This window comes from Delphinus delphis, chromosome 8 (assembly GCF_949987515.2).
Source record: "Delphinus delphis chromosome 8, mDelDel1.2, whole genome shotgun sequence".
NCBI lineage: Eukaryota > Metazoa > Chordata > Mammalia > Artiodactyla > Delphinidae > Delphinus > Delphinus delphis.
Window position 1 is genome coordinate 11,349,590 of NC_082690.1, and position 288,358 is coordinate 11,637,947.

The 288,358-nt window shown below is 47.6% G+C and overlaps 2 protein-coding genes, 1 non-coding gene and 1 pseudogene across 3 annotated transcripts; 2 read left to right on the forward strand and 2 right to left on the reverse strand.

Moving 5' to 3' along the window:
• The first annotated feature begins 35,633 nt into the window (after positions 1–35,633).
• SCN3B (sodium voltage-gated channel beta subunit 3) lies at positions 35,634–58,517 on the forward strand. Its single transcript, XM_060017760.1, has 7 exons — positions 35,634–35,831; positions 36,254–36,333; positions 42,832–42,995; positions 45,543–45,768; positions 50,333–50,471; positions 54,137–54,216; positions 54,582–58,517. Exons 2-6 carry the CDS (start codon positions 36,279–36,281, stop codon positions 54,198–54,200), a joined length of 648 nt encoding a protein of 215 aa, XP_059873743.1. The 5' UTR covers positions 35,634–35,831; positions 36,254–36,278; the 3' UTR covers positions 54,201–54,216; positions 54,582–58,517.
• A 1,566-nt stretch (positions 58,518–60,083) lies between these two features.
• Positions 60,084–236,140, reverse strand: GRAMD1B (GRAM domain containing 1B). Its single transcript, XM_060017759.1, has 20 exons — positions 235,171–236,140; positions 194,299–194,364; positions 106,165–106,375; positions 99,256–99,276; positions 88,082–88,166; positions 87,492–87,595; positions 86,661–86,756; positions 85,197–85,277; positions 81,732–81,847; positions 79,763–79,919; positions 78,499–78,688; positions 76,721–76,864; positions 75,623–75,741; positions 75,211–75,353; positions 73,388–73,491; positions 72,573–72,776; positions 71,464–71,554; positions 67,667–67,774; positions 67,231–67,348; positions 60,084–64,704 (listed from the first exon to the last, which is right to left on the reverse strand). Exons 1-20 carry the CDS (start codon positions 235,542–235,544, stop codon positions 64,615–64,617), a joined length of 2,622 nt encoding a protein of 873 aa, XP_059873742.1. The 5' UTR covers positions 235,545–236,140; the 3' UTR covers positions 60,084–64,614.
• A 4,861-nt stretch (positions 236,141–241,001) lies between these two features.
• Positions 241,002–241,074, forward strand: TRNAG-CCC (transfer RNA glycine (anticodon CCC)). The gene has a single exon. It is a non-coding gene; the product is annotated as a tRNA-Gly (tRNA).
• Positions 241,075–260,692: 19,618 nt separating this feature from the next.
• Positions 260,693–261,529, reverse strand: LOC132428928 (cdc42 effector protein 3-like; annotated as a pseudogene).
• Positions 261,530–288,358: the final 26,829 nt, after the last annotated feature.

Genomic DNA, 288,358 nt, shown 5'->3' on the forward strand with positions numbered 1-288,358 from the left:
AACTCAGAGATGATGAGGTCGTGGAGCATTTTGAAAGCTTGCACACTGCTGTGGTGATGTAAACTCAACAAGCACTTGGAGGACTCCTTGGTCTGTCCACTAAACCTAACCTGACAAACACCCTGTGACCTAGCACTTCCACTTCCGGGTATAAACCAACAGAAGTGAGTGCTTACATGCACCGAAGCCTTGCACAGATACGTTCATCACAGATTATTTATGATAGAAAAAACAGAAAGAACTCATACCCATCGATAGTACAAAGTATAAAGTATGGTATATGCACAATATATGCAATAACTGGAATATTACACAGCAATGAAGAACAAAATACTGCTGCTTATAGCAACAAGGATGAATCTCACTAAATACAATGTTGACTGAAAGAAGCCTGACCTCAAAGAGCACATACTATATGATTACATTTTAGGTGAGGCTCAAGAACAGGAAAACTAATCTATGAGGATAAAGGTCAGGATATTTGTTATTTGGAGGAGCAGGGGAAATATTGAGAGGGAGGGGGAAATGAGCCTTCTGTTGTGCTAGAAATATTCTGTGTCTTGATCAAGGGCTGTATGTACTGAATATATACAGATGTAAAATTTTATTGAGCTGTATAAGATTTGTGCACTTCACATATAAGTTATTCCTCAATAGACAAATAAATAAAGAGAAATCAATAGTCAGCATCACCGAATGTTTATTAGGTGCAAGGCATTTTGTCAATACATATATTATCTCAGTCATCACAGTAATTCTCTTTTTCCCAGCCCTATTGAGATATAATTGACATATAACATTCTATAAGGTGTACAAGGTGATGGTTTAATATATGTGTATATTATAAAACGATTACCACAGTAAAGTAGGTAACACACCCATCACCTCACAAACTTACAGTGTGTGTGTGTGTGTGTTGAGAACTTTTAAGATCTACTCTCCTAGCAACTTTTAAGTACACAATACAGAATTGTTAACTATGGTCACCACGCTGTATATTAGACCCCCCTGGAACTTCATCTTGTAATTGGAAGTTTATACCCTTTGATCACCCTCACCAACTCCCCCCATCTCCGCCTCCTCCCTGCCCCTGGCAACTACCAATCTACTCTCTTTTTCTATGAGTTTGGTTTTTTTAGATTCCACATATAAGTAATATCACATGGCATGTATCTTTGTCTGACTTATTTCACTTTGCACAATGTCCTCAAGTTTCATCCGTGTTGTTGCAAAAGGCAGGATTTCCTTCTTTTTATGGCTAACTAGTATTGCATTTGTGTTCCCTTTTCTCCACATCCTTGCCAACACTTGTTATTTCTTGTCTTTTTGATCACAGCCATTCTAACAGGTGTGAGGTGATCTCATTATGGTTTTGATTAGCATTTCCCTGATGATTAGAGTTTCACAGTAATTCTAAGAGGGATGTTCAATTCCTAATCCCAGCTGACAGATCAGGAAACTGATATTTAGAGAGCTCAGTAACCCGCCCAGGTGCATGTGACATGCACATGGCAGAGGAAGAACCCAGGCAGGTCTGGTTGTAAAGTCCAAGCTCTAGTCCACTGTTTAATGGCTTCCCCATTTTACAAGGCCCAGTAAGAGGGATGAATTCTGCCTTAGGGGGAAGTAGATTAGCAAAGACTTCAAACAAGAGGAAGATACATTTTGAAACAAACAAGTGAACCCAAATGTTATCTATCAGTTTCCTCGCTTCCTGCTAGAACTATGGAATCCTGGATTTGGAAGTAGGTGTAGTGATCATCCAGTCTAGTCCAATCCTTTTTTATTTTGTTTTGTTTATTTTTTTACAATCCTTTATTTGTGAAGGAAATAAAGCTCAGGGTGGCAACGACGCTCATTTAATGCTAGCAAAGAACAGAGCTAAGGTCAACTGGAAAATAGCTGACCTCGCCCAGAGAGATTAAGTAACTCCCAATGGCCACCCAGAAGTAAGTGGTGGAGCTGTTATCTGAATTCCCACAGGGTGACTGCAGAACCTGTTCGCTTAACCACTGTGCCAAACGGGCTTCTGACTCCTAGCCCCGCGCTCCATCCACTGCCCCAGCCTGCCTCCCAAAATACACTGAAAAGTCAGCACATTCAGAGAGATTGGAGTGGTCACAATCCACTGGAGGTGGGGAGGCGGACCGGGAGACTGACATGCTTGCCATGTCAAATCAGGTCAGATCCAACTGCAGACAAATTGGGAAGATAATTGGGAATTGCTGATCAAAGTCAATTTTGAGCAGAAAGAAAGCAGCATTGGGAAACCACCTAATTTAAACCAAGGGATGGTTTCAAGAATTGAATTTAGACCCAGAGGAAGAAAAGCTCAGTTTTAGAAAAGTTCAATTAAGGCATTAAAAAATCCAATTTGGATCAAAGTGGTAGGTCTGTCTAAGCACTGGGGTAAGATGCTTATCTGGCTCAGGCGCCACAGTCCGGAGTTCACAGCTTATCCCAGCCTCCCTCTCCTTCTCTCCTCTTTCCATCTGCCCCTTCCTGTTCCCCAACAGAAGTTCTTCCTAGTTTTTCTTGAGACTTTTGCAATCCTTGCCCACTTTTCAATGTTCCATTTCATCGCTGAGTGGTCTAACATATTGATGGTCTTTGTCTTGGTACAACTGGCCTTGTGGAATCTTTCCTTCATTGTATGACTTTGCTATGGCAGCTGTAACCAATTACCACAAACTTGGTAGCTTAAAACAATAGCAATCTATTCTCTCCTCGTTCTGGAGACCATAAATCCAAAACCAGTATCACTGGTTCAAAATCAACCTGTCAGCTTAGCTGCACACCCTCTGGGGGCTCTAGGGGAGCATCTGTGCCTTAGCGCTTCCAGCTTCAGGTGGCTGCCCACATGGCATTCCTGGGCTTGCGGCTGCATCACTGCAATCTCTTCCTCCATCTTCCCAAGGCCTGTGTGTGTCTTCTCCCTTTGGTTCTCTCTTACAAAGACCCACCCAGATCATCCTGATAATCTCCCCATTACAAGATACTTAATTTAGTCACATGTTACCGTATAAAATAGTATTCACCCTTTATCCAAATAAGTCAATACTTTGAAGTTCCAGGGATTAGGAATTGATCTCTTTGGGTGGCCATGATTCAGCCTGCTACTCTTCAAGCCCTAGAACTACAGAAAGATAGATTTAGAAATAAAAAACCCTCTCTAACGACCCACTAAAAATATCACCACCATCAAGGAGAATTCCTCTCTTAAACTCTCTTCAGTCTGGCTTTTCTTCCTCACCATCCTCTGAAAATACCCTTGTTCAGTCTGCCAACTCCAGTGACGATTTTTCGGTTCTTTATGCTACTGTAGCAGCATTTGACACAGTAGAGCACTTCTTCCTGGAAACTATGCTCCTTCATTCCCTCCTACTCTACTGGCTACTTCTTTTCAGTCTTCTCTCCTGGATCATCATCTTCACACAACTTCTGAGCATCAGAGTGCCCATGGCTCAGTCCTTGGACCGCTTTCCATCTTTATCTATTCTTATTCCCTTATTCCCTCAGCTTGAAAGCCTCTGGTACACTGATAATACCCAAACTTAAATCTCCATCCCAGTCTCTCTCCTAAACATCCAGCATTAGTACAGAACAGCTACTTGACGTCTCCATTTGAATGTCTAACAGGGATCTCAATCCTAACATGCCCCAAACTGACCTCTGTATTCTGCTCCCCTCCCCAAGCTGCTCTTTCCCCAGGGTTCCCCATCCCAGTGGAATATATTGCCCAGTCACTCAGTCCAAGAAACGGGAGTCATCCTTGACCTCTCTTTTCTCATATGTCTTACAGCCAGTCTATCAGCAAATGTTACTAGTTCTATCTTTTAAAAAATTCTGACTCCTACTGTATCTGTCCACCTTGACCACAATCACCTAGTCTAAGGCACCATCACTTCTTGCCTGGACTGTTATAATTGGTCTCCTTGCTCCTAACTGGTCTCCCTGCTTTTCCCCAGACCTCTTTCAATCTAAATAACCACGAAGACTATTTCAAACACAAACCTCTTCATGTATTTCCTTCTGTTCCAATGGACTCCCATCATATTTAAAATAAAATCCAAAGTCCTTCCCATGGTCCATGATGCGTCTCCAACTTCATTCCTTAATATTTCTGACCTTGGCTTCCTGCTGTTCTTGGAATTTGCTGTTCTCATCCTGGCCTGCCGGCCGTGCACTTCCTGTTCCCTCTCTTGGACCACTCTTCCGTGGTTGTTTCTCCAACTTGCTCTTTGACTACATCCAAGTCTGTTCAGCTGTCATTTCCTAGGGGAGACCTCTCCTGACACCCTACTTGATAACATTTCTATCACCCTCTTGCCCCATCCCGTAATTTATTTTCTTTAAGATCTAATATTATAATATGTATTTGTCTAATTGATGCGTTTCTATCTCCCTCACTATAATATTGGTTTTCTGAGAGCAGGGAATGTGCCTGTTTTGGTTCATTACCAGATTGCCAGTGCCTAGAACAGTTCCTGATAGAATAGGAACATGTGAGATTCTTTTTTTTTTTTGCCACGCCGGGCAACATGCAGGATTTTAGTTTCCCAACCAGGGATCGAACCCACACCCCCCTGCAGTGGAAGCACAGAGTCTTAACCACTGGACCTCCAGGGAAGATCCCTGTGTGAGACATTTTTAAGTGAATGAATGAGTGAATGATTTAAAGATTTCAGAAGGCAGATGACTGGGATATAAAATGCAAGCTTTTGGAAGGGACCTCCCTCCACTCCCACCAACCACAAACTCTGATGATTGTAGCTGGGCTTCCTCCCAGCTTGAACGTGCCCACCCTCTCTGGCTGAAAGTCAGCTCCACCAAGGCGGCAAGTGCCTCTACCCCCATATCAGCTTTGCAGCCAGCCTCCCAGGGGAAGTGGGCAGGGAGGCCACGAGGTGGAAAATGCCACCTAGGAGAGCAGAGCTAATAATGGACTGTTCTTCTGTTATAGCAACTGCTGTGACGTGCAAATGCTATCTTGTTAAAAATAAATAAATAAATAAGAGTAACTTATTGGGATTCCTTGTAAGTTCTTAGCAGACAAAGCTTCATTTCATGCCCACTCAGGGCAGCAGTTGGGAAAGAGTGCAGCCACAGGGTCAGTGCTGCCCACATTCCTTCCAGGGGCCTCCACGGCTCACAGGCCCAAACACAGTGCCTTCCTTATACTTCAGACACTACTCTACCACCACTATGCCTGCCCCCCGGCCAGGGAAAATCGGTGCTAGCCCAGTGGCCAGGAGAAACCCACAGAAAGTGGAGAAGCAGGATAACATATTAACAAACAACCGAAATTTTAGAGGCAAGCCTCAATTTGAATTCCCAAAGTAGATTGTTAGCTATGTATTCTTGGGAAAGTCACTTATTAAGCCTCAGATGCCTTATCCATAGAACAAAGTAATGTCTGCCTCTCAGGGCTGTTTTGAGGATGGAATGCTCTAGGCCAGCACAGGATCGCAGTGACTGGTAGTCAGCACAATTACCCTTAGTCGGCCTTTACCAAGGCGTAGAGGGTAAGGAGGAAGGCAGTAATGGCTGGGACACCCGACATCCCATGACATGATTGGCATTGGTGTATAACCAGCCTGCTCTGTGGAAGCCACAGAATTCCAGAATGATAGGGTCACAGAAGCCTTCGGAGATGTTAAAACAAACGAACACATAAACAAAAGACCTTGCATTTTACAAAAAAGGAAATGGGCCTAGAAAGATGGACTGATTTGCCCAGAATCGCATAGCTAGTGAATGGCAAAGCCGGAGCTGGAACCCAGATCTCAGAGCTCTGCTCGCACGCTCTTAGAGTGCTTCTTGATGTTGCTCACAGGCTAGGCTGAGTGACTTGTAAGCCCTCCCACCCACACCATGCCCAGGCCTCAAACTGCACAGCAGGCCCAGCTCTTCAGCAGATGAGCTCAGACTCAGTCACAGCCTCGCCAGGCCTTGCAAGGACTCTCTGCACCTCCCGCACCACCCCCGCCCCGTCCCTCATGCCCGTTCTCTAATTTGCCTTCCTCCATCCATTAAGGCCTGTGACAGGCAAGCTCCCAGCTCCCCACTCCCTCCCCAGAGAACATCTCAGCCGGCTAGCCCATAGGCCTGTTGCAGAAAAGAACACTTCCTGGAGGGGATGTCAGGGATTGCAAGGTGGATCTGAGGAGCCCTCCGCTTGCATTTCCTGGAGAAGCCTGTGGGGCCTCTGATTCCTTTTATATCCTCTGAACCCTTAAGTAAGCTTGTTGGTGATGCCATGTAGACAAAGTATCCATAAACTGAAAACAAAGGCAAAACTGCCAGATGGCTTAGGTCAAAGGCCACATGCCTGGAATTGCCTGTCTACTCCTTTCATCTCTTTGCTCCTTCTTCAAATATTTTTGAAATATCATCTCTTCTGCTGAGCCCTTCAAATGGAGGAATCATTCTGAACCAGGATTCAAATCCTTAGTTGCCCCTCACTGGCAGTGTGACCCTTCTGCGCCTCAGTTTTCTCATCTGTAAAATGGGAACAGTCAGATTATCTTTCTCATAGGGTTATTGTGAGATTGTGAATTGATAAACACACAGCACTTATATACATGTCTGAAACAAAGTAAACCCTCAATAAACATTTCCTGTGGTGATAATGATGATGATGAAGATGATGATAGTAAAGATGGACCTCTCTCATTTTAAACAGGAATATACCGTGGGACTCCAACTGCCCTATAATATGTACTTCTCCTTCTTTCTGTCCATACCTAAGTATATTTTAGTGCATTATCTGATATAATCCTCTTCACTGTTGGTTCTCTTGACTAGTGGTCAATGTCTGATTTAGAGAGCAGGTCCCCACTGGGCAGGGACCAGAGCTGGTTAACACTCTGAGCCTTACTCCCCTCCTCTGTTAAATGGATCTAATCCCACATGACTTGCATAAAGGATTAACCAAGTAGCATCATAGATTAAATGGTCAATAATACTGTCACCCTTATTCCTGATTATCTATCTGTGTAACCTGACTAGTATTAGGTTTATTATAAGAAATCTTCCTTTTTATTGATAAAAACAGTCAAATATAGCAAGTTCATGTGGCTCAGTCTTCTAATAGTAACAATAATTGTAATAAAAACAACAATAACATCCAACATTTATTTAATGCTCCTATATGCCACGTACTGCCCTGGCATGACATGTTTCACATGGATTATGTCATTTAATGTCTGTGAGCCTATGAGGTATATGTCATTATCATATGTCATATGATAATGTCAAATAAATAAGCACCTAGAAGTTTAGTAAATGTCCAAAAGTAACACAGATAGTAATAGGACACAAACCTACAGTGTTAAATTCTGCGTTCACATTCCCAACAAATACTCTCTACTGCTTGGTCTTCTGCAACCAGGACTCTACCTTGTTCTTTTCTTTTTTATTGAACTATAGTTGATTTATAGTGTTTCAAGTGTACAGCAAAGTGATTCAGTTATACATATATATATATATATATATATATATATATATATATATGCTTTTTCAGATTCTTTTCCATTGTAGGTTATTACAAGATATTGAATATAGTTCCCTGTGCTACACAGTAGGTCCTTGTTGTTTATTTTATATATAGTAGTATCTGTTAATCCCAAATTCCCAATTTATCCCTCCCCTCCTTCCTTTGTGGTAACCATAAATTTGTTTTCTATGGCTGTGAAGCTATTTCTGTTTTGTAAATAAGTTCATTTGCATCATTTTTTTTTAGATTCCACATGTAAGTGATGTGATATTTGTCTTTGTCTGGCTTACTTCACTTAGTATGATAATCTCTAGGTCCATCCATGTTGCTGCAAATGGCATTATTTCACTCTTTTTTATGGCTGAGTAATATTCCATTGCATATATGTACCACACCTTCTTTATCCATTCATCTGTTGATGGTCATTTAGGTTGCTTCCATGTCTTGGCTATTGTAAATAGTGTTGCTATGAACATTGGGGTGCATGTATCTTTTCCAATTAGAGTTTTCATCTTTTCTGGATATATGCCCAGAAGTGGGATTGCTGGGTCATATGGTAGCTCTATTTTTAGTTTTTTGAGGAACCTCCATACTATTCCCCATAGTGGTTGCACCAATTTACATTCCCACCAACAGTGTGGGAGGGTTCCCTTTTCTCCACACCCTCTCCTTGTTCTTGTAGATCCATCTTTCAATCCTCAAGGACTGGGACCCTGTCCTTGACACCCAGGCAGTGGCTAGGCTCCTGCCACCTGATGAGAAAATGCCCTGCTTCTACCTTTGTCTGCTGAGACCCTGAGTATGGCTTACTCCTAGTTTCTCTATCACTGTGTTCTGTCTGTCCAAGGAACACTCCCTCATTGTTCATGTTGGGCCTGCCTGATGCAAAGTGCTTTACTGAATTGCTCCCCATCGTATGTGTGGTTGCCTTAATCATATGCCACATTCCGCTTACCAGACAGTACTTGCTCCTTCAGCTGTCTCCCCCATTCCTAGGAGGGTGCTAGTGTCAGATCCGTGCTCATCCCCTCTGTCAGTTGTCTTAAGCAGATCACACCTAGCCCTGCTCATGCATATGATGCTAAGGAGAGAACCCTGGAGATGGAGGGAGCATGAGACCTGGTCCCTGCGTGCAAAGGGCTTGTAATCTCATTGGCAGACAGAATATAGAAAAAGAAATGCAAGCTAGCGCATATTGCGCAATGATTGAGTGGTCCGGACATTTATTATGCAGTAAAGACTTAGCATTAGGAACAGAGTGAAGAATGGTGGTCAGGATACAGTCCAAACAGTTCCTCTTTACCATTTGCACCAAGCCCAGTATCCCATTATTAAAGGGAAGGGAGCCCGATAGGGGAACAGCGGGAGCTCACCTAAGAAGTCAGAGTAGCAAAGCAGCTCTGCGGCGTGTCCCCTCACCTCCAGCCTGCTCCACGTAACGGCAGAAGCTGAATCTCATTTCTGTGCCTCACCACACAGGACCCTGAGCCTCTCATTCACAATGAGAAGTCCACCGACCATAATTTAAATTCCCCCCAGTGCCTAGCCTGACTGTGTCAGAGTGAATTGCAGGCTAAAAAGCCACACTGAGTTTTGTTTAGACCCACACACACCATGCATTTTCAGGCGATTTTTTTCAGCCTCCCTTCTGCTAGCTGAACAAGACTCATCTATCTGCAGCCATTAAGTCTATCCACAGGCAGGTATCAGGCATGACCAGGAAATCAATATGAGCCAGTGAGACAAGATATTTCCTCCCTCTTTTGCTCATCTAAATGGGGAAAGCTTCCAGTGGTGCTCAGAGAACAGCTGCTGCCCATCGTCCTTTTCTCTCTCCCTACATGGCAAACACAGAAATTATTTTCTGCCAAGAAAACGGACCAAGGCTAAACTCAAAACTTTGTTTGTATGATGAAGCCAGTCTAAATCTCCTTCACGTCCTAGAAGCTATTATAGAATCTGTTCTGGAAAAGGGAGGGAAGGAGAGGTCAGAGATTAACTGGGTAGAGGTGTATGAAATGTCCAAGCCCTCTATTTCCAGGCAGAACTACATGGGAAGCATCCATTGGTTGGCTCAGATTCTCAGGGACCTTTACTTCCAAACCCCATTCTAAAGACTTGTGTCTGTGAACGTCAGGACTTCTTTCCTGCATCTGGCTTTTATTCGTCTAAGATAATTGATCACTGACGATAGCATATTTTCTGAGCCTCTGGTGTTCAGTAAGGTTTTGGAACTTGGCAGGCTTTGTGACTAGAGAGCAGGCTTCATTCACCATCACTGGTAGAATTGGACACTGGATAGTGTTGAGGTGGAAAGCAAAGGGCAAGACACTGGTCTTAGTGGGCTCGGGCTGCCGTAAAACACCATAGACTGAGCAACTTAAACAAGATGTTTATTTTCTCACAGTTCTAGAGGCTAGAAGTCCAAGATCAAGATGCCAGCATGGCTGGTTTCTAGCGAGAGCTCTCTCCCCAGGTTGCCAATGGCCACCTCCACACTGTGAGCTCACGTGACCCCTCCCCTGTGTGAGAAGAGTTCTGGGGTTTCTTCTTATAAGGACGCTAATCTCATCGTGAGGCCACCACCCTCATCTAAACCTATTACCTCCCATAGACCCCACCTTCAAAACCATCATATTGGGGGTTAGGGCTTCAAGATGTGAATTGGGGGTAAAGGAGGGAAATATAATTCAGTCCAAAGCAGCATTGTACTCTGAATACTCTCTGTTACTACATGAACCATGCTGATCAGGGACAGAAGTGTCCATTAGGTGTAGGACCACATATTTCTGTGATGACTTCTCCTGTGTTTTCTTAGGCAGCTGTGGTTGGTGTGATGTGGTATAGTTTCTGTGTTGTGGTATTATCTGCACTGGATTTGCAGCCAAAAGAAAAGATTTCAATCACCTCACACCCATTAGGATGGCTACTATCAAAAACAGAGAAAATAGGGCTTCCTTGGTGGCGCAGTTGTTGAGAGTCCGCCTGCCGATGCAGGGGACATAGATGGGTTCATGCCCCGGTCCGGGAAGATCCCACATGCCACGGAGTGGCTAGGCCCGTGAGCCATGGCCTCTGAGCCTGCGCGTCCGGAGCCTGTGCTCCGCAACGGGAGAGGCCACAGCAGTGAGAGGTCCGCATACCGCAAAAAAAAAAACAACAGAGAAAATAATAAATGTTGGCAAGGGTGTGGGACAATTGAAACACTCATGCAGTGTTGGTGGGATTGTAAATGGTACAAACACTACAGAAAACAGTGTGGTGGTTCCTCAAAAAATTAAATCTGGAATTACCACGTGATCCAGCAATTCCACTTCAGGGTATACATCCCATGTGCAGCAACAAAGACCCAATGCAGCCAAAAATAAATAAATAAATAAATTAATTAATTTAAAAAAACTAATGTGATAGACTGAGCAGCCAAAGAATGTGAAAATCTTAAAAATTAATCCTATTAAATCAGAATAAATATCATAATTATAATTAACAAATTATTAATTAAATTAATTGTCAGTGAAAATTAATTAAGTTGATGAAAATTAATCATATTATGATTGTGTGCATCCCCTCATCAGGTCTCTGTGTCTAGTTAAATTATGTTTTACTATTTTCTTTCTTAGACTTGATTATAAAGATTTTACCTGACTTGCTGACTTGACTCTTAATTTGTGACCTTGTTATGAGTCCTTGCAAAATTACACACTGTAGATTTTTTAAAAACAGCTCCAAGCACATTACACTTTTCAAAGGATCTTAAATGCATTATCGAATAATAACATCTTTGCCAAGACTGAGGAAGATCAAATTTCCGAAGTCTAGAAAGCCAGAGAGATTGTCCAGTTTAAATTGTTTCTTTCCCTCCACAACGTGCCTTTTTAGCTGCTAACTGTGACTCTCTGAGGTGTCCCTTTAGCACAGACTAAGGTAAAAGGAGGAGGACAGGTGGAATTGAGACTTCTTATCCCACAGAGATCAGGGTTCTGGATACATGTGCCCCCTTGTGTTTGTTAGGTCTGTAGTGGTTCAGAATAGAACAGAAAAGTGAAAATCAGGGTAGGCAGCAACAGTCCCAAATACTTCATCCCCAAAGCTAAGCATGGACAGCCATGCATAGGAAGCCAGTGAGAAAGTGTGTGTGCATGTGAGAGAGAGAGAGAGAGAGAGAGAGAGAGAGAAAGAGAGATGTATTCTGCAAGAGTCATCAGACTGTGGAATCAAACCCTGGTGCTCCAGCACCACCACTCCCCTTCCACCCACCAAGCTGCCACATTACTAATTCTCAGGCATGGCTCTACATCAGAAAAATCTATTATTGACTGTATGTGCCCACACATACAGAGATTCTGATTAATTTGATCGGGGGTAGCGTCTAGGAATCAGCATTTTCCAGAGCTACACAGATGTTTCTTACATACCGCCAGGGTTGAGAACCATTGGGTCATGCGTTCCATCAGCTTAGACGAAGTTAGATAGAATTTACCATTGATGAGGACATTTGATCTTGAACCTAGGAAATTTATAAATATCATCTTCGGAGCTTTAAAGTCTTTGAGTTATATATAGTGAATTAAACATGTGTTCATCTATACTCCCTCCCGGGTTCCCACTAAAATAAGAGTGAATGTTTTAAACCTGTAAGGACATGTAGCACAGAGAAGAGAAACCAACAGACAAGTGCTACCAGCTAAGTTTTGGAAAATGGAATGCAAATGGAGGAATAGAAACTGACTTTGTCAAGCTAGAAAAGCTAAAACCTACGTGTTTGCAGAGGGGAGCGTGGATGAGAGTCAAGATGATTTGTGCTGAAGAATACTTGGGGGCACCAGATACTGAGATAGGAAGAGAGGTGGGACTAAACACGGGAGGATTCAGTTGAACGTCTGTATAATGGGCAGTCTGTTAGGTCCTCTCCCCCAGTAGGAGAAGTCAGGTGACTCCCTCCATCACAGAAGGTCTAGGGTATTCTCTGAGAAAACCACATCAAGAGTCTTCAGGAAGGATACCAGCACAGTGGAAAACAGGGAAGAGGCGCTGTGCTGGAAAGAGGGTGATTCAGTGGAAATCTAGACGATCACCTTTGGCATCCAGCCCTTTCAGTGGCTTGGCTTCAAGAATACTGACTGCCAAACAAATTCTCTCCAAGTGAAAGATTGGACAATCTTTCTCTGGGGAGACTGAAGAGTCTTAAGGAAAAAAAATAACCAAAATTAAATGTATAACATCCACAATAAAACAGCTGGTGCTCTGTCACATCCCCATCGACTGAAGCCAAAGACGTGACACCGATTATTCCCGAGATTCCAACCAGCTTTTCAGAACCTTGCTTGGAAAGCATAGCCAAGGATCTTGAGATGCTTGAAGAAAGCTTCCACCTGACAACAAAATTCCAAAGCAGAAGAAATGGAAGTCAAAGGAACCAGAGACCAAAAAAGGTATTACTTTTATGATTAATATTCTCAGAGAGGAAAGAGAGGTTATTGCATCCATGAAGCAAGAACAGGAGCCTATACAGATAAATCCGCAGAAAACAAGGAAATAAAAATGTGGTAGCTTTGGTAGCTAGTCTCCAAAGACAGACTCAGCGGACCATGCTTCCCAATAACCACACCCTTGCACGGTCCTCTCCCACATGGAGTACCGTGAGGCCCTGTGACCCGCTCTGACTAATAGAATGGGACAGACGTGACGCTGGGCGAGCTTTTGGCCTAAGTCTTCGAGATAGCTGCCAGTTTCTGCTTTTGGAAGCCCTGGGCTGCCATGTAAAAATTCTCGGTACTCTGCTAGGGACACCACATGGATAGGTCATGGACAGAGAGAAAGGTCCTGAGACTACGTGGAGGATGCGAGGCTCAGCCGTCCCCATGTTCTAGCTGAGTCTTCCTGCCACCTGGCCAAGGCAGATGTATGGATGAAACCATGCTTGCTATTCCCGCACCATCTGCTCTCTGGCTGAGAGGGAGACAACATGTGAGGCCCCAAGCGAGACAGATGCATCCCAGTCAATCCATGGAATCGTGAAAAATAAAATGTTTGCTGTTTTAAACCATTAAGTTACAGATGGTGTGTTATGCAGCAAATATAAAATAATTGCCCAAATTAAAAATGAATCTGAATGGCATCACACTTCTTAACAACACCCCTGAAAGCTAAAAAACAGTCGAGCGATAGCTTGAAAAGCCAGGGTGAGGATGGGGGTGCGTTATTTCAATCTACAGTTTTACACTTAGTAAAATTAGCCATCAACCATAAGATTGGATTAAAGAAGATTTCATGCAAGGCCTCAAAAAATTTACATCCTATGCAACCCTTCTCAGGAAGCTATTGTCAGCTGTGAGTCAGTAGCATGGAGTTCTCAACTGCGTACAATTTTGCCCTCCAGGGACATTTAGCAATGTCTGGAGACAATCTGGGTTGTCACAAGTAGAAGGGAACACTGCTACTGGCATCTAGTGGGTAGAGGCCAGGGATGTTGCTAAATATCCTATAATGGCAGGATAGCCTTCTACAACAAAGATTATCTGGCTCAAAATGTCAGTAGTGCAGAGACTGAGAAGTCCTGGATTAAATCAAGAAAGAAGATACTTTATCAGGGAATAAGATTTCCAACACAGTAGATTTGCAAAGGGAAGTCCCAGGTCTGCAGCTGTATTACAGGCTTAGAGGACAGCCAGCCCAAATTGGAAAGGGATCCAGTAGGATTATACCAGGATATAAAAGATTCCAGTAGGAGTATACCAGAAGGAAAAAAAAAGGGGGGGGGGGTGGAACTGGAATATTACCTGATTATTTGACTACATGGAAACAGTATTAGAGGGGAATTGATAGTTCTTTTGAAGAGTGGGAAGATTCAGTGTTGGGTCATAAAAAAGTAAACAAATTCATCATATTCTCTTGACTCAGCAAGAGGGTCTTATATAGTAGTGATAATATAATCATAGAATAATGTTAATAACAAACATGTATATGGATTAGTAGAGCACTGTTCTAAGTGCTTTATCTGTATTTACTCGTTTAACCCTCACAAAAATTTTACAAGGTAGCTACTGTTACTGTCCCCAGCAAAGGCACAGAGAAGTGAAGCAATTTGCCTGAGGTTGCACAGCGACCAGTAGCAGAAGTAGGATTTGAACCCAGGCAGCCTGTGTCCAGAATCTGAGCATTTTTCTACTACCCTAGGCTGCTTCCTAATTTAGACAAACAAACAATGTGATACTCATCTGATATGCACTGGTATAGCCAGGCAGCCAACAATTGTTCTGCAAGTTCTCCAGCAATTACTCAATGTCTGGAATATCATTCCTGGAACTAGAGAGGGAGGACAGAGAAGGGGAAATCAGAGTGTGAATGTGTTAAACCCTTACACTGTAATAGGAAATTTATATATATATATATATATGTCTAAAATTGAGACGTAAAGATATAGCAGTACAACCATATTGTTTTGCTATACAGAGGAAAATATCAGAAGAAACGGCTAAAAGAGATTTACGTGGTCGCCCTGAGGGAATGGAACTTAAGAATGGAGAGGGAAAAAGCAGGGGAGACTCATAAGCCTTGTAGTACTGTTTGGCTTTAAAACCACGTAATATATTTATTATTTTGGTAAAAAAAAATTAATTTAAAAATTTAATAAACTCTCATTGGTTTAGGATGGTAGAGACTTGTCCTGCCTGAAAGCAGAGGCATAATCCAATGACTCTTAAGGTGGCTTTTGGGAATTCCCTGGCGGTCCAGTGGTTAGGACTCTGAGTTTTCACTGCCAAGGACACGAGTTCAATCCCTGGTCGGGGAAATAAGATCCTGCAAGCCAAAGGAAAAAAAAAAAAAAAGAAACAAAAGGTGGCTTCTAGGCTAAGGACCATGGAAATAGGAATATTTTGTCTCTGGGAATGGCCTAAGCTGCCTTTTCATATGTAAGACAGGAATGAAGACATTTGTCTTGAGCCACTTAAGACTCCAGATGATCCATTTGAGTCTGGAAGCATCTCTTCTGCCTTTACGTGTGGCACTTCTGTGACAGAGCCTCTGTGACATCCACAGGAACTCCTTTCTGGAGAGAAACATGGGCCATTCAGGTGGGAAGGAGTTCTTGCTGAGGGAAGAGGAAGATTGATAAACTCCATTGCTGGGTACAAAAGATGAAGGAAAACTGTACCAAAGGGAGGAAGACTGTGCGAGAAAGTCAAGCTTAACTTTGTTTATATTTCAAGTGAAGACCAAGTACAAACCTTAGGAGACGTTTTTTTTTGAGATTTTTTGAAACTTACCCAGTTTGGCTTATTTTTAAACCCTTGGCTCTTGCTTTTCAATGGCCTCAGACACCTCTTCTGTACCATTTCACAGGCTCTCAGCTTCACAGTCTCAGAGGTCTTGGATCACTTATTTTAGGTCCACTCACTGTAACAACCACCTCTACTAAACTGACTAACTTTGTGCAGCACAGTGAGACAGTACTTTGCCTCAGGCCTGAGCTGGTGCCGCTTAGCTCTGGTCCAGGAGATTCGCTGTTGACAGGAGGTGAGAAACCACTGGACCAGTTGCGCACTTACACATGAGCTGCTCGGAGCATGGGGGAAATCAACCGTGTGATAAACTCTGACAAATGGAAGATGGGCTCCAGTGGCTAAATTCTTCTCTCTTCCTCCCCCAGAGAAACTTTCCTGAAAAAGAGTCATGTGTAGCTTGGGAGATCCTGTGAAATCAAGTGTCTTGTCCTGCTCCAGGTCAAGTGGTGATCGACTCAGTAACACGCTCTTGTGTTGCTTCTCCTTCTTCCCCGGACTCTCCTTTCCCTCTCTCCCATCTCCTGGGATTGCATCCTAACCAAGTAATAGCACATAAACTTGTGTCTCCAGTTCTGCTTTCTAGGAAACCCAGATTTCAGCCTTCAAAGTGTTAAAGGTCTCACCTAACATAAAATAGATCATTTGAACAGACCTGTAATTATTAAAGAAATTTAATTCATAATTTGAAAGCTTCCAGAAATGAACCCTTTAGGCCCAGATGTTTTCACTGGAGAATTCTACCAAACATTTGAAAAAGAATTAACATCAATTCTACACAATCTTCTTCAGAAACTAGAAGAGAGGAAAGCACTACCCACCTCATTTTGTGAGGTTAATGTTACTCTAATACCCAAACCAGACAAATACAATTTAAAAAAAAACATAAAACTTCAGGCTTATATTTATCACAACTTAGATGCAAAAATACTTTTTAAAAATGGAAGCATATCAAATGCAGCGATATATAAAAAGAATTATATACCATAACCAGTGGGGTAGGGGCTGGAATAAATCAGCTAGGCTGAACAATATTTGAAAATCAACCAATTAATACAGAAAAGGCATTTGACAAAATTCAAAATCCATTCATGATAAAAGCTCTCAGCAGATTAGGAACAAAGGGAAACTTCCTCAACTTAATAAAGAGCATCTATAAAAGTCAAAAGTTAACATCAGGACTTCCCTAGTGGTCCAGTGGTTAAGACTCCGTGCTTCTACTGCAGGGGGATGCAGGTTTGATCCTGGGTTAGGGAAGTTCTGCATGCCATGTGGTGTGGCCAAAAGAAAAAAAAAAAGTTAACATCATACTTACCAATGAAAGACTGAGCGCTTTCCTCCTAAGATTAGGAACACAGGAAGTGTGTCCACTCTCATTACTCTTATTCAACACAGTAGTGGAGGTCCTAGTCAAAGCAACAAGGCAGGGCTTCCCTGGTGGCGCAGTAGTTGAGAGTCCGCCTGCCGGTGCAGGGTACATGGGTTCGTGCCCCGGTCCGGGAAGATCCTATATGCCGCGGAGCGGCTGGGCCCGTGAGCCATGACCGCTGAGCCTGCGCGTCCGGAGCCTGTGCTCCGCAACGGGAGAGGCCACAGCAGTGAGAGGCCCGCGTACCGCAAAAAAAAAAAAAAAAAAAAGCAACAAGGCAAGAAAAGGAAATAAAATGTATACCAAGTGGAAAGGAAGAAATAAGTTGTCCAAATTTGTTGTCCAAATCATGTCCAGATGACATGATTATCTATGGAGAAAATCCGAAGGAATTAACAAACAAGTTCATATAACTCAATGAGTGAGTTCAGTAAGTTCACAGAATACAAAATCAACCACAAAAATCAACTGTATTCCTATATACTAGCAACAAACATGTGGAAAACAAAAACTAAAAATGCAATACCGTTTACGATTACTCTCAAAAAATGAAAGAGCTAGGTATAAACCTAACAAAACACATACAGATTTGTATGCTGAAAATATAAAATGCTGGTGAAAGAAATCAAAGAAGATCCAAATAGATGGAGAGACATACCATAATTAAAGACTGGAAGACTCAGTATAGCAAAGATGTCAATTGTTTCCCAATTGATCTATAGATTTAAAACAATTCCGGTCAAAATTCAAGCAAGAATTTTTGTAGACATAGACAAACTTATTATAAAATTTGTATGAAAAAGTAAGGGAGTAGAATAGCTGACATAATTTTGAAAAAGAAATAAAGTAGGAGGAATCACTGTGCCTGATAATAGGACTTATTTTCTAGATACAGTAATGAAGATAGTGTGAGATTGGTGGATGAATAATTATATAGATCAATGGAACAGAATAAAGAACCCAGAAACAGACCAACATAAATATGCCAAATTGATTTTTGATAAGATGCAAAAGTAATTCAGTGGAGGAGGGATAGTCTTTTTGACAAATGGTGGTGGAACAATCAGACATACATAGGCAAAAAAAATGAACCTTGACATAAACCTCATATCAAATACAAGAATTAATTTTAAATGTATCACAGATTTAAATGTAATGTGAAACTATAATTCTTTTAGAACATAGGAGATAATCTTTGGGCTAGGTGAAGACTTATATGATACCAAAAGCACAATACATAAAAGGAAAAAAATGATAAATTGGGCCTCATCAGAATTAAAAATTTTGCCCTGTGAAAAATGTTTAAAAGGATGAAAATAAAAGCTACAGACCAGGAGAAAATATTTATAAACCATGTCTCTGACAAAGGCCTTATATCTAGACTGTAGAAGGAACTCTAAAAAAAAAATCAACATTAATTTAAAAAAAGAACAATTATAAAATACACAGAAGTTATGAGCAGATATTTTACCCAAAAACAAGATATAGGTGGCAAATAAGCACATGAAAAGATGTTGAACATCACAGCCATTAACAAATTAAAATCACAACGAGATATCACCACACGTTTTAAAGAACATTTTTAAGAACAGCTAAAATTAAAAAAAAAAAATAGGGCAACATCAAAGCTGGCAAGGATGTAGAGAAATTGGATCACTCATAGATTGCTGGTGGGAGTGGAATTGTGTCAGCCACTCTGGAAAACTGTCCAGCAGTTTCTCATAAAATTAAACATGCAACTACCATATGACCCAGCAATTTCTGGGTTATATGAGACTTGGGTATTTATCCCAGAGAAATAAAAACTTAAGTTCACACAAAAACCTATACACAACTGTTCATAACAGCTTTGTTTATAAGAACAAAATACTGATAACAACTCAAAAGTTTTCTTTAATAAATGATTGAACAAACTCTGATCTATCCATACAATAGAAAAGTACTTATCAATAAAAAGAAATGAACTATTAATACATAAAACAACCTGGACAGAATTCATGGGCATTGTGCTTACTGAAAAAAGTCAATCTCAAAGGTTACATTAATAGAACATTCTAAAAATGACAAAAAAGTAGAGATGGCGAGCAGATGAACAGTTGCTAGGAGACAGGGGTGGGAGTGGAGTGGAGTAGGTGGTGGACATTCATACAAAGATGTATTATGAGGCTGTTCTTTTGTGGCGATAGAACAGTTCTGGATCTTAAAATCTCCACATGGGATGAAATTGCACAGAACTATATATACACAAGCACATAAATGAGTGCAGGTTTAAAAAATGGTCAACAGGGACTTCCCCGGTGGTCCAGTGGTAAAGAATCCGCCTTCCAATGCAGGAGACGTGGGTTCGATCTCTGGTCAGGGAACTAAGATCCCACATGCTGCGGGGCAACTAAGCCCACGTGCCACAACTGCTGAGCTCACACGCCTCAACTAGAGCCCGCGGGCTGCAAACTACAGAGCCCACGCACTCTGGAGCCCATGAGCCACAACTAGAGAGAGAAAACCTGCATGCTGCAACGAAGAGCCCACGCACCACAACGAAAAAGATCCCACATGCCTCAGTGAAGATCCTGCGTGCTGCAGCTAAGACCTGACACAGCCAAAAATATAAAGAAAATTAAAATAATAAAATAAATAAGTATTTTTTAAAAAATGGTCCACAGTGAATAAGCTCTGTAGTCTAGTTAACACTAATGTACCAATGTCAAGTTTCAGATTTTGATATCATACTACTGCTATATAAGATGTCACCATGGGAAGCTGGCTGAAGAGTACACAAGACTATTTTTTTTTTTTTTTTTTTTTTTGCGGTACGCGGGCCTCTCACTGTTGTGGCCTCTCCCGTTGCGGAGCACAGGCTCCGGACGCGCAGGCTCAGCGGTCATGGCTCACGGGCCCAGCCGCTCCACGGCATGTGGGATCTTCCCAGACCGGGGCACGAACCCGTGTCCCCTGCATCGGCAGGCGGACTCCCAACCACTGTGCCACCAGGGAAGCCCTGCACAAGACTATTTATACTATTTTTGCAACTTCCTGTGAGTCTATAATTGCTTCAAAATAAAACTTTTCTTAAAAAATAGGGAATCTAAAAAAATGAAAAATATAATTTTAGAAATGACCTACCTCAAAATTTCAAAGGTCTCTTAGTCTTCTGAAGCAGGCTAAACTGACTTAAGAGATCCTCTTCCTTATGTTGAAGATAGAGGCGGGCATGGAAAGAAAGCCCAAAAGGGAAGCAGCAGCTAAAGAGAATAGAGGTAAGTAGGCCAAATCTCTGGAATTTACAGGAGAAAAATAATGTGCCTTGAGCAGGGATGTGGCTACAGTTTAAGCAGAGGAGGCTGTATGTTCACTGATACCCAAGCGTGGAGAAAATAATAGGGTCAGACAGGTTGGGGCAAATCTGGGTGTGGGGAGTCTGAGTGGGAGGAGAGAACATCTCTGTGAGAGTGGATGGAGAGACAGAAGAAGGAAATCATTTTGAAATGATAATAGAGTCTGCAATTTGGGTGCAGCAGGGATGAGCATTCAGCCTTGTGAGCACTGGTTGTCTGTGGATGATTCATTCCACACCTTGCTGAGGGACTTAATCCCCGCCTGCCCACCACAGCCGGAGCTCTGCCTACTCCCTTGGCTCTCCCCTCCACCTAAGCCCAAGGCATATTAATAACAGTCGCCGTCACAACCTACATTTGCACAGAACCTTTTCATTTTTTCAAAAACGTTTCCCATCTATGACCTCATTTGAGCCTCACTGTTCACTTGTAAGGTTGTCAGGGAAGGTGTTTTTTTAAGGTAAGAGAATTAGGAAATCCAGAGATTTTACTGACTCATGATATACGGTGCTGCATCTCAAGTCTCTGGGCTGTGGCCATCAACTCTGAAATATGAATTGTGGTCACTAGTTTCCTATTAGGCCGTGTCAACTCTCAGTTCACAGACTCCTTTGCAATCTGATGAATAGGGAATAAGCAATTCAGAGAGAAAAGCTACCAACAAAATCCAGCCTCAGAGAAAGAGCTCTGCTTTTCAAAGAGCCATAATGGTAAAGAAAATGCATCAGTTCATCTGTTGGTGGGTTTTTTGTTAAGAAAGGGAAGGAAAGTATGCAAATGTCACTCCGACTGGTTTTATGTTTTCAGGTAATTCCTGAGTCTTAATCATACACGGGTTCTGGATTAATCAGAATTTATTTTTATCTCCTAACCTTCCGGGGGAAGCTTAGAGTGCTGTTCTTTGCCTGCTGGGTGAGGTTGCCATAGAAACTCTTGGAGGGGAAGCAGTGTCTCTCTTATAATATTGTGACTGCAAGCAGGGACTAAAGCGGATCAGCCACTCCCAGACAGGAATAAGAATACTCTGGAACTGGGAAGGTACTCATCTCCTCTACTCCAAGATTTCCTGTGCCCTGAGACGTGAAGTGTTTCCCGATCAGTTCAGCATCTAAGCACACAAAAGGAAGTAGAATTTGCCCTCGGAGCTCACCTTCATTAGCCCCTCACTGGAGGTTGGCTGGAAAGCTCAGATTAGAATTAGGAGCACTGCACATTGGTAACCAAGATAATAGCCTCTCATGGGTCCTGAAGTTCCGCTTCATTAAACCTTGCATTCCAATGAATAATTTTTGTGGTCTATAAATAGATATTGAATATATGAGTCTCATATATTTTGTAAGGTTTAGAAATAATTTGGATGCAAGCGATTTAGTTTAAGAAAAGCGCCACAATCAATATCATTGATGCTGAGAGAAATTTTCTACCAATGACAAGTCACTTAATAATGACCAATTTGAGGGAAGAGTTTGATCCTGTGTCAAATCATGGCCCAGGCAAGGTATCTTTTAGCTTGTGAAATCTACTTTAAATAAAAGATGACATCAAAACAAAATTTTAAAATTAAAAAAAAAAAAGAATTAAGGAGAACTAGAAAAAGCACTGCTATCCTGCTGCTGGCTTGAATTGGTCCATGAGACCGATGCGTGCATTTCTTCCCAATTCCGTACTCAGGGATGTCACATCAGTAGCTTGAAAGTAGTCATGGTAGGAGTATTTACACCACAGAAATGTGTCAATCCTACAGATCAGGGCTTTTTCCTCTTCTACCAGCTCACTACTAAGAACTTTTAGAAGATTTAATATCTAACTCTAGATACTTTGTCTTCCAAATATTCCTGGGTTATAGGTATCTCAGAGTCAAAAGAGATAAAGTAACTCCGTGTAAAAAAAAGCAGGAAAATAAGTTTCTTTAAACCCACTCTACGATATGGCTGTTTTCACCTTGGACATGTTAAGCTACTTTTTTTTTTTTAAATGCCCTTAGAGTCAAATGCTTTTATATTGTATCTGACCCCAGACTCTTAAAATTTGTGTTCCCTTTCTTCCCGCTCTGTTCTATCTGAAAACAAACATTTCTGAGTCACTCTTCTCTGTCTCTGAGCGTAGGTCTACTTTCGAATCTCTGCTTCCTGTTGACAAGAGGAGCAATGACACCACTGCTGGGGGCAGAAAAGAGGATACAAACCCAGAGCTGGGCAAAGACCGAGGGCCAGTAGGTGCCAGTAGGTGCCTGGGTCAGGCGAGGCGTCGCCAGGTCGTCCCCTAAGGAATAGGGGACTCTGGAGGCTCTGGTGCTGTTACAAACACTGCCTGAACAGGCAGGTCCAGTCCAAGCGGAGTGTTCAGCACCAGCCTTGTCTAGTTGGGAACAGACACTCAGCCAAACTGAGAGCAGAGGTGACTTTTGAAGAGAGTCTAAATAAAGCTCCCAAATCGGCAGCTGTTCTGAACACTCATCTTACCTCACTAGGCTGGAATGAATTTTGTGCTGCTGGGACAGAAACTTCTAGGAAAGCCATGGACATGCTGCCCTTCATCCCACTGAGGGCTGTCAAGTCAGCTGAGCCTGGGGGCTGAGGAGTGGAAGGTGGCACTTCTTAATTCCACGTACGATACCATATCAATAGATTACCTCAGCTGGAAAAGAGTTTTAGCTGTGGCCCTGCCTCCTTCCTGCCAGCGAGGAGAAAGAAAAGGGAAGGGAGGGGGAGGGAGGGGAAGGGAGGGGAAGGGGGAGGGAGAGGAGGGGAGGGGAGGGGAGGGGAGAGGAGGGGGAGGGAGAGGAGGGGTGGGGAGAGGAGGGGAGGGGAGAGGAGGGGAGGGGAGAGGAGGGGAGGGGAGGGGAGAGGAGGGGAGGGGAGGGGAGAGGAAGGGAGGGGAGGGAGGGGGAGGGGAGGGGGAGGGGGAGGGGAGGGGAGAGGAAGGGAGGGAGGAAGGAGGGGAAAGGAAGGGAAGGAAAGGAGAGAAGGAAAGAAAGAGAGAAAGAGAGAGAGAGAGGGAGGGAGGGAAAGAACGAGAAAGAAAGAAAAATGAAAAATAAAGACAAAAAAGAAAATGAAAAAGGAAATGAAAAAGTGCTAAAATCCTCTTCTCACCTTTCAATCTGGTCCTGGAGACTAAGACCCAAACAGTAAATGGTTCATGATGAGATTCAAAGAAGTAGTTTCCTTACTACTACTTTCCACTTCAACTACACACAAAAACAGGACCAAGGGTATGTCTCCTCGCTCCCGCATAAAAACAAAAAGCATCTTCTCCTCCCTCTGAAATCTGACTCCTCCCTCAAGGCCTTGAAGGCCCTCAGGGACGGCTGGCAACGCACAGCCGCTTATTTATTTGGGTTGTATTTAGGCACCATAAGTGCCTGTGTGCGCAGAAGGACTATGATGTTATGGGAACTCAGTTTTGTCCTTTTAGGAACAAACTTTCCCCCAATTTTGACTGTTACATCTTTCATTTCAATTAACTGAATCTTTTCTTACTTTCTCCCCCAGGCCTCATAGGACTAAATCTCCTATGGAAGATTAAATCTTCCATAGACTAAAAGACTTCCAAAAGACTAAATCTCCTTGGAATCCTTTGGAAGGAGGCTGTGTGTTCCACTTATTTCTATTCTCCTGGAAGAGAAGCATTTATTATCCCTGTTCCCACCTGCCTTATTCAGACCATAGTTTTATCCACATGACTCAAATCAGCTCTTCCTTTACGGAGTTCATGAAAGTGACTACATCACTATTGCATCGTCTTCAGAGTTCTCGGCTGACTTTCCTATAATTCGTCCATCTTCCTCAGTGACTTCTGCATCTGAGAATGGTTGTTTCTTTTCTTATACCCATCGTTGCCTTTGTGAATGTCAATAATCTATGCTGATAAAGCTTCTCATATTTTGACCTCACACGTTCTTTTCCTTTCTTTTAAATTCCAGAGACCTGCAAACATCCACCGACTTTCAATCCAGTCCAGCTGAACATTAGTGAGTTTAGTAAAGAATTGTTGACTGACCTGGATATGAACTTGAAATCTCTTCCTCTGTTTCATTCTTTCGAATTCCATAACTATTTGTTTTGATTTTATTGCTTGGCAGTAATGTTTACTTGTTGGAAAAATAATTCAAATTTGTACATCAAAAAAATTCCATTATCCTAACCTCCTTAACTGCAATGTCCTCCGTCTACAATGTACCCTGGTCACTTAGTAGGAACCCCACCATACAGACTTGTTTATTCCTCAGTGTGGCTCCACATTGAAGATTCCAACCCTCAAAATATCTTCTCTAGCAACTACCTCCTGCCCTTCCTTCTCTCTCAACAGCTTGCCACCCCTAAAATTCCTTCTTATTCTTATTGTCATCACCAGTCACTCTATGATTCTTTATTTTCCTTTTTTATCCCATTTGTTTGACTTGCATATAATTAAACATTTCACAAACATACTACGACTCCAAGATGCCGCAACACCTGGGACTTCTGTTCTATTGCCACTCCTAGCCTTCAGGAATAGTAGCCAATTGTTGTTGGAGAAAGCCTTAAAGCCACCGGAACTGGATTCGTCACAAATCCATTCTTTGTTAGGTCTACTGATACTCACATCTGCTTTCACTCATCTTTTATTAATTACTCATCCCACTTCCTAGAGACTTCTCAGTATCTCTTTCATTCTCCTCAAGGCCCAAGTTCTATCCAACCTCCCACTCCCAGCAGGTAACTTTACTACCTGTTTCGCTAACATAAAATTTCTCTCATTGGAGCGACTTGAAATTTATTTCTTCCTTTCTCAACATCTCTGTGTTTCCTTCCTCTTTTTCCTCTTCTTCCTCCTCTAAATCTGAGGTTAACCCCTCAGCTAGTGCTCCGCATTCAAGTCTCTCTTTCCTCCTTGGTACCAAGCACCTGCATCAGTTCTTTCACTTCTCCTGCATCTTCAGTCCTTCCCTCTGAGTTGACCTCTAAGCTTTTGCCCATATGACCTTCCTTAAGAAAATCCTTACTTATCCTAACGTTTCCTCTCATCACTTTCCTATCCCTCTTTCATTCCCACTATCAAATATTTCGAAAGGATAGTCAAACCAATCACATCTACTAGTTTTGTACCAACACTTCTTTTTTTAAAATTTATTTATTTATTTTTGGCTGTGTTGGGTCTTTGTTGCTGCACGCCGGCTTTCTCTAGTTGTGGCGAGCAGGGGCTACTCTTCATTGAGGTGCACGGGCTTATTGCGGTGGGTCCTCTTGTTGCAGAGCACGGGCTCTAGGCGTGCAGGCTTCAGTAGTTGCAGCACGCGGGCTCAGTAGTTGTGGCACACGGAATTAGTTGCTCTGCGGCATGTGGGATCTTCCCGGACCAGGGCCCGAGCCCATATCCCCTGCATTGGCAGGCAGATTCCTAAACACTGCGTCACCAGGGAAGTCCCTGTACCAACACTTCTTGCTTTACTTCTTCCATTATGTGTTGCCCCGTCTCTCTCCTCTACTGAAACTCCTCTTAAGGTCATCAGTGATTTCCTAATTACCAAGTCTCCCAGCCAACTCTCCCCCAATTAGCTTGCTGCTGGAGCACGCTTTGGCATGAAACTTTCCCTCTCTTTACTCCCTGACCACAGCACTATTTTGATCTCCTCCTATCACTTTGATCACTCTTTTTCCATCTCTATTCCTGGCTCCACTGCTTCCTCTACCCTCCTAAATTAAGCTATCCTCAGATCTCCTATCTCTTTATAGTCTCTCCTTCAAATATCATCCATTTTTCCATCACTTCAATTATCACTCTATGACAATGACTCTCAAATCGTGATTTCTTCTAAGGACTAAATTTAAATTTCCAGATGACCTATCAGTATCTGAAACATAAAATATACCAAACAAGACCCAAGATCAGCCATTTTCTCCCCTAAATCACTCCTGCTATCTTCTCTATAACTTCTAATGGCATAAAAATTTTCCCCATCAACCCTGACTAGAGTGACTTTTCCTCCCTTTCCCCACATCTGGTCATTTGCCAAATCCAATGTCTTTTTTTTTTTTAAACGTGATTTTATTATTATTTTTTTAAATATTTATTTATTTATTTGGTTGCACCGGGTCTTAGTTGTGGCAGGCGGGATCCTTAGTTGCGGCATGTCAACTCTTAGTTGCGGCATGCAGGTGGGATCTAGTCCCTGACCAGGGATCGAACCCGGGCCCCCTGCATTGGGAACATGGATTCTTATCCACTGTGCTACCAGGGAAGTCCCCAAATCCAATATCGTATACCTTCACATTTTTTTCAAGATCAGACCTCTCCCACTCCCACTCATCAGCCCCTCCTTCCCTCTTACTACATCTACTCCAATCATTTCACCTATTTTTCTCATTCCATGTCTCCTGTTCTGCCAGATTAATTTTCCTAAACTCATATCATATCATCTTACATGCTCTAAAATCTCCAGTGACTCCCAATTACCTATCAAACTAAGTCTAGACTACTTTAATGAGCATTAAAGACTATTAACTTACTTTTCCAGCATTACCCACCATTATTTCTCTAAATGTGTCCCGTGTTCAGATAAACTAAATCGTTCACTTTCCTCATCTCAGGTCTGAAACTTTCCTACCTCTATGCTCATGTTGTTTTCCTGTCAAGAATGTCTTGCTTTTCAATCACTTCCTGTTGAAATCCTATCTTTGCTTTAGGAAGTTTTGTTCCTTTTACCGTTTGAGATGTAAACTACCTTTCATCTAATCCTCTGTATTTTACTCTTACTCTGCCTTGTATCCTAACCACTGGCCGAACGTACCACTATTCTCACCACTCTAGCTTGTGTCTTTAATACTATTTTCCAAGTACTCTGCTAGTTTCTGCAGATTCAAAGATAAGTAAACATTTCCCTAATTTCCCTGGGAAATTCAAAATGCCCTTACCCAAAGGACACTTGTATTTATGCTTCTCATCCCCATCCCCCCATGCAGGTTTCTCACTCACCCAGAAGGCAAGTGAGTTCCTATCGCTACCACTTAAAGGATGGAAAACGGAGAAAGTAGAGCCATCTTTACCACTATGTCAAGGGAGAGTGTTTTCTCATATCCTCGTGTTGGAGTTCGGGATGCCTATCTTCGTGCCAGAGGGGAGGTTGCAGGCTAGTGATGGAGACAGACCCCAAAGAACCAGTTACCAGGTAATTTGACAAAAGCTGTCGTAGGAGTGTGTACTCTGGGAGCTGCGGGAGCCATGTCCAGCAAGGCGTGGGAGCAGGAAAGAACAAATCTGAAGGCTTCATTGAAGGATGAAGGAGGCTGGCAGCTGCTCAGCGCAGTCAGGTTTTCTCAGTGACTCTATCAATCATTCTGAAACACAAAATCCAGCGCTGTGCCTTTCCCAAACGGTAGGCATAGTCACACGTTCCTGCAAGTTCTTGCAGAAATGCAATAACTTTTAGAAGCTACGTTACTGTTTCATATATTCTGGATCTAGAGGCCCATCCCTTTCCTCCTTCAAGTCCTGGAGTTGGTACGTTAGGCTCTACCTGGCCCTACATGGCTGTTGGGGAAATCTGAGTCCAGGGGCGTGCTGAGTGAGGAACATCAAAGAATTGGAAACAAAAAACTGATGGTTCTGCCACATACATGCAAGTTGAATGGCCAAGTCATTTAACTTCTCTTGGATTTAGTTTCCTAAAAAGAAGAAGATAGTAATAGTGTCTAGTCCTTATTTATGATGAAGGGAGAAGAAAATAATATCTATTAAGTTTATGCTAAGAACCAGGTGATTTACATGATAATTCGTTTAATTGCCATAAATAGCTATGGGTAGGTAGCATTATTATTCTCATTTTATGGCTGGAGAAACTAAGACTTGGAGGAATTAAGTAACTTGCCCGAGATTACAGAGGTAACAAGCAAAGTATCCAGGATAAACCTGTCTGATACCAAAGATATCATTCTTTTCCACTACTCCATTTAGCCACAAATCACGACCTTACTTGAAAATGGCAGGGTCATTTGGTGAAAAGTGCCCCACATTAAGAACCAGCAAAGTGCCACCCGCATCTACAAGGTAAGCCTTTCAGAACACCCATCAACTCCCATTCTATCATTCCTTTTCTTTGGGAAGGTCTACTCATCTACTCGAATATTACCGCTTTCAAAACTTTCCCAGCTGTCCCCCTGCTCCACACCTCCAGAGCATAATCTGTGACTCCATCCTCCAGGGCTATGGACATAATAGCCCTCAGCCCACAATTTCACTTACTGTTATAAAGCCAGAGATTAATCCAATACCTGGCATAGAATAAGCACCCAGTAGAAGTTTTCTGGGTGAATGAATGAATGAATGATGTGTAACAGTACACAAATCATTTAATCTCTCTAAATATTAATTTTTGCCATCTCTAAAAGAGATGACTAGTCTCTCATACCTCACAGGTATATCATGGGAATTCAATGAAATATGTTGTGTTCTTAAAAATAAAACTGTTAGATGAGGCCAAGAGGTTATTCCTTTTACAAAAAACAAAAGACAGAAAAACAAAGCAATGGGGAGGTTTTTACTCATGTTGATCTACATGAGCTCTCTAAATGGTGAGTGATTATAAGCTTCCCCCGCCCCCAAAAAAAGAAAGAAAAAAAGAAAGAAAGAACACAAAATATATTGCATTTTCTCATGTTTATTTATTTAGAGTCCATAGTTTTTCTTCATACTAGAAGTTTTGTGAGTAAAGGGATTATACCTACTTTTCTCACATATAAATACACATATCTACACAACACTTATCTAGGAACTTTCCATTGCACGACGAGTCATTACCTTTCTGACTGATTTGCACATAGACATGTCTTTTGATGGTGTCATAGGAAGAAGTTAAGTCCTTAAAGCTTTGGAGACAAAGAGCCTTAGGTCTGAGCCGTAGTTCTGCCATGTACAGTTGAGTGAGCAAGTCAATTCCTCTTGTATTTATTTCCAGAAAAAAGAGAGAGAGAGAGAGAGAAATTATAACAGTATCTACTTCTTAAGATTGTTGTGGGGCTTCCCTGGTGGCGCAGTGGTTGAGAGTCTGCCTGCCGATGCAGGGGACACGGGTTTGTGACCCGGTCCGGGAGGATCCCACATGCTGCGGAGCGGCTGGGCCCGTGAGCCATGGCCGCTGAGCCTGCGCGTCCGGAGCCTGTGCTCCGCAACGGGAGAGGCCACAACAGTGGGAGGCCCACGTACCGTAAAAAAAAAAAAAAAAGAAGAAGATTGTTGTGCAGAGTAAATGAATTAATCCTTATGAAGTACATAGCATGGTTTTGGGCCAAAGCATGCCTTCAAATACCGTGATGATGAGCTAATTATGCTGCTGATGATAATGATAACAGAAGTGATGATAATCATGAAAAGCTGATTATTTCTCATCCTGCTGGAGTTAACAGCTGAGCGCATCTCTGTAAGGATTAAAGAAAGCATCGGAAAGGGAGCCTAACACCTCTTGGTTTTATAGGACTTTACAAAATGCAAAACACATCCACACACACAATTTCATCTGTGTTCCCAGTACTTCTGGGAGGCAGATAATTAGAGAGAATTGGTTCAGAGAGGTGAAGTGAAAATGTCAGTACTATTCAGAGTACAACGAGGCATGGGACACAGGCCTAGGTCACAGACCTGGGCCTCATGTTGTGGTTTCTTTCTCTTCTTTTTCAATAGTGTTTCTGATGAGCATTGAGTCCTGTCCCAAATGTCAGAACAACAGTAGTATTTAGATAAGCAGCAAAGGGAATAATGATATTTATTTCTCCAAAAGACTTTTCCTTTCTACCTACCTGAGAGCTCCAGCCACATGCATGCCAGAAATGCATAAACAATTATGCCAGGCTAACAGCAATAACTGAAAACATATTATAACTTTTCTTCCGAGGTGAAGTACATTATCACCAATTACATTTTCTTTTTCCCCACTCAAATGTTTGGATTATCATACCTACCTATTGGCAGCTTTCCCACTGACGGATAACCATGGGTTTCCTGGAGATTGGCTAAAAGCAGTGTGACACTGGCGTTTCTGTACACAGGGTCTGTTCTGAGTGGTGGGGTTCCTCCTGGGTGTCAGGAAAGTTCTGGCTTCCCTAATCATTCAGATGGGATTCAGTTCTATTCAAAAAACTTGTTTGGCTCCATCTTACCTGCCAGGTTCTCTGCCATGTGCAATTCCAGAAAGAGATTACATAGTCTGGTCACCATGTCACTGTTTCCTGTTCTAATCCCAAACATCCCTTGGCTGGTGACAGTAACCACACAGCCGGCAGACAGGATAAGGGAAAGATCTGGGGGAGCCCAATATCTCTCAGTCCCATATGTGCTCTTTGGCCACAGTTTAAAATAAAGAGGTTTCCTCCCTCTCATCCCATGGGGTGTGCACTATTTTTCAAAATTCACTTACAGTAGCAGAAGCAGGTCATTTATTTGACTTGCCTACACTGGGCTCTGATTTCTGCATCTTGACTCTAAGTTCAGGTATGTGTTGATCTTGAAATGCTCCTCTTGGCATCTATGTGTCAAGAAGGACCCCATGGTGATTCCAGACTGGTTTTCTTGTCCGCAGTTTCCTTGTCCCTACTCTCAGTGGACAATTTTGTGTGTGTGTATATATATATAAAGATCTCATGCTTTATCTTTACTCACAGCGTCACTGCCACTACTGTTACTAATTTTCCCCCCAATAATCTTAGTGAAACGGGTTTCTTTCCTCAGGAAAAACTAACTTCTCCATGCATATCTCAGATGTCATTCTTTTTTTTTTCTGTCAGAGTCATTGCTTCCCTCCACCTCAAAATCTCTGAAAACCTCAGGCCCCATACTCCCCCCTCCTCTTCCCCAATCTCTGAGCACAATTAGCTGAAGTCCCCTCTGAGGAGGAGTGTCCCCAAAGTCTAGATATTTTCTCTTCCCTTCTCCAGTGTGGCACTGCGTCTTTCTGGACCTTCTCCCATTCCTTTGACTATTTTTTTCTGTTGCCTCTACTGATTATGGCCTCAGCTCTTCACTCCTTCTGCACTATCCTCACTCATTCCTCCATCCATTTATTCATTCATTCAGGATTCACAAAGGATGGAATATCTGCCTGGTACCCATCCAGGCATAGGGATACCGCAGCGAAAAGAACAAACAAGGCTGCTTTCACGGAGCTTACACCCTGAGAGGTGGAAACAGAACATAAGTATGTACATAAATTTAAAATAAGATAATTTTGGATAGTGAGAGAAGATGGGAAGAACAAGAAAAAGGGTAATGAGATAGAGAGTAGCTTCAGATGGGGGAAATAGGTAGGAAACCAGTTTAGAGAGTGTGTCCAGGAAGTGCTACTCTAAGAAGTCATTTAAGGCAAGAGTAGAATGATAAGAAACCAGCCATGGGATGAAGAGTGGCCTGGGCAGAGGGGACAGCTCGTGCAAAGGCTCTATTATGGGAAAGAGCTTGTTAAGTTTGAGGCACATATTTAAAAAGTCAAGAGTCACTGGAACACTGTGGACAAGACAGGGAATGGCAGATGTGAGTGTGAAGAGATAGACAGGGCTCAGGGCAGGCCTTGCTAGACCATGGTGAGGAGTCTAGATTTTATTTATTATTTTATTATTCAATGAGATGCTATTGAAGGGCTTCAAACAAGAAAGGTACGTGGTCTCACAGAATACAAAGAGTGCCCTGGCTACTGTTGGTAGACTAGAAACTACAGTTTCATCCTCAACTGTAAGGGGAAGATAATCATCAAATTGGGAAGGGTAGAAAAAGAAGAAGAAACAAACAACAAAATCCCAGCAGAAAAGGATTGAAGCTAAAATGGCAGAAAGGAGGAAGGGATAACTTAATTTAAAGGAGTTAAGAACTCTCAGAACAAGGCCAGAGGTACTTTAGGGAATTTAAGGTACTTGTGAAAGTGACTGAGAGCTACTGCCTAATATCAAAGGAAACGTCAGAGGACTGAAGAGACCAAATGCTCCTGTTTTCAATAGAGGAGAGACAGGGGAGTAAAATCCTCAAAGTGACTATTTAAAATGGGATTGGTGGGGCTTCCGGGGCTTCCCTGGTGGTGCAGTGGTTGAGAGTCCGCCTGCCAATGCAGGGGACACGGGTTCGTGCCCCGCTCCGGGAAGATCCCACATGCCGCAGAGCGGCTGGGCCCGTGAGCCATGGCCGCTGAGCCTGCGCGTCCGGAGCCTGTGCTCCGCAACGGGAGAGGCCACAACAGTGAGAGGCCCATGTGCCGCAAAAAAAATAAATAAATAAAAAATAAAATGGGATTGGTAAATATTTTAAAAAGAACACTGTGATTATTAGGAATCTGCACAAATAGACCTAAGAAAAAATTATGTAAAATTAAGCCAGTTCCTGCTGCCGTAGTGGTGATGGCTGTAGTGTAATGGTTGATGGAATTATCAGACTGAAAATATTTCAGTCACTCTATGTATTTGGGTGAGACTTTCAATAAGATCATAGAATCTCAAAGATGACTGGAACTTTATCAACAATCCGTTCCAAATTTCTAACCTATAGAAGACTTTTTTTTTCTACAACATCCCAGTAATTCTTTGGATAACAGCTGCTTGAACATAACAAAAGGTAATTCATTCCACTTTGGAATGGTTTGAAATGTATTGCTGAAAATCTGTTTCTATGTAAATGTAAATCTCTCTTATCTGGATCATTATAAGTCTAATTCCTCTCACATATACCCTTCGTTTTAAATTTTCAGAATGTGTTATGTTACAAATATGGAAAATAGGGAGATATGTTTGGGTATTTATTTGTGATTGAGCAATAATACCAAAGAAGTCTAATTAGTCAAACTAGAATAAGGTCTCTAAACTCGTGCCAAAGAACTCTTTTTTTTTTCCTATCCATTAAAAAAAAAATCTATATTTGAAAAAAAAATCTGTTTGGATCAAGTGATTATCAAGCCTAAAGATGAAACAAAGCTAAAGAAGAGAGAGGTCGGATGATTAAATCTGGATTCAATACAATTATTAATAGCATGGGATAATTGGTTGAAACTAATACATTTTAAAAAATTAATTAACTTATTTATTTATTTTTGGCTGCGTTGGGTCTTCGTTGCCGTGCACAGGCTTCCTCTAGCTGCGGTGAGCGGGAGTTACTCTTTGTTGCGGTGCGCGGGCTTCTCATTGCGGTGGCTTCTCTTGTTGCGGAGCACGGGCTCTAGGCACTCAGGTTCAGGAGTTGTGGCGCACGGGCTTAGTTGCTCCACAGCATGTGGAATCTTCCTGGACCAGGGCTAGAACCCGTGTCTCCTGCATTGGCAGATGGATTCTTAACCACTGCACCACCTGGGAAGCCCGAAACTAATAAATTTTAACAGCAATAAGCACAGAGGTGTCCCCCCCACACAAGATCCCTCTATAAGTACAAGATAACTCTGCAACAAGTTGAGTGAAAAATACTTAGGGATTTTAACTGACCATAGCTCATTATGAGTGAGATATGGCTGTAAATGTAACTGAACAGACGTACCCTCTGAAGCAACTGTGGCCATAATTCTCCTGGATTTACGCTGGCAGACCCCACAGAAAACATCAGTCCCTCTTCTGGATGTATCATGCCGACAAACTAAAAATCCTCCTGAGACAGTGACCAGCGTAGTTAAGGGTTGGAAACTACCAGAAAATACACTGGAAGAGACTTACGAAGCTTAGCCCCAAACAAAAAATTCTGGGGTGGGATGTGGGGAAGCATAGCTCTCTCTTAAGGAAAACATTTTGCCGACCACTTAATGGAGTTTGGGGAGGAAGGAAGAGTGTACAGAATTCAACTGAATATGAAGAAGAACTTCCTTAAACGTTAGAAGGGACTGACTTTGTGAAGTAGTGAGCTCTCATTCCTGACAAAGGCCAAGCCTGTTCATCAGGAATGTCCTTGGGGGATTCAAGAATTGGAAAGGAAGTTGAATTAAGTCTTTAACTTCTCATCCAGGTCTAACACACTGTGATTCAAGGGCTGGTCTTCAAAGCAACACAGAGTATGGCCTGGTGGCTCCCTGCCCAGGAAGAAGGACATTCTGTTGCTCTGTGATATGTTAGGAGGGAGAATTTCCTGCACATGGTTCACTTACCGTCAGCTGTTACTCTGCCGTTCTGTTTTGGAATATCAGTGTCAAGCTTCCCGTTTTGGAAAGGGAGCAGTAGGGAATGAGAAGGGGGGAGAGGTTCTTGTATTAATCTTTCACTCGGTTCCAGGCATTCCTAATCTATTATGTCAATTTGAGTTTATAACTAAATTTAAACGTTCAGGTTTCCCTTCCAGGGATGGGGAGGGGCAGTGAAACAGCTGCTAGGACTAGGGTGAGGCTAATAGTTGGAAGAAGCTAAACCACAGTCTATCTGCTTTTAAACTTAACAACAACAACAAAAAAGTGAGCAGAGCGAGAGGGAGTTGCTCCACCTCCAACACCACTGTTGCACAGACGTTTGGATCACCTCCTCAGCCAGTGAGGAGGTGAACACGGGAACAGGTGCGCCTCCCTCTTACCCCACTTCTAAGCAGGGATTATTTTGCTGCGTTCAGGGTGCCCGGTACCAATTAATCAAGGCTAGACAAAGGATATACCAGGAGGGGATGGGGTCGGGGGAGAGAAGCCAGGAGCCATGTAGCATGTACATTAAAGATGACATCATTGAAAGAGATTTGGCCCTCCTCTTCCCGGAGCTGGAAGCTCGCATGTCTGTGCAGGAGCCAAAGCGGGGTTGCTTGGGCGGGGGCGTGGGGGCGGTGAATTGGTGAGAGGAGGCGTGCCGGTGCTGGGGAGAGGTGTGGAGATGCGAAAGGCAGACCTGGAGTCAGCCGGCGAGCAGAGAAATCGCGGGGGCTGAGGTCTTTGCGCCGCTCCGAGCTCCGCCCCTGCGCTCGGCAGCCGCGCTCGGCCCTGAGAGGGGCACGCCTGTTTGGGGGTGGGGAGTATTGCACTGGCGCGGGGGGGCGGGGGTAAGTGGTGGTGGTGGCGGTGGAGAGCCGCCTGCGCATGTCAAGGCTGACGGAGCACACACGGTCGGGGCGCCTGGAGAAGGGCGGCTGGTCACGCGCCACGCAGGGTCTGGGCCCCTGCACGATCTGCAGGCGAGCTCGGGGACGGGGCCCACCCACCCCACCTCTCGATCGCAGGCCGCACAGAAGCTTCCGCCTCCTTCCTGGCCCCCCTCCGGACCTCCCCGGGGAGGCTCGGCGGGTGTGGACTGGGCTGAGGTGGAACGAGTTCTGTAGCTCAGACGGCAGCCCCGGTGGTTTCGGGTGTGAGGGCAGGCCCAGCTGGAGAAGGCGATCAGGGCGGACGAAGCCGGCGCTCCCGGGTCTGGGTGGATCCTGGTCGGAGCGTAACTCTCAGTAGGGAGGTGAGAGATGGATCAACAGGGACCCCTCCGGCAGCTCAGCCGCCTAGAGCCTGCCTGCCGCTCACTTCGGAGAAGAGCTTTCCCCGAGGTGCAAACAGGGGAAACAGCTGAGCGACTGGAATTGGAAGTTCCGGGTGGGCGGGGAAGGCTCTGTCCGTGGTGCTGATCCGGATCCCAGCAACGGGCTCCGGGGAGGGCGCGCCACGCTGCCGATCCACTCCCTCGAATTGGGGCAGTCCGCCAGAGTGGCTTGGAGCTGAAACCCCCGCCCGGCTCAAGAAGCCCGCAGAGCCTCCCCAGTAAACGGCACTTGGCCCTTATTTCAGTCAGAAAGTCGCTCCCTTGGAGCAGTTCGTCCCAGAGGGTTTCCTCGAAAGTACTGAGAGGGAGCATTTGTTGACCCAGGGAATCTCTCTGTTTAGCCCCGGAAGCCACCCGCTGAAAAAGATGCCTGGCTTCAACAGATTGTTTCCCCTGGCTTCCCTCCTGCTCATTTTGTGGGGTAAGTACCAGCACCCTGCCATGCGAGATGCAGATGACAGTAATAATGCTAACAGTAATAACACTTATTGATGTCGTTGGTGAAAACGAGGAGCCCTGGCTGACTTCCCCCTGTGCATGTCTGCCAGATACGGGATCCAGAGGGGTTCCATGAGAGCTGGGATTCTGAGATTGGAAAAAGGCCTCCCCACTCCCGTGCTGCTTTATTCCTGAACTTCCCTTGGTGGTTTTTCCACCCTTCCTCCCGTTTCCTGTTAATTTCAAAGTATTTTTTTCCCTTTCCCGTAGCTGAAAGAGCATGCAGTCACATTCATTATTAAAAAATCTCGGTTACCGTTACATTTCATTTCTCAATGAGGTCTTTGAATTAATTTTTATATTTTAAAAAAATCTGGATGCGTGCATTTTGAGAATGAAACTAGTTGTTGATCCATCTGTTTAATTTCAATAAGTAAAACAGGCTTCAGCCATTTGCAGCGATATATTAGATAAATAGGCACCTGGGAATTGCATCTTTCTTCTTTTTCATGAACATGTGGAATTAAGGTGCGTTGGTGTTTGGGGGGCTGAGTTTTTTTGCCTTTAAAGATAAATAGGTTCTTGTTTGTCTGCTGTGAAGGAGTGAGGTGACCTTCTCCCTCCAAATAAGGGAATCCTATACTTGAAACAGTAAGCCTGAGCAGAGTGGTGTTAGAGATGGGCTTGGAGTGGGGTCTGCATGTGTGTAGTGGGAGTTAATGAGTCTACATGATAATGTCTGAATGTGTGATTGAGAGAATGCTTTACTGTGTTGATGTATGCCTCAGGGTCTGAATGTGTATGCTAGTGTATGTCAGAGCATGTTAGCATGGGCATCTGCATGGATTGATGAGGATGTAGTAGGTGGGTGTGTGTGTGTGTGTGTGTGTGTGTGTGTGTGTGGTTGTTGTGTAGTTATGGGCATCTCAGTCTTGGCAACTTAGATCCTCAGGTCAAATATAGGTGCTCTCCAGCTGATAATTGCTTTACATGATCTTAGCTACATTCCTCCATGTTAAAAATCAATAACCAGTATAATTAGATGTGAGCATGCCCACCTGCCTTACTGAAACTGGGTATAGGATTATGCTCTGTGGTTGGCAGGGAACTCATTCTGCTGGTGCAGTGGCAGATATGCTGATGGGAACAGCCTCTTTACCTTAGTATCACTTTATTAAGCCTCCAGGACTAACTCTGGCTGCCAGCATTATCTGGATTTTGCATGTGACCAGAAGCAGAGCCAAGCTTCCTGTTGAACAAAATGCCTGATGAGACAGGCTGGGAAGGACAAAGAGGGAGAGTAATGCCAGTCCCAAGGGCAGACTCACCGCCACCCATCCCCAGTAGGGTCAACCAGACCTGAAGATGAAGCAGACATAATAGGTCGCCAATGATCTCACCTGCCTTGAAGACTTAAGGCTGTGATTTCCTCAGGGGGAGGCTAAGACTAGGGGGCTTAGGAGAGGTTAGTTGGGCTGTATAAGAAAGAGCATGAGTAAAGCAATGAGAGATGAAGTTGTAGAGAAGGTTGGGGAGAGATTCTAAAGAGCCTTTCTTCCCAAACCCTAATTTAAGTTTTAGCATATATGCCTGAATTCTAGTGGAGGGGGAGAGCACTCTATAGGCCAAGGACCTTTTGACTAGGACTTACAAAGCCTGGATTGGAGTCTCAGCTCTGCCACTAGCTTGCTGTGTAATAACCTTAGAGTATTTTGTTCCTCATATACGTATATTTGGAAATACATAAGTTTGGAAATTGGGGCGGGTGATACCTAACGTCCCTTTTAGCTGCACAACTGAATGGTAGGGTAATGTGATGTTTGCATGTAATTCCAGCATTGGAAAGCACTTAACTTTGATGTGTTCACCCTTCCCAATATGAATGGAATTTTTTCCATTCTTTTATTTTCTGCATGAATTGAACAAAATTCCCTTATTTCCTTCAATAAAGTATATAATAATAATAATAATAGAATCTACACTTGCCTTGTGCTTTACAGTTTACAAAGCAATTTTCAATCTATTTCTTCTTTTGGTCCCCATAGCAATCCTATGGTGGTAGTCAGGGAAAGCAGTATTATTTCCAATTTAGAGATGAGAAAATGAGTGCAGTGGAGGGGAAAGGACTTGCTAGAGAACTCTTACCTCTTGATTTCAGTCTTCCAGGGCTTGTTCTAGCTCCTCTTATGGACATGTGTGCTGCTATACAGGATTGCCAGGTTGGCGTCTGTCCTCTCATCCCTCTTTGGAGCCACCCTTCCACTCCTCTCCCATGCCATTGCCTTTCCTAGGGCCTTACTCATTTTTACCTCCTAGTGTCTTCTCTGATTTTCCTCTCCCAGGTGTTGGTTGTGTTGGGGAGTGTTTTCCTCTCTTCCCCCAGTAACCCATTTTACATCCCATTCTTTCAAGGCTCTGCTAAGTGACTGGCTAATCTGATAGACCAAGTCATTTCAGGGTGTTAATATCTACAAATAACAGCATTTATCACCCCCCTTTGGAAAGTATTTACATTCTAATCAAAGCCTTTATTTTCTTAGCATTGCAGAGCAAAGTTAAGAGGAGCAATATAGCAATAACCAAAGAAGAAAAAGATTTGGGGTTATTAGAGGAGTTGGTTACATACACATTACTATCCACCTGATAATAGATTGATGCTATTCCTTAGTTAAATATAATCATAATTAATATTTTCTTCCTTCTCTGGTTTCCTCATTATTACTATAGACATTGAAGAGGAGACCATGGGTCAAATGATTTGGCCAAGATTATTCCAGGAGTTTATTATTCACAGTCAGCAATGTGGGTTGAATGTCGACCATATGTACAATCTTTTCTTGGATATCTAGAGGATTTCTTGGAAAGAGAGGCAATAGTGTACTGGAGACTTACAGGGTGAAGAAATATACTTTACCTTTTGGTGGAAGGAGCAGCGAGTCATATCGCAAAGGAAGGCAAACAAGGATGAGAGGATTCTGTGGCCATTTTGCAATGTTCCTTCCAGGACCTCATGAATTAAATTGACCTCATGAGCTGAGTTCTTTCTTAGGACTTCATACCGGACTTTGGCAAGGAGAAGGCGATCAGTGGGGCTTGCTGTCTGATGATACCTTGGATTACTCAGGGGCAACTCAGAACAAAGAGAGGCTGCTGTGCCCTACTCACCATCCTGACTGCGTGTATTCTGCCTTCCCTCCTTTAACTCTAAATGAACTAACCGTGTTTATACTTAAGACCAACTCATCTACTTGTTCACTAGAGGCTATCACCTCTCACCTATTCAAGGATGTTAGTCCAGCAAACTATACACTTTCAAGCCCCAGCAGCTCTACTGTTCCCTTCATCCAAGCAAAGTCATTGAACCACCTCTCAGTCTGATCACTGTACCAGCCTCTTAACTGTTCTCTTTGCTTCCAGCCTTATCCTTCCTCACCTCTTCAGTTTATTCCCAACATAGCAGTCAGATCAGGTAATTTTGTATAAATCATGTCATTCTTCCACTCAGCAGCCTCCAATGCTCCCATGTCACTCAAAGCAAAAGCCAAAGATCTAACTGTGGGCTGGAAGAGCAGCCGTGATCCGGCTCTGACTTATTTCTCCTGCCTCATCTCCTCCTACTCTCACTTTGTGCCCTGTACTTTATTGTGCTTTTTGCTTTTGCCAACACACTCCCACCCTAGGGCTCTCGAGTTGCTATCTCCTCTGCACACCTTCACACAGATATTCATACAGCTTGCTCCCTCCTTTCTTTCCTTCAACACCTGCTCGACCTCACCTTCTCAGTGAGTCTCTGATGATTCTATGCACACTCTAACTCCTCTATTCTGTTTTATTTTTTTCTTATAATTGCACTTATTGCAGTTTAATGTTGCTTATTTTCTCTCTCCTTCCACTGGAATGTGGGCTCCATGAGAGCAGGGATGGTTTCTGTTTTGTCCCCTGTTGTGTTCTCAGTGCCTAGAGCAGTGCCTGGCGCACAATAAGCACTCGATATATGTTGAAAGAGTGAAGAAATAAATGAAGGAAAATAACATTAACGAATGTACAAAGCACATTCGTAGAAATCATCCCATAGAATTTGCATGACACATCTATTAGATAAATATTATTTTCAGCATTTTGTTGATGCATAGACTGAGTCTCAGAGAGGTTAGACAGTCTACCAAACTGGGAATTCTCTGGCGGTCCAGTAGTTAGGACTCTGTGCTTTCACTGTAGGGACCTGGGTTCTATCTCTGTGTGGGGAACTAAGATCCTGCAAGCTGTGCAGTGTGGCCAAAAAAAGTCTATCAAACCCAAGCCTTCAGCTGCCCAATACCGTCTTTCTTCTGCCTCTATAAGCGTAACTGTACATTCCTTGGTACATTTTCGTATTCTTCTCTGAAGTCATCATCACTGCACTAACTCATCTTTACCACGTCTCATTAAATATGAATGTGCCCCGAGGCTCCCTGCTACATGGGGTTCTCAATGCACACCCTACACCTCCATCCGCTCCCAAACTTTTGCACAGACCATGCTTTATTTTTTTTAAACCAGGTCAATACTCAAGTTTTCAAACTCTTCATATTCTGAAAATGTTTCTGATCAGTTCTCTCTAGATATGGACCCTCCCCCGATTAAAGTGATGACCCATTATGCAGAAGCAGGAGAGCCTCTTGCAGGCTGCCTGATAAAACCACCCCCTGCTTGTTGAGAGTTTAAAGCCAATGAAATTTATTTTACCTTGATATGTTAAATTTTATCATAGTGCCTCTAGTTTTTAAACTCTATGTCTAAAAATTAAATTTGTTGCTTTCTGAGTCAAATATTTCATTTTTTGACTCCTAGTGAGTCGGTCAGTCTCATTTTAAGTTCTAAATAAAGCTTTTCTCTGCTTTTAGAAAGAACTGTCTGCCAGTAGAGGAACAGACTGACCGTTCACTGTGGACTAGTTTTTAAATTACTATGTGTATTATTTCATTTTTTAGGGGTTCTGTTTTTATTGTTAATGAGAAGGTAGCCTCAGAAGGGGTTAGAAGTTCTGATATAAGAATCGTTGGCGATTCATCTCACTTTTGAATCTTCTGTATAACAGGCAAACTCTCTTACCAAAGAGTCTTTCGAATTCGTTAACAGCTCCAGCACCAGAAAAAAAAAATTTTTTTAATTGAGTTAGCTTTACTTTCATGTGACTTTTGCAGTTGGAAAGAATCTATTTTCTCTTCCACAGGCCAACCTTCAAATATTTGAAGACAGGTGCGTCGGTGTTCAAGCTAAGCCCTCCCGGTCCCCGCTTCGTTCTTACCAGACTTTGCCCCCAGACCCTTCTCCATCTTGCTTTCCTCTGTACATGCACTCGTCGAAAACTTCCTTTCGTACGATGTGACACCCTGAATTGATCATAGTGGTCCAGATTTGCTCTGAACCGCACCGGGGAACTGCTCCTCCTTTGTCCTGCCGTGTACATCTGATAACACAGCCCACGTTTGCACTTGCTTTCTTGGCAGCCACGTCCCGCTTTTGATTCATTCTGAATTTTCAGTCTGCTGTACTTACCCTCTTTAATGGGCCATGAGCTTCTAGAGGGCAGGAACTATAAGTCCAGGCCTGCGGGTGGCCTCCAAGGTGCCCCCCCAATCTGACTCCCCCTTTTTTTGTTTTTTACTTTTTTTAATTTTGTTTTTATTTTATTTTACTTTTTTATTTTTTTAATTTTTTTCCCCTTCTTCATTTTTAACTGTGTGTCTCTCTCTCCTCCTTGGGTGAAGCATCATCGCCCCAGCCCCAGGGTCAGCTCACCATTCTCTTCCTTGCTGCTCCGTCCTCCACCATGCACCAGAATCACCTACATTTGCCATAAAACACAGATATGATTACATCTCTCTAAGGCTTTAAAACATGTGACCCCTCCTATTGTGAAGGGCATACAGAGGTCTTCACAACATGGGTCCGATCTACCTTTCTGGCCTTAAGTCTCACCATCGTTCTCTTCCTCTCTTCCCAGCCCAGCCAGGAGTAACTGCCTCTCCTCTAGTATGTCACTCATCATGGTCTGGTTTTATGACAGGAGTATGTGTTCCCTGCTAGACTATAAATGTCTTTAGGGCGTGAAGCGTGTTTTATTCATCTTTGTATCTCAGCGTCAGGCCTGGCATAGAGTAGATTTCTGTGGGTGTTGGTGGAATGAAGGGGTGCATGGGTGGTTGATGGATGGATGCATGGGTGCCCTGTTTCCCACCTTGACTCTAAGTCCTTGAGGGCAGAGCTGAGGTACGAGCTGTACCGCATCCCTGCTGCTTCCGGGGAGGCTTGCAGTCAACGCTGGCTCATCCCTGCCCGTGGTGAGAGGGTGTACCTGGGGAGATACGTACACGTGCATGCTGTTTTCCAGTTTGTCTCATGATTCTGCCTTCTCTGTCTCTCCTCCCTCCCTCCTTGTTCTCCACTGCCTCTCCCCTAACACCTCCTGTCCCTTCCCTGGCGTCCGGGCTCTCCCCAGCTGGCGTCTGCTCCCCTGTGTGTGTGGAAGTACCCTCGGAGACGGAGGCGGTTCAGGGCAATCCCATGAAGCTGCGCTGCATCTCCTGCATGAAGAGGGAGGACGTTGAGGCCACCACGGTGGTGGAATGGTTCTACAGGCCCGAGGGCGGTAAAGATTTCCTTGTATGTCTGACTGCTGACTCTGCCCTTTGTTTCCGCTGGCCTCTGCCATTGTGTGCCTGGCTCCCGACAGCCTGGGGAATGACGATCTGACAAACACTGGCTCTTTCTCTCCAAAGCACTGACAGCTCCTCTGCAGATTACTGACAGCCTTAGTTTAGCCCAGCCTCTGGGAAAGGGAGGGCTCCAGGCCAGCTCTGGGCACTCCCGGTTACAGGCGGGGTAAGGAGGAGAAAGGCATGAATAGTATTTAGAGCCTACTGTGTGCCAGTCACCCCACTAGGCACTGTGCAGGTGTTTTCATCGAATCTCTGCACCATCCTGCTGGATGGATTAAATTCACAGAAACATTGAAATAACTCCAAGGGTCATTAAATGAGATAGCATAGGTTACCTCATTTCAGTCTCACAATCTCAGTGAAACAAGAATGTCAGGCGTGACCAAGACTGATGTGCAACTGGTACACACACATCAGTGGGTAACATATTTAAATAGTCCTATAGTGGTTACTTGTGCCAAATTTCCCAAGTGGCTTCATCACCATCCTTCCCACTAGGAACCTCCAGACCTCCCACGATGTGGGAACTAAGGGATCAGCCATGGCCAATGTCAGTTCTGACTGGTTGGTGCCAGTGCCAAAATGGTTGTTATATACTTTGAACACCAACTTGGGGATGACCATTATTCACATTGTCACTGTCTTTGGAGCCAGGCTGCCTGGGATTGATTCTTTTTTTTTTGCGGTACACGGGCCTCTCCCTGCTGTGGCCTCTCCCGTTGTGGAGCACAGGCTCCGGAAGCGCAGGCCCAGTGGCCATGGCTCACGGGCCCAGCCGCTCCACGGCTTGCGGGATCCTCCCGGACCGCGGCACGAACCCATGTCCCCTGCATCGGCAGGCGGACCCCCAACCACTGCACCACCAGGGAAGCCCACGGGGATTGATTCTTGACTCCACAACTTATTTTAACTCTGTGTCCTTGGACAAACTGCTTAACCTCTCTCTCTGTGCCTCAGTTTCCTCATCTCTAAAATGGGGATATAAGCCATAGCTACCTCACAGAGCTGTTACCAGGACTCACGTGCTATAATTTTTAATGCGTTGAGAATAGTTCTGGAATACAAGAAGTACTGTATAAGTGTTTGATAGAGAATACACACACACACACAAATGGGGCAACTAAGAGTCAAAGAAATTAAGTTAGTGAGACAGCTTAGATTTGAACCAGGTCGTCTGACAGCAGATACAAAGAGCTTATTACTGCACTGCCTCATCTTCCTGGGGGCAAGTTTTTCCCCAGTGTGTCTAATGGAGACACAACATTAGGATGAAATTGAGTTTTGCTTGCCCTTCTGTCTAGCTCTCCTAAAGCTGGACTCATTTCTCACTCTAGGCTGGATGTGCCATTCTGATGTGGCTTTGCTGCACTCAGGTGCCAGGCCTGGGACAGTAGGCTTCCTAGCGCCTGGCTCAGGGCTGACCGCAACCGAGGTTAGTGCGTAGGTTACAGGAGCCTGGACGTCTTGACCAGATGCAGAGGACCCCACGAGCCTCAGGTCTGTTCATATGCCAGCCACCTGCTCTGCTTCCAGGCCTGCCCAAAGTGAGGAGAAGGTGGCTCAGATGGAGGAAAAGAAACTTAAAAAATTGTGCTGGAAATACAGAACAACACTAATAGAAATTTTTGTGACAATGAACATGTTCCATATTCGTGCTGTCCAATTCAGTAGCCACCAGCCACAGGTGGCACTGAACACTTGAACTGTGGCTAGTGCAACTGAGAAACTGAATGTTACATTTTATTTCATTCCTAGTAAGTTAAATTTTAATGTAAGTAGCCACACGTGGCAAGCGGAAACTAGATGGACTGCACAGCTGTAGAAGGAAACAAAAAAAAGGTATGTCAGAAGGTGGAAGTGTTTGAGAAGAGAAATGTAGAGACCACATTTCAGATCTAATTTCGCCCAGAGTGGAAGAGCTGATGTGTACACATTGGCTGGCAGCTCTCTGCTCAAGTGGGCCACTTAAGCAGCCTGGGTCCCCTTCCTGCGGCCTGGCCCCGACTGCTCACATCCCCTCCAAGAGGACCAGCTCCGAGAGACACTTTTGGAGGCCAGAGCTCTCAGACGTCTTCATGACGCATGAAGCTGCCTCTCTGCTTTAGTCTCTCCCCGGCTGCCCCCATGACACACCTTTCTCTCTTGTTCTCTCTGCCTCCTTCCAATCCTTCCTTTCTCTCAATTTCCCTCTCCTGATCTCCTGTACACTTCACTCACCTTCCTCTGTCCTCTTTCTTTCCAGCCCTTTTCCCTGCCCACCTCTTCCTGCCGTGTCCACGTGCCCTGACACCTGGGTGCCTTTGCCCGTCTTTCCCTGTCTTTGCTCTCTTCCCTGCCCTCCTCTGAGACGCCCATCCCACTCCCACATTTGGGAGCTCCTGGTAACACTGTCCCCGTCCCCACGTCCGAGCACCATTCTGGTCCTTTTCTCCGCCCTGTCCCCACCTCTACCCTGTCTTCTCTCCTACACCCTCTGCTTCTCTACCTGCAGATCTATGAGTATCGGAACGGCCACCAGGAGGTGGAGAGCCCCTTCCAGGGACGCCTGCAGTGGAACGGGAGCAAAGACTTGCAGGACGTGTCCATCACTGTGCTCAATGTCACCCTGAACGACTCCGGCCTCTACACCTGCAACGTGTCCCGGGAGTTTGAGTTTGAGGCACATCGCCCCTTCGTGAAGACCACCCGGCTGATCCCCCTCCGTGTCACCGAGGAGGGTAAGGCTAGGGCACAGGTTCCCTTGGGTGCCCTGCTCTCGGGGGAGGGAGGACAGCGGGTTTCCACATAAATGAGCCCCTTGCAGAATGCAAAACCCCATGTATCTGGAGTAGTGATATCTAAAAATGTCACCACTGGCTTGTCCTCCTGGGGCGACCAGCTTTCTGCAAGCCGCCCGAAAGCTTGCCTCTCTGTGTCTTTCCTCAAAGCAGAAAGGCTTGGAGATGATAGTGCAGTAATCTTGACCCGGTCCCTGGACTCTCACCTTTAGAGAAAGAGGACAACCTCCCTGAAGCCTAAAACTGCCAAGACAGTTACACCTACTCTGGCCTGCACTGAATCTCGGACTCAGTGGGCTCAGAGAAATCTCCTGAGGTTCTCTAGAGGTCATCTACCCTCTTGTCTGTGACTCATACAAACCTCTGAACTAGCGGTGCTCAAACTTCAGCCAGCCTCAGATTCCCCTGCAGGACTTTTTTTTTTGCGTTATGCGGGCCTCTCACCATTGTGGACTCTCCCGTTGCGGAGCACAGGCTCCGGACGCGCAGGCTCAGCGGCCATGGCTCATGGGCCCAGCCGCTCCGTGGCATGTGGGATCTTCCCGGACCGGGGCACGAACCCGTGTCCCCTGCATCGGTAGGTGGAATCTCAACCACCGCGCCACCAGGGAAGCCCCCTGCAGGACTTCTTAAACCCAGGCTTTCTGATTCCGTAGATGGAGCATGACAAAAAAAGTTTCCAGGAAGTGCTGTTGCTTTGAGAACAACTGCTACAAACCAAAGTCTGACAGCCTCTGTCTTCTGTCTCCCTCCACAGTAGTCATACAAGAAATCCCCTCCCCATCCGTGGCGTCTCTCCTTATATAACCTCACTTTCAGCTATGAGAAGGGGAAACGCGGTTTGCTCTCCAATCTTTAAATTGTCCCGATTTCCCACAGCTGGTTCCTTGTTAGGCTGGGAAGTTCTTTCATCAACCTAACTCAAAAGTTTCTGTTGCGATCGAATCCAGAATCTTGAGGGTGAACGTAGAACTGGTCTTGTTCTGCTTTCCATGGACTCACTGTTCAGAGCACTGTGGCTTCTCACCCCTTGCAAATGTTCCTTCATGTGGCAGAGGAGCGATATACGCATCTCCCTTTGTGTTTTCTCACCCAGGCTAAATGATGACTCCATTTTACTTAGCCCTTCCTAGACGATCTATTTCCAGCACGTTCTCAGCATTATGGCTGCCCCAAGATGCAGGTCAGTGAACAGGCAAAAGGTGTGGGGGCAGGAAAGAAAGGAGAGGTCAAATTAAAGCCAGGCTCTTCCTAGAAAAGGATGCCAGGATTCCCGACTTTAAGGCCACAGGTGTATTTATTTTTTTATCGTGTTATGGTGATTAAATTCATGAAGCAAACGAGAGTGCACAGCAGAGCGAGTGATGTCATGATTTAGACAAGACTAAAACGGAAGGTAGGTCAATCCAGATGCTGCACAGGGACTCTCAGGCCACTTGGCTCAGACCTGATGAGCCTCTCCCCCTCCTTGAGCCCGTCTCCTCTTGTGTGAATCGAGGGGGTTGGACTGGGAGCTCTCTAAGGTATTTTTTTGTTCAGAAGTTCCATTATCCTCTTCTGTTTACACACCTGTGCCCCCGGGGGAAGGGAGCCTGGCGCCCTCTGCTGTTCACCCTCGGGACTGTCGGCTGGTGACAGCCAGGCCCTAGGAAGTTGCCTCTCTCTCCACCTTGTGCTCTCAAAGGCTTTTGCCTCCAGAGACCTTTGCGCAGCCAGTGGAAAGCATGGCAAAGCGGAGCCAGTCTGCCTGCCTGCCGGGCACCAGAGCCAGACTTGGGTAAGAACAGAGGGAAAACAAGTTTGTCATCAGAGCCACAGAGCCTCTCGGGACGTTAGGGCTGGAAGGAAGCTTGGCTGTCTTTCAGTCCAGGGGTCTGAACAAAGAGCTGGCATCGGAATCACCCAGGGGGCTTTCCTTCAGTGCAGAAGGCCCCATACCACTGCTGCGGTGTGAGTGCAGCAGGTTGGGGTGCGGTCTGGCGAAAGTCAGTTGAAATGACTCCCCAGGTGGTGGGAGGGTGCAGCTCTGACGCCCTCATGTTATGGCTGGGAGACAGAGCTCTGGAAGAGGAGGGCTTGCCCAGACATGAAGCACGTTAGCACCAGAAGCAGGACTGCGGTCCAGATCTTTGCCTCTATTACCTGTGTTTCCACTGCATCTTTTCCCTCCACCACCACCCACTCCCTGCCACTTTTTCTTTTTCTCTCTTCCCCCGACCCCGTGACCCCTTTGGCAGCCCTCTGCATCCCCACCCCCAGATATTCACTGCTCTCATACTGCTGCATGCTCCACCATGACACATTCCCCACGTCTGCTCCATCCCTGTGGTCCCAGAGAATCTCCCTGCTTCTCTTTGCTCAAGCTGGACTGATCCTGGCATAGGCTCTCACCTCCTGGCTCTAAGACAGAAATCTGAGTTCTCTTCACCTAGAGGTAAATAAGGCTACTGAGGACAGCTTCCTGTGGTACTACTTCTGGCTACTGCATTTAAAAAGAGATAGGGGGGCTTCCCTGGTGGCGCAGTGGTTGAGAGTCCGCCTGCCGATGCAGGGGACACGCGTTCGTGCCCCAGTCCAGGAAGATCCCACATGCCGCGGAGCGGCTGGGCCCTTGAGCCATGGCCGCTGAGCCTGCACATCCGGAGCCTGTGCTCCGCAACGGGAGAGGTCACAACAGTGAGAGGCCTGCATACCACAAAAAAAAAAAGAGAAAGAAATAGGGTGCTTGAAGTTGAGCACATCGCAAACCAGACCGTTGTCAGCCCGTGAAAAGACATTTGATGTGTCTGGCATTCTCCTATGCCTCAAGCTGCATCTGTGACCTCCAGCTCCAGTTAGGAAACCTGGGTGATCCTGGAGCCCTTGGACTGCTTCTCTGAGGTGAAGGTCATGGCTGTGCCTATATTGTGCTTTTAATGAGCAAGGCCTTGAGGATGACTTATGCCCTATGAATAACCATGAATCTAATTTGCTGCTGAGAGGTAGCAAAGGGAGTTGTGGCTGCAGCCTTCCTTGCCACTAGGAAGGAATATATGTCGGGACATTTGCCATGTATTATGTTTCAGTTATTTATTTATTTATTTTTGTCTGCACCACACGACTTGTGGGATCTTAGTTCCCCAACCTGGGATTTAACCTGGGCCCCATCTGTGGAAGTGCCGAGTCCTAACCACTGGGCCGCCAGGGGATTCCCTATCATGTTTTATTTGTCATTTTTGTTGGTTAGGAAACAAGGAAGGTCAATATTTATTTATATTCATTCATTCCACAAATACTTATTGAATACTTCAAGTATTCTAGGATTAGGCAACAGGCTGATAATTCAGAAATAAATATGTTCTTAGTAAGCATACAGTCAGTAGAGAAGAGAGATAAATACATCACAGTACAATCTGGGAAGTGTTATAATAGATGGATGGAAAAGTGCCTGGAGAAGAAGGTGAATAATAACTGCACAAGAAGTTGAGGAAGGCTTCACAGAGGAGGTGACTTCAGTGGAGTCTAGAAAAATGGTTGGGAGATTGAAAAGCAGGAGGCGATGTTGGGACAGAGGTAGCACTGGGGTGTGAGATACGATCTAGGAAGAGGGAAGAGAAAGAAGAAACGTCCACAGATTCCAAAAGACCACAGCGTGTGTGAGTAGAGAGGTTTTGCTGGCCAACCGAATGGAAATGAGGTGAGGAAGGCTGCACGGCGAGTGGCCTCCTGTGCCCTGTTAAGAGAGTCAGGTCTCTATGCTGAGGGTGGTGTGGAATACTGGAAGGTTTTCAGTAGGTATATGGCAGGATCAGATCTGTGCTCCGGAAGTAGAACTCTGAGGACAGCCTGGTTCATATGTGGAATTCTCCAACCCTCATTTCTGTTTGGGTTTGGAATGACTTGGAGGGAAGATGAGCTGGGAACGTCCTTGCTTCTCATCCAGACATGCTCAGGTCACTGGGTGGGCTGACGGCACTGTCCACGTGGCCCTGTCCATGTTTTCCGACGCCCTCTTCCCGGGGGTACCACACTCCGCCACCCTAAGCTCAGAGGACAGAGCCGGCTCAACTGAGACATGTGCGTCACACCTGTGCAGACTTTTACATGTCCCAAGGTATCCTTAATACATCAGGTAATGTGTGGTATGAATTATTACCCTCACTTTACAAATTAAGAAGCTGAGTCTCAAATCAGGGAAATGACTGTTCACACACCGGGAAGTAGGAAAACTGAGACCCGGCTGCACGTATCTCAGCTCCAGGATTCCTTCCAGCTCTATAACTTCTTCCTCCATCCATCATTCTCCCTCATGCCTCCCTCCAGAGCATCTGAAGAAAGTCAGTGAGCAAGCGGACAGGCAGGAGAATTAGGGGATGTTAAATCTCATTGGTACCCTCTTGCGTTCCTTTAGACCCAGTGCTTATTTAAGACATACCTAGAAATAGGCCTCGTGTATCTCAGACCTCAGGGACAGCTCTGGGCTTGTGGGACATGCATATTGTGAGCCTCACTCTCCCCCTTGCAGCTGGAGAAGACTTCACCTCTGTGGTCTCAGAAATCATGATGTACATCCTCCTGGTCTTCCTCACTCTGTGGCTGCTCATTGAGATGATATATTGCTACAGGAAGGTCTCAAAGGCCGAAGAGGCAGCCCAAGAAAATGCGTAAGTCCAAAGATGCCAAAATGATGATAGCTCGCCCCTTCCGAGCGCCTGCTCTCATGGGTGAGGTGGTGAGCAATTTACACAGTCCTCCACTTTCCTCACAACAACGTTTGAGGTAGGCAGCACGAATATACCCATTTTACAGATGCGAAAGCTGAGCCTGGGAAAGTTTGCCCAAGACCATTATAAGAGGCAAAGCCAAGTTTGACTTCGTGCCTGCTACCTCGTGCCCTGCACTCTTAACCACTATGTAAAGCCCATCCGCTGCCACCACGATCCCATGACATTAGCATTATTATGACCATTTTATAGATGCTGAAGCAGTTCAAAGAGCTTAAGTGGCTTGCTGGGGCCACACAGATAATGAGAGGAGAGGCTGGGATTTGAACCGAAGCCTGTCTGGTGTCCTTGCTCTTCCCGACACATTCAGCTGTTTGCTGTAAACCACAGAGCTCATCAGGCCACCTGGGCTCTGCCGTCTATTAGCTAAGGAGCTCCAAACATGTTCTTCCCCCTGGAGCTTGGCCGTGATTGAAAACCCAGAGATGGGCTCTTCTGCTCCAACGTCCGGACTGTACCTTGGCCATTTTCACCAAGGCCCTAGTCACTCGAGCACAGGTAACAGATGATGGGGTCTGAGAGTCTAAGGGGCCATGTTGGCTTGTTATTTGGGGAGAGGAAAGATAGAAAATAACCCTCACAGATTTACACAGTGGAGGTGATAAGCTAAAAACCCTAGGCTATTATCACCTAGAAATGCTTGATAAAGTATCATTTTTCATGATATCTATGATCTCAGGAAAGTAAAAAATTATAACTGACCAGATAGAAGGAAAGAAAGGATATGCTGGGGAGGTTGTCATTCCTGGTGACCTGGGTGATCAGATTTCAGTGCTTGAGCATAGGAAGTGCCCACACTTGGACAGGAAGTGCCCACACTTGGACAGGAAGTACCCACACTTGGACAGGAAGTACCCACAGCTGGCCTTGCACAAGAAACAGAGTTGGAACTGAGGTCACCAGCAGAACCAGGATCCTCAGAGGGCTACAGCTCGTGCAAAAGATAGATCAGTAAATAATCATCAGTCCACCAGCCCAGAGAAAAGCCAAGGAAACCTATCTACCTGGCTTGACTCCAAGTAGAAACATAAAAGATTCTTGAGAACCGGTAACCACAAGCCTGCTCTCACAATGTTTGGGATTTAAATTTATGCTACCCACGTGATCCAGGAACCTCTAAGCTGAGAAAGTCAATAAAAAAAAAATTAGTCCCCAGACAGTGATAACCATGTAGACGCAAATGAAAAACTATTTTCTGAAGGGACCCACTTTTAGCTGAGGCTTAACAGTGCTCCCCAGATAAAGCATTGCTGAATCTGATTCCACAGTCTCATCCAAAACTAAAAGACACAGCAGGAAATAATCCAGCATGAGCAAGAGAAGTAACAGATGGCAGGATTAAACCCCGGGAGCTTCAGACACAAGAAGGACCTGGTAGAATATAGAAAAGAAATTTGCTTAAAAGAGTTAAAACAAGAGTAGGAACCAAAACACAAGAATACAATAAGTTATTAAGAAAAAAGAACAGGCAGATTTGAACAGGAGTAAAGAAAAACCTGGAAATGAAAAATACAGTCAATAACATTCAAAACTCAATGGATTGGTTCACCAGAGATTGGATACTGGTGACCAGAAGATAAACATAAGGAAGTTTCACAGAATGAAGCACAGAGATATAAAAAGGTGGAATATCACAAAGAAATAGGAAGACAAAAATTGAGAAGATCGATTAGCATAGAAGAGAGAAAATGGAGGAGAGACAATATTCAGAGATACAGTGGCTAAGGAAAGGTATGACTTCAGATTCAGGTAGCACAATGTGTCCTGAGCAAGATAAATACATATAAGTCTAAACCTAAACACCAACCATCTTTAAACTGATTAATGGCAGCAACTAGTATAACCTACAGCAAATATCTATGTGGCAACTTTAGAAGAACTGCCTATAATATTAGAAATATGTCAAGGATACCTGCTTCTATTCTATACTGGAGATCCTAGGTGGCGCACTAAGTAAATACAAAAAAAAAAGAGTATGAATTGTAAAGAAAGAAACTAAATTATTATTCACAGCCAATACGATTACCTATATAGAAAATCCAAAGGAATCTATAGACAAACTATTAGAACTAGTAAGGTTTCATAAGATTGTTGATACAAATCAAAATATTTATAAATATAAATATAAAAGCATCTATATTCCAGCCACAACAATTTAGAGAAACATCTCAATATTTAAAACATTTTAAAAAATTCAATTACAATAGCAACAAACACTCTCCAGCACCTGGGAATAAATCTGATAAAAACGTGTAAGATATTTAAGGAGAAAATCACAAAATTTTACTGAAAGATTTGAGTTAAATAACTGAAGACTAAAACCTCACTGTTACAAACATAGCGATTCTCTTCCAAATTAATCTGCAAATTCAGTAAAATTCCCATCAAAATACCCAATGGATTGTTCAAGGAACTTGATAAGCGGATCTTAAAAGTCATACAGAAGCCCAGAGGCTAAAACTAGTCTAAGCCAGAGGATGGTCAGATAGTAAATATTTTAGGCTTTTCAGGCTACAGAGGGTCTCTGTCCCCTATTGTTCTTTCGTTTTGTTTGTGTGCAACCCTTTAAACAAGTAACAGCCTTTATTAGCTCATGGGCCATAGTTTGCCTGTTTCAAAGAACAATAAGTTTGGGGGAGGTGGCTGGTAGGAGTTTTCCTGTCAGATATAAAGATTTCTTATACAGCTATTAGAGTAAAGATTTTATGATACTGGACTTCCCTGGTGGTGCAGTGGTTAAGAATCCGCCTGCCAATGCAGGGGACATGGGTTCGAGCCCTGGTCCTGGAAGATCCCACCTGCCGCGGAGCAACTGAGCCCATGTGCCACAACTACTGAGCCTGCGCTCTAGAGCCCACGAACCACAACTACTGAGACCACATGCCGCAACTACTGAAGCCTGTGCACCTAGATCCCATGCTCCACCAACAAGAGAAGCCACCACAATGAGAAGCCCGCGCACTGCAACGAAGAGTAGCCCCCGCTCGCTGCAACTAGAGAAAGCCCACGCGCAGCAACGAAGACCCGACACAGCCAAAAATAAAATAAATAAATTATAAGAGGAAAAAGAAAGATATTTTCAAGACATGGAATCATCAAAGAAAAAGACAAATGTCTCAGAAGGAAAACTGGTAAAGCAAATGAAGTCATATTGCAGAAGTACAAACCCAAATTGCTTATAAACTTATGAAAAGATGCTCAACTTCACCAGTAATCAGGGAAAGGAAAATTAAAAAGATCTATAAAATGTAATTTCCCATCCATCAGTTTGGCTGATTTAATCTAACAGTACTAAGTCCTGAGAACAATGTGGATAAATGAGAAGACTCATACGTTGCTGGTGGAAGGAAAAAACAAAAGTATTTATTATTCTAGTCTGCTGAAAGGGCCATTCTCATTTTCTCTTGGGTAACATGGTGAGAAAGAAGAGCAGAGGTGTTCCAGAGACATCCTTGTTCCTGGGGCCCTTGCTCCTTCCCTTTTCCTGTGTTGGCACCTCTGGGTACAAATGCACTGATTTTCTTCCCCCGTCTCTCCTCCAACAGGTCTGACTACCTGGCGATCCCATCGGAGAACAAAGAGAACTCTGCGGTACCAGTGGAGGAATAGGAGGGGGCAACCGGAGGTGATGTACAGGGAAGGGAGGGGCAGGTAGATAAGGAGGCAGGTTGTACAAGTGACCTTGACACCCACAAACCAAAATGACTTTAGATTTGGTCCCTTAGATTTCTACCCTACCCAGAATCCCCACCCTCAGGGTACTTCTTTAAGTTGATGCCCAAGTAGTCAGAGCTCTGTGCGAGGTTCAAGTCCTTCAGAAGGTGAGTTGCTTTGGCCTGAGTGTTGGGGCAACTTGAACTCCTTACCCACAGTGACAAAAAATAATTCCCCATTCTCCCTCCTATGTAAGGATCGTGGATGAGGTCAGAGAGCCTTTGGCTGGGCTGGACTGGGCTGGCAATTCTCAGTGAGCTGTTTTATCACTGGTAGGTGGCCTGAACACTGAAGCGCTGGCTACCCCATGTTCAGTGATGTCAACAGCGTCAGGAGGGTGCCCCAGGGGCCACATCACTTCCCTTCACATGTCCATCCTTCAGTTCATTCATCATACATCCACTCACCTCTGAACTGTCACCTCTGACTTGCTAACTCCATCAGACCTCCACACACAAGACTTTGCGAGAACCAAGGAGCCAACATTTCTACACGACTCAAACCTCAGCCTGCCCTTGCTGTCAAGCAAGCAGCTCCCATGCCAACTGGACCCCCCCACCCTGTGCTCCACCCGGCTTTGAACACGTGCTGGAGCCGCTGATTCTCCATTGCCGCAAGTGAATGGAGGGCTTAACGGAAGGAAGCTGGAGTGATTAGTCTGGGTTAAAGCAAAAGAGTGTCATGAAGTGGGATTCCTTGAAGTCAGTTTTTCTAAGTTCCTGGTCCACTTGGCTGGAGCATCAGAGCAAAGCATGCGCTTCTAGGCCCTCCAGTGATAGAAAGGTCATTAAGCATGGACTAAAATGTTCTCTGGACTATGGTGCTCCAGGGCTAGATCCCAAGAGGTCTCAAAGGCCTGGGTTAGTGTCAGTACTTCAAGAAGCCGAGAGCAGGGGACTTGGGAAGTCATACAACATGTTCATGATCTTCCTGGGGCAACGTGTGTGCCTTGCCAGGTGAACGCACCGCCGGAGATGGCGGGGTGGCATTGTTTTCCTGTGGGCACTGGGACTGCGATTCCTAAGTTCTTCCTCTCAAAATTTCTGTGGGTCAGTATTATTACTCATACGGGAGGCAACGGAGACTCAAGACAGGACTCCACTGATAAGAGACTTCAAAGGATAAACTGGGGCAGATAGAAGCCTAAGGCGCGGTCCAGTTTACACTTCCCGAGATGGGATAATTTTGTCCTTGAAAAGACTTTGAAATTGAGTTTGGCACAGAACTCGGTGGATTGCCTGGATGAGGTTAGCTCTGATTCAGGCCATTAGAAATTGGCCAAAAAGGCAGAGAGAAGGATGGGAGGTAGATTTGAAGAATTTCTTTAGTGAAAAGGTTTGTGAATCTGAGACGTCTTCCAGAAGGGGAACGCATCCGGAAATGGCATTTAACTAAGACACATGTTTTTAGCCTGAGATAGATGATGGCAAATGAGTGATGTGACAGAGGAGGGACAGGCTAGGTGGCTTCCAAATATTTCACCTGTGAATTCATAATGTCCAAGGTTTTTTTTGTTTTTTGTTTTCCCCTAGATGTTAGGAGAGCAGATGAACACTGGAAACATTTTAGTCGATATCTCATGTTTCACTTTGAGTAACTGGTGTAAGTGCCATGTCCTTCTGCACCTTGTGATGAGAGGGGGAAGGATGCTTGATGGGATGTGAGAAGATGAAAGTGACTGGGATTTGATGAACAAGATGTCCCTCAGATCCAGGGGCATCTACGGGGAAAGATCCCACTCTCTTGGCTTTGGGCCTCACCTGACAAACTCAGTTCATCTCTGCCATCCCTGGGAAAGCACTTGAATTAGTCCTTGTTTACATATTTGAGAGTCTGATCTTATCGAAGAAAATACTTTCAATAAATTCAAGGCCTTTCTCTTTGGTAATTTCCCACACAATCTCTCTGAAATAGGAGACAGAATATAGATTTTCCTTACTTTCCTGTGAGGAAAACGGGCCTGGATTACTGTGAGGTTTTCCCAGTCACATGGATGGCGGATGACAAGCCTGCCACAGAAACTCCTTTCTACCCCTCCACTTCCCTCTTGCGTCAGTAGACCACGCATCTAACTTGTGATCTAGAATGCACGTTTTCTTTTCCTTTTTAAAAGCCCAACTCAGATATCTCCTGGGTGATTTTTAATGAAGCTGAATGGTACCTCTCTTTTATTCTTATCCTTTACAAGTAATCTTCTCTAGTCTTTTCCTCCTCCTAACTTCTCAACTCTTCTCATCTTTAATGCTTTCTTTATTAAGCTATATGATTTACCAAGCATTTTAATTATCTTATTTCTTCTCCACAACTAGCTCTGTGAGGTGGATATTGCTAATATGTTAACAAATGAAGAAACATGCTGTCTGAGGTTAAGAAGCTTTACCAAATCCTAAGTTCATATAGTGGGTAAACAGAGAGCTGGAATTCAGGTCTTCTGAGCCCTCGCCCAGCTCTCTTTCCACTGAGACCATAGCTGCTTCCTTTCCTCTCATTTTTCTTTTTTTTTTTACTTCCATCTAATCTTTGCCTCTCTTGCTTGTCCTGAGATGTTAAACATCTTCGCTCACCCCTAACCCCACTCCACTGCTCCTCTACCACTCTGCTTCTTGGTCCATGCTAAAACTGTGCTTTCAGAGTCTTAATCTCATGTTCGTTTCCCCTTTCTCGTTGGTTTGTACCTCATTATTTCTCCTGAATTGCAATTAAACTCCTTCCTGGGAGACTTGATCATGACTATAAATCCACAAGGTACTGTGATCACCAGCCTACTTCAAATCCTCACTCCCTCCCTGTTCCCCCGCATATTCCTACAAAGGACCCAGATAAACGTGCACTGCTCTGGAAGCTCTATCTGGTATGCTGTTCTATTAAAGGGCTTAGAAACGTTCTCAAGGGCTATCATCACTCTAGGAACCCCACCTGTTGTCTTGGTGCTGGATAATTCCCCCTGACTGATGCTTAATAATACAATTCCCTCAAGGCCAGCTCGGCTGGGTCTGGTTTTCCCTCCCTTGGGCTTAACAGCCATGACCTTCATTGCTCAACTCTGCTGGCCCTGTGAGCACCTCGCCCAACGGACCTTTGCCGTCAGCTCAGCCTTGCATCGCAGCCCCAACTCTCGTGTGGAAATACCTTGACGGTCAGCACCTGTCCCAACACCAGCCTTTATTTTCAGTCCATCTAAAAGCACTGTCCTTTAGAGTCACCACCCCCAAACACCCACACGCCCGGATTTCTGACTCTCTTGAGTTTCTGGTTTCTCCTTAGATGCCAAACTAGAAATGTTAGTAGGAAAGGAATTTTTCAGAGCAGGAATGTGCTGAAAATATGTATAGAGCTATGAATGGTTAAGAGAAGAGACAGTAGCTCCTTTTTTCCCCCCAGAACTACGGGATCAAAAAGGAAAACATACCCATCTCAGAATCTGTGAACCCACCTGACATAAATCAGAGAGAAAAGGCCGTGTTACTGCATCTTGGCAGGAAGCAGCAGCAAGGAGCTAGACCCATTTCAGAATATACCTTGGCTCTCCTTCCCAAGCGGAAATGGAAAACTAAAACAAAAAACACCTTCCTCTCCCATCCCTTTGTACATGAAAAGCCCCCAACCCAGTGAGTCCTCCCAGTCACGGCAAATGTATCTGTGTAGTACTTGGTGTCATTACTCCGATCACCCATTCATTCTGCATTTCGGCACCCTCTCTGCGTCGGGCACCAGTCTAGACCGAGTGTGCCCTGCGCCCTTAGGTTTTAAAAATATCATCATCCAAGCCTTTCCTAGTCTCTAAAACTCTACCATGGCAGATGACCCATGTTTGGCACCCCTCCCCTTACTTGAGGCTGTAGTAGGACCCAGTAGATGCACATTTGAAGCGAGTCTGAGCTGTAGCTCAGACTCAACCCCTATCGTAGGCCAGCGAAGCCTCAAAGCTGGTATTCCTCTTTTTTGGGCAGAGTGACAGGGAGGGAGGCACTGAAGGACGAGCGCTTGTAGGTTTGTGAGGCACCAAACACAATCAGCAAATTCGTACAGCCATGGAACTCGTCACCGTGTTGTCACCTTCGTGTGGCTTTTTCTTGATTTTCCACAGCCAATCTTTTTCTGAACTTTAGAAATGTTGTTCCTGACCACTCAAGCTCTCAACAACCTAATGCCTGTATGTGGTGTTTTTCAGTAAACTCCCTGTTCATGTCAATAAAGTGTCTCTAAACACTGCTTGCTCTGGTTTTGCTCCACGGTGTGTGTCTGCTACACATACTATGGCTTCTACCTGCCTCCCCAGCCCACATCAATTCCTGAACTCACAATCACTGGATATATGCCCAGAGAATGAAAAATACATTTAATAGTCTAGAATGAAACATACTGTCTCCCTTCTTTCCTTCCCTACCCAAATACAAAGGAATCCAAGAGCCAGAGTGTTCTCACCTGAATGACATCAAGCAAGTTGGTGAGGGGCTCCCAGCAAGGAAGACCTAGTGAAGGGAGGGACCCCACTCCCTTACCAGGTTGGCTAACATTAAGGAAATAAAGCAACGCTGTCCCCCAATGTGTGTCTTCCTAGAAGTGCCAAGGCCCCAAAAGGGAAAAGTTACACAAGAAATTGTCACTGGGATTCAGTCTACCATACACTCCTAGAACAACAATACTACTGATTGATAATGATTAATAATGATATAAAATCATTAATAATGATTAATAATGATATAAAATCATTAACAATGATTATAATAATGATATAAAATTATCTTCATATAGTACTAGCCACTATACTAAGAAACACAGACACACACACATATATTTTATGTTATCTCTAAAATAAACTGAGGCTGGCAGTAACGGTCGGGGCCCAAGGACACAGCTGGTAAATAGTGGTGCTGCGATCTGGACTCAGATCTGATTCCCAAACTTCTCATCCGTTCCACTTCATCAGGCTGCCGCCCTCCCCTGGGAAGGAGGTCCTGGATGCCTGGCTGTGCACGTGTGTCTGTGTGTGTGCCTGTGCACACATGCCTTCAGGGCTTGCTGTGATCACACCTGGGAAGACCAAAGACATCTGGGGCCACGAGGACTAACGAATCAAGCAATGGACACACACCGTTTATTACATGTAGTTCAAGACTTTTGCTTTTAATTCATACTGTACTTCCATGGCTCTAGCTACTTTACATGACGATTTGACCGGAAGCCTTGTTGGTCTCTAGGTACTAGCAGTTAAGTGTTTAGACCTTGCGCACAGCGCCAGGCAAAGTACAGTTATAGCTCCAAATACAGATGGCCAGACAACTCAACTGCAATCAACCTGTGTTCTTTCCCATAATGGCCCAGGGCAGGGGTTGGGGATGCTCCCTCTGCCTCACCCCACCCCCACCCCCATGTCAGGATTCTCCAGGGGCCGCAATGGCCTCGGACCCATCCCTCCCCACCTTGGAGTCTAGGTTGAGTCGGGGGGAAAGCACCATGGGTTTGGGAAGATGATCTGGTCCATGCAGAGAGTGGTCTGGCCCTAGAGTGCAGGACAGAGAAATGTGGGGAGCCACACACTGTCGCTGGCAAAAATGCTTGCTTTTACTCTGCCATCTCAGTGCGTGGCACCCAAGCCCAGGGCCAACTCCCCAGACACAGCCAGCTGTCTTGCCTGGTGCAGAGGCCACCATTTTTTGCTTCTGCAGTGTCTCATCGTGTTGAGAGAAGCAAGGAGGGCCAAGGGGCAGAGGTGACAATGTTCTTTAATGCCTTCACATGTCGGGTACATCGTCTGGCATCAACTCCTCTTGGCAGGCAAAGTGCTTCTCGCCAGCAGCCAAGCCTCCAGTCCAGGCTTCCAGGCCTGCTGAGGACCTCAAGTCGCAACAGAAAACGATGGCCCAGACCCCTGAGCTTCCCCCGGAACGCCAAAACAGGGAGCTGGCTGGGTCCATCGCAGCCACGGCTGGAGCAGGAGTGAGGTAACAAGGCGGGCAGAGAGGTGGGGAGGCGGGGGGCAGCTCTCTGCGCCGTGGGCAAGTTCCTGCTGCACGTCAGGCAAGCAGGGCCGCTAAAAGGTGGCCTTCCAGAAAGTGCTCCTCTCGGACCCAAAAATGCATCTTCTGGAAGAAAACCTAGAGGTGGAGGGGAGTGGGGCCAGCCTGCTGGAAGCTGGGGGATGAGGGTCGGGGGTGTTAAGTGGTGGATGGGATGATTGTCCCACAGCCTAGAGACGAAGGACGGAGGAGGAGAGAGTCAGGAAGAGAGGTCCTCAAGCTTCCTACTGGAGTGGGCAGGTGGAGTCAGGGGGTGCCCTACCACCTGGGGGAAGAGAGGAGAGCGCTATTTCTCCTGGGGGCCCCTAGGGAGGAAGGGCTGGCCTTGGCTGCCCTGAAGAGCTAAAGACACAGCATGGTATGGCGCAGAAAGGATACTTCTGAGACCACACAGTCCAGAAAGATTCTCTCCCTAATCCTTCCTCCAAGATTTCACCCTAGACGTGCTGCCTGCAAACGTGTGGACATGGTCAAGCTTGGGTCACAGACAGGGCAATGGAGAGAATCCACTTCTATCAAAGCATTCCTCTTGCGCTTTCTTGGTCCTCCCCCTTCCTTGTAATCCCAAGTTCTCAGTGTCAGCGCTCTAAGGCAACCCAAGGATTTTAGCCAGAGCTTCACACTTAATCCAAACCCCAACAAAGCTGGAGACAAAAGAGAGGTGGTAGAAGCAGGAAGGACTTCTCTCCACCGTTTGCTCTAGCAAGGAGGAGGGAGGATGGACAGACGGATGGAAGGCTTCCCAGCCCAGGGACGGAAGGTGGGCTTAATCCAAGCCAGTGTCCTTGCCACCAGCCTCCTCTTCCCAGCTGAGAGAAAGTCCAAAAGGACGCTTACAAAGTAAGACTAGGCCAACAAAGGAAGAAACACCCTCCTAGGTTAACACCGAGCAATACGGCAAGCTTCATCTTTCTCCCTCTCCCTCCCCCACCCGCCTCTCACTGGACCTCCCTGCCCCTCCTAGCGCGTAAAGAAGATTTAACTACCCTGGATTTCCTGGAACCCAGACCCTGCCCTACGACTCATCTAAACTCCAGGGAGGCTCTAGTCCAGAAGGCTTGTCCTCTCCTGGCAGGGCACCTTCCAAGTTTGAGAAAGCCCAGCCTCGCCAGTCTCTGACCCAGCCTCCAAGATCATGTCAAAGCTAGAATCCACCTTAGGGACAGTCTAGCTCAAGCCCCTCCTGTTACATATGAGGCTCCAGAGGCTCAGAGACCGGGGCTGTGTGTGTGGGGGTGTGTGATCTGCCCAACAGCAGAGCCAGGACTCAGGCCCAGGTCCCCTGAACCCCTCAGCTCGCTGCCCTTTCAGAGAGCTCTAAGTTGCTGACCTTGCTGTCCTGGAATGTTATCCCTTTGTCCCAGGGAGTGGGATGGGGGAAAGGAGAGAGTTACAGACATGACTGGCCTCTCCAACACCAGTCCCATCAATTCCCCCCCAGTCAGCAGGAGTAGAGTGCAGACGCGCTGCTGTTCTCACCTGTCTAGAAACGGCAAAATCTTTGAAACTGAGTGCAAGCTCTCGGATGTCTCACCACATGAGTCCTCGCAGAAAGACTCCTATATGACTGAGTTCTTACGTGAAAAACGCCAAACAACAACAAAGAAAACAAAACAAAAAAATGCCCTGGCTGGAAGAAATAACATAAGACATGGTGGTTTTAATGCTCGCTTACGAGCCAGGGCTGCCAGCCACGAGTCACAATATCATTTACGTGTTTCACTCCCAGACTGAGCTGCCAGGGCAGAGGCCCCTTCTCTTTGACAGGTTCCTGAATAAAGGGGAAAAGCTTTTGTTTGGGAGTGAACACAGCTGTTGGTTTTCTCCTGGTTTGAAAATCAAAAAATTACTAGACTAGAAAGCTCTCACAAACGATCCTTGATCCTTAGAAACGAGGCAGGCCAAGAGATGCTCCCCACGTGCACATACTGTCTCCCGGGTTCAAAACCCCAGAAATCAAGAGGGTTCCTTGGACATCCCTCCCTGTCACCTACTCCTTCCTGAGAGGGGCCCGAGAGGTGAAGCAAAAGCCGGACAATTCCGCGTAGCCAGGCCCACTATACCACCTTACTCCCAGCAAAGAGTCCTTTTGAAGTCATCCCAAAGGTCCCAATATGGTACCTTTAATAATTGAATAATTTAAATAAATAAATATGTATGGAATAAATTAGAGACTTTATCACGTGTCCTTTCCTTTCAAAAGTTTCGGGGAATAATTTTGACTTCTGGTTACTCCAACCAGAAAATTCCTAGCAGCCTGCACTGTTTCTCCTTCTTTGGCTCACAGCCCATGAACCCTGACCCTCACCAGGGTCTCCCATTCGAAGTCCCGGACAGGGACAGGGACAGATATGATCTTGAGCCGCTGGCCCGTGGGCATATGCACACTTCACAAGGATTACATGCAACTCCATTTGCTCATATCTCCTTTTCTAAAGAAGGGATATCAACATTCTAGATGACCATTATGGAATCATCTATCTCATCCTACTCCCCCTGGGGGGGATGGCCTGGGTGTGTCTCTTTCTGTCTTCTCATCCTGCCCTTAGGGCAATAATGAGGCCCTCTTCTCAGACAGACTGAAGAGTCAAAAACTTTCTTTAATCGCTAAAGTGGGATGCTCAGGCCAGTCCAAGAGAATACAACATGCTCTTCTTTTGGGCTAGATCAGTGATCAAATCTACCTTTCTTTCCTCTGCCCCTTCCACCAAGGGGTCCACTAGAACAAGTGATCTGGAAGAGCTCTCCTTGCCAAATTGGTATAATCCTTTCCTGATCAAGAATCTCTACAAGCTCTGCCCGGGGCTGGCAGGATTCCTTGGGTCATCACAGGGAGAGATAGTAGTTAGTGTGTGAGGGATGGTAAGCCTGCCCAGATGGGCCATCAGTTCTGAGCCAGCCCCCAAAAGGCCCTAGATGACCCACTTTCCTAACCCATGGTCTCCTTTCTACCCCTTAGTGGTCTCATACCTCTCTGGGGCCAGAGACTAGAGAAGGCGCTGGTTACTCCCTCTGCCAGAACTTCCACTCCCAACTCTCAGAAACAGGGTTTGGAATGGCCCTCTGTGGGGTAGACTCCATCTGGCTTTTTCCTGCCCAAACCTACGCACCTTTGCCAAATCCATTCCCTCCAAGGCTTAGGTCTTCTTTCATGTGCAAAGTGTCTCAGACGGTTGTCTCCCTTGACTAAGCTGGTTCCTCGCTGAGAGGAAATGAGGCTGGCCGCCAGAGTGCTTGGATATAGGTGCTCGCGACCCATAGTAGTTCTGCGGTTAGACCCTACAATTCTTACACGGCTAGTGCATTCACTCTCTCAAACCCTGGAGGCCCTAGAATACACCCTGATTCATCCTAGAAATCAAATGACAGCTCTAAGGGAAGGGGTTAGAGCCACAGACCTGACTTGCTTACAATCGCTAAAGAGGTTTAACAAGATCAAAAATGCTGCCCCCCTGACGAATAAACAATGTGCTCTTAGGGCACAGAGGAAAAATAGGGCTTTAGGCACTAAAAAGTGACACTTCACCCAGATCCAGCCTGGGAAAAGACCAGAGAGAAGGGGGGGGAGGGGGGGAGTAAGAAATCCCCAGCCCTTATTGGGTCCACACCCCACGCAGGGTAGAGGAAGGTACAGGGGCTGATGGAGGAGAATGCCCTTCAGAACACAGGCCCTCAGGACCTGTGGCTACGAAGCCCAAACCCTCCAGCGCAGCCTCCCCAGCTGTCCCGCCGTCCTCTGCACCTGACTCGCGGTGCACGGCCCACATACAGGGGGCGGCCTCATATGGTAGAGTTTAGCTTGCGCCCTGCTTCTGATGCTTCCTTGTTCCCGAGAGAACACTTGGGGAAGTGTTGGGTGGGGAAGAAAAGATTCTCGTTTATTTTGGAAACAAATCAAAAGGGGATTAGGGAGTGAAGCACCTTAAGCGATGCCCCCTTGAGACTTCTTTTCACGACCCCAGGGTCTTCACAGGCATAACTCTGGCTCCACGTCTCCCTTCTCAGAGCCAAGAATGGCCAGCGAGGGAAAGGGTGGGGACGAGAGGACGGAGAGGAAGAGGCTCAGGGGAGGTGGGTGCTGAGAGGGGGTCCCTGCCCTCCTGGCCCCTCCGCCGGCCAGCACAGGGGGTGGGCCCGCTCCTTCTCCCTGGTACATAGGCATCATCTCTTTTTAAAATCTGTATATAATATATATATTTATATTTTCTCTCTATTTATACATATATATTTATATGGTCTATGTACATGTATTGCACAGGCCTCCTGCAGCTGCCCCCGCTCCTGCCTTGTCAGTGATAGCGGTTCCTCTTCTCTTCACTTTCTGATGTGTAGTCACGGGCCCTGATGCCGTTCTGAAGATTGATGAGGGAGTCCTTCATCTGTAAGACAGGGAAGCCCGCCCCAGCCCGGGTTTGTGCCCTCAGTGGGCTCCTCCATTCAGAGCACCCACCACACCCACGTCTGGCAGGTCCCCCCGCCAGGCCGGGCAGCTAAAGGCAGCAGGCTCCCGAAACGAGGGTCGCTCTCAAGGGACACAGTCTCAGGCTGGAGGGGGACGGCCGATCGAGCCCTGGGAACCCCTGGGGTAAGCGGTGCTGTGTCTCAATGACTTGTGGTCCTTGGTTCACGAAATTAAGAATTCTCTCGAACGTTCCGTTGCCATCAGGACCCGCGTCCGACGCCACTGATCAGTCTACTCACTCGCCTTGGTTTCCCTGTGATCCTGAATACACTGTCCTCCTCTCCTGGTACCTTTGCCACACTGTTCCCCCAGCTCAGACTCCTCTCTTGCCCATTCAACCTCACCCAGCTACTATCAAGGCCCAGAACAACTCCAAACTTTCTCTGGCTCACAGCCATCTCTCTCTCTCCTGGCCTTTCATGGACCCCTCACTAGGGCTCTGCGCTGCAGTCATCTTTAATGGCTTTGTTTCAGCTGTGTTGGGACTGCACTGTCTTATCCTTACCTTGTACACCCCAGGTGCCAAGCAGAAAACCGAGTAGGCTCCTAGCTGTACCCATGTCATTGAATTAACTGAATCTTAACTGAATTTCTTAACCTTCTTTAAGAAATAGATACATCCCACATCACGGGATGAAGTTTACATGGGACAATTCCAGCGGTAGAATCCTACCCTGGTTCTAGGTAAGCTGCCTTGTTAACACAGGACGGTTAACATTTCACAGGTAAACAGTTACGGATTTTGAGAACCTCTGATCTCTCGGCCTAATCTGTCACTTTCGTCTCTTTAGTTCTTCGATATCAGGAGGGATGAAGGGCCCATTAATGTTCTTTTAAAGGGGACAGAACGATGGGAATTCCCTGGCGGTCCAGTGGTTAGGACTACGGCGCTTTCAGTGGCAGGACCTGGGTTCGATCCCTGGTCGGGGAACTAAGATCCCACAAGCCACGCAGCGTGGCACGCCCCCGCACCCCCAACCCCCAAAAAAGGGGGAAAAGAAAAACGAAAAACAAAATCAAGGGAACGGAACGAGACACTGATCTTAATGCTTGTAGAGTGGAGTCTACGAGGCTACAGGTCTGCCTGCCCCAAGCTCCTTCTGAAGGAGACCCACCCTGAATAGAATTCCACAGCTGGAAGGGGACCGGGTCATCCAGTCCAACTACCCCCCGCCTTTAATTCATAAGTCCCTCACCCCACATCATCACATCGCCCTCTGAGCACTTTCAGTCCTTCAAAGCAGCCCGTTCCATTGCTGGACTGCTCTACCCATAAGGAGCGTGCTTTTCGTTGATGACTCAAAAATCCGACTCCCTATAACTTCTGGCCCTAGTTCAGTCCCCTGGAGGTTCACAGCAGCCTAACCCTTCTTCTAGATGCCAGACCCCAACGTCTGAAGACTGGCCTGTGCTGCTCACCCACGCGTCTTCCCTGCTCCTGAGCACATCTTTACTTCTCTCAAGCCTTCCTGATAGGCCAGAGCTTCCAAACTCCTTGCTGTGTTGTCTGCCCTTGTTTGGTTAAAAAAAAAATGCCCTCCTTAAACGTGGCTCCAGTGTTATGCATGACACTCTAAACCCATTAACCTGGATCATGATAGCTGCATCAAAATTCTCTCTCCTTAATTTAGAGCTAAGAAACCAAACCATGAAGGGGAAGTAAAGTTGAATATTAACGAGTGCCTCCCGCGGGCCATCAGACCAAATGCAACAGCAATTTCACGAAGCAATGGTTATAATTCCAATTTTATAAATGAAGGAACCGAAGGTCCCTAATACTAAATCCCTTGCTTGAGGTCACAAAACTAGTCAGTGGCAAGGTTAGGATTCCACCTCAGTCTGATAAAATGAAGCTAACTATTGATTTTGCCCCAGAACGACTTTTTTAAAAAGACGCATCTAGTTTTTCAGAAAGAAAACCGTACCAGGAAGAAGACGTTATGAAAAGGAGACACGGTACCAGCCATCTTCCCAGACTCTCAGCACAGCCCCTGGGGAGGGGCCATGGCCTGGGCGTTGGGTGTCCTGTGCATGTGTTGAGGGCAGGAGGTGGGGGAGGGGAGCACACGTCAAAAGGAGTTGTTAGAAAGACACGCCCTCTGGGAAGAGCAGTCTCTGCGAAAAGGGGGTTATCTCTTTCAAGGCCTGTCAGATTATGGGTTACCAAGAAGAAAAATTAGCTCTCCTTCCATCTAACCTACAGTTTTCCTACTGCAAATCCAGTGTGTTATTTCACTGACATAATTTTGGGGAATACACGGGTGTCTCCCACAGCTCGCTCAGGGGTGGCTTTAAAATTAGAACAATGGATGGCCTGGGGGAAGAACGAATGGGAGGAGGGCATCTGGTGGACGATGATGGAGATGGCGCTCTCCTCAGAGCACAGGGCAGGAGTCCCATCTCCGTGAGACCAGGGCAAGGAGGGACGGAGGGGGCATCTCACCTGGTCAAGAAGCATCACTGAGGATTTGATGATCTCCCTCCATTTTTGGAGCTCGGTATCGTGGTACTTTTGCTGGGACTCTAAGAGCTGGGCCCACTCTGTCTGAGACTGGGGTAACCTGTGGGGTAGAAGAAGGGGTACCCCAGCAGCTGCAGTTATGGCCCGTCGACTGTCCTATGCGCCCAGACCCCTAAAGGACAGAGAGCCACATCAGAGCGCTCTGTCCTTTGCTCAGTGCCCTGGTTCCCCTGTGCCCCAAATCAGAAGCAGACGGAAACTACAGGGACAGTTTTCAGAGCCTGCCTAGGCACTCATCCCAGAGGGTTATCCCCCGGCCAAGGGCAGCGGGGCCGTCCCAAGGAGACTGGGAAGCAGGAGCCGGGACACAGTACTGGCTGGGGTGAAGGTGGGAGCAAGGGGGAGAGGCCAGGATTACCTGTCCTGGAGCCTCAGACCCTGCCAGGCAGTGAGGGTCTGGGTGGTATATTCCAACATCCAGAGTTTGTAGAAGAGCATCATGTTGAGGACGACCAGCAGCACCAGACTAAGAAGACGACAAGGGGGAAAGCGAGAGCCATGAGCCGGCGTCTGGGGGAGCCCCTCCCTCTCAGAGCCGGGCACTCCCCCGCCCAGGGGCCGCTGTCCTTGACCACTGGGTCACCCGACGCATCACAGGGAGTGGTTAAGTGAGCCAGAGGGATGCAGCGGAGGCGGGGGGCGTGGGGGGGGGGAAGAGAGAGAGAGAGAGAAGCAGTGTCATCTGGAGGGGCCAGGAAAGGGCCGTGGAGAGGCGTGTGGGGTGAACGCAACAGAAGGGAGAGACATACAAGTCACCCGGAACCTGGGTGCTGGGGGAAGCGAGGTAAGATGGAGAGGAAAAGAGATGATGGGGTAAAAGAAGCAATCACAGAGTCAGCACCTGAAACAGATCCCAGTGCGAGCAAGGAAGAAAAACAGGGAGGAGGCAGAGGTTAGAAACAGGCTCGTGTGGGGAAGGGGAAGCCCGCTCAACCCGAGGCAGAGAGAAAGTGAGCGTCCAGGACAAGGAAAGGGCAGGAGCAGAGACACAGCAGGATGGGGACATCTAGCAGGAAGGAAGGGGGGCGCGGGGAGCAACTGTACACAGACTCTTAGCACTTCAAGGGTGATCAGTCGAGACAAGGTTCCTCCTACAAACCCAAACCGGGGGAGGAATTCCAGTGGGATTCCCAGCTCTGCCCCGATACGCCTCCCAGATGTTAGCACAACTGCCCGAGAGCTGCCGTCTCCTCCGTGCGCCTGCCACAGCCCTGCACGGGGCACGAGGACCAGTCGAGGCTTCTCAGGGATGGGCTGGAAGTGCTCAGAGTCAGGGAGGTGGCAGGAAAACCAGGGGCCGGGGGACCCAGTGGGGAATGATGAAGAGTCACTGAGGCCTGTGGGAATTCTCTTCTCTTGGCCTCAGTGCCCTAAAGATCATTTTATAACAGAGGTTCGTGGGATGGAGAGATGAAAGCTCTGGGAAAGAGAGGACGCAGACACGCAGAACTGGGCACAAAGCCTGGCTCACTGCTGAAACATCTCAACTTTCAATCAAGTTTCCTAGCTTCACTGAAAGCCAGTTCCTTCAACAGGACAATAATACCTACCCTGCTGAGGTTGTTATGTGCATGGAAGGAATGTACGTGAAGCCCTCCACAAGGAGCAGTTATTTTCATTAAAGGAGGAAGTACAGACACACAGGAAAAAGAATGACAAAAATGGGAAGATAAAACAAATAGATGGAAAGAAGACCAACAAAGAAAGAAAACCTATACTAAGCCTCTGACCTTTCAAAGTGTGTGCTGCATGTGGTGTGTGGTGTGTGTGGTGTGTGTTACTGTGTTTCTCACCTGGGCTTCCAGCACTACGGAAGGCGGCATTCCTTAGAGCAGCAGCTGCAAATTCCTGGGGCTACTCAGCTGTGTTCTCGGGGCTCTCCTGAGTTTTCCACGAGAACTTCTTAATGTTGTACTGAATTTCAATGATACCACCTTCAATTGCATCAGGACGCCTGGACCACCTGAATGCCACTTCCTCAGAGTGTGCTGCACACGATCTTAGTACTTGCGTTTGGGTTTGTGTTTACAGTCCTGTCTGTGCTCAGTGGAGGTCAAGGGACACCCCTGCCTGCTTCCCGAGTGAAGGCTTGGGGGTCGTCTAAACGGAGAAGAGGTGGGAGGCTGGGGTCACCACAGGGCAGGCTTATGGCAGCCGGGGCCTCTAAGACGCAGGGCAACCTGCACTGTACCAGGAGGTTCCACTCACAGGCTGGGAGCAGACCCAATGCCTGGGCCTTCTAGGGTTGAATGACGAGGCCCAATTATCCTAAACTAACAAAGCACCAATGTTTGTTAATATGCTATAAAATTTACTCAGGCCACTGGCCTTCTCTACTAAATAATGACAAAACACAGAGAGAGCTTAAACAGAACTAACCCAAGGTTAGAGTTCTCTGTTGACCAAAATCAACATCAGAGATTTAGTTTTAACAATGGATGAATCACATTAAAACGATGCTGCTAAACATGAATTCTGCTGGCTTTACGGTTGTCCTTGTGTTTAATTGTGTAAAAATAGGTTGGCTTCTTATGCCATAGTCAGAAGACTTTTGCATCTACTTTTATGTTACATATTCAGGTAAGGTTAGCAAAAGAGCCCCCCTCGTGACCCTCAAAGGCCCCTCTCCCTGCGTGGTCCCCAGGTCTGTCCTCAGCCCATTTCCTTCCTCACGCTCCATACTCTCCTCCGATGATCACTCTCATTCCCACCATGGCTCTAACGCTACCGACAATTAAATCTGTAACTGCAGCCTGAACTTCCCTCCTAAGCTCCAGGTCCACATCAAGAAATATCTATCTGTCACATCCGCCTGAACAATCTATGGCAGCTCAGAGACATCGGGAACTGACGGCATCTTCTGTGACAACTTTCCTCTAAGTTCCAGGTTTCTGTCCATGACACAACCATCTACAGGCACGCAGATCAGGAAGGCCTCTTCCTTCGCTACGTAACCAGGTGTAAGGAGCCTTCACCTTCGGGGCCCTCTCAGCCCCAGGAGGCCCTCATCTCAGTGTGACAGCCCCTCCCGCCGAGATCACTGCCGTTTACTCCTGTTGGCCCCCACTGCCTCCAGTCCGTTCTTGTCTAGCCCATGCCCCATACTGCCATCTGAGTGATATATTTTTTTTTTTTTTAAGTGTAAATCCAACCATGTCAGTCCAGGGCTTCCTTCCCAGATTCCTGTGGGCAGAGCTGTGCCCCTGCTTCTGCAATCCTGAACAATACTTTAGTGAAGGCATGAAGGGCTGGGGGTGGGGTGGGAGTCACAGAAGCAGGACAGAGCTACGCACAGTCTAACGCCTGGTGCACACCTGGTAGAGCCAGCGTCTGGGCAGCTCCTGAGCACCCCCCAAGCTATGCCGCCACGTCTCACAGCACAGCCCAGGCAGGAAGGGCTGGGCAGCCAGGCAGTGGGCCCGGCCAAGCGGAGGAGCTGTCTGTACTTAGCTGTCCAAGCTGCTCCTACTCAAGGTTTACCAAAGTCCTGAGCAGGCTCTGGGCTCACACTTCAGAAAGCTGTCTTCCCATCTTACACCCTCATGTTTCTCAACGAACTTGCTCCCTGGCCCAGCATCCTTCTGCGCAAGTTACTGAGCCCACAGCTTTACAGCATTATGGCAGTGATTATATACGGCTTATATTAAAATAAGCATACACTTTTCCTGGACTCTAGTCATCGATTGTGTCCGGCCACCCTGCCAAAGGGTGGGCCCCGTAAGTGCACAGTCCCGACGCCTGGCACAGAGCAGACACCCAGAACGTCTGTCACAAACAAATGAATGGGCTCCTAAAATGCTCTGTGGCATCTCTATGTTAGCATTTATTCAACAGTGTAGCAACTGTGAATCTCCTGTCTGTTTGACCCACTTGAAATTGAGCTCCTGAAGGGCATGGAGGCTGCATGCAGCATTTTCTTCTGAATCCTGAAGGCCTAGCATACAGTAAGTGCTGAGTAAAACAGAGAAAAAGCAGCAAAGAGGCAAGGAAGGACAGATAGAGCAACCGATCTGGAGAGGGACTAGAGGAGAGGGCAAAAACCAGGACAGCAGCGAGGGTGTTCGGATGCCTGAGGAAGACAGACGGGGAGGAGGTGGCAGGTAAGAAAGGAAGGCGGCCGGGGCAGGGCGGGGGAGGAGAGCCGGAGTCCCTTACACACAGCTGATAACCAGCAGTAGCTTGGACACACTCTGCAGGTGGAAACCATTGGGGCTGTCCTCGGGGATGTGCCGTGTCTGCGTGGAACCTGTGGGGAGAAGGAACGAGGTCATCACCACGTGGTCCGCCAGCCCACCAACGACCGATGTGATGCTGGTCACGCACAGAACTGCCCGTGACACTGTCGTGGCAACGATGCGAGATGTGGACCCGGCCCTCAGGGAAGGGAAGCTCCTGGAGGGCAAGGGGGACAGGAAAGTGACCGAACAAATGAGAAAGTCACCTGACCTCTGTAGCTAGGACATGCAGGTGCAAGACAAAGCGACCTGCAGCCATGGAAGGGAAACAGCACTGGGCTGGGACCAGAGACAGCTTTCAGCTCTGGCTTCATCCATAACTGGCCGCGGGACGTTGAGTGAGTCGCGTAATCCACTGAGGGTCAGTTTATTCGAATGCCAAGTTAGCCAGGAGTCCTGTATGTAAAGCTCACGAACAACGTGGGAGCGCCCTGGCTGAAGCCAGGGGAGGGACAAGGAAGGCTGGCGCCCTCCTCCTTCCCCTGCCCTGCCCCACCCAAATCTGATGAACATCCGGGGAAGTGCAGAGCACAGCCTGAAAATCCCTTGCTGCATGTTTCCGCGACCGAGCAGAGACAGGAGGTTGTGAATGGCTGGATGGGACGAGGGAGCCCCACTGCCTGGCAGGGGCCCAAGGAGGGGGCTGCCTCGCACTCCCTGACCTTTGTGTCATGCGGTAACCCTGGGGGCTGAGCTTTGGCTTCTCCCTGGAGCATGTCCCAAGAGCTCGGAAGCTGCAGGCCTGAGCCGAGGCATGCAGGGAGCCGTGGAGCTCAGGGAACATGGAGGCAGAAACCCAAAGGCAACTTCTGTTCAGCAGAGCACACAGGGGGGTTCAGCAAGGGCTGAGGAGCTTAAGGGCAAAGGGAAATGGCAGAGCATCCGGAGCCTCAGATGTAACGAGTCGTGAGCCAATTATACACAGTCCACGCCAGGCTGCAAAATGAGCACGCCTGTGCGCCCGGCGTAGGCACGCAGCTCCCGCCCACAGCCCTGAGCCACGCCTCCCCGGCCCCCACCCGCGCACACCTGCCACGTGCTTGATCCTGTGGCCCACATCTTCATCGGTGGGTGTGGTCACGGGGCTCATCACCTCTTCCAGGTGGGGCACCCGCAGGTGGGCATGGGGACGCTTCCTCCTCCGCACCGACGGGGCCTTACTGGCCTTCTCCTTGGGAGACTGTCTGTGCAGCTCAGCCAGGTAGGTGCTCTCCGTTTTGGTCAGCTCGCTCTCTGTCAGGGTCAAAAGGCCACATCAGAGGACATCCGCCCCTACCTCCAACCCAGCACACTGGCCTCCAAAAGCAGCTGTCTACTCCTAGCCGAACCTTCTCTAAGGGGACCATTTTCCCCTATTGTACTCTGGGATGTTGCCTGGGAGGGCGGGGATCCCTCAGGGATGCCCGTGAGCCCCAGGAAATACCCCTGGGACCCAGCCCAGCCCAAAACCCTCTCTGGGTCGTTCAACAGTGTGTAGAGACAAAGGCTCCCAACGTGCACCCTCACGTATGCAATCTGGGGCACGTCACGTTTCCCAGTGGACGCCTTCTCGGGCTACTTCCTTCTCATAACAGCATCACCACCAGTGAGCCCGGATCTCAGGCTCATTTTGGGGGGGGTGGTCACGGATCCCTTCATGACGACGATCTCATGAAGGTCACAGTCAGAGCCTCTTCAACGTGCATACGTTCACACACGTGCTGAACTTTGCATCCGTTTCTGGGGCAGACTCAGGGACCCCGTGAGGCCCGCTCACTGCCCCCGTCTCTCCCCGTGCCCCGTGACTCTCAGGCCCTGAACGGTGACAGCGGAACGGTTCACCCAGCACCAGGGACGGTGCTCACCCAAGTGGCGGAAGTAGTCCTCCAGCCCACTCCAGAAGTTCTTCTCGATGAACGTTTTCACCAGTCCCCAGGGCTGTTTTCGATAGCGCAGCTCCGTGGAGACCCTGAGAAACAAGCCACAGACTAGATCAGCCGTTTGCTAGGCGGACCTTCCTCTGCTGGGAAAAGGAAACTTCAGGTTTAAGGCCGAAGCAGCTTCACATGGGTGCTGCCCTTTACAAGTTAAAAAAAAGCCCCTTCACATCCACATCACCTGACCTCCCTGGCCACCCCCTGAGGTAGGTGAAGCTAGTGGATTTACCCTCCTTTCATAGAAGAGAAAACTGAGTCTTAGAATTTGTAAGCGGACCAAAGATTAACAAGAAGGGCTCTGACTCCAAGCCCACAGCTCGCTCATGATGCCACTCGGCCTCATCCCAGGAGGGCTCCGGATGGCGGGCAGCCTGCCGGCCCCAGGGCCCTTCTCTCCTTCTCCAGAGACTTTTAGCCCCGGGCAGGCTCTCGGGCTTCGCGGCTTCCACCTCTAAGGGCTTCATCAGCTCCTGGCCTGGCCCCTGCCTCTCCACCCTCCCCGGGACCTCGCCAGCTCCTGCTCTGTCCCCCGCACTCTGTCCCCGTCGTGGGCACCTCCGCTGTCCCGTCCCTGCAGCATCACCTTCTGCTGCTGCACAGTCACGCTGCTCTGCCTCTCCTGAAGGTGCACTTTCATCGGTTACTAGATGCTCCCAGTTTACGCTCCCCACGTTCAAGGCTCCCTGCTCTGTCCTCAGGAGGAAGAAGGGACCTCACCCCCAACCCTGGTCCGACGTGAGTGTGTCCACGGCCACGTCACCCCCACCCAGCAACTCTTCCCTGGATTGAAGGTGGGCACCTCTCTGTAAAGGTCTGTCTGGAGAAAGCTTCGTCCCTTTTCAAGGTGTGGGTACTCAGATCTTCCCGATTCCCCAGAGACCTCTCGCAGCCTTTCACCAAACTCCTATTTTATTTGAACGTGAGTGAATTTCTGCTCCGTATAACCAGAAGAACTGGCTCTAAGGTACAGGTACACGATCGGTTATTTTCAAATGGGTGTGTGTCTTGGCTTTTCAGTCAGACTACAAGCTTCACAGAATGTTAGGGTCTAAATTTCTTCCTTCCTTGAATGCACGTCACAGTGCCCAGGACAGGACTCGACCCACAAACGGCATCTAACTAATCATTCAATCAACCTTTTCTGACTCTGCTGTGTGCAGGCCCCGTGCTGGGTGCTGGGAACACAGTGGTGTGTGGACTGGGACTCCTGCCGGCCAGGATGGCCGGAGCTGCCACCCAGGGAGACACATGTGCAGGAACTCGCAACAAGCCCCGCACCCAGCAGGGTGGGAAGGGCAGAGACTTGTTTTTCTAAGACCTGGATTTCAGCACTTTTGACTCTTGGAAAAGTTACTGAGCTTGTATGATCCTCAGCTTTCTTATCTGAAAAGTGAGGATAAACCCACCTCCTTGGGTTATTCTAAAGAACCAGCTCTTGGAGGTGAAGTACCTACACAGTATCTTATAAACTGCAGACAACCACTAAAAAGCAGTGGTTGTAAAAGTTTTACTAAAGAGACACATAGAGGGGTAAAGGGAACACATGGTGGAGAGAAGCATGAACCGTCAGGATGGGCGGGGGGGGGGGCGGTCTCGGAGGCTCCGGAGAGGAGACAGAATAAAGGCTGAGGCAGCAGCCGGTACACCCAGCCTCCCCCTCGTCCCCAGGAGCACATCCACGCTTTCTGCTGCAAGCTCCCCCAGGTGCACAAGGAACTTGCTCCGCACCCGCTCGGCCGTAGAGACAGCACCTGAGTCGACTCTTGTTCCGGGCCACGCGGGTGAGAGTGTAGCGGTTGATGGTGTAGAAGTAGTCGTGATACGGCACGTCGTGCGTGAGGACCTCGGCGTCGACCACGTAGCACTCGCTCTCCTGGCTCGCCTTGTACATGGTCTGTGGGGAGGAAAGGGTCGTGGGACGAGGCTGACGAGCAGCAAGACGGGAAAAGCTCCTCCTTCCTAACCTCCCCAGCCCACCCCCAACTTCTGAACGGGGACCCAGAACCACGGGAAACGGCAGCATCTAGGCATGTCAAATGCCACCGTTTCAGGGCTAAACAACACCGTCACCCAGACACTCCTTGCTGACGTCTCTCCTGAATCCTCCACGACAGAACAGAGGCTTCTCCAGCCCGCCCTTACTGGCCTCTGCCCGGGGCTCACCTGTGTCTCCCTGACAGTGGCAGTTTTGGGAGCCAGAGGGTTGGTGAGGGTGATGGTGTAAAGAATCACTCGGCTCTGGTTTCCATTGTCTTCCTTCTTCCACGGATGGAAGATGATATCTGAGGGGAGAGAGGAGCCGTGGGATGACGGAGGGAGAGAGGCGTGCCATCCCCACATCTGAACGTCCCCTCCAGTGCCCTCCTCTTGACCGTACTGACTGCCGACTGGCCCCCAAAAGGAAGCCAACGGGAGCCTGAGGGCCGGGGGAGGAGGGTGAGAGGAGGGGGCGTCAAAGCAGAAAGAAGCTCATTGTAGCATGGCCGAAATCCTACACAGGGCTCCACAATGTTGATTGTTCCGGGGCTCGGGCAGGAGGTCCTGGGGCCACCTACGGGGGAGCTGGCAACACTGGAGTTACTGTGATGAGGGCCTGGGATCCTTGGGACCAAGCCCTCTGCTCCGAGGCACGACCTCCCCGTGCCCTCGGCTCTCCCCTCCTCCTGGCAGAGGGCTTCGCCGATGCCCAAGGGCTCTTCCACAGACCCGGACCCCGAGCAGCCCTGCCGGTCCCTGTGGTGCGGCAGGGGCAAGGAGCACACAGGTGCCAAGCATCAACTCTGAGAGCTTGAGGTATGAATCCCAGCTGGGCCCCTTCCTATCAGCTGCATGACCTTGGGCGTCTAATAATGGTCTGAGTTTCAGCGTCCTCACTGGTACCGTGGGGATCACAACCCTGGCACACAGGGCAGGCTGGAGGACTGAACGAGACAGTGTAACGGGCCTGGCGGACAGCAGGTGCCGACAGGACGTGGTGGCTGCTACTCTCTACTAGACGGTGAGCCCTGGCGGATCCTGTTCACCGCCGAGCCTTTGGGGCCCGGCACCAAGGGTCTGGGCACCACGGGCGAGCGTACAGCCGCGGTGGCGCGGGGAGGAGTAGCCCGCAGGGCCCCGAGGAGCTCCGGCACCGCGTGAGGCCACAAAGGAGGCGCCCCGGGCCATCAGGCGGCCTGGAAAAGGAGGGCGCTTGGGAGGAGAGGAAAGGAGAGGGGACAGAGCGGGAAGGGGTGGGAGGCACCAGCCCCAGGAGGGACAGACCTGAGAAGCGTCGCTGTTCCATGAAGTCCCGCTGGAAGGGCGAGTCGGTGAACAGGAGGTCGTACAGCTTGTCCACGCTGAAGTTGAAGACTTCATTCACGTACTGCCGGCCACTCAGGTCCTCGTAGAAGGCCTGGACCTCCCCTGCAGAGAGGATGAGGAGGGAGACAGGGAAGGTGAGGGACACCTCAGGGACACCCCCAGAGCACCCTCTGTGGCTAATGTGGGAACGGCCACCAAGGCTCAAAGGAGGCCGTGGGGTGGGGCAGCGGGGCCCTGGCCTCCGCCGTCCGTGGCTTTGCGTCAGCCGGCCTCCTTCCTCAGCGGGCGTGCACGTTATGGACGCTATAGCTTTACAAAGAGTTTGGGAATGTGCTATTTGCCTTTACACTCTCAAGCCTTCCTAATTAAAGTGATCTTAGACCAAAGTCTAAACAGATGACTACTTCCTGGGCTTGCCGGAACCCAGAGGATCAGTTATCAAGAGTCTGTAAATTAAACCACAATTGACAGCAAATGTCATCGCAACCCATGGCACTGGTGTGTCCAGGGACGCTGATGAATCTGTTTTTACAAAAGCTTCTGAGGCTGGTCTGGTCTGCAGGGCTGTGATCTCTGCACAAGGTCTGCTCTCCTTCCATAAGGCAGCCTATACCCCCTTCAAAAAATTTCTTTTTCTACAGGAGAGAGTTTTTGAGTACAGGTGAGCTGCTCAAACCCCGGCATTCCTCTTGAGCCCTCGGCACCCCACAGGCCCTAATTACTGCCCCTGCAGGGGCTGTTATCTGATCTCAAGAAGAACGCTGCCATTTCTGGCATCCCTGTGACCCTGAGAAGGCCAGAGGGGAATTCACGAGCATCCTGGAGCGTCCATGCGCACGACTGCAGGATCAGGGCTGTGGCGCACAGCTCGGGTGCACTTCGCAGTTTACACGACGGCACCCCGGTTCTTAGGCGGTGCCCACCTGCGCAGTCCTTTGCACCGACCCTGCACCCGAAATGGCAGTGGGCAAGCCCACCACAGGTGAGAAAACCCCTACAGGTGACTCGCAGGAGACCGTCCACAGGTGGGTAAGTGAGCACTGTCTGCACAGCCTTGCAAGTCAGAACCCACCACCAACTCAAAGGAGGTAAGCCATCAACCATACTCCTGAACACTGAGGATCTGGCCTGGAATGTCAGCGGCAGCGAGTTCCCGAGGGAGGGCTAGACGCCAACCCTACGCAGGAGGGAAGTAAGAAGCTACCCACTTAGAAGTATGAGAGAGAAGGGCCGTCTCCTCAGTCTGTCTGACCAGGCAACAGTCTAGGTCCGAAATCCCCATGCTGGAGCCACCGAAGCAAGTGTCTGTTAAAACGTGTTTCCAGGGCCAGCGGACTAGCACTTTGCTTGTGGCGTATACGTGTAAACACTGTGAGGGGCAGAGCTGCAGGGCACGCCGGTGCCAACAGGGGGCACATGGAGTGACGGACTAAATGGCAGACAACCTAAGACAACACCGTAAAGCAATCATACTCCAAGAAAGATGTTTAAAAAAAAAACTGAAAAAAAAAAAAAGACAAAGACAAATATAAAACGACAAGGATACTACGGTGAGGGCCTGAAAAAAGGGATGTTTGCTAATAACCAGTGCACCTTTTTTAAAAGAGCTGTTTTACCCACCCACCCTTCCGCCAGGAACCCAGACTGACTCCAGCCTCCATATGGGAACATCCGTTAAGCCTTCAAAATGTGTGGAGACAGGAAGTGCCATTCTGCCCCCGCTGCCAGACGCCCACCTTCGTCGTGGGTGTCGGAAGAGTCACTGAGCTCGGTGGGGATGTCCTCGTTGTCGTTGAAGTCTAGCGAAGGGGAGTTCACGGGCGCGATGATCTCAATCTTCTCCCCGATGATGCTGTCGATGGCGAGCTCCTTCTCCAGGGACCCGTCGCCCTCCAGCACCTCCTCCTCCAGGGGTAGGCCGTCAAACTGGGGTGGGGACAGAGCGGTCAGCCTGGTCTACTCTCCAAGAGGGAGTCAGAGAGCTGGCCACGGGAGCCCACACGTTCAGAACGCAGCTGCTCGGGGGCTGGGCTGTGGGGGTCAGGGGTCTCCCCAGCTCTGCCGGGGAGGACAGGACACAGCACAGGGCCCTGGCCTTCTCCTGACACCAAGCCCCACGCGTGGGCAGAGGCAGCTCCGTAGTCCAGCTCCTCTCCTGGGGCCAGGCCTCCACCGTCCTGTAACGACGTGGGCCTGCCTCCAACTAGTGCCCTGTTTTCTGAGAGGTTCAAAAGGCTTCCTAAGCAGTTTTTGATTCATTCTCCCATTAGCCCTGGGAGGGAATGGGTACAACCCTTTACATTTTAAAGTCAACCTCTGAGACAGAAAATGGAGATAGGCATCAAATGGATGACGCTTTCATTCTAAGGCCAAGTGGTCTGACCCCTAAGCCACTGGAATACAAGGCTCCCTTTTCTGGGAACCCTTTCTTCTTCCTGCCAGCTCACACCCAGACACTTCCCTCACCAAGCTTCTATCCCCTCTACAACCAAGTCCCAGAGGACAGTCCTTCTTATACATTTCTGTCTCTTCTGCAAAGTCTAGCACAGCAGGAAGATAAACCGGAGTGTCGACGCCAGGAGCTCCGTCACGATTTACGGAATGAATGAACAGAGAGCAGTTCTGCAGTCCTCTCTGCATGTACAGCTTTGACTTTAGATCGAGGCAGTGAAAAAACAAAGACCTGGAATAGTTCTCCACGAGTGGGCTGACCACAGCAGCCCACCAAGAGCAGAGCTCACACAGCGGACTTGAAATGGTTCTCATCTGCTCCGAAGCCAAACAAAACCTGGAACCCGAAGCACCAAGAACCCAGCTCTGGATTCTACACTCATCTGAATGCAGAGAGTCCCTCTGCCCAGGATGCCGCCCTGCGTAAACCGACCACAGTGTAACCAACCTCCCCTCCACCTGCTCCCCAGGTTGGGGTCCCGTGGAGTTAACAAGGCTGGGAAACACCGCCACTGGATTGGGTGGAAGCAAAGGGCTCCCCGCCCGTACCGAGACGGGCGCTTCGCTGCTCCCCGTGGATGTCAGCGTGCTGTTGGTGATGGACTTCTTGGGCAGCTGTGGACTGGCATCCGGCTTGGTCTCTATGCTGCTTTTGGAGGAGCTGTCATTCACTTCATTCTCCTCTACAGGGATCTCCTCACAGTAGCTGAAAAGAGACAGTGTGAACCCACGTTAGCCTCAGTGGCCAAGGCGGCAGACTCACAAGAAACTCACACCCACCGATCCATCCAAAACTATGGGCTTTCCTGCTTCTTTGCTCTGTGCGTGACCTTCCGCAAACCTCTCGCTGCCCCTGAACTGCTCTCCTAAAACCTCCTTCCCACCTGACACCCCCTCCCCATGGTAAAATTCTGTCCCCAAACTCACCTTTTCTAGGCACCCTCCTTAGATTTATCCCCACCTAAATAAGAAAACTGTCTTAAACTTTCTTTTTCCATTGGCTTCCCATCCCACCCCAACCTGACCATGTGAATCAAACATCCGGGCTCCGAGCACACATCTGATTTCCCACAGTGACCAGGACAGGACTCTGGACATGAGTGCCCTTCGAGGGGACCTGCCCAGATTCTGGATCATAACTAGCAAACTTCTCTGCATTGCACACCTGAGGAAAAACCCTCCTTGAGATAAAGGCAGGTGCCCTTCTGCGGACAACTTCAGGGATGCCATAGGAGCCTCCCCCAAGGGAGAAATCGTCATCACCGTCGTCATCGGCATCTAATTTATACTTTACATGTGACCTCATCTGGACGCGTAACAACTCGGAGTAAATCATTCCATGCGTTTCAGAGATTATCAAGTAGATATTCACAGAGGCTAAGTGATAACTACTATTAAGTGTCAGAAGTGGTACCTGAGCCCTGGGCTATGCACCACACGTTTGACGTTCTTTCCTTGCTGTCCATTCCTCTTGCCTCTCACATGACCACCAAGCCTCTACCTTACAACCTCAAGCATACTGTATCACTCTGCAGTCCCATCTGTCTTAGCCTGCCAACAGCACGTGGTGCAGCGACAGCCCCTTCTCCTCACAGCGTCCTTCCCTTGGCCTCCAGGATACGAAAACTCTCCTAGCGTTCCTCCTCCCTCACTGAATGTTCTTTTGTGATTTCTTTTGCTGCCTCTTTCTCTTGTTGAGTGTTCCCAGGCCCAGTCCCTGAGCTTCTTCTCATGTTAATTCAGTCACCTGGTGGTCTCAGCCACTAGTAGGCCCCAAGGTTATGTCCCTAGCCCAGACCTCCCGGTGAACTCCACACTCACACACACAGATGCTTATGTGACCTCTCCACGTGGCTAACAGTCATCTCAAACTCAATTCGCCTAAAACCAAGCTTCTGACCTTCCCCCGCATCTGCTCTGCTTATAGTATTGTCCATCTCAGTTCAGAACAACCCTATCCTTCCTGCTGGTACATCCTTAAAGCCACCTTTGGATCCTTTCTGGGCCATCAGCAAATCCTTCAAAATATGTCTGGTTCTATCTTCCAAATATATTCAGAAACTAACCACTTACTGCTGTTTCTACTGCTACCTTCCTGGTCCAAACCACCATCACCTCTCATCTAAGTGATCTAAATGATTCGGCAGCCTCTTAGCCAGCCTGCCCTGGCTCCCCTTCACTCTATCTTCAACCCAGGAGCCAGAGTGATGTTAAAATGTTATGTCAGATCTCATCAATTATCCATTCAAAGCCTTCCCTGGCTTCTCATCCCCCTCTGAGGAAAAGCCAATCATCACGCTGACCCAGCGGCCCTGAGTCCAGCCCGACCTCCCCGACCTCCCCGCTTCCCACCTGCCCTTTGCTCGCTGGCCCAGCTGCCGCTTCCGCTCCCTCCGCCTGGGAGGGGCCTCCCGGGGCCTCCCTCACTCCGCCAGGGCCTTACTTAGACGCCATTCCCCAGCCGCCCGCACCCCTCTGGAGAGGCTTCCCCGGGCAGCCTGCCCTCTGCCTCGCTCACCCCATCGTGTTGAAGTCGTCGTCGGGGGGCACGTAGTCCTCGTCGTCGCTGGTCAGGCCCAGCTCGTTCCCGTAGCACTGGTGAACGAAGTGCCAGAGCTCCTTGGGGCACAGGGGCTGCAGGGGCGGCAGACGGGCTCTGACCCTCCCTCCTCAGGACCCCACTCTCCACAGAGGCACTGAGCTGAGCTGGACGCCCCCAAGGGTAGGAGAAGCCAAACTCCAGGCAGCGCCTCCACAACAACCCCACCCCCCGCTCTTCTGATCTCAGCAAGACGCCCATCTTCCCCCTAAGAATATGGCTTTTAGTAAAGCCAGGAGCTTCGCCTGTTCCCCCGACTCAGGTCTGCATGGTGGGACCAGCGGGCCCTTGAGGATGGCAACCGCCCGCCTCCCGCTCCTGTGGGTGAGGTCCGGCATTCAGCGGCACAAACCAAAACTCCTCTGGGGCCAAAGTGATCACAGAGCTTCTGACTTGGACTCAGAATGAGCACCAGAGGCCCCTGGGCCAGTCTCGCCCACGCTGCGGAAACCTCCTTATACTAACAGTGGTCACACAGGTCCTCACGGACCTGACCCAAGATGGATCAGGTCCAAGAATGAGGTGTGACCTCAAAGGTGGCCCATTCCACAGTCGGGCAGCTCCTGTGCTTGGAAAGAAGTCTACATTCTCACAGTTTCAGGGCCTCAAAGGTCACTGCATCCAGCCCTCTCTTCACTACTTGAATACTTCCTCCTTTATTCTTAATTACAATCAGTCTGCCTACAGTTCTATGTATTAGTTCCATAAAGAGTTTTTCTCATTTCACTGCGTGTCTACATGTCCTCCTCAAAAGCACTGTCCTAAGAAGAGTTAGCTCTCATTGAGGTTCAGAGTTTCGGAAAAGAGGCAACAGAATGTCAAAGAATGAAGGTCAAAGGTGGAGACCATGGATGAGTCCAAGGTTGGGAGGAGGGAGAGAAGGTGGGAGGGATAAGTATGGGAAAAAGAGAAGCGTTAAGAAAAACAGAAGCAGGGACTTCCCGGTGGTGCGGTGGTGAAGAATCCGCCTGCCAATGCAGGGGACACGGGTTCGAGCCCTGGTCCAGGAAGACCCCACGTGCCGTGGAGCAACTAAGCCCGTGCACCACAACTACCGAGCCTGCGTTCTAGAGCCCGTGAGCCACAACTACTGAGCCTGCATGCCACAACTACTGAAGCCCACCTGCCTAGAGCCTGTGCTCCACAACAAAGAGAAGCCGCCGCAGTGAGAAGCCCTCGCACCGCAACGAAGAGTAGCCCCCCGCTCGCCACAGCTAGAGAAAACCCACGCACAGCAACAAAGACCCAATGCAGCCAAAAATAAATGAATAAATTTATATAAAAAAAGAAAATCAAACTTAAAGAATGTTCCCACCAACGGATTTGATAAGGAGTTTGAGCTTTCTCTGACCCCATCCTTTCGAGGTATGGTTCAAGAAGCACGCAGCTGGCAGGATGCCATGAGCCAGGTCTCCGCGTTCCCGGCTGAGGAGAACTGCCTGGAATGGCCTAGTCGGGGCTCTCCGTGAGCCGGAAGGGTCTGGCGTGGCAGCTCTCTGTGCTGGCCGCACCCCCCACCCCCCGCCCCAGCGCCAGAGGGAGGCACCTGCTTCTGTACCTGGACCTCCTCCCTCCTCCCAGCAGCCTTTACATACACCATCCACCCTGCCCGGGACACATCCGCGTCTCTGCCAATCCACGCCCTCCCCTTCTCCACAATTCACCTGCTCCACGCAGCCTTCCCTGACCAGCCCCACCAGGCTCAGCTTGTCTGACCGCAGCCAGGCCAAACACAAAAAGCAGACCCTGCTCATCAGGCAGAATTCTGACGTGATTTTGTGAGAGTTTTTGCGAACCACATGGATGACCCTCTGTCTTAGTTACAAATGACAGTGGTTGTGAGCTGAAAATTCAGACCTGCCAATGGAGACTCAAACGCATTTCTCAGTTTACCGTTATCCACGGCTAACAAAGGTAGACGATCAACTCAGGATAAGTTACCAGGATTTACACGAAGGCTACAGACTTCCAGGTTAGAAGAAACTCTAAATAACAAATCTATTTAATTTTCTTTAGACAGTAATAAGTTTGGGCTAGAGTCAAGGTGGATACACACATAAATTTAAATACATACAAGTCACATATATAATTGTAATTACAATATTATATAATTATATTACATAATTGTTCCCCCAGGTCTCCTTCCCTGGCTGAGAGGCTGTTTCTCAACACCCCCGGCATCTGCGTGCACAGGCTGCACAGCCACGTCTCCATCTGCATCTCCCACAGTGTCCCCTTCATCCAGGTGATCAACCGGTGGCTGTGTTAACTCTATCTTCCTATTTTCTGCATTTCCTTAAAACTTATTCTATTGAAGTATAGCTGGCTCACAATGTTGTGTTCATTTCTGCTGTACAGCAAAGTGATTCAGGTATACATATACATATGTATATAGATTCAGTTATATACATATATACATACCTATGCTTTCTTTTTCATATTCTTTTCCACATGGTTCATCACAGGATATTGAATATAGTTCCCTATGCTATACAGCAGGACCTTGTTGTTCATCCATTCTGTATACAAGACTTTGCATCTGCTAATCCCAAACTCCCAGTCCTATTTTCCGTATTTTTGATGCTCTAGCATCTGAGGTCTTGCTGACTGGGGAAGGCCTGCCCCTTGCAGGGCTAGCTAATTCCTAGAGATAGAACTCACCCTGCCAGGGAGACTACCTTCCCTATGTAAACCGGCCAAGCCAAAGCCCACACACCGAACCACCTTGTTTTTCTAGCTCTTACATACCAGGCCAATACTCTCTCGCACTAATTACCCCGGGACAGTCTCTCTGGAGACGGTCTCTCTACCCTGAAGCCCAGTGAAACATTCAAACTAGCCAGTCCAGTGAGCGGCTTGGCCAGCTCCCCCCGCCTCACTCATCCTTTCCCATGAAAACCTGCAATGAAGGCTCTTGCCCCGCTTCCCCCTCACTCTCCCTGCCTCCTGTCTGACCTCGAGCTTCCCCGTGTGGCCCTGGCTGGCATGCTGGGGCCTCTGCTTCTAGGGATCTGTGAGTATAAAAACCTCTTCCTTCATGACAGTCATTTCTGTGTCTGGGCGTCTTACCGCGCCTGATTAAAACAAACCCCGGTGCGTTTTAAAACGGCGGGAGTGCACTGCCCTGTCACCAGGGCCTTGCTCCAGGCGGCAGTGAAGCTGTTCACATGAGAGGATGTGCTACTCTCAGCACCTGGGTCACCAGCAGTGGAGGATATGTTACCGCGAGCCTGGAGGACTTCCAGAACCAGGAGAGACATGGGCTTCTTTGGAGCAGGCCAATGTCACAGTAAGAGCAATCACTCCAGTGGACCCCCACCCAAGCGGAAAGAACATTCTAGGTGGGTGTGCATCCTGAGGCTGAAGGAGCTGGGCGGGACTCACCTTTTCCAGGAGAGCATTCTGCCAGAGCCGGAACATCATCATATACGTCCTATCCCGGGCCCCAAATGAAGTGAAAAAGTGCTGGATTGAACGAGAAAATGGCAAGAAGCGTCTGTTAAGACTTACAGTATAGTGAATGGAGACACGGTACTCCTTCCTTTAAGAAAGGCTCCTGAGTCCATCCTCAAATACTGCGGACTCTCAGTCACCCGTGATCACAGCACAGGGGCTCTGTAGTGAACGGGGTCAGCACACCAGGGACCAGGGCCCTGGGACCTCTGAGTCCGCACTGTCTCCATGTCCTTCAATGTCCACCCACACTTTCGTCAGTGGTTCTCTTTCTGGTTTGAAGTTCTCACCTCCATAAAAAACTTCCTGCGCCTACGTACACGGACTGGGCGAGTGGTGAGCTGGGAACCAGCCCAAGGGAAGGAGAAGGCAAACCCACTAACCCACTCACCCTTTGATTCACCAATTCAGCAAATACTTGAATATTAGTGTGTGCACTCTTCTACACGTACACACACTAATACGTGTGCACACACTCTTCTACATGTTTTGGGCACAGTAACAAACAAAACAGAAAGCTCTTATGGAGCTCACACATTCGTGGGGACCTTTTATAATGTGCGGGAAGAAAGCGACAGAGAACCAGATTTTACTGAACACATTCCAGGTGCTTCACAAATGCTCCTTCATTTAAACCACACAGAAGCTTTGGGAAATAAACGTAACTGCTAATCCTTAATAAAGAGAAACCGGCTGGTGAGGTTAGGTGACCTCTGTAATCGCAAAGCTGCTTCGTGCCAGAAACAGAATTCAAAGCAAAGGCTATCGGACCCCTGAGCCTCAGGGTTCTTGCCTCTGAAGCGCCTGAGTTCAAGGGCACTGCAGACCTGCGTTCAGTCCAGCCCCAGCCCCGAAGCTACCAGTCTTCAGGCTCTGGTTAAAGGTCAAAGATCACAGTGTTTCCTCCGCTCTCAATTTTATCTACCACATTTTCCCCATGCTGACGATATGGACAGTCTGTCTCCCATCAGACGCCTCATCCCTCTCGATGAGCTGTCCTGCTATAGGATGATACGGCTGACATTTGTATAGCACTTTGCAATTTAGTGTTTTCAAGTGTGTGAGGCCATTTCAGACTGTTAAACAGGCATTGCCGGCTCCGTTTTACATTTACAAACTGGGGCTCAGAGAGGTTCCGTAATGTACCTACAGCCACGGGACTCTAATTCAGGTGTTCTGGTTCCGAGTCCAATGTTCTGCCCCTCCACCTCGCCCCCTGCTCAGACCCCAAGCACCCTGCCCACCACGGAGGTGGCTCCCGTAATCTGCATCACCTTACCACCTCTCACCCCAATCCTACTGGCCTCCATATTAGTGCAACTGAAGGGCAGAAATCCAGCAGTAGGGGGACTGGGGTTTGGGGGAACAGAAAGTCCAGGATCAGGCTCTACTTACCTTTTCCGAGTCCGTGCAAACTTGGATGGCATTGGGAATGAGGCGGGCTGTTTTTTCTTTAGTCATGGAGCAGATGTCTTTCAAACGAACGGTCAGCTGGCATCCGCACAGAAACAGAGAATGCGTAACAAGCAAGAAGAGGCATATTAATAGAGTCAGGCGAAGAGTGTTCACAGGGCACCAGTTCAGACAGAGGAAATCAGATCACAGGCTGCATACTTCTAAACCCGGAAGGGACCTCCTTAGAGATCACCTGGTTTGGCCCCTTATTTCAGACGCCACACGGCGAGCCTCGCCCAAGGTTCTCTTGATTCTTGGTCCGACGAGCTTTGCTTTCTCATTTCTACACAGCCTGATAAACGTGCAGAGGTCCCATCACGATTTGCCACTTACAGAAACACAGGACACTGGCACTGGATGGGACCTTAGAGTCATCTAGTCTGTCTTTTCTCACTTTATTTTATAAGATTAGGAAACAAGGCAAATAAAGGACTAGCCTAAAGTCACACAGCTACTGGCTGCAGAACCAGAAAGTACAAGCCCGTTCTCTTGAGTCCCAAGGCCAGTGCCCGTTTTACGCTACACTTCTGCCTCCGTGGTGACTCCTGCCAAATATTTACCTGCACTTCCCCCAAATCAAATGCTCACCCGAGGAGGAGGGAGGGGAAGGCATGGTAGAGAGATCCATCCTTCAAGATTCAGGCACGTGCTTTTGTGAATTATGCAAAGGCTTGGGCAGAGTTTGAAATCAACCAAAGGACAAAAGCGAGGGCAGCTTCCGCAGCCACAGCCCAGGGGGACAGCCCCAGGGAGCAAGCCCCAGGTCTTTACCAGAGTTTCCCAGCGGAAGATGTTGCTGTAGAAGCAGATCCAGTTTTCAGAGAGGTAGAGTCGGCCCTGAAGAAGAATGTCTCTTTGGAGTGCACAGGAGTAATCTGTGGTAGAACGGGGGACGGAGCTCAGGGACAGGGAGCGTTCTCGGCAAACCAGTACAATCAGGCAAGCCATCCCCCAACAGCCCCGGGAAGCCCAACTGCCCACCATGGACTAGGTGTGTGAAACACTAGTCTAGCGGCCAAGGGAGTCCCTGGCATCTCCTGATCAGGCAGGAGAAGGATGTGAACTACGTCAGAGGACGAAAAGGCCGATATAATTCAACCAACGCCCCTCCCCCTCCACAACTTCCCAGCCCCTCCTCCGCCGGGCCATCTGCAAGGACAAGAGTGGCAGCGACGCCTCCCAGGCCGGGCTCTCTGGAGGCCATCACGCAAGTGGGGCTCAGCCCTGAGTCCCCACCGCTGGGGCCAGCTCCCTGGACATCCTCGCTCCCTATTCCCAGACAGATGCTCTTACTTGGGGAACCTGTACTCAGAAGCAGCCTGATTGCCTTCCTGCCCCCACACGCAGGTCACCCAGCTCACCAACGATGAGGCGCTCCGTGTCTGGAAGTTGCTTAAAGAGCTTTCTGAAGTCTTCATTTCTCTGCTTGTAAGTGGGGCTTAACACCTGCGTGACAATGGCCAAGGTTAGCAGGATGTTCCCAGGTTCACGGGCTGGGGAGGAAGGTGTGGGAGGAGGACCTGCTTGCATGTTTCAAGGCAAAGCTGAGGCTCTGTTGCGCCAGAGACCCCAGGAGTTAGGCAAAGGGGGCTTGGTATGGAAAAACATGGTGGAGAGAATTTGATGCTGCAGAAGGCTTTATACCCAGTGTCCATCAGTGAGAAAATGTCAAACATACTAAGCAGGGCCCACAGAACATCCCAAGTGGACAAAGGGAGGAGGGACAGCCCTGGCCTATTGCTGTTCTGCCTCTGACAGCAGGAAGCACCACGGTGACACTAAAGCAGGCCCAAGGGGACTAAGGGGACCAAGGGGACCCCCACCCCCACCCCCCGGCAGGACCCAGGATATGACGGTGCCCAGTGTAGCCCTCAGAAGAAGCTGTCATTACGAGTAACACAGTTAGCACTTGGCTGCGTCTGAACTTCATGATTGGAAAACAGAAATCATGAAACATAAGACTAGTACAATGTTACGTCAATTATAGCTCAATAAAACTGGTGGGGGTGGAGCGAGGAATTACACCTTTACAAAGAGTGGACTAAAAAAAAAACCCCATAAAACTAGTACTAGGGCTTCCCTGGTGGCACAGTGGATGAGAGTCTGCCTGCCGATGTAGGGGACACGGGTTTGTGCCCCGGTCCGGGAAGACCCCACATGCCGCGGAGCGGCTGGGCCCGTAAGCCATGGCCGCTGAGCCTGCGCCTCCGGAGCCTGTGCTCTGCAGCGGGAGAGGCCACAGCAGTGAGAGGCCCGCGTACCACAAAACAAACAAACAAACTAGTACTAAAAAAAAAAAGCACACAAGTAGGGAATTTAAAAGCATATCTTGCGGGCTTCCCTGGTGGTACGGTGGTTAAGAATCTGCCTGCCAATGCAGGGGACACGGGTTTGAGCCCTGGTCTGGGAAGATCCCACGTGCCGCGGAGCAACAAAGCCCATGCGCCACAACTACTGAGCCTGCACGCCTAGAGCCCGTGCTCCGCAACAAGAGAAGCCACCACAATGAGAAGCACGCGCACCGCAACCAAGAGTAGCCCCCGCTTGCCGCAACTAGAGAAAGCCCGCGCATATCAAGGAAGACGCAACGTAGCCAAAAATAAATAAATAAATAAATAAAAACATATCTGGCAACTTGAGGTACCCAAACTTCACTCCCTCACCATCCCTTAGAAGACTGTCTAATCCAAACCTTACGTTACCAATGAGGAAACTAAGCCTGGAGAGAAGTCCCTGCCCAAAGTCCTCTGGCTGGTCAGTTAGCAGAAGTCTCGATCCGTGGTTCTGTACTCACCTCCCACCATCACCTGTGCTGCCAGGCACCCCTGAACCCACACCTAGCGTTTCGGTGCCTCAGTGAAAACTCAAACCCATCAACTGCCTTAATGAATCCTTCTTGGAAATTCCATGAACCAGTTGAACAGACAGGAATCCTGCTCTTTCCAAGCTTACAGTCAATCGTGTGCCCGTAAGTGAAAGGCACCCAAGGATGATACACGAAGACAAGCGCACAACCCGGGAAGGGCCAGGCCTCGTGACAGAGACATGTGCACTCCACCCAGGTGACTTGTTGACCTACTTATGCCAGGAACACACGCAGGTAGACAAACCGTCCTGCTGTTGCTGACAGATGGGTCTTGGCCATTTACACTTTCTCACCCACTTCCCCAGGAATCCACTGGCATACAGCTGGAGTTCACAATGGAGTGAACTCTGCACTGTTCGTTTCTTGGCTTTCTGCAAAGCTAACAGCCCATGAGACAGCTGAGGCTGCAGCCTGACCACCCTGGCAGCAGGCACTGACTACCTCAGCTCGGTGACTACCTGTGCCAGAGGAAACAGGAGGATTTCAGGAAGTTGGAGGAGAGAAAACAGCATGACTTCAGTTTGGGGGCGGTTTTCCAGGTAAGAGAGAAAGAAGAGGAGGAGTGCTTTCAACTACTTTGTCCATAGTTAATTTGACATTTAAACTCTTGTTTTGGCTTATTTATTTATAAAATGAGTTTTGTATGTGCAAGTGGACCCTCTGCTACCTTCCCCAAAGCAACAGATATGCTGTAGAATCCCAAACTTCAGAACTCACCGACCATATGTTTGAACCAAGTATCGGGGTCATTGGGAGGGAATGTCTGGAAGCCAGCTCATCCCGTGACTTCTACGGCTAGAAAAGACCTCAGAAGACAACATTCCTCGGACCCATCAAACTGATACTGAGGTATCCAATCTCAGTGGCCCCCTGGCCTCACAGAACAGAGTCCACACACTGAAAACCCTTGCCTGAGCACCTGACTGTCAGGAAGTTCCTAATTATGTCTAACCGACCTTGCAGAGCTAACATGGAGTGAGATATGACCCTGCATCAAACACTATCATAAGCCCTTCACAACATCCTCTCACCTGACCACAGGGTCGTTTTTACGATCCCGTTTTAGACGCGAGGAAGCTGAGGCACAGAGAGGTGAAGCAACTTGCCCAAGGCACGTGGTTACTAAATGCGAGTGTGGAATATGAACCGGGCGAGCAGTGTGGTCCACAGCTCTGGGTCTGAGCCATCACTCTGCACTGCCTCAGGATCCTTGCGCCAAGAAGGAAACAACAGGGATGCCCCAGCTGAGCACACCCTCTTGTGGATGAGGTGTTCACTTACGCGTGGGGCCCCCACTAGCCTTCCATGCCTGCAACTGGGGCTTTTTTGGGGCGGGGGTATAGTTTCAGTTTTGCAAGTTCTGGAAATTGGGTGTACAACAATGCGAACATATTTAACACTACTGAAATATATATTTAGAAATACCTAAGATGGTAAATTTTATGTTATGTGTATTTTACCATACTTCTTTCTTTTTTTTTTTGGCCACGCCATGTGGTTTACGGTATCTTAGTTCCCCGACCAGGGATCAAACCCAGGCCTTGGCAGAGTGAAAGCGCACAGCCCTAACCACTGGACTGCCGGGGAAACCCCACAATTTTTTAAAAAGCTGTATCAGTCAAGTCGGTCTTAAAGTTCCAGTATCAGCCTGAGGACCAGCCTACCAGGTGGCCCCAGACCCCCTTCAGTTGAAAGTGGACATCAGGCATCCAATTGCCTGCAGCCTGGAAGTCCTCCCCTTTCTAAATGTTCCCTCTGTGGTGCTCTGTCACCCCTGCTCCTCTCACATCCAGTGAGGACTCAGACATGGACAGAGATGCAGGCGCAGGGAGTCTGGCCCTCATCTCCAACCCAGAGGCAAACGGAGGGAGCCGCCTCTCCTCCCCTCGGAACAAAGCCGTGGCTATGGGGAGGGGAGGGCCCATCCAGCCCTGACCTCAGAAGTCAGCCAGTTCTGCGAGGGCTGCCTCGGCGGGGTGTAGGAACTCCTTAACCCAGGCCCGCAAGTCACTGCCCTGATTCGAGCAGGCTGCCAGTGTGGAAGGTAGGCAGGCTCGCCTCCTAGAGTCTAAAGTCCAGAGATCTTAGTTGGCCCCGCCACCATCTACCTTCTTGTCCCGGGAGACTGTGACCCTCTCTCCCTGGCGCCCTCGTGCTCTTAAAGCCGTCTCCTCCGAAGGGGAGGCACGGCTCACCTATTTTCATTTTAAATGGCCAAAGACTTCTGGTCCAAGGCTTGTCAAACCCGGGGCCCTCTCAGGGAGCAGGGCCAGGTGGAGAACGACAAGGGCGCAGCAGACCTGTCACACGGCGCAGGGAAGTGAGGATGCGCACTCACGGCTGGGATTTCCTCAGACCCGGGCCGGCAACAGAGTTCCGCGCCGGCAGGTCCATCCGTCAGTTTCTCCAGGCGCCGCTGCAGGGGCTGGCTGTCCTGCTCCAGTAGGAGGCTCCAGAGGACCCCCGATTCCGTGAGAGATTCCATCCCGGTCCTCGAACTCCGACCCCCCCCCACCGTCCCCACAGGATGAACCAGTCAGTCTCGCCGGGGCTGGACGCAGAGAGGTGGCCTCTGGCTCCTCGGCAGCGGGTCTGTGTGACCCTCGCTGGCCCCCCTGGTGCCCCTAGAGCCCGGTTCCCGGCGCAGAGCCTCACGGGTGGGAGGGTGCGGTCAGCAAGGTTCTCAGGCGGGCTGGCCAGAGTCTCCAGGGGCTGGGCTCTGCCTCATCGCACTCAGCTCCCAGCGTGGCAGGTCTCCAGGCTGCGGGGGACCCAGATGGGACGTGAGGGGGCCCCTCCTCCGGGTCAGCGTGGACAGCCGCTCCGAGGGGCCAGCTGCGGCCAGGACGTGGAGGACGGGGCAGGTGCACAGGGCCGCCAGAGTCCCGCCCCACCGTTACTCACACACAGTAAGTACAGTGGCTCACGGCTGGTCTGAAACTCCAGGGAGGACAGACGCCCAACTCCCCAGCTCTGTCTGGCCCGTCCCGTAAGGCAGCCTGTTCAACGTGCAGTCGCTGCTCTGGGCGGGCGCTGGTCGCTGTGACTCACGGTCCTCACCCAGGCAGCGTGGCCACTGCTGGCTGGGGCACCAGGGCCTGCTCCCCCCCACACCCCCTTTCCTCCCAGACGCGCTCCTCTCGGCTGACCAGCAAACAACTTCTTTGTTAGAATCGCCCGTGGCAGGAGGGAGGGGGGGGGAGGCAGGGCGGGTGGGCGGGCAGGGCCGGAGCCCTACACACGCTTCGAGTTACAGGATCTGGGTGATGGTACCGGCCAACGTCCTCCAGTAACCCCCGGCCTAGCCTGGCCTCCCCAGCAGATGTTTCCTGCAATGGAAAGTAGCTGGCCAAGGCTCTGCGTCGGGGAAGGGAGGGGAGGAGGTGCCAGGGGCACTGCTGTTGTGATGAAATCTGAAATGTGAGACCTGAACAGCCAGGGACTTCTTGGAGACACGCTCTCCCCTCACTGGCCCATCCATCCACCAACTCCCCCGTAGCAGCAGCAGCAACAGGAGACTTGGAAGTTTAACTCATCCTGTTTCAGATGTGCCGGTGGGGAGAAGCTGAGGCCAACAGCTCCCAGGTGTGTGGGCGGCATCGCCTTCCTTCCCAGGGACGCCGGGAGGGCACCCACTCAGCCTCTCAGACCTTGAGGGCCAAGGAACCATGCTAAGAGCAGAGAATCTGGGCCAGCTCCAAAGGAGACAGACAGGCTGCAAGGAAGCTGAGCCCTCTGGGGAGGAAAGAGAGCCAGGCCAATGAGGGCAAGAAGGGCTCTAGAAAGAGAAGCTGGGGCAGAGGTCAGACAGCACTGGGGCCGGGAAGATTGGATTCCCAGGAAATGTCAGACTCTGGAGACAAACGGGGCACCTCCCTCGCCCTCCCCAGTTCTGCCCGCCTTGCCAGGAGGGTCTCCAGGCTGCACAAGAGGGAGGACGTTGCCTTTGTCCTAGGAGTCTCAGCTACCGGTATTTGACGCAGTAATGCTCAAACTGTACCGTACTTAAAAATGATCTAACCATCGTATTAAAAGTATAGATTCCTGACTCCCAACACCCAAAATTGTGCTTCAGAGGAACCTGGGGTCTCCCAGTTAAGTCGTGTTGGAGGGAGAGCCTGAGTCCTCCCCAGAACTCCTGTTCGCGTCTCACTGTGCACACCTCGGACGCAGCCACCTCCTCCGCCCATCCATCGCGCAGGGTGATTCCTCTCTCAGACTACCATCTTCTCCAGGAAGAAGCTAACGCCCCCAACTATCTTCTCCAGCACCTGGTATGGTAGGTTTCAAGTCTCCGCTGCTCAGAAACTATTTAGCACATGAATGCATTCCTTCTGCGCCTCTTACACTGTCCCTATGTACACATCCACACACATCCCCGCTCCTCTAGGCACGGGCCCCTCAGCACCCAGTCCCTGCCAACACTCTCCAAGCCATATATCCGAGCTTCTCTCCGTCCTGCATCAGCCCCACCGTCAGGAGTGGGGGAGGAGAAGTCAGCAATTCCGTTTTCCAGGGTGACCGGAATGCTTCTCTCCTGGGCCTCAGCAGACCCCACGATCTAGGCAGTGCCAGGACCCAAGAGGGCTGAATCCTTACAGAAATTCCCTAGAAACACTTGAGTATTGCTGCGGCCAGATAAGGGGATGACTGTTTGGGGTCCGATGCAGTGAGTCAGGGGCAGGACACACTCAGAAAGATAAGCCCTGGAGATGAGTCTCAGTGCTCTCAGCCTTTGTCTCCTACGCCCCTCACTGGGCAGGGCAGCGGGCAACTTCCGGCCTGGGGAGAGGGAACTGGCCCCAGGCTAAACATTAACTCCAAGGCAAACACTGGGAGCTGGGACCAAGTGGTACCCCTCCCTAGATAGAGCAGCGGGAGGGAGAGGGTGGAGGAGTCCAGGAAAAAAACAGATGGATCTTGGTGACACATTGGCCTCACCTAGGAAGAAACCAATGGAGACCCTCAAAGGAGACGCTGGACTTTCAACCAGATCTGGGTAGGGAGGAGCCAGATGTGGGATAAGGGGCAGTGGAGACGGGGGAGGTGACCCAGCAAAGGAAGGAGAGAGGTGAGTGGGAGAGAGCGTACATAACAGAGAAAGGCGGAGCGGAGCGGGACAGGAAGTGGTCTCACCTGGAGACGGGGCCGCTCTGGAGACAGTTAAGATGGGGGCACGGGGGTCCATGGGTAAATAACAGAGGGAAGCTGGACGGAGGCAGAGGAAGCAGAGGCCGTCCCCGAAAACAAACAAACGAACAAAAAAAAACGGGCGGCCAAGCTGTCCTCAGCGATGCCTTTCAGGGCTCTCTCCCACTTTCCTCATTGTCCCCCATCATTTGAATTTCATTCCTACAAAGCTTCGTCCTCTTGTTCAATAGTATGTCTGCCAGCCCTGCCTGGTTATTCCACAGGGCCGGCACCATCCCTCTTCCCCACTGGACGGCCAGCATTCCCAACGGGGACCAGCAGGCCACTTGGGCCCTAAAGTCTCAGGGCAGCCGCCAGCGTCTGGGCTCCCATCCTCTGACCTCAGAAACCTTCCTTTCCCTAGGTTGCCACGGAGATGACTGACCCTCCAGGAAAGAGGTGAGGCAGGTGAGGAAGCACCTTTGTCCACCTGGAGCACCGGGGAAAAGTCTTCTGTGACTTGCCTTCATCCAGGATGCGAGAGCCCGCTGCGTCCAGTGGGGCCATCTTTGGGGGGCAGATTGCAGCCCTCTGGCCCCTAACTCTCCCCTTGGTCCGCTGTTTCTGCTCATCCTTCCACCTGTGTATCCCCCAAGCTGGGGGCCTTGACTAATAAAACTGGGGTAGTCAAAGGGGGGTTCAGGGGCAGTAGATGTGATGATGCCTGGCAGGGACTCAGGCAGATGGCCCGGCCTTCAAACTCCACTCTTGACCTGAATATCCCTGGCTGGAGACCAGAGGCTCTTGCCTCAGTCCTTCCACGTGTCCCTGGGGTCCAGCCACCTCCCTCCGTGGAACCCACGCTTTATAAAGGCCAAGATGGTTTGTCATCATGGTGACAGTTCCTCCCTGGCTAAATAGGTAAAAGTAAAATGCAGAAGAGAGGCAGGTGGAGGGGGAGGCTGGGGAGGGACAGGGCGGGGTTGGGGGGGCTTCCTCTCACATCAGAGCTAGGCCACTCCAGTGGGCCTGAGATGTTCTCGCAACAGTCGGCAAGCACGTGCTGACCCTCCCTGTCCTGAATCCGGCCAGGCATTTCTAACTGTCCCTAGGGCTGGGGAGACAGAGCCTTTGCTTATCGGAAGGATGCCCAGTGCCAGCGATGGAGCCTCAGGCAGCAGCATAGCTGGAGAGCCACCAGCGGATCAGAGAGGGCTGTCGCAGAGCTGAGAAGGAGACACGGGGTAGCCTTCCTGATGGTCAAAGTCCAGGCCCCTAGGCCAACGCAGTGGTGAGGTAGGAGGACCGAGCAGATCGAGGGAAAACAGAGAACCAGGTCACAGCAACAGGGGCAGGGCGAGGGCCTCCTGAGAAACCAGGAATGGACTGGGGGGGGCAGTGCTAGGGAGCGCGGGCGATGAACTGAAGTTTCCTGATGGGGCCTCTGCGCACGAGCGCTGACACACACACACACACACAGCATACCGCAGGAGCGCAGGCCCCCGAGGACGGGGGTACCACACACCCGTGGGCATGGACTCAGGTGGTTCTGAGCTCAGGCAGGGAAACTCCCAGGACCTGGCTTCCCAGTGGAGTCAGGGCATCCAGCCTAGGGCCACAGCCACGCTCAGGCGGCGCCCACGGAGAAGCGCACTGGTACCATCAGAGTGGGCGTCCACGGGGGTGCCACTGTGTGAACACACAGCATCATGCTTCCTCCACAGACACCCGGGGGTGGACCAGCCCAGAGCTGGGGCACCAGCCTCAGGACGAGAGCAGGGTTTTACTTGGAAGAGGGGGGTCCCGGTGCTGCTTGAAGCCGGCCTCTCTAGAGCTCTACCCACTGTGGCAGCTGATGACCCTCCGGACGTGAAAACACGTAAAGAAAAAATGCCGAGATGCACTAGACACAGCCCCTGACATCTGTGGCTCAGGCCGGCTGGAGACCCCTGTGCCTCGCAGCTTCCCTCCCATCTGCTCAGCTTCTGCCGCTGCCTCCCAAGGCCCACCCGCCATTTCTCTCTCCCTCCCCGACGCTGGTCCATTCTGCTCCCTGTTCCGCCCACAAGTCAGGATGTCCACAGTGGAAGTCCAGCAGGACCAGGAAGAAGGCAGCATCCCGGGGCCGGGTGGCAGACACAAGGGGCCACGTGTGCCTGGCAACCCTGAATCGGGGAGCAGGGGAAGCAGGAGGGCAGCAGGAACACACTTGTGGATGGGCCCCATGTCTGGTATGGCTGAGCTCCCAGAAGGAGCCCCAGTGTGAGAGCAGGAGGCCGGGAGGGGATCTCTGAACGCTGCTCAGCAGAGCCCCTTGTGCACTTGGCCTCTGTGAGTTAATGATTTGTGCTGGGTGGAGAGTCAGTGTCTCTGGAATCCATCTGGGGTGAGGGGTGGAGGGTGAAGGGAGACAGCCTAGGATTAATGGAGGGTGAGGGCAGGAAAGGCCTGGGAACCGGGTGGGTTCTGGAGGACGACTGTATAAGGAGATTTACGGAGCGAGTGAGGGCGGGCTGTTCCAGCACGTCTCCGCTGCAGGTGGAATCCACCAGGAAGCAGCGCTCGGCCATGCCGGGCTCCTCTGTCTGTCACTTATCTGCCATCAGAACGCCTGGCCTCTGGCCCCATGTGGCAGCTGGCCTACCACCACCGTCCAGCCAAGCGGCAGCATCTATTTCTAGCCTGTTGCTCTGCTGAGGGCTCAGACGCCAGTTCTCCTCTGTGGGGCTGAGGGAGAAATTAGGAGTGAAAGGAGGGGAAAAGTGGGGTGGGGGCGGGGGGGAGTAAACCTGCTAGAACCAGAGAGGGAGAGAAAGCCAGCCCGGAGAAGGAAAGTTAGAAAGGAGAGCAGCAAACGGAGGTGGAGAAAAGAAAACGGGGGAGTCAGCGAGGAAAGGGTAGGCAAGGATTCAAGGGAAGGAAACATGAGACGGAACAGAAAAGCTTGCTGGAAAGAGAACAGGAGAGAAAGGAGTAGATAAGAGGGAGAGGGTGGAGACGGGCAGCAAGGCTGAGGACCTGCCCGTCCAAATCTGGTCGATTTAATTGTCCCCTGGGTCTGCAGCCACGTGTTCCCTGTTCCCCTTTGAGGCACTGATTTTACAGTACCCCTCGGGAGCGTGGAAGATTTCGTGACGGAAAGGATGCTGGAGGTCCCACCCACTCCCAGGAAAGCATTCTCCATCCCCTCTACGTCCTCCCACACAGGAGCTCCTCTCCCCTCCAGGATGTCAGCTCTAAGCCACGGGGAGGCCACAAGCCCAGGTGAAGACCACTGTGGGTCCGAGGGGGGCTGAGGGGCTGAAGTCCGGCTTCTCCCACCCACAGGCCACCTAAGCCCTCAACTCCCCTCCTGCCAGCACAGCCCACCAACCTCTGCCTTGCCTGTGCTGGGTGAGGCTAAGGCTGGGATCCATCAACCCTACTTCTGCTTGGTCCCCTGAGCAGCAGGAGGTGGGAAGCCACGGGGCTGATGGACATGTGCTTGACTGTGGGGAACCGCTGAGCCCTGTGGGAAAGCACCCTCCACACAGCGATTCCGGCCCAAGTCCCTGCGTTAAACCCAAGCCCCTCCCCCCTCCTCCTGCCGCTCCCCCTCGCCAGAGCGTCCTCAACGCCCGTCTCCCAGGCGCCCGCTCCGGCACCTTCTCCAAGTCCATGCGACCTGCTGCAGCAGGGCCTGGTGTTAGGGGAGCAGGGAGGATGCGTCCACGTGACCATCAGGGTCAAGCACAGGCAACAGCAAGCTCAGGGATGAAAGACAGTGACCTGAGACCGGGCCACGGCTGCCCGCCCATCCACCGTGCAGCCGCAGAGGCCGGCGCACGACCGGGCAGGCCGCTGAGACTTCAGCCAGCTGCTCTTCACGGGAAAAGTTCAAAACCCTGTGGCCCCGGCTCTGTGACCCAGAGGATGTGGCCTCTGCAGGGACCACTTACTCCACGACTGGCTTCCGCGTAGGAGCGCCTGGCTGGACACCGCAGGGACGACCCCAGAGCCGGGGATGTGTTCTGGGAGGAGTGTGCCCGTGGGGCTACTGGGGGGACCCAGGGACAGAAGTCACATTCCGTTACATGAGACACAGCCTCGCTACAAACGGGCAACTTGTCTGACTGCTTTTCCCCCAAAATGTCTCGGTTAAGGGGAGGAAACCTCGGCCCTAAGTTTAGGCCCCAGGACTGTCCCGTCCCAGAGTTCTGTCTGGCCTTGGAATGCCTCCCAGCCCGGTCTCCTCCGTCAGGGCTGGAGGGCCCTTGTCGGGGATTCTAGCGGGGGGGATGAGGCAACCCATCCCTGCTTGGTCTCCGGGAATCGAACCCTCCCTCACCAGCAGTCCTGTCCTGCTACAGAAGAGAATCACGGTGTCTGGTTTTTGAGGGAGGGGGTCTGGTCAGGGGAAAAGCCCACCTTGCTAGGCCCCTAAGTTTGCCCGAGCCCACAGGGAAGCCACGCTGCGCCCCCCATGCCTCCATCCCCCGAGCACGGCCACCCCCCACCCGCCTTGCACGAAGCCAACAAGCAGAGAAAAGGGATACTTACGTTATACCAGCTCTGGCTTTTCTGAAAAAACAAAGTAAGAGAAGCAACGTTAGTCAGCGAGACACGGCGGGAACGGCCAGCGCATTCCTGGCTCCAGAGGGAAGGTTACACAGACAGCAGAGGGCGGGCGGGGAGGAGGAACCCCAAGGCAGCTGAAGGCTCCCCGTGTTGTTGCTCGGGGTGGGGGTCCTCCTTTCTCAAGACAGCTCCCGAAAGGAGGCCCAGGGAGCGGTCCATGCTGGAAGCCCCCGCGGCTGGGATGGCAGGCAGCGCAGCACCAGCTAGAGCTCGGCCGGAAGGGAGCAGGCCCCATCACAAGGTTCTTCTGATGGGGGCGAGGGATGCACTGCAGGCATCCGAGACCCAGTCCCCAATGGGCCCTGATCAGAAGCAAAGTACCCACGGAGACCAACACAGCCGTCCCCCCAAGTCGGCCCCCCTGCAAGGCAGGGTGGGACCCTCTGGTGTCTGGGAGTCAAGGGACTGCCTAGAAACTTCCCTCCAACTCAGTAAATTCCTCCTTCTGCCCAACTGGCTGATCACGTAAGTGACAGTGGCCAAGGAGTGGTTGGGGGCTGTGTGTTGGGGGGAAGGCTGAAGCACATAATTGCTAAAGGTCCTTCCCGACTTCATGGGGTTAAAATTCAATACCAACAAACCCTGGTCCGTCCCGACTCCAGAATTCAGGTGCTCTCCATTCCCAGCCCTGAGCAAAGGTAACAAAGTTTTTTAGGGAAAGAGGAGGGATGGCTAAGAGGAAGGATGGCCTAGTCTATCTCCCATCTCACTGGCCAGGAGTCCTTTATACATACACATCCCACTTGGAAGACAGACAGAAAGACAAGCAGATAGAGACAGACAGACACACACACGCACTCGCACACGCACACGCACACCCCTGCCCCATCCCTTCAGGTTTAGATTGGGTAGACTGGGGCTGGGGTATTTTCAGTTTTAAAATGCTTGCCAAAGGTGTATAATTCAGGAGGAGAATCACTGGGTAGAAGGAAGCTTTGCCTATGGGTCCACACATCTTAACTACAGGCACACCTCGTTTTACTACGCTTCATAGATATTGCATTTTTTACAAACCGAAAGTTTGTGGCAATAGGGTGTCAAGCAAGTCTATTGACACCATTTTCCCAAGAGCGTCCATTATTTTTCACTTAATTTAAAATTGTATTTTTAATGATAATTTAAGTGTATACTGCCTTTTTTAGACATAATGCTATTGTATACTCGACAGACTATAGCACAGTGTGAACATAACCTTCACATGCTCTGGGAAATCAAAATATCCACGTGACTTGCTTTACTGTAACGTCTGCTTCGCTGTGGTGGCCTGGAACCCAACGGCAGGCTCTCCGAGCTACGGCTGCATACGCAGAGGTGTGGATCGTGGGCACCCTTGGCAACCTTTATCCCACCCACCTGGTCTTACAGGGTCCCTACTCCTAAGGGAAGAAGGCAGGCGTGCTCTCAGGAGGTCTGCTGTGCGGTGTCTGGAGAGGGTGAGGGTGACTGCAGTGGCGAAGGCCTGGGCGCGCGAGCGCCCCCCTCGCTGGCTCTCCCATCCGGAAGAACCTTCACTCTGAAGAGGAAGCGTGTCAGCAGACGAAGGACAGGCGTGGGTGGTGCTGCCTCTGAGTGGCTTTGTTGCAACCTCACACCCTATCTCACTGGCCAGGGGGCAGGTGGCAAGGCAGGTGCTCAGTCCTCCTCTGCAAGATGCTCTCCTTGGTCGTTTCCCAACAAAGGCTGTCACCACGGCCCCACCCGGAAGTCACATATTCCCACCACAGCCTCATCTTCTCCTCCAATCCAGAGGGCCTAGCAGGTAAGGGGCCAAATCCAAATATTCAAAGCCAACTATCCCACCACTGAGGGAGAATGGGAATCGTGGACTGAAAGTTAGCCTCTAGTCATTCTGGAGGAGCGTGGATGGGGCAAGGAGGCTGCAGCGGACTCTACCCTGCGCCTCAGAGCATCTTAATTCTTGGGTCCTCATTCTGAGATCACAGGGCACGAGGCTGTACAGGTATCCATGAAAACACCTCTCTCAGTAGTGGAAAAGCACGCTCTAGAAGCTGCCGGCCTCAAGCACCCGCAGTTCGCCTGCGTGTCATCAAACCAAAGCCAGGTCATCAGACACCTGCTTCACGGCTGAGAAGACTCTCTGTACCCGCCCCCAGCTGCTCGCCTCACCGTCCTGGCCTCCACGTGAGACCCTTGGAGGAAAGGGGGCAGCAGGAATTTGATCCTTTACTTAGGCTCCCCTTCCTAACTCGAGTGAATGGAAGAAGGAGAGTTTCGTGCACTGCCGCACAGATGCACGGCCCTTCTGGATCTGTCTGGAAAAAGAGCTTCAGAGTGACAAAGAGCCTGCATCAGGGAACCTGGGCCCACCTCTGACTAGCTGTGTGATACCTTTGTGTGGGTTACTTGCTTGTGTAAATACGTGTTCACAAGCACTGCAATGTCAGACACACAGAGCGAGGACTTCTGTCCCTCAGCCTGAGACTCTGCCCCGATCCAGCGTTCTGTGGGCAGCTTGTTACCCATCACCACTGAGGGTGTCCAGCCCTCCGGCCAAATCCACGGCAGCCCCTGGGAACAGCCATGTGGGTGTGAGTCTCCCTGAACTCAGTTTGATCTCCGTGGCTCCGCTTTCCAGGACTGAGTCCTGGAGGAGCTGCTGGACCGGAAGGGCCCAGCTCACGGGGCAGGGAGGCCAAGGAGCGGTGGCCCCGGAGGGTGAGAGGGGTGTCCAGTGGCACTCGTGAAGTCTCTGTCCTGGTGGGTTCTCGAAAATGTCCTCCTGTGCAGAGAGGGCCAGAGGCAAGGGAAGAACAGAACGAGGGAGTGGGGCGAGGGCTTTCTGACAGGTGATAAGTGGATTTGGGCAAAGCGGGAGGACGGAGTCAGGAAAACCGCCCAAAGGCAGAGCTGCTGGGACAGGGCTGAGCTGAGCAGGTTTCTAAACTCCTCGCCGAGGTCTGAGGAGCAAGCACCTATGGGACTCCAAGGCCCCTGGAAAGAGACAAGTTCCTTACACATCCCCCCAGTGCAAAGGCCCGGGAGTCTGGAAGATGGGATGTGGGCAGAGGAGGGACGGAGGAGCTAGTTAGAGGAGTTGGGGGGAAAGAACAATTTCTTACTTTGATCAGGTTAAGTCTGTCATACTGGAAAGGAAACCACAAAAATTAGGATTGAACAACAGGGAGAGAGTCAAAGGTGAAAAGGCGTGCCAGAGCCACAGAGCCCACGACACCGTACACCCAGCGCGGGGAGGCACAACGCGGGGGCCAAGCAAGGACCTGCCTGGGCTCCCTGGCACCGCAGCGCCCGGTTCCAGAGCTGGCGGAGCAGGAAACGGCTGCGGGCTCCCCCTGGCGGCCATAAGCCAGCACTACAGAGCGGAAGCTAGGCGGTGGCACAAACTAAGGGGTCCTGGAATAGACCTGGGCCTTGACGTCTAGCCCAGGGCTCTCGGCAGGGCTGGCCGGGGTTAGGGCCCGCCTCAGCAGGACAGCTGCAGAGTCACAGGAGCGGGGCCTCACCAGCTACCTCGTCCAACCCCAGTGGACTAACACACGAGGAAATGGGGGCGCAAGAGAAGGGCAGGCAGACACTGTGAGCGAGGCCTGGCTTCAGGGAGAAGTGGCGGCACTCTCCAGCCGGCCTGAAAAATATGAGGTCACCTCCTCTAGCGCACAGGATGCAGGGAGCAAGGTGGCCTGGCTGTGAGAACAGTGGCAGTAGCTCTGGCCACCAGACCCCTCACTGCGGTTGCATTCGGTCAACCTGAGAAAAGGCTCTACCGGGGGGAGGGGTATCCCCACCACAAGACTCCCCTCCCTCTGCTCACCTCACCCCTGCAGCTCTCCCTCGCTCCCTGCTCCGGACCCTGACCGCGCAGAGCCTAATTCCTACACTGGTCCTCGTGTGTCTTCTCTGTCCCGCACGCACACTTCCCAGACCAACCACAGCTGCCACCACATCCGCCTGGGGTGGCAGGCCGCCCTCCCCGCCACAAGTCAGTCCTTGTTAACTGCTGTGCTGTCGGTCGGTGACGATGGTCACGGCTGGGGAGAGGATGGGACCTCAGTCTGTGGCTGATGGGTTCAGGCACCGCCTCACCCAAGCTCTTCGTGGGGAAAGAAAACCTGGACCCCGCCAGTCACCTCCCTCTTCAGCTCCTTAGCAAAGGGGCTGAGGTGCACTCTGGGCTCACGCTCAGCTCTTGGTCTCTTCCTGATGCCTCGTTCTGCCCCTCCACAATCCCACTGGGAGTTCCAGCCTGGTTCCGTGCACCCGCTCCCCACCTCCGACGTGAGCTCTCCCGCCTCCGACTTCATCCGAGCATCCCAACTGCTCATGTGGTTCTGAAGGTCAGGTTAGGTTTGTGGATAATCTGGACACAAATAATCAGGATAATCTGTGTTTCTTATCTCCCTTCCCAGACTAGACGCTGCCTGGGGGTGGGAACCTGGTCTTCATACTCCTTTCTTAAGGAAGACCTACCATTTAGGGTTTTTTAAAAATCCTCACCATTGGCTACTCCCCTCAACCCATCACCTGACCAAAAGAGGCGCTCCGTTAAGTGCTGACTTCCGTGCTGTAGACCATAGATAAGTATTGCTCTGCTCACTGAGGGCCTTGCTAGGCACAGGGGTAAGAGTGTAAGGAAGCGTAGGGCTTGACCTTAGGATGGAAAAGTGCGTAAACACTGTGGGCAGAGGCAGAGACATGGAATAACTGGATGCCCTGTCCCGCCGCATCTGCCCTCTCCCCAGCCAGAGGCATGAGGGGCTCAGGAGGGGCTGACGGAGGTCATCTCCAAACCCCGTCCCCAAAAGGCCTGCACCTGCCGAGCCCCCCGAACCCACAGGGGACTCCTGGGGGCCTCCTCGGGGCAGGCAGAGCTCCTCCTGCCCTGCCCACAGCCAGCAGCTGGTGGTTTAAAATCCTCAGAGCTAAGATGAGTTTTTAGCCTGAAGGTCACAGACTGTAGGATTAGCCCTGTAGCCACTCGCTCATCCCTCAGTAACCAGAACAGCTGTTGAACCCTGCTCCTCCCCAACACCCTTACAGAGGCTTGAGACTATGATTAAGTCACCCCCCAGCTCTCTCTTCTTCAGGCTGTAGCCACCCCCTCCTCCCGTGGGTATCATTTCCTGAGCCCCGCTACTGTTGTAAAACACCTATTATTCACCCTCCATTCCCTCCAAGTTCTCCTCAGGCCGCTGAAATCCTGGGGTCCTGGGCAGACGCTGGCATGGGCTCCCTGACCTGGTTGCATCTGTGCAGGGCCTGAGCAGGGACAGCTCTCAACGTCCACGACCTCCCGGGGCTGATGCCACGCCCTGTGAGAGAAGACTTCTCCTCTGATCACCAGCCAGGAGCCTAAGAACACCACGAGCCCCAGGCTGGATGGCGGGTGGAAGCATTAAGGGGCGCTCAGGCTGAGCAGCTCTCAGCGGGCAAGCGGAGGGAAGGAGCGGGCCAGGGCGAGCTCCTGGGGTCGCTCTACTGCACCAGGGAACTCGTGTAAGGGAATTTGTGACCCTCAATCAGTTCGCCTGGGGAATCAGGAATCGCCCACCAGAGCAGGTACAAGGGGGTATCAGGACCTGCAGCCCCACCAGATCACGGAGGGGGGGGGCGGGGGGGCTCCCTTCCCCAAAGGAATGAGACTAAGCCCTGGCAGGACTCTGCTTCTAGATGGTTCCAGGAAAGTAGGGAACAGACGCCCAGCCGAGGCAGTGTTTGGGGCGCAGGCAGAGACACGGGGGTGGGGGGCGGGTCTGGTCTCCGACTCCGGGTGCAGTGGGAATGGTCCGCTCAGTGACCTCAGCCAGCCTGCCAGGGGCAGTGGGGCCGGCCCTTCTGGGAAAGGGGCCAAGCGAGACGCATGGGCCAAGATGGGCGAGGGAAGAGGGAGGGGTGCGGAGCACTACAGACAGTCCAACACCGGAGGGGAGACCGAAGACAGAGACAAAAGATGGCTTACTTTTGAGAGGCGCTTGTGAGACTAAGACCATGCATGCAAAGAAGGTATTTGGGAGATGGGGGGGGGGGGGAAGAAGAGGAAGAACAAGAAATCAAACGACAAATTCAGGTGGGAAGCCAGCTCCCGAGCCTCCCGGGGTCCCTCCCCTTCCCAGGGCCTGTGAGTCCAGCAGGTAAGAGAAGCTCTTAAAGGAGCATCTAGGCAAAGACATCTCCTGCTTCCCAAAGGACTAAGGGGGTGGGGGAGAAGAAAGTCTCTGGGAACCATAAGTGGCCAGGTACCCAGGGCTTACTTTATGCCCCTCCTTAGGCAAAGGCCCGGGGCTCAGGTGGCAACTCTGACACACTTGGGAGGGATGGAGAGCCCTGTCACCGTCCTCTTGGCCAGTTGAGTACCAAGTAGGTTATTACCAAAGGTCAGGCAGGGTGATGGCCAGGGCGGAGGTTAAAACGGCATTCCGCAACCTTCCCTGAGGACTCCCTTCCTGGCACTACAGTTGTCCCAAATAAAGTTCCCTTCCACCCCAAATTTGGAAAAGGTAGCAGGGCTAAACAGATGACCCCTCCTGACCCCCAGAGCACCTCTCCACCAAGTCTCAAGGCCCGTGAGGCTCCCTAGCCCCTAAAGAGAGATAACGGTCATTGCGGAGTCATTTTTCCAGCTCCCGGGGCGCTCTCGGAGTGCTTAGATGAGACGATACAATTTAACTAGGGTCTCTCTCCCCTGCTGGCCCCGCCTCGCCTCACTGAATCAAGGCTATCTCTGGGACACTAGGGGCCGGTCAATCACGTCAGGTCCCTGGATGACGGGTTCTCTGCTTCACTGTCCCCCCAATGCCAGCTTCCCTGCAGCCAGCCAATGAACAAGGACAGAGTCCCCGGTGGGGTCTGGCTCACCTTGGAGTTCTTGCCACCGCTGCGGCCGGACTGCGAGGGGCAGCTGCGCTGCACGCCCTGCTCCGGCGTGGACGGGGACTTGTCCGAGGAGTGGTCTGAGCCCTTCTCCACCATGCTGTCTCCGTCCGGGTTCTGAGGGGGTGGCGAGCGAGACCGCTTCCGGAGGATGGGGGAGCAGGCCGGCGTGCTGCGGTTGGAGTTACTGGCAGTGCTGCAGGGGCAGACAGAGAGAGGGGGCGGGGTGGAGAGGGAGGGGGAGGAAAGACAAGCAGTCAGTGACTGAAGGCCAAAGACGGGTCCCAACGAGCCAGCTCAGGGAGCCAGGGTTCGGGGCTGGGGAGAAATAGGGAGCAAAGGGCCCAGCTATGGACTTGCTGCACCATAATACTGCTGCTGGCCAGGAGGGGGCGGTGGTGTCCACATGAAATGGAAATAGCAATAGGAAGGGGTAAGAAGGGCAATTAGACATGGAGAGATTCGTTCACCCAGCCATCCATCCGACCATCTGTCTGTCCATCCATCCATCAGATACTGTCAGGACACCCCCGCCCCCCCATTATATGCCAAGAACTGTCTAGGGAACACGGAATTTAAGATCTGAAAGGCTCATCAGAGGTGATATCAGTACTATCAGCTCATTTTATACATGCTGCAAAATCCAGTTTCTGCATTTGGTTTTGGAGATATTTGCCCATAAAAATAACAAAAATAATCCCACTTTCCAAAGCATTCACAACATATTATTTCACTGGGTCCTTAAATCATTCCATCAAGGTAGTAATGACGAGTGCCATAAGACCAGCGTGTGGCAGAGAGAATCAAGCGTCCTCTGATCACAGAGGGCTTGGAATTCACTTGCAAAAGGTACCTCGTACATCCCACCGTACCAAATCCCCTCACGTCAAGGCTTATAAAACTGTGTAAATATTTAGCTTGTGTTCTTAATGGACTAGAGGAGATGAAGAAAGGAAGAGGAGAGGAAAATTAAGTGCAGTTAAGTTCTAACAGGTGTTTGCTTTGCTCTGAGAGAATGGAGGAAGGAAAGAGACGGGGGAAGGAAAGGTTATGGAGGAAAGAGACGGGAAACAGGAAGGAAAGTCCACGTGAGACTGGAAAGCCAAAGCAGCATGCGGGGAGGGGGTGAAAAGCCCAAGGCCTGGCACAGGGCAGTCAGGGCAGGCTTGGGGCTCTGGGCACAGCCGGATGGATGCGAGGCTGTCAGGGCCCCAGGAAGCACCCTGGGAAGCTGCATCCCCACCTTCCCTCAGCGAGTGGAGTGCAGGGCAGGGAACACTACCATTTGCATGAAGATCCAGCTGCAACCTCAGATGTCTCACTGGACCCATCTGCAATGAAAACCACGCCCCTTTCAGCAGAAGCTTCCACCTGGGGATCCTTGGCAGAGAGAAAAGGAAGGAAGCCCAAAGGCCCAAACCAGCAAGTGCGGGAGGAGGGCAGCAGTGGGGCGAGGGCAGGGCTCTGACTTTTGGAAGGAAACGGATGGAGAGAAGAAACAAAAGGAGACCAGAGTAAAGGAAGCCAAATGTGACCAGAGGGCGTATGGGGACACTAAGGCCGAATGTTTTGCTTCATCCCCAAACAGAATTTGAATTTGGAAACTCAGTTATAATACCAACAACAACTGTGATTCAGAAAGCGGCTCTTCAAGTTCTCACCCCACCGCCAACATCCGCATCGTCTCCGACTTCTGAACTCACCTACTACCATCTCCAGCCAAACCCTGGACAAAGGAAACTACGTTCTTCTCCCTCGGTTGGAAGAGCTGGGCCTTCGAAGAGCAGCAAGTGGCTCCTGGGACCCGTCCGGGGGTGGGGGCTGGGGGCCTCGGGATGGGCCGAGGAACAGAATCAGGCGCTCACCTCTCTGGGGGCAGCCCCGCCCCCTCTCTCGGGCCAATCGCAACCCACGGCCAAACACTCCAGGGCTGAAGCCGTCTCCTGGCACTGCCTCACTGGAAGGACAGCCAGGACCTCTGCCCCTCACCTCAACTAGTTTGCTCCGAGAAGCGAGAGCAAGGGTGTGGATGACACCAAGTGCACGCCTGTCTCGGACACGCGAACACACAGCTGGGCTCCTGTCTTTTCCCGAGATAAGGGACATCCTCACACATGGTGATTCCAGACCCAGGAATAGAAAGGAGCTCCCTTTACCCTTCCTCAAACTCTGAATCCCTGAGAAAACTGCCTGTTGAGGAAAGATTCGAGCAAAGGGTAGGCAAAAAATTCCAACCGGGAGGAAACTCACCACAACTATCCAAAACCGCGTGAATCTGGGCGCTCGTGGTCGACGTGGCTAGATGTTCTCCCCGCCTAGTGACCCCACATCAGCTGACCCTCCATGTGCCACCCGACGGGCACCAAAAACTCTGCTTTCAACACTTCAGTCAACAGACAACTTATACTACCACGTGCCATTTTCCTCTCTCTGCTTCTAAGGCTGTAGATTTGTGTTGCTTTTGAAAATCTCTCCCCTTCTCCCTGATGCCGCACACCTCTCTCTTCCATTCCTCTTGCTGTCTCAGCAGCTGGCTCCTCCCTTGTCCCTCCACCTGAAATTTAGTCCTTCCCCAAAGGTGGGCCCTTCACCACCTGAGCCGTTTCCTGTTTCCCATGACTTCAACTATGCCTGGAAGCAGAGGACTCCTCTACCTGCTTCTGGTCCTGTTAGCTTCAGCCCAGCAACCTGTTGCCACCGTGACATTTCCTCCAAACGTGTCTCACGAGCACCTCAGATGCTCCAAACTGAGTTTGCCGTCTTTCCTCCCAAGCCGCCTCCCACTACTGCCCAATCTCCGTGGCATCCTCATTTCCTAGTCTCTCAAGCTGCAAGCCCATCTCTTGCATCTCACCCCACAGAAAGTGAGCCACTGAATCCCATCAATTCCATTTCCCTAAAGCTCCCATAACCCATCCTTCCCTTCCACCCCCAGGGCTCGGGTTCAAGCTCTCAACGCCTCTGGCCTAGACTTTTCTAATAACCTTCTAAGTAGTTTTCTCCTCTCCTTTCCTCTTTCATGCCCATTCACACCTTTGTCCTTGAATCTTTCTAAATAAAAGCCTGATACTATCTTTCTGCCCCCTACTAGCGTTCCTATTAAAGTCCAAAATCCTCAGAATAGAATTCAAAGCTCTCTACTGAAAATAATTTGACACTTCCCTAGATCTCAATACTTTCTCCCTGTACTCGCTCAAAGGGTGCCCATCTTCTCCTCCTACTTATCTTCCCCTGGTTTTCTTAATACACATTCTTCTTCCCCTGTCCCCTCCCTTCCCAACGGCTCACCACTTGTGCGTGAAGCGCCCTCTCCCTTCATATGTACCCAGTGGAGTCCTGTTCATCCTTTAAGACCCATGTCAAACCCCACCTTCTCCAAAAAGCTTCTGTAAACCTCCACCACTGAACTGACCAAAGCATTTAACACTTTGGTGTTTAACACTTCACTGGTGTTAAAGTGAAGACCTTCACGCTCCTGGACGCACACCTCGGAGCCTCCTCCCTGCTCAACGGGACGCTCTGTAAGTAGTATGAGCTCAGCTAACGCCTGAAGCGAGTCTCATTCTAGTGCACACCCACGGCTTTAACAACCCCCAGGATCACGACAGCTCCCAAATCTGCACCTCCAACCTGCTAATATTAATACAAACAGCTAGAAGTTTAGCAGTGCTTATGAATTCCTGGCACAGTGGCAAGCATTTATTAAGGCATTCTCTCATTTAATCTTCCCACCAAACTGTGAAGTATTAATGGATATTACCAGTCCTGTTTTTCAGGTGCTAAATTGAACGACTGACAGACTAAGTAGTTTGCCCAGGGTCACACACATGGGTAAGTGGCTGGAGAGGCCTAATCAAACATAGGCCTATCTGATTATAGAGCTTGTTCCCAGAACCAAGCGCTCAGTAATGTCTGTTTGCTGGGTGACGAGACAGGAGGATAGAGGAACAGGATTGATGGGGAGCTGAACGGATGGAAAGAAAGAAGGAATCAACTTTCGGCCTCTAGCCTTCCATCCATTCTCTATTTCACTGTCAAAATGAACTTTCCACAAAAAGTAAATGGGTCATTTTTGGCCCTCCTCTGCCCCTGGTTAAAGCTCTCTATGCTTTTCTATCTCCCTGGAATAAAATCTGAACTCCAAACTATGATACAGAAGTTCCCCAACTGTCAACTCCAAGCTGCCTTTGAAAGCTCCGGCTTGGCTACTTCTCCCAGGACACACTCGGACTCCGCCACCAATCAAGGCCTATTCACGGACCCCCTGCCACTCTCCATCACTCCTGCACGTTTTATCAGTCTTTCCCACCCAACACTTACACTCAAGACTAAGCCCAAGTATTGCCCTCACGCCCCACCCCATGCTCCACCTCCCCTCTGATCCTTCGCTAAACAAGAAGAAATGTGAGGAGCTACTACAGCCCTAACTCGGCAGAATCACAGCTAGACTCGTTCGAGTCCTAAAACTCTTACTTTTACTAAGCTTTCTTATTTATTATTTTTTCCTTTGGCCACGCTGTGCGGCTTGTGGGATCTTAGTTCCCTGACCAGGGATGGAACCCGGCCCGCGGCAGTAAAAGTGCCAAGTACTAACCACTGGACCGCCAAGGAATTCCCCCTAAAACTCTTTTAAAAGGCACTCCATCATCCTACAGATTCGGACGTCCTGCTGAGCAAATAAAACCAATTCTTATGAATCTCATAACCTGTAACACAGTTTTTTCAACAAACTCTACAATGTGTGCCATTAATCTGATCCCGCCACCCTTATTAACAATAGTATTACATTATATTTCAAAATCCTTGGATTTTAAAGCTAAAAATGACCTTAGGTTTGCTGTAGAAAGAAAGGAAGACACGGATTTTGGAAGGGCTATTGGAGTAAGACCGCCCCCACTTCAGATTTCAGAATTAACATAGCCAACTCTTAACTTCACATATAAGAAACCTGAGAAATAGAGGTTAAAGGTTAAGTGCCTGGCCAAGGGGATAGGACTGCACATCTGGATCTTCTGTTCCACAAACATTTACTGAGCACCTGGCATAATACTAGGCGTTCAAGTTCATACTGATGAGTCAAAAGTATCCTTGTGCTTAGGACATTATCATCTGGAAGAGCTAGACACGTATTCCCCTCATTTTAATATAAGCAACAAGTGGTGTGACAGGAGAGAGGAAAGGAATCTCAGTCAGAGGTCAAGAAAGACTTCCTTGAAGATACGGCCCTTGAGACTTAAGCTGGGTCCTGAAAAATGTGTCAGAGTGAGCCAGGTGAAGGGCGTGGTAGTAGGAGGGAAGAGACAGTTCCTGAAAAAAAAAAAGACAACCCACAAAAACCAAAACAACAGCATGAACAAAGGTATGAAGGCCTAAAACAGCATGGAGTACACAGAGCAGTACAAGGAACTGTGTGTTTTTGAAACATAACATACTTGAGCGAATGTTTAAGAGATTCTTGTCCTCATCAACTCTCCCCAGTAACAGGTCAGCTGAAACACCCCCAACCACCTTCAACCCACTGCAAGGGGCCCAGAGGTCATTCACTAACTTCCCGTCTCTCCTATTTTATTTCATTACTATTATTTTTTTTGATACGGACCTTATTTTTATTTTTTTTATAAATTTGTTTTTGGCTGCGTTGGGTCTTCGTTGCTGCGCACGGGCTTTCTCTAGTTGCGGCGAGCGGGGGCTACTCTTCACTGTGGTGCGCGGGCTTCTCATTGCAGTGGCTTCTCTTGTTGCAGAGCAGGGGCTCGAGGCACGGGCTTCAGTAGTTGTGGCACGCGGGCTCAGTAGTTGTGGCTCACGGGCTCTAGAGCACAGGCTCAGTAGTTGTGGCGCACGGGCTTAGTTGCTCTGCGGCATGTGGGATCTTCCCGGACCAGGGCTGGAACCCGTGTCCCCTGCATCGGCAGGCAGATTCTTAACCACTGCGCCACCGGGGAAGTCCGATACGGACCATTTTTAAAGTCTTTATTGAATTTGTTACAATGTTGCTTCTGTTTTATGTTTTTTGGTTTTTTTGGCCACGAGGCACGTACGATCTTAGCTTCCCGACCAGGGATCAAACCCGCACCCCCTGCAGTGGAATGCGAAGTCTTAACCACTGGACCGCCAGGGAAGTCCTCCATCTCTCCTATTTTAAAACCTCCATTAAAGACTATGTCACTCCTCCCCTGGTTACTTTGCTAACAAACAGTGCTTCCTTAATTCTGGCCACAGTATCTCATGCTACACTTTGATCCTGCTTCCCATAGTTAGGTCTGGCTGAAGTCCCTGAGAAACAGGGGCACATGGAAAGAGGACCAAGGCTCTTGGGCTTTCTGTGGCGACCCTCCTGGCCGCATCTCCCACCCCCACTCGAGACGTGGGAGCCACGGCCCCGGTCTGCTTGGCCTTCTGTTCCCATCCTTCTGCCTGTGTAGTCCTGCAAGCCAGCTCCCTGATCAGCCACCCACACAGTTTCAGACCCCCGAGCAGAGCTGGATAGTCAGCTGGTGTCCCAGTGCTCTTCATTTTTTTTTAAAATAAAATTTATTTATTTATTTATTTTTGGTTCTGTGCCGGGTCTTTGTTGCTGCGTGCAGGCATTCTCTAGTTGTGGCGAGCGGGGGTTACTCTTCGTTGCGGTGCGCGGGCTTCTCATTGCGGTGGCTTCTCTTGCTGTGGAGCACGGGCTCTAGGCGCATGGGCTTCAGTAGTTGTGGCACGTGGGGCTCAGTAGTTGTGGCTTGTGGGCTCTAGGCACGCAGACTCAGTGGCTGTGGCTTGCGGGCTTAGTTGCTCCGTGGCATGTGGGATCTTCCCGGACCGGGGCATGAACCCGTGTCCCCTGCATTGGCAGGCGGATTCTTAACCACTGCGCCACCAGGGAAGCCCTCCAGTGCTCCTCATTTAAGTTAACTTGTTTGCTTGCAGCAAAGTTAACTGTTTCTGCCCCAGGGATTTCAAGATATGTACCTGTCGCTCCACCCCCAGAGGCTCCTTTCTGGCTCTCAGGCCACTGTGGGTTCCGGCCCTGGCTCATTCCCAATCACACCCCCTCCTTCCTACCCCTGGACACTTCATGTTCACTCTATGGTTCGCCCTGAGCCCAGCTCTGCCATGACCTGGATGATCAAACGTACGGCTGTCACAACTTCAGTGCCCCATACTGGTAATTTTTTAAAGACTGCCTAATACATTCCAGTGCACCCCACCCCAATAGAAAGAGCATTTAATTAGAAATGTAGAAAGCCAGTTTCAAATGAAACGTTTGTTTGCTGAAGGCCTGCTTGGGCCCTGCAGGGTCAGGATTAATTGCTAGTGTGCAGTGTAAGCAGGCTCAGCGTTGAGTCCCAGCTTTGCCACTTGCTGTGTGACCCCGACCTCTAAGCCTTATTTTTCTCATCAGACAAATGAGAGATAATAATACCTACCTCAGAGGATTGTTGTGTTAAGTGAAATAACGTAAGTGAAATCTTCAGCGCGGTGCCCGATACATAATGAATGATCAATAACTATTTCTGAGCTGCTCTTATTAAGAAGGTTTTTGTTCCTCTCTGTAAAAAGTGGAATAATTATCCTTGCCCTTCTTCCTCAGACGGTTATATGGACATGCTTTGAATGCTCCCAAACATTACTTCCCATAGGAGGGACCAAATCTACATGGGGTGCTCTCTTGAAGTGCAAAATCCCAGCTCCACCCCCACTCAATAAATGACAATCTCCAGGGGATGGTCTTACGAATCCACATTTTAAACAAGCACCATAGCTCATTCTGATGCACCCCAAAATTTAAGAACCAGTGTTCCCAAGGACTAAACCATATAAGGATCAAGGGATCAGTGACCGTATCTGCCCCAGATGACAGAAACCTGCTTATAACTCTCTTGAGCGCATCAGCTATTCAGTGTCCGCCGGGTGGGTGGACTCGCTGTAACAGAAAGTCAGTTGAGCTTGTCAGAGGAAGCGCCAATGGAAGAGACCCCCGGGCTGCTGGGGAGTGGGCTTGAAGGTGTGGTTCTCAATGTAATACTACGACTCAGCACACCTTCTTTTGGTGCAGGAGCCTAACAATTATCATTAGATCCCACGCCCACAGCCATATTACAAACACCGCTCCCCTCCCTGCCTTTAGTAGCATCTAGTTAAAGCGGATTCCGATATCGAGCGCTTCCTAATTCCTAACAGCTGACTATTCTGTTATCTAGCTATGCCCGCCCCCATCCCCATGCCAATTCTGAAGTTTCATCAGTAATCCTCCTCAGCTCTTTATAATAGCACTGCAAATATCCATGCAAATTAGCCAGCTCCACTTTGAATTTTCCCACAGCACATGTGCCGGTGTCTGAGATAGGATGGCCATAGGTGTATTTGCATAATAGTTGCATGAAATTTACATGCTTCCTGCAAATGCCTCCATTAGATCTGTCCACCTAAACTGGTTCCAAATTCAGAGTTGACGAGGATTCCCTGAAGATGGTTGTTTTTCAATCCCTTTCTGTATTCCTGCTTGTCACTTAGTGTCTCTGTACCCATAAATCCACAGCACGGTAGATGGGAAGGGCAGACCCAACCAGAACTTTGCAGAGGAGGAAAAATAGCCCAGATCACAAATCCCAGCTGGGCCCCAAATTCCCCTTGGGCCAAAATACCAAGTCAATTAGAAAAAAAATTTCCCAGGCCTGCTTCAGTTCTTGTTATGATGTCCCGGAGCTCCAGGTCTTGGCCCCCTTTACCCATGAAAATAAAACAACAGTCTCAGGTCCCCAAGGGATGATTGTTGCAGAGAAAGAGTCAGAGTCCTCTTACTGTTATGGATGGAAGCACAGGCCCAGGGAGGTGATGTGACTGTCCAGCAAGGGGTTAACAGGCAGCTGGACAGAGTGCTCAGCAGTGTAAGTCTCAGTAGCTTTTTCCCCCCATGCTTTTTAGGATACTGGATGGGGTGGGGTTTTGAAAGGATGGAAAAATGTACTATTGTTTCTCCTAAGAGGAGCTCCTGGTGACCATGCATAGAACTCACTCTTTGAGAGCCTATCACTTAGAATCTAAACCTGGCAACCACTCTGCCATTGGGTCCAATTCCTTCTCTCAGGGAGAAAAAGCCAACTGTGCTTTTTCTGTCAAACTGTGATTACCTGGTTGAAGAAAGGGGCCAGACAGCTTCTGAAGAGATGCCTTTTTGTTGTTGCTGGGGTTTTTTGTCGGTTTGTTTATGGCATAGAGGTTCTCTTCCCAACTTATGCTAAAGCAGGTCTCTCCCAGCCTGGTCCCAGCATGCCACACTTTGGCCTGGATGTAGCATCGTGTTGCATTTCAGCAAAGGGCAGGCAAGGAGAGGAATCCTGGGATAATGCCTTTCTTTCCTAACACAGTTCATACAGGGCAACTGCAGAGCCTGACACTGAGCAGGCCTCCCTCCACTGCTGAGAGAGCAAGATTTAGACAGAGATGAACATCTCGCTCCCTCTCTTCTGTTCTAGTAACTTGCTGAAATGCCCCAGCGGCTTTCCAAGTTGGGCCTTTGGGTGAAATACACACAGTGTTCAGGGAGAGGTTCTGTCTGAAATTTGGAGCCAAGAAGGTGGAACTAGACTGTTGCCAGGTCAGACCATGGGCAGAGACACCTTACAAATGGAAGCCTGACAATTCTCCAGACTCACTATCTGGCCACTGGTCATCCAAACATTGGTTCACAGGGTCCACATGGCCCAGGCCCCACCCTCTCTCTGCACTGTGCCCCTCATTGGTCCCCATCTCTGTAGATAATTCAGGGCACTTCTTATGGCCAGTAAGTTCCATGGACCCATTCTTCCTTCCCTATCTTGTTCAAGTACCTATGGAAAGCTAATTTTTTTAAATCTTACAAAGGGAATGAAAGGTGGCAGAGCCCATCCAAAACATCTGCAGCCAGCTTCCAGGTACACCTTCTAGGTACATTCTAGATACATTCTCATTAGGGAGCTACTTAAGCCCGGAAGGAATTACTTGTGGGGAAAGTCTTAGCGGTGACTTCAGTTGTTGATGAACTTATTAACTGAGCAATTCATGAAAGGGCAAGGTACATGGAAAGCGTCTGGCCAAGGAGAAAGGCAGAAGAACATCAGTTACCCTACTCTTGGTGTTCTTGGTCCAGAGAGGTGATAGGTGAAGACAGGGCTGGAGAACGGGCAAAGGTTGTCTGCCTTTCCAACACAAGCCAAGGAGAGATCGCTCATCACAATGGCTGCAGCCTCCATGCACCCTACTCCCCCACTCCCTGGCTTTCCTACAGCTTCTGTTCAGCCCAGAGTTTGGAATTCAATCCAGGAACAGGCATGACAAACACTATTTTTCATTTCCATGGAGACCAGGGCCCGCAATAGAACCAAGACTCCATGCCTGAAATGCCAAAACAGCCTGACCCACTTTTCCTCCTTCCTACAAAAACAAAATAAGTTTGTTTGGGTCCTGCCAGAGCTGAGGGAGAAGCCAGGGCTCCAGTTATCTCTATGGACATTTCGAAGAGGAACAAATGATGATAACCTTTGAAAACTCTGATGACGCTACAGAACCACGGTCAGAAGTCAGAGGCAGACATGAATTGTTCTGCACAAAGGTTCACAGGCCGCACCCTATCCATCCTGTGTCCTTGTCCTAACCTTCTGGAGGGATGGACTTAATGACTAGCAATCCAATTCCTGGGATCCAAACTCAGGGATCTGTTTCCTCAACTTTCTCTTGTACCACTTCCTCCCTCACTCTATTCTGGCCTCCTTGGACCTTTCTGCCCCTCCAACACACCAAGTTCACCCCTGCCACAGAACTCTCACTCTAGAGTTTTGAATTTTGATTCCTTTTCAACTTTTAGATCAAAGTTCAAATGTCACCTCCCCCAAGCAGCCTGTCTCAAAGGGCTACTGCATCTACCGCAGCCTCCCTGTCTCCAGGCCATCACGATCACGTCGTGCCATTTCCCACCTTCACGGCACTTATCCGGAGCTGAAGCAGTCTTATTTTTTGTTGCTGAGTTGCTTACACTAGATTGAACACTCCATGGGGGCCAGGGCCTTGTCTACTGTGTGGTTCCCCAGTGCCTCTAGCTCAATGCCTGGGGATCACAGATATGTACTGCATGAATAAAGGAAGGCACTCATTTTAAAGCCCCTGTTCAGCCACTCTGTTAGATATTGCTTTCTTAAGCCTGCCCCAAGTCTGCCTTCTTATAACAGCCCAATGGTTCTTGTTCTGACTTCTGTATCCATGAAAACTAAAATTTGACATCACTTCCAGACTTTGCTGGCCTGATCACTTTGTCTAGACGTAAGTGTACATATTTGAGTTTAAATACTGAGCTGTTTTGTGCCCTTGAGAAAAGTCACTTTATCCTTCTGTACACCTGTGTTCCTTGCCTACTGGAGGCTCACAACCTAGCTTACTAGGGTGACTGGAAGAAGCTAAAAACAAACAAACAAAAAACCCCAACTAATTAGACAGTGCATCCCCAAAGTAAAGGGCTTCCTATAATCTGCTCATGGTGGGAAAAAGGGGGTTAGAAGTAGGAAGTCAGTTTCCAGCTAAGGAACTGCATCCTGTTTCTAAATTCTGTCCTGTCCACGAGGCAAAGACAAGGGATGAGAATACAAATTGCTGGTATCCACATCTTCAGCTAGTCCCCACTTCCACAGGGCTAGGAGGATACAGACTTAACATGAAGTTGAAGATGCTGAAATTAAACACAGGAACTTACTGGTGGTGTACAACTTCCTTTCTCTGAGTTTGTTCACAGCAGGATAAACACCTAACATTTGGGAAACAGTCCTGCCGGATTCACAGGCAGTGTTGACCGAACTGCTCTCTGACAGTCTGCAGTCTGGAAGGGGACTTAGTGGTCATGTAATCTCACCTCCCACTGGACACAGGAATTTCCTCTTTGAGGCCCTGTCAACAGCCACGTCCCCCCACCCCCACTTCAGGCTTCCTAGGAGAGAGCACCCATTAGGTGGCCGCACATGTGTTGGAACAGCTCCAAAGGGACTTAATTTTAAGCGCCATCGTCCTTACTTCTCCACGATTCTCCGTGCTCATTCTCCATCCAGCTCTCTCTGAGCTACACAGTTAAGCTGACCCTGTGGATTGGATGTCATTAAACAAGCATCTACTGAACACCTAGCATGTGTCTCCTACTGTGTGATACGTATTCATCCTGAGGGCCCCACAGGGCAGCGACTGTGTCGTGGTTCTTTGTAGATACGCAAGGGTTACATCCACAGTACTAAACATGCTGGGCACACAATAGGGTCTTCATGCGTTTACACTTTTACACTACCAATCTCAGTCAAATCTAAGTACAATCTACCCAAAGTATTTCAGAAGCCTCAACACTCAGGAGAACGGGACCTTGTGAACGTGGAAAGGTGCCAAGCTATTCCAGGCAGCCCCTTCCTTGAAGGAGATTTCCAATCCATTGGGGGGCCACAAATCACCAGAACAAGGCAGGGAGGAGTTCAACTGAATAGAACGTCCAGCTGCTTCTAAGTTTGCTCCACAAGGACCCCCTCCCCCATCCCACGCAAGAGAAACGTTGCTACTAGAACTGAAAGGAACTCGTGCAGGATCCATCCGTCCGTCCAACCATCCAACCATCTGACAAACAGCTGAAGAGAACATGCTCCAGATAATGAGGGAAACAGGCTCTACCTCTAAGGAACCCGCCGTCTATGAGAGAGACAGACATGTAATTAACCCTGCGGTTAAGACCTACTTGGATTCAGTCAAACAGTGCCCCTCATCACCTGTCAAGGGAGCTGGGCAGTCCGACTCGGCCCCTTCGCTGTGTATGATCTGGGGGCAAACCCCTCCTCCCTGAGCTTCGGCTTTCGTTATGCAAGAAGAGTGAGTGTGAATATATCTTAAGCCCCCCACAGAGACAGAGACGTGAGAGGGGGTGACAAAGAGCGTATAAAGGACACACCGCGAACTACTGAGAAGAGCGGCTTCTCCGAGACACAGGGACCCAGATCTACATCTGGCAAAGGATCCAGGAACAAGATCCAGGCTGTCTGGGCCCCTGGTTAACTCAGCATCGGCAGCTTTCCCTCTCGTCAGGGCCACGCCATCTCAGGCGCCAGAGCCCGCTGCCGTGCTTTCAGGAGAAAGTTCCCAGCCGGGCGGGCAGGCTAAGGGGTGTGCAGGGTATATACAGGTGGATGGGGCTAAAGAGAAGCACCCTTCCCTCCCGTCTCTCCTCCCCAACCAAGCCGTTTGAGCCAAGGGTATGGCTCATCCCCTCCAGAACCTATGGATTCAAATCCAGTTCTGACTCACTTTCTGCCAGAGATCAAACAGAAACAGGCTGAAGAATAAACATTATGTTAAAATCATAGAAATTTTAGAACAAAGAGGTCTGTAGGAGGGGTCGGCCAATCTGCCCGGTTGCAAGCAGATACCTATGTCACCCAAGAGAGGCTGTATGCTCATTTAAAATATATTCAGAGTACAAAATTCCAGGGCTTCCACCTCTGATCCTTCTGACTGGCTTCTGCTACCATCAGCAAGTTCTTTATGATTAAAAAAGAAAAAAAAAAAACCTGCTAGAATTCCTTTGGGTGGAATGAATCTAATGCCTCCAACCTATTTTTAGAAGCTTAAAATCATTTCTCCTACATCTCCACCTAATCTTTGTTTAGCGTCTACCTCAAGTGACAGAGAGATAATTAAATGATGATGTAACTCACTTCACCTTAGGACAACTCTTCTTATTTTAAGCTCAATCTGTTTCCTGTGGCTTCCCACCAAAGGTCCTATATCTATCCACCCGCTTGGCAGGTGTAGAATAAATCTCACTCCTCTTCCACATGGCGCTTTTGACGTGGCTCTCAGGCTCCCTCAGTCTTTTCTTCTCCAGACTTGCTGGTCCCTCTGGCCATCCCTCACACAGCACGACTATGGACCCCTTGGCCACTGGGTTCGCTCTCCTCTGAACGAATTCCAGTTCATCTCAATCCCCCTTAAACTGTGGAGCCCAGAAATGGCTGTAGGACAGAAAAGAAGTGCTCTGATGACCTCAGAATAGAGCAGAACCATCACTCCGTGTGCTCTGGAAATCAGAGTGCAAACACAGATTTTTGGAGTCATATTCTGAATCAGAGGAATCTGGAATTAGTCACTCTTCTCTTACGAGTCTCTGGCTACAGCCTCCAGGCTAAGGAGAGCGCGTGCCCGTGTAATGTATGTATGCATCCCTACGAGGGACACTCCCCGCCCCCACCATTCCTTCCCCCAACCAGACACACCCACGTTCCAGTGGGATGAAGAAGAACCCACTCAGTCCTCAGCCCAACTCAGGTGATACTACAATTCGGAACGTTTATATGTATATTTCCAGGCCAGATACAAAACCACAGCCCTTAAGAGATTCTGGAGATGTCACGTCCTTAGCAAATGTTTTCCCGTCTTCTAGTCCAAACATTTGCTCCTTGGACCCTTACTGCCTGACTTACAGAGATGAGGTTTCGCCTGACTGGCCGAGAGCAATACTGTGAGGTTCTGTCTGAGGCCATTAGGAAAACTGAATCCAGCCCTGTCTCATCTGTCACCGGAATAGAAGGGTGCGTGTGTGCGAACACGTGCACAGTGAAGGCTGCTCACGCCCTTCACACTTTCCTAAGGAGGTCTCAGGTAATTATCAGGCCGCTCAAATCAGGACTAACTCATGGGTCAGCAAACTACGACCCACAGGCCAAATCCGGCCTACCACCCGTTTTTGTGTGACCCACAAGCTAAAAATGGTTCTTACATTTTTAAACGGTTGGGGGAAAAAAAAAAAAAAGAATGTCTTGTGACATGTGAAAATTATATGAAAGGGAAATTTCAGAGTCCATAAATAAAGTTTAATTGGGAAAACAGCCACGTGCGTTCATCCTTATACGTCTGTGGCTGCTTCCACTGTACAAAGCATTACAAGAGAGATGGCCTGGCCCACAAAGCCCAAAGTATTCACTCTCTGGCCCCTTACAGAAACACCTAGCAAACCCTAGTCCCACAAAATGTGTGACCTTGAAAGGTCTGTTCTGTGAGTCTGCCTCTCCTCCGTCAAGTTGAAGAGGAGGTACCTGTGTCCCACCGACAAGGCACCTGTGCTTGACGACTCCACAGTGGAAGGAAGGGGCTGCAGGCTGCCTGCTGCCTGCAGAAGAAATTTGTAGGGCCAGGAAAGAGAGGAGGGGTTTTTTTCCAGGTAGGGTGACAGAAGCTCCCACTCCTTCAGTCTCTCCCAGTGGGGTACCCAATGGGGTACGACCGTCCATGGCCTTGACACTGACACTCTCCTGCCAACGGCAGCTCCCCAAAACGTCCCTTTCTCTTCCCTTCTTCCAAAGCCAGCTCTTTCCAGCCCATCCCGAACTTCGCTAACCTATGGAGTGCTGTCCAAGGCAAAGGAGGAAAGCATGCCCACCTTAAGGCTGCCGGGAGAGGAGTGGCGGGAAGCAGAGGGGCCAGGCGGTGTCCACAGAAGCGATCTGCTAACAAGTGTCAGAGAAAGTAAAGAGGCAAAGATCCCTTTCCCCAGCCCTGGCTGGGCGCTTGGCTGAGTCCCCAGGGAGACAGAGCTTCAAGTCCTCCCCTACCCTCCACTTACCTAAATTAAGCAAATAACTAACAATACAAGGAGGCGTGGGGGAGTAAGGCCCCCCACCCCACCACTGGGTATCTATTTTCTGAAAACACAGGGCAAATCTCTGAGCCAAATGCTGGCTAAGCCAAAGAATAAACAAATCTCTTTATTCCCCTGAGATGGGAGCTATTGACTTCCCCTCTGGTGCCCCCCTCCTGCTAGCTGGACCCATCCACCCGTCCCAGGGCTCTTCCCTGCAGGAGGAGCCGGATCTGTCTACATCTGAGAGGGCGGCCTGCCTTCTAACCCTCCAGCCCGCCTCTCCTCCCTTGCTAACCACTGCTCTGGACACCTCTCCCCCACCAGAGGCACCCCAGAGCTAAGTCAGTGGGTGGAGAACAGGAGCACATGGCCTGTCCACACCTCCCCCAGAAGCTCCGGCCAGCTCTCCGTGACGCACCGCTAATGCAATCCTCTGCCCTCTTTTCTCCAAGTTCAGGGACCCTGAATAAGTCTTGCTGGCCAAGGGGACCCCACCAGCCTCAACCCAAGCCCTCCCTCCACCAGCCCCAGGCCCACCCCTCAGTGCTCCAAAGCTCAGCTCGGGCAGTGCTACTCTGAGGGCAGGGCTACTATGACGGAGGTGAGGAAGGGGGGGAGAAAAAAGCCAGGGAGGAAAAAGAATGTGGCATCTCTGCAGCATGATGTCACGCTGGCTGCTTTCAGATCCCCCAACACAGAACAGAAGCAAACAACATGGACTCCAGATTTACTGAGCCGGGAAAGGTTTGTGTTCTCAGCAGCTCCAGCCGCCTGCGCCAGCTGGAAAAAGCACACAGCCAGATAAGACAGGTCCCCCACCCGACCCCTGCATAGGCGCCCCTTCCAAAAAAATGCCTGGAGAAAACAAAGATGGACTGACATATACACACACACAAGCGTCAGCACGAGTGAGCACTAACCTGGCAGCCATTGGGAAGGTAGTGGAGAGCAGGGCAGAGCTCATTCATTCATGCACTGGGCAGTGGGGGGAGGGGGCGGGGAGCGGGGGGCCCTGAGGATGCCGGAGGGCACGCACCTCCATGACCATCCCACAGCCCTGTGGCTAACGGCGGGGGCAGGGCTCTCACAAGCTGGGGGAGCTTCCTTTCTCTGCTGTTTCTAAACGCTCTGGAATTGTTACGCGTGACTCCCCTTGAATTTCTTCCCCCCACCTCCTCTGCGGCCGGTGCCTGGTGTGGTCGTGCGGCCACGCCGAGCCCCTCTCTCCCGGCCCTCACTCCCTTTCTCTCTCTCTCTCTCGGACTCCCTCCCAGACAGCTGTCCCCGAGCTCCTGCACGCACGCGCATAGCGCACAGACACACTCAGACACGCACCCCTCTGGCGCGCAGACACACTCGCACACACGCACGCAGACACGCGCACGCACACCCCGCCGCCTGCCGCTTTACATAATGCAACTCTCTGGTGCACAGTCAGCTTGCCAGCTCTCAATTATTCATGCCGTCCTGGAGGACAGGGCCGCTGGGGCAAGAGCGTTATTTCCTCTCCATCCCCGAATCTGACAAAACACAGGATGATGCCCCTGAGAGATTCTGCTCCCTTCGCCGCCACCAGTTATTTCCCAGGTGTTGCCTATTAGGTCAACCTGTATCAAGGAGGTGATACCAAATCAAAACACAAGTGCCTGGCTCAGAATAGAGCCTTGCACCTTTCAAAGGATGACAGCTGCTCTTACTGCCTGAGCCTCAGGAACAGAGGAAAGGAGGAAGGCGGCACCGGAGACCACAGTCTTTAAAAGAAAATGGCAACGGCCTCTTCAGGGCAGCCTCCCCGACTTCCAAGGCAGCAGGCCGTGATACCTGCAGGTCAGACCCTTAACAAGTAAAACACTTACATTCATGACAAAGCACAGTCATCTGAGTTTTCAAACTCTAAGCAGCACCTCCAAAAATTGTTTTTTTTTTTCCTGTCCATTCACTGGAATGTAACACTAGTACTGAAACAGCCCCCAGATGAATGTTCTTTCAGATGAGGCGTATTCTATTCAGCAAGGATATTAATGAATACTTTGAAAGTCATTCGCGGCTTACAAAGCACTTTCACTCACATTAATTCATTTGATTTCCACAACAATCGTATACATAGGCCTTGTGATGACAACTAACATAAGGATGCTGAGCCCTGGAAAGGTGGAGCGTCCCCACAGCTGGGAATCCAGATCACCTGACCTGAAATCCCATGACACCACAAGTATGACTGTGAGAATTTTGAGTACCACTGTCATCTTTTGAGGGGAGGAGCAGAGGAACCCCAAACCTGGGCCCAACACAACAAAAACAATGGTGACGGTTAGCTCAGTGTTTCTCGAATTTTAATCAGTTGAGGGTCTTGTTAAACCACAGCTTCTGATGTAGTATCTGTGGGAGGGATAGAGGGCCCAAGAGGCAGCCTTTCTATCAAACTCCCAGGTGACGTCCATGTTGCCATTCCAAGGACCACACCTTGAGTAGCGAAGTGTTGGTTTACGCATTCTCACTCCTTGGATGTCCCTCAAGGGCAGAGTTTTGTCTGCCTGGCTGCAGCTGCACAGGGTAACGTGCTGAAGGTGGATAATAACTACAATTCATCAGTGCCACCTGTGTCCTGCTCACCAGACTCAGGCTGGGAGTTCATACTTCTTGGGCATCTGTTGGCAAAAAGGCTCACTCTATGATTGCCAAGCCCTACAGGCTCATCAAGAAAGGTCTTTCTAGGATTGTTTCTACCTGCAACCAGTTGAGAGAATAGCAGCTTCATGGTGTTTAGGAAGCACCTAGGTTTGGTAACTGTCCCGCCTCAGTTACATAGAGGAATTTCAGCGCCACAGAAAGGTGTGCTGGCAGTGCCCTGGGATGCAAGCACTGCCCCAGTTCTACCCGCTCCCACTTGTCTGGTCAAGTCCCACCTCTTCTGAAATGATAATCTCGCTGTGGACCACCCACCCACCTCCCCTTCGGTTACTCCAGGGAAAGATCTCGGACTTCGGGGGTCAGATCTGCATTCAAAGCTATGCTTTGCTGCTTTCTGGCTCTGTGGCTCCAAGTTGCCCTGCCACCCCCTTCTCAGATGCAGTTTGTTCATCTGAAAAAGCCGAAAATAGGTATTTCCTCTCTTACAGGGCTGAAAAAAATGGAAGACTAAAATAAAGGTATGAAAAAGCACCCAGGAGAAACTGGCTACATCCTCCACCTCTGAGCTACAGAATTTAGAACTTAATTGTAGATTCTGTTGTTCATTCTGTTGGTTTGATCTCCCTACCTAGGAAGATTGTAGGCAACTTCCTTCATGTCCCTCCAACTCTTAGGAGTACTGGGTACAGCACAGGTATCTGTAAATATCCTTGCACTGACTGTCCCGTCCTCCATTAAGACAGTAAACAAAAGGGTTGGTTGTCTTGCCTTCTCCATTCACTTACTCTGTGACTTTGGACAAATCATACTGACTTTTTGGAGGCTTTGCTTCTTCCGCTATAAAATGCACAGATTTCACCTTTCTTCTGAAACAGCTCTACATAGCCCAATAGTATCAGTGTCTTCATGATTTAGATTGACAGCAATGGGTTAAAAGGGCAGACACAGAGATCAGACAAACCTGACTTCAAAAGCTAGTTCTCTCAATTACACTAAGTCCCCTACACACGAACCTTCAAGTTGTGAACTTTTAAAGGTGCAAAACGTGCCCATGTATGCTAGCTGTTGTACTGTACTATGGTACTTTTCAAGGTACTGTACTGTTAAGATTAAAAATGTTTTCATTGTTGTGTTTGCTTTTTATGTATTATTTGTGTGAAAAGTAGTATAAACATATTACAGTACAGTACTATATAGCCGATTGCATTAGCTGGGTACCTAGGCTAACTTTGTTGGACCTACGAACAAATTGGACTTAGGAACACGCTCTCGGAACAGAACTCGTTTATATGTAGGGGACTTACTGTACTAATTTTGTGACCCTTGAAGTTAGCCTCTGGCTTCAGACTTTAAATTCTTTAAGTAGTCACAAAAATAACAATATTACTGGATTGTGTGAGGATTAAGAGAGGTATATACAAATAACAAGCTTTTCATTGTATCTGACACAGTGTCTACCCAATAAATGAAAATTATTATCAGTACTGATTTAAAAAATAGCTATTTTTTTAAAAACACAACAAAAGATATCTTCTAGTGGTGAGACAGGCATTCAGAAGCCTTCAGTTGAATCTGGATCTAAGAAAGATCTCAGTTCCTAAAGATGCATGTGGTATGTGCATGATATTTCCTCAGTTTCCAAAATGTTCTTTGCCTGCTCCTCCCAAATTGGACCTCATTAAATAATAAGAAAGTTACAGGGGGCTTCCCTGGTGGCGCAGTGGTTAAGAATCCGCCTGCAAAAGCAGGGGACACGGGTTCGAGCCCTGGTCCGGGAAGATCCCACGTGCCTCGGAGCAACTAAGCCCGTGTGCCACAACTACTGAGCCTGCGCTCTAGAGCCCATGAGCCACAACCACTGAAGCCCGCGCGCCTAGAGCCCGTGTTCCGCAACAAGAGAAGCCACCACAATGAGAAGCCCGCGCACCGCAACGAAGAGTAGCCCCCGCTCGCCGCAACTAGAGAAAGCCCGCGCCCGGCAACGAAGGCCCAACGCAGCCAAAAATTAAACACAAAAAGACAAACAAAAAACAGAAATAGAGTACTTTCTACACGCAGTGCAATTCGCTAAGTCTCTGATGTGAATGGTCTCATTTAATTCTACCAGCAACGGTAAGAAACAGGTACTCATCATCCCCGCTTTTCTGATGAACGAAATCCATGAGAAAGAGGGTTTAATAACCTTCCTATAGTATATGGTTAATAAACAGTAGAGCATGTTTCTGAAACCCAGACCCCCTTAGCTGGGTCCTACTCTTAACCATTAATTGTGTATGAAAAGAAGGCTACTGACTCCTCATGAGGAGGGAAGGGGCCTTTTCAAACTCACAGTGTTTATAGATTGCACTGTTCGCCTCATCCTTCCTGAAAGTCACAGCGCAAACTCCGAAGAGGCTGGCTGAGCCTCAGAGCGTTCGTTCGCGGTGGCCAGAACAGAGCTGACCGGGCAGGTGGGACTCCTGGTCCCGGACTCAATCTCCGCGTTCCAGTGGCTGGGCTATCTGTTGCCTAAATCCCCAAGCTGCTTTTCTGTCAATGAATTGAGGAAATTGAGGTCAAAGTAGTTATCTTTTTCTGAATTAAACCTTTGCCGTAGAGATATGGAAAACTGACATCAGTTTCTATTTTTTAAAGGAAAAGAGGTTTCTGAGAGTCTTGTACAGTATCAAAAGCACTTTCCAAAGAGCACCCTGGAGGACTTGGGGAAGAAAAAGAAGTTAATGTATGCCTGCAAATCCAATTGAACCAAGTGGTCCCATTCAACCCAATCCCATTCGATCACAAGCTATAAAAAGAAGGTCGGTGTCTACACAGCATCTGGTTCACCTCAAGTGCTTAACAAGTGTTGTGGACAAGAATGGGAGGTAGGGAGGATAAAAGATAAGGTCTTATCTTTGAATCCTACTCCCATCCCGACAAAAACAAAAGAATTTTTACATAGCGAATACTTCAAAGATTTTAACTACTGAATTTGTTGAATTATGGGGAATGATAAGCAAAAGTGAACCTGACTCTATCACGACCACCATCCAAAGCACAAGTGCTTTTCTGAAGCATAAGCATCCTGAAGATTCCTGAAGTGTGTGGGGTAAGTCAAAGGAACAAAGCTCTAACGCCTACTGAGACTCGACCATGTGCTAGTCACGTAGTTTACTTTATTCTATATTTACTTGTAGAACTTTTATTTAATCAAATAAATGAAGAAACTGAGTAGAGAAGCCTCTCCTTACCCAAGGTCACACTAGTATTTCTAAAATCTGTGTTTGCACCACACCATGCTATTTCCATAAATAAACACCTACTAAGGAAAAAGGCACTTCCCAGGTCACTGGCACTTAATCATAACCAGTTACTATCATAATACCGCATTTAACCTCAACACAACCCTGCAAGGTAAGTTCTATCCTTCCTCTTTACTCAGGCCGGCTATCCATTTATTGCCCCTCAGCTCCAAATCCACCCTTCTTTGCCTCGCCTTGTGATGCTGGAGCTGTGCCCTGTGAGCGGTTCACCAGCCTCCCGGGAGCATCACTGGCGTCCCGTGGGTGGTTTTCGGTTTATGTGCCCCACCCTGCAGCGTCTCAGGAACTTTCTGTGCCATATACTGGGCAACAGCCACTGCCCTCCAGAATGAGCTCTAAGTCTTAGCCCTGTGTAAGGGGCCACCCTTACAAATTTGTTCCTAGACGTAGTGGCTGCTCCCTACCTCTGTTATTCCTGCATTCCTTAGAGTCTGCTGCACTCGTTTATACTTGTTAATGATTCTTCATATTAAACTTTCCCTGTTCAACTTATTGGTGTGGTGTCAATCTCCTGACTGATGCTCCCTGATATATTACTACTCTACAGGGATGAGCAAAAAGCAGCTTAGAGGAGTAATACACCATCCTTGCCCTTGAGTTATTCAGTAAGAAGAAAATGGCTAAAAGCATCTAGAGCACTCTATGAGCCAGACAGATTTTATACATTTAATATGCACTCCCTCATTTAATCCTCACCTCAACCCTCCTTTACAGATGAGGAAACGGAGATATCTCAGAGATTAAATAATTTCCCCAGATCTCACAGTGGACAGAGAAACCAGAGTTTCTGACCCCATAGTCCATTCTCAGCCATGCCATGCTACAACGCTGCCACCACCAGCTGGCTGCAGTCAAAGAGGGAAAGGGGTGCAAGGAGGCAGAAGTGGGACACAGAAACACAACAGTCTTTCACGAAGTTTGGAAGAGCAAAAAGAAGTTAAATTGTTGTCCAGAGAGGTCCACCTGTCTCCGAAGGATTTAAAATATGAGAAGGGACCATTAAAGGTCTTTTAAGTCAGTCTCTTAGTGTAAGAGACTTGGTGTACCCTGGTCATCAGGTACTCGGGAGACCCTATTAAATACCTCTTTCAGAATTAATGCTTGTCCATGTTTTATGAACCATTAATGTAGAAGAACTGATGGTCCACAGATTTCCACTCTGCCATGTCTGAGGTCCCAAACCCAGACTTTAATCCATGGAACCTGGGTCAGGGGTTCCGAATAGGTATATTGATTGCCTCTGACCCAGCTGTAACCCAAGACATCTCATGAATACTGCAACTCTCACATGAGCAGTGATGTCTACATAATTAAAACCTGAAGCAAGAAATGCCTGGAAGGGTGGGGAGAGAGGGGTGAGGATTCAGATAGCTCTAACACCAATCCCACCCTATGGTAAACCAACACTGCCACTAAAACAATGCCCACCCGTTAGGTCAAACTTTAGTAGGATAAAACCTTTCTCTAGAGCCAAATGCAGCCCACTAGGATAAAAAGACCTATCGCCTAGCCCACTGGGAAGAGAATTCGCCGGGGATGGGGATCCTTCTGTATATTAGTCAAAGCCCGCATCACCATGCCTGCCAACACTCTCTACCAATTTTCTTATAACCCCATCCAAATAGAATAACTAACTCCTGAGTATCTCCTTTTTCAAAAATGTTCCTGACCATCAGCCCTAGATTTTCAGCCAGGATCAATTATAAACCCACTGAATGGTCTATGCCAGTGATTGCCAAACTTTACTACACCTAGTAGTTTTTACATATCCCAATGCCGGGTCACACCCTGTACCCGATTAAATCAGAGTGTCTGGCGGGGCGGGGTGTGGGTGTGGGTGAGAGCTAGGCTTTGGTAAATTATTTTTTAAACATTTATTTATTTATTTTTGGTTGTGTTGGGTCTTCGTTGTTGCGTGCGGGCTTTCTCTAGTTGCAGCAAGCGGGGGCTACTCTTTGTCGCGGTGCGCGGGCTTCTCATCGTGGTGGCTTCTCTTTGTTGCAGAGCATGCGCTCGAGGCACACAGGCTTCAGTAGTTGTGGCACGTGGGCTCAGTAGTTGTGGTGCACGGGCTTAGTTGCTCCGCGCCATGTGGGATCTTAGTTTCCCCAACCGGGGATCAAACCCACGCCCCCTGCAGTGGAAGCGCAGAGTCTTAACCACTGAACCGCCAGGGAAGTCCCTCATTTAATCTTATTATTCCAGTTTCACAGAAGAGAAATTAAGTCAAGAGACTATAAGCGCATCTACAAGTTTATTCAGGACACCTGTGAGACTTCAACAACTCTGAAAAGATCAAGTCATCCCATGTTATCTTTTCCCTGATCTTTGGGTTTTAATTTAACCCAATTACCTTTGCTCTATTCTTTTGATTTAGAAAACTGTTCTCTCTACATGAAAAGACAACGTCATGTACGTGTTTGGTGACATTCTGAAACACATGGAAAAACAGAATGAAAATCCCTCCATTTCCTAGATCTTCAGAATGAGAGTGAGTACTCAGTGGCCATGACAAAAATCTACACAAGAAAGCAGGCACTAGAGACTCGTTCAAGATGGCGGAGTAGAAGGACGTGGTCTCACCCCCTCTTGCAAGAACACCAGAATCACAACTAACTGCTGAACAATCATCGACAGGAAGACACTGGAACTCACCAAAAGATACCCCACATCCAAGACAAAGGAGAAGCCACAGTGAGATGGTAGGAGGGGCGCAATCACAATAAAATCAAATCCCATAACTGCTGGGTGGGTGACTCACAAACTGGAGAACACTTATACCACAGAAGTCCACCCACTGGAGTGAAGGTTCTGAGCCCCATGTCAGGCTTCCAAACCTGGGGGTCCGGCAACGGGAGGAGGAATTCCTAGAGAATCAGACTTTGAAGGCTAGCGGGATTTGATTGCAGGACTTCAACAGGACTGGGGGAAACAGAGACTCCACTCTTGGAGGGCACACACAAAGTAGTGTGTGCGTCGGGACCCAGGGGAAGGAACAGTGACCCCATAGGAGACTGAACCAGACCTACCTGCTATGTTGGAGGGTCTCCTGCAGAGGCGGGGGTGGCTGTGTGTCACCGAGAGGACAAGGACACTGGCAGCAGAAGTTCTGGGAAGTACTCCTTGGCGTGAGCCCTCCCAGAGTCTGCCATCAGCCCCACCAAAGAGCCCAGGTAGGCTCCAGTGTTGGGTCGCCTCAGGCCAAACTACCAACAGGGAGGGAACCCAGCGCCACCCATCAGCAGACAAGTGGATTAAAGTTTTACTGAGCTCTGCCCACCAAAGCAACAACAAGCTCTACCCACCACCAGTCCCTCCAATCAGGAAACTTGCACAACAAGCCTCTTAGACAGCCTCATCCACCAGAGGGCAGACAGCAGAAGCAAGAAGAACTACAATCCTGCAGCCTGTGGAACAAAAACCACATTCACAGAAAGAGAGACAAGATGAAAAGGCAGAGGGCTATGTACCAGATGAAGGAACAAGATAAAACCCCAGAAAACAACTAAAGGAAGTGGAGATAGGCAAGCTTCCAGAAAAAGAATTCAGAATAACGATAGTGAAGATGATCCAGGACCTCGGAAAAAGAATGGAGGCAAAGATCAAGAAGACGGAAGAAATGTCTAACAAAGATCCAGAAGAATTAAAGAGCAAACAAACAGAGAAGAACAACACAATAACTGAAATGAAAAATATACCAGAAGGAATCAATAGCGGAATAACTGAGGCAGAAGAAGGGATAAGTGACCTGGAAGACAGAATGGTGGAATTCACTGCTGTGGAACAGAAAAAAAAATGAAAAGAAAATGAAGACAGCCTTAGGGACCTCTGGGACAACATTAAAAACAACAACATTCACATTATAGGGGTCCCAGGAGGAGAAGAGAGACAGAAAGAACCCAAGAAAATATTTGAGAAGATTACAGTTGAGAATTTCCCTAACATGGGAAACAAAATAGCCACCCAAGTCCAGGAAGCGCAGTTTATCCCATACAGGATAAACCCAAGGAGAAACATGCCGAGAAGATTACATAGTAATCAAATTGGCAAAAATTAAAGACAAAGAAAAATTAATGAAAGCAGCAAGGGAAAAACGACAAATAACATACAAAGGAACTCCCATAAGGTTAACAGCTGATTTCTCAGCAGAAATTCTACAAGCCGGAAGGGAGTGGCATGATAAACTTAAAGTGATGAAAGGGAAGAACCTACAACCAAGATTACTCTACCTGGCAAGGATCTCATTCAGATTCGATGGAGAAATCAAAAGCTTTACAGACAAGCAAAAGCTAAGAGAATTCAGCACCACCAAACCAGCTCTACAACAAATGCTAAAGGAACTTCTCTAACTGGGAAACACAAGAGAAGAAAAGGACCTACAAAAACAAACCCAAGGGCTTCCCTGGTGGCACAGTGGTTGAGAGTCTGCCTGCCGATGGCAGGGGACACGGGTTCGTGCCCCAGTCCGGGAAGATCCCACATGCCACGGAGCGGCTGGGCCTGTGAGCCATGGCCGCTGAGCCTGCGCCTCTGGAGCCTGTGCTCTGCAACGGTGAGAGGCCCGTGTACCGCAAAAAAAAAAAAAAAAAAAAAAAAAAAACGAAAAAAACCTCAAGACAATTAAGAAAATGATCATAGGAACATACATATCGATAATTACCTTAAACGTGAATGGATTTAATGCTCCAACCAAAAGACACAGGCTCCCAGAATGGATACAAAAACAAGACCCATATATATGCTGTCTACAAGAGACCCGCTTCAGACCTAGGGACACATACAGACTGAAAGTGAGGGGACGGAAAAAGATATTCCAGCAAGTGGAAATCAAAAGAAAGCTGGAGTAGCAATACTCATATCAGATAAAATAGACTTTAAAACAAAGAATGTTACAAGAGACAAGGAAGGACACTACATAATGATCAAGGGATCAATCCAGGAAGAAGATATAACAATTATAAATATATGCACCCAACATAGGAGCACCTCAATACATAAGGCAACTGCTAACAGCTATAAAATAGGAAATTCACAGTAACGCAATAATAGTGCGGGACCTTAACACCTCACTTACACCAATGGACAGATAACCCAAACAGAAAATTAACAAGGAAACACAAGCTTTAGATGACACAATAGACCAGACAGATTTAATTCATATTTATAGGACATTCCATCCAAAAACAGCAGACTACACTTTCTTCTCAAGTGAGCATGGAACATTCTCCAGGATAGATCACATCTTGTGTCACAAATCAAGCCTCAGTAAATTTAAGAAAATTGAAATCATATCAAGCATCTTTTCTGACCACAATGCTATGAGATTAGAAATCAATTACAGGGGAAAAAATGTAAAAAAACCAAACACATGGAGGCTAAACAACACGTTACTAAATAACCAAGAGATCATTGAAGAAATCAAAGAGGAAATCAAAAAATACCTAGAGACAAATGACAATGAAAACACGATGATCCAAAACCTATGGGATGCAGCAAAAGCAGTTCTAAGAGGGAAGTTTTTAGCTATACAAGCCTACTTCAAGAAACAAGAAACATCTCAAATAAACAATCTAACCTTAACACCTAAAGGAACTAGAGAAAGAAGAACAAACAAAACCCAAAGTTAGCAGAAGGAAACAAATCATACAGATCAGAGCAGAAATAAATGAAATAGAAACAAAGAAAACAGTAACAAAGATCAATAAAACTAAAAGCTGGTTCTTTGAGAAGATAAACAAAACTGATAAACCTTTAGCCAGACTCATCAAGAAAAAGAGGGAGAGAACTCAAATCAATAAAATTAGAAATGAAAAAGGAGAAGTTACAACAGACACCGCAGAAATACAAAGCATCATAAAAGACTACTACAAGCAACTCTATGCCAATAAAATGGACAACCTGGGAGAAGTGGACAAATTCTTAGAAAGGTATAACCTTCTAAGACTGAACCAGGAAGAAATAGAAAATATGAACAGACCAATCACAAGTAATGAAATTGAAACTGTGATTAAAAATCTTCCAACAAACAAAAGTCCAGGACCAGATGGCTTCCCAGGTGAATTCTATCAAACATTTAGAGAAGAGCTAACACCCATCCTTCTCAAACTCTTCCAAAAAACTGCAGAGGAAGGAGCACTCCCAAACTCATTCTATGAGGCCACCATCACACTGATACCAAAACCAGACAAAGATACTACAAAAAAAGAAGATTACAGACCAATATCACTGATGAATGTAGATGCAAAAATCCTCAACAAAATACTAGCAAACATTAAAAGGATCATACACCATGATCAAGTGGGATTTATACGAGGGATGCAAGGATTCTTCAATATACGCAAATCAATCAATGTGATACACCATATTAACAAATTGAAGAGGAAAAACCGTATGATCATCTCAATAGATTGAGAAAAAGCTTTTGACAAAATTCAACATCCATTTACTATAAAAACTCTCCAGAAAGTGGGCATAGAGGGAACTTACCTCAACATAATAAAGGCCATATAGGACAAACCCACAGCAAACATCATTCTTAATGGTGAAAACCTCAAAGCACTTCCTCTAAGATCAGGAACAAGACAAGGATGTCCACTCTCGCCACTATTATTCAACAGAGTTTTGGAAGTCCTAGCCACGGCAATCAGAGAAGAAAAAGAAATAAAAGGAATACAAATTGGAAAAGAAGAAGTAAAACGGTCACTGTTTGCAGATGACATGATACTATACACAGAGAATCCTAAAGATGCCAACAGAAAACTACTAGAGCTAATCAATGAATTTGGTAAAGTTGCAGGATACAAAATTAATGCACAGAAATCTCTTGCATTCCTATACACTAATGATGAAAAAACTGAAAGAGAAATTAAGGAAACACTCCCATTTACCACTGCAACAAAAAGAATAAAATAGCTAGGAATAAACCTACCTAGGGAGACAAAAGACCTGTATGCAGAAAACTATAAGACACTGTTGAAAGAAATTAAAGATGATACCAACGGCTGGAGAGATACACCATGTTCTTGGATTGGAAGAATCAATATTGTGAAAATGACTCTACTACACCAAGCAATCTACAGATTCAGTGCAATCCCTATCAAATTATCAATGGCATTTTTTTTACAGAATTAGAACCAAAAATCTTAAAATTTGTATGGAGACACAAAAGACCCCGAATAGCCAAAGCAGTCTTGAGGGAAAAAAACGGAGCTGGAGGAATCAGACTCCCTGACTTCAGACTATACTACCAAGCTACAGTAATCAAGACAATATAGTAGAATGAAATTAGAACACTCCCTAACACCATACACACACAAAAAAACCCTCAAAATTGATTAGAGACCTAAATGTAAGACCAGACACTATAAAACTCTTAGAGGAAAACACAGGAAGAACACTCTGACAAAACTCACAGCAAGATCTTTTTTGACCCACCTCCTAGAGAAATGGAAATAAAAACAAAAATAAACAAATGGGACCTAATGAAACTTAAAAGCTTTTGAAAAGCAAAGGAAACTACAAACAAGACGAAAAGGCAACCCTCAGAATGGGAGAAAATATTTGCAAACGAATCAACGGACAAAGGATTAATGTCCAAAATATATAAACAGCTCATGCAGCTCAATATTAAAAAAACAAACAACCCAATCAAAAAATGGGCAGAAGACCTAAATAGACATTTCTCCAAAAAGGATGTACAGATGGCCAAGAAGCCCATGAAATGCTGGTCTACATCACTAATTTTAGAGAAATGCAAATCCAAACACAATGAGGTATCACCTCACACCAGTTAGAATGGGCATCATCAGGAAATCTACAAACAACAAATGCTGGAGACGGTGTGGAGAAGAGCGAACCCTCTTGCACTGTTGGTGGGAATGTAAATTGATACAGCCATTGTGGAGAACAGTACGGAGGGTCCTTAAAAAACAAAAAATAGAATTACCATATGACCCAGCAATCCCACTCACTACTGGGCATATACACAGAGAAAACCATAATTCAAAAAAACACACGCACCCCAATGTTCATTGCAGCACTATTTACAATAGCCAGGTCATGGAAGCAACCTAAATGCCCATTGACAGACGAATAGATAAAGAAGATGTGGTACATATATACAGTGGAATATTACTCAGCCATAAAAAGGAACGAAATTGGGTCATATGTAGAGATGTGGATGGATCTAGAGACTGTCATACAGAGTGAAGTTAAGTCAGAAAGAAAAAAACAAATATCGTATATTAATGCATATATGTGGAACCTAGAAAAATGGTACAGATGAACCGGTTTGCAGGGCAGAAATAGAGACACAGATGTAGAGAACAAACGTATGGACACCAGGGGTGGAAAGCGGTGTGTGTGTGTGTGTGTGTGTGTGTGTGTGTGTGTGTGTGTGTGTGTGTGTGTGTGTGTGTGTGTGATGAATTGGGAGATTGGGATTCACATATATACACTGATGTGTATAAAATGGATGACTAATAAGAACCTGCTGTATAAAAAAAGAAAGAAGATAAAATTCAAAAAACAAAAGAAGGCAGGCACTAAAGTGCTCTACCCCAGAGAGAAAGCCCAGACCCCAACATGTTCCAGAACATTACACCTCATATGTGGAGAGGATCGGGGTCAAGGACCTGGAGTTGATGCCTGGGAGGAAAAAATGGGATTGAGGAAAATGAAGATAATCTACGGTCATGATTCCGTGGGGGAAGCAGGTGGTAAGAGGAGTCTGTGTGGAGGCCAGGGAGCACTGAGGAGTTAAAGTAGAAGAAGAAAAAGTGAGGAGGCTGACAAATGGGATACGCAGCGCAAGGGAAGAACTCAGGCTCACTGACAAGGGACCATCGTAAGGCAAGTCTGTCCTCTCTCCAGGCGATCCTAGCTGCCCAAGCAGGAAGGCCCTGAATGGAGAAACTGCCAGCAGGGTAGCTACAAGTGGGGCTGGAGACCTTTAAAACCTGGGCACAGAGCTAAGCGAATGACTTCATCATGCAAATGAAAGTAGTTTAACTTGCCCACAACCCCAGCGTTAACATGGAAGAGGATTACATAATAATACACCTGCTCTATGAGAGGGTGATTGTGAGGAAGAAGAGATGTTAAGGCCAAGTGCAACGTCCTTGACTCTGAGACATGTGCAAGGACATTATAGTGAAGCAGTTACCTCAGTGCGCTGCTCCCTTCCATAGAGAGGCGCTCATCTCCCTGTAGTAAGAGCTGCTGGTGGGTCACACCCTAGCTCCTCTTGGGGCCCTGCCCTTGACCAAAGAGAGCAGCCTCACAGGAGAGTATGCCCCCTCCCTGAGGACAGACCACCCCTAATGGCTAGTCCCTTGGGAATACGAAACTTGCCCCTTTGAGGATAACTTTTTTGGGAACCTTGCCTCAATTTGGGATAACTCTGCAGGGCCATCCAGAACCAGAGCTGTCCATGGGATTGGCCCAAGTGCATCAAAGTTTAACTTCTCCCTCTGCCCAATCCTGATTCCCTCACTCACTTCCAGGCTTGTTCCCAAGAAGTACTTCCCCATAAACCTCCTGCAGGCGAATCCGTGCCCACGTCTTTCCCAGGGTCTCCTTCCAACCTACGACACACACCAATTACCATGAAGGAGTGTGTGAATAGGGGGGTGACAGGACACACTGCTGAAGTGTAAGAAAAACGCCAAATTTCAGCCTCAAGAAATCAGTACCAGCCTGGAATTTCTAAAGAGACACCTGGTCCCCTGGGACAGGTGGATGACCATGCTATGGCTTCTACCTCTGTCCACCTCCGGGTATTAGGGGAGACTAAGCCCCGCTCCGAAGAGGTAACTGACCTCTCCTTAATCCTGGATTAAGGTCTTAGAGAGGGACGGCTGCTTGCTGGTGCCCCAGTTAAGATGCTGACACACTGTATGTACTTAAGGACAGACTTCAAGCCCTTCCGGCCACTGGCCTGAGGCTTGGGCCGCATGACTACCCCCTCCATCTCCCTCTACCCCCTGCCCACTCTTCCTTTAACGGAGAGAGAAGCAGCCAGCTGTGGCAGCTAACAGAGCTCACGTCATGAAAACACTATGGTGAGGCCCCTGCACCGCACTGGAGCTGGTGAGGAAGAGAGGGGATCGTGACGAGTGAGTTAGGAAGGATCCTCGTCACACCAATGACCCTGCCCCAGCTGGGGGTCCCCGGTGTGTTCCGGGGAGGCTGCTGTTGCCTCCTGGCCCCACTGCACACACCCCCGCGTCTCAGGAGTTTAGTTGGTCAGTGAAGCCGGGACACAAAACCCAGGTAGAAAGAAAGCACCAGAGCTCACTGGGCACGCACACCCTGACCCAGCTCTTCTTTAATTCACCCCAGACTCTGTGGAGGACTACTGGGAGTGCTCTCACACGGGCACCGACAGACCTTCCACCATCTATCTCTCTTTCCTTAGGATGGCACAGTGGCCTGGACCCTGTAAGTGCTGCCTCAAGCCTGGCTTCAAGCTTGTGTCCAAGCTGCTCTGTGAGGCTGCCAGACCCTGTTTGGGCTCCCCTACGATGTGAGCTGTTCATTTTACGAACATCTTTTCTCAGTGTCCATCTCTCCATACATGGCCATGGCAGTTAGTCTGCTCAGCCACTCTTCCCAAGGGCAGCACCTGGGCTGCTTTGGCCATTGTCCCCAAGACAGGCCTCCTCCTAGCTGGGGACAGAGTATACACTTGACTCACGATGAGGACGATGCAGGCCGTGGAAGGAGTTACTAACAGGCTCCAGTCCCAAACTCACTATATAAGACAGCGTCCACCTTCATGAGGTACAGGTACCCAGCTGACACTGGTGGTGACCTTGGATGTGTCCCACCTTTTCTCCAGGCCTCAGTTTCCCCCTCTTTTATAAGAAGGGGTTGGTCTAGATGACCCCCATGAAGACCTGTGAGCATTCTTCACCCTCACACATCTCCAAGTGCTAATAATAAGAAAAAAAAAAAAAAAGAGCCCTGTGGCCACAGACTGAGGTAGAACGAAGCAGCAATGCTGACCACAGGCGACGGGGCCAGGGCCCGGCCATGAGGCTGCTCTCCTTACACTTTCTCTCTTCTGAACACATCGTTGCCTTGGACTACCTGCCTCTCCTCTCCCTTCCTCTGTATCTCCTGTCTCTCCAGAGAAGAAGAGCTAAAACGCTGTGGGGGCGGTTGTGCTGGGCATCTGGGAGCCAATGCTCATTAAAGAGTTTGGGCCTGGCCTGACTCTCCATTCCAAACCTGACGGGGGCTGAAAAGGAACAGGTAGGGACAGATGCGACTAAGGAAGTAAGTAGCCCTGTGGCAAGCTGGGGACACCAACTCACCACGTGCGTATGCTGTGACACCCTGGCGGTACCATGCCCTCCAACCAAAATCAAATCTAAGCAAAACCAACTTCCTTTCTTACAGTCCACACGCTGTTAACCATTCAGCCACGCACCCCAGATGCTGGAGGCTCCCCGATGCAGAATAAGCCCCGACTTACGGTAAGGGCCTGTTTTCTACAAAGCCTGAAGGAATATAAAGGTAGAGTGGGCAAAGATCACAACGCTCGGCACGGACCAAAACTACATGTGGCTGTGAGAGTAACGAAAATACACCTGGGGCTCGTCAACAGAAGCAGGTAAAGGGAGGCAATAAACCCCCTGCAAATCATACCTAGGAAGGGCACCACTCTTTACGGGGTCTATTGCTCAGATAAGAGAGACGAGACAGTGTGGGTCTGGACAGCCTGCCCTACGCAAAACTGTAAAGCAACTGGGAATGCTTAGACTAAAGGAGAAGTGCCTTAAAGCAAGCAGGATATCAGGTAATTGAAAAGAGGAAGAGAGAGAGAAAGCCAAAGGAGAGAAGAGTCCTTGTTTTGTTTCTCTAGAGAGAAGTTATCAGATTACATAATCGGGTTTGAAGTAACATGGAATATTCTAAAAGTTTAGGGTGCGCTTCTAGCCAAGAGGCTGGCTTCACATCCCGATCTCCAGGCTGGTCCGGATGATCTTACAAAACCTCCTGACTCTGAGACATCCCCTGTGCTGAGCAGCGCCCAGTCACAGATGACACCCAGTGAGCCTACAGGGTAGGAATGAGCACAGGGCCTTCTGATTTTCGCACTGGAAACCAGTAGGGAATCTCCACCTGCTCCTATTCTATGGATCCTTCTTCTCTAGATTGAGAGGGAAGGGCTTCCCTCCATTGTTAGGGGCCAGAGATACATCCACAGACTCCACGAATCTCCAAAGTGGAAAGGCCTTTTGATCTCACTCAGCCTAATTTTTCACCCAAAGCAGTGCTTTCCTCTGCAGCCTCCCTGGAGGAGAAGGAAAAGAAACCAAAGGACCTCTTCCATTAGCTTCCAAAATAATGAATCAATATTCTTAACTAACGGGGCAGGTTAGCCAAACCCTTCTCCCAAGAGAGGTGGATACATGGCCCTCAATCCACTGAGGTCCTCCTTCTGCCCATCACTGTGGGTCTCAGAACCACCAGAAGTACCAAAATCCGCCCCCCAACCAAGAACAGAAATGCGCCTGTGAAGCTTCCTGGAGATCTTGTGAAATGTGCTCCAGTGGGAGTGAGTGGATGAGGAAAGCTCTGCCCACTGCTGGGTTCCCTGTGTGCTGACATTTGTGATCAAGATGGAAAATATCCACGAGACGTGCCCTGGAGACTGGATTGTATTCTTCTAAATCATCTTGCATTCGATTCACCAAAAACTCTCGTAACGGTATCTATAAAATACCACCGTACGGCATTAGAATGCTCTACTAGGCCAATGGCCTTTTGTCCAGCCTTGATTATTTCCCAGAACACCCTGGGGGGAAGGCAGAAAGGAAGAGCTCAATCCTCCCAGGTTGAGTGTCTCTCTCCCACCCTCCTCCAGCCGCATGCCAGGCCCATAGCAGCCGAATCAATGTGACTCCTGAGTAACGAATGCAAGAAAAATTAGAAGGCACAGGAAGAAAAAGAAGCCTTGAGCTGGATACTAAACATGGAAAATTTTAGTCCAACAGAATCGTTTTCAGAAAAGTAGTGGTTGAGCAAAACCAAAAGCTTATAATAAAACCTTGGATGCGTGCTGAACCGTAGCAGTGCCCACTCTGGCTCAGCGGCACTCCTAAGGGTAGCACCACCCACATACCCCGGGTTACACACACACCCCCCGAGCCCCCATGGATGCTTGTGTGCTTGCGTCCCTTCTCCTTCCCTGAGGTTAGGAAGGCTAGGCAGAGGGCTCAATTTAACTCAGGGGATGGAGCTGGGTGTGGGTAGTAATTAGGATACCTTGTATTTATGTCTAGCTATTTCTGGCCTGCGGCTTGTTTTCTCCTCCTTCAATCCCCTCTGAAGAGGTCAGTCAGCCTTACAGATGTGGATTCTGGCCTTCCTGTGCCAGCGATCCAGTGCTCATCAGCATCACCTCGCCCAGAGGTGGAAATTAGGCCAGGATTTTTGTCCTCACTACTGGCCAAGTGACAGGGAGAGCAGACGTTAGGGACACCTTCTCCGAGCGAGTCACACAGACGTACCTGAGAATTGCTGCTCATTTACTAAAAGCATATAAGGCTTCCCTTCCCAAGGCCAGCTTAGCCAGGGCACACCGCCACTAACAGACTATTCAGATCGTGATCTCCTGGATGAAACCTGGATGACCAGGTTACCAAAAAAAAAAAAAAGGTTTCACAAAAAAGTCTGCAGTACTACTGATGTGTTAGCTCTGTTGTGCTAACTTTATAAATATCAGCTTTCATCCTCATAACCACCCTACACTGTAGGGACTAAATTATCCCTATTTTAAAGGGGGAGACAACTGAGGCACACAGAGGTTGAGAAACTTACCCAAGATCACAGAGATAGTAGCTGGTGGGGCCAGGATTCAAGCCCAGCGGACCAGCCCGGGGTATACGCTCGAAACCACTGAAGAGAAGCCGCCTTGCTTAAATTCGTGGGCCCCGTGCAGTTACTCTGATTCAGCACATGATCCTGAGGACCAACCAGGTTTGCAGATCGCTAATGAAGTCGGTGGCTCTCAAACTACCTACGGTGTGCTTGTGGGTATTCAGATTCCTGGGCCTCAGAAGTTCTAGAATTGGAACCAAGAATCTATAGTTTTAACAGGCGCCTAAGATGAGGCCAGTGCAGGTGGTTCACAGAAGGCCCGTGCAGAGAACTAGTTCCATCACCTAACCCAGCTCACCTGGGACAAGTAAACAGCTCACTGGGGCACCTCAGGGCTGCCTGCGTTGACTGTCCCTTCTTCACTGGAGCAGCCCTGGGGGAAGGGGAGCTGGTGGCCGTGTGAGGGCTGCTCTGTTCTTTGGCCTTGGTGACAGGCTGCGTTCAGACGGTGGAGGAGGGGGAGGGGGGGGATTGAAGGGAGCTCACCGTCCCTCCACCCTCGACAGGCTGCAGCACATCAGAGCGGCACACGCAGTGGGGAACGGGAAAAGGAGAAAAGACTGGGCGGCCTGGGCCCCCATCTCCCGTCACCGGAACAATGGCCTCTTCAAATCCCTGGCATCTGAACTGGCAGTCGGCCACCAGGGAAGAAAAAAGCCTGCTGTCCCTTTAAGGACGCCCTCTCTCCAACAAAGGTCAGAAACGCCAGCTCAGCCTGCCCAGCGGCTGCCATTTTGCCACTTTGGTGCCCTGGGGCCCTGGGCTGTGAGCCCCGTTCCAGCTGGTTCTCCGGGCACCTGCTGTCTTCGGGAGAAGGCACAGCACCTCCGTGACAGCTGCGGCTCCAGGAGAGGTTCAGAGATCAGGCAGGAGGCGCCGGTGCAGAGGAAACCCAAGACCTCATTTGTTTCTCAAACTCATCCTCCTAGGGAGAGTTAGCCCCAAGGAAGTGGGACTTGGCGGGGGGGGGGGGGCAGGTCAAAGATGACCGCGGGGGGGGGGGGCAGGTCAAAGATGACCGCGGGAGGGGTGGGGGTCAAAAAGAAAACGGACCAAGGAATGGGCGCTCCAAGAGAAACATTTCATCCGAGAGAGCAAAGGCTGACATGACAGATCCAGAAATCACAAAGAGAACAGGGCAGGGAGTGGAGGTTGGCAGGAAATACAGGGGAGTGGTCAGGGTTTTCTCCCACAGACTGAGTTCAAATCCTGCCACTTTATGTAATCTGGGGCACCATTCCTAACTTCGCTGAGCCGCAGTTCCTCTGCAATATTGGCATATATTGAGCAGTGAATAAACATTAGAAACTAATACTGTCTATTATTAGAGTACTAGCCGCTCAGTGTGTTCCTCAAGAGGCCTGAATCCCAGAACACACCACTGGTTCCAGTAAGTCATCCTGCAAATATGTGCCGTGAGGAAAGGGGGCGCTCATTTAGGAAACTACACGGTGAGGCAAATCATGATTCTCATGAGAAAACAACTGAAAGTTAGTCACCTATTCATAATATAATGCAAGGGTTGGTGAACTCTTTCTGTAAAGAGCCAGGTAGTAAGACCATACAGTCTGACCATCCTACTGAACTCTGCTGCTGCAGGGTTAAAGCAGCCATAGACAACGTGTGCGTGAAAGAACATGGCTATGTCCCAGTAAAACCTTATTGACAGAACAGGCAGCAGGCTGAAGCTGGCTGACCCCTGAAATAAAGGATGGCATTAATAGAGGACATGCTGAGTCCTTACGGTGGCAGAGGCCCATTTCTTGCTCTTCTCATGGAACTGAGAGTATTTTACCCAATTACTTGACGTCCAGGAAGAGATTTTAGCCAACACCAGCTACCTGCAATGACTCCTGTATGCTGGTCTCCTCAGCATCTATGTCTGCAGTTTGCCCAGTACCTCTCTGCACTTCGCAGCGTTCTTTTCCTTGTTCTTCTGCACTTCCTCTAATGCTTGACATTGGGAGCTCACAGGGCAGGGTCTCCTCCTCCTCCAGCAAGCACGGTGAGAAACTGGCTGAACTGGCCACCCCTCAAGATGTCCTCCTTGAAATCCCTCATTGCAAAAATGCCCGCCCCTCACCCACCTTCCCAGGCCACAGTGGGTTGGATCCTACAAGTCTGTTCTTCATCAGCTTCCTGAACAGCTGCGCATCTCAGGGAACCCAGGCAGATTTTCACTCATTCACTGATTTATTTAAATAGGGGAGTGCCCACTGTGTGCTAGGTAAACCTTAGAAAACACAAATTTCCCCTCCGCTTTGAGTGGAGTTGGAGAGAGGCTGCTATGGCCGGAATCTTCTCAAAAGGCTGCTGTGAAGCCTACTTATTTCCTGCTCCCTGGTGTCTTTCTACCCGAGAGCTCAAACACTTCAAAAACAACCTTCTCAGCAGTACTAACAACTTTTAACATGATGATTTCTAAATGGCACTAAAAGCAGGAAGGGGCTTCCCTGGTGGCGCAGTGGTTAACAATTCGCCTGCCAATGCAGGAGACACGGGTTTGAGCCCTGGTCCGGGAAGATCCCACGTGCCGCGAAGCAACTAAGCCCGAGTGCCACAACTACTGAGCCTGCGCTCTCGAGCCCGCGAGCCACAACTACTGAACCCGCGTGCCACAACTACTGAAGCCCGCACACCTAGAGCCCGTGCTCCACAACAAGAGAAGCCACCACAATGAGAAGCCTGCACACCTCAACAAAAGAGTAGCCCCGCTCGCCGCAACTAGAGAAAGCCCGCGCACAGCAATGAAGACCCAACACAGCCAAAAATAAATAAATAATATAAATAAATAAACAAATAAATAAATAAAAATAAAAGCAGGAAGGATAAGAAAAGCTGAGAATGAGGAAACGGTGAGATTCAAAGCAACGAGGGTAGAAAGGAAGGCAAAAAATAAAAATAAATCATTATTTCAAATTAAAAAAATATATATATTGCTTACTTATATCATTCTCTCTGCATCAAATGACCTCATTCCACAAGTCCAACTTGCATGGTCCCAGCCTTCCTTCAAAGCTCTGCTCCCAATGCATCTTCCCCAGGGAGATTTCCCTGATAAACTCCCCCCAAATCTCAAACTCTCCAGCGTCCCTTGGAATTCTCCAGCACACCTCCCACTTGTTTATGCACCTTAAGTGTGGTGTATGAGAGCCTATGGGCTCTGTCTTAACCCTTGGACTATCACCTTCTCAGAACCCCTATCAGGATTTTTCCTTCTTCCACATTCCCCATGGCACACTGTAATTGGCAAATGCTCTCCCTACACTGTTGCTTGGCCAAGGCCCTGCTTCAACGGAAGAGCTGCTGCTATCTTACAGTATCCTCAGCGACCTGCCATCACTTCTCATACCACCATTTACTCATTCATTCATTCAGCCATTCACTCAACAAAACTGATGCAGACTGTTCGTGTGCCAAGCAGTGTGCTGTAGGTTGTCTTATATCTCATTTGCAAATTGATTTAATCCTCAAACCAGCCTACTTAGATAGATATTATTAATATGTAACTGGCACACAATAACACAGGTGATTTCAGAACGGATGACGGAAAGTGTGGGCAACTGATGGGAAGGGGTAGACTATCATACTCTGGAAAAGAGGTACCCATCTACCTGGGCTGCTGCTCTGATGCTAGGAAAATGAACATGACGTATGATAGTCCCTTCTCGTCCCATGGCTGAAAATGTAGTCACCTGAGTTTTATAAAAGTATCAACTGATACAATTTTATACGAAATGGACCAATGCATTAAATTTAAAAACAAACCACAGAAGAACTCAAAGCTTAAGTGAATATGTATACTGTTAAGGTTGGGAGGAACTTTCTATGACTAATACACAACAGGGGAAGGGAGACTGACCTGATCACATTCAAACAAACAAGCTGAAAATCAGCCTGACATTAAAAGACAAAAAATCCAGGGAAAGTACTTACAACATGTATGACTAAGGGTTACTAGCCTTATTACGTTGAAGAGTTGTAAGCAAGGAGAAAGACAAACACCTCAACGGGAAGGTGGGCAAAGAACAAAAAAGGCAATTCACAGAAGAAATATACATGGGTAATAAGGAAATTAAAAGCATGTAGTCAATGATCAAAGAAATGCAAATTAATGCAACTCTGAGACACCACTTGTGGAGTATCAGATTGGCAAAGACTAAAAAGAATGGTAATGCCAGGCAGGCAAAAGACAAGGGGAACAAACACTCTCATAACTTGGGGGTGGGCGGGTAAACTGGAACAACCTTCAAGGACAACTTGGCACATGTGTTAAAAGCTGTTGACCTAGAAATCTGGCTTCTAAATTTTTATCTGAAGAACGTTAGTATGACATTATTTTTAATCTTGAAGAATTAGAAATAAGCTAAATGTCAAATAAGAGGAGACAGGACAAATACTTGCATATTTGCACTGCTACCCTTAAAAGTAATTAGGTAAGTCAATGTTAGTTGATTACAGAGAGATCAGATATTAAAGCACTTAAGAACAGCATATAGAATGAATGATCAATTTCAGCTATTTCTATCTTCCTATGAAAAAACAGCTCAAAGGATATAAAGTAAAATGTTAATAGTGATTATCTCTGAAGGGTGGTATTATGACTGATTTTTTGAAAAATATTTTCTAATTTTTCTACAACGCCCACAATTTTTGCTGCAAAAAAAAAAAATCAAACAAGTTTAAAGTTCTGATAATTTTTTTCTTGAAAAATGTCTTTAATTTTGATTTTCAAAAGACAAGAAATCTATAAAAGAACTTTGAAAAGCAAAATATAAATATAAGAATACAATCAATTATCCAGCAAATATTTCTTTGAGCACCAACTGTGGGTAAAGCCCTGAAGAAAGTACAATGAGGGGACTTCCCTGGTGGTGCAGTGGTTAAGACTCCATGCTCCCAGTGAAGGGGACCCGGGTTCGGTCCTTGGTCAGGGAACTAGATCCCATATGCATGCCGCAACTAAAGAGCCCACAAGCTGCAACTAAGACCCAGCACAACTAAATAAATAAATATTAAAAATAAATAAAGTCTTAAAAAAAAAACAAAGTACAGTGAGAATCAACAAGGACCTACTGTATAACACAGGGAACTCTACTCAGTATTCTGTAATAACCTATATGGGAAAAGAATCTGAAAAAGAATGGATATGTGTATGTGTATAACTGAATCACTTTGCTGTACACCTGAAACTAATACAACATTGTAAATCAACTATACTCCAATATAAAATAAAAATTAAATTAAGGGACTTCCCTGGTGGTCCACTGGGTAGGACTCCGAGCTCCCAGTGCAGGGGGCCCTGGTTCGATCCCGGGTCAGTAAACTAGATCCCACACATATGGTGCAACTAAGCAGTCCGCATGCCACAACTAAAGATCCCGTGTGCCGCAACTAAGACCTGGTACAGCCTAAATAAATAGTAAATAGTAAAAAAAATTAAATTATAAAAAGAAAGTACAATGAGAAAATAAAACAAAAATTAGAATAAATCTCTACTCTCAGAGAAGGCTTAATGTTATAAAGACAGAATGACACCTAATCCAACACAATGTAATTATGGGAATCCAAGCAAAGTGCTCCTATTTGGGGGATAAGCTAAATCTGGGAAGACTTTTTCAAGGCGGTGACAGTAAAGCTAAATTTTGAAGGATAGATAGGATTTCCATAGGCAGAGAAGAGAGAAGCATGAACAAAAGAGCAGTGTTTAACTCTGACTGTAGTTCTAGGAAAAGGTATGTGAGATGCTCTGCAGAGGATAGGTCTGTTAGGGTGGCGGGGACAGCAGATGGAGTGGATGACGAGGCTGGACAGTCAGGATGGATGGAGCCAGACTGGAGAAGGCCCTGAGTGACACGCCAGGGTGTCAACTGCATTTTCTAGGTGACACGAAGCCAAATTCAGGTTTTGAAGAAGGGCTGGAAATCTGACCTACGTGACAGCTGAATGAAAAATGGACCCAAGAGTTACGGAAGAGATTAGATTATTCAGCCACAAAAAAGAAATGAAGTACTGATACATGCTACAACTTGGATGAACCTTAAAAACATAATACTAAGTGGAAGAAACCAGTCACCAAAGTATATGCATGTGTGTGTGCATATGTATACACACGTATATTTCATAAATGGAAAATATGTATGTATATATGTATATGCATGTGTGTATGTATATATACACATGCATATATTACATGAAGTCCAGATTAGGGCAATCTATAGAGACAGAAAGTAGACTAGTAACTGCCCAGGGTTGGGCTGGGAGGGTTGGAATGTGCCAGCTAAAAGGTATAGGGTCTCTTTTTGAGTGAAGAAAATGTTCTAAAATTGGCTGTCGTGATGATTGTGCATATCTGTGAATATACTAAAAACTGAATGGTACACTTTATTTATTTATTTTTGGCCGCATTGGGTCTTAGTTGCGGCATGTGGGATCTTTCGTTGCAGCGCAGGGGCTCAGTAGTTGCAATGCTCGGGCTTAGTTGCCCCGCGGTATATGGGATCTTAGTTCCCCAACCAGGGATCAAACCCGTGTCCCCTGCACTGGAAGGCAGATTCTCAACCACTGGACCACCAGGGAAGTCCCTGAATGGTACACTTCAAATGAGTTAATTGTATGGTATGCGAATTAGGTCTCAATAAAACTGTTCCAAAAAAAAAAAAAAAAAAAGAAAGAGGGAGGAGATCAGCCAGGTGGCTCTTGCAACAGGCCAAGTAAGACATTCAAAGGTTATGAATTAAATCAGTGGCAGTAGTCATGGGAAAGAGTGGAGGATGATCAGAGACACTGCAACGACGGAAGTAACCATGTGGGGAGTGAGGAAGAACAAGTGAAAAAAAAACAGCTCAGAAGTTTCCAATGTGAATGACTAAGAGAGGATGTGAGGGGAAGGCTGGATGGGAGACTATTATAAATTTGCTTTTTACGTGAAAAAGCAAAAGTGAGTTTGAGCAGCTTAAGACCATTCCCGGAAGTAAGGGAACAGAGAGAGAGGTGCAGAGCTGGAGTCGACAGCCCTTCTCCTGCCAGTGGAGACTAAGAGTCTTTTGTGACTGGTGACGACAATTATTAATTATATTTAGCACTAATGACCAGTTTAAAGTGGTCCTAACTTATGCCTAGAAATATGCTTAGGAGAATTTAGCCAGAGAAAGAAGTTAAGATTGAGGCAAGCAAGGAAAACCAATTCTATAGCTGCACACAATATTCCAAGCATTGAAAAGAGCTGAGTATTTACTGCTCCAAGTAGGGATTTTGGTAAAAAGGAGTATTATCATTGCAGCTATAAATGTAATGGTTTATACAAAGACTGCTCAATAGCTGAATGGCAGTAGTTGCTCCTGTTACTAGAGGGCCTCACAGGAGCACAAATTTTGCTTGTTTATATCAAAGAAGGAAAGAACATGCAGTAGAAACCTCGGTTCATAAAATCAGAGAGTTAAAAAAAAAATCATTTACACCAAAAAGATGACTAAGGAAAATAAGGCGCAATGAGCAAAGCAGATCACCTTCAAAAGCCCAATGGTCACAGTTCCCAGAATTTTTATCCCGAGGCTTGTCGAGTTAAGCCTCCGGGAAAACAAAGGGGTTTTGCATGTCATGTCATAATGCCACCGGATATACACCATGATCATTCATTCAGTCAGGATAAAAAGTTGAGGTCGCTGCAGGGAAGCTATTATGAAACAATGAAGCTCCCAGTCTCAGGAGAAAGGGTCCAAAAAAAGATCTTAACTGAAAGATAAATCTATTTGCACTACAGCAGGAGAGGCATCTGAGTCCCTCTGTGGAATTTTCCTATACTATGCAGCATCGGTGAGACCCTACAGGGAAGAGAGTCCAATTCCGGCTCCCCCTCTACTGAAGCCTCACTCCAGGGCAAGGACCAGTCCTTCTCATCTTTGTGTTCCTACCACCTAGCCCAGTGGGCGCACAAGAAACGTTCATCCACTAAACAGATGAATAAATGAATTAAAGGGAAGATAGGAAGAATCCAGTAGGAACTTGGGAAGAATATTAAAGGGTCTTGTACTCCAGAGATCCCAGCCCGAAGTCCACGGGGATCCAAAAGAGATAAAGTCTGCTGCTCTAATCTCGCCTATCGTCTTAGAGAGGAGCGCACTGGTGCCTTGCCCAAGGTCACACAACCAGTGAGCGGTAGGACAAGTTCTAGCTCCCAGTTAAGTAACCAAGTGACCATATCCATGTGGGACAGGAGACAGGAGAGCTCCAGCAATGAGACTCAAACATATGATATTGGAGGCTGTTAACTTGAAAGGAGGGTGAAACTGACTGATCGTGGCCTAAGTTTACTGTCCCTGGCTATCAGGGAAGAGAAGGATCAGAATTCTCGGTATCCAGCTAGGGCATGAGAAACAATTTTGGATTTTAGGTGTGGAGAGCGAGGACCATGACCATGCTCTCTCTGAATGATGCCAAACATAAAACAATAAAGATTTTAACAGCAGCTTAACATTTTATGAGGTGGTTACAATGTGCCAGGTCTCCTCCTAAACGCATTAACAGGAATGATCTCATTTAATCCTCCCAATCTTTACAACAGCCCTCCAAGGTAGGTGTGATTAGCCCCATTTTATAGATGAGAAAATCAAGGCTTGGGGAGAGTAAGTACCTTGCCTACAGTCATACAACTAGAAAGCAGCAGAACCATCTGCATCCGTCCCCTGGGGTCCACATTTACGGAGCAGCCATTTATGCCAGTGTTAGAACAAAGAGGTACCTGCTGAGAAGCAGAGCCTGCTTCCTCTAGGAAGGCAAGTCCCAAACCCAGATTCAGGAAAGCAGTCAGTGCTCAGCTCCCAAGATTTGCATTTTCTGAGGCTTGACCTCCCAGCCTTTGAATATTTCCATAAATCTTACAAAAGAAACACATAAAAACGGAATGACTTTCAAAGGTTTAGGTAATGTTCTCAGCTTAACTGGATGGTGACAATGTTTAGGTATGCTTCTTTAAGCTGTACAGATACATGATATACTTTCTTTTGCATGCATGATACACTTCATAAATTTAAATAAAATTTTTTTTTAAATAAACCCTGATGCAGCCCTGAAGTGACAGCCACCAGAACATTGATGACTAGGGTCATGGCTCACCATGGTGGGGGTGAGTGCACTGGAAAAACTATTCTACTGCATGATTGAAGGACAAAGGGAGCACCACTGCCCAGAAAGGTCGCCCCACCTCCTCAGCAAACCTCTGCTGAAATGCAAAGTTTAAAGCATTTCTACCAAATAAACACTCTTCACACTGTACGCAAGAACTAGAGTATACAGGTTAAGGGCACAGGGCTAAACATCTTCGGTTTTATCCCAGTTCTGCCACTTACCACACGGTCTCAGGCCTGTTACTTAAACCTCTTTGAGACTCAGTTTCCTTACCTGTAAAATGGGATGAACACCACCTTTCCTGTAGGGTTGTGTGAGGGTTATATGAGATTTTTTTTTTCCCCATGGAAAGCTCAGAGAAGCATTGTTATTATAATTTCTAATGCTATTCTTCACACATGCTTCCAAACTTATTCCAGTTCTCGGCCCCAGATCAGCCTGCCCTCCAAGTTGGGAAATGCATCCCCACGCTCTTCAGTCATCCTGAGCCTGAGGGCTTCTCACGGCTGAGCTGAGCAAGCCCACAGCCTCTGCCTCACTTTGGATGCTGTCGGCAGGTGAGCCCCGACTTGCCTCTGAACTTTCTGCTCTGTTCTGATCTCTGTATCCACCAGGCCCTCATCTGGTTTCTGTGGCTCAGTTCTTGCTTCTTCCCTGCCTGAGAGACCCACTAAATCCTCCTGACACCTCAGTGGCCTCCACCCTTCAAGGATCAGCCCACATCCCACCTCCTCCATTCAGCCCTTCTCCATTGATTTTTGCCCATTACCGCTCTTCCCCTGTCTCTCTTCCCCTGTCACATCATTGGTGCTTATAATCCATATCATTAAACGTCTTCATAAATTACCTTAGCATATTTCTCTAACTTTTCACAGGTATCAGTCTTCTCCCTTTTCATGGGCAAAGACCTGTCTTCCAACTGCTTTGTAACTGTAGTGGTTACGAGCACGGGCTCTGGAGTCAGACTGCCAGTGTGAACAATTCTGGGCTGTGTGATCTCGGGCCAATCACTAAACCTCTCGGTGCCTTAGTTACTAATTTGTAAAACCTACATAATAATGGTACAGAGCCCAAATAACTGCTATGAGTTAATATACAGAAAACATTTACAATATGTCATATAGTCAACTGTTATGAAGTACTAGCTATAATTATTACTATCTTTATCGTCATCACTATTACTATGAAGGTGCCTAGAACAAGACTGCCAGCTAGGAGGTGGCCAGGAAAAGCATATCACTTTGTTGCACCTGAGAGGCATCTCTATGTGCCTAAACTAGGGGGCAGCAAACTTTGTGTAAAGGTCCAGACAACAATTATTTTATCTTTGGGGGCCAAAGCTCTCTGTCACAACTACTCACCTCTGATGCCGTGGCATGAAAGCAGCCACACACAATGCGTAAACAAAACTTTATTCATGGATGCTGAAATCTGAATTTCATACCATTTTTACATGTCATGAAATAGGACTCGATATTTTTTCAACCATTTAAAAATGTAAAGAAAACAACATTCTTAGCTTGCCACCTGTGTAAAAACAGGCGGTAAGCTGAACACAGCCCTCGGCTGAGCGTGCTGACACCTGGACTAAGGTCACACAAGGTCCCCCCTGATATCACAAATTAAGGCCCTTGTTCTCCAGGCGGTAAGAATACATCGTGGGATTTTAAGTAGGGGAGTGCGCCCTCGCCCACACCTCCATAAAAGCAGCTGTGGTGGGCATTACTGGTGCTCAACAATACTTCTCTGCCTGCCATCAGAAGTCTACATCTCCCAGCGTTCTGGCTGTCAGGCAGGGCCACGTGACTAGTCCTGGCCAATGTGCTAAAAGGGCAGTGACAGTGTATTTGCTTCCAAGGAGAAGCATTTAAGAGGCATGCTCTCCTCCCGCTGCAATGATGGTGGAGGAGATGCCAGGAGATTCTACAGCCTGGACCACTGAGCTACCACACGGAGGATGGCATCCCTGTAGAGTTTTCCAGAGTCTCAGAGGGACCTGGAGTGGTCAGAAACTAACTTTCACTGAGTTAAGCTGTTGAGTTTGCGGGCGGGGGTCGTCATCACAGCATAAGCTAGCCTATCCAGTTTAATTCAACATCCTTCTGCAAATTCAAACCAAATAACAGCGCGAAGGATAAGTGAACACAAAAACATCTAGCCAATACCTACGTTATCATACGCTTTCACCGTAACAACTCATTTAGGAGACCAATGCCCAGCCTTCCGGACAATTTAGCAAGAGATCAGAAGCATTCTTCTCTTCCTCAAGTTCTGTCATGAGAAACCCTAAATCATCCCTTCCAGCAGTAAACTGCAATGACAAGAAGTCTCATAATAGCCAAGAAGCAGCGTTTCTAGCCAGCAGCAAAGAACCTGGAGTGCTCATCATCTCATTTGTTTGACAACATCTCTGCCATCCAGAAGCTTACATTTTATTTTGCTCTACGTGGGCCTCTCACTGTTGTGGCCCCTCTCGTTGCGGAGCACAGGCTCCGGATGCACAGGCTCAGCGGCCATGGCTCACGGGCCCAGCCGCTCCGCGGCATGTGGGATCTTCCCAGACCGGGGCACAAACCCGTGTCCCCTGCATCGGCAGGCGGACTCTCAACCACTGCGCCACCAGGGAAGCCCCCAGAAGCTTACATTTTAATAAGAGTAAATCTCTTTCTTCTTAGGTAATAATGATGACAACAACAAGAAAGCAAGGCAAATAATGTTTAGCATTGCTTATTTCAAGCCAGATGCAGTTTCCCAAAGGAGAAAAAAACCTGGGTAAGAGGTAGGAAAGGCCTATCCTTTTAAGAAATCTGCAGAGTCAGAAGATTTGGTCATTGCCCTAAGCTGTCCTGATACTCAAGGGATTTAAATGCTTGGGTGACCAGTACTCAGTGCCCTGGATTTACCAAACCATGGGAAATCGCCAGTTCCCATCCCACCAAGTCATAAAGTAAATCTCACACTGTTAGCAAGAGGTGTGCCTGCTGGGGGATGATGGTAAATGAATATTGACTATTTTCCAATGAAGGTTTATTTTTAGTGTTTCCTGCTGGCTAAAGAAGTGCACCAATGGCCCACATCACAAGGGACCCGCTCTGTCGGGACGGCGGCCTTTGTTTAAACCATTGCTGAAAGGAAAGCCGACAGACCCACTCATCTGCTACCCCACTTTCCAGACGGCTGCCACCCAAGGCAAACGGAAGTTACCTAACACGGCCACACGGCAGGTCAAAAGGCGATGACAAGATTCAGACTCACGAGCTGGCTTTCCAGAATCTCGAGCCTTCACCCTAGCTCACCTTCTGGTAAACGTGTGAAGAGCTAGGAAGCTTGGGGCTAAAGGGGTTGTGCAGAGGCCATGCCCAAGGTTTCCTCCTCCTCCAAAGTAAACCTCACAGAAAGGGCCTCGAAAGATAGATACACGTCCTGAGCTTAATGCTCCAGAAAGTCCAAACTCTTTCCTTATGTCTAGTTTAAATCCTCCCTGCTGCAACCCAACCGTTTCTTCTTTCTTGGGTCTAAACCAGAGCTGAAGAAGGAACAGCGCTCCATTCGTTAACAGATTTAAAGAGAAGAAGTACGCTGGACCAGTGACCTCGTATCAGATAAAATATGGCTGGCCATCAATCTCCATGAAAGATGGAGGTGTGCAAAACGGACTCTTGTCCCAGTTACCCAGTAACAACGTAAGTGACTGGGTTCTCTCGCACGGCGTTCACATTCCTAAAGAAACAGTGTGAAGTTGCACGACTGCTCACTCACCTGCTCCAACACAGAGACAGACTCGAAATTCCTCTCATCTGTGGACCAAGACCTGGCCACAGAAATGCTTCCCCCGCTATGTGTCTTTACTCTGTTTTTTTTTTCACCAAATGAAATTCTTCCAGCATGCTGACTTTCCTGAAGGTCTGTCAGAGCCCCCAACAGACGTGAGGACAGAGAACCGAGACAGATGTCACGACAGGCTGTCAAGTCCTGTGGGGTCAAAACAGTCTGTACAGGGAGCAGCCCCACGGGACTGGAGGCTTCCTAGTGGCTGGGTTTCTGAAGCTCTACGGGAATTAGGGACAGCTTTACATCACACACACATACAAAAAAAAATTAACCATGTAGAAGCTAAGGAGGCCTAGTGAAGTGTCCTTTGAAAAACTTACTTGGCTTCTAAACTACACGCGCCACGCTTCTGCTTGGACACAGTCCTGTCTGCATACGGACCTCCTTCCACGATCTCCTCCCCGCCGCCTTCACCTTGCTCACCAAGTTATCAGGAGATGGAATCACAGAAGCATCTTTTGGGAGAGCCTAAAGCCCCTGATCCAGTGAGGGGGAGGCTGGATTGTGGGGGGAGGATTTCTCGCTCACAATCCAGCCACTTGTCAATCACAGACACGTATCTTGATCAGCTTCATCCAAAAGCATCCCCTGTGGTAACCTTGTAACTCCAAGAGGTGGGGTAATAATGTTGTACACAGTACAGCCTCCACTCACCTAACGCTGTCCAGGCTTCACACCCACCCCTCAAGTGCCAATTACTTCAAGAAGCTTCTCTGCCACCCAAGCGGAAATAAATTCCAACCTCCTCTGGATTTCTAGAGTGCTTGTTGTTCATTGCCCTAGCATTTACTGACTTGTTTTGTGTGTGTGTGTGGGGTGTGTGTGTGTGTGGTCGGGTCTCATTCTGCCCGGGAGGCTTCCAGTCCCTAGAAGTGGGAGGCAATGTCCTTTACATTTTTTCACCCCCCTCAACGCCTAAGCACAGGGCTGTGAAAACAATAATTACTTGGTCAACATTTGTAGTATGAAGGGATGGATGAATAATGAATTTATAGGGCTTCCCTGGTGGCGCAGTGGTTGATAGTCCGCCTGCCAATGCAGGGGACACAGGTTCGTGCCCTGGTCCGGGAAGATCCCACATGCCGCGGAGCGGCTGGGCCCGTGAGCCATGGCCGCTGAGCCTGCGCGTCCGGAGCCTGTGCTCCGCAACGGGAGAAGCCACAACAGTGAGAGGCCCGCGTACCGCAAAAAATAAAAAAAAATAATAATGAATTTATAGACCTTGACTCTGCCCTGCTCTCTGGAGAAGTATAGGTCTAACCTTGTTGTTGCTGTGATAGTTGCGAAACTGAAATAATGGTCAAGTAATAAGAGTGTGCATCCTGGCCTTCCAGTAACTAGTTGCAAGAATTTAGTCAAAACCCTTTATCACTCTGTAGGTCAGTTTCCCTAGCTCTGAAATGGAGACGCCACTTGATGGAATTATAGTGAGGACTGGGATAACACATTTCCATACACTTTTAAAAGCCTAACTGGACTTCCCTGGTGGCACAGTGGTTAAGAATCTGTCAGCCAATGCAGGGACACGGGTTCGAGCCCCGGTCCAGCAAAATCCCACATTGCCATGGAGCAGCTAAGCCTGTGAGCCACAACTACTGAGCCCTCGTGCCACCACTACTGAAGCCCTCGCACCTAGAGCCCGTGCTCCGCAACAAGAGAAGCCACCGCAACGAGAAGCCTGCGCACGGCAACGGAGAGTAGCCCCCGTTCACCGCAACTAGAGAAAGCCTGCGCGCGGCAACGAAGACCCAACGCAGCCAAAGATAAAATATAAATAAATTAATTAATTTAAAAATAAATAAATAAAATAAAAGCCTAATCAACTAACAACAAAAAGAGTAAGGCAAAGAGACAGCAAAAAACAAAACAGCCAATATGTACGAGACGTATATATTCACATGTATATAGATATAATACAGACGAAAGTAAACAAGTGAATCACTGGGGAAAATTCCCTGCAAACCCAAAGCCAGATCCCTATCTGTACACCTTTAAGCAGGTTACTTAACCTCTCTGTCTGTTTCCTCGCTCTGTAAAGTGGGGACCTTAATCATAACACTGTAGGCACTACGTGACTTAATACATGTAAACGGTGCTCGACACATGGTAAGCACTCAAATGTTCGTTGCCATTATTATTATTGTTACTATCATTATTATTGTCAGCATTTTTTATATCACTAACACAGAGGAGGCGTTCTGGAAATGTTTCTAGAAATGATTCAAAGGTTAGAAAGTTAATTCATACCATCCACTTCCATACGCAGACAGTTTTATCCAGAACAAAACAGCCAGTGTATTTGTCACCTTGTTTCTAGCAAGTCTCCCTGTTGGGAGAGTAGAGGGTACCCCGACATGGGATCCCACCAAAGGGAGCCGCATTTCCAGTCCAAACATCCACATCACAACTACAAGGTCTGGCCCCTGGGCCAAAATGGACTGATAAATCTGTACCTAATGACATGGTGAATCACGGGATCTGACAGTACCCAGGCAGACCACATACACAATTTCCCCATCCTGGTAGCATTTTACTTGGCTGAAAAGGACAAGGTTACCCCAATTACAGTTCCCAGCCTAACACTGCTCTCCTGTTGAAATGCATCAAGAGGTGCTCAAGGCAGATTTGTAAAGGTAAACATCTCGGCACATCCCTGAGAGATCAGCCCGGGCTGTGCAGAGAAGCGCTCTGCGTTAAAGTGATGTCTCATCCTGCATGACAGCCAAGCACCCCTCAGCTCCAGCCCGGGTGCGCTGACAGCAGGGGCGCAGAGGAAGGCTGAGTGACTTCTGATGATGAGGCAGTATCCCCACTCTCCCAGCAGCACCTGGGCTCTCCTTGGAGGCCTCATCCAAGTCACAGACCCAGCTCGGCTCTGCTGAGGAATAAAGGGGCAGCTTTGGATGCTGACCGGGCCTGCTAACAGCTTCCAACCCAGAAGGAACAGGAAAGCTGGACCCAAGAAAGCAAGGGCAGGGATGGCACCATAGTACCTCTGCCACCCTTTCTCAAACTCAGAGGGGGCTTCAGCATAAGAGTCGATACAAGAGGCAGTGATACCAAATCCTAAGCAGCAGAAGCTACAGGCTGGGCGGTCACTGACGTGCACCACTGCTGGGGACCTCACAGGTATGAAGAGTTAAGGTTGCAGGAACTAAGCTCCTCCCCTTCCCTTCCACAAAGTATCTTTTCTGAAGCGCCTTTTCACTAAAGGACCCTCTTGCCTAAGGGAGGAGGGCTGGCGTAGACTGATTCTGTCAGGGTTTACCCTGGCGAACCCGGCTTCTGCAAAGCCAGAGGTGGCCGAGAGCCAGGCTAGGACTCCCTGCATTAGAGTGCTCACCCGGACTCTGACAAGCGCCCTCCAATCCGGAAAGGTGACCCAGCTACCACCCCGCCCACGACGGCCGGCGCAGGGAAGGCAGGACGCAGCCCTGCAGGGGGCGCTCTCTCGCTGTTGCCTCCTCCCACCCTCCCCTGCCTTCAAGGAGAGGAAGCTCCATCTCCAGCCCCAGGAGCCTTTCTCCTCCGTGCTGCGCACGCCGCCCTGCAGACAGTGGCAAAGTTTTCCAAGCAAAATCTCCAGTTGCTCAAGCAGATAAAACGCCAATTCACCCACCCATCTGATTCAAAGGAGAAGAGGGAGAATACGGGTTTTACTTCTAAAATGGAAGGTAAAAATGTTCTGACGACTTCTGCGGCTACAATACAGATACCCCACACCCCAAGCAAGAGGAAGAGGGGACTGCAAAGCCCCAAGGCGCGTCCATGTGGTGGGCAGGGGGACGGCCCGCTCTCCTTTCGACACCAGGCATGCTAGAGGTTGGAGCCTGGCCCCCCAGGACTCTCTCCTCACAGAGAAGCCTCTAAGCGGTCAGGGACTGCCCACCGGGGGGAGGGTGCCCAAAGCAGCAGGGTGAGGAGGGCCCCCCTGGATGTCTGTCGGGTCAAGAAAGTTCGCACCGCCAGCTTAATGCGGACATGCAGGACCTTGTGAAAGGTTTCTTTCTTTATCCAGTTCCCTCAGTGTTTGGCACCCCTCAGCCCCCTCAGAGTCGGAGCCTCATTTCAGCTGCAGTTTGATTCTCTCCACCGCGGCCCAACTTCCACAAAACCCCTCCCCCAGGAAGATGCTGGCAGAAAAAATACTGCAGCAGTGCAGAAGCTGGGGGGAGCCAGACAGGGCAACCCAACTTTGTAGAGTGTGTGGACCCCGCCTTAACCCCTCGATACCCAGCTAGGGAGAGGGGCCTATCTGAGGGAGACCTCTCTTGAGGATGCTGAGGTGCTGGGGGGCGCACAGGGGTGAAGAAAGACAGCGGCAGGGGAAGGTGCCTTATCCCTTCTCTACTCACCAGGACAGCTTGAATCCTTTCATTAGTACAGTCACGATAATCCACTGACCGTGTCCTTAGCATCCCGGGCACAGCTCCGGAGGACCCAGGACATATTTGAAAAGATGATGAAGTCCCAAAAGAACAGAATCCCATGTAATGTGACTTGAACCCAGAGAGAGAAAGAAAAAAGAGAGAGAGAGAGAGAGAGAGAGAGAGAGAGAGAGAGACACGGGCAGCCCCAGCCAGAAGAAGTGCTCCGCTGCTTTCCCCCCTTCGCCGTTCCCAGCTGAAAGCTCGGCGAAGAGGCAAAGGACAGCTTCTGCAAACCCAGCCCGGGGCTGGAGCTGCCTGCCTGAGCGGTTGCTGCCACTGCCAGTTTCTGATGAGGATGGGTAACGCTGGCAAGGCTGCAAAACAAGCCCTGGAGTTGCCGTCAACAGGCGGGCTGGCCGGCCACCCTACCCTCACCTCACGCCGGCTCAGCGCAGCCTTGGTAAAGGAACCCAGGGAGAGCCCGGCAGGAGAGCAAAAACCTAGCAGAACCTGCACCTCTCCTCCCCCAGGCGGCAGCTCCCGCAGCTCCATATAACCTCCTAATCAATGCAGTACCCAGGCAAAGCGCTGCCAGCCACTTCCGCCCATTTAAAGACACAGCACATGTTTTGTCCCAGGATGGGACAGAAAGTCGGGGAGAGGGTGGGTGAGCAACGTGGGCGCTGGAGAAGGAAGAGGAGAGGGGCAGAAATATCTGAAGACGAGCACTTCCCTGGGCATCGCCAAAGGGTTAAAAATGCCCCACGCCTAGAGGCGGAGGGGAGCCTTGCCCCCAGGCCCTTTGCCAGCCCCGAATCTGAAGCTGTGCCGACCTGAGAGGCCGGATGCCTAGGTGTCCGGAGGCAGGCGAGCTGCGCGGGACCACCTTAAACGGAGTCCTGGCCCTTTTCTCCAGCGAGGCGGGGCGGGGCGAGCTCGGGGCTGCGGCTGCGAGCTCCCCGGCAGTTCACAGCCCACGGAACACACAGTTCTCCTCCCTGCTGGGGAAGTCGCCTGCCCTGACTTCTGGGGCTCGTGGTGAGGCAGCAGCTTACGGTGGCCCAGCAGTGCCCCCAGTCACCCGGAGCCAGGGAACTCTTAAGCTGGCCACAAAGGCCTGGTGTAGGATTTAAACAACATTTTATCACCAATGCAGGGCGCCGCGAAGATTCAGACCAGGCACAGCACCGAGATTTTCAACATCAGCTCGGAACACGCAGTTCCCAGGAAAAGGGGAAACGGCTCTTCTTACAATCCTCCAAGCTGGGGCCCAGGAGTTCCAGCACCAGCAACTTCCCTGGCTAGGTCATTCCTTTTTGTCCTCCCCTAGATTACTGACTATCTGGGTCAGTAATGCGGATGGGTGAGAATGAACAAAGAGGAGATTAATTATGACATGGCAACCTTCAACTCAACCATAATAAGCCTTTATACCCTGTAACTTGCCCCAAAGCAATCTAGATATTCATTTGTGTTGTATGCACACCATCTACACTTGACCCTCTAAGGCGATGCTCTTAAGAAAAACTGCAGTGCAGATCCCCGTTGGTAGCACTCATTGTACGTGTAATACTTGTTTATTATCTGCCTTCCTCCTTTTACATGGTCAGCTCCATGAAGGCAGGGGCTGTGTAGGGGTTCAGCTCTATCTCCCTGGTGAGTAGGCGGGCTTGCACAGTAGGGGTCCGATGAGCAAGTGTTTAATTGAAGTGACCTCATTCAAACCTAACTGAAACACTGTAGTCTCTCTCTCTAGTGTCCAGATGGTTCTGCAGAAATACTCTTAAACATATCCTTGGGTGATGGAATTTCCCTCCACCCATAGCCCCCATGCCAGACAACAATGAAATGCTTTCAAGACTTCTGAACACATCTGGAATCATGTTTTTACAGCTCCTTGAGCCTGTACCCAGGCCACAGTGTCAGCCTAGGTATTGTAGGGATGGATGCAACAGATTCCAGAAGTGCATAGAGTTCTCCTTTACAACCTAGATAAGTCACCCGAAGGGCTTCCCCAGGACACGTGACCCGGCCCCTAGACTAACGTCACTTAGAGCACTCCAGGTAGATGAGAATATTCTCATTCTGCTCCGTCAACTGCTCTGATCACAAGTGACACATAAAACCTGGACCAAAGCTTTCCAAGTATTACGTTAGAGACAATTATTGTAATGTTAAAATTCTTTAGCTTTTACCATGTATGTATTTTTTTTGTTTAAACTCTCCTTTGCTTCGCAGCTATCAGTATGAATTTATTGAGGGCAAGCAGTATCTCATTTAATCGTCACACACGTAATGAAGCAGTTAACTATCGTTACTTTCCAGGTAACGCAGCAGAAAACTAGAGTGCAGTATCTTGATTTGTCTAATGCCAAACAACAAGCTGCAAGCTTGGGATGTGAATGCAGGCACATCCAACTCCCAAATCCACTCTCAGTCATAATGTATGTTTATTAAAAAAAACTTCACTATCAGACAAGCTGATCGTAAGTGCTAACATGCTCCCAGAACAGAAAGAATCCAAGTAACAGGTAAAAAAAAGGAGACTAAATCAAGGCAGCTTCCTCTTTCTCTTACTGATGAGTTAGCTGGCTTGCGTGTCACTGTACGTCTGTGATGTGAGAAGCGCCCTGAGCCTCCTCATTTAATATATTTTCCTTGTTTTATCTTCTCATAGAGGACAGTCTGTTTTGTATGGTTTGAAAAGTTCCCTGATCAGTAAATTGTCAGCACTGACATAATTCTACATTACTCTGTATATGATCAGGCAGGTGCATTAGGCTCTCCTGCTTCTGCCTGACTCTGCAGTCTGGCTGGCTGCTCCCTGACATCTGTATTTCAGGAAGGGCAATAATTTAAAAAAAAAAACTAAATTCAGAAGACTTCCATTTCTGGCAATATGGCAGACTAGATATCCTGATGGTCCTTCCTGTTAACAACAACTAAAAATGCAACATAAAATAAAATATTAACAAAGGGGGGGGGTAAGATTTTTTTTTTTTTTTTTTTTTTGTGGTACTCGGGCGTCTCACTGTTGTGGCCTCTCCCGTTGCGGAGCACAGGCTCCGGACGCGCAGGCTCAGCGGCCATGGCTCACGGGCCCAGCCGCTCCGCGGCATGTGGGATCTTCCCGGAGCGGGGCACGAACCCATGTCCCCTGCATCAGCAGGCGGACTCTCAACCACTGCGCCACCAGGGAAGCCCAAGAAATTCTTTTAAAAAGCTTGATGAACTATCAAAACAGTATGAAATATTTAGAGGCACAAATGTAGTGAGGGCAGAAACCCAGAAAATCAAGGAACACCTAGAGGATGCATTTTCTAGAAGGCATTTGCAGAAGCTGTGAAATTGGGCTTTGGTTTTTATGGCCTCACAAAGCACAGTGGACAAGAGACGACTTCTCCAAAAGCCCACTAATGTGAAAGGTCTAAGGGGAGATCTGGTAAAGCAGGCCCTGCTGGCCACACCCTCACCCTAAGGGTGAACTTGAAAGACACAGTAGGGTGGAGGATATAAAAGGAAAACTGTCTGTCTTCAACCCTGACAGTGAGTGAATGAAGAAGGAAGGAAAAACCATCTCCCCTGGTAAGTCATGACTACAAACGGATCCTCACACAGATTGTTGTCTGAGGATTTCCTAAGCAATTCACCAAAAACCATGTCCAGAAAGAAGACTGTAACCACAGTAAAATTAAGAACATCTGATCGTCAACATCGGTCACAGAAAAGACAAGATTTTTCTGGGAGAAGATATGTGTGACGTATGTAACTGGAAAAGGAGCTGTTCACAGAGTTTATCTTAAAAATTTTACAAATCAGTAAGAAAAAGTAACACAATTAGAAAAATAGACAAATGATCTGAACAAGCACTTTCAGAAGAGGAAATGATCAATAAATATATGAAAGGTGCTCAACTTCATTAGTACTTAGGAAAATGCAAAATTAAACTTCAGTGAGATCCCATCTCATACCCATCTGATTGGCAAAAATTAAAAAGTCTAACAATATCAAGGTTGGAAGGGAACTAGTGCAGGTGTATATTGGTTTGATTCCCTAAGGAAACTATTTGGTACTACGTAGTCAGGTTGAAGAAATGCATCCCCTCACACCTAACGGTTCTACCCCACTGACTGAAGAAACTCACATTAGAAATTTCACACGGGGGACTTCCCTGGTGGCGCAGTGGTTAAGAATCCGCCTGCCAAGGCAGGGGACACGGGTTCGAGCCCTGGTCCGGGCATGCCATGGAGCAACTGAGCCCATGAGCCACAACTACTGAAGCCCGCGTGCCTAGAGCCCGTGCTCCGCAACAAGAGAAGCCACCGCAATGAGAAGCCCGCGCACTGCAAAGAAAAGTAGCCCCTGCTCGCCGCAACTAGAGAAAGCCCGCACGCAGCAACGAAGACCTAACGCAGCCAAAAATAAAGAAATAAATTTATTAAAAAAGAAACTTCACATGGTACTGGATGTAATAACATGGTTTGCAGAAACCAACCAAAAAACTGGGGGGAAAAAATTTCTATCAGTAACAGAAAGGAAAAATACCTGTTGTATTTTCTTAATGTGGGATGGTATATAACAGGAGCATACAGAAGATGTATAAATTACTGTCACAGGCAACAAGGTGGATGCATCTCAGAAACAATGTTGAACGGAGGAAGCAAATCAATGAAGAATGCCTACAGTATGATTTTATATGTATTTTATGTGTGTATATAGCTAAAGAACACATAAAATAGATGATATTTTATATCCATACAGATACAGAATCTGTACAGATGTTCTGTATCCTTAAAATGAAAAGTCAAGGGAATGACACACTCAGCATTCAGGGAGGTGGTCACGCCTGGAGCGGGGGTAAGACAATGTGGTCAGCAGGACAGGTAAAAGGTACACCTGTGTTCACCTGGCACCAACCTTCTCCTATGGGTTTTTGTGAGCAGACCTGATGGAAGGGCAGGATGGTGGTGAGGGAAGGATTGACAATGACAATGTTTTGTGTCATCTGCATTTTCAAAACTCTAAGTTCAAAACATTGATCTTCCCAGCCCCACAAACATTCACAAGTTGCTTGTGTTTACAAGGTGTGGCTCACAGAAGGCTGGTTTGTAACTCTAAGCTTCTTGCTACAACGGTTCCTTCCAAACGGGTTTGGCATGAAGGTTGGAAAAAGTTCCTTTCTGATTTTAGCTGCTTTGACTGCCTCCTGGCCCCCAGAAGCCTGAAGGTCTCACTCACCCTGGTGCTGTTCCTTTCTTAGTCCAACAAAACCACGACTGGCCTTCCTTGCCTCATCCGTGAGCAGGGGCCAGACGGTGAGAGAGGTCTTTCAGCCAGAGCACGCTGCCGGTGATGTGTCAGCAGACACCCAAGGCCCCCAGCCAGGGGACACCTAGCAGCTGGGAGCCCCCGGGAGGACTCAGCCCCCGTGACTCCCACCTCCCCACCAGCGGCTCTTCCCAGCACCAGACACCAGAAGCGCACGCCTCCTCATGACCTTGGGAAGTCACGGGGAGCGTATCTGGAGCAGAAAATAGATGGACAACGTGGTCCCTGAGGCTCGCCTTCTCTCTGGTTCTCGGGTATGTGCTGCCCTCCCTCTGCCCCTGCTCCTACGGAGAGGAGAGCCGCAGCGCCAGGGCAGAGCCGCATGCCTCTAGGAGCTGGCGAAACTGGGGCAGAGCAGTGCTGCAGTCACACATTGGGGAATCAAAGCTCCAGGCTCAGGCAGGGGAGTCGACAGGCGCCGGGAGTGTTATATTTAAGGAGCGTTTTGGAGGTCAGGAAGCTAGTGAGAGGAGCAGCCTCCTGAACATTTCAACAACAAGCCTCCTCCTCGGGCTCCAGCCAGAATCCTCTTCCACATTCCAACTGCAGCCGATAGAGGCTGTGTGAGGGGACGGCAGATGGCCGGAGCTGCGCCCATCAGGTGCTCCCCACTACTTCCCTGTCCCCTCCTCCTCCCCCCCCACTCTCCTCTCCCCACCCTCGGCCACAATTAGCCACTGGCTCTGGGGTGACGGCGTGGGCCGCAGGCACTGGCCTTGCCTTCTGACCTGTTCACCTGTGCCAGCACCCAGCCCGGAGCCTCCTGCGCCTGCCCCACCCCTCCTGCGGCAGGACCTGCACACACCCCACCCTCCAGCCCCACCGGCTACTGCAGGGAGAGGCAGGGAGGGGCGGCACAGGCCACAGAGCCGCTGGGGTTGAGGGGCTTGTGGGGAAAGGAAGGCAGGCTCTGTTCATTTGAAGAATGCTTCCTTCCGCCTCTGTGACCCCACGGATTTGCTTAGGGTACTGGACAGACTTACCTCCCCCATCCTTCTTTGCCTCTCCTTCACAATCTGCTAATCCAGAAGGTTCCTTTGGGCAACCAACAGGACAGACAAGGTCCAAGTCAAGCTCCGGTAGGCTTCATCCTGCCCCCAGGTGCTTCACCGACAGGGTCGACTGGAGAGGGAGGCAGACAGGATGGAGGCAGCCAGGGCTTCCACCGGGTGTCTGTCTGTTCACGCGCGAGTTTAAGCTGGCCTCCCACACGTCGTGTCTGGGATTCTCACAAAAACCCAGTGAGGTGTTACTAAACCACACTGGACGGAAGAAGAAACTGAGGCCCCGGGAGGCCTAGTACTCAGCCGTGAGATAAGGTGGGAGTTGGTGAAAAGAGCGAGAAAGCTACAAAGCAAAGCCCTATGCCCAGGAACCACAAAGTGCCCGCTGCCTCTAGCCCAGGCACCTCCCCCTCCCAGCCAGGCCAGGAGAACTGCCTCCCCTGCCCACCTGGTACAGATGCCAGCTGAGCTCTCCCTCCCTGCCTGCTGAAGCTCTGCTGGACATCCCTTCTCCACGGAGACCCCCTGGCTTGATGCAAGGAGACAGGAATGTCCCGAGCCCCACTCTCTGCGACAGTGGAAATCCCACAGAGGACCCCCTCTCTCTACCCTACCTTTCCCTTCCCTTCCAAAATCACTGCCCGCTTCCCGAACGCCTCTGCCGGACTCAGGTCTCCTTCATTGGTGTGCCCGGGATCACGACTCCTCCTGCCAAAAGACAGAAGGGCGGCCTCCGGACACGAAGCCCTCCTGTCAGGAAAGACAGCACACCTCGGAAAAACACCCCCCAGGAGAGGGAAATGCCGCCTGGTTTCACTCCTCATTCTAATTACATTCGTAATAGAAGAAAACATGTCTCCTGCCAGATGGAAGAAACAAGGCAGATTTCTAATTATGCCCCCTGCTCCTCCTGGTTTATTCTCTAGAGGAATTCGGGGTGACTGATGGTGTCAGGGACCCCAGAGGGTGTTTATAAATTCAGGTTTTCTCAGGAAGGGAGCACCCATATATCCACAGCCAGCTGCTTCCTGCTCTCCTCCCACCAAATGGAGATCTTTCTTTTCTCAACTAAGCTACATATGAGAATTACCATTAACAGACAGCTGAATCGAGTGTTAACTCATGTTCACAGCGGAAGTCTCCAGACCAAGGACAAGACCAGAATCTGTTGTGGGCAGAGAAGCCGTCTGCCGATAGGACAAGCCTAGGAAAGCCGCATTCTTAACTGACAGGGGCCTGACACCAGTCCCAGAGCTGCACTCTGTGACCTAGCACAAGGATTCTGAAACTAGACTTGAGTTCAAATCCGTACTGAACAAGCTGTGTGACCTTGAGCGACTTGCTTCATTTCTCTACGCCTCAGCTCTAGCTATAAAAAGGTGATGACAACGATCCCTGAAGCTGTTAAGAGTCAATGACACGACACACGACGTAGGATTGAGTAAGGGCTCAACACCTTTTCACCCTTATTATGATTATTCCCAACCAGTGTCCACAGACCACCACTACCCACTGCAAGAACCAGAGGCTCCGTTTCTACGCTTCCTGGTCTACTTTTTCTCCTTTACCTAAACAAAGTTTCTCATTCTTCCTATTTTATTGGGGATATTTTTGTATTTTTGTTTTGTGATACTTCTGTCAGGTCAGTCAGCTATTTATTTATTTATTCAACAATAACTATACTTATCGAGTACCTAATGTGTTCATGACCTAGGCAAACCAAGATGCTATTTCAGTGATCCATCCAATATCGTCCTTGATCTCTAGAAGCTTATAATCTAATAAGGAACACAAGGCATGGGCATTAAGTAGTTATATTAAATAATTCTAACATACAGTTTAAAGCAATAAGTCCCATAAGAGAGACACAACTAATCAGAAGGGCAGAGTACTTCTGTTTTCCAAAATGAAGATGGGTTTGTAATCATTATGCCAGTTTTTCAATCAACTAATGAGTAATGGTGAATGTTGTCAGCTAACCTATATTAAAGCTGTGATCATCATTTCTCGATTAGTATGGTCTTAGAAGAGTTAGCCAGAAAAAGGATCCAATATTTGTCATCATCCTTTAAGGAGACCAGAACTTCCTATTTGCATGACAGGTGTCCAGAAATAGTGCCTTTGGAACATACTGCTACAATCACTGCCAATAAACACAGGTTTGTGTGGATGGAGTAGGCTGTATCTAATGGGGTGGATTTTGAAGTTTCATTTCCTCCATCAGGATATCTTCTCATCAGCACCATAAAGCCGCAAACGAAATGCTCAGAGATGTTTCAGGCCCCCATACCCACGATATTCTCTTAATATCACAACGGACATGAGACTGGCATAATCATGAGTAAATGTAAGAGCCCAGGCTCCAGAGCTACTCAGTAAATGCACCTGTGTCCTTCCATACTCAGCCACTGGCTACCGCTGCTGCTTCAGGGGCACCCAAGTGCTGGCGTTACCATGATGAAGTTTTTACGTGGATCCACAGACAAGTGGGGAAAAATAAGGGCAACGTGGTAAGTTTCTAAAAACTAAAGATACTGAACCTTTAATTTTTGATAATTCATCCTTTTAAATTTTGGGTTTAAATATTCTCTAAATACAGACAATGGTGGTGGTAGTTTTATATTTTAGTTCAGTTTAGTTCTGTTGTTACCCTTTATAGGTGCAATAAATATCTGGCAATTCTGTGTCAGTCCACCAACATTTTTCAATTTCTCTACAAAATCCACAAGTTCAGACTCTCCTATGAAGAAGGCCTTCTCAGTTCCAAGATCTCACATTCTACTATAAGGAGAGCCTCCACCTCTTGACTGCTGTGATGGGAGATCTGAAAAGTTTCTCCTGTCAACTCCCTAGTCCTTGGGTGGCCATCTAGGTCACAGAGGTTCCTAATCTAGTCTTTCTTTTTTTTTTTTTTTACTTGAGATATAGTTGACATATAACATTATAGTAATTTCGGGAGTACAGCATGCTGATTCCATATATGTATATACTGCAAAATGATCACCAAAATAAGTCTAGTTAACATCCATCCCCACATGATTACAATTTGTTTCTTATAATGACCTAATCTAGTCTTGACTGTTTGAACAACGCCTCGGAGATAAGACTGTGCCTCCCCAATGTATATACATATATATATATACAACTCTGACCACTCCCCTGACCTCAGACACAGATTCGCGATTGTTCCTGAACACCTTCACCTCGATGTCTCATGGGCACTTCAGAGCCAGCACGAATAAATGAAACTCCGCACTGTCCCTCTACCTCTCCTTCTGACCCTGACCTCCCGTGCTTATCCCAATAGATAGCACCACCAACTATGAAGCCACCCAGTCAGACAGCTGGAATTCATCCTACATGCTTCCTCTCCCACCTCCCATTTAATTAGGCACAAAGGCATGTCGACTCTAGCTCCCTAATTATGACTAGCGTTTGTCTCCTGCTATCCGTTATTACCTGCCCTTCAATCCTTATCTTTAGGTTTGCAGTTGTACTTACCCTCTCCTACTTGTTTGTTCATTCACCAAATATTTATCGAGCATCTATCATACACCAAGTAATACGCCAGGTGCTAGGGGTTTTGTGGCTTAAAAAGCAAAAATGCACAATCCCTGCCCTTAAAAAGCTTATAGTCTAGTGGGGGGAAGACAAACATGTGAAAAATAAAGTGTCAGAGATGGCGCAAAATGAGGAAAATCTTAACAATCCGTCTACCTTGCAGTCTTGTAGTCAAAAGCAAACCTGAGGATATCTTAAAGTCCTTCAATTGTTCCCAGTATCTACATGGATGAGGCTGTCACAGGGTGTCAACTCCCGCTTCCTTCTCCAGTTTCACCATCTGCCTCCCATCTTCCACATGCGACCTGCGCTCCAATCAGGCCCAAGTCCTTGCAGTGACCTGGGCTTTGCCACATGCGTGCTGTCTCCCTCTCCTGCCTCACTAGTGTCCAGTGAACACCTATGATGTGCAGGTATTTTACCTAAGTTATCTCATTTAACCCTCACAACAATCCTATGGGGTGGATGGTATCACCCTCATTTACAAAGGAAGAAACTGAGACTAGGAAAAGCCAGGATAACTCGCTCAGGTTCACTGAGCCAGAAAGCGGCAGTGCCAGCGTTTGAACCCAGACATGCCCAGCTCCAAATCATAACTAGATCACCTCTCTTGCCTCGTCCACCCGATAAACTCCCACCCATGCTTCAACTCAAATGTCACTTCCTTAGAAAGCCCTTATGCCTGCCCAGGTAACATCAAATAGTTCTTTTGTGCTTCCCTGGTGACTCGAACTTCTATTACAACCCTTATTACCTTTGTGCCACCATAATTTGTTTACTCATCTGTCTTCCCCAAGAACCCATGAGCAGCTAACTGCTCACAGGGATCGTGTGTCATTCATTGAAAACCTCCACACTGAATCTCTGCTGGCATGTAAGCGGCATTTAATAAACATTTGTTGAGTGAATGGATTAATGAGTGCTTACCGACCTCTCTTCTCAAGGCTGAAAAAGAAACTCTCAGGACACAATTTATCATGTACTTATCTTAACACAGTTATGTCAGGACATCAGACGGCCCCAGTCTGAAACTGCAACCTTAAAAAAAAAAAGGAGGAGCTCCACAGCAATGCAATAATCCAGACTCCAGGAGGTGAAGTCACACTTCCAAAAGCCCTCCTCCAGGAACTGAACGCAGTCTACATAGGCAGGGCTGTCATCAAGAGTGGCCACACCTCCAACCGAAACTACTTCATTTGGGGGTAACTGAACCCAATACACTGGGGGCTAAAGGGATCCAGGGAATAGGACCTCAGGTCTTACAGGGGAAAGATAAGGTGAGGGGGGTGCATTTACATGTATTTAGACTTTTAAAAATGATACCCACATCATCTTAAACCAGTTACCAGTGAGTCACAATATGAATTTTTACTCCATGGTTCCTGCTTGTGCACGGCATTCTCCAACGTCACTGTGTCAACCGCAAGGTATAGGTTTTCTTTGTACCTGGGTTGCAAAATGCAAACAGGCTCTTTATGGGAGCATCTTGATCAGTTAAAGAGTCTTAAACTTTTTTGAGTCATAAGCCCTCTGGAGATCTGATGAGAGCCATGGATACTCTTCCCAGAAAAATACAGAGACAGAAAATTCTGCCTACAAGTGGTAGAGGCTCATGGACCCTCTCCTAAAGTCCATCCCAGGACCTTAATGGTTCACGGGCCCAGACTGAAAACACGTGAACTAAACTCCCTCCAAAAGGTTTGGGCTAGAGAAGGTTAAAGAAAACGAATCCCAGTGCCAGTGTTAAACGTCACCTGTTCCTGTGACCCATCAGATTCACTCCTGTGGTCAAGGTCCTGATCGCAAATGCTGGCCTCAGGAATGGTCCAGCTCCAAGGTCTGATTCTTTGCCTGATTAGATAATCTGCAATTTGGGCGAAGGGATGGCAAGAGCCTGAGAAAAATGAAGCTGACTCTGTTTCTACCTCCATGTGCAAATGGAAACATAAACGCGCATCTCCAAACTAACTGCAGAATAACTCCCCGATGCCCCCAAAGCTCACCTTTCCCAGAGCACTCACCACCCCTGGAGGGCCAGCTGCTTGGTCCCAAACCACTTACAACTTTAAGAGCTAGTGGACTAGCAGGTTTGTAAGCCTGGCAAGAGGTGACACTTGACATCACGGAGAGAAGATGCGTTACAGCCAGACAGCAAACTGCTTGGAGCAAACTGTTTTGGATCCAAACACAGCTGCAGATGCCTTGCTCCCGTGGCTGCCACTGCACACAGCCAAGGCGGGTACAGCACCTTGACCAGCCATGCTCAACGTGGCTCCTCAAATGTTTGTGGAAGGAGGTAGAGAGAGAGGAAGGGTGGGGGGACTGAAGAGTGATGTGGTCCAGGAATCCAGGGAGGCCTGTTCTCATTTAGTTTTGCTCTCCCTAGCTCCTTTCTGCAAGGAAAAGGCAGTATTTGACAGACCTAAGCTGGTTAAAACAACATACGCGTGTAATTCTCACCACTATACAGACTAGGCAATGAAAGCCCAGAGAGGTTAAGTAACTTGGATCAGATCACACAGCATGTGGGAGTGGGAGAAAGGGGCTGAGAATCCAGTTCTGCGATTCCCAGAGATGTGTCCTAACCACTTTAACACATTACTGCCCGCAGCACGGTTGCTGCTTGGACCTCCTACCTCATTCTCTCTTTCATACACACATGGGGTACTCAACCTGCTCCAGAAGTCTGAGCCTCGTCCAGTCTTCCATCTTTGAGAGAAAGGAGACCCTGCCATCTGGCCAGAGAGGAAGGCCCCCAAACCCAGCACTGAGATATTGTGGAAGGACCACAGGTCTCTCTCCCTGTACACAGGGGCTGCGGCTTACAAACTCAGCCTGCTTGGCTCCCCCATCCACTCTCAATGGCTCTAGCTCCTTGTTTGGAAGAATGCACAGAAAAACAAATTTCAAATTGCAAGCAGGAGTCAGGAGACATCAGAAACCTATCTCAGGGACGCCCTCTAGCGTGCCTACAGGGTGCGTGCAACACAGCACCCGGGCACCGTTCCCTAGAGGTGCCCAGACCCGCACTTCCATTGGGGCTTCAGATGAGCGGTGGGAGGGGACAGCTGCCGCATCTGCCACTCAGAGCCAAATCCCAAGGCCACCTCACCAATCCCAAGGCCAACATCTGCTGCAGGATGAGAAGCAGTCTCTGCTCTCAAGACTGTCCATCCCACACCGACCCCACCCATTCCTTACACAGCAGGCAGAGGGAAAAGAGAAGCAAACAGAGGGTGAAAGTGTGGAGATGGCACAGATGGGTTAAGAGAGCACTGCAGCGTGGGGAAGAGGCAGAGGAAGAAGACAGAGAGGATAAGGGAGGGGGCGGCTGAAAAGAGACACGGTAAAGATAAAGGAAAACCAAGGCAAGGCTATCGAGAAAGACAGACACACGGTCAGCCCAGACAAAGCTACAGGTCACCGCCCCCGCCTACCAGGCTTCCAGGCACACAGAGGTGAGGAGTGTGCCTAGGAGGGCCCGGCCTTCCTCCCCTCCCCTGAGGTCCTCATTCTCGCACCGTTTCCCTCCACTCTGACACAGCCCCTGGATGCTCCGGACTGGTGGGCTGAGGGAGAGGAGGGGAGAGAAAAGTGAACCAAAGGCAGAACTTGCCAAGCGAAGCCACTTACGCACAGTGAGGCCGGCAGCATTTCCATCCTACCTTTGCTGTCGCCATATCAGCCGGCTCCATGATCTCAGCTTGGCCTAAGGAGCAGCGGTACCATCCGGAGAGAAAAGGCAGAGTCACAAAGGTCCACCCGGAAAGAACCAACCACCCCTCTGGAAGATCGGGGGAAACGAGACCTAGTTCTAAGCTTTGGCCCCGGGACCTCCTCTGCTGGGGGGGAGAGCGAAGGGCCTCGGGGTCCCCAGCAAGTCAGGGGCCTGCTTGTGTTCCCACAGATGCCCACATCAGGCTAAGTCAGGGGGCGTCTCCCCTTGCCTGGTACTTCTTCCCAGGAGGCAAGTGCGGGTCTCGCCAGGGCTCCCCCTGCTGGGGGAGAGCGCACAGAGGTGGAGGCCCTGCCCTCCCATCACCGGGTCAAACTGGTACCCACGGGTCAGAGAGAGGGGAGCTTGTGGGAAGAGGCCGGCTGGCGGGTGCTGAGCAAGTGCTGGGGGGGGGGGGGCGGGAGGGGAGGAGGCTAGGGGTCGGTGCGGAGGCGGGTGTGAGAACCTCAAGAAGAAGGTACAGGCACTCAGATGGAAGCAGAAGGTGCTGTGCAAGGAGGTGCCGGAGCCACAAAGCCAGAGCCCGCCAGGCAAGGCCGAGAACGCAGAGGGAGAGGAATGCGCCCGGTGAAGCCACTCACCTTGCAATAACATTCAGACTGACTGAGGCCTACACAGGAGCCAGAGCGGGCGGTTCACACCCCCCCACTCCACTCCCAGAGACTCACAGCCTCTGTCTAAAGGTACATGAGAGCAGCCGGCAGCCCGGCTGGATCTGCAGAGGCCCCTGGCTCTCTCGGAGCAGCCTGATTGGAGGACCAGGATGACTTCATCCGGCCCCATTCATCACTCTAGGTTTCCTGCCCAGCGGGGACAGGCCGCTCTGCTGCAGTGACTACCGCTTCCTCTGTGGCCCATTTTACTCGGGCGGCCTGGGATAGGCTGTGGCAGTCGGGGGCGGCCAGGGAGAGGGGTCAGAGTATGTCGGGCCCTAGAAGAAGGCGGGAACAGTCTGCTCACATTTCTAGGGAAGTGCAGAACCTCTACTTAAAGCACAGCGCATACATCCATTCCTCCGTGAGTCTGCCGGTGCCGGCCCCGGCAAGAACGCAAAAGAGCCACTCCCCTCCTTGAAACCAGCAAGGAGACCAGGTTGTGTGCTCTCGTGGAGCACCGGTCTTCCCGTCAAAGAGTTCAACCAGACACATTCGAATCTTCAGATATTTCTCCCAGTCACTGAGAACAACCTATGGACAAGCAGGTCGATATCCTCGGGCATCCCTAAGTACCTCCTTCCATCAGTTCTCCCTGTCAGCTCTCCTAACGTGCTGACCTGGGCTTGCTGTTAAGGACATGCATTCCTTCAAGCCCATGATTTCAGATCCACAAAAGTTTGCAGGTGGATGAGACCTTAAAGCTTCGCCTCCTGGAAACCAAGGCCCAGCAAAAAGCAAAAGGGTCAAAGAAAGGTCTCCCAGCACTTGTTCCCCAATTCCACAGAGATTTTTCCCTCAGAGATGGCGAGCTCCTGAGAGAAATGATGCCCTCATTTCCCCCTTACCTTCTGATCCCCACAGCTCCCAGAGCACAGAAAACCCAGCAAAGCAAGGGTTAAAGGGAGAGATTCAAATATAAGGGAATGAAAAAAGACGGCAGTGACCGTGAGGTCTCATCCACTACCACCTGCACTGGCCCTCATTCTTTCTAGTACCTGCTTCTGTTCAAGCCTGACTTCATCACAACGAATCCATGCAGTCAGGTAACCAACACACCAAGGAAAGAGTTTTCCAAAAGAATGACAACATCAACAATTCTACCAGTTTATTTTACCAGCGTCCTAGGGTCTGGCAGGAACAATAATAGTAGCAACTCCCATCGGTACATAATTTACATGTTTTCAAATCCATTACCTCATTTGATACTCACAGGCATCCACTGAGGTAAGTATCGTCTCCCCCATTTCACAGATAATGAAACTGAGATTCAGAGACTTGAAGGGACTTGCCCAAAGGTCACACAGACAGCACAGCAGAGCTGGGACTCAAACCCATGTTCACTGACTCCAAATCCCCTTCAACTAAATGTCATATTATCAAATTTCCCACCCCTCAACCTGCCCCCAACTCCAGCTCCCCATGACTATAGACTAAAAGAACATAAAACCTCAACGAATTTACAATTTCCCTTTGGCACCCCCTTTTTGTGGAAGATGGCAAATTAGAAAATACACTATCAAACACTAGGAAAAAAAAAATCTTAGGCCTGCCTAGAGGTTACTGTATACATTTAGCAAATCTCCCGTGTCTGATGGAAACTGCTTTTAAAAAGAATCACCAAAGATTCATTCATGATCGCTTTATTTAAGCAGGAAAGTGGACCAAGACACCTGACCAAATTGGTCAACCATCAGGATTGAAATTAAGGAGGAAAAAAAGATGTGTATCCTGGTTCCTGGAGGTACAGTATTTTCCAGCCATCATAAATACCGAAGGTATCACTTCTGCCTTCCCTTTCCCGTCTTAACTCTATCTGCCAAGGGCCGCCAAGTTCCATAAACCTAGATGAAAAAGGACGAGGATGAGAGTAACAGGAAATCATTTAGGCCCATGGATTGTTTTTCATTAACTCATTGCCTGGTTTCTATAAGCCCTAAACTGTGGTCACAGATACAGTCGACCCGAAGTGGGTAAGAGGCTTTGCTGGTGCCGCAGCAGCGATATTCCACCATAGGCCCACAACAGTAACGAAGGTGTAGGGCCGTGCCAGACCCACACATGTCAGCTCTGCTCAGAGGCCTGGAATGCGCCTTCTGGCTATCGCTGTGGCCTTCAGTCCTCTCCGCTCCTGGGCTGACAGTCAAGTGTACAAACAGATGGAGAGCAGAAGGCTAGTACCCACGAATGAGGATGTTCTGTTTCATCAGATTCACACAGAAATCAGACCCACGTTAACGGGACTCCACCCAGTCTCCCAAATAACCACACACATTCACCTACTCAGTGCTTAAAGTCATCCAGCTGTCACACAGCCCTGGATGGTGAACGCGGAGGACGGCATGGAGAAGACCTGCTCCGCCAGGAGCATCCACGTCTATTTTACAAAGCAATTCATGTGTCCTGAACGCAAAGCAGCACAGAGAGCACTATTAGCCATAGAACAGACAGCCTAGAAGATGGGGCAGGGTGGGAGGTGGGGGACAGTGCTAGGCTTTAATGGGAAGAAGAGGACTATGTCCCAGAGTCCAAAGACAACTCCAGGAAGAAAGGCGGAAAAGAGAACGACACTGAAGGGAAAAAGGAAAGAAAAGCTAATGCAGGGTATCTAAGTAGCCATCGAATCTGCACCTCTGCTACTTCCCAGCGAGAAACTGATCTAGATGACTCCTCATAGGATCACTCACTCCTCTATTCCATGCATTTGCCTTCTGAACTAGAGACCAGAAGCTTTCTCTTCTACAGCTGCTATAATCTCCTTCCATTTTGCCTAACATTTAGTGAAAAGACAGACAGACAGGCAGGCAGGCAGGCAGAGAAAGGGTGGGGGGGGGAGAGCCCCTTTATAACGTCATCATACCATTTTCTCTCCAGGGCAATTATTCGTACTAATTACTTTACCCTACGTATTACATTCTAACTCCTTAATCACTGTACTTAGGTATCAAGTTAAGAAAGTGGGGGGAAAAAAAATAACCCAGAGGCTTGAAAAGAGGCTAGAGTGGCTATGGGCTGGGGCCACTCAAGCTGTGGTGGGGAGTCCGGGCACCCAGTTCCCGGAGGACAGCTCAGAGGCTGACGCTGCACCTTCAGGAAGCCCTTCCTCTGGCAGCTGTGGGTGGGAAGCGCTGCCAGGAAAGCGGGCAAGGCTGTTTCAAAGCCTGGTGGGATCAGCCTTGCCTGCTGCGCCGTGGCGTGTGCGGCTCTCCGAGTGAGGGGCAGTGGGCTGGCCTCATCGGCACTGCTTATGAAATGTGCAGCCCGATCACTCTGCCCGTCCTGAGACCACAAACACAGATCGGGTGCCTTTTTGCCAGAAAGGTGAAATCCCTTCTCTGACTGATGCCTGTAAACTGAAAAGACAGGGATGAAGCGGGGAGAGTCTCCCAGCACGATAGACCTTGAGAGGTCACTTGATGTCTTCTCTCCCCGAACACAGAAAACGGCAGTTTCTTCTGAGAGAAGAGACAGAAAAAGAAAGAGGGAGGCAGGGTGAAAGTGAACAGGGGCAGAGCGTGTGAGTTCCCACGATCCTGCCGTGTGACTGTGCGAGTCTGAGGGGTTGCAAGGTGCCGTCTCCTCTCTTGTGCTCGTTGGCCGTCAACCCTTAGAGGCAGTTGATCCTGATGGACAGCCTGCCTCTCAAGTCATCCTGCTTAGGTCTGAATTCTGACTCAACGACCCACCGCCTGTGTAACCTTGGCCATGTTACTTGGCCTCTCTGTGCCCCCATTTCCTCATCTGTAAGACAGGGGATGCTATTCCTCAACTCATCGGCGCCTATGAGGATTAAATGTGATAACATACGGAAAGGGCTTAGAATTGTGTCTGGCACACAGTAAATACTACTTAAACATTGAGCTTTTTTTTTTTTTAATTCACTGGTTCACCTCCTGTCTTCTGTCATCCATATGACCTCTCCCCCGCAGAGCATGACATTTTAAGACCCTGTTGATGACGGTAGAGGTAGACTGGACAGAAAACAAACCCACTTGCTTTTTTCAGGTGAATAAAGGCGTTAGAACCAGCGGGGTGAGCGTCATTATAACAAGGAAAAGGCAGAAAAGAAATCAGGGAAAGACCAAGGGGAGACACTTCCAGGTAATGCTGAAGGGTAGTGGACACTGTGGGGGCATGTAGAGGAGTTTTGGGGGGAAAAGCCATCAAAGAACAAGGAAAGAGTCCAAATGAAAATAAGAAGGGAACGAAAGATGCACAAAGAAAATCAGGAAACGGATCGAGTTGGAAGTGGGAGGAGAAAGGAGACCAGGCAACGACAAGCTCAAAGTGGAAATTTCCATGACGGCGTTTGACCGAAGCGTCTGAGAAGAGCTGTGGCTGGAGAGAAACAGCCAGGCACAAGGGAAACTAGGGAGACGGCAGCTAACCCTGCAAGGTTCAAGGCTGACTTGGTCTCACACAGCTGAACTGCTCTCTGGTGATGTCAGGTGTGGGAGGGCTGGGGTGGAGGAGCTTCTGACGAGTCAGGGCAAGGAGAGAAGGAGATTCAGGTTCTAGGAGGAAAGGAAACAGCCAGGGGCCAGTCACCTCTGGGAATGCACCCTCTGCTGGCCGGAAGGGACAGTGTCAGGCCGCCCGCCTCCCCCATTGGCGCCCCTAGGGAAGCCCACAGCTCAGGCCAGACTTGGAGGTCTCTGCTTCGGTTCACACTATAGCTCCTCGGGAAACCCACCTCCCTCAGCCGCTAGCACTTCCTGGGACCTCGCAAGCAACAGGAATATCAGTGATAGCGCATGGACATCATCCTCTAGAACTGGACAGGGCAGTGTTGCCTAGTGCTTAAAACCCAGAGTCAGATGACCTGGGTTCCAATTCCAGCCCATCATTTAGCAGCTGTGCGCTCTCATGCAAGTTACGACACCTCTCTAAGCCTCAGTTTTCTTGTCTATAAAATGGAGGCAATAGTTATACTACTGGATAGGAAAATGGGGAAATTTAAACAAGAGCACAGTGACTGACACATAATAGACACATTCAACAAAGGTTAACTAAAATAATGTCGCCTTTATGATTACTATCTGAAGGGTACTCAGGGGGCTGGGAACAACGGGAACTCTCCGAGCTCCCCCAAACCTCCGAGCCATCTGCACTTGGCGCCAATGCAAAGCTGGCACTGGTCTGGTTACACAACTCCTGCCCTGACCACCCCCCGCCCCAGTCTCACCACCTCCAGCCAGCAGCTGGTCCCTGAACTAGACTTCCACATGACAGATTTGTGTAAGTGCTTCAAAAATGGAAAGGCTCATAAATGCCTCAGGTGGATAATCCTCCCACTCCCTGCCCTGGAGGTTTACTCCTGTGCCTGTACCAATTTTCACAAAAGACCTACAGCCGGGGCGGCAGAGGATGTCAGAGACTTTCGCATCGGGGTCAGGGTGAGAACAGATGAGAAGCCACAGGATTAACTGAGCAGGGGGTCAGCAGGGAGCGGAGCGCGGAGAGAGCCAGTCACGCTGCCTGACCTTTTTACGGTACATGGTAAACGGGAGCCACACACGTTTCCATTGTACAACCAAAGACTCTACTGCAGATGGAGGTGGGCGCTGGTGGAAGAGCCGGTGCGGGACAGGTGGGGGCCGTCTGAATGCCACTGGGACATCACTGGACGCTGGACTCGGGACCCACTAGTGACTACTGTTGAAACTGAGCAAAAAACAAGATAAGGTGACAGACAGAGGTCACAAGACCCCTGGGGCAGTCCAGTGAGCGGCAGCAGCCTTGGGGGGGCGGGGCTGGGAGCTGTAGGGGCGCTGTTGAGGAGTGTTTCACTCCCCCATTGTGCTCTGCAGCTGCCAGGCCAGGTGCGTGGGAGAGGTAAGGGGGAAGCTGAGGGGAAGTCTCCCAGTGTCCGCCTCTGCATCCCAGGTTTCTCCCAGAGGACTGGGAACAACGCTGAAAGATGCGGATACAGATGTGCGCCAATCCCTGGGCCAGGGGCTGGGGAGGAGATGCGAGCCGGCAGCACACGAGGGCAAACGTGGAGGGGAATGCTTCCAGAGCCCACCACCCTCTCCAGACTGTCCTCAGCTTGTCTTCTGAAGGTCACTGGCTCCAATCTATCGTTGGAGCTGCCACTGCAGCGCTTACATCCAGAAAACAAACAGGCCATGAAGCTATGGAAGCTCGTGGGGTGGGAAAGAAAAGAATGACCAAGGAACATCTACTTAAATGTCCAAGGAAGAACTCATGGGTCCCCGAGGAATCTGAGCAGAGGGTCTAAGAAGAACACACAAACCTGTCTGCACAGCAACGCCAACCAGCGATTCTTCCTTTGCACTGGCAGTTCCTTTCCCCCCTCCCCCGTGTCCTCTCTTCCTACGAGGTGGGAGCTGTCCTGCCAGGCAGACACCCCTGCCTTCCACAACTGAAGAAGTGGAGTCCAGGCCGCTCCCTTAGCCTTCTCTGCCTGCTGACTCACAGCCGATCTCATTACTGAGGGATCAGATGACCACTCCCTCCTCTCCTGGCAAAGCCACCACCAGCAGGGGGTGCTGGCGAGCCCAGAGGGAAGATGAGTTTTTGCAGGTCCTGCAGATGCCTACAGGGGCTTCAGCTGGTACCTGCAGAGACGTAAGAGTAACAATGGCTCCGTTCTGCAGTTTAGGCATAACAGTGAAACCGAAAGAAAGTTTCAGAAAGAGATACTGTCAAACAAAGAGATGTACTGGAACTTCTGTACATATAAAATCCTAAGGCACTTCTCAAAATGAACAAGGCATAGGAAACATACTCAAGATTAAGATTAAAAAAGAAAAAACCTATTTGGCCTTCAGGCACATTTAACTGCATCATTCAGAATCACTGGGGTCTATCCTCTCCCTGTTTGTTTCCTGTTCTGTCTGGTTTTGAAGCTTTCCGAGAGATAATCTTCATTAGTAGACTGGCTCATACACCTCCACATCCGGAGCTTCAATTCTAGCAAGCTGGGAAAGGCAGACCCATCAGATATAAGGAAAAGCAGAAGGTCCCGCACTGGATCCCCACATGTATCCTTTCTCAACGGGAAGTCCTAAAGCACTGCAAATAAAAACTCGAGCTCTGGAGTCAAATCTCAGCTCTGCCACGTTACAAGGAAAGGCAATGGACTTTGCCTTATCTAGAAAATGGGTAGAGAAGTAACTTCCCTTCCTGGGTCGCTAATATGATAAAATAAGCACAGCATCGAGCACAGAATAAGCTCTCAAAATAGAAGCTATTCTTAGTAATAACAAATAATACCTCAGAACTGATACTGTGCCCACAAACTAAGTACACAGACATTCTGTGCTGTCTTGCCTTTGCTCCTCTCATTTGTAGATTTGCAGTAGTTTCTTATAATTATAGATTTCTTTACTGAAAAAGACCCCAATTAATTTCCTTAGTCAATTTCCCATTATGGAAGTTATTCATAGAGAGGCAGAAAACCACTTGACATAGAGAGTGAAGAAGAAATTCATCAATTAGGAAGGAGTAGAGAGTGTCTGGCCCCTTAAATTCCTTCTTAAGGGCTCCTTCTGTAGATCTCTGTTCTGTACCCTATTTACAAGGACAACTGATGTCAACTCTCAGCCGGAAGCGAATCCACCCGTTGTTTAAGATGCCAGGAAAAGAAAACATGGATAACAGTTGTTTCACTTCCAGAGGGAAAGGAGGTGAGCCGGTGAAACTGTCCACTTTGTGGAGCCCAAAGCAAGTCTAAGGCATGGAGCCAAACTAATAAACTAAGAGTTTCTAAAGTCCAACCCCAAATTCTACTTACTAACTCACCCACCACGCTCACACAAAGAATGACAAGGGGAACTTCTGTGCTTATGTATGGGCAGGCGGGGTGGTACTCAGAATGCCTCCACTCCCTCAGCCCCTTCCCTGCAGCCGGGAGGAGGAGGGCCGTTCTGAACCAGGGTTGCAATGGGTTTCTCTGCATCTCAATGCAAAAGTTGCCCCTTCGGATTAAGGAGGACTGGCAAAGAGAGGGAGGGAGCCCCAAGCAGTTAACTGCTTGTGGCTCCCCTGCCTGAGGATAAAAAGAAAAGAGGCACTGAGCAACCTGAAAAGTGATGACAGATAAGATGAAATGATTAACTACACAGCCCAACCCACCCACCTTTCTCCTCACTGCACAATGGTGATTCCTGGGCTACGCAGAGGATAAGGGAAAAACAGAAGCCACGCACTGACCCCAGCATCCCAAGCTGGGTAAAAAGGCACCGAGGGTCTGCCAGAGGTTCCCTAAAACTGATGTCACAAGCCAGGACTGGGACAGCTAGGCTCTCCCTGGCCCAGGCCTATTAAATTGGGTGCTTGATACCAGCTAGGTTTCAGGCTACGAAGTGCGTTTCTCAAACACCACCGACATGGAAATCACTTGGGGTATGTGTTATCTGTGCAAATTCCTAGAGGCTCAGAATCAGAGAGGGGGGCCCAGAAATGTGCATGCTGAATGAGTTCTGCAGGTGATTCTGACACCCCCTCAAAGGCTGAGGACCACTGCCTTAGAACCCTGGTCTCCCAAGCTGGAGGCTCATTATCAAGGGGATATGAACACTTCCTCATGCAGTGCAGAAGAAAATATGAGAACTTATATTTATACTTCTTTTTAGCTCATCCTTTAAAAATGTCTACTTAATTATATAATATACAAAATACTTCATACAGCAGTGCACGCATACAACTTACGTAAATACGTTTACACATGACATCGGTGGTACCGCTCAGAAAATGTTTACTGATGGGGATTTGCAACCAAGCTGGAGTATCAACTTCTGGTACAACGACTGCTTCAAAGCAAAGAGTGGCCTCTGTAAATACCTGCTCTGAGCTTACGTTATTCCTCAGTGACCAGTTAAGAAGAGAACCCAGGGTTTTGGGCCTCCGACTGCATCTCAGCCCTCGTGTAAGAGGGAGGAAAGAATGCAGTGCAGAGCAGAGCAAGCCTGCGGGCGGAGTCCGGGCCTGAGCCCCGAGCTGTCACCCACTCACACTCCTTCTTCACCCTGGCTGGTAGGAGGATACTATTTCTCCCAGTAGGAAGTGGAGACGCTGGGGAACGAAATTTACCGTTCATCCTGACAGTTGCCCCAATCTAAATCCCAACTATGGCATCCGCAGAGAGAGAGTGGTTTGCTGAGCTATAATTAATAACCCCGCTTTCTCAGGCAGAAAGGGAGAAATGCTGGAGTAGGAGAAACGCAGAGCAGGTGATAGTTACACCTGCAGACAGTTCTGCTGACAGCAACAGAAGCAGCCGGAGGGAAGCTACAAACTGGGAACTCGGGCGGGAGGGGAAGGCAGAAGCACCCTGCCCCCCAAAGTCAGAGCTTAGCCCAGACCTAAAATAAGTTCTCCTCTACTATCCAAACGCCTATGTGCTGTCTGCCACAAGACAGCACCGTCCTCTAAGCACACGTGTATGTGAATCAGAAAAAGGGGCACACGGATCAAACCATTTCCAGGACCATGAAACTGTCACAACGGTTAACAGATGCATTCATTAGGGCTACAGCGGCCCTCCTTCTGGGCCATAGTCACAGAATCCCATGATCATAGAACATTAGAGCTAGCAAAGCCTTACACACGTATTCACGGAACAGATATTTACTGAGCGCCTACCATGTGTCAGGCTCCGTGCTGAGTGCTGGGTACACACTAGCAAATAAAACAAAGGTGGTCCCTGCTCTCATGGAGATTAGGACGAGCGGGGGAGACAGACAACCACCAAGTCAACAAATACATACAATTATGACACCATTAGTGCTAAGGCGGAAAGGAAGCTGGGGGGGAGTGGGGGCCGGAGTTGATGTGACTGGCTTTCCCGGATGACTGAGGAGTCATCAAACGTCACCTCTCCTGAACTCACTCTAACCAAATCTCCAGCTACGGTTCTCTGAGAACTTACCTTCCACTCACCTCCCAGGCGTGGCCCGAGCCAACAGTTTGCTGACAGTAACTCTAACAGAAGCTACCATTTACTGCGCGTCAGACACAATGCCAAGTGTTTTTCCCCTTTGTTCTCATTTTGATCCCCCCAAGCTCCACAAAGTAGGTACAATTATCTCCATTTTCAAAGAAGGAAGCAGGCTCGGAGAGGATAAAACGTTGTGAAAGCACCACAGCCCACAGCCAGTAAGTGGTAGAGAGAGGATTTAACCTGAGGTCACTCCTTCACCTTCCAAGCAGGGTCCTGAGTCCCACATGACCGCTGCACAGATTCCTGTCCCTGACGCCAGCACCACAGGATCAGAGACTCTCTGGTGCTGCCGTGCCCTGCTGGGGGCCGGCTGCAGGGCCACAGCGCTGGGTCGTCGGGGCCCAAGGAGCCACCTCCTAAGGATGCAGACTGGGTTTCTGTTCCCCACCCTCAGCCTCCGCCTGACAGCACCCTGGGGAGAGAACCCTCGTCAACGACGGCTGCACACCTGTGGGCGTCTGTGCCTGGGCGTGTGTGTGTGTGAGAGAGAACTGTGATCGTCACCAACCACCTTCGAGCCCCTACCTACCTTTGAGATCCACTGAGCCTCTCACTGCCTTTCTTCTTCCTGTCCTCCCCTCACCCCATCTGTCCCATCTGTCCTCTTCCTCGCTGCTGCTTCTCTTCAAAACAAAACTGCCTGTAAGTTTACATGCACCTCTCTCTCCGATGCCTGCCAGCCCCTGAATTTAACTCTGATCCTAGAGGTTGCAACCTCCTTCTCCTCCAGAAAACCTCCTCCCCTCTGCTTGTCACAAAGGCCAAGGCACAGTGTGTCTGGCAAGGAAACACCGCCCCACGATTCTGCCAGGTTCAGGGCCCACATTAGGGAAGAGAGCCCCACACCTGGTTTATGCTCAGATCTCCCTGGCAGCTGCTCAAGCAAAGTCCCAAATGAGTGGATATGAGGTGTGAACACACAAAGGCAACACCCCCAAAGGTCCCTATCCATAGGTCCCTATCACTGGGAGGGAATCAACACCCCCAAAGACATGAGAGAACCCGAAACCAGGCAGAACACACCATTCTCTTCAGCACCTTTCTCTTGGGACCTCCAAGCTCTTTACCAACTGAAGTAATTCACCATCAGAGAGGAAAAGAGTGCCCGCTGGCATGAAGAACCCAGAGAGCCACGGAAGCGCCTTGGAGACGCGGCGAGGCCCAGTCAAGCATGCCGTCCACTGAGGAGCACGCAGCCTCATTCATGCCCCACCCCTTCCCCTTCCCCTTCCGCCTCTGGCAACAGAGCACTCTCCCTCTTGTGGGCCTGTCACTAGCAAGGAACTGCAATATCCCCAAACGTGGGAGACACCCCAAAGCACTCCCACCTCTGTGAACAGCCCCGGGTCATCCCAAACCAGCCAAGGGCCAAGTCCTCGTGCCCTGATCTCCAGGGCCCCCGGCCACCTACTTGGCTCGTAGAAAGGACAGCTTCTTCCTCAGGGAGGAGACATGGTGATGGCAGGCCTGCTTCACAGCTGTGCTGCAAGAGACCGTCGGGGAGCGCAGGTTCTGGACCATGCTGGGCTCACCGGGGGGCCTGCCACATGGCCACAGGGACCTGGGGGGCCGGAGGCTCACTCTGGGGCTGCTGGCCGGGCAGCTCCTTCAGCTGTCGACCTGGCCCCTGCACCTGAGCTCTGCCTGACCTAGTGTTCACACAGAACACAGGCGGGTGGAGGGCCCGGCCTCAGGCTCCGTGTTCCCGGGATGCCCCCTGCCTGCCACCCGGGCTCTGCACAGAGCCCTCCCCCATCCTCTCGCATCTGGCCACGCGCTCTGGGCACTCAGTCTCCTCTCCTCCTTTGTCCTCAGACAGGGAGGATGGAGCTGTACCTGCATGTGATGTCAGCTGCTGGAAGGAGGGGAGGGCCACGGGCACTGCTCCCAGAGGGTTTGCTACTCCTGGCTCCTTCCTCCTGGTGAGGGAGCTGACCCGAGCCATCACCTCTGTGTCCACGGGGCCACAGGGAATTTGGCGGCCAGGCAGGTAGACGGGGCTAGAGTGCCCTGGAAATATGCAACTTGGGGACAATTTCTGGGACAGAATTAAAAACATTTTCCTTCTAGTGGGAAGCTATCTATTCCGGTGGCCAGACCTGAGTTGGAAGGAGTGGGCCTGCTTTCTGGCCTTGCTCCAGCTCCGGGGGTTCAAATTCCATTGCCCTGGTTTCTGTGTTTGTTCATTCATAAATTCCACACATATCTGCTGCTGAGCACTTACTCTGTGCCTGATATAAGAGATACAGTTTCTGTTCTCCAGGGTTTCATGGGCGAGTGGGGAGATGGATAAGTAAACCAAAGAGTGCACAGCATGGGGCAAGTGTCCGGCATACTTAAACACAGCCCGCTACTACACACAGAAAATAGACGTGATGAAACTTAAACTTGCCTTCCCTTCCTTATCTGGGAGAAATGAGGGTGCGTTCCAGTAAGACATGTAAGACTTGAACGTCTTTTGAGCTAGTCAGAGAAGAGGTGATACAAGAAATCCCCAGGGCTTCCCTGGTGGCACAGTGGTTGAGAGTCCGCCTGCCGATGCAGGGGACGCGGGTTCGTGCCCCGGTCCGGGAAGATCCCACATGTCGCGGAGCGGCTGGGCCTGTGAGCCATGGCCGCTGAGCCTGCACGTCCGGAGCCTGTGCTCCGCAACGGGAGAGGCCACGACGGTGAGAGGCCCGCGTACCGCAAAAAAAAAGAAAAAAGAAAAAGAAATCCCCAAATTAATGACACCCCAGCCTCACAGTACTCCCATTCACCTTCCTTGATCTTCCGAGATGATCCTTTTTCCTATCACACAGAGAAAATAGCTATTAACCTCCTCACTGTCCTACCACATCACCTGTGAGCGCACCTGCACTCACATCCACTATTCTCTCCTATTCAAGGCTAATCCATTCACCTGTGATCTAGGTCCAGCTTTTCTCGCTTCCTCCAAACCCGTTTCCTTATCTTTCAGCAGAGGCACTCCCCAGCAGGGCAAGATGGAATCCCAGGATCAACTCTGGAGACCTCCCTTCTCTCTTACACCCTTCGTCCGGTGCATCACCATGTCGTGGGCATTTTATCCCCAACATGTATCTTGAATTCATCTTTTTTTTTTTTTTTTCCACAACCAGCATCCCAAGTCCAAGCTACCAATACTCAGTCCTTTGCCTGGACTATTGTAACAGCCTCCCAACTGCCCCAGCTGATCCTCTGCATCCTTTCTCCGAGCTGCAATCTTTACAGAATGCAAATCTGACCCTGTCAGCTCCCTTCTGAAGACTTCCAATGAAAATTAAAAATTAAAAAAAATAAAGACTTCCAATGACTTCCTAGTGCTCTGAGCATAAAGACTCAAGTCCTTGTTGTGGCCAACCAAGCTCCTCTCATCTTATCTCATCTCATCTGTCTCGTCTCACTGCTTCCCTCCCATCTCAGGCTCATCCTTCTGGCCTTAGATCAACCACCACGCTCTCATACCAACCCCACTTCAGTCCAGGCCCAATTTATTTGATACACTCCCTCGTGGCACCATGTTCCCCTCCTTCAACACACACATCCGAGTTTGTATTTTCTTTGTTATACACTCAGTTATGTTAACACTGTCTCCTCAACAAGACTGGGAACGTGATGAGTAGAACATATAGTACATAACTGGTAAGTGTTCATTGAGTGAATGAATGAATGATGTCCTCTTTAAAATTCTCATCCCTGACCTACCGGTTTCTACTTGAGGTTAAAAATGTGCTGTGTCTCCCTATATTAAAATAAACTTTCTCCCCAAACACCCCTACGTACCATCTGTATTTCTCTTCTTCCCAAGCAAATGTCTAGAATAAATTCCCCACATTCAGACTCTCCTTCCTCCCCTCATATATTCTCTTCTAAAACTGCTCTATGGTTATCAACGACCTCCTAATTACCACGGCAGAAGATGCTTTTTAGTTCTTACCTATCTCTACCCTCTTTGTCTCTTCTTCCTTGCTTCTATGATATTTATGTCCCCTAGTTCTCCTAGCTTCAGTGGGCAATCTTTTGCAAATTCCTCCTTCCCTTATCTTCTGCTTAAACTCTGCTCATTCTAAGACTCTTGGCCTCAACTATATTCTCATTTCCAAAACTAAAGAAGTTTTAGTCCTGTCTCCTGAGCTTCAAACAGGTGTGGCCAACGACATAGTGTATCTCTCCAGCTGCACACTCCATGCTCAAACTCCACACATCTAAATGAAACTCACTACCACCCCTGCTCCTCAAATCTTCCCGCTTTACCCAGTATTTTAGTAACAACAGCATTATTATTAATAACAATAATAGCAAGCACATATGTAATACTAGCCATGCGCCAGGCACCATTCCTGTTCTAATCATCACACATATACACATTCAACATTCTCAACAACCCTATGAGGTAGGACCTATTATTATACCCATCTTATAGATGAGGAGAGTGAGGTACAGAGAAGTCCTCTTTTCTATTCTTCTACCATAATTCAGAAATGTGCCCATCTGGCCTCACCTTAAATGTCACCACAGCAGTAAGCCGTCCCTCCCACCCAACTCACAGTAGTCCCAAAAAGCCTTGGTCCACCACCTCACCTTTCCTCATCTTCTCTACAGCACTTATTACTACTTGACGTTTTCTTGTTTATTATCTATCTTCCCTCACTAGAAAGTAAGCACCGTGAAAGGAGAAACAATATTTATCTCGTTTATAGCTGTAGCCACCAATGCCCAGAAGAGTAGCTAGCGTACAGTATGTGCTCAATAAATCCCTTATTCAGTGAGGGAACGAATGGGTGGACAATTGCCACAGTACCCTTCCTTGTCTATCTGCTTCCAGTGTTTGTTCCTTGAATCCATCTCTCACACTAGGATGAAAAGGATTTTTCGCACAAGAATATCTGGGAGAGACTCGGGTACCCCTTCCTCCAAATCCCTCACTCACTTCCCCCATCTATAAATACGGGTCACTCTATCATGGCAGGATGTGACATGATCAGGCATCTGCTTACCTGTACAAAGATGATTTCCAGCCGCTTGCTAGCTACCCCCACTCCTGGGACATCCTCGGCAGCACTACTGAAGTATTTGCCGTTCCTGAACATGCCTTGCTTTCTCACGCCTCCATGCTTATGTACATCTTGTTCCCTTGCCTGGGAACGCTGTCCATGTGACGGACTCCTACTCACCTTGCAGCTCTCAGCTGACGCACAGCCCTCTCCCCCTCTCCGTGGAGTCTTTCTGGATACCACTGCCCTCTCTCTCCCTCCTCCCCAATCCTCGCCCCAAGCAGAGTACCTGCATTACTTGGGCCAATTTCTTAACTCCACTGAGCCTCAGTTTCCTTAAACTCTAATATGAAGATTATAATAGCATCTATTTGATAGGGCTGTTGAGGGGTTTTATTTAAAAGTATATGCAAGATTCACTGCACAGATTAGGTGCATTAGTCAACAAATTCTTTAGTTCCACTACAAAGAAATTCTATCAGACAAACTTCTATCTGTCAATTATCACACTACGTTAGACTTGCTTACTTACAGGTATGTCTTACCATAAGACAAGAAGGCTCCTGAGGGCAAAGACCATGCCTTACTCTGTTTATCCTCAGAGTCAATATCTGATATTTTGCAGATGATCAATATTCTACACAGTCTTTCTGTCTCTGCTTCTTCAAGGACAGAACACAGATCGGCTAAGAGAGTGAGAGTAAAAACTCACGATAGCCAAAAGCAACCATCAGAGTACCAGCAGCCACCACGCTGAGCACCTGCTAAGTACCAGGCATTCTACACATGTTACCTCATGGACTCTTTACAGGAAAAGGCTTTTGCAAATGAGGAAGCTAAGGTTCAGTAAAGCTGAGGAAAATGCTTTTAAAAATGCACAGTCAATATGGAAGAAGGCAGACAAAACCGTGTCTGCTGACTGAGACTCTCACTCTTTCCTGCACACCGCAGGGCCCAGTGGCACAGGGCAAGCCTCTTGTTCCTGCTGCAGCCTGGACTCAGGCAGGCTCCAGCATGTTGAAGACATTTAATAAAGGTTTGTGGCACACATGCCCGCATGCAGCAGTGAGTACGTGAACGCATGGAGCCCTGCCTTGGCCCTCAGTTACACTCCAGCCCTCTCCACGTCTCATTTTCCTACCACGAAAAGGCTTCCTGGTCAACTGAGACCACGTTCTGTTGAAACTAACATCCTGTACATAAACGGTCCTTAGTAAAAATAGCTCCTTTTTCTACACTCCTGGCTTTGTATGAAAGGTCCTGCCACTGGGTGAATGTACTAAATAAATAAAGACCTGGGCACCTCAGAAACCTTACCAACAGTTCCAGTTTGGGCTGAACCTGGGAACTAGTGTTTTGTAAGTACACCCATGACTTCACCTCGATGCATGAAAATGGATTAGTGTCCCAAATTCCATCGCACACACATACGCGCTTTGGGGAAGTTAGATCTATTTTGCTTTCAACCAGAAACCTGAGGGGATCATTCCTATCTCTGAGACAATCCCTGTTTCCCAATAAACTGATTCTTTTCCCCAAACTACCCCTTCTCCCTGATGCACACCTGCCCAGGAAATGACCGTCTCTTGCACTCACCTACCCAAAGACTTCTTTTCCTTCAGGACAGAAACTGATGTGAATGAGGAAAAGCACAATTCTTAGAAGCCCTTAAGTTTGGATATCTTATTGAGGCATTTCCCTCTTTGCTGTAACGTGGACTCTTCTTCCTTTTTTTGGTTGCATTGGGTCTTCGTTGCTGCGCCCGGGCTTCCTCTAGTTGTGGTGAGCGGGGGCTACTCTTTGTTGCGGTGCGCGGGCTTCTCATTGTGGTGGCTTCTCTTGTTGCAGAGCACTGGCTCTAGGCTCACGGGCTTCAGTAGTTGCAGCACGTGGGCTCAGTAGTTGTAGCTCGTGGGGTTTACGGCGTGCGGGCTTCAGCAGTTGTGGTGCATGGGCTTAGCTGCTCCAGTGCATGTGGGATATTCCCAGACCAGGGCTCGAACCCATGTACCCTGCATTGGCAGGCAGACTCTTAACCACTGAGCCACCAGGGAAGTCCTGTGGACTGTTTTTAGACTACAGTAGAGTAGCTATTTGTCTCTAAATATTATATCCATTCTGAACCTTGTACAAGAAAAAAGAAAAATCAATGTTTTATTTAACCAGTTGAAAGTTATCTCGTACTAAAGGGTTATAATTTTGATCTTTAAAACAGAAGAAATCAGGACTTCCCTGGTGGCGCAGTGGTTAAGAATCTGCCTGCCAATGCAGGGGACACAGGTTCGATCCCTGGTCCGGGAAGATCCCACATGCCGCAGAGCAACTAAGCCTGTGCACCACAACTACTGAGCCTGTGCTCTAGAGCCCGCGAGCCACAACTACTGAGCCCACGTGCCACAACTACCGAAGCCCGCACGCCTAGAGCCCGAGCTCTGCAATGAGAGAAACCTCTGCAATGAGAGAAACCACCACAATAAGAAGCCGGCACGCCGCAACTAGAGAAAGCCCCCGTGCAGCAATGGAGACCCAATGCAGCCAAAAATAAAATAAATACAATAAGTAAATTTTTTAAAAAAACAAAACCAAAACAAACCAGAGGAAATCAAACTTTTTTTTTTTGGCCTGCTCTATGAAACGATCCTTCATTCTGTAATTGACCACATGGTTTGGAGAATTAGGAGGGGCCACAGAAAAGGGTCCATATTACCCACTTCATACTTGACCATTTTCAGCCCTGCTCTACCTGCTTCCCAGGGGAGGGGCAAAGAGTAAACGAGATGATCTGTTGGTCCAGGAAGGCCTGGCCAGTGTGGGGAATGCCGCTGGAACCAGCAGGGTGTGCTGTCCATCAAACTGGGCCCAGAGCAAAGGGCACAAACCAGATTCCCCACCACCGCAGAAAATCTCCACAGGGCTCAGATCTCACACTTGCTCTAGGTCAGGATATCACAGAGTAAGATCCAAAATGCCCCAGAGAGTCTCTTAATTGGGTGGAAACACGTTAGAGGAAGGATGAGGTGCAGGGTGTAAAGGTTTGTGCTGAGCTGGGGCTGAGTGATTAATTAGCACTCTGAGGACTTGCTCTCTCCAGGAGAACCCACTGGCTGAGAAGGGAAAAAAGAATTCATTCAGAAACGCCATGGGGAACACACATCCGTCCTGAGTTTCGAGGGGAGGGGTCCACAGGGACCGCCACAAGAAGCATCCTTCTGATCCCAGCCCTCTCAGTTTCCCATACTGCCCAAGGTGAGCTAGTGCAGAACTGTATCCAACATCCACCGTGAAGAGTTCAGGGGGCTGTCGGTGGGCCAGGGAGAAGAAAGGACCAGGGAAGACATTTAGAGGATTTTTCTGGGCAGAGGTGTGGAAGGGAGACCCTCCATAACATTTCACTTGGTTGGGGGAGTGGGCAGAGAAGGAGCTAGAATATAATTTTTATCAGCATACAATCCCAACTACTGAACAAAAAGGCAGGGCTCTCTCCAGTTAGCAAGCAGCCTTGGGAAAAATGCATGGCAGAGTATGTACAATTTGGCACTTATTCATCTCTCCCAGGAATGCCCTAAGCAGCAGGGATAAAACAGAGCGACCCGAGGAGCTGCCAATCATAGGGCAGATAGACGAGGAGCAGCTGAAGGTATGATGATCAGAAATGGATGGAACGCTTCCAGAGATGTTTGGCGCCCAAGCACAGGGAAGGGAGTTCTGCTGGGCAACTCTACGGACCCTTCCAATTTTGAGAGTATGGTTGTCGAAATCCAGACAGCACTGAAAAGAGAGCGAAGGCCACTCTAGAGACTGAGGGCACTGCCATCAGATCATAACTGATGAAAGCATCTTTACAAGAGTGATTAATCTTTGCTCCTTGGAGGCCCCATGCCTCTGCCTAAATTGATGAGCTGAACTGTTAATTTTGCTTAGTAACAAGCACAAAACTGAGAACTAGCGCAGAACTCATAAAACTTTATAAATATAAAGGGAAGGTCCCACCCTCCTGCCCAGGATGAAACCCTTTTCATGACATACCATCTAGCTTTTGTCTGAACACCTGTATGGAGGAGATAGTTCATTACTTTACAAGGCCTGTTCCATTGCAGTACAGCTCTCGTCATGGAAAAGTTCTTTCTTATCCTGAGCTGAAATCCTTCTCGCTGTAACTCCTACCCCTCTAGTTCTATTTCTTAGGCTTTCAGATATTTAAAGAGTGCTGCTATAGTCATTCTAAACCTTCTCTTTTCCAGGCTAAACCTGTTTCCTTCAACCAATCCTTATAATCACATAGTTATCATCTTGATCATTCTTTTCTGAACTCTAATTTATCAATATCCTTTTCCAAAGAACGGAGAATAATACATCCGATATGGTCAAACTAGTACAGACTACAGTAAGACCTTTTTTTTTTTTTAAATCCATGCTCCATCCTTCCAGTAATGAACTCAGACTTTTACAGATCATTTGGTACTTGCTTCAGATCACTGGCTCATATGCGGCTGGTTAAAAAGTAACCCTTAAGTTCTTTTCCACATGAAATCCTGTCAAGTTAGGCTCCCCGTGGTAACCTTACACTCAAGAAACTATTCTAATATAAATATATAATAGCACATTTCCTTTTTTAAAATACTCCGTGTTGTTTCCACCTACTGTTCTATTTGAAATAATACTAAGTCTTGGCTCTATCGTCCTTGGTGTTCTCTCTACTCCCTCTCAGCTGAGCAGCCACCATAAGTTTGACAAATGAGGTAAAAGTACCTTCTGCATTTTCATCCGGTTTGTTGATGAAAATGATAAGCAGAGCTAGACCAAAAGCAGAGCCCCGCGGCCTGCCTGCTGAGACCCCCTTCCCGTGAAGGTCAGCACGGTCCACCTTCGCTGGGCACAGAAGTTTAACTTGCTGCAGCAGACCACTCCCTCTGTCTACCATTCAGAGGCGCTCCATGCCGCAGATGCCACCTGGGGCCCACAGCCCCAGTCCCACCTCAGAGCCTCAAACGGGCATCCAGGAGCCTCCGTATCCTCAGGGCCCCCTGTACACCCCACCTCATTCTCCGTTAACCTCTGACACCTACCATCCACTCCAATCCTGGTGTTCTGCTGTCATCTTGCAAACAGATAGTGATACCGAGCAGGACCCTGTGGGGCTCCAGGGCACAAAAGCCTTTCTGGGCCCCCCACTTCTTGATTACAGGAAATAGGCTTCATTCAGCCTCCATGACCTTCCCTGAGTTCCAGCGGGCAGGTTCAAACAGTTGCTAATCAGGGAAGGGAGGGGATACGGAGGCGACAGAAGAGGAACAGTCAAGAAACAATAGGGCAGCCTTGGGGCAGGGTCCTGGATCCCCCTCCAGGGATACACACAACAATATCCTTGAGCTGTTTTGCAGATACAGAAACCCCAACCAGGTGGGAGAAGTTAACAGGTTAATGATGCTGACTCCCACGTGCCCCCCACCCAGGTGGAGGACGGAAGGATGATGTCCACGCTCCTCACCTCAATCAACTAACGCTTGAACTCTGTCGACCTCTGTCGCAAATTCATGCTGAATTCTCCTCAGCTCAAGCCCCTCATGAATATGCATGAATACCCTTAGCTTAAAACTTCCCCAGTTTTGCTGTGAGGGAAACACTGCTTTGGGATAACTCCTTCCTTCCTCCGATCTTTAGCTTGGTTGTATCTTTTGGTTGACACCCACCAAGAGGCGAACCCACCTTTCAGGTACCACTCTGATGCCACACACGCATCCCCAGCCACGCCGTTTTCCTCGGGCACAAAATACCCTTTCCCCTCTCGCTCCACACCGTACCCGACCTCTAGAGTATGCCTCAGGTGCCAAGTCCACTCTGACATCTTCCCAACGGACTTGGTTTCCACACACTGACTTCTTCCCCTGCTGGACACCAAAAGCCTTTAGAATCGGTCCCCTCTACTCGGGTCGAGGGGGAGCATCCTCCTTCTAAGCCGTGTTTGAGCACAGAGGTCTGGCGGGCCCCTATTTCTCTGCAGTTTCCCACAGTTCTCATTCGCGGCAGAAGCACTATCTTCCTCAAACATTTTCCCCACCCACTGTAATCGCTGCTCCCATCTCTCCCTCCTCATGCGATCTTACCTTTCTTCCCGCACCCGAGGACTCAGGAACCTGCTAGAGTCATCGTCATGACTGCTCTGCTGGCTGCTGAGAAAAGACAGGATGTGAACCGTTAACGTTCCGCTTCTTTCTCAACCCTGGGGGAGAGCATCTAGACTTCAGCTCAATGGAGAAATGGGGTTACAACATCTTAAAGGTAGACGTTCCCCGGGGAAGTTTACACAGAGGGTATACTGCCAGATGGTGGAACTGAGACACATTTGGTGAAAAACCCACCCATCATACCTAAAGCACAAGAGGAAGATCCTGACCTATCACCTTCTTCTTCCCAGGCCACACAGTCTCAGAGAGTGAATGCCTCTGGCATTCTCTGTACCTGGGCCTCTAGATCTGTAGGACAGAATAATCCCATTCTTCCGCCTCCCCTGAGACACTCAAGGTGCTGGCTCGCAGTCTTGTGGGCAGGAAGGGGAGGGGTGCGGGCAGGAGGGAATTCCAGCAGGAGAAAGACTTGAGACTTGATGGAGTCTGGGGCCACCCGGCCTGCTTCCCTGCCTCCAGGGAAGGCTGAAGAGGGTGAGGGACGAAAGAGGGATTAGAAGGTGGAGTCCCTCCACTCCTTAAAGCCCTGTAGGCACGAAGATTATAGAGCTTCAACTCACAAGAGTTCTTGAAGTGCTTACTTTAAATGACTGTGGAATTCAACAGTCATTCATCCTACTCAAGAGAAAGAAAAGCTGTTCAGACACCTTATGACACTAACTGAACAGAAAGCTGGTGAACAAATAATTTTTATTAATTGCTAATTATTAAGTACTCCAGGTTTCTAATCAAGAGTCTGGAGGCCCCGTGGGCTAAGAATGGTGTTTGCTTTTTTAAATGGCTGGGAATAAACATTTTTTAAATGATAATAATATTTCATGACATGTGAAAATTATATGAAATTCAAAATGATGTCATAAATAAAGTTTTATTGAAACACAGCCACACCCATTCATTCGCATACTAACCAGGGCTGCTTTTTTGCTACAATGGCAGAGCTGTGCAGTTAAGGCAGAACTGAATAAGTGCAGTAGTGAGGCCATTAGACCCACAAAGCCTAAATATTTACTGTATGGCCCCTTACAGAAAAAGTTAGCAAACCCCTGTTTGGCATAGATTCCATTCATAATAAATTCCTGTTACCATAAATGTCACTATAACCCAGGCCCAGTACAACCACCCTTGTTCCCTTGTTCTGGTGGCTTGTTCAGCCATAAAAAGCACTGCTCTCTATAGAGTACACTCCTTAGACTAGATCCCCAGAAGATGGCAAACTGTGAACGATCTTGTAGGGTAGGTGCCTGCCCCAGTGACTGCTTCTCCACCAAAGAAGCACGCGATTTTACAACCACGCTCTGATGTTCTGATTTTTCAGCAAGAAGTAAATGAACTTAGAAGCAATTTACATCAAATTTTCAAATACACAAACATACACCTACACACACACACACACACACATGCCAGACATCAGAACAGCACCACACACAAAGCTTCCAGTTGCTTGGCACAACCAAGTGTGTACACAATTCTGTGTTTTCTTTTACTCTACACAAAGCACTTTTTTTTTGCCGCTCGTTCCCTGTGGAGAACATGTGGCTACTCATCATTCCCTCTTTGCAAGGTCTCATAGACTTGCCTTTTAAAAACTCCTTATAACAAAATTATACTGCTGTGTTGCTAACCCGTGGGATTTCTTACATTGGGACTGACCTGTCATATGTATCAAGCACCCTCTTCTATACAACTTGGAATAGGTGTTAAGACTACAGTAGGCAACCCACAGATGACTGGAACTCCAACTCCACAGCAGACTCAGCATCAAGAGAGAAAAACCAAAATAACAATAATAATAATAATTTAAAAAGAAAAAAAAAGAGAGAGAGGAATACCAGTCTACACCGTTGGCAGTACATGTGAGGAGAAGTAGGAGGGAGGGCTGTCTGGAACCCAGTGGTTTACACTATCTAACACCCAAAGGGGCTCAACCAACCCAATGACCACAATCAGCATCACGGCCTCTTCACGGAAGAGATCAAACTGGACTCCATTTAAGCTATCTATAATGGGGCTGTGCTTCCTTCTCACCCTACCCTCACTCTGGCAATCAAGGCTTAAAGTAAAGCTAATAGAGGGGCTCCCAGAACTAAATGAGAAGTACCAGAGTTTCAGAAAAATAATCGTGAGCTGATTTTAGCAAGTTATCTCACTAGATGGCACTGCTGACTTCCAAACCAGAACCTGAAGGAGGCCAAGCCATCCAGCTTCTGAAACCAAAACTAGAACCAACTTTCTGGCGCCCCCTTCTGGCCTTCCCATTGCTTAGAAAACCGTTCAGAGGGTGGAGATGAAAAGTTAACAATGGATCACCTTCAAAGGATTTATTGGTTCCAAATAACTAAGAAATATCAACGTGCATGCATTCAACAAGTATTTCTCCAATGCTCTCTATGTGCACATATGTCAAAAGGCAGCATCCAAGTTAAGTCAATACTTTGGAATACGCTGCCTCAGGTTACATCCAACTTCCTCCACTTCCTACTTAACACAACCCTGAGCAAATTAGAAGTCATTTTCCTTACCTACAAAATGGAGATAGATGTTACGATAGTTCTTACTGTTGTAAGGATTAAAGAATGTAAAGCTGCTGTAAGAATTAAAGAATGAACATATGTGAAGTATGGAGAATACTGCTTGGCACATACTAACTGTTGTACAAATGCTATTATTATGTGCAAGTCATCGTTTTGTGGGTCATGGAAAATAAAGACGTGAATCAGACAGGGATCCTGCTCTCAAGGTGTTTACAATCTGGAAAGTAAGAGTCAATATAAACTATAATTTTAAACTACATTTAAAAGTAGAAAATGATAACTCTTAGAAGTAAATATTAAAAGCTACAGAAACATAGACCAGAGAAAGATCACTTCCTTCTGGGGCTGGTAAGAGAAGACCATCTCAACAGCAAGGGTTTTTTTGCTGACACTTGAAATTTGAACAGATTCAGGATGAGCAGAACTGAGAAGAGAGGGCGTTTTTTTTTTTTTTTTTTTCTTAATTTACTTGGCCACTCCGCGTGACTTGTGGGATTTTAGTTTCCCATCCAGGGACTGAACCCAGGCCCCCGGCAGTGAAAGCGCAGAGTCCTAACCACTGGACCGGCAGGGAATCCTGAGAGGGCATTCTGGTTCAGCTCGGCTCACCAAACATTTACCACCTACCAGGCACTGTGCTAGAAGGCTGGGACGTAAGGAGCCCCAGTCTAGGAGACACAAGTGTTCCCTGAGCACTGCGATGCAGCAACACCGGAAGGATGAAGGGGCGCAGGTCGCAGACACTTCTGCTGGGGAATTTCAGGCAACATATTGGAGAGGAGAACGTAGAACAGAAGGAACTACGGGTAACTCCACAGCAGCAACAGCTGCAGCACGCATAGGCTCCCTCCTCCTCTAGACACCCCCCTGCCTCCCCACCCGCCAAAGGAAGCTGGTCCTCTCTCCTCCCATTTTCAGAACTTTTTTTCCCACCGTCTTTAAAGGTGAGATAGACGCCAACCACTACCACTCCACCCAACCCCATGAAATGATCATTGTTGAGCAGAGATTCAGACATGGCCTTGCTCTCTGGCAAAATTCTCAGCTCCTCTTTTATATGAGCCTTTTCAAACAGTACAGACCACCTGGACGCTGGGCAGCTCACCCTGCTCCCTAAATGAATCTGCCGGTCTTCTGAGGTCATGCAGAAGAGCCGTCACCACGGTAGGGTGCTTGCAGAGGGCTGTGGAAGGCCAGAGGTCAAGGGCCACGTCCACAACCGCTCCATTTCAGTCAAGGCCTTGGAGGGACAGGTGGCCAGTGCGGGCTCTACGGCTTAAGGAAGCTGAGAAGAACTTGAAGGAAGTCCGGCAGAGGGCGCTCACGGATGAAAACGTCTCTTAGAAAGTCTGTAAAGAAACTCCAAACACCGATTTGGAATGACTTAGCCTGGGCACCAGATGACTGAAAGTCAGCTTAACACTGCAAGGAAGGGAAGTTGTATAAGCAACCGTTTGCCTTTCCCCCAAAAGAGCTAGAAAACGCATGAGGCTGACTACAATCCCTCCTGCTGTAAATTCAAGCTGCTGATAAAAACCACTGTAGAAATTAAATTTTGAAACAGCACACTGTGTTACTAAATACGGTGGGGAAGCGCTTCTGTGCGTCCCGCAATGTTCCGGAGGGAAAACAGCTGAAGCGAATCGAATCTGGAGTCCTGGTTTCGTTCTCTGCCAGCAAGCTAGTGCTGGGAGCTTATCCTAGAAGGTCACACTGAACCAGTAACCCTGGCTGGGAAAAATCCATTGTAATCGGAGGCAGAGCACACTCCAGAGGCAGAAATTCACAGGATACCGAGCTAGCAGGAAGCTCCGCAAGGCAGGCTGGGTAAATTCCCATGATTCCACTGGTCTCCCTTCCTCCCTCCCCCACCCCCGGGCACTGGCAGGAAGGTCAGCCTAAACCCACAAGCCACCAGGAAGGTGTCCTTCTGCCCTCTGCAAAGTACAGCTTCACTCCTGTGGAAACTAAATTTGGCACTTTTTCTGAGCTGGTGCTTCCTAAGTAGAAACAGTTCTTTCTCACCCAGACAACACAAATGGGGTCTCCTAAGCCGGGAAGGGGTTTTGGGAGATTCAGGGGATTCCAAGCAGTTATGGGGCTATGCGAGATGTCATTTAGTATTTCCAGAGCCTAATGGAACCTGTACATTTACCGACACGAAGGCTGTGCACTCATTTTTCGCATTTCTTTGCTTCCGGCTCTAATCAGAGCAATCTAGTGTGTTAATACCAATTATCTTATGCTAATTAGAAGCTCTGAAAAGCTCAGAGTGGCTTTGATTGATAAATGTCTGATTAATAAAAGTGGGGGATATGTATACGTATGACTGATTCACTTTGCTATACAGCAAGAAACTAATAACACGATGTTGTAAAGCAACTATACTCCAATAAAAATTAATAAAAAAAATTTTTTTAAGTGGGGGAAGAAATTTAGTCGATGTAGTAGAATAGCATGGAGACAGACAAACCAAGGTTCGCCCTGGCTTTGTTTCTTATTGGCCCTATAACTTTGACCAAGTCCCTTACCCTCTCTCAGCCTATTTCCCAGCATGAGTTCAAGATTTGGAATCAGGAAGACACAAGTTCTGCCACTTAGCACAGTGATACTGGGCAAATTATTTAACTTTTCTAAGTGTCAGACATGGGTATACACCACATGGCTTTAAGGACTGCAGTGGGGATTAGAAATGGTAGAAATCATCTATAGAGAGTGTCTAGCGCCACGTTTGGGCCTTGGTAGGTGTACCAGAAATGTTGGACATCAATTGTACTTAATATTCACAGTTAGTTTGGCAGATAAATACTTTGAAACATCCAATACATGGGAGGAAATTAACAGAAGAGAACCTTATGATAAAAAATGTTGAGAGCCACTGACTTGAAAAGTAGAGTTGCACTGTCACTGATAAAAGGCTGGATTTTCATGTTGAATTATATCTACCTGAGAAATGACTCTAGCGTCTACCATTTCAGTTTAAAGAGGAAGGGCATCTGGGGGAAGAAAGGCAGGTAGCCTGTAAGTAGAGAATAAAAGAGAATAGTTTCTGTTTGTCATCTGGCAAGCGGGTATAGGAAAGTCTAATAATAGAAGATAAGTAAACAGATGTGATTTGGGACACTGCCAATGCCTGCCAGCTTCTTATACAACATAACTGAATATTCTCAATTACTACTTAGAAAATAACATGCTCTGTGTGAAGATTAATGATCTGTCTACAAAGGTAGCAGGACTGCTTCTGCTTAATGCCTTCCCTGGGAACAAGTAGCAATGTAAGTAGCTGGTCAAAGATTGAGGGATTCAGAATCCAGCTAAATATCTTTTAACTCATTACAACTCACTAATGTTTCTCTATTGAATAATTCTTCTGCCTCTAAACATACCCATGTCTCTGTCTTTAAAAAATAAAATCTCTCCCTCAACTCCTTTATGTTTCCTTCCTTCCCTACAGGGCCATATTTTATTGAAAGAATGCACTATTTGGTGACTGCCGAACTTCCATCAAAACTCTATCAGAGATTTGCATATAATGTGTTGTGATAATTAAGCAGTTATTAATAAACAAAGAAGAAATCCTCATCTCCCTATTTCAGGCATATCTCATTTATTGATTTTTCTATGTAATTTAAAATTGTTCATCTTTAAAACATTTTAATGCTCCTAAGGCAATCAATAAACTAAATTACTTAAAAAAAAATCTGTATCAGAATAAGCTAGAAGCTTTTCTATGCAGATTCCTTGGCCCCCTCCCCAAATTTACCAAGTCAGAGTCTGAGCCTGTCCAGGAATGCGTATTTTTTAAAAGCTTCCCAGTGATTCTGGGGAGCAACCAGGATAGAGACCCACTGGACATCACACTCACTGCCTCTGCTTCCTCACCATAGATTTCGTGAATTAGTCACTGTAACCTGGACCACACCCTTACCCCTCCTTGGTTTGATCGACCAAGACCTCTGTTACTGCCAAAGCCAATGACAACAGTTACATCCTAACCTCATTTGACCACCCAGGCAGGTCTGGCATTGATGATTATTCCCATTCTTTAAACTTCACCCTTCTTGCCTTCTATGACAAAACCCTCTGCTCTTTCTTGGATTTTTTTTTTTGCGGTACGCAGGCCTCTCACTGTTGTGGCCTCTCCCGTTGCGGAGCACAAGCTCCGGATGCACAGGCTCAGCGGCCATGGCTCACGGGCCCAGCCGCTCCGCGGCATGTGGGATCTTCCCGGACCGGGGCACAAACCCGTGTCCCCTGCATCGGCAGGCGGACTCTCAACCACTGTGCCACCAGGGAAGCCCTCTTTCTTGGATTTTATCCTACTTTTGTTTTTCTCTTCTTTTTTTTTTTTTTTTTTTTTTTTTTTTTTCTCTCTTCTTTTTTAGGGAACTTCATGGACTCTTCTTCTGGTTGGTCCTAAAATGTTTCCCAGGACTCATTCAGCCACTCATTTAATAAATTATCTGATACCAACTATAGGCCAGGCATTGTTCTAGAATCTAGATACCAAATACAAAGTAGCAAATGAAACAGATGAAACCTCCACGCTCAAGGAGTTCACATTTTATTGGGTTTCTTGCTCTTCCAGCTTTACACCCGGGGAGCCTAGTTTCTCTGAAATTGTTATATCACACATTCAGGGGAGAGGGTTTATAGCTCTCATCCGATTCTCAAATAGAGAATGCAACCCACAGAAGATTAAAATCCACGGCAATGTATCTCTGGGGAATCATGTCCACACGCAAGGCTTCAATTATGATGGATAAGTTAATGACCCCCAAAGACAGCACAGCACTGAGCTGTCACTAGTCACATGTGGCTGCTTAAATTCATTAAAAATTCAGTTCCTTAGTCGTCCTAGCTACATCTCAAGAACCTGATGACCACATGTGGCCATTAACTTCCATATCAGTGCAGCTAGAGAACATCTCCATCACTGCAGAAGGCTTTATTGAACAGCGTAGAGGTTTCCAGATCAAACCCAGGATTTGAGTTCCAGTTCTGCCACTTGTTATCGGAGTAACTCAGAGCAGCCTGTTAACCTCTCTCTACATTCCTGCCCCCTTGTCTTTTAAAATGTAAGTCACTTCACACACCTGTTTGGAGGATTGACCAAGTTAACTGATATAAAGCACTTAACAGAAGTCTTGGCAAGTAATAAGTACCTCCAAAATGTTAATAATACTTATTTTTATTATAATACATTTGCCATGGTGAATGGGTCCAACAGGAATCTCAAACTGAACATGCCCAATACTGATTTCACCATCTTTTTGTCCTGTCCTTGGACTCCACAACTAAGGATGCCTGCAAACCAGAAATGCACCTCCATGTCAATTTCACACCAGGTCCTGCAGATGCTACCTCACTATCCCTCAAAGGCATCCCATCCTCCCTTCAACACTGACTGCCACTGCTTGAGGTCAAGCTCTCATCACTCCCTGCGGGGATTACTTTAATCGGCTCCTGACTGCTTTGCCTGTTGCCAACCCGGCCCTGCTCCACTCTGTCCTTGACACTGATACATCAGTGTTCTTCCTGATATGCAGATTTGATCACGGCTCTTCCTGGCTTACTACTTTATTTTTTTTGACCGCGTGGTTTGAGGGATCTCAGTTCCCCGGCCAGGGATTGAGTCCGGGCCCTCGGCAGTGAAAGTGAGGAGTCCTAACCACTGGACTGCCAGGGAAGTCCCCTCCTCCTGGCTTAAAATCCTTTAGGTGTCTCCTAATTTCAGAACAAAGTTCAAAAACTCCTTAGTTTAGCCTAAAACTAAGCTATAAAAGCCCAGTAAGCTGACTGCCATCTACCTTCCTAGCGTCCACATCTCCCACATCTCCCTCACCGGCTCCAGGATTTCACTCTCCACTCCGGTCATTCTGCTGGTCCCTGGCTTTGACTTTGCTCTTCTCGTGCCTGGTTTATCCTTTTCTCCACTTCCCCTCTTTGTTTCACTCATTCCCATGGGCTGAGGCAGGATCTTCAGGGATTAAGCCTGAGGGCTCTAGCCTTAGACGGTCAGCACTCAAGTCTCGATTCTTCCACCTACTCAACTTCACCCGCCATAAACTGGGGATGATAAAAGTATCTTCTTCACTGGGGTGTTGTGAAAATTAAATAAACTAGTACCCACAAAATACTTAGAAAGGTATCTGGCATTGAGTAGATACTCAATATTATAGCTATTATCATCCTCCAAAAGTAGTACCTTCTCAGGGAAATCTTCCTCGATGGCCACCACCCACACTATGGTCCCTATATCACCCTGCCCTGTACTTTCCTTTATCATAACACTTATCATACTCCTTGGGATACAGTAATTACTGATTCAGTTCTGTATACCTTCTACCACACTGTAAGTTATTTGAGAACAAAGATCCCATTTTAGGTCATTTCTTTCCATCCCCAATGCCCAGCACTGTACTTAGCACCTATTAGATGTACAACATGATAAATTAATGTACAAATATCTAGCCTTGTCCTCCCTCTGAGGTCTCCACTTTCTGCTGAATACTCCCCGGCCAGTCAAGAAAGACACTTCGCTGAGTACAGATTACATGCTCCCTCTAGATTACGATGTGCTTCCAAAATGCTCATCAACCTTTACTGGACACCTGTGTTCAAAGTATCCTGCTAGTCCTTACTGCATTTGTAAGGCCTGGTCTGTGACCTCAAGGAGCCCACCAGTCTGTATGAATTCCTGATGGACCATAAATTCATCCATGTTTCCAGCAGACTAAGCTTCAGGGTTTGGTGCTCTGGAGATGCCAACTTGAATTAGATGTGAACCTTCTAAATAAAGCCACCACTGTAAGCAAACCCATGAGGGCTGGCATGGCCCTCCTAACACCAGCCCTCCTCTGCCCCACCCCTATGCCAGAGTCGTGGCCCAACTCTCAGTTATCCAACAGGAGGAAGCCGTGCCTCATGCTTGACAGACTCCATTGGAGGGCGAACAGGAAAGAAGGTGGCCCTCCAATTAGACATCACAGGTATTCGTCAGTGGGAAAAGATTCTGAAGCCCAAAGCTGCAACTTTTTTTTTTTGTTTCTTTCTTTCTAAAATGCCTATGAGTATTAAATTTTCTCTTCTGTTAATTTAAAAGAATTTTAATTTTTATTTATTTGATTGAGGTATAATTGACATAAAACGTTGTATTAGTTTCAGGTGTACAACATAATGATTCGATATTTGTATATATTGCAAAATGGTCACCACAATAAGTCTAACATCTGTCACCATACATAGTTACTTTTTTTTTTTTTTGGCCGTACCGCAAGGACTGCGGGATCTTAGTTCCCCAACCAGGGGCTGAACCCGGGCCCCAGCAGTGAAAGCACCAAGTCCTAACCACTGGACCGCCATGGAATTCCCACAGTTTTTTTCCTTGTGACAACAGCTTTTAAGATTTACTCTCTCAGCGACTTTCAAATATGCAACATCATATTATTAACTATTGTCACCATGCTGAACATTACATCCCCAGGACTTAGGTATTTTATAGCTGGAAGTTTGTACCTTCTTTTTTTGGTGACATTGGTATTCCTTTTTGTTTCCTTTTTTTACTGAAGTATAGTTGATTTACAATTTGTGTTAGTTTCGGGTGTAGAGCAAAGTGATTTGGTTATACACACACACACACACACGTGTGTGTGTGTGTGTGTGTGTGTGTGTATCTATCTATCTATCTTCTTTTTCAGATTCTTTTCCATTATAGTTTATCACAAGATATTAAATATAGGGCTTCCCTGGTGGCGCAGTGGTTGAGAGTCCACCTGCCGATGCAGGGGACACGGGTTCGTGCCCCGGTCCAGGAAGATCCCACATGCTGCGGAGCGGCTGGGCCCGTGAGCCATGGCCGCTGAGCCTGTGCGTCCGGAGCCTGTGCTCCGCAACGGGAGAGGCCACAGTGGTGAGAGGCCTGCGTACGGCAAAAAAACAAAACAAAACAAAAAAGATATTGAATATAGTTCCCTATGCTATACAATAGGACCTAGTTGCTTACCTATTTTATATATAGCAGTTTGTACCGACTAATCCCAAACAATGCATTTTAAATTTTCATGCTAATCCCTGGGTCTCAAGAATATAGATAATCAAGCTTCGGTTGGAAAAAAAAAATTTTTTTTCTCGAATGCCCTGTTCTGAGATAGTTTTCACAGAGGTTAAAGCATCCCTCACCTAGGCCTCTCACCTCACACAATTAAAAGACTTACACCTACCCCATTACATCCCCTGAAGGCGCCATTGGGGGGGGGGGGTAGCAAGGAGAATTGTGCCAGCTTATCTCTCCTCAATTGCGCTTAGCTAAAGGAACACACCACCTCTTTCTAGTTTCCCACATCCCAGTAGCTTCCTTGGCCTCAATCACTACTCAGCGTCACACGGAAATCTTAGACCGTCTGAAGAGAGTAAATACAACTTCACCAGGTCTCCTGGTAGTAAACCTTTACTCAGGACGGAACAGGGTCGACGAGTTGTTTCCCAGGACCTGAAGTCTGTGAGAATTCGCCAAGGCCCTGGGCAGCAGAGTCTCAGAGGCCAGCCTCCTCCCTCCCCAGCCCCCTGGGGCCCCTCCTGCCTTTAGAAAATCCCTTCCTTCCCAATCCAGAGCCTTCACATTGGAGAAGGAAGGAAGTGCCAGGAAGCTGCAAAGAGTTCTCAAACCCCAGGAGAGCCAGAAGCCACTCTGTCCACAGATAACCTCAAAACCTGATCTTGGACAATCATCTTTTTTGGGGGGGGCTGCACCACGTGGCTTGTGGGATCTTAGTTCCCCCCAGGAGAGCCAGAAGCCTCTCTGTCCACAGATAACCTCAAAACCTGATCTTGGACAATCATCTTTTTTGGGGGGGCTGCACCATGTGGCTTGTGGGATCTTAGTTCCCCGACCAGGGATCGAACCCGGGGCCCTGGCAGTAGAAGTATGGAGTCCTAACCACTGGACCGCGAGGGATGTCCCCTGGACAATCATCTTGATCCTGGTCACTTTATCTAAACTGCTCAAGATGGGTTAAAGTTCCTTCTCCGTCGATTTCCCCTCACAGGAACAAGTCAGGAGACTTTCCCAGGATACACCAAGAGCCCCTGCCTGTGCTCCCCACACATCCCTACTTCCTCCACACCAAGAAGCCTTAAATTATATTCCCAACAATCAGGTTTTGAAAGAGATAACTGACAACACACTATCTGTCTCCTGGTTAATTTGTGAGCGTGTTTTTAGTCAAAGGCACACAGCTACCATTCAGGTCAGCATCCAGTAACACACCTCACAACACTGGGTTGATAGAATTCAAATGAAACAATGTGTGGTTTCTATTAAGCCTTGGAAATTTTGTTAATACCTAAAGGAACCCCGCCCTCCAAGGAACCACTGACTTCAATAATCAATATACAAACTGGTGTTCGCTGGATCTCCTCTTGGCTCCGCTTCTACCAACCTCCGCATGGTTAGAGTTTTGCCCACAGTCACCTTCTTTTCACTACACATTCTCCCCCCGATAATCTCGTGCAAGTCCATGGCCTCAACGACCCACATGTTGACTCCCAAACCTGTACCACCAGCTTGGACCGTTCCACCAAGCATCAGTTCCCCGGACCCAGCTGCTTACAGGACATGACCAAAACCCTGCGTCCACGCGCTCCTCAAGCAGCATGTCCCAAACTGCCTGCTCCCTCCTGCACTCTCACCTCTTCTACCGAACCGCGTGCATCCTCTTTCCTTCGCTCAGCCACCTGCATCACCATCTATCCACTTAGCTATCCAAACAAGGAAACTCAGAAATAGTTTTAGCGGTTCCCTCTCCTCCGCTCCCCACCTCCAATCTGTCGCCGAGTTCTGTTGCTCCTACCTTTGAAACATCTTTTATATCCATCCCCTCCTCCCTACTCCCCCTGTCCCTGCCCCGGTCATACCAGACTGGCTGCACAAGAACTGACTGAAAACTTTTTTAAAAATAGGTTCCTATACCCTCACTTGCCCTGGATTCTGATTCTGGGTGTCTGGGTGGAGCCTGAAGGATTTTTAAGGCATATCCCAAGTCTGCAACTATTGTACTAAAGTCCTACCCTACTGAAATGGCCCCTTAACTGTGCTGGATAATTTTTTTTTTTAATAAATTTATTTATTTATTTTTGGCTGCATTGGGTCTTCGTTGCTGCACACGGACTTTCTCTAGCTGCGGCAAGCGGGGGCTACTCTTCGTTGTGGTGCACGGGCTTCTCATTGCGGTGGCTTCTCTTGTTGCGGAGCACGGGCTCTAGGCGTGCGGGCTCAGTAGTTGTGGCTCGCGGGGTCTAGAGCGCAGGCTCAGTAGTTGCGGCGCACGGGCGCAGTTGCTCCGCGGCATGTGGAATCTTCCCGGCCCAGGGCTCGAACCCTGCGTTGGCAGGCGGATTCTTAACCACTGTGCCACCAGGGAAGTCCCTGGATAAATTTTTAACAACCAGCTTGAAGGGGAAAAGGGAATGACTTGTATCACTTGTTGACTTCTGTGCTGTAAATTCTCCCACCACGTGTGATTTCAAGCACCAACGTGATGTCACTAAAAATATCACACTGGGAAGCTATGTGCACAACTGGCGGATGCAAGCTGGTCCCGCAAGGAATTCGCCTAGACCACCACCTTTATCTTCTAAAACAGAGCTAGACATGCCTCTTCCCAAGTCCTCTGAGGGCTTCCCCTAATGTCACAGATGACAGTCCAAAGACCTTTGTCACTCACGAGGCCTTACAACACAAAACCAACTTCTCAACTTCTCCCCACAGGAAGTTCCGCCTACGTTCTGTTGACACTGAGCCAATTGTGCTCTCCAAATACGCCACATCCACTCATTCCTCCAAGCTTTGTCCATATCATCCCCTAAATGTCTCTTCTACATGATCCCACAGACCCCACCTCAATAACTGCATCTCCCACCTTGGCCAATCGAGCCCCATGTCACACAGAAGCCTCGCTGTCTCTCCATGGCCTCATTGATGTTCTCTTCCTACCTGACCCTTTGAGCTGCAGAGCTGTGACAAATCCAAGCCTGAGCAGCTATTGCCAGTGTTGACGGTGGCCCTGCCCGAGCCTTGGTGGCCCTGCCCGAGCCTTGGAGATAACCTGTTGGCTGCATCAGAGAAACCCTCCTTCAGCGCAAGTACTGGCTGCTTTGTTCAGTGTAGTCAAGCTACTGCATACTAATATGTTTAATACTAACAGTAATCCTTCACATTTAAACAGTGCTCTCCAGTCTACAAAGTGCTTTCTTGTACATTCTTCCATCTGATCTTTCCAACCTTATAAAGAAGATAAAATATATGTGTGTGTATATATATACATGTATATATATACTCTGATCCTCATTTTATTGGTTTTTTTTTTTTTTGGTTTTTTTGGTCGCACCGTGCGGCTTGCGGGATTTTAGTTCCCCGACCAGCCGACCAGGGATCGCACCAGGGCCCTCGGCAGTGAGAGCGCCAAGTCCAAACCACTGGACCACCAGGGAATTCCTGATCCTCATTTTAAAGATGAAGAAAATAAGGATTCAGGGGAATATATGACATGTCTAAGGGCGAATGGTTGGTAAGCTAAGGAATGAGGATTTCAACCCAGGCTTTCTACTCCAGAATTCCTGATTCTTTCACCTTGAGCACATGACCACGCCGGGCCATAGCCTTCACTTAAGACTGGGAAGGGCTGGGCGGCAGGGATGACCTCAGTGATGAGACTGGGGGAGATGTGAGCTTGGGGTGGGGGCACTGGGAAGAGCCTGAATGTTCATTCTGCTGAAATTGCCAGTGTCTCTGCCCTGCAGGTGGCAGCCCTTAGCCAGAAAGCAAGAACATCCGGGAGGTCCAAGGCCACAGAAACCTCGAAACGAGAAGTGACAAGCGTTTTGCCCGCACCAGTCAACAGGCACTGACGTGAGACGGGACCGATAACGCAACCTGCCATGAGGTCTCAGGGCCACAGGTGAAATCACAGAAATAAACAAGTGTTTGATGATAACTGAAAAAAATAACTTATGGCTCAGAGTAGAGCTGTTTCATCAGCCAGCTGGTGGAAAAGCCACAGGCACACCAAATACACCAGAGCGCTGTGCCCGGTGAGAGCGCAGGACTTCCTAGAGCCAGAGCCAGGCCTCGAGAGACTTCCAGGAAGCCAGGGGAGGGTTGGCCTGAGCCCAAGGGGGAGGCTTTGAAGACCAGGGAGGCCAGGACCATCTCATTTAGGTCTGAGAGCAGGACTCAGGAAGGGTAGGCCAGTCGCAGAGCAGAAATGCAAGTGCCCTGAGGGCCTCTTCATAGAAAGAAGCGTAGGAAACACTTGGCAGTGCCAACTTGATTCTACTGCCAGCCGAGGTGGGGGCAGCTTGATTTAGGGGCCAACCTGGAGTAGACTGGGCAGCTGGTGAATTCCCACAGGAAAGTTCCAGATTCACCCCCCACTCGCCCCCCCCAAAAAAAGTGGCAAGAGTCTATTTTACAGCTGATTGAAGATCCAACTCAATTAAAAAGAAATATGTTTTCAAGACATTTTATGACTCTGGCTTCCCAACTGGCAGTTAATTTTGTCACCACCTGTCTGTTTCCCTCTAGTTAACAGAATTCAAATCCCTTAAGCTGAAAGTGTAGGAGTCCTAAAGGTTAAGGTAGGCAAGATACAAAAAGCCTTGTGTTCTGCCCCAGGGACCAAGGACAGAGGCACCCAAGGAGAGGAGAAGCGGATGCATCTAGAAAGAAGGACGAATTCTTGAGTCCTACAGGACAAAGGACACCTGGGGGAGGAGGCTTGTTTATGCAGAAACCCTATCACAGACAAATGGTCAAGATACCATGCAGGGACCATGGAGTTCAAGGGCAGACTGCAGGCCATGCTGTTTTCCAGAAAGAGGCCTTTCAGCCTCCTTGCCTCCCCTTCCCTGCCCGACTCTCATCCCCATCCCCTTCCATCCCCCATCCAACTTTGCCCTTAGCCCCAGGAAAAACCGGTTTATGGTAAAACTGTTATCATGGGTTTTTTGTTTTTCCAATTACAAGAAATAAAAACAGTTCTAACCAAGAACTTTGGTCATTTACCAACTCACAGGGAGCCCCTCAGGGGCCTGGGAAGAAACAGTATGGACCGGACCTAGAGTGAGGATGTCAGGGTCTAACAGCCTGATCTGTTTCCACAAATGGTTTTCCACACAGGAGTAAATGCCTATCTTTTCAGCCAAGCACTTTGACAACTTTCTGATAAGGTATAGGCCACTCATTGTCTTTTTTTTTTTTTTTTTTTTTTGGCCGTGGCATGCAGGATCTTAGTTCCCTGACCAGGGACTCAAACCCATGCCCCCTGCAGTGGAAGCGCACAGTCCTAACCACTGGACCAGGAAATTCCCCCATTGTCCACTTTTTACTAAGCAAGAAGGCAACAGGTACTGGAACACCTGTTATGGGAATAGTGAACAAAAGAAAACAGAAGTTGAATAAACCACAAATCGTTACTTTTTGGTTTGAGAATGTCAATGAAACAACCTCTCACCCCGCCCATCGCATCCTGTCCTACATTCAATTAACCCTCTCCACGTTCTGCTCTGGGATTCACCCACATGGACAAGGGCATAAAATAGATTTTGATGATCTACAAAGTGGATCATTCATTCACTTAAAATTCATTTAAAGAACTCTTTGAATGGCAGCCTGTAAACAGGGAAAAGATGAGAAAGCAAACTTTGGGTGGGCCAGCTACTGTGCTAGAAAGCAGCAGACACAAAAGTACCCGAAGACGCTACCCTCAAGAACCCTAATGTGTGTTGAGAAATGAAGCTGAAAGGCTAAAGACAATTAATTATGAAGAACCAGAAGTTTGTTTCATAGAGGAAAGGGAAACTAACATGTACTGAGTGCCTACTCTATGCATTTTTCACATTATCTCACTTAAAAGTCAGTATTTGAAGAAATATTTTTTATTCAAATTCTGTTCTATTCTTCTTGATTTATTTAGAGCAAGATTACAAGTGTCCCATTTAATGTAACCAAGTCCCTTCATCTGCCCTAACTCCACTGTAACTATAACTCATCTAGGATGTTCTTTCTGACCAACACAGCGCCCCTCCTACAACAACGTCCTTTAAACGCTTTTCCAAGCTCAGGACTAGGCCGGCGATTGTGCTGGAAGATGCCTGAAGCCCACAAGAGTGTTGAGTCCTCTAGGTCTGAGTCCTCTATGTAACTCTGCTGGGCTAAGAGCATATACATTATATGGGAGCAGAATTTGCCACCCTAAAATATGTCTCTTAGGCACATCGATTGTTTTAAGCTGGTTATTTTCCGAGAAAACAGCAGACCAGGGAAGGGCTCTAAAAACCAAGTAGGAGTTGCCCTTCTGTAAGAGACTCCTACATTTGTAAGGGAAATCTCCATCTATCAGGCTGTCTCCCTCTCCACCTGGAAGAGGAGGAAGACCACATCTCCAGCAACTCTTATCAGTGGGGAAAGGAACCACTGAGATCTGAATCACAATCACCCTTGTTCACTGTGCCTTTCCCGGTCACCTCCCAGAACTGACTCTCCCCACTCTTAGCATCCTCTTTTGTCTTTAGCTGAGGATGGTATTTAAGGAGAGGGCTTGGGCCATTATGGCAAATTACTCAGATTTCCTGGGTCTCTCCCACGTGCACATGTTATTAAACTTCTGTTTGATTTTCTCCTGTTCATCTGTCTCATGTCAATTTCATTCTTAGACCAGCCAGAAGAACCTAGAAGGATACAGGAAATTTTTCTTCCTCCCCAACAACATGAATCACTGGCTAAGGAGATCCGACTCAGAGTTGAGGGGAAATTAGAGGAGCACAGTCCAGAAGCTCTACTTCCATTCTGTAATTGCCCATCTTCAGAGTTGACACTTAAAAAGTATTCCACGTGTACATACATACCCTACACGTTCTTGTCACTCAAAATGCTCCTGTTCTCCTCTCTCTTTCCTGCTCATCACTCACATTTCAGCAGTAAATGAGAGGGCGGGGGGAGGGGCGGTTTACAACAAGCAGGGGAAACCCTGGCCCTTCCCTGTTTCTTTAGCTAGGATTCTTCAGATCAAAAAAGCCATCTGCTTCAGACTCTTTTTTACATCCAGTTCCTTCTCTGGGCAATCTGAGTGAGAAGGTAATGAATGACACTGCATGGGCAGGCTCCATTCCTGAGCTCAGCTGCCAGTCTCGTTTGGATGAGACAAGTTGGTATTTGTGATGCCCGGTTGCCCCAAGAGGACGAATATTCGCTCCAAATGGGTCAGACTATTTTGGTTGCATCATACTTCTTGAAGCTACCCACCTTTTTCTCTTTCATTACCCACCTCCCCGAACTGGTGATCCCCACCAGCTGCGTCCACTCCCTCTCTATTCACTTCACCCTCTACAATCAAGCTTCCAATTCTACTGCCCGATACAAACTGTTCCTTTATCAAAGGTCACCAATGACTGCCTAATGGCCTTTTTTCCTATCTCAATTCTTTCTGACATTTCTACAGCATTTGGAATAACTCTTCCTTCTTGGGGTAAAAAGTATTCCATCCTTGACTTAGTTTCAATAGTACTTAGTGAAATCACATCTTTCATTCAAACCAGCATTTCTGGAGCACTTACTATGGGCTAGGCTCCATTTGAGGGAACACAAAGAGAAAGATACATTCCACCCTTAAGGAGTTTACTGCCTAGTGGAGAAAGAGACAGTCCTTTGAACAATGAGATCACACACAACAAGGGAACTGCTTCACAGAGGGCACGATGGGGAAAAGTATGTACAAAGTTCAGTACCCATACCAGTGAAAGAACACCTGGGTTGCACGGGAACACAGATAGCACTCCACAGAGGAGGAAGCATTTGAGCTGACATTTAAAAGATGAGTAAAATTTGACTAGCAGACCACATTCCAAGTGGAGAGATTGGTACATGGCAAGAAACAGATGCAAGCTCAGTCAAGGACCTTGACCTTAGCACGAAACCCACACTGTTGGAAGTGAAGGAGGACGTGGGAATGGCAAGAAATGAATGTGCGCAAGTAAGCAGGGTCTGCATCACAAAGGCCTTTGTGTGTTCCAGAAGCGGGAGGAAATTTCATCCTGTAGAGGACAAGGAGGCATTGAAGAAACCTGGAGAGGGGAGTGATTTGTTTATTAGAAGAAAGTAAAGGGTTAAGTGGGAGGCCTAGAAGGAAGCCCTCTCAGTAAAGCAGAGGGGATGAAGGCTCAAGCTAAGGAGATGAGGATGGAGAGAACCGACGAGCGGGGAAAGAGGCAGGAGGTGCCTGACTGCAGGTGATGGGAGCAGGCGAGGGAGAAATCTGGAAGGTCCTGCTTCCTCTGCCTGTCAGCGCTTGAGGGCAGTTCTAGCTCCTTCTTTGGCATTCCCACCACTTTAGCACAGTGCAAAACAAATGTGCGGCAAGCAATAAATAGCTGCTGACTACTTAATTATTACCATCTTCATCAACTAATGGTAAGATAAGTCTGTAGCAAACCTTCAGTGAGCCTTGTATCTGCAGCGAGAGCAGGAGGGCTGCTAAAGTGGGTTAGGGCTCCCAACTGGGTTCTCTATAGCATCCATATACACTCATTTTGGAGTCGTGCGTAAAGCAACACTCGCCTATTAAGAATAAAAACATGGAAAACAGAGCACAAGTACGGTGCAGCAATAGTGCTGGGGCTGGGCTCAGGAGTCTGGGTCCAGCTCTGGCTCTGCCACTAACTCGGCAGCACACAGAGCAAGTAGCCTCACCGTTCTGAACCTCAGTTTGCTGAGTGTGCTGGATGACCACAAAGGCCCCTTCTGGCCTTAAACATGCAAGGAAGCTGAGTAAGGTTTAAGTAAGTAAGGATATCTGCAGGGAAAATCAGTTTGAAAGCTCAGTGATGGGCGGAGAAGGGAGTTGCATGAACTGAACCAGGAGGGAGTGGAGGACCAGTGTCACTCAGATACCTGGAGAGGCGTTTCACGGGCAGAGACAGAAACCGTCCTGGCCCACTTCTGCAGACTCCTGTTGAGCCCTGCTTCCTTTCACTGTTACTCTGTCTACAGCTTATCATTTTATCATCGTCTATAATTCTACTAATAAAGTCATGGACCAACCCTGACAGCAAAAAGAGGCCTAAAAGATGATCTTGTCTGGACTTCCCTCGTGGTCCAGTGGGTGAGGCTCCGCACTCCCAATGCAGGGTGCCCGGGTTCGATCCCTGGTCAGGGAACTAGATACCGCATGCGTACCGCAACGAAGATCCCGCATGCTGCAACAAAGACCTTGCGCAGCCAAAATAAATAAATAAATAAATATTTTAAAAGGGGGAAAAATAAAAAAGAAGATCTTGTCTACTTCATTCCCTTTCAGAACAGGAAACCAAAGGCCAGAGAAGTTAAGAGACATGTATAAAGCCACAGAGGTATTTAACAGCATTGCAAAAAATAAAACTCTAGTCAGCACACTCTTAGAGCAGAGTTCTGCCCACAGCTGCCCTTCGGGTCCGAGAATATAAACTCCTAGAGCAAAGAGGAGGTATTTTACATTTTTTTCCTAGCCCTTTGGTGCACTCACTCATAATGAGGATAACTACCAACCATGGTTCATTCCATAAAATGTATGTGTTCTGTGCTGTCGTTGAGTGTTTTCTAGGTACCAGCTCTGTTCTAACCAGAGACATAGTAGTGGCCCAGGCCCCTGCTCCTAAAGACCTCAAATTCTTGCGGCTTAGCAGTAGAGCTGCAGAGATGGGATACGGATCATCGACAAAGACAACCTAAAAAACAGGATCATTTCAAAAGTGGCAAATATAATGAAGATAATAAAATTGGGCGGTGAGAAGAGGAATCTCAAAAAAGAAAAAAATATGTCGAGTTCACATCAGTATTAAGTGGCAGATTCTACCAAAGCAGACTTAAATGTTTGCTTTCCTATTTTCCTAAATATGAAACATGTCTCTTACACAGTACATATTCAAACAATATTTATCACTGATGTTGATGGGGATAAAACAGATCACAATATTCCTACTAATATAAGACTAAGTGCTCATAAAATATTCAGATATAACAAGTTAAAGTGTTTCTCAAACTCTAAGTTCCCCCAAATAAGCCTCATGAAAGATGACAGAAGCACCACAGAGCACACACAAAATCAATCCTAATCTCACAAATGCTTCCTATGTTTTTAAACTTAATTTTTAATGTAATTTTTAAAGGTAACTTTCATTTAGTTATTACAAAATATTGGCTGTATTCCCCATGTTGTACAATACATCCTTGAGCCTATCTTACACCTAACAGTTTGTACCTCCCGCTCCCCCCGCCTACCCCCCCCCCCCCGTCATCTCTCTCTTAAAGACTGTCTTTAAATCTTACCTTCTTGGCGCCTCCTTACAACTTCTCATTTTTCTAAAAGTTCTCTTTCTGCATCTTCTCCCTAGCACCAAAAGCATCTTCTCGCCTTATTATCCTGCATGTCAAAGTCTGTCACTCATCTCAATCTCAGAAGACAATCCTGCCCTCCAGCATTTAGTCCTCCAACAGAGCCTTACGGCAGCCCTGATTAAGCTGAAATCAAAGATTCATGAAGCCACATCACAGGAAACTCAGCACGGGCAAAATACGTGTAACGCCTGCAGCGCTGGTTACTTGGCCCCCTCCCTTTCCCGTAAGAAGGGGGATCGGGTTCCAGAAGTGCATGGGGAAATACTGAGACAGGACAGGCTGCCTTAGCTATCACACACTGCCCTAACCACCCTCTGGACCACTATTTTTTCCAGGTCTGCCAACCCCAAGTGACTCAGCAAAGGTGGTGCAATGACAAAAAACCACAAGTCCCAGGGCCTGTCCTTCAGATCAGATAAGCTTGGCCCCAAAGGACACCAATATGAAAACACCTCTTTCCCTTGAATTTGAAGGGGAGGGAGATAAAAGGAAACGATCAGAAAAGTGAGCACGTACTGTGCACAGACGAGAGATGCCTTGCCTTTCTTAGTTCATCTTCAAACCAACCTGCAAGGTGGGGATTATCATGATCCTCCATTTATGCGGGAGGAAACTGATGATGCAAAGCAGCCCGAGGGAAGAAAACTTGCTCCAGGCTGGAATTTTACCCCATGGAAGCAGGCTGGAATTTGCTACTGGAATAAAATTCAAAGGCAGCCCCTGGGAAGTCATCTGTGTAGATAGAGTGAGGAACAGAGTTGGCCTGGGAAGTTACGGACAGTATTTTGCAGAGGAACAGGCTTGGGAGAGGTAGAAACATCCTCTTCCTCAGCTGCCCCCATCACGCTCTAATTCACAATCAGTCGCCACCTGTGCCTCCAGACCCTTCATCGCTCAGCCACGGGTGGGCTTATCCTGTCCTCAACCAGAACAGGGCAGGCCAAGTCTCTAAGTCTCTGTGACGTGGATGGATCTAACCGGACCGCGGACATCAAGACAAGAATCGTATTCAATACGCAAATTAAAATTCCTTGCTGGTAAATGTGAGTCACCGTCCCATGGCCAATGGGACCTCACTTGCCCTATGGGACACCCAGGGTTTAAAAATATATGTATATGTACATATACGTATGTGTATAAATGCACGCATACATATGTAATATTTACATGTATTAAATGCGCAATATATTTATTTTTAAAGGTTCGTTCATTCAGTCATTCTCCATTACCTATCCACTTAACCCAGATGAGTGGGGTTTGGAGTTCCCTGCATGGTGCCAACTATTTCGGGTTTTTTTGTTTGTTTGTTTGTTTGTTTTTGCCAGTTCCATGGGGAGCTTTGACCTAGGATGTCTTTTTGGTATCACCCGGGTTGAGGCAAAGGTGCTGAGACTTTGGACTCCCATATCAGCTCATCATTGGCCACAGCATGTCTCTTTTTTTTTTTTTTTGAATTTTATTTATTTTTTTATACAGCAGGTTCTTATTAGTTACCTTTTAACACATATAAATGTATATGTCAATCCCAATCTCCCAATTCATCCCACCACCACCACCCCACCCCGCTTTCCCGCCTTGGGGTCCATAAGTTTGTTCTCTACATCTGTGTATCTATTTCTGCCCTGCAAACCAGTTCATCTGTACCATTTTTCTAGGTTCCACATATATGCATTAATATACGAAATTTTGTTTTTCTCCTTCTGACTTACTTCACTCCGTATGACAGTCTCTAGATCCATCCACATCTCTGAAAATGACCCAATTTCGTGCCTTTTTATGGCTGAGTAATATTCCATTGTATATATGTACCACATCTTCTTTATCCATTCATCTGTCAACAGGCATTTAGGTTGCTTCTATGACCTGGCTATTGTAAATAGTGCTGCAATGAACATTGGGGTGCATGCGTCTTTTTGAATTATGGTTTTCTCTGGGTATATGCCCAGTAGTGGGATTGCTGGGTCACATGTTAATTCTATTTTTAGTTTTTTAAGGAACCTCTGTACTGTTCTCCATAGTGGCTGTGTCAATTTACATTCCCACCAACAGTGCAAGAGGGTTCCCTTTTCTCCACACCCTCTCCAGCATTTGTTGTTTGTAGATTTTCTGATGATGCCCATTCTAACTGGTGTGAGGTGATACCTCATTGTAGTTTGGATTTTCATTTCTCTAATAATTAGTGACGTTAAGCAGCTTTACATGTGCTTCTTGGCCATCTGTATGTCCTCTTTGGAGAAATGTCTATTTCGGTCTTCTGCCCATTTTTTGATTGGGTTGTTTGTTTTTTTAATATTGAGCTGCATGAGCTGTTTCTATATTTTGGAGATTAATCCTTTGCCCATTGCTTCATTTGCAAATATTTTCTCCCATTCTGAGGGCTGTCTATTCATCTTGTTTGCAGTTTCCTTTGCTTTGCAAAAGCTTTTAAGTTTCATTAGGTCCCATTTGTTTATTTTGTTTTTATTTCCATTACTCTAGGAGGTGGATCAAAAAAGATCTTGCTGTGATTTATGTCATAGAGTGTTCTCCTTATGTTTTCCTCTGAGTTTTATAGTGTCCGGTCTTATATTTAGGTCTCTAATCCATTTTGAGTTTATTTTTGTGTATGGTGTTAGGGAATGTTCTAATTTCATCCTTTTACATGTAGCTGTCCAGTTTTCCCAGCACCACCTATTGAAGAGACTGTCTTTTCTCCATTGTATATCCTTGCCTCCTTTGTCATAGATTAGTTGATCACAGGTGCATGTGTTTATCTCTGGGCTTTCTATCCTGTTCCATTGATCTATATTTCTGTTTTTGTGCCAGTACCATACTGTCTTGATTACTGTAGCTTTATAGTATAGTCTGAAGCCAGAGAGTCTGATTCCTCCAACTCCGTTTTTTCTCCTCAAGATTGCTTTGGGTATTCGGGGTCTTTTGTGTCTCCATACACATTTTAAGATTTTTTTATTCTAGTTCTGTAAAAAATGCCATGGGTAATTTGATAGGGATTGCACTGAATCTGTAGATTGCTAGGTGTAGTATAGTCATTTTCACAATATTGATTCTTCCAATCCAAGAACATGGTATATCTCTCCATCTGTTTGTATCATCTTTGATTTCTTTCATCAGTGTCTTATAGTTTTCTGAGTACAGGTCTTTTACCTCCTTAGGTAGGTTTATTCCTAGGTATTTTATTCTTTTTCTTGCATTGGTTAATGGGATTGTTTCCTTAATTTCTCTTTCTGATCTTTCACTGTTGGTGTATAGGAATGCAAGAGATTTCTGTGCATTAATTTTGTATCCTGCAACTTTACCAAATTCATTGATTAGCTCTAGTAGTTTTCTGGTGGCATCTTTAGGATTCTCTGTGTATAGTATCATGTCATCTGCAAACAGTGACAGTTTTACTTCTTCTTTTCCAATGTGTATTCCTTCTGTTTCTTTTTCTTCTCTGACTGCCATGGCTAGGACTTCCAAAACTATGTAGAATAATAGTGGTGAGAGTGGACATCCTTGTCTTTTTCCTCATCTTAGAGCAAATGTTTTCAGTTTTTCACCATTGAGAATGATGTCTGCTGTGGGTTTGTCGTATATGGTCTTTACTATGTTGAGGTAGGTTCCCTCTATGCCCACTTTCTGGAGAGTTTTTATCATAAATGGGTGTTGAATTTTGTCAAAAGCTTTTTCTCAATCTATTGAGATGATCATACAGTTTTTCCTCTTCAATTTGTTAATATGGTGTATCACATTGATTGATTTGTGTATACTGAAGAATTCTTGCATCCCTCGTATAAATCCCACTTGATCATGGTGTATGATCCTTTTAATGTGTTGTTGGATTCTGTTTGCTTGTATTTTGTTGAGGATTTTTGCATCTATATTCATCAGTGATATTGGTCTGTAATTTTCTTTTTTTGTAGTATCTTTGTCTGGTTTTGGTATCAGTGTGATGGTGGCCTCATAGAATGAGTTTGGGAGTGTTCCTTCCTCTGCAGTTTTTTGGAAGAGTTTGAGAAGGATGGGTGTTAGCTCTTCTCTAAATGTTTGATAGAATTCACCTGTGAAGCCATCTGGTCCTGGACTTTTGTTTCTTGGAAGATTTTTAATCACAGTTTCAATTTCATTACTTGTGATTGGTCTGTTCATACTTTCTATTTCTTCCTGGTTCCGTCTTAGAAGGTTATACCTTTCTAAGAATTTGTCCACTTCTTCCAGGTTGTCCATTTTATTGGCATAGAGTTGCTTGTAGTAGTCTTTTATGATGCTTTGTATTTCTGCGGTGTCCGCTGTAACTTCTCCTTTTTCATTTCTAATTTTATTGATTTGAGTTCTCTCCCTCTTTTTCTTGATGAGTCTGGCTAAAGGTTTATCGGTTTTGTTTATCTTCTCAAAGAACCAGCTTTTAGTTTTATTGATCTTTGCTACTGTTTTCTTTGTTTCTATTTCATTTATTTCTGCTCTGATCTGTATGATTTCTTTCCTTCTACTAACTTTGGGTTTTGTTTGTTCTTCTTTCTCTACTTCCTTTAGGTGTAAGGTTAGATTGTTTATTTGAGATGTTTCTTGTTTCTTGAGGTAGGCTTGTATAGCTATAAACTTCCCTCTTAAAACTGCTTTTGCTGCATCCCATAAGTTTTGGATCATCGTGTTTTCATTGTAATTTGTCTCTAGGTATTTATTGATTTCCCCTTTGATTTCTTCAGTGACCTGTTGGTTATTTAGTAACATACTGTTTAGGCTCCATGTGTTTGTGTTTTTTACGTTTTTTTCCATGTAACTGATTTCTGATCTCATAGCATTGTGGTTGGAAAAGGTGCTTGGTATGACTTCAATTTTCTTAAATTTATCGAGGCTTGATTTGTGACCCAAGATGTGATCTATCCTGGAGAATGCTCCATGTGCACTTGAGAAGAAAGTGTAATCTGCTGTTTTTGGATGGAATGTCTTATAAATATCAATTAAATCTATCTGGTCCGTTGTGTCATTTAAAGCTTGTGTGTCCTTATTAATTTGCTGTCTGGATGATCTGTCCATTGGTGTAAGTGAGATGCTAAAGTCCCCCACTATTGTGTTACTATCGATTGCTCTTTTAGAGCTGTTAGCAGTTGCCTTATGTATTGAACTGCTCCTATGTTGGGTGCATATATATTTATAATTGTTATATCTTCTTCTTGGATTGATCCCTTGATCATTATGCAGTGTCCTTCCTTGTCTCTTGTAACATTCTTTATTTTAAAGTCTATTTTATCTGAGTATTGCTACTCCAGCTTTCTTTTCATTTCCATTTGCATGGAATATCTTTTTCCATCCACTCACTTTCAGTCTGTATGTGTCCATAGGTCTGAAATTGGTCTCTTGTAGATAGCATATATATGGGTCTTGTTTTTGTATCCATTTAGTGAGCCTGTGTCTTTTGGTTGGAGCATTTAATGCATTCACGTTTAAGGTAATTATCGATATGTATGTTCCTGTGACCATTTTCTTAATTGTTATGGGTTTGTTTTTGTAGGTCCTTTTCTTCTCTTGTGTTTCCCACTTAGAGAAGCTCCTTTAGCATTTGTTGTAGAACTCGTTTTGTGATGCTGAATTCTCTTAGCTTTTGCTTATCTGTGAAGCTTTTGATTTCTCCATTGAATCTGAATGAGATCCTTGCTGGGTAGAGTAATCTTCGTTGTAGATTCTTCCCTTTCATCACTTTAAATATATCATGGCACTCCCTTCTGGCTTTTAGAGTTTCTGCTGAGAAATCAGCTGTTAACCTTATGGGAGTTCCCATGTATGTTATTTGTCATTTTTCCCTTGTTGCTTTCAATAATTTTTCTTTGTCTTTTAATTTTTGTCAATTTGACTACTACATGTCTTGGCGTGTTTCTCCTTGGGTTTATCCTGCGTGAGACTCTCTGCGATTCCTGGACTTGGGTGGCTATTTCCTTTCCCATGTTAGCGAAGTTTTCAACTATAATCTCTTCAAATATTTTCTCAGGTCCTTTCTCTCTCTCTTCTCCTTCTGGGACCCCTATAATGCGAATGTTGTTGCGTTTAATGTTGTCCCAGAGGTCTCTTAGGCTGTCTTCATTTCTTTTCATTCTTTTTTCTTTATTCTGTTCCACAGCAGTGAATTCCAGCCTTCTGTCTTCCAGCTCACTTATCCGTTCTTCTGCCTCAGTTATTCTGATACTGATTCCTTCTAGTGTATGTTTCATTTCAGTTATTGTATTGTTCATCTCTGTTTGTTTGTTCTTTAATTCTTCTAGGTGTTTGTTCTTTAATTCTTCTAGGTCTTTGTTAAACATTTCTTGTATCTTCTCGATCTTTGCCTCCATTCTTTTTCCAAGGTCCCTGATCATCTTCACTATCATTATTCTGAATTCTTTTTCTGGAAGGTTGCCTATCTCCACTTCATTTAGTTGTTTTTCTGGGGTTTTATCTGGTCCCTTCATCTGGTACAATGTCCTCTGCCTTTTCATTTTGTCTATTTTTCTGTGAATGTGGTTTTTGTTCCACAGGCTGCAGGATTGTAGTTCTTCTTGCTTCTGTTGTCTGCCCTCTGGTGGATAAGGCTATCGGTGCCAACTGTTTGTTATTAACCTTCTGAGGATACTACTGAGCTGATTAAGACAGTGAAAGTGAATTATTTGCAAATAGCACCTGTCAAGCAAAGGGGCCTTAATCTAGCAGGCAACTGCGGGTAGAGGCTCTAGAACTCTAGATTCTCTGTGGCTATGAGGGAGAAAAATGCAGTTAACAAGCCCAAAATACCTAAATTCTGAATCACTGCATCAACAATGTTTGTGAGAAACAGAATGTTTGTTTTTCCTGCCCATCCTCTGCTGGAGAAACCAAAGGAACATTCAATGGTTCTATGTCCAGCAGAAAGTGGAAGGAGCAGAAAAAGCCCTGGTTACCCCCATGTTCACAGCTGGGATTCTCCAGCCAACTAAACATGAGCCATCTTTGCCTATTCTGTGAAATGACTGAGCTAGACCCTATGTTGTGAGGAAACTGCTTCTGCTCTCCTAAAACAAAATGTCCATGCAACCCCACTTCCTCAGGAAGATCTTCTACAGAGAGGATGTCCTTCACAACAAACGCTGGCCAATCACCAGGACTACCAAATGTTAACGGCTACTGGTGTCCCCTCTGTGGAAGCACTGGCCACATTTTCAAATTTTACATTTATGTGTATGACTTGCATGGACTGCCTAATAGACACTCAATTAAAATCTGTTATTGAACAAATGAGTGGATGAATAATCAATACACTAGACTAAACCCTTCAAGGGCACAGGCCAGTCAGAGCTCAGTGGCGGGCACAGAGCAGCCAAGCTGTCAGATTTTGCAGAATTTGGACCCGCCTCGCTGTGACGGCCTGAAGGTTTCATGTGTCCCTCCAAATGGGAAGGGAATGGAGGGGAAGTAAAATCCAATCAAAGCTTTTCACAGGGTGAGGCATGCTGAAACAGCCACTTCTCATATTTGGTCTTTACTTACCATTTCCTGTGGATTTTAATGACCCACATCGTCAGCACACAAACATCAGCCTTGGTATAATGCCAGATGTATACATGTTTGTACAATACAGAAAAAGGCCTAAATTAAAGGTGACAGGACACAACCTTTTAGAGTCAGGTTTCCATCATTACTCAGTTGTATGGATGTGGGCGTGTTTCAATTCCCTTAAATCCAAGTGGACATACTCATTACATCCACCCCCTAGGATGCGGGAACAAATGAAGTGGTGGAGCGTCGTGCCAGAAGCATGTTACTGGAAGGCTCGGTGTGTGCCAGGCGCTGTGGTAAGTGCTGGGGCAAATACAAAAGAATAATTATACTCTGGGCCGGCTTCCGGAGCCCGGGGCCTTGTAAATCACGGAGAAAAGGATCAAATGCTCCCCACATTGAGAGATTATCACACTGCTATCGCCAGCACTGCGTTCATTTGTGTCCAAGTGGGCACCATTCTCTGCCGCTCTGACCAGAATCTCCCAACAGCAGGTGTCAGCATCCCCTCTCTCCTCTGCACCTCCCCCCAGGCTCCCCCTTCAAGGCTCCATACTCTATAGTCCCCCAGTTAATGGCATTCCCAACCTGCCTTCAGGGCTCTCATTACACGACATAAAGAAGGGCCATTTGTATTGGCAGCCCTTTGGCTCTTGGCTTCCACTGGAGCAAAGAGGAAGAAAGAAGCAAAACACCAGGAGAACAACTGCCCTGGCACCTGACAGCTGCAGAGAGAGGCCCGGCTTAATACCATGTCTCCCTAGGTCTTGGGAGAGGTCAGAGAAACAGGTGCATCTGCATTCCAGAACTGAATGAAGTCCTACTGTCGGTGGGAGGGGAGTCAGCCCCCAGCTCCACGCCCAACATATCTCTCTCCAGCGCAGCGTGGAAGGCATTCCTTTTACAACTCCTGATTTCCCAATTTTAGAAAACACACTAATTCCCTTTCAGTGATGTGCTCAAGTCACTTGTTTTTAAATAAGTAGGGATCAACGTTGCATTGTTCATTTGTTTACTGTCTTTATCCCCTCTCTAGGATGTAAGCTCTCTAGGGCAGAAACTATTTTGTTCACTATTGGTTCCGGTGTCTAGAACAGCACCTGGCACGTAATCTGTGTTCAGTAAATATTGGTTGGATTAAGTAGGAGGGAAAAAGGGTAGAAGGAAGGGTGCATCTATCACAAAATCCTTCTCTCCTGCAAGAGGAACAACTGTTGTCCTGACCTGGAATCGGAAGACTAGAGAAAATGTACTGTGTTACCACGGCAACCACAGCTCCAAAAATAAAAATAGCCTTCAAAGCTGCCACAGGTCTTTGGTGGGAAAAGGCTAACCACGATTGGTAGACTGTACCTGGGCCCCGGGTTGACTACAAACCGAAATATTGCCCCCAATGTGCTCTTGCTCTCTGGAGCCTCGTTTTGGGAGAGGTCAACCACTCTTCACCTGCTGATGCCAAAGCTGTCTCCCCAGATAGAGAACACCCTTAGAAGAGCGGCCATGTCTGGTGTCTGGGCACTTGCAGTCTGAGGGAAGACACAGTACAAGGGAAAAACCATGAACGAAACCAAAAGACTTAAAACAGACAAACAATACATAGTAATCCAGATTTACATAAATGGCCCACGAGGGCATAATCATTCAACTTCAAGCGGACTTCCTGCTTTGTAAAATGATTTCCAATAGAATTCCGTGAAAATCAAATTTCCTTAGAGTCCTTCATCCATTTGATGATTTATTCACTCCCTAAGTATATGTTTACTACATTCCACGCAAAGAGCTTAGCAAGCACTGAATAAAACAAACGCTGAACACAATTAACTCTGCCCTCACAGCTTCTGATCCAGTGAAAGATACAATGTGATCAAGTAGTCACAACTTAAGAACACAGATGTAATAAATACGTGAGTCAGGAAATACTTGCTAGAGGGACAATAACTAGGGTGAGATCCAAAGGAGAAGAAGGGCAGGGGGGCCAAGGGGGTCAGTGTTACAAGAGAGGAATTCCACACAAGGGAACAATGTCTGTGAAAACCTAGAAATAAAAGGAAGCATCCAAGGGCTTCCCTGGGGGCGCAGTGGTTGCGAGTCCGCCTGCCGATGCAGGGGACACGGGTTCGTGCCCCGGTCCGGGAAGATCCCACATGCCGCGGAGCGGCTGGGCCCGTGAGCCATGGCCGCTGAGCCTGCGCGTCCGGAGCCTGTGCTCCGCAACGGGAGAGGCCACGACAGTGAGAGGCCCGCGTACCGCAAAAAAAAAAAGGAAGCATCCATCCAAGGCACTGAACGGTAACTGGCTGCAGGGTGAGCGGCATCAGGGAGACCAGTTAGGAGGACGCTTGAATGACATATGTGAGAGATCGTGGTGGCCCAGGGAGCCGAGATAGTGGTGGAGATGAGAAGACAGACTTCCTCCAAAGGAAGGAAACTGTGCAAAACTGAAGGGTACCAACCCTCACCTCAAGGAACAGAGTGAGAGGAACTGGTTTGGAGGGAAAGGTGAAGAGTTCAGTTATGGACTGTTCTGAAGAACATGCGAATGGAAATGCCCATCAGCCAGTTGGAGAGATGAGCTGAAAGCTCAGGAAAGAGATGAGGTCTGAGATGTAAGTGTGAAAATCATCACCATGCAGGAATAATTAAATTCAAGAGAGTGAATAAAACAGTCCAAGGACAGTATGTAGATTCAGGAGAAGGAAAGGGGGTGGGGTGAGGTAGAGGGAGGGGAGACAGAGAAGGAGAAATAAGCCTGGATTCAGAACCTTAAGCAGACCAACACTGAAGAGACAGACAGCCAAGAGCAGCCCACAAATTAGAAACTCATTTTCACCACGTTATCAATATATCAGAAAAGTGACATCTCATCAAAGAAACAACAAACCACTGTTCAGCTTATACTAACCAGACTAGCAGACTCAGAAGCCTCATAGACCACCAAAGAAATCTCAGTTTTATAAACTAATGATAACGTGAGCATAATTCTTCAGACACATCTACTGAATTCTGTCTTACAAGATGAAGAAGAAACGTATACTCTCCATTTTACCAAGGAGAAAGACACTGAGGCCCAGAGAGACTGAGTAACCTGCCCAGGACCACACAGCAAAAAATACATAAATAAATAACAGAACCAGAGCCTCTACCTCCGATGCTGCCTCAGACAGCCCCCTGGAGTGGTACAAAGGCAGTCGTCCTAGGACAACCATCACCCTGCCCCTAACAATGGATGAGGCCTGTCTGAGCTTCCTGGGTTTGCTGATGAAGATATGGCTCCATCCTGGGCCAAGACAGGCTCCTAGGGACATGGGGTGGGCAGAATACGACAGTTAGGTTGCAGGAGATCAGTATTCTAGAGCCATCTCTGCCACTGACCAGCTTTGTCCACTGACCTTGGACTTCTCAGTTTGCTCAAAGGTGAAATGACCACACAAATCTCATCTACCATGAAGACTAGATTCTCTGAGCGAGACGCAGACTAGAACTGTAGGTACTAAGGGGTGACAGCTGAGTGCGAGAAAAGTAAGGCTATTCGGGGGTGAAATCTAGGTCCCAGGACCCTCCTCCCATCTCCCTCCCAGCAGATCTTTTCCTCAGACCTTTTTCTTTTTTTATGTTTTAGTCCAAATTCCATACTCTACTGAAATTATCTTTTGCACACTAGTTTCCCCCACAGGCTGTGAGCTCCTCAAGGAAGGGCCACTTGTATCCATCTTTGTGCCCCAAGCACCTAGGACAGCACCTGATTCTCTGTAAGTGCCCCAAAAATGTCTGTTGAACTTGAGAATTACTTCTCCTGAGTTATCTACATTTTCAGCCTAATCTCTCTGGCTGCTAAACAAAAGGTGTATCAACTAATAGAGGCATTTGGGGAAGGAGTCCAAGCATGGAGAAGGCACTTCAGAGGAATTGTCCAGTGTCCCTAAGAACTTTCTGAACGGGCGGGCCACTTCCTACTCTGCTCACCTCTGAGACTGGCTCTGTCTTCTAACGTGCGTGGTTGCCAATTCCTCCACTGTGTCTGCAGGGCTCCACAGCCTACACCGGAGAATCAGTGAGCACCAAGTAACTGGTAGCCCAAATCAAGGCTTCTCTTACAATCTGGAAGCAACAGCCCGAATTACTAACAATAAGTCTCTGAAGGAATATTCTCAAAGGATAATGACCTGATAGTCTCTCATCTTCACTGAGGACAAAACAAGAGAGAATGAGTTTGAATTATACCATGGGGGATTTCAGTTAGATCTTCAGCAGAACTTTCTCAATAGTAGGTCTCGAAAACATATTAAGAAGTAACCAAGAGAGGAGAGGTGGTGCGATCTCTTTCCTGGGGCCTTTTTTTTTTTTTTTTAATGAGATCTTCACATGTCGAGAAGATGTGTTTCATCATAGACAGAGAAAACACATGGTATCACCCAAGCTAAGGGCAAACTGTTCTCTGGAGAAGCTCCACCCTGTTCAGAGTAAACTTTATTACTGCCATTCCATCCAATCCCAAGAATACAGAAAGGTCAGGAAGAGCTTCCCAGTGTAATGACCCAGCTGGGAAACAAATGCTTGCCGGGTCAAGGCAGGCTGCTTTGAGGGGTCAGACTGGCACTCACGCCAAGCTTGGGTTACAGAGAACAGGAGAACGAGGCTAAGAGGCATCTTCTTTGATGAGAGGGCTCATATCCCCCCCTTTGGAGAAATGTCTCATTCTGATGGTTCCTCCAGAAACAGTGCTTCAGAAATCCTTCTATTTTCCTTATTTCACAGACTTAACCTGTCCTTAACCTTTCGATTTATGTTCTCCCTTACTTTATACAGGTACAAGGTGCAGAAGAGCAGATGAGAAAGGAAAGTCTCAATTAGAAAGAAACTCTGGGGAATTCCCTGGCAGTCCAGTGGTTAGGACTCCACGCTTCCACGGCAGGGGCCAAGGGTTTGATCCCTGGTCAGGGAACTAAGGTCTCACAAGCCACATGGCATGGCCAAAAAAAAACGTCTGAATGAGAAAAAATACCGGGGGACAATACACCAAGCATGCTCCTAATGTTTGGGTTAGCAGAGTAAAATGATGAGCTCTTGTCCTTTTCCCTACTGTCCAAAAGTTTTACAGTAACTAGTTATTTGATCACACATACAATATTCGTTGACTTTTATCATGTAAAAATTTCTTTTAAGACAAGCTGGGGGGACTTCCCTGGTGGCGCAGGGGTTAAGAATCCACCTGCCAATGCAGGGGCCACAGATTCAATCCCTGGTCCAGGAAGATCCCACGTGCTGCAGAGCAACTAAGCCCTTGAGCCACAACTACTGAGCCTGCATGCTGCAACTACTGAAGCCCGAGCACCTAGAAGCCCGTGCTCCACAACAAGAGAAGCCACCGCAATGAGAAGCCCGCACACCGCAACGAAGAGTGGCCTCTGCTCACGGCAACTAGAGAAAGCCTGCACGCAGCAACGAAGACCCGACACGGCCAATAAATAAATACATACATAAATAAAAACAGTAACCTGAGTAAAAAAAAAAAAAAGACAACAAGCTGGAAAACCCTTGGAGAGACTCAAAAAAGTATTGCTACGTATATCCCCATATCCCCTCCCTCTTGCGTCTCCCTCCCACCCTCCTCATCCCACCCTTCTAGGTGGTCTTAAAGCACCGAGCTGATCTCCCTGTGCTACGCAGCTGCTTCAAAAAAAAAAAAAAAAAACTGTATTGCTAAACTAACCGTCCATCGTCTTTCTGTATTTTCCTAATTGCTGGAGCAAATAATACGTGGGTTACCACACTCACCCCTGCCCAAAAGGGGCCCCAAGGCAAATTCTTTTTGCATAGTTGCAAAAGAAAGTGGAAAAACCAAGTGGGTTGTGGATTATTTTTTTCAGTCCCCTCACTCAGCCCCCACATTTCCTGACTAAACTCTGGAACCAGAAGCAGCAAGACCGAAAAACCTCTGTGGTCAGACCATGGAGGAAGGAGGCACCAGGCTAGAAGAAGCTCCAGAGACATGACAGATAGAAATTAGCCCAGACTTTAGGTCAGAGGCCTGAGTTCCAGAGTGTAACCCAGATCTGCCACTGAGACGTGCCTAACCACCCGTTTTCTTTATCTCATCCACAAAATCAGGGTGGAACAACCAGAGCCAGTTAGAATACGTACAAAGGATGCAGAAGAAAGGGCTTCCCAGCATCTGACCCAAAAGATGTATCAGGGCCTCAAATGAAAAAGCCGTGGGTGTCCTCCTCTGTCTCCTCTTTACCACTGGTCTTAGCTAAGGAACAACCACCTCTTCCTAGTGATGATTTTGATGAGATGACCCAGACACATGGTCTGAAAGCAGGGAAGAACATTTGACACCAGGGCTATCTTCAGGAGGTGGCACCTGGCTGCCCGCAGTGGCATGGAGGCTGGCAGGTGCAGGCCGTGGCCTGACATCTCTGTGCCCCAGCTTGAAGCATGTCCATCCTGCCTTCCTTCCACATTTGATTTTCTGTTATGCATCCCTGAAGGAAGCTTCACCATCTCCTCCTAGAGAAGGAAGGTTCCTTAGGCTCCAGAGTCACAGGACAAGAGCTCAGAGACCTCCCCCCACCCCGAAAGGTGTTGAAAAGCATCTCCCTTCACACTAGGTACAACTGCCCCTTAGCGAGTCACTGCACTGATATGGGCAATGGAGGAAAGAATCCCAAGAGAGCAAAGCCTGCAGACTTTGTAAAGCTCTTGTACACACAGCAACCAGGCCAGCACTCCTAGGCTCTCAGGCCAGCTTGGCTCTGTATCTGAACGTCTGCTTCAGCGCCCAGCGGCTCACCCACTGGGGTCAAGGAGGAAATTCCCCACCGGCAGCTCAGCCATTCAAGCGCCCTAAGGAAAACTCCGGAGTTCCCCTAGAAGCACTTATCAGTGGCCAGCATAGCAACTGGCCTATAGACGGTAGCTGGGAGAAACTAACCGAGCGGGGCAGGGTTATCACCTGTTAACCTGCCCCATGAAAATCCCAGCCTCTCCCCTGACACGGAACTGGCACTTCCTGAGTGCGTAACCACCACGGAAACTCTCAAAATACCAACTGCCATGGAGGAAACTGGCCAGTGTGAATCAGCCCACGGGGCTTAGATCTACCTTCTCAGTTTCCACAGACTGTTTGAATGTGGAAACCACATCTACAGCCCAAGGTCGGCTGCTTCTCACGGAGCAGTTCACCTACGCCATGTAGCACCACCCTCACACATCCCCGTGCTGACCTCTGACCTCTGACCTCTACAGACATCCTCAGTGGCCTTCCCATCCTCCCGACCTCCTTCAGAACCTCCCCTTCCACGTGGATGTGATCTCAAACACGCAAGGGCCAACTATTCCCAGGCCCCGGGGAGATGGTTCAGTGTAACTGTAAACAGCCCGGGCTCTGGAATCAAAAGAATGTGATTCAGATCTCACCCTTGCTTCTGTGCGACCAGGAGCAAATGAATCTCTGAACTTCAGGTTCCTCAGCTGTAAAACCCACCCGGGGGTTTGTTGTGAGGATTAAATGTGTATTTAAGGCGCTTAGCAGAAAGTAAGACGCAGTCCCCGCCTTCAAGGAAATAAGGGTCCGGGAGAGAGGTTTTTCCTAGTTTAACCTTATCCAGCACCAATAGTTTATTTAATCTGCTGACAAATCACAGGTCTCCTGTTTGATGCTTTGTGTGAAGAAAGCCATGAATTACCTCCCTCCCACACTCTCTGTGCTTCTCCTAGATGTCAGGGTCCACACGGAGCTGATGGGTGTAGCCCACATCAGCCTCCTCCCTGGAAACTGAGCTGAAACCGAAAGCAAGACTCCCTCCGAAGGTCAGAGTGAGGGGATGAAGACTTACGATAAATATACCAATGAGGAATAATCGTTACGTGCAAACCCACGTGCCAGCTAGACTGGCACCAGATAGATAACCAGGCTCACCAGGCTGGCAGAATCAGTGAGAGCTGCCACCTGAGGTCAGGTGTGCAGCCGAGCAGAAGTCATGACAGGGTAGATGTGTCACACAGAAGAGGGGACAGAACTGCCATGGGAAAGTGGTGCAAGAGGTAATAATAAGGAGGGCGTCCTGGGGAGACAGAGTAGAGAAGCACTTCTGTGGCCCCCATAAAGACAGCCTGCCGTCGGGCAGCCACACCTACACCCTTGCCCCTTGTCAGCTCTCCTTTCCCCCTCCAGAGAATGATGTCAGGATGCCATCACAGAGACACAAAAGTTGTGTCTCTGTCCAATTCTGACCTCTTGCCATAATCCAGCAGGTGAGAGAGGGACTCTAATCCTCAATTTGGGTTTTGAACAATCACCACAACCAGTTATGGCCAAGGGATTTGGGCAGACACGCAGGTACTAGTTCTAAAAGCCTGCCCCATCAACTTCAGACGACGTTATCCGTGGAGCTCAGAGGGCAACTCGGCCAGCAAAAAACAGTGCCACCTTATGTTAAACAGTGGCTAAGATGACAATTCCCAGCTGTAACAGTAAGTGCTGGAAGAACAGTGCAAGGCTCAGGCCTCTACCTCACACCTGGTTCACACAGAACAGCAAGAATTCGTTGCCTCCAATACCATTCTGAGCATATCTCTCCTGGGTTCCGGAACCTACAGTGGCTCCCCGTTGAGTTGAATCCTCTTTGCAGACAAAGCACACTGTCCATAGGATCTCAATACATCTTTGTTGACGGCCTGACTAATTGAAATGCAAACCCTTCAGCATAAATCATAGTCTGTCGGCCCATCACCACACCACCCTCATTTTTCCACATCCCTCATCAAGACCACACTTGGTCATCCATCCCCATCTTCAAGCCAACACACCCAAACTGCCTTCACCAAGAGGCTTCTGGTTCCCCTTCAAAACTCAGCTCTCCACAGAAAGTAGATTCGTGATTGCCTAGGGCTGGGGGCAAGGAGTAGAGGGGGATTGAGGGTAATATATAAAGGGTATGGGTTTCTTTTCAAGGTCATGAAAATGCTGTAAAATGGACTGTGGTGATAGTTACACATATTTGTGAATATACTAAAAACCACTGAATTATGTACTTTAAAACTGACTGAAGTGCATGGCATGTAAACTATATCTCAATAAAGCTGTCACATGTCAAAAAAACTCAGTTCTGGACTCATGTCCTCCAGGAAGTTTTCCCTGATTCATGAATAAGGATAATTTCACTCCAAAGAGGAAAGAAAAAGGAATCATTCACTCAATCGTTATTAATTTACCCATCAATAAACATCTATTGATCATGACGAAAGGCCAAGTACAGTGCTAGACAGTGAAGATCCAAGGATGAAACAGAGAAAATCGGACTCAGAATACTGGCCTCCAAGGTCTCTGCTAACTTCACCATTTTCTCTACTTCTTTCTTCCCAGGATTAAGGAAAAGAAAGGGGTCTCCTGATTCTCTTTATATTTTCATCTTTGTGCAGTTAAAATCCACAAGCTGAGGCCCTCTTGACACCGTGCCTTCTACCACATCAGACAGAATTGCACCGCAGGCCTCAAAGGGGCTTTTCTGTGTTGCAGAGAGGCAGACTTGGGGTGGGGACAGTGAAGAGGAAGGACGCTGCGTGGCCTGGTGTGCTCATTCCCCTAAACCAAGCCTGAGCTGGGTCACTTTCCAGTCACCATATCCAAGTCATGTAACGTGTGAGGAGTCCCAGGTGCTGCTCCAGGACACGTGAGTATGTAACCTATACTCTCAAGCACACATCCACTCCACGTGAGCCACTCACAGAATGATGCCAATAATCCTTCCCCCTTGCACAGCAAGAGGACGTTTACAAAACAGTCCCACGTCTATCACTTGAGACCTCCCATTCATCCACAGATGGAGCAGACGAAACAGAGGGGAAGGGAGGTGCCCAAGGTTCCACAGCGAAGAAATGACAGACCTTAAAATTTAGACCCACGTCTCCTGACTTGAGTTCCAATTCTCTTCGTGCCCTATTGCCTCTAAATGTCAATTCCTCCTCAGGGGATCATCTTGGCCATTTACAAGCACCCCTTCACTTGACCGCTTCTTTTCTTTCCAAGAAGCCGTCTACTTCCAAGGCCTAAAAGAGATGGGTTTTTGTTTTGGCCACAATCGAGACAGAGTCCAACAGGAGGCAGTTTAACAGTGGTTAAGAGTAGAGATCTGAGTCAGACAAACTTGGGTTTGAATCCAGAGGTTGTCTTTTTATACATACATGCATATATTCTTCTAATCCAGCAAGCCGCCATGGAAAACAACTACCATCTGGGGGTGTGCTGCGCCATGCGGCCTGTGGGATTTTAGTTCCCCGACAAGGGATCGAACCTGGGCCTTGGCAGTGAGAGTGCGGAGTCCTAACCACTGGACCGCCAGGGAATTCCCCAACTGCCAGTTTCTACACTACTCCTAGAAGGTGAAAACGCTTCCTGATTTAAAAGTATGTTTCCTGCTCCAACAAAAATGAAGATTCCACTAAACCTTTTTTTTGGCCACACGGCTTGCAGAGATCTTAGTTCCCGGACCAGGAATCGAACCCGTGCCCTTGGCAGTGAAAGCGCAGAGTCCTAATCACTGGACGGCCAGGGAAGTCCCTCCACTGCACCTTTAGACAGACTCTCTAAACCAAGATAGACTTCCCTAAATCTAACCAAACCCTCCCCTATCCCTTCCCCGGCTACCAGCGTAAGAATCTTCCCCATATTCTGTCCTCAGTGTACATGGCAGAATCTCAGGATCAAAATAGGGTCTCTTTTAGGGTTTCTCACATTTGAAGGGAAAGCTGACAAACCCGGATGAACTATTTTAGTTCAAGATTAGCTCCCACCAAGCTTGCCCCATTTCCCTCTACTCTCTGGAAAAGGTGACAGGATGAAGTAAGAGTACAGAAAGAATTGCTATCCTCAGGTCCCCAAAAAGCCCCAGAACAAAGCTTTACATCTGCGCCTGCAGGGATAACCACATCCAGTCATTACCACCAAATAAGAGAAAGGAAGCCTGGCAGGCGTAAAACGCTCACCATCTGCGTAACCCAGCCCAATTCCTCAGCGTCCCCTCAACGACACATCTCACCCTGTTCTTATGCCTTCATCTGTACTGTTCCCCTTTCCTGATCTCATGCCCCTGACATTATATTCTTCCTGTTTTCTACTACCTATGTGTACGTGTTGTGGTTTGAGCCTCTTCCTTCCAGAAGTCTTCTTCCTCTCTTTGCCTGACAGTACCACATGGCACACAGAGTATGTGTCTTCCAAAGATTCCATCTCCTCAATACCAAGGAAACTCACATGCCGTGATTTCTTATCCAAGTCTCCTCCCATCCTCCTTCTCAACTTCCACATCCCCACACTCTACCCAGCTCTACCCACCCTCCCTCCCTGCCTCCTGGCCATAGCACCGTTAGCTGGTACCAGACTGAACTCACAAGAACATCCAATAAATACTTGTTGAACTGAAATGAATGGAATTGAACAGACTAGGAAGAGGAGTCCCGGGGAAGGTGGCCAATCACTTGCCTGCCCCACGCAAAGGCACAGACCACTGTTTGGTGACAGGGCCCTAGAGCCTGAAGGTAAATACGGAGGGTCCAAGACATCAGTGCACCACTGAGGACTGCCCACCTCCTCCACCAGGCGACGGGCTTGGCTCAAACACAACCCCTGGCCCAGGCTGTGTGGAGCTGCCCTATGGTCTTCTACACCAGTCCTCTGCGCAGGGAAAGCAAACTCCCCGACTACTCAGATGCCACGCTTGTCCAGACAAAAAGTAGCTGGCACAAACCATCATGGTGCGGACCAGGCCTAGATGTCTAAGAAATGTGACTCACTCAGTGCGAATACTCCGCCACCTCCTCTACACATGGGGGCCAGGAAAGGCAACCTGGGGTGGCCAACAATGAAATAATAAAAATTGAAATGGAGCTTAGAAACTGAAGTCTGAGTGGAGGAGCCACTTAACCTCTCTCGCCTTCTACGATCCCTGTCTGTACAATGGGACTGACAGGGAGTAGCGACCTCAAAGAGGTTTCGTGGGGACTAACTGTGGAGATGGACTGTGATGTGCCCATCATACTGACCGAGAATGATAAAGGCTCGGTAAACATCAGCTGCTACGGCTGTTACTATTCATGTTGCTGTGAAGATCCAATGGGATGGAACGCAGCATGAAGCCCCGAGTACCCGTGTAATGGAAAGTCACCGGCCCCCCGGCCTGGACTGGGGAGATGGGTGACACGTGGGGAAGCCGTCCGCCCTGGCGAAGGGCTCCTGCAATCCTCGGCGAGGTTCCCCGGGGTGCCCTGGGCACCCCCCACCCCACCTCCCCGACGGCTGTGGGGAGGCCGGGGAGGAAAAGGGAAGACGGCTGGGGCGGGACAGGCACGTACCTGCTTTCGCTGCACTCCTTCCGCTCACTCACCCGCAGCCACTTGCGGAGGAGGAAGCGTTTGCGGCGCGGGGAAGCGCTGGGCGTGGAGCAGTTGGACCACGGGGTGTCCTCGTCGCTGGAGGGCGTGATCTCGATGGACGGCAGCTGCAGAAACTCCTTGCCCGGGGCCAAGACGCCGGGCAGGTCCCGGCTCAGCCCGGCCTCCAGGCTCGGCTCCTGCACATTCTTGGTGCGGCGCATCTTGAAGCGCCGGCGGCGGAGCGTGGGGGTCGACGAGCTGGACCAGACCCGGCTGCCCTCGGGCGCGCCCGGCGGCTCGGGCACCTGCAGGGCGGGCGGCTGCAGGCTCTCCATCATGTTGGCCGCCGGCATGGGGCCCGCCGCCTCCGCCCGGCGCCTCGCCGCCCGCCGGGCCCGCTCCCCGCCCCTCGCCCGCGGCGCCCGGCCTCTCACGTTAGGAAATGCTCGCCGCTCGAGCCGCGAGCGGAGCAAGTTCGTCTCCCGGAGCGCCGCGCGGGAGAGGGGAGCGCTGGGGCTCGCGGCGCGACCTCCCCGGAGTCTAAGTCGGCCGCCCGGCCGCCCTCCGGGGCTCCCCTCGGGCGCCCGCTGCTTTTCCTTCGGCGGCGCTCCCTCGCCGGCTGGCGGCGGCCGTGCCCGAGCGGGACTCGGCGGCCCGGGCCCCAAGGGGCGGCTCGGCAAACTCTCAGCGGTTTGCGTTCGGCGGACTAGGCTGGGGAGCCGGTCTTGGCGCTGCAGGGAGGCAGAGAGCGGGAGGAGGAGGCAGAGGGAGAGAGAGAGAGAGAGAGGAAGCAGACGCTGGATGAAAACAAAAGAGGAGGAACAGGGGGCGAGGAGCGAGGGTCACGTCTGTCCAGAAAGGGCGTGCACAGGCGGCGACGGCTGGCGTAACTGTACCCGGGATCCCTGGGGAGGGACGCTACCTCCGAGCCAAGGCTGCTCCAATCAGCCGAATGAAATAGGATCACAGCCCAAACTTTCTCAAAGCGACGGCTGGCCAGGCAGCTCTCATTAATCTAACTCCCTGCTTTTTCTTTGAGGGGGAGCAGGGGAAGGGAGGAACCGAGGAATTCAGTCAGGATACAGGGTTGAGGGAAGACTAGGGACTCTTCGGCTGGATCTCCTCTCCTGAGAAAGGTGCTCTCTCTGAATAACTTGGGGTGCAGGGGGGGTGCAGTTCTGGACACCGCTTCCAAAATGACAGGCTGAGAAGAGAGGACAGCTCTGTGGAATAAGCCGAGGACAGCAGACATGACATATGGAGGAAGGACAGACAGTAGGACCTGAGAGACACAGGACACACAGGACCAGTCAGGAAAAGGGAGTCATCTCCGTGCATCTGGGTGACCCCGTCAATACCAGAGCCCCATCCCAAGCACAGAATGAAATTAGAGGAAGGTGAGCACCCAGAAGGTGAAGCATACAGCAAAGTGAGTCTCAGGGAGCTAAGGGTACTCCCTTTACGTTCCTGGGGGCTGGATCAAGTCTGCTTCAACCTGCAGGGGGCATGGACTGCGTCACAAAACGTCTGTATGTCCCCAGGTCATGGACCCTCGAAAGTGTGGGTCAGTCCTGTCGTGTCCCAAGCTATGCTGAACCCCTCACTCCCTAGACCCAGGTACCACCCTAAGAGATTGGCCCTAGAACTGATCCACCTCACCGAGGAGCCCTGTTCAGGACTGAGTCTAAAGCAGCCCAGCTCCTAGATCATAGACTGTTACCGCCCATCTTTCCTCCCAGCCCACAGTGCATGTGCCTCTCCAGTAAGTCCTGCACGTGAGAGCCAAAGTAGAGATGATGGCTTTCAAAGAGACCAGCAGGAGTACAAATAGTGCAGCATTAAGTCCACAGTGCAATTCACCCAATCCTCTCTGCCCCTCTCCGTGAGTCCAGTAGGGAAACAATGCCCAGCTTCTGTGCCAGCATGAAGGTCATGAGAACATTTCACAAGTGTCCCAAAGCTGAGGAAAAAAAATCACATTCCTAAAGACCACCAGAACTCACTGTAAGAAAATATGTCCCTGCAGTTCAAGTGTGACAGCTGGCCATGGGTCCACCATGCCCTGCAATGACACATGGGGGGAGCTCCAGGCATTGTGACCCTGCACAACCTCCATGAGGCCAGGAATCTGAGGGAAGTATGTTTTGCTCCAGAAGAGAGAGAGACTGAAGCCGAAATGCCAGAGCCAGGCCCACCTGTAAATGACTCCCTGGAACAGCGGGCCTGTCTTATTTCTGACCCTTCTCCACATCCGGCCACTGGCTCTCTCAAGGGTGGCTTGGTATCACTCTATTTTAACTCCTGGATGTGTCCCGGAAAGGATCAACTCCTTCCCATCAGGTGTCAGGCCTGGCAAGCGGCAGGACACTGCTTCCGGCTCCGGAATGCCCAGGAAGCCAAGCTGTCCCTCCAAACTTCAGGGTCCGGAGCGAAGCCACAGAGCTGCTCACTGCCTTGGATTTCCTCCAAAGATGAGCGGGTTGCTGGGGATCTGGTAACTTTTCAGTTCAAGGAACCTGCTTGTTAAGGGGGCAGTTGAACTAAGAGAGCGGCGTCTCGGGTGTTTAAGGGGCAAAAGGAAGGTGGGTGGGCTCACTACCGTTCACTGGAAAGCCAAAAAACAAAACAAGATGGAACAAAACAGGAGGGTGCACACACAGGGGCCAGAGGGTTCCATGGGTATTTTGGGGAGAGGGAGATTCAGCAAGGGGATTGGCCCCCTTAAGGGGACCGTGCGCCCTCTGAATTTAAATGTACACCCCTTGAAAGGAAGAAAAACAAGCAGCTTCCTCCTCCCACACACTTCAGCCCCTTTTCCACCCACAAGAGATGCTGGACCTAAAATCTAAAACCCCGTGAGGTTTAATTTAAGCCTTGTGCCCAGCAGTAGTTGAGTGATCATTTACATTTCTCCTGGCCTGAGGGAAAACCTCCTCCACACTAAGTCTGCAACGGTTTCACTTGGGAAGCAGATACCCAGAGTACCTGAAGCCCCCAGCCACTGTCCTAGCTCACCTCCACCTGCAAGTCTCGGCTTAAAGAAAAGAAGGTACTTGTCACCCAATAAAACCCTACTCAAAACACATCCACCAGAAACTAACACAACATTGCAAATCAACTCTACTTCAATAAAGAAAATTTTTTTTAAAAAAAAACACATCCCCATCCCACCACCCTCAGCTGTTTCCTTTCCACTGTGGCACTGTCAAGGAAGATGATAAATGGGACACTAGTTTGCAAATGAAATGCCCTCCAGCTGCAAGTCATCATTGCTGTGAAAACTACACACATTAAAGGAAGGACCAAGTTTGCCCTCCCTTTGATTCTGTCCAGTGTCCTGTGTGTTTTGTTTGTAAAGCAACCTTTACACTGTCACAAAGGCTTTCATCTGTAATACTTTATCTTCCCAGTGACCCTAGCAGTGAGGACAGATGTTATTACCCTCATTTTACAATTTATTGAAGTGACGCACAGGAAGATATCCAAGGTCAGAGATAAAAACACAATAACTGATCCATGACAAAGCCAGAACTTGAACCTGGGTCATCTGAAGCCACTTAGAGGCCACCCAAATCTCATCAAATGCATCAGCTCTGGAAAGCAGGTCCCTTGGAGCACCAGCATTTCACCAGCCCTGATTTTAGTTGGGTATGTCACGAAACGACGTGTAGCTACTCAGTTCCATCCGTATTTTACAAGTGTGGAAAGGGAAGTGCAAAGTTCTGCAAAACAATTTCTCACAGGAGCTGGTGTCAGGGGGTCAGGACTAAAGAGCTTCAGAATCTGAGCCACTGCATTCCTCCCAAGTCCCCCCACCCTTCCACTTGTCTCCCATATTTCACTCTCAGCCGACTGGGCGGTTCTCCAGGAAACTGCCCTCACCTGTGGCCCCTCCAGACAGGTGTTGCCAGACCAGCCAGGCCTGCCTGCCCCCAGCTCACACAGCCAGGCCTCTGACTTTAATGAAAGGAGCTCATGTTACCAAGCAACTGTTGTTTATTCTCAACTGTTCAGGCTCCCTTTTCCTGCAGACACAAGACATCCAACACCTGTCTACTACTTCTGGAGCCCTGCAAACTCCAAAGTCCATTATTCAGCAGAAACTTCCAGGAGGGAACTTAAGTGAAAAATAGCAGGTGAGAAGCTAGATTTCTCCTGGGTGCCCACCCAGGCGAGTGGGAGGCAGAAGGGGCAGGTCCCCACCCACACCCACCCACATCCCTCCAGCCCCAGGGATGCCAAGGGCAGGCAGCTCCCAATAGCACGGACAGGTGTGTCCCCTCCAACGCGGCTGCCACAGGACAGTCAGTCCCCCGCTCAAGGTGAGGACACAGACTCTCTCTCCCTCAGGACATCAAAATAGCCAGACCCGTGGGCTGGCTCACGGACCAGAGAAAGAAGTGGGCAGTGGGCATTCACAAAGAGGAACTTGTTGCTATCAGAGAACTGGAAATCCTGATAGAAATGTGGACGAGGCCACAAGAGCAGCGTAATGAACTGTCTTCAAATACAAAACGAAGCACGGCCGGATCATATACTGAAACGCTTCTTCCGTTGCCAACCAAGAGGAAATGAGTTTGTGTAGTACTCTGTGTGGGAGATTCAGGTTAGATGATAAACATTTCCCGAGAGAAAGGCCAATTAAGGGCTGGAATGGATGACCAAAGATGGTTTAGAGGGCGGCTTTCTCTGCACATCTTTAAAGGTAACTGGAGCACAGTTAGAGGTAGAAGCAGGAAAGAATGATCTCGTAAAGGCCCAACCATCGTGGGTCTGTGGGCCCCAGATTCTCTCTCTTTTAAATAAAAGCAATTCACGTATGCCTAAAACAAAGTCCATTTGAACTGATGCATTTCTGGACCAGGGCGTTTTGATTGCTGGATACTAAATACCTCCCTGAAACCCACGGACAGCTTTAATATCTGCACTGTGAAACAGAAATAGGAGGGTGGTGAAGGACAAGGGGCTGGGAGTGGGGACTGCGGGGACGGGTGAAATTGGAGAGAGCAAGCTTCAAGCCCTCCCCTGGTAGCCTGAGTCTGTTCCCTCCTCTAATCCCTACCTCATCACCCTGTGCAGCAGCTCGTCACTGAAGCCATCAGCGCGGTTTCTGCACTCAGTTTGTGTGATTAGAGAGTGCTGGAGGATGCTGGCTAAGCACAATCTAAATAAAACCACAGTGGACCAGCCTCCACGTCCAGCTTCTCCTTCTGAGAAAAAGGAAGAAAGAGCTGCAAGACTTTTCCCGGGTCTCAGTTCCCAAGGATGGTGCGCTGGCGAGGTCTCTCAGCCTTGGGAAACGCGCAAGGTTGGCAGCACGCTTCCGCCAGCCTTCGGTGGCCGATGCCAGGGTGAGCAAAGACGTCACCCCAGGAGGACTGTCACCAGATAAGCCTGCCTGGTTTAACTGCTCATCGAAAGGCTTAGGAGTCAATCCAGACTATTCTGCACAACACTTGGCTGACCCTGATTTTGCAGACAGACATCATCACTTGTCCTCTAAATCTTCCAGAGGACATCAGGGCTGGACAAGACTTCCTGCGGCCACCCCACCCGTCTCCTTGTCGTCCATCCCGGAGGAGGCAGGTGGCCTGCTCTGGGTTGCCTGCTGCTTTCCTCTGAAGGGTCCAAATACTATGGGCACCGTAAACTAGTGACTGCGTGCACAGGCCCACAGGCCTGTTCTCTGAGCTTCTGACCCTTTCCACCACTTACCAGCTGTTGGATTTGGTGATGAGTTATTTAATTTCTTTGTGTCTCTGTCTCCACACCTAAAAAAAATCAGGATAATTAATAGTGTCTGTGGGACTTCCCTGGTGGTCCAGTGGTTAAGACTCTGCACTCCCAATGCAGGGGGCCCAGGTTCGATCCCTGGTCAGGGAACTAGATCCCGCATGCCACAACTAAGACCCGGCACAGCCAAATAAATAAATATTTTTTAAAAATAGTGTCTCCCTCCTGCAGCTGTTGTGAGAGCATCTGAACAGCGTAGGGCATTTAGAATAGTGCTTGGCACCTAGGAAGTGCTCTATAAATGTTGGCCTTTTTGTACCTAATTAAGTCTCCATCATAAGACCTGTGTTAGGAAACACGACCACTCGCGTTGATTTTCCATTCAGTTTAATTCTAAGAGTACACGTTAAGCTACAGCAGCGTGTGAGCTCCTTACTAAGCGCTGGGGAGACAGCAAGACAAGCATGACACGGGATGTGCGTTGGAGCATACAGCCTAGCAGGGCAGAATTAATTAAGTGCAAAGCATAAGCGCTAACAGCTGTGAGTGGAAAATGGATAAATTTTAACCAGAGGGAAAGAGGTGGTCTGGGAAGGCTCTATGGAGGAATTAGTATTTAAGTGAAGACGTAACGTATGAATTTCAGTAGAAAAGAGGAATGGAGCATTCTGGAATAAAGGAAACATTTGAGTAAAGGCACTGAAGAGAAAAAAACCCATGGAGAGTTTTTGAAAATAGGAAGAAAGAAGTCAGGGCTTATGGAAGGACACAGAGGAGATGAGGATGGACAAACAAGAGGGTCATATTGGTGAGTACTTAAAGTTTAGTTTATTCTTTAAACAAAGGGATGCTATTCAAGTTTTTTTTCTTGGGGGGGGCAGGCAGTAACATTATCAACCTGTATTTGAGGAACAGCAGTTCTGGTGACAGTGTGAAATATATATACTGGAGAAGCAAAAGATGGGACACACAGAGGCCAATCCAGAGACTGTCATTCAATCCGTCCATATTTTTGGAGTATCAACTATGCACGGCAAACAATGCAGGTAAATGATGGAGAAAATGTGAAATAGGGCGGGAGAAAAATGTGGGATGAGAGGAGGTGGGCAAGGGAAAGAAAAGTCCTATGAAGATTTATTCAGAGTCACAGATTAGAAGAAAACCAAGAATGTGGGATGATTCGGAAGTCAAGGGAAGGAAGGAGCCAGTGTTTGTTGAATGACTACCGCAAGCCAGACACCGGGCAAAGTGCTTCACACACAAAATCCCATTCAAGCCTCCCAACCACCCTGAGAAACAGATATCAAAAGTCCCATGTTAGGGGCTTCCCTGGTGGCGCAGTGGTTGGGAGCCTGCCTGCCGATGCAGGGGACACGGGTTCGTGCCCCGGTCCGGGAGGATCCCACATGCCGCGGAGCGGCTGGGCCCGTGAGCCGTGGCCGCTAAGCCTGCGCGTCCGGAGCCTGTGCTCCGCAACGGGAGAGGCCTCAACAGTGAGTAGGCCCGCGTACCGCAGAAAAAAAAAAAAAAAAAGTCCCATGTTAGGATGAGGAGAGATTTTAAAAGGTGCCTGACTTGCCCAAGTTCACACAGCAAGTGGAAGAGGAGCACAAATGTAAACCAGGGTCTCCCTGCTTTAAAGTTCATGCTTTTTCAATTACACCACATTTCAGAAAGATAAGCGATGCCCAATGCTATAATGAAGTCAGGCAGGAGGAAGACTGAGATAATCCCATTAGATTTTGTAATTGGGTCGTTGGTGACCTCTGAGGGAACAGCGGGGGTGAGGGCAGGAGACGGAATGCGATTGCCAAAGGTGGAAGAGCACGGAGCGAAGCAATACATGGAGGCTGCAAGAGACCGTGCTTTCCAGAAACCAGGCAGTGGAAGGAATGCCTTTCATTTCTATTCGTTCTTAAATAGTTATTGAGCATCTTCTATGTGATAAACACTCTTCGAGGATCTGGAGTTAGACTGGGAAAAGGTGTGTGTGTGTGTGTGTGGTGTGTGTGTGTGTGATTGTTGGCAGATGTTATGTTTCAGAGGAACAAAATGTGACTGTACGATTATGCCATTTAAAATGGAGTTCTGCCTCTATCTGCTAAGAAAATTGAAGCTTGGGGGTGTACCTGGTAATCTAGCAAATCAATCAAAAAGTATTTAATATGCCCAGACTCTAAGCATACCATAATACTGGGTACCGTAAAAGGTTTCTGAAAAGTTTCTGCAAAACTATTTATTTATTCCTCAAAATAATTTTTGAAGGTTTATCAGAGATGACCCTGGCCTCAATTGCTTCAACTCTTGAGGCAGGGGGGAGAGCAGAAAACCAATCCAAGAACTATAGTTTGGTAAGAAAATCCACTTCAATAGAAGCATGTACCAAATGCAGTGTGAGCCCACAGGAGAGAGAGCTTGATCCAGAAAGAACTTCATGGAGGAGACAGTATCGACCCAAGGTGGAAGGTTAGCAGAGGAGTTTTCCAGCTAGACCAAGGGGGGCATGCTTCCAGGCAGAAGGACCACTTGTGCAAAGGCACTGAGGTGTAAAAGAGAGCAGGGTATATTCCTGGAATCACAAAAAGAACAGCCTGGATCATAATGTTCCATTAGGTGAGGGATGAAAGCAAGAGATTACATCTACTATAAATCTTCCTTCATTCACCCATTTAAACACAAATTGATTGAGCACGCTATGTTCTACGTGCTAGAAAACAAGGTGGGGGTGTGTCTGTGCACATAACCAAGTCTGTGCCCTGGAGGAGTTTACATCCTGGTGATCACAAAATTCCAGAATGATGGAACAGAGATTTCAAAGATCTGACCCAACCATCACTTTATCTCCACTGTTCCTTCTGTTTCAGAGATTAGAGAAGGAGGCACAGGGAGGTTACAGACATTTACTAAAGTCGCGTATCAAACAGCCGAGGATTCACAGATGATAAAGTGCTTTGCAAGCAAAGACCAAGACAAAGACCTGGAGGCTTAACTCACTCAAAGAGAAGGGCCCCAAAGCTCTAGGAAATGATTCCTTTCGAGCACTGAAGCAACCACCTAAGGCTTTTATTTCTGACAGAAACGCGGGCTATTCCACCTCCCTTAAATCAGAAAAGTAGCCTCCTTTTACAAAGACTCAAACCCGGATCCAGAGCAGTAGAGATGTTGGAACAGTGCTTCCAGGGTTGACCAGAAGCGTGGTAACTTCTTGCCCTGGGGTATGACGCTGAAACTGTAAAAGCTGCCCAGTTTGTTCTGATGGATACAATGGCATGTTTGACGAGCATGACAGGGACGCTAGCCTTTACATACCACTTCAAACCAAAAATTCGAGTTATTTTGTTGTGACACAGGAAGGGGCTAAAGAAGGCTGGGCTCAGGAGAGGTATTTTAGCCGCAGCCCCTGTAATCCACATCTGGACAACGATTCCCACTGCAACCTGAGTTATTTATCCTTCTGCAAGGAACACATCTGGAGGGAGTAAGTGTAGATAATTCATTCCTGTAAAATTCTGCATTTAGTGTGAGCTGTTGCCTTGAAATGAAAGTCACACTGTCAGATGTTCCCACTTTTCAGGAATAAATAGTCCACCACCCTCTACCCTGGCTGTACTCTGCCCGCAACTGCCCCCTAGTAGCAACGCCGGTGCTTGCATTCCCCCACCCCTCCTCTAGAAGCTGAGACCCTGGACCAATGCCCACAAAATTCACAATTCAGTGACTGCTTGGAATTTTAAACACTCTGAAATTGGGATTTGGGGATTGGTTATGCTGGGTGATCTCTGAAGTCTCGATTGTAGCTCTCACAGTCTATGAACTGGAAAGGTCTACTTTGCTTTAAGCAATCCTGGTGTATGAAAACACCGATTTTAAAAATGTATGCACTGGGGGTGGGCTTCCCTGGTGGCGCAGTGGTTAAGAATCCCCCTGCCAATGCAGGGGACACGGGTTCGAGCCCTGGTCCAGGAAGATCCCACATGCCGCAGAGCAACTAAGCCCGTGTACCACAACTACTGAGCCTGTGCTCTAGAGCCTGTGAGCCACAACTACTGAGCCCAAGTGCCACAACTACTGAAGCCCATGTGCCTAGAGTCCGAGCTCCGCAACAAGAGAAGCCACCACAATGAGAAGCCCGTGCACCGCAACGAAGAGTAGCCCCCGCTCGCCACAACTAGAGAAAGACCGTGTGCAGCAACGAAGACGCAACACAGCCAAAAATAAATAAAATAAAATAAATTAATTTTTAAAAAAATAATAAAACAATTAAAAGGTATGCACTGGGGGGACTTCCCTGGTGGTGCAGTGGTTAAGACTCCATGCTCCCAATGCAGGGGGCCCGGGTTCGATACCTGGTCAGGGCACTAGATCCTACATGCATGCTGCAACTAAGAGTTCACATTGCCACAACTAAGGAGCCTGCCTGCCACAACTAAGACCTGGCATAGCCAAATAAAAATAAATAAATACTTTTAAAAAAATGTATGCATTGTAATGATCATCTTATAATACAAAGCATTTGTTTTACAAAAAGGATTCATTAAGATAGATTGTTTCTTTAGGTGTAGGAACATTTTTATTCAATTAATCAACTTGAATACAGCACACTCTACGAGGAGACCACCATTGAACACCAGATGTCCACATGAACCTGAAACGTCACTGAATGCTGAGTGATCTTGTTTCTTCATAGTTCCAGGAAAAGAAAGAGCTCCGTTTCCCATACCCTCAACCACTCCCTTGATGTAAGTTAGTACTTTGGGAAGACATATTAACTCTGTCTGACAGTTGGAAAGTTTTATGAGCAATAGAACTTCCTTAGGCAATAGAATTATAGGCCTGGAAGACACATCAGTTACTTAGTCCAATTTCATTAGCTATCTGGTCCATTCTTCCTCTGCCCTGTCCCACCCAAGGTCACAAATGAGAAACTGAGGCACTGGTAAGCTCAATCTTGGACCAAGGTCATAAGGGTGAAATGGAAATTTCTTTCTGTTAAGTCAAATATCTTTTGGTCAAATTCCACCTTAATTCCTTCCAGTGTTGTTTTGGAGGTAGTATTTTGACCTCAAAGAATAATTAAAAAACAAATGGTACTCAGGAATCCAGATACTCATTCTGCTTTTGTCCACACACATTCTGTGTGCATCTAATTCCCTCATAAACCCACAGAGAGCAAGAAGTTAATGAAACACAAACACCTCCCTAGAACTGATCCCAACACGTGAACGTTCAGATTTGCACAAAAGACATCACAGTGTTTATTGCTTTTGCAAAGGCCTTTTGGCTTTAAACAAATAGAACTCCTTGATGTGGGAAATTCCCCTCGTGCATTTCAAATATTGCTCAATTGATACACAATTTTGCAACAATACTACTCCTTAATGAACATATGTCTGTGAATGATCAACTTACATGCTCATATCCTTTCATTTCAAAGCAAATATATGATAACGATGGCTTGAACCAAATGAAAAATCTGTTTTAGCCAAGCATAGACTAGAAATGTTCCAATTGCCTAAAAATTTGCAGATTCATCTAAAATTTCTCGAGCCAGGCACTGTATTTTCTCATTGAAGCCTCACGAAAATCCTGAGGTCGTGCCAATTTTCCCATTTTAGAGATGAAGAAAACCAAGCCCAGAGAGATCAGCTTTAGGTGCTAAGATGCGATTCAAACCCAAGTAGTCTGAACCCCAAACCGGTGTTTTCTGCACTCCTCCATGTTACTCTATTTCAACTTCCTGTAAAAAATATGTTGTCAGTCACTATTCAACTGGTTCTCCTGCCAGTTTTTGTGAAGACTTTGATTTGCAATTTGGTAAATAAACTGATACTTGCGACTGTGATTCTACAAACTGAGACACTGTTTTCCCGTCTAATGCGGTCAGTTCCTATTTGTTCCCTATCTAAAACACACCACAAAGTTAATACCAATTTCCTTGGGCCTTCCTATTGAATTCTAAATACTCTGAAAAGAAACTCTATCCCAAACATTTAGTAGAATTCACTTGGTAGAAGTGCTTGCAAGAAACACTTTATTTATTTATTTATTTTTGGCTGCGTTGGGTCTTCGTTGCTATGCGCGGGCTTTCTCTAGTTGTGGCAAGCGGGGGCTACTCTTGTTGAGGTGCGCGGGCTTCTCATTGCGGTGGCTTCTCTCGTTGTGGAGCACGGGCTCTAGGCGTGCGGGTTTCAGTAGTTGTGGCTTGCGGGCTCTAGAGCGCAGGCTCAGTAGTTGTGGCACACGGGCTTAATTGCTCCGCCGCATGTGGGATCTTCCCGGACCAGGGCTCGAACAGTGTCCCCTGCATTGGGAGGTGGACTCCCAACCACTGCGCCGCCAGGGAAGTCCAAGAAGTACTTTGTATTGGCACGTTCTGGTCACGTAAGCAGTTTCTCATTTGCAACTAAAGACGTCAGTGAAGCCCTAATTCCTAATTTGTACCCAAGTGTCTCTCTCACACCTCTTACCTGTTAAGAAGTCCACCTGTAGATCTCAGGTGAGTCAGCCGGGCTCTGCAGGTGCTGGTGCCTGGAGGCTTCTGTTACTGAGATTTTTCCACACAATGCTCCAAGCAGGGCCTGTGCACAAACAGGGCAGTTTGAGGCTCCACTCAGTTGGTTTGCTTAAAACGAGGCTTGCCACCGTCTGCTGAAATGGTAGCTGAGTAAACACTAAAGACTTTTAAAAGTATCTTCTCTGTGGTCTTTGGGTTCTAATTTAGCGTCCACAGGTAGATCTAACTTGTTTGCAGGACTTAGGAAGGCAGTAGCTTCAATCTTGCTAGCCAGGGCAAAGTCTCTGTTCTTGAAGGCTGGCTCACATGATCTCACTCTGTGCAAGTTCACCCTTGCATCCTTGGACCTTGGAATCAGCACATTAGACTCCATCCCCACCGAAATGAAATCTCCCAGCTTAACCAAAGAGCGACTAGTCAGCACTCCTTGGTCCCACTGTCCTTCAGGCAGGGCCCCACCAGGATACTGAAAACCTAGGTTACTGCTCTGCCTTTCTCACTCTCCTCTTCTCTTTCTTCCCTCTCTCTGTCTCTGTCTCTTTTTTTCTCTCTCTCTTTCGCACACACACCCCATTCTTAGAGATTCTCCCCCCTTCCTTCAATGACCAGACACTGTTCATCCAAAAATAAATGGTGGGTTCCCCATCGGGGAGGTGTCCAAGCAGAGACTGAACGCGTGGAGGACATTCTCACATTGAGGTTGAGACCAGATGATTTCGGCGGGCACTTCCAGGTCGAAGGCTGATAGTATCCCAGAGGTTCCAACGTGCTGGAACAAGTCCACAATAGCTTCTAATTGTCCTTTTATGACTTCTCCTTCTTTTCTTTTTTGAGAATGTCCTCCACATTCATTTAAATCAATCCTTACTTGTATAAAAAGACCTTGGCGCACTTTACCCACACTGCTTTGCAACACATCTTTTTCCACCCTGTATCATAATTACTCGTGTACCTTTTCCACATCCCCACAGACTGTAATGCCCCCAAGGCAAGATTTCTGTCCCATTCATCTGTGTCATCCTGTTACGGAGCTCACCGCCCCACATGGTGTATCTGCTCAGTGAACGTCTGTGAGTGAAGAAATGGTGGGTGGGGCAGTGTTGGTGGAGGGGAGTCAGGAGGACTGAAGAGGCACCCAGTGCAGTTAGCTTCCCAGCCCCATGCTCTCTGGGGGTTGCTTGCCCTCCTGGAGAGACGAAAGCTGAAGAACACGGTCCATCTCTGCCCTGCAGTGTCCCCTGGGACAGCTCTGACCATGGTCGTACTTTCCCTCAGATCATCACGACACACTCATGCTACATTGCATAGGAGGTCTCAGGAGGAGTCACCTGGGACTATAATGCTCCCTGCCCAGAACATCCATTCCTGATTAACTAAAAGCTCAGGTTTCTTAGGTAAGGGGGTTTGGACTATGAATCTTTGGGGAGCGATTAAAGGAAGGAACAAGAATGCATTTGGAAACAGCTGCTTACCTATCAACTCTTAAGAAAACACCCTGAAATGGAGTTTGATCAATTCTCCCTCAGGGACTGGGGAGGGCCTCAGTTTAACCACTCCTGTGAGAAAGGATTTCATCCTACTCTCTTGCGCAGATCTCCAGATAGGCCCAGCTCCCAGCTTCCCCTTGTGGGAAGCCCAGGCCCACTTGAGTTCTGCGGCTGCCCTGCACTCCAAAAAATAACCACCCTCTTCCACGGTTTCCTGTCCCAAGGATGTTTGCCAATCTTGATTATAAGGCCAATGTTAAGTCACGATTTAGTTCCACAATTAAATGACTGTTCATTCCGTTTGAGTTTCAAAGGGGAAAAAATACCTTAGAGGAAGCCACCCGCCACATTTTATAGATAAGGAATTCAGCTCAAGAAGTACCTCTCTGTTGGCTGTCTTTGTTAGCCTGTTTGCTGCGGTACAAAGACGAAGTTAATCCGTTAATTACGGAGGAGCTGAGTCCAGAACCACAGTAGCACATACTTTGTAAAAAGATAAACTTTAAGAACAGTTTTTGATTTACTGAAGTTACCACATACTTCTACACGTTAAACTGCTTCATCCTTCCTGTTACTGTTTTACTAACAGTGCTCTCTACAGCACACTGTCAAAATAATTTGTTTTCCATTTTATGGGCACTAAGTGCCTTATACGGGTAAGAGTTTGGCCCAGGTTCCAGGAACAATTTGCTTGTTTTCTGAGGGGAAATGTTACAAAGAGCTACTGACGTACACAGGTTCTATGCCGAAGGTGGGAAGGGAATTTTATGTAAACTAGACCAATACAAACACAATCATAGTACGACTAGCTAACATTTACTGCACACTTACTGTGAATCAGGCATGATCTCAATTAATCCTCAAATCACCCCAATGAGGTAGTTGTTACCCCCATTTTCAAATGAGAAAAAATGAGGTTTGGAAAGGTCACGTAAAGACACACAGCGAATCAGCAGCTGGGTTGGGGTTCAAACTGCACAACTGAAACCAAGCAGGACCCTGTGGGGCTCCTGGGTACGAAGCCTTTCTGTGTCCCCCGTTTCTTGTTTGTAGGGAACAGCCTCCAGCCTCCATGACCTTCCCTGAGTGTCAAAGGGCAGATGCGAGCAATTGCTAATCAGGGAAGGGAGGGGATGCAGAGACAAAGGAGGAGACTACCTGCGGCCAGATTAAAGCAGTGCAGGCCCTGCACACACCCTGATTCTTATTAGCAACTCTGTCCTTGAACCGTTGCTATAAAACTCCTCACCAAATCCCCCCAGGTTGGGACACAGAGTTTCTGAGGGGCAGGAGTCTGCCGTGTCCGCCTTAGCCTGCAAAGCCATTCTTTTCTACTTCACCCAAAACTCTGTCTCCGAGATTCATTTTGGCACCAGTGCGCAGAGGCCAAGTTTTCGGCATCACAATCTGATGCCAGAGTTTGTGCCCTCCCATGGTTAGCTTGGTCTCTCCTCTGGTGTGCAATGATCTCTGTCTTCAATGGCAGCATCTTGGTCCTAAACTGTTACCTGATTTGATAACTCGTTCATACGCCTATCCTACACAGTTATGGCACGTGCCTTGTAAAAATATGCATTCTTAATATCCATCACATGACCAGTTTGAGATAAATGTCAGTACTGGTGTGCAGATACGAATTCCCAAAGCTGGCAGACATATCTGCATATCCTTGACATTTACAGCATACTTTCCAGTTACATTGAGCTTATAATAGTCCTTTATTTCCTCATGTATGGTTGACAGTATGACCTAGCAGTTACGTGCAAGGTTCTGAATTAGAGTGGCTGGTTCAAAGCCTGGATCCACCATTTATTAACAAGTTAGCTAATGTCTCAGTGCCTCAGTTAACCCACGTGAAAAATCAGACTGTTAACCACAGTGCCTGTGTTACGGGCTTGTTGTAAGAGATAAACAAGATCATACACATAAAGCTCTTGGCACAATCCCTAGCACGTAGTAAATGCTAAGAAAAGCCCATGGAGGTATAACTTTTGCACCTGCCATCGTGTGTATAAGCATTGCACACTCATCGCTAATGCAATAAGGGCCATCTAGCAGCAAGGGATGTCTGGTTGCACAGACACATCGTACACACACCAGGGAGCCCTATAAAATCCACTTCGCACAGCGCTACACAGGCTGCATGTATGAAACCCACGTGTCATTTCAGTAGTTCCCCACTTACAAAAAAAGAGATGAATAAAGACGGAGGTCAACTTCATAGCTTAAAATACAGGTTTTTTCATTTTAAGGCCTGTGGAGAAGGGGGGAGGTGGAAAATGGTAACAATTGGAACGATTATGATCATGATCATGATCACTAGTAGGAACAGAACTCTCAGCGTCCAGCATCTCAGATTTCCGTACTCGCCTTTTCTAAGGGAACGAGAGAATGCTTGCTTCCTAACAATGGAATGGCTTTTGCCCGTTCAATTATCAGCTCCATCACACTCCACAGAAGTTAAAAGATGGCATTTGGGTCTTCTATTCAAGCGGGTGATCTTTCTATCCCTTTCATTACAGGAGAGGCAACTGGCAAAGTTAATGCAATGTACTGTAACTAATGCCTTGGAAATACCCCGAGCACGACAGTCTTAATCCACTTTGAAGGCTAACTGTATTCAGAATGTGAGGCTTTATATTAAGCTATATATTACAGTAAAATCAGCTGCAGGGGAAAATTCTCTTTGAACCAAAGAGAAACCATTTTTATTTATTTCTATAACTTACAAGACACTGATGCCAGAGGGAAAAACCGCAAACAAACCTCAACAATAAGATACCAATTTAACCCTTGGCTGGGCTACAGCAATGGCAGCCGTGTGGACTTTGCACAAAGTCCATGTATGTGTGCATGATATCTGGAACCCTCATGGGCATCACGGAGTCAACAATTAACAGGGATTCTTAATAGGAAATACTTAAAACAAAACTCGAAGTCCAGTTTTACCAACAAAAAGCAAAATGGCAAAAGTTAGCGATTAAATGGTGACTAACAAGAAAGGACTCTTGCTCATCGTGCAAGTTCTGAGCTCCTCAGAGAGGACCCAGAAGAGGGAGAGCTCCACGCTTTCCCTCTGATCCCTCCTCAGGTGCTTCGTGGAACGTTCCATTCATTCCTGAATTTCAACAGACAAAACGGGATGTGCAAATGGTCCCTGAGTTCTTGTGGAAGTTTTCCAATGTCCCCTCACCACCACCACCACCCGTCCCATAATTACGCTTCCTCATGTTGGTCGATCAGTTCTCTATTCCAGACACATTCCCCCAGCGCAGCCACCAATGTGACGAGGGAAAGGCAGGAAAGATCACAGCAGAGAGCCCCATAGCTCTCATTTCGACAGTATTTGTGCTTTGCTGCATTTCTCAAAGGTATAAGGGGTGATACTGAATAAAGAAGGAAGTGGAACTTTTCTCCATTGCTGGCTTGGAGGGCAGGAAACCACGTGTGTCCCACCTTCCAGTAAGGGTGAGAGTCCTTACCCTTAGGTGAACTCAGGGCAGACTGTGATATAATTGACGTTCTTTTGCAGGCAGGTAATGCTCAAACTCAAGATGGATTCTGTCTAAAAACAATACTTATAAGGTAAGGAAGAGAATGGATACAGGTCTTTGAGTTTCTTAGCTTAAAAGATGAAGTCAGACAAAGTTATGGGGAAAATAGTATACTTAGGGAGTGGAGCTTTATATAATAGCAACAAGCTTTTGGAGAGCAACATGGAAAAATTTAGTTAGAGCCTAACACCTTTGCCCTTACATTCCTGCGCTTACCAGCTTTGTTATTTGGAGGAATAGGGTTTGGGAGTTAGGGAGACCTGAGTATAAATCCTAGCTCTATATTCACTGCCTACGTGACTTAGCCAAGCTACTTACTTTTCTAGGTTTCATTTTCTCTTCTGTGCAAAAGGAGAAAAATAACACACACTTCCCGGGTTGTGAAATTAAGTGATACACTACAAGTAAAGTGCCTGGCACGTAATAGGCACTCAACAAATTGCTTTAGGTTTTGTTTCTCTTTTTTCAACAGTAATAAGAATTATTTCTTATGTAAGAGAGAATGTTTATTTAACAGTGAACAGTTGCCAATAACCAAAATATTAAAAACAGAATGACTAAGGAAATCATGGTATTTTCACTCAAAGGAGAAATGCAACTATTTAAAAATATAAACATTCATCTACTATATATTTAATCACTTATGGTTATTTGCATAGATTTGTATATATTTGCTGGAAGTGGAAATATATTGCACATACACTAAAATGATAACATCGTGTTTGTGATTTTCTATATTGTACTAAGTGGTATCATTATAGAGTTCACTTGCTCATAATAATTGATTGTTTTTAAGGTAATAAAATATTTTTAATCTAAAAAGTGTCAAAATTAAATTCATTCCTTAATTTAAAAAGAAGAAAATTAGGGATGTGCAGATGGTCCCCAGGTAGTTCTCAATCTCTGGCGAAATATAACTCAAGCCAGTAACGCCAAGCCCACACCTGCCACATCAAGACTAAATAATAGCAGATCAGTTCCAGAGCTGACATGATTTCTAGAGATCTACCTGCTGGATTCCTAAAAGGAAACCATCATCTGCCTTGTTTATTTGATTATTTGATGCCTGTTGCAGATATCTGTTATGCCTGCTGTACTCTAGGTACCATGCTAGGAGATAAATCTGTAAGTATCCTGCCCTTGAGGAGCATATAACCTACTAAAGAAGGTAAACTATCCAAATATTTAAACAGAAGGCCCTGGGAAAGTGCCCTAAGAGGTAGGCAAGGCACTTTAGGGATAGCATCCATTGTCTTAATAAACCACAGGTAGGCATGAAGGTGGAGATGTGTTTCACAGGTAAAAAAAAAAAAAAAAAAAAATTAAACCTTGCCTGGAAGCCATTTAGCAACTAAGGGGCAGAGCAGGGGAACTTGAACTCTTGTCTTCCAACGACACACTCTCTGCTCTCATCACTTCTCACAGCCTCTCCCTACAGACAGTGATCTGGGAGTTCTCTTTGCCAGCATCTTCTCTCTAGGTCTTCCTTGTCTTCCTCAAACCCTGAGAAAGCATGTGATGTTCCAGCTCTCAAGAAGAGGCGATGGCTATGCTGCCTTTTAGGGATGTGGGATGCAGCTGCCACTGCCTGTTAGATCAAGGACGAGCAGCAGGGTGTTCCTGGGTCGGTGGAGACCTGGGCGCTCAAGAGGCTTGAATCCCTGACGGTCTTAGAAGCGCAGATGGGGCATCTCAGGGGCATCTGGGCACAGCTGATTTAGCTCTAAAGTATTTGTTTCTGCTCTGTCTCAGTAGGAGGTTGGAGCAAAGAAGTCTCCTAGACCCTCATCTTCCTCCTTTTACCCCACCCTGATTCCCTCACTCCCCCTTTCCTCCTCCATTTCTTTCATTTCTCCCTTTCTCGGGAAGATTTCTTCCCCTCTCTTTTCGCCCATTTCTTCTTCTGCTTCTATAAACTCCTTTTTTCCTTGTCCTCGAAGCTTCCGAAGGGTCTGGTCCCTGTCTTCATAATCACAGCTCTCCCACCTCGGCCTCCCTGAGCTTCTTAGAATCAGAGATGTCCCGTGGGCGGTGGACATGGAGAACCCACTTGAAAAATCTCATCTTGAGACTCAATAATGCTAACTCCACCACAGTTCGAAACTAATTGAAACTCAGTGAGGGTAAGTCACGCACCTGTTATTGACCTCGAAAGACAGGGAAGAAGGCTAACTACCTATGGAGAAAAAAAGACTGTACGTGCTCTAAATGTTTGTTGTGAGTTTTGTGGTTGTTAATTTGTTCCTTGTGAACTCTATTTCCAGGCACCTAAGTCACCAACTTTGAAGGTGGAAATAAGGCCCGTCTCTCACAAGTAGATGTTAACAGGAAGCCACACTAGCTGCAGGCAAAGGTCCTTGAGTTTGGAGCCAGCAGGTCATTAGGCTGTTACGGTAACTCAGCACCGACAGCCTGGACAAAGGGCATATTCTAAAAACCAAAGACAAATAAACAATTGACCATCAAGTCTCCTTCTCAGAAACTCTGGGTCTGGGTGTCAGGGCAAGAAAGGGCAGGCAAAACAGATAAGACCAGACAAGACCCTGAGGGCCAGGTAACAAAATAAAAACCCACATCTGTATAGCCCTTTGTAATTGAAACACTTCCACACAAATGAGCAATATGATTTTTATAACACCCCAATAAAGGAAGTAGAATAGGTATAATGTTACTTTACAGACGAGAGGGCAGGATCAGAGAAATTATAGGACTTGCATGAGTCCCATAGTAAGAGGCAAAGGCGGGATTTCCAGCCAGGTGCGCCCTTTCCAAATAACCACAATTATGGAAAGTGCTTACCTGGTACTTAGGTGGTAAGACAATGACAGGTTGGGGCTTCTTAATTCCCCTTCAAAGGTCTCTTCACTACCTAAAAATGCCTACGTCATCAAATTATGTAATCAAATTTCTTTTTCTCTGGCTTTTGGTAAAAATTATTCTAATCAGTGCTGCCTCCAGGCAAATAACAGATAAAATTAAAAAGAAGACAAAGACTATAGACCAGTTCAATCCTTACGCTATTACTTCTAGTCTTCTGAAACAGTGACTATCGCACTTCATCTGGAGGTTATAGAAGCAGCATTCTACTTTCGCCTGCAGTGGGCTTTCAACTAAAGAGGACCTCTAGTCTTCAGAGGTGTGGCCTAGAAGAAGCCCAAGAACCTAAACTTGACCCGCTGGATCAGTGTTGTTATTAGGAGGCAGGGTTATCCCTGCACGAATTCATGCTCAGCCATTTAGAGACAGTCCAAATCAACCTAGCAGATTCCCTGTACATCCCAGTTATTGCACTTAATTATAAATGCTCATTACCCATCAATGCCTTCATGCATTGGTAATCCTGCCAAACTTTTTTAACGTGACCTATGGGCAATACCCACCCCCCAAAAACAGTCTGGGACAAGTGCGTCCCAGAATTCTTCCCTTGTTCCATTCTATTTTTAAGAAAGTAGTGAGCTATAACATGTCATCCATTTACACACTCAACTCATCCAAGTTATTGTGAAAAATAAAATAAAATCTGATCTCTTGGTTGGATAATTATTGACTTCTGGGTTCCAATACTATAGTTTTAACATAACCTAGACCCTGTGTCTACACCAAATAAGAGAGGTGGCAGGGAAGCTACGAACCACGCAAACAACCAGCTGTTAACACATGGCAAAGAGGCTAGCAAAATCCCCGTGGGGATTCTAGACCGGTGTAATGCCTCACAATATCATTCTCTTCCATCTCACTTAGTTTTCTGTTAGTGTCCTGGCCTTTTCTGAGAGCAGCTGGGAAAACTTGGGTCCAGAAACATTGATCAGTCCTGCAAGTTTACAACAGCAAAACAGTGATTCCTGACTTAGGATTCACGATGAGCCTATACAGTCTGCTCCAACTGGTGTTTGAAAATTTAGCTATAATACCAAAGGCATTTCCTAAATCTCACTGACAGAGATCTATATTCTCTCATTTGAAAATGTCAAGATTATGATCCGCTCGCTCGCCTAGAAACTTCACCTCACTATAAGAAAACAGCCTTAGGACCTTGGATTCAGGACCATGTGAAACCACCTTGGGGGCAACAAGCCCTTTGTCTGTCATTTATGGAAAAACCTAGCCTGTGAGGTCCTGGAGAGCAGAGGCTTTGCCTTGATGAAGGTTGGATTCACACAGTCTAGCTCAGTACTTGATACATAAAAGGATTCAATAGATAGCTTTTGAATCAGTGAATGGACCTGCACGTTTACTTTTGGGAGATTGAGAGAGAGGAGAATCAGCCAACTGACTGCTTATAGCCCTGGCGTTCAGGGGCTCTGAGGTGGCCGGGCATATTTTGAAAAGGTCATTTTACCAGCCTATAACTGCAGGCTAAAGTAGACGGGAATGGCGATCATTGGTGGTGGGGAAAAACAAGTTCTTACTGCCCCCTGGTGGTCAGGATGATTTCAGATTCCAAAGTCCTCTAGCACTCCTAGCACTGAATTTAAGCATCCTGGTAGCCAGGGGTCTGCAGGTTTCATTTACCCAACCCCTTCTCCAAACAGCAGAGTTCTCGGCTTAAAGGCCAGAAAGATGCCACCCCAATCCCAAAGTCCTCGAAGGAGGCTTTTCATCTCTATACTGAGAGAAGATGAATATGTCAAGCTGAAATTGAACATTTTAAAGTGAATTGCCTTTCAGTGAATGGTCTGTGGTTTCAAGAGCTCCTAGAAAAAAAGGAAAATATTCAAGGAAAATAATAATTTCCTGTCTGGAACATTCAGATGTCTATCTATTTAAGATTATCAGGTCAGGCCACCCTTCTGAGCAAAAAAGACATTCTGGAACCCTTCAGACTTTGAACTGTTAGCATTCCGTGATTGCATTCCCACTTCATCGAAGGAGAAACTGAGGGTCCAAACCAACTTTTGGAAAAATGATAACTATCCTCTCAAGTCTACAGAAGTTTTCAGTTTTATTTTGTTTTATTTTAAATGTATGGTAAGTGAAAAACAAAACAAAACAAAACATAAACTGCTACAGAGGTTTCTAAGGCAGCATCACATGTGCAGGGAGTTTTGTGTTTTATCCCACTTGTTGCCTCGCCAGGACCTAGAGCACTGTCTGACTCATCAATACATATTTGGTGAATGAATGAATGAATGAAGCCTAAAGAGAAAGAGCTGTTTTTTAATGGAAATTATTGCTTGTTGGAGAGGATGTCATCTCCTTCCTTGAGAACCTTTAAAAACAGGTTGAATTCTCATTTACCTTAAAAATGATAGAATCTGACACTGGAAGGAACCTTAGAAATATCATCAGTTTAATTTCCTCATTTGGTTTCATTCATTCACTTCACAGATGAGGAAAATGAAGGTCAGAGAGGTTAAACAACTCACCATAGGTCACACAGCAATTACATGGCAGACCCTACAGTGACTCCAAGTCTTCATTCCTGACACTTTCTAAAAGAGCAATGATGTTCAAAGTTTTTGGCTGTGACTTACAGTAAGAAATACATTGTGACCCAGTACACACCCACACAATTACACACACACAACACTAAAAATAGTTTCCTGAAACAATACTCACCTTCTCCCTGTAATAACGTACCCTGGTCGACTGTCTACTCTATTTCATTTTTTTAATAATATTCTGATCACAACTCACTAAATTAATTTCACAACTTAAAATTTTAAAACATTATAACCTCTCAGGCTGAAGTCCTCCAGAATCTTCTTCCAAGGAGAAAAGAACTAGAGTGATCAGCTTCTTGGGACTCCTTGGCCCAAAGATCCCAGTTTTATGACTCAGTAGAGGCAGTAGTATCTCCCACCGTCAAGTTTCATTTCACTTCCAAGAATGCAGTCCAAGCAACCCTGCTCTCCAGCCAGGGTGAGTAACCACACTACTGTGTTTCAGGACACAGACCAGGGCCATTGGTAGCAGCTTTGTCCTTGTCCTTGACTAGCTCCCTAACCCACAAGTTAGCAGGGATTTGCGTCCTTACATAAAAGAGCATGTCCTTATCTCTGCTGCCGTCACTCTCCCCTAGCCTAGGAGCCTGGGGGGAGGGGGCGGAGAGGGGAGCAGGAATAAGAGGAGCCCGGAAGGGGAAGCGCAGGACAAGTAGGTGGGTCTGAGGTCATCAACTACGTAAGTAGGTGTGAACAGACGGACTGCTAAACAATCTCCAGGAGCCAGGCAGCCTGCCCCCACCTGCGCACACGGTTACACAGAGCCTCCTTCTCCTAAGCCCATTTGATCGTTTCCCCTCATCTCTTCCCCTGACGTCCTCTACCAAACATTCTCCCTCTCTCTCTCTCTCTCACACACACACTAAGATGCTAAGATCGTTCACATGGTGGGGAGATGGCTTCTCAGCTATTTCCCTTCTAACTGACAGGTTGGAACTTTCTCCTCTGACTTCCCACTTTCCCGCTGAGAGTCAGCAAGACGGGATTTGGCAGGGGGCTGCTTTGCAGCAGCCAGGGCAGAAAGCCTTCCCATAGCAACCTGGGCACATTCCCATGACTCCCTGACACAGGTGGAATTTCCAGGGCTGGCAACTCACCCCCTCTCAGAAGCAGCGCACAAGCTGCAGGCTACCCGCCTCCCTTTCCAGTGAGTCTCAACCTGGCTTCGGGCCACCCAGTAGTGAAGGCAATGAGCCAGGAAGGGTGCTGGACAATAGTTCGAATATTTATTGGCCCTTTCAGATATCCTCAGACAGCTTTGGAGTCTACGGCTCCAGGTCTTGAGTTCTGCTCGTGAAAGGGGAAGATTAGAATGAACTGGGAGGCAGCAGAGCACTACCCAGCTCTGCCATCAATGTGCTGTGTGATGTTAAGTCAGTTACTTAACCTCTCTGGCTCTCAGTTACCTCATTTTTAACATGAGAGATTCAGTTTTCTAAAAAACGACTTCTCAACATTTCTTTATTATATTGCTATGCTTAAATAAAATTGTATCATCACTCTCATAGTATACAAATCCCAGATTCACAATGAAGACATGCATCTTTACCAAAATAAGTACAACGTAATTAAAAGTCTGTTTCTGGAATTGGGCATTTTCCCCCATAATGAGATTTTTTTAATTTAACCATTTTAAAAAAAACTGAAGTCTAGTTAATTTACAATGTTGTTTAGTTTCAGGTTACAGAAGTGATTCAATTATATATATTTATATAAACACACACATGCACACACACATATATACGTATATTCTTTTTTTCTATTTTAACATTTACTCTTTATGGTGTTGTATGAAGTACCACGTAATACAAGCATGTACTGTACTAAAACACCCGTATTTCCAAATAACATTATGTGGTGTAGCCCACAGTCTCTGCAGAAGCATTGTGAGTAACCTGTGCCTTTACACTTTACAATCAATCCATTGTTGGCCGCTGTGCAAAGTATGATAACAGATGAAGAAAAAAAAAATAAAGCTAAGTATGAATACATTTTTCCAAACATACACAGCTTACAATGGAACCCCAATGGAAAGTCAAATGACCATATTTGATGTAGTACCTATAAAATGCAGACTCTGCAATAAAAAGCCAAAGGCACATAAAAATATATTTTAACTTTAAAAATAACTTAGTTACAGTAATACTTTGCTTGTGTCTTACCAACATGTAGCTGACAGTCAAAATTTTGCAATATAGATATAATATATAGGGATATCTAAGAGCTACAAGCAAATCCCCGAAACCCATAAAGTTGTTCAAATGTGAAAACAGAGAAAAGTTCTAACACGGAAGAATTTGCTACGGTGAGCCCAAACAATATAATATAGAAAACAGCCTAGAAAAAAGGCGTGGGTGTTAAATAAATTTTGACTTCCTCGTGCTCAGAAAATGCCAGAGTACTGTAAAGGTCCTTCATGTGACTGGCACAGCCCTTCATAAGTAGTGCCAGTCCTGGCCAAGCCAGATTTCTTACATGTCTGAAGGCCTGAAAACAAAAAATGTGAGCTGTACGTCAGCAATGCCCGCCGAAAATGGGTTCTGACTCACTTCCTCTCTTTGCCAGCATAGGTGTTTTTGTTTCTTTCACTGTTTTTGCAAACAGGGCATATCAGGTAAAAACGTATTCTGTAGGAACGTCATTTTAGAAAACCCATCACGTGACAGCAAGTATAGCCAGCGAAGCTCTTCTCTTTGACTGTGGTTAGTTTTGTTTTGTTCTGGTTTTTGATACCTTTTATCCCAAAGGAAAAGAGCCGGCGGTGTCCTGTTACTTACTTTTATCCATGACATTCAGCACCTCATCCAGAAATGAGGGCCCAAGATCGAGCTGCAAGGAGAGGAGGGAACCCGTGAGATCAGAGAGGGACTCCTCTGATTTAGTCTTTTCCTTGACGAGCTCGCACGGGGCGGAATGGTCAAACAGGTCCTCCGCCGCCCAGTCGGGTACTGTTCGGAGAGGCTGCCCCTGCCCTGGCTGGACTGCGATGCGGACCCGCTGGACCCCCACGAGATGTCCCCCTGGTGGACCGTCCCGTTCTCCAACGGACTGCTTTTCTCCGGAGCCTTCTCCTCCATGACCTGCTCACAGCTAAGCCGGGGCAGCCTTCCCGGCCCTGAGGACTCCTGTTTGGAACTGAATGTCGCCGGTGACAACAAGGGCAACATGAGTGCTTGGGGCCCTCTGATGGTTGGGAGGGAGATGGCGTTTTTGAGCACCGGGGAGGGCATTTCTGTGAACATGGAGTCGGAGGTACTGTTGGCCCGGAAGAACTCGTTATGCCCAGGGAACTGGCCCGTGCATGCTTTCTCCTGGTTTCCAGGTAGAAGCTCATTTCCTCGAAGAAAGGAAATGTCTCCAAAGACAGTAGAAGCTCATTTCCCTGAAGAAAGGAAATGTCTCCAAAGACGGTAGAAGCTCATTTCCTTGAAGAAAGGAAATGTCTCCAAAGACGTCGTGCTGGCCCTCTTTGCCGATGCGAATGGTGTGGCGGAAGTCTCCAAGGGAAGGGCTGATCGTATCCGGAGACAAGATGTCCCTCAGTTTACATTTCTTTCCTTTCTTGTTATTGGCAGCTTTCAGGTACATTGGGGTCTTGGCTGGCATTTTGGAGTTTGAAGATGTCGATTTTGCAAAAGGGAAAAAGGGCCACTTTCTTCACAGATGTTACAGGTTTCCCGATATCCTTTTTGATAGGAGCGGTCACATCATTTTTCTCAAGTAGCTTCTGAAGTGGCTCTGAAACGAGATGGAGGTCTAAAAGGACTTCCTGGACTTACAGCCAAGCAGGGGTTTCTGGAGAGCCGGTTACATCTGCCAGTCCCTTCCATAGTACGGAGAAACCAGCGGCGCCAAGGATCCCAGCCGCTGACCCCGGGGCCGGGCGCCCGGCACCAACAGTCCCCGAGGGCGCATGCAGTCCCTGCCCGCCACGCGCAGCTCCAGCCGGGTCAGCCGGCGCGGCGCCTGCCTGCTCACAGCATTATGCACTCCGAGACAGCGTGAAGGCGCCCAAGGCCGGGGTCTCCGGACTCCTATACGTATATTCTTTTTCAGATTTTTTTCCATTATAGGTTGTTGCAACATATTGAGTATAGTTCCTTGTGCTATACAGTAGGTCCTTGCTGTTTATCTATTTTATATATAATAGCGTGTATATGTTAATCCCAAACTCCTAATTTGGAGAGATTCAATTTTTTTTTTTGAATTTTATTTCATATATTTTTTATACAGCAGGTTCTTATTAGTTATCTATTTTATACATATTAGTGTATATATGTCAATCCCAATCTCCCAGTGCATCCCACCACCACCACCCCCCTGCCGCTTTCCCCCCTTGGTGTCCATACATTTGTTCTCCACGTCTGTGTCTCTATTTCTCCCTGCAAACCGGTTCATCTGTACCATTTTTCTAGATTCCACATACATGCGTTAATATACAGTATCTGTTTTTAGAGAGATTCAATTTTTAAAACAAAAAAATTAATTGGTCACCTTCAATGGTCCCTTCAGTAGTTCAGGGAATTAATGCATTATCTTGAAAACTAGCGAATAAATGAAACAGTCAACATTTGTTGGGTTTTTCCCCCCTATATCAACTACAACACTAGATAATCAAATCGTTGCCAAGGGGAAGCACCTCCTTTTTAAAGTATTCCAACAAATACATAAAAAATAAATGATGGGAAATCACCATTTTGCAACACCTGATGAATTGATGAATCTAGACAACGAGCATCAATGATTACTAAGGTCAATAAAAGAGAGACAGATGTTATGTGCTTCCCACCCACGAACTTGCCGAAAAGATCTACTCAGATCAAACCTAATCAGGTCAAACTTCTGGGTCCAGCAAGAAATTTGCAGGCAAAAAAGTGGACAGAGAACAGTTGAACTGCATTGCAAGTGTGCAGACAGCACATTCCAGACTGCGAGGAACTTCACAGGCCATGTGCCCCGAGTTCCTCTCAAAATAAAGTGTAAGGAAAAGAAACTGACGAAAAGTGAACCTGGAGAGGAACAGGGACTCAGAAGACATGTCGACTTTTTAAAATGGAAAAGACTACACTAGCATGTCGAGAGAATTGTGGTCAAACGATAAAGCTGAAAGGAAACACCAGAAAATTATGACAACAGGAGTCAGCAGGGCGATTACTTTCAGGGCGGGGAGAGTCTATGGTTGGATCAGGAGACAGCACTGAGGGGGCTGATGGAGTTCTATTGCTTGGCTGTCCTCCCCTGCATTTGTATTTTAATTCATAATAAGGCGATTTTCTTAAATGAGAGAGTAGAAAAATCACCTTTACTTCCTGACAGAGCTAGAAGGCTGAGTTCTGGAATTCTAAATCTGGAAAGTGACAGGTGTCATGATGACGAGGTTGGTTGTGGGACTGCTAAGCGGCAGGAGGCGGGGGGCGAGGGGGGGGGACAGGAAGGCCAAGGATGTCCTGGCTGCAGAGCTGCGGAGACTTGGCCTTGACTCCTGACTGCCACTTCCTGGCTGGGACACCAGAAAACTCAGCTAACCTCTCTCATCTCATTTTCCTCATCTACTAAGTAGAGATAATAGTTCTTGCCTTGTCATTATGACAATCAAATAAGATAACTCATCAGCGCTCATAGTGCTGAATCTGGCGCACAGGAAGTACTCAATACGATCATCCTATTATTATTACTAGTACTACTACTACTATTGTTATTATCTATCTGATTATTAGGATGCCCCTAATGTGGACAGAAGTAAACCAGAAGGTGGAGTTCTCCTTCAAAAAGGGAATACGGGAACATGGCCCCTTTGGGACACTAGTGACCGGGGCGGTTGTAGCAGGTGCAGCTTTGCTAGCCTTCCGCTGGCTCTCCCCAGTGTGACGTGTCCCCATTGGACATGCTCCCTCCTTGATCCACTCATCCTCTTCCCCATTAAGCACTCAACCAGGCTTCCACTCAAAGCCACTCTCATCAGAAGCCACTCATCAGAAGCCACGCTCATCAGTCTGATGGCTTCCTGTTCTTGCTGCTCTCCAGGGGGTGCGGAAACCCCAGGGCACCACTCACCGCGTCCATTAGTCACTGGAGCCACTTTGTGTGAGGAAGCCTCCGGGACAAGCAAACACCATGAGAGGCAGGAGAGCCTGGTGGCTACGGGCATGAGCTCTGCACAGGGCTGATGACCCACACCCGCCCCCGGGTTACCTTAAGGATGAAGTTCTGAGTGGACACACACAGCCTTTGGAATCTGGGGAGCACCAGACCCTTGTCAGGAATTGCTGTGATGCCTCTGGCATCAGAATGGCCAGATGTCTCCTGCTCTCCTTACTTTAACTTCCTGGGCAGGGAAAGTAATAGATTCCTGTGCCATTTGGGGCTAAGCGTAGTCAGTCTTCCTTCACGTTATTATTCAGACAATTTCCTCATACCTGTGAGACCATGGGCAAGTTATTTAACCTCACTGCGCCCCCATTTCTTCATCTATAAAATCTACATAAGAGAATCTGCTTCATACGGTTGTCATGGAGAGTAACTGAATTAAAAAAGACAAATTGCTTTAAACAATGCCTGGCACGTGGTCTGTTAAAAAAAAGGCTCCGTTTCACAGTTTTCTGGATTCAAGTACAAGCTCTTTCCCTTATTAGTTCAATGACACTCGAAAAGCTGCCTCGCTTCTCCACGTCTCTGCTTGTTCATCTATCAAATGGGGATAATAATAGGGCCATGCTTGCTGGATTGGCGTGAATATGAAATAGATAATGCAAAAAAGATCCTGGCTTACACAAAATATTTAATAAACATTAGATATTATTATCCCTATAATACCAGATAATAAGCAAAGTTTTGTTTTTTCCTCGCTATCCAAAGAGAGCAAAATGCACAAAATACTCCAACAAGATACTGGGTAGAGATCCTCCAAAGCAAAGTCCTCATCTCCGGGCACTGAGATATTCTCGCACACCACGAAATGGCACTGCTGGGATCAAGGACAGGCAGGTCTCTCAGGATCCATCCCATCTCGGGGGACAGTAGAGCAGTGAGACACATGGTGTGGCACCTCTAAGCCACAGGAAAAGGGGATGGATAAAGGGGAACCAGCAAGCAGATTTTTCCACGGAAGGATGGTGGGTAAAGGGAGGAGGAAGGCGTGGCAAAGAGGAGAGAGGCTTCCTTTCCACCATAGGAGGTGCATTCATCAACCCAGCCTCATTGTTCCAAAGAACGACCGAACCATCATTACTGAGAAACAGCAGCTAGAGCCTACTGGGGTAACAGGATTCTCAGAGTCTTGATCTCTAGTTGCCTTTTCGTTCTGATACTTCATTTGATTCTCTCAACAGTTCAGCAGGACAGAAAAAAATGTGAACGGGAAACCCTATTTCACAGATGGACTGCAGACAGAAGAGAGAGAGAAACTTATCCAAGGTCAGAAACGACTTGGGTCTCTTCACCCGTTACCCAGCGCTCTCTGGCTGAGCACAGGTGTTCTCATCCTGGGCTGCTCGTTGGAACCACCTGAGAAGCTCTGACAAGTACTGGTGCCCGGGTCTCCCTGACGGAGATTCTGATGAATTTGGTTTGATGTATTCGGTCTGGACATTGGGATTTCTAGACACTCCTCATTCAGTTTAATGCACAGCCAAGGACAAAAATTACTACTTGAACGTATTTGATTTTGTGGATAATAAGTCAAATCCACACTTCACCCAGGGCAGCTCTGATATCTCCTTTGTCCTTTTGGGTAAGGCAGGCAGATAGGGAAAAGAAACAATGTAAAAATTAATTCCTTCCTTGAAAAATGAATCCAGGCATCTTTTGGTTATCTACCAAGAGGGGTGGTGTATCTGAAAACTTCAAAGGAGGGAAGGGTCCACTGTTTCCCTCTATACATTTCCAAAATTTGACTACTTAATTTCATTTGTGTTTCAGCTGAAAAAGAAAACCACTTTTAATAGAATAGCCCTTCCTTAGTATGAAAATCAAGATTATCTTTCCATAAACTTCCTTTTCCAGAACCTGTTTGATTTCAATAAACTAAAATTTATTAAGGATCTACAATGTTCAATGGCTCATGCCACACTTATTGAGATTTTGCTAAATGAGTGTGACATAGTTCTATACTCAAGGGATTATAAACTTGTAGGGAGGACAGGAAAGGTACACAGATAACTACCAGCAGAAAGTTATGCCAAGTGCATGGAAGTAATTAGGACAGCGCTTATCACACATAAGGTGCTCAGTCTTTATATGGGAAAAGAAGAACAGGAGGGGTGGTGGGAGGAATTGGGAGATTGGGATTCACATATATACACTATTGATACTATGTATAAAATAGACAACTAATGAGAACCTACTGTACAGCACAGGGAACTCTGCTCAATGCTTCGTGGTGACCTAAATGGGAAGGAGATCCAAAAAAGAGGGGATACATATATACGTATAGCTGATTCACTTTGCAGTACAGTAGAAACTAACACAACATTGAAAAGCAACTATACACCAATAAAAATTAACTTTAAAAAAAAGAAGACAAGGAGAAAAGAAGAGAGGTGGGACGAAGGACTGGAAGGATGGGAGAAGTAAAAGTTTACTATGGATTTTTTGAGATGAAAGTCCATAATGTGTTGGGAGGGGGTTGCAATGGCAGCTTTGAGAAGAGGTTGAAGTCACGAGGTTTGGAAGTGGAGAGGCAATTCCGTTTGGAGGGAACAGTACACACAAAAACAGGAATGTGCAAAGGCACGACTGTGTTTTGGTTTTTGGTTTTTTTTAATATTTATTTATTTGGCTGTGCTGGGTCTTAGTTGCAGCACACGGGATCCAGTTCCCTGACCAGTGATCGAACCCAGGCCCCCTGCATTGGGAGTGTGGAACCTTAAGCACTGGACCACCAGGGAAGGAAGGCATGACTATGTTTGGGAAACACAAAATGGTATGACTGGAGAGAGCAGAAGAAATATCAACACTGAGAGTAAGAGAGCAAGTGGTGAAAGAGAAAGCTGTTGCCGGTATGAAAGCAATGGACAGAATAAGGTTCTTATTCCTAACTGGGAGGCAATGGGATGAGAGCAAGTCCTGGTTTTCTCAAGACAGTATTCATTTACATCTCTGGTTCATGCATAATTACTAAGAACACCCTGCTTCACTCTCAAAAGTGCTGTGGTTTGGATAATAAATTATATGATCATCTTAGCAACAAGAAACCTTTAAGCTCCTTTAAAAAACAGAGGGCAGAGAGATTGGTTCAAGATGGCAGAGTGGAGGGGCGTGTACTTGCTCCCTCTTGCGAGAGCACCAGAATCACAACTGAATGCTGGACAGTCATTGATGGGAAAACACTGGAACTCACCAGAGAGGATACCCCGTGTCCAGGGACAAGGGAGAGGCCACGGTGGGATGGTAGGAGGGACGCAATCACAATAAAATCGAGTCCCACGACTGCTGGGTGGGTGGCTCACACACTGGAGAACACATACCACAGAAGTGCACCCACTGGAGTGAAGGTTCTGAGCTCCACGTCGGGCTGCCCAACCTGGGGGTCTGGCGACAGGAGGAGTTCCTAGAGAGCCAGACTTGGGGGCTGGTGGGATTTGATTGCAGGACTTCGACAGGACTGCGGGAGGCAGAGACTCCACACTTGGAGGGCACACACAGGGTAGTGTGAGCATTGGGACCCAAGGGAAGGAGCAGTGACCCCAGGGGAGACTGAGCCAGACCTGCCTGCTGGTGTTGGAGGGTCTCCTGCAGAGGCAGGGGTGGCTGTGGCTCACCGTGGGGACAGGGACACTGGCAGCAGAAGTTCTGGGAAGTACTCCTAGGCGGGAGCCCACCCAGAGTCCACCATTAGCCCCACCAAAGAGCCGGGCAGCCTCCAGTGCTGGGTTGCCTCAGGCCAAACAACCAATGGAGAGGGAACCCAGGCCCACCTATCAGCACACATGCAGATTAAAGTTTTACTGAGCTCTGCTCACCAGAGCAACACCCAGCTCTTCTTTCTCTAGAAGAAAAGGTGGGCAAAGAGGGAACCTAACTCAACATAATTAAGACGATATACAACAAACCCATAGCATATATCATTCTCAATGGTGAAAAACTGAAAGCATTTCCTCTAAGATCAGGAACAAGACAAGGATGTCCACTCTCGCCATTATTATTCAACATAGTTTTGGAAGTCCTGGTCACAGCAATCAGAGAAGAAAAAGAAAGGAATACAAATTGGAAAAGAAGAAGTAAAACAGTCACTGTTTGCAGATGACATGATACTATACATAGAGAATCCTAAAGATGCCACCAGAAAACTACTTGAGCTAATCAATGAATTTGGTAAAGTTGCAGGATACAAAATTAATGCACAGAAATCTCCTGCATTCCTATACACTAACAACGAAAGATCAGAAAGAGAAATTAAGGAAACAATCCCATTCACCAATGCAAGAAAAAGAATATAATACCTAGGAATAAACCTACCTAAGGAGGTAAAAGACCTGTACTCAGAAAACTATAAGACACTGATGAAAGAAATCAAAGATGACACAAACAGATGGAGAGATATACCATGTTCTTGGATTGGAAGAATCACTATTGTGAAGATGACTATACTACCCAAAGCAATCTACAGATTCAGTGCAATCCCTATCAAATTACCAGTGGCAATTTTTACAGAACTAGAACAAAAAAATCTTAAAATTTGTATGGAGACACAAAAGACCCTGAATAGCCAAAGCAGTCTTGAGGGAAAAAAAGGAGCTGGAGGAATCAGACTCCCTGACTTCAGACTATACTACAAAGCTATAGTAATCAAGACAGTATGGTACTGGCAAAAAAAAAAGAAATATAGATCAATGGAACAGGATAGAAAGCCCAGAGATAAACCCACGCACCTGTGATCAACTAATCTATGACAAAGGAGGCAAGGATATATAATGGAGAAAAGACAGTCTCTTCAATAGGTGGTGCTGGGAAAACTGGACAGTTACATGTTAAAGAATGAAATTAGAACACTCCCTAACACCATACACAAAAATAAACTCAAAATGGATTAGAGACCTAAACATAAGACCGGACACTATAAAACTCAGAGGAAAACATAGGAAGAACACTCTATGATATAAATCACAGCAAGATCTTTTTTGATCCACCTCCTAGAGTAATGGAAATAAAAACAAAAATAAACAAATGGGACCTAGTGAAACTTAAAAGCTTTTGCAAAGCAAAGGAAACTACAAACAAGACGAAAAGAGAGCCCTCAGAATGGGAGAAAATATTTGCAAACGAATCAACGGACAAAGGATTAATCTCCAAAATATAGAAACAGCTCATGCAGCTCAGTATTAAAAAAACAAACAGCCCAATCCAAAAATGAGCAGAAGACCTAAACAGACATTTCTCCAAAGAAGACACACAGATGGCCTAGAAGCACATGAAAAGCTGCTCAACATCACTAATTATTAGAGAAATGCAAATCCAAACTACAATGAGGTAACATCTCATACTAGTTAGAATGGGCATCATCAGAAAATCTACAAACAACAAATGCTGGAGACGGTGTGGAGAAAAGGGAACCCTCTTGTACTGTTGGTGGGAATGTAAATTGATACAGCCACTATGGAGAACAGTATGGAGGGTCCTTAAAAAACTAAAAATAGAATTACCATATGACCCAGCAATCCCACTCACTACTGGGCATATACTCAGAGAAAACCATAATTCAAAAAGACACATGCATCCCAATGTTCATTGCAGCACTATTTACAATAGCCAGGTCATAGAAGCAACCTAAATGCCTGTTGACAGATGAATGGATAAAGAAGATGTGGTACATATATACAATGGAATATTACTCAGCCATAAAAAGGAACGAAATTGGGTCATTTGCAGAAACGTGGATGGATCTAGAGACTGTCATACAGAGTGAAGTCAGTCAGAAAGAGAAAAACAAATATCGTATATTAACGCATATATGTGGAACCTGGAAAAATGGTACAGATGAACCAGTCTGCAGGGCAGAAATAGAGACACAGACGTAGAGAACAAACGTATGGACACCAAGGGAGGAAATGGCGGGGGGGCGTGGTGGTGGTGGGATGAATTGGGATATTGGGATTGACATAGATACACTAATATGTATAAAATAGATAACTAATAAGAACCTGCGGTATAAAAAATAAATTAAATTTAAAAAAACACAAACAACAACAAAAAACAGAGGGCAAAGGAGTTGAATAGGGATGATATTATCAGAGTTGTATTTTACCAAGACTCACCAGGCACTTCTATGGGATTTATGCTCAGTAGGGAAAGAAATAAGATAGGGATGCGACGATCATTCAGAGGCAATAGCTTTATTCTACACAAAAGTTAAAAGAGCCTCAACTGAGGTGGTGGCCAAATGTGGAAGGCAGCCTCTGAGCTGGCCCCAGTGAGCCCCATCCTTCTGCCTGAAGAGGGCTGACCTGTGTAACTAACAGGGTATCACAGAAATGACGGAGTATGACTTCGGAGGCCAGCTCCTAAAAGACACTGTGGCTTCCTTCCTGTTCTCTCCTTCTTGGATCCCTTGGTCTGGGAGAAGCCAGCTGCCATGTGGTAAAGACCCTCCAACAGCCCCATGAAAGGTTCATGTGAGAAGGAACTGAGATCTGTCACCTCCAGCACAACTTCACAAATCTGCCAGCCCTCTGTGAGCCAGCTTGGAACTGAACCCTCCAGCCCCAGCCAACACTTCAGATGACTACGGCCCCAGGTGCCATCTAAGTACAAACTCACGACAGCTCCTCAGCCAAACCACCCTGCCAAGCTTCTCCTGATTTCCCGACCCAGAGAAACTCTGAGATAAAAAATGTTTACTACCATTCTAACCTGCTAGGTTTGGGGTAATTTGTTATGCAGCAACAAACACTAGATCGTAAAAATAAAAAGGAAAGGGTAAACTTGAATTGCATGTGGAAACCTAGAGTAACTGGTATGTGAGTCCTCCCCCCAGTTCCTCCTTCAATTAACTGTGTGATGTTGGTGAAATGACTTCACATAGAAGAGTCTTGGTTTCCTCATCTACAAAATAAGCAGGCCTGACCAATTCCCTTCAGTGTCCCTTCCAGCATCCAAATTAAATGATCCCATTCTTCTAAAAGCACCCTTATTAGTCGTTGAGCAGGGATTAGAAATTATCCCATTATCTGGAGCGCTCTCCATGTCTCTGACCTCATCCTGTTCAACCATCTTATCAACAACTGAATTGAAAATACAAAAGGCATTCTTGTCAAAATCAAAGATGTTGGGAAACTCTGAGGTAAAGCGATCACTCTGCTGAAGCAACATGCTTAAAAAATTTGAAATTCAGGAACAATGAACCAAGCATAACAAGACACAAAAATGTAACAGACTCACAGACAGCCTGTGAAGGTCTGAAAATTCATCCCTAGGAGCATCAGAGTGTGGTAAGAGTAACATTCACTCTCAGTCAATCATGTGAACTGGTTGCCAAGGAATGAATATGCCTTTCTTTTGCTGACTTTATTCAATAATCATCCAGGCATGGTACTAGGCATTAGGGCTACAGCAATGACTAAGACACAAATTCAGACTACATTTATAGAATTACAGAACCTAAGAATAAGGGAGAAGGGAACCCTATGCTCATCCTTGCTTGGTCAGATCATGTTTGATCTATAGAAAAATCAGAGTTTGGTCTGAGAAGAGTTAACCAGAATGGACATGGAACTCAAAGTAATCAGAATCAAACAACCTTTATCCAGTGGCTGCTCTGTGTGTCCTGTCCAGGGACAGTCTGTCCAGAGAGAAGAAAGGGTGGCTTAGGACAGAATCTTGCCGAACGCCAATACATAAAGGACACACAGAAGAGGAGGATCTGCAAGGGGCTGCGTAGGAGCAGCAAGAGAAGTAGGAGAAAAATCTGGAAGCTAAAACAAAAATGTGTTTCCAAGGTCACAGGCATGTGATCTGGTGCTTGCCTCTTCATCCAGTCTCCTCTTCTACCCTTGTAACTCATTCATTCTAGCCCAACCACATGGGTCTTCCACTTGGTTCTCAAATACCCCACACTCTTTCCTAACTCTGGGTCACTCGTTGTCTTTGCCGTTCCCACTGTTTGGCATGTTCTTCCCCCAGATCCAAGAATGGTCCAGTCTCTCACTTCATTCAGATCTCAGCTCAGATGCCACCTCCTCAGAGGGCTGACCCTGATTCTATCTTACCCTGTGTCTCACCCTGATTCATTTCTCTTCTCAGCATTTATCACTCACCTCCTAACATTTTATAAATTTGCTTGCTCCTTTATTTATTATCTCCTCATCTCCCCCGGCCCTATATATACACGTTGATTCCACCTGCCTCTTTCCCTGGCGGATCCACACTGCACAGTACATACAGTGTCTGGTACACTGTAGGCGTTTTGTGAATATTTGATAAGAGAATTAAGTAAAATCAAGATGCCAAGGAGGACTCCGGTAATCTTGACAAGAACAATTTCAGTGCAGGAACAAAAGGTCAGATATATAAGGGATAATAGATTAAACAAGGCCTGAGAAAGCAGGAGGAGATGAGATATGAAATACCGATAGTGGAATTAGCCTGAGATGGGAGATGGGAACCTTAAGAGGGGAGGAAAAAAAGGATGAGTACAGTTCCTTGGTATGGGGTTAAGAAGGTGAAGGATTCCTCACTTCATGACTGTTGTTTTGTTTTTAAAGTAGTATTAAGGATTCATCCACTGAGATAAAGTGGGGCAAGCGGTGGGACCATGGGTTTGAGGAAAGTGGAGTAAAGGAAATTTGAAATATTCACTGTGAGAGAAGCCAGGTGGCAAGGTGGGTTCAATAAAAGGGCAATGAGCATGGGAAGACAGTGGCCGAGTAAAGGCTCATAGAATTAAGTGGGGAAGGAGGTGAAGCCAGGAGGGAGTTTATAGATGGGGGCATACAAAGTGGTCAAGAGACTGGCCTCTATGGGGTCAAAGAACAATGGCCACCCTGTCACTAACAACCAGTTGAAGGGACAGGGAGTATCTGTCCTGTCAAGAAATAAGCCATGGGGTGGGGGAGAGGAAAAAGCACCTGTCTTGAAAAAATGGAAAAAACACCATGGAAAAATTGTATTTGACATGAATTCTGCATGGGACTAAAGCCGACAGATAGAAATTATAAATACATTTGACCCAATGTGAAAAAAAAAATGCTGAGAATCATAGCAGTCAGTAAAAAGTCATAAAAAGATAAAGGCTGTCTTTCGGGTGGGGGGATACTCATTTCTAGAGGTGTTCAGGGACAGATTAGGATATTATGGGGAGGGAGGACCCAAGGAGAGCAGATGATGCCACGGAGAGGCTGGCGATCCTTGGGGCTGCCTCAGAGGCAGGCAGGTGGGGAGGAAGCGGGCCCAGCAGACACAAGCAGGTGAGGGCTGGGGCTCACCACTTCAGCCAGAGCAAATCAACTCTGCTCCACTTCAGCCAGAGCAAATCAACATTTACTCGTATATAATTGGACATCACCTACTATTTTGTTTAAATAAACTGTTTTGTGTAAATAAGTATTAAAAAGCATTGGACTAGAGACCTCACTTAGTTTAATGAATTGATTTGAGCATAGCTATTATTTAAATAAACTTTTAAATTTTAGAATAGTTTTACATTTACAGAAAAATTGTGACGATAATACAGAGAGTTCTTATAAACTCCGTACCCACTTCCTCCCATTTTTTTTTTCTGGTCTCCCCACAAGGCGTGTGGAATCTTAGTTCCCCAACCAGGGATGGAACCCAGGCCCTCAGCAGTGAAAGTATCGAGTCCTAACCACTGGACCACCAGGGAATTCCCCCACTTCCCCACCTGCCCACCCCATGTTATTAACTGCTTACATCCACAGGGCATACTTGTCACAGTTAACAATATTGATACATTATTAACTAAAACCCATACTTCATTCAGGTTTCCTTAGTTTTTATCTCATGTCCTTTTTCCATTCCAGGATTCCATCTAGGACACCACATTACATTTATTCATCATGTTTCCTTAGGCTCCTCTTGACTGAGAGTTTCTTAGATGTTCCTTATTTTTGATGACGTTGACAGTTTTGAGGAGTCCTGGTCAGGTGCCTTGTAGCATGTCTCTCAACTGGGATCTTTCACTGATATTCTTCTCATGGTTCGACTGGTGTTATGGGTTTCGGGGAGGAAGACCACGGAGGTAAAGCACCGTTCTCCACACATCATACCAAGAAGACACACTATCAACATGACTTTTTACTGTTGATGTTGCCCTTGATCATCTGATTGAGGTACAGTTTGTCAGCTTTCTCCACTGTAAAGCTACTGTTTTTCCCCCTTTCCACACAAACCATAGTTTTTGTTGTTGTTTTGTTTTGTTTTTATCATGTACGATCTGCATTTGTGAGGCTGGATATTTCAAAGAAAAAACGTTGCAGGTTGTGATGGTTACTTTTTTTTTTGGCCATACCTCACAGCATGCAGGATCTTATTTCCCTGACCAGGGATCGAAATCGTGCCCCCTGCGGTGGAAGCGTGGAGTCAACCACTGGACCGCCAGGGAAGTCCTGTGATAGTTAATTGTTATGTGTCAACTTGACTGGACTAATAGATGCCCAAACAGCTGGTTAAAACATTAGTTCTGGGTGTGTCTGGGAGTGTGCTTCTGAGGGAGATCAGCGTTTGAATGAGTACGCTGAGTAAATAAAGATCACCTTCTCCCACGTGAGTGACCATCATCCAGTCAGTTGACTGGCTGAATAGAACAAAACGCAGAAGAAGGGTGAATTTGCTCTCGCCCTGAGCTGGGACACCCACCTTTCACTGCCCTTGGACATGGGCGCTCCTGATTCTTAGGCCTTTTGACGTCAACCAGGAGTTACATCATCGGCTCCCCTGGTTCTCATGCCTTCAGATGAGGACAGAATTACACAACCAGCTTTCCTGGTTCTCTAGCTTGTAGACGGAAGAACCATCTGTAAACCAGGCCTGAGTCTCTTCTTCCTCTGTCAACTGATCATAGGTAACTCCTCACGAGGCCACACGTGAAGGGGGTTGGGGAGAGAAGGCAGTCTAGCGGCCCTTTGGGCCACTTCTTCGTGTAACTTACTTGCGCCTTAGGGCCTGCTCTGGCCCAATCACTTCCGCTTCCATTTGATGATGGAGAATGGCCACGCGTGCCCACCTTTATGGCTTGATGCGTCAGATAATACGCATTTTGTGAAGACCAGCCCGGGTCTCATGATAAGTTGGTGGCCCATGGTCAAGTATTCAGCCTCTGCTAAGGACCAGTAGAAAGTGAAGAACTGTTTCTTAAAAGGAGAGCGGTTATCGGTAGAGGATGGTGGGGTCTTGCTCCAAAATCTCAAGGACGTGTGTTGCAATTCACCTACAGAAACCTGCCAAAGGCTCCCCACAGCACCCTTATCTGCCTCTGACACTTCAGGCACCACTAGATCTGCTGGATCATGAGGCCCAAGTGGCAGAGCAGCCTGGACCTGTTGTAGAACCTTCTCTTGTTCTGGGCCCCACTCAACACTAGCAGCTTTTCAGGTCACTCAGTCAATGGGCCGGAGCAATACACTCAGCTGAGGAATATGTTGCCTCTGAAATCCAACGAGGCCACTAGGCCTTGTGCCTTTTTCTCGTTGGAGGAGGAACCTGATGCAGCAACTCACCCTTCATCTTAGAAGGGACATCTCCACATGCCCCATTCCTGCTGCCAATTCGTCTTAATCCATCCGGGCTGCTAAAACAAAAATACCATAGACGGGGTGGCTTACGAACAACAGAAGTTTATTTCTCATGGTTCTGGGGGCTGGGAAGTCCAAGGTCAAGGCGCCTAAAGGTTCAGTGTCTAGTGAGAGCGTCCTTCCTAGGTCATAGACGGCTGCCTTCTCCCTGTGTCCTCACAAGGTAGAAGGGACATGGGAGCTCTCGGGGGTCTTTTTTATAAGGACACTAATCCCATTCATGAGGGCTTTGCCTTCATGACCTAATCTCCTCCCAAAGGTCCCACCTCCAAACACCTTACACTGGGGATTAGGTTTCAGCATATGAATGGGGGTGGGGGGGAAATGCATGTATTCCACCTACAGCACGAGGCCACATAGGGTACTTTGGGGGTCTGGGCAGACTGACGCTTGTTTGTATGCATACTGAGAGCCAGAAAACAAAACTCTGAGACCTCTGGGGATTCTAGAGCCTGACTCTAAGGAGTCAAGGCCTCTGTCATCCTGTGCTTTGTAGAACCCTAACTGGAGAGCGGAAGCTGGCGTGGGTGCTCTGTCCTTCGAAGCCTTCGAAACCCACTCACCTTGGTACAAGACCTCACACCCCCCGAAATGACCACCTTTAACTTGCCAAAGAATGCTAATTCAGTGTCTTCGGGGACTTTTTGGTTCCTCCTTTCCTCCCAAATCGTCTGTCTGTGATGATAAACAGTGGGTCTCATGTGCGTGTGCGTAGGCCTGTGTGTCAGCAAACATGCTGCCTTTCTGAAAGGCGGGGCAGGCCGCTGTGAGCCGTGACTCCACTCACCAGAGGACTGTGACAAATGAGTCCTTCTCTGAAAAATCTTCCCAGGGGTACTTCGCATCCAGTCATTACTCATGAAACCAGACGATGCCTCCTAAAATGCCAGCATCCTGGTACTCAACAGATTCACACACCCCAACTGGGGTGACCTGCAATTCTTCTGAGAGGCACAGAGACTGCCTCTGGCCGCCTGGGACTCTCTCATCCCACCTGCCTCCTAAAAGGAACCCAAACACAAACCACTGCCAAAAGGCCCTCTGAGCAAACAAATGCCTACAACCTTCAGCCGGCACTCAGCAAATGCATGGTGCACTCATTCGATGCACGTAAAATGGACTAGGCCTCTCTTTCTGCTCCCTTCCCACACATCTAAGACGGGGGCTGATGTTACCACCTCCACTTACAGATGAGCCAGAGGGCTTAAAAGATCTGCTAAACATCTTGCAGCCGATGCAAGGGGTTCGTCTGGTGAACATTTTCTGGCTAGCTGCTGCTACTTCCCATCCGTCCAGGGCAGGAGACACTGGGCAGCTTTCTGTGTTTTAAGACAGAAGTACGTCGTGAGTCACATTCAAAGTGAAATTCTAAGAATCTGGGGTTGGAGGAAGTTGAGTGCCTTGAAAGCACAAAGAGAGGGATTCCCTTTGGGATAGAAGGCCCCTGGGTTCCACTCAGGAGTCTCCTGTATGGAATGCTAGAAGTGACCACTACAAACAAGTCTAAAACTCTTTAGAAATAACAGAGAAAAAAATATGACAGAGGGAAGGCAGATAGGGATGGGGAAAATATGTATATAAAACCTAATTTCATCCTCATAGCAACCCTACAAAGTTGGTATTAGGATGTCACTTAACAGATGGGAACTCTTAGAAGCAGAGAGGTTTAATAACCTGTCCAAGGTCAACAGCTAGGTCAGAAACTAGAACTCCAAAACCAGGTCAAAAACTAGAATTCCAACTCAGGTCTGTCAAACTTCAAAGCCTATATACTTTTCTGATATTTCAGGATGTTTTCCTGACAGAGGTGGACCAAGAAACCGAGACAGTATTTTCCCAGACCTACTTTGGCCCCGTTACAAAGCATAATGGTGAATCCCAGGAAGGAACCAAAAGAGGCAGGTGCAGGAAGAAGTGTAATTGCACGAGGGCACAGACATACAGTGATACAGTCAAGGACCAAGGATCTCCACCAACCAATGGGGCTCATCCCACAACCCCAGTAGAGGGTCTTTTGGTTAAAAATGTATTCAATTCAACAAACAATACCTCCAGGTGCAAGGCCTAAAATTAAATGTGAATCTATAAGGATGAACAGCCCTGCCCTCGAGAAGCTTGCCACACTAAGGAATATTGCCAAAAAAACTCCTGGGCAGGAATATTGAGATAGGCCACTAGAAAAGCAAGAAAGTACACCAGCCCAGAAACCAAAACTAAGGAGGGGAAGAGAGGTGTAAACAAGCAACCAACCACACCACACGGCAGAATGGGAGCAGCAAAACATGTGATTCACTCAGGCTTGGGAGGCTGGGGAGGGCCTCCCACGTAGGTAGGATTTGATCTGGGTCCTAAAGCACGAAGATTTTCGTGGGCAGTGGAGACAGGAAGGGTATTCCAGAATGAAAGGAGAGAAAGAACAAAGGCATGAAAAAATGAATGGAAGCCAAGGAGAGGGTGAAGAGGCTGGAAACTCTGTTAAAGGATTTAAGCTGGGGACTTCCCTGGTGGTGCAGTGGTTAAGACTCTGTACTCCCAATGCAGGGGTCCTGGGTTTGATCACTGGTCAGGGAACTAGATCCCACATGCATACCACAACTAAGAGTTTGCATCCCACAACTAGGGAGCCCACAAGCCGCAACTAAGGAACCCACGTGTTGCATCTAAGGAGCCAGCAAGCCACAACTAAGGAGCCTGCCTGCTGCAACTAAGACCTGGTGCAACCAAATCAAATCAATCAATCAATCAATATTTTTAAAATTTTATTTATTTTATTTTATTTTCAGCTGCGTTGGGTCTTTGTTGCTGCGCACGGGCTTTCTCTAGTTGTGGCAAGTGGCGGCTACTCTTTATTGCGGTGTGCGGGCTTCTCATTGAGGTGGCTTCTCTTGTTGCAGAGCTCGGGCTCTAGGCATGCAGTCTTCAGTAGTTGTGGCACGTGGGGTCAGTAGTCGTGGCTCGTGGGCTCTAGAGCATAGGCTCAGTAGTTGTGGCGCATGGGCTTAGTTGCTCCATGGCATGTGGGATCTTCCAGGACCAGGGCTCGAACTCCTGTCTCCTGCATTGATAGGCGGATTCTTAACCACTGTGCCACCAGGGAAGCCCAATAAATACTTTTAAAAATTAAAACTGACAAAAGCACAAGCAAACCTGATAAATTATTTTTTAAAAAAAAGGAATTTAAACTGCAGTTGGCAGGTAAGAGCAAACTGGGAAAGGTGTGAGAGGAGTGAGTCAAATGGCTCAGGCAGACCTGTTCAAGAACAATAGGGATCAGAGATTAGGAGACAATGCAGTCATCAAGGCAGAGTTAATGAGAGCTGGAGCAACAGCGGTGACTGAGTGAGAAAAATTACAGAAATAAATGGGTCAGAATTTAGTTGTTGATTGGCTTGGGGGAAAGAAAGGGTAAAGATGAAGCTAACTCGGGTTTCCATCCTGGATGACCAGAAAAGTAGAGATGATAGAAACTGAGCGGACGTATCACAGCAAGTGGAGGGGCTTTTGGAGAATGAAGAAAGAGAGGGTAGTAATCTCAGGTCAGACAAATTGAATTTGAGGTGCCGTTAAGTCAATCATGTGACAATACCCACTGACTGGAAACACGAGCTAGTGAAAGGCTCTGCCAGTTCTGGCCCGGGAGCAACGTGTTTTTGTAAATAAAGTTTTACTGGAACACAGCCACACCCATAGGTTTATTGCCTGTGGCCACTTTCGCTCTACAACAGCAGAGCTGAGTAGTCATGACAGAGACTGGGTGGCCTGAAAGCCTGAAATGTTTACTATCAAGCCCTTTAAGAAAAAGTTTGCTGACCTCTGATCTAGAGTTAAAAAAAAGAGGTCAGAAATGTTTATTTGGGGAGCATGTAGTTGAGAAGAAGGCTAAGAAAGAAACACTGGAGGAATATTATAATCCATTCTCCATTCAAATAGTATTTTTGAAAAATTTTTTATTGGAGTATAGTTGATTTACAAATATTATGTTAGTTTCTCTGTACAGCAAAGTGAATCAGTTATACATATATCCACTCTTTTTTAGATTCTTTTCCCATGTAGGTCATTACAGAGTATTGAGTAGAGTTCCCTGTGCTCTACAGCAGGTCCTTAACAAATAAGTGTTTGTTGATCACTTACTCTAGATCCAGCACTGGGACACTGGGCTAAGGTGATGGGACTAACACAACAAGCAAGACACACAAGGCCCCCACCCCCCTGAACTTTACAAGAGAAGCAACAGGAGGAAACAATCAGATAGCAACAAGTTATTCGTTATTTTAATAACCGACATCTATATTTTGCGGGTGAGAAAGAAAAAGAGAAGTGAATGGGAGGGAACACATCTGGGCAGGACTACCGAGATAGGGCAGCAGGAAACCAAGAACGTACACCAATCAGCACAGAAACCAAAGACAAAGCATCTTTCCAGAGGAAAAATGGGACTGGGCATGTCAGATGCTGTAGACCGAGGTCAAGAAAGAGCCCATCGGATTTGGCCTTTGGGAGGTAATTAGAGAGTTCTGAGACGATTTTTGGCGCAATGGTGGAAAACAAACAAGTCTGCAAGGAGTTAAGTCAAGAGGGCAGTGAGGGACTTGGGGAAATGAGTGTGTGATGATTTTTAAAGAAAATCAGAATAGAAGGAGAGAATAGTAGCCAATCTATGGCAGGTTAGAGAGGCATTAAATGTGAGAGAGAGGTTTCTCTGTGAGTATATTTATAAAGAGGAAAGAAGCACTGAAGAGCAAGAGATGGAAGATTTAGGAAATAATTCATCACCCAGAGCTCAGGCAGAGGATTTATGAGGAAAACAGCCAGCATTTATTGGACACTTAGCATGAGCCAACCACCACACTGGGAGATCTAGATACTGATACAGATAACTAAGAGATAAGTAGTCTTTAGATCTCAGATCAACCATGAAAGTTTAGTATTACCCACTTGTACAGATGAGGAAACTGGAAGTTTAGAAACTCTCCCAAAGCCCACATTTAGTAAGGAGCAGAGCTGGGATTTCAAGCTACTGTTATTTAGCTCTTGAGCCCATGTACTTTCCACTCAATCGAGATGCCACATTTTGGAAACAAGGTTCCTCCCTGACATGGGAGGAAAGAAACAGAATGGGTGAAAAGAGAGATTCTGAGATAGAAACACTTTTTAAAAAATTTTTCTTTTATATTGGACTATAGTTGAGTAACAATGATGTGTTAGTTACAGGTGTATAGCAAAGTGACTCAGTTATACTCATACAAGTATCCATTCTTTTTCAAATTCTTTTCCCATTTAGGTTATTACAGATAATGGAGCCGAGTTCCCTGTGCTATACAGTAGGTCCTTGTTGGTTATCTATTTTACATACAGTAGTATGTAGATGTCAATCCCAAACTCCCAATCTATCCCTGCCCCCCCTTCCCCCTAGTAACCATAAGTTCATTCTCTAAGTCTTTGAGTGTAGAAACACTCCTCAGTGCAAATCCAGGTGAGCCTCGGTGGACACCTCAGTGTTCTCAGAAAACAATCTCACCTTACCTGCAATTACACACTTGACTCTGGGCAAGTGCTGGAAATTTTCCATGTGCGCCCCAGATCTACTGTCTCTGTCTCACCATCTTGCTCTGTGACCCTGGAGGCTGACTTTCAGGAACAATACAACTGGCTCCCTTGCCTTCTGGCTTTTCTGATTGGGTCCTGCCAAGGGAGGGCAATGGCTGGAGACAGGAGAACAGGGGATGGGGACATGCATTGGACCCCAGCTTCCTCCTTGCCATGTCACCAGGGATTGATCACATCCTTGTACTAAAGGCCACAGCTCTGGTCAGGCAGCCCTCTGCTACAGCGGTTGCCACCCTTCAGGGTGCTTTATTATCCTTTGCCAATTTCCCTTAACTCCCCACTCCCCCTACATGTCTAAAAGAATCTCTTTATTAAACTCTCCGCCATTACCCTGTCCAAGTGCGCCATCTCCATCCTGCTGAGCCCTGACAAGCCACCGGGTCACATACACTCCCGGATGCTCCCTCACAGTGGATAATGCAGGCACCCTGACATGCATCCGTTTCCCACACACTTAAACATCACGTTCAAATGTGTACATCAACCAACTGCAAGGCCTTCAGAATGGAAAAATTGAGACATTTTTCACAATATAAGCTGAACCTTGGAGCTCAATATCACTTTAAAACTCACACCCCAAACAATTTAAGAACCAATGATGTTTAATCATGGATCTTAGCATTCTCAACACCTCTAAAAATCCCCTAAAGAAACGAATCCTGGATTTGACTGACTCAGGTTCTGAAGCGGAGAGAAATGCACCAGATCTGAAGCTACAATTAGATTCAAGTTCAAAGCTCTTCCCGGTTCTGGCCTTGAAAGGGAGGCCAGCCAGTCTTTCTCTATGATTCACACTCTGTGATAGAAACGTAATTTAAAACATTAATTTGCGTCATGCTGAGTGAAGTAAGTCAAAGAGAAATATTGTATGATAACACTTAACATGCGGAATCTAAAAAGAAATGTTACAAATGAACTTATTTACAAAACAGAAACAGACTCACAGACTTAGCAAATTTATGGTTAGCAGGAGCAAAGGCAGGGGGGAAGGGATAGTTAGGGAGTTTGGGACTGACATGTACACACTGCTGTATTTAAAATGGAGAACCTGGGACTTCCCTGGTGGTCCAGTGGTTAAGACTCCATGCTCCCAATGCAGGGGGCCCAGGTTCCAACTAGATCCCACATGCCGCAACTAAGATCCCGCACACGGCAACGAACAACCGCGTGCCGCAACTAAGACCCGGCGCAGCCAAAATAAATAAATAAATAAATATTAAAAAAAATAATAAAAAAATAAAATGGATAACCAACAAGGACCTACTGTATAGCACACAGAACTCTGCTCAATGTTATGTAACAACCTAAATGGGAAAAGAATTTGAAGAATAGATACATGTGTATGTATAACTGAATCACTTTGCTGTACACCTGAAATTATCACAACATTGTTAATCAACTATACTCCAATATAAAATAAAAAGTTTAAAAAGAAAAGAAAAAAATATTACTTTGCTTTTCAAAAGGGTAACGAAAAACTGGATGCCCTCAGAACTGCTGCTTCTTTGCCCACCCCTCTCTTCCCCCCCCACCACCAGCAAAAAAAAAAAGACCCTTAGTTTTTTTATTGATGTCATTCACTTATTCTGGGAAGGTGAAACCACTCAAGCTTTACTTTTTTATTTTTTTAATAAATTTATTGTTTATTTATTTTTGACTGCCTTGGGTCTTCGTTGCTGCGCACAGTCTTTCTCTAGTTGCGGCGAGTGGGGGCTACTCTTCGCTGTGGTGCACGGGCTTCTCATTGCAGTGGCTACTCTTGTTGCGCAGCATGGGTTCTAGGCACGCAGGCTTCAGTAGTTGTGGCATGCGGGCTCAGTAGTTGTGGCTTGTGGGCTCTAGAGCACAAGCTCAGTAGTTGTGGCACACGGGCTTAACGGGATTCTTAACCACTGCACCACGAGGGAAGTCCCCAAGCTTTACTTTCAATGTGTCATTTCCTTCTTGGGCTCTGAGCGAGCACTGCCAGGCTGGTCAGAGGAGCCCCCTTTGCACCAGGGACTGCACCTCCCACAGTGTGGGCGTGCAGAGCAGTGGCTCCTGACACCAGCACTGACCCTGCCCCAAGCCTCCAGGTCTAGCTTGTGACTTCAGTCCAGTCACCATTTCACTCTTTCTTTCTCTCTGAGCCCCCGGTACTTCATTTGTAAACTAACAGGTTTACATTAAATCAGTAGTTCACAGATTTTTTCAAGTATGGAGGGTTGCTTTTTATCATTAAAGAAATAGAGAGATGGTGGCTGCGTTTATGGGCCTGGTCTGCAGGTTCAGTGCGGGCATGGCTTTGTAGTAATTCCACAGCCCTCTGGGAACACTTAATACATGTTTAACACATCTTAGCCACACGTTAGAACCTCTGGACTCCAAAACCTCCTCCAGTTCCAGCACACTGGGTTTTTTGTGAATGCCTAAGACTTGGCATTCATATAAAGAGCTGGCACTCGAGAATCTCAACATCTTTCCGTGCCAGGCTTGGCCCAGGACACTAAAAGGAATGGCCCTACATCTCAGGCATGCAAGTCTCTAGTTAGAGGCAGACCTAATCTACTCAAGTTGCCCTGCGGCATGTGGGATCTTCCCGGCCCAGGGCTCGAACCTGTGTCCCCTGCATTGGCAGGCGGATTCTAAACCACTGCGACACCAGGGAAGCCCAGATTCAAGTTTTTCTGAAGCTGCCAGACAACCACCAGCAGCAGCCTCCTCCTAGAGCTGCAACTTTCAGGGCCATTGTCAGCACCATCTGTTCGGTCCTAGGAAACAAGTCTCCGGGCTCCCAGAGCATCATACAAAAACAGATCCAAGAGCTGCCCAGGGAAGAGCTGGGGAGGGAGAGGAGAGAGGAGTGAGGGAGACATTCTCAGAGCCCCACAGAAAGGAGTAAAGCTCTATCATCTCACCCCTGTTCAAAAGTCCCCTACCTCTGGCCAGGAGTTTCCATGGAAACCTTGTAAGTCCTATCTATAGGAAAAGAAAAAAATTAAAAAGAGGAAGCGTCCTGAGGTATGTATGAATTAGCTCCAAGGAAGGCAGGCAGAGGAGGAGGGAGTGGGGGGTTCACGTGGGAAGAAGCAGAGCTGATCATTATCCTGATACATAAAAAAGGCTCTGTGAAAACCAGGCTGCCTTTCAGTCACAGAATCAGGAGGGAGATGGGGTAGACAAGTAGGTATGAGGCACTAGGAGGTTGAGGGGGGGGAGCACTAACATGTGAAAGTAACTACAAGGAAAGGGGGGGACTGAGAGTCAACTCATGAAGGATCTCAGGCCAAAGGTTCTTTCCAGAGGAGGAAGGACAGGACAGCAAGCGGAGAGCAGAGCCAGTGGTATGTTTAGATGGCGACAGACAGCAGCCCCCTATACTCTTCATCACCTCGGGCCACCTGCAGAGTCAATCAGTCTAGCACCCTAATTTCCATGTTTGAACACCTTAAAATAATAATAAAATGTCTGGAGGTGTTCTGTACATCTTTGTCTTATAAAATTGCAATGCTTTGGGTCACTTGTAAAGAAGAACTCTGTTAAACTCTTTTTCTCCTAATCTTGATTTTAAGATGAAATTTGAGTGAGGAGGGAGTCTCTGAGTCTTAAATGTCATGCAATTTGTTTTTTAAAAATAGACCATGGGCTTCCCTGGTGGCGCAGTGGTTGAGAGTCCGCCTGCCGAGGCAGGGGACGCGGGTTCGTGCCCCAGTCCGGGAAGATCCCACGTGCCGCGGAGTGCCTGGGCCCGTGAGCCACGGCCGCTGAGCCTGCGCGTCCAGAGCCTGTGCTCCACAACCGGAAAGGCCACAACAGTGAGAGGCCCGCGTACCGCAAAAAAAAATAGATCATGAGGAGCAAAGAGATCAATGTAACAGCTAAAACTTTTAAACTCTCAGAAGAAAACATAAATAGGCATAAATCTTTGTGACACTGAACTAGGCAATGGTTTCTTAAACATGACACCAAAAGCACGAGCAATAAAAGACAAATAAATTGGCTACCATAAAAATTTTAAACTTTTGTGCTTTAAAGGACACTCTCAAGAAAGTAAAAGGACAACTCAAAGAACTTGAGAAAATTTTTATAAATCGTATGTCTGACAAGGGACTTGTATCTAGAATATATATATAAAGAGCTCCTACAACTCAATAATTTTAAAATAAGCAAAGGATCTGAACAGACATATCTCCAAAGAAGATATACAAAAGGCCAATAATTACATTAAAAAGTACTCAACATCATAAGCCATCAGGGAAATACAAATCAAAAACACAATGAGCAAGACTTCCCTGGTGGCGCAGTGGTTAAGAACCCGCCTGCCAATGCGGGGGACATGGGTTCGAGCCCTGGTCCGGGAAGATCCCACATGCTGCGGAGCAACTGAGCCCGTGTGCCACAACTACTGAGCCTGCGCTCTAGAGTCCGCAAGCCACAACTACTGAGCCCAAGTGCCACAACTATTGAAGCCCATACGCCTAGAGCTCGTGCTCTGCAACAAAGAGAAGCCACTGCAATGAGAAGCCCGCGCACCACAATGAAGAGTAGCCCCCACTCACTGCAACTAGAGAAAGCCCATGCGCAGCAACAAAGACCCAACACGGCCATAAATAAATAAATAAATAAATAAGTGAATTTATTTTAAAAAAACAACACCACAATGAGGTATCACTTCATACCCACTAGGATGATAGTTATAATAAAAATGATGATAACAAGTTATTGGTAAGAATGTGGAGAAATTGGAACCCTCATACATTCCTGGTGGGAACATAAAATGATGCAGCCACTTTAGAAAACAGTCTAGCAGTTCCTAAAGAGCTTCTACATAGTTACCATATGATCCACCAATTACCCAAGTATATACCCAAGAGAAATGAAAATATATCCACACCAAAACTTCATAACAGCCAAAAAGCAGAAACAACCCAAATGTTTACCAACTGAAGAGCAGATAAGTAAAATGCGGCATAACCATACAATAGAACGTTATCCAGCCATAAAAAGGAATGAAGTACCAATACACATGCCACAATGTGGATGAACCTTGAACACATTATGTCAAGTGAAAGAAGCCAACACAAATGACCACATATTGTATGATTCCATTTATAAGAAATGCCCAGAATAAGCAAATTCAGTCCATAGAGACAGAAGGTAAAGTAGTGGCTGTCTAGGACTGGGGAGATTGGGGGGAAATAGGGAGTGACAGTTAATGGGTACAGGGCTTCTTTTAGGGGTGATGAAATGTTCTAAAATTGATTGTGGTGACGGTTGCACAACTCAGTCAATATACTAAAAACCACTGGAGTCTACCCTTTAAATGGGTTAATTGTATGGTCTGTGAATTAGAGTTCAATAAAGCTGTTATAAGAAAAATAGACCAGGAGAAACTGTAATATACTGATCTTGTCATTTAGAGTTTTGATATTCAGGATTTTTTTTGCATCATTATTGTTTCAAAAAATATATTGCACTAATATTTTATCTTGATACCTAAGTTTTTTTGTTACCTTCTTAGATTTTGTGCTCGAGGCCAGTGCTTCACTTGCATCACCCTAGCGCAGCCCTGAACTGGGTGTGGTAGCAAAGACATCATCCTTTAAAGAGCCTTTTCTGATCCCCGAAGGGGTCTGTTGGAGGCTTCCTTCCACATTCCTCAGTTTTCTCCCTTTGCCTCCCAACCTGAGTTGTCAGATGCATGCTTCACCATTAACCCTCCTGACGCCCTTTTGCTGCTCCTTCATATACACTTTCTCCCACTGGCTTTACGTGTGCATATGTACGTGTGTGTGTGTGTGTGTGTGTAATTATGCAGAATAAAAACGATTATGTAAAACTGAAAGTGGGCAACTACCCCAATTTTTAAATAATGAGAAGCCAAGAAAGCACATTCTACAAGTATAGACCAGTGAGCATGAACTGGATCTCCAGCAGAATTCCAAAACTACATTATTTCACAAGACGAGTTTATAAACATTCAGAAAGCGTAGCTGTTTCCAAGAGCAGCCAGGAAGGTTTCGCTAAAACCGAGGAATGTCAGATGAACCTCACTGCCTTTTTTGACACAGTTATTAGACTACAATAATAGATTAGGGAATTGCAAAACAGTGAATATTCAGCCTTCAATAACGCATGCAGCAGTACCTTTACATCATTGCTAACAAGATAAAGAAATGTAGGTAAGATGATTGCATATTCAGAAGAGTTGCAGCCATCTGATTGACGGTATGCAAATTTAGTTCACTATAAGCTCACTGTATGTCAAAAGCATACAGCAGCTGCAGAAGAAATTTAGGTGGACCTTGGGCTACAGCCATGTCCAAATGTCCTAACGCCTGCTCTACTCTCCAACTGATTTCCCAGGAATACTGTGCTCATTTCTGGGGGTTCTACTTTTTAAGGGGACACCAACCAAGTGAAGTGCTTCCAGAGGACAGTGAGGCTGGAGTAGAGAATCAAAAGATTACAGAACATGTTTAATAAAAAAAAATCAAGGTCAGGTCTTTCCTGTGCAGTACTGAAGCCATAAGTGGAACATGATGGCTACTTTGAAATATGTGAAGGACTCAAATAAAGGAAAACAAAAACAACGGAATCAAGTTGATGTAACCCAGAAGGTCCAAACTAAAGCCAGACAACAGAAGTTTAAAAAAGCAATCAGCTCAGGGCTTCCCTGGTGGTGCAGTGGTTGAGAGTCCGCCTGCCGATGCAGGGGACACGGGTTCGCGCCCCGGTCCGGGAAGATCCCACATGCCGCGGAGCGGCTGGGCCCGTGAGCCATGGCCGCTGAGCCTGCGCGTCCGGAGCCTGTGCTCCGCAACGGGAGAGGCCACGACAGTGAGAGGCCTGCGTACTGCAAAAATAAATAAATAAATAAATAAAAATAAATCAGCTCAACTGAAAGAAGGGCCCCTCCCCCCAGCCTGAGCCGTCCTGCAGTCAGATGGCCTGCCTTGGTAACTTGGTAACTGCCTTGCAGTTACCTGCAAAGACAGCTTTCAAGTTAGCCTTACTGGGATGTTGTAAGGCTTGGGATTTAAATAATTAGATGAGGTCGGAGCTCATGACTTACTGGGTCCCTTCAAATCAGAGAGACTATGAATCT

Bases quoted from the DNA above. Each gene is read 5' to 3' on its own strand.
- SCN3B (XM_060017760.1), top strand. From the start codon at position 36,279: ATGCCTGGCTTCAACAGATTGTTTCCCCTGGCTTCCCTCCTGCTCATT. The intron at 36,334-42,831 runs GTAAGTACCAGC...GGCTCTCCCCAG, and splicing joins CCTCCTGCTCATTTTGTGGG to CTGGCGTCTGCTCCCCTGTG. The intron at 45,769-50,332 runs GTAAGGCTAGGG...TCCCCCTTGCAG, and splicing joins CCTCCGTGTCACCGAGGAGG to CTGGAGAAGACTTCACCTCT.
- GRAMD1B (XM_060017759.1), bottom strand. From the start codon at position 235,544: ATGCCGGCGGCCAACATGATGGAGAGCCTGCAGCCGCCCGCCCTGCAG. The intron at 75,354-75,622 runs GTGAGCCCCGGG...TCCTCCCCACAG, and splicing joins CCACTGTCAGGGAGACACAG to ACCATGTACAAGGCGAGCCA. The intron at 67,349-67,666 runs GTAATCCTGGCC...TCTACCCCACAG, and splicing joins GGTCTGAGGCTCCAGGACAG to GTTACCCCAGTCTCAGACAG.